This window comes from Cupressus sempervirens, chromosome 7 (assembly GCF_028749045.1).
Source record: "Cupressus sempervirens isolate cs-2001-9-10 chromosome 7, ASM2874904v1, whole genome shotgun sequence".
NCBI lineage: Eukaryota > Viridiplantae > Streptophyta > Pinopsida > Cupressales > Cupressaceae > Cupressus > Cupressus sempervirens.
In genome coordinates this window covers 625,524,025-625,808,465 of record NC_143124.1, presented here as the reverse complement: position 1 = coordinate 625,808,465, position 284,441 = coordinate 625,524,025, and the positions used below count along the sequence as shown (strand labels likewise).

The 284,441-nt window shown below is 36.0% G+C and overlaps 1 protein-coding gene across 4 annotated transcripts; it reads left to right on the top strand.

Annotated features, from left to right (window-relative positions):
• Positions 1 to 51,659: 51,659 nt before the first annotated feature.
• PEX10 (peroxin 10) lies at positions 51,660 to 271,114 on the top strand. Of its 4 annotated transcripts, none has more exons than XM_089792307.1 (12): positions 51,661 to 51,917; positions 98,898 to 99,100; positions 99,287 to 99,318; positions 100,380 to 100,469; positions 150,477 to 150,571; positions 150,713 to 150,932; positions 151,230 to 151,299; positions 151,750 to 151,828; positions 160,099 to 160,232; positions 242,295 to 242,389; positions 270,264 to 270,346; positions 270,488 to 271,114. In XM_089792307.1, exons 2-12 carry the CDS (start codon positions 98,917 to 98,919, stop codon positions 270,588 to 270,590), a joined length of 1,185 nt encoding a protein of 394 aa, XP_089648433.1. In that variant the 5' UTR covers positions 51,661 to 51,917; positions 98,898 to 98,916; the 3' UTR covers positions 270,591 to 271,114. The 4 variants fall into 4 exon arrangements, with proteins under 4 accessions (XP_089648436.1, XP_089648433.1, XP_089648435.1 ...); XM_089792308.1 differs by lacking the exon at positions 51,661 to 51,917 and adding an exon at positions 80,725 to 80,784; XM_089792310.1 differs by lacking the exon at positions 100,380 to 100,469 and having other exon boundaries at positions 51,660 to 51,917.
• The last annotated feature ends 13,327 nt before the right edge of the window (positions 271,115 to 284,441 follow it).

Genomic DNA, 284,441 nt, shown 5'->3' with positions numbered 1-284,441 from the left:
TATGTTGGTATCACTCTATTTTACTATTTTATCTCTTCCTCTTCCTTTATATTATTTATCATTTTTTCTTTTGCATATATATTTATGTTGTTATTGTTCTATACTGCTATTTATCTCTATCTGAGGGTTAAAAATAGTGTGATTTCCATTTGATAATCAAGGTAGAGAATAATACATAGTTGGGGGAGTTTTTCCAACTACTTATGGTTCTCTAGTAGCATGCATAACATGCTTAAACATATAATGTGATACTCCAAATGCTTCATCACTTCTTCAAGTTCTATAATTCAAATATTGGTATAGATATCTTTCTTCATTGCACATATTTTAAGTTGTCAATGTAAAAGGTGCAAATTTGTCTAAAGCATATGTATTGATTGTAGTATGATATTAGGTACTTAGTGCCATATTGGGGACTTTGGCCTCTTATTCTTGGGCTTAAATGCCCAAATATATAATAATATAACACGAGAACTTAACAACAAAATATGACCAATCCTATCAAATCACAAGTGCATTTGGAGGATGAGAATTTAACAAAAAAATATTAGTCATCCTGTCAGATCACAAGTGCATTTTTAGGCAAAAATGAATGCATTCACAATGTTAATTTAGAACTATTTAACCTTATTCTCACTCATCAACACCTCTACAACCATTATGCGTTAGGCAGGAACTATGATGCATTGCGTCTCTTGTTTATTGCGACTCGAATTCAAACTCAGCGTTGATGGTTAGCAAATTGAAAATATCTCAAGATTTATAACCTGTTTCATGTGTCTGTTATTAAATAACTTTAAAGACACATCACACTAATCGAATAAAGTTATATGTGTAAAAACATTATTTATTAGTTGAATGAAGCAAAAGGATTAGGTATTATATATTGTAAATATATATCTACACGTGGTCTATGGTCAAAATATTGTTAAAATGCCACGGACATATTTACATGCGTTCATACTTTCCAACTCTTCGAAGTCCTTTGAGAGCACACATATTGCTACGTATTGGTGTTTCGGTTTGCTTTTGTTTCTCGCGGGCTTTGCTCAAATAGGTTGCCAAGTGTTGTACAGGTCAGTTACCAGATGCCAGATTGCACAAAATCTATAACTGTTGCTTCCCTCACGAGTAATTGTAATTTGTAACCCAATCAAGAGATTTCACAGCAAGTGCACCAAGACCTACGCCACCTCCTATATCCATAGCTTTGCCTTTTCAACCCCGTAATATTGTAACTTGGGACAACGGAAAGCATTACCAAAGTTCACTGGAGAATATGAAAAGACTTATAAATGTTATAAAACTAAAAATAAATGAATTCATTACTAAGTGAAATAAGAGCTCTTGCAGAGCTAGAGTCTCTGCTTAGAGCTCTTGCGGAGCTAGAGTCCCTGTTTAGATTTTCTTGTAGTTGTGATTGTATATATAAATAATTGGCAAATATTATATTTATAAAATAGTAATATTATTAATACAATATCAATGTTATATTGTTTATAAGTTAAAAAATTGTCAATAGTCTTTATATTAAGCTTTCAATCATAATAATGTCTTAAAATTTAAAATTTGTGAAAGGTAAAAAAATAATGTTAATCAAAGAAATTTTGTTTGTATATACAAATATTAAAGATGTATAAATTATGATATGATAGTTAAATAATCTATTAAAATTTATAATCTACTTATCAAATATATATGAAATACAAAATAGTCTTCAATTATATTTAATATAGGATTTTTATAAATAAGTGTTTATTAATAATTTATTACAAATAAATACTTAATTTCATATATTATTGATTTATAGATTTATGTAATAATAATTTTTAAAATGTTATATTGTATAGGTAAGTGTAACATTAAAAAATAATTTATTTTACATTTCTCATTCTCTCTGGTGGATGACTGTATTTAAAATAATAATAAAAAGTTGGAGCAAGTGAAATTAGTCACAATGTATGTAGTTGATTTATTGTCACCGCAAAAAGAATAATCTCCTAATATGGCCAATCGTCCACTAAATGAACTAAATGAAGCTACAATGCCTAACAAATAATAAATGAGACTCATTTATTACTCCTTCAATTTTATGATTTTTTTGTCATAAAAATTCATATGAACACCAAGAAATTCTTGTCCGTCCAATAAAAAATCAGAATTAGAGAGCCATAATTGATTTTAAAAATCGAACCTTACAAAGTTTCATATAATACATTAGTTTTTCCGTGCAAAAATTAATACCGGTGAAAATTTTCCCTGACTTATACATAAGATAGGGACTAATAAATGACTTTTAGTCTCAATCAAAATATCATAGCTATCTAATATATGTGTGTCACTCAAAACATAATATGTTCACTCAATAAAATAAGATACCAACTTAAATAAATATTGATATCTTAGTACAACTATTGAGGTAGCAATATATATACATAGAGTAGGTAATAAATATCTTTATTTCCTCATCATTGCCAAAAGCTTTTAGTGTTCAGCTATTGGTCCCTTTGTGTTGGATGTATTTTATATAATAATGTGTTATTTTTATAACAACAATTTTTTTTTTGTGTGAAGTATTTGTCTTTTTGTGTTTAATATAAAAGTATTAAATATTTATGATTAATAATAATAATGATTGATAATAACTATTTGTCCCATTTAAGTTGCATATATGTCATATTTCATATAGTTATACAATATCCTATTAACAATAAATGATAATTTTTAATTCAACTATAAGAGATTTTTAGATTAAGCTTTGGTCTAATGTTTTAAAAGTCATTTTTTGGACACATTTCACTAGGTGTATTATTTTAATAAGTTGCGCAATGAGTCACGTCTTCAAACCTTTGTTGTAGATAGTTCAATGTCCATTTTACATTTCTAAAAAAACCAAACATCTTATGAATTCCTCTCCCCTACCTTATCAACAAAATTTGTATCACGAACTAATAAGGCCAATGCTAACTAGATTGTTGTGGTCCTAACTCCCTAATCCAAATAAGGAATTGGTTGCTACACAAAATAATTTTGCATAGTTTTTTTTAACATATTGGTGTTTCCTTATGACGACGTGCTCATGCTCCCAAATTCCCAATTAATAACAAAAGGTGATGAAACAAAGAAGTTAGGAGATCTTGTTGGATGTTGTAGTCTATGCCTAAACATCTCTCAACATAGACAACGGTCTATTCCAAATCCAGGGTATGTCTTTAGAGATGGAATTAGAAATCACCCCTAATCATGCCCTATTTTCCTAGATGAAAGAGAAGTCACTCTATTTGCCAATGATGTATCTTCAAAAAAAAGTATCAAAGTGCATTTTGATTACAGTATGTGCTCTAAGGGCCCGTTTGGTTGCTAGAATAGGAATAGGAAATTAGGAATATGTTTTCTATTTTCCATTTTGCGCGTCAATTAGAATAGGGAATAGGAATACATATTCTCATTTTGCCTCTAAAATGAGCTTATGTCCATTCAAAAAAATAGTTGTTATTGGAATAGTCATTCCTATTCCCAATATGCATTCCTATTCTCAATTCCTATGCCTGCAACCAAATGAGCCCTAAAGGAAGGCTCATTGGATAATTTGTTGCCCAAGTCTAGTAGCATAAGGTCACCACTAAGAAATTATTGATTTCAAATGCTCTGAAGCAACCTCTTCAGTTTCCCTTAGATTTCAACTCGTATAAGCCAAAAGAGCTCGAAGCCCTACCTGTTACATCACTAATTGTGGAAAAGCAATTCAATAAAGAACCTCGAAACGTATCTCTATGGATATATGAGCCAGTCCAAAATAGAATTTTCCATTGAAGGAAGCTTTGGAAGAGTGAGACAAATAGGTAAGAATGAAGATGTTGCAAATCAGGCATACTTGAAAGGAAAAACACAATCACCACACAATATATCCCATAAGTCCAATGACCAATTGCACTAATCAAGTCAATTGAATATTATAAAAAATGAAGGAAAAGGTAAATCTAAATGTAACTGTGATGTTTATCAAATAACTTAAGATATCAAATAAAATTAAAAAGATAGAAAGGTTGTGAAATTTTTTAAATAAATAAATCTATTTTTGAACATAAAACATTTAAAATACTCAAGTTGCATAAAGAAGGTTAGATTCAATTACACATTCATGAAATTATAAGCTAGCCATCCACAATTTATAAAAATCTTAGTGAAATTTTCGAAGGGAACAAAAATAAAAGATTTCACAAATGTCATCAAATTGCAAATATACCATCCATGTCCATATGTGAAGGAGAATTATTCTTTAAGGCACATTTCCATAAAGCTCAAGATGAATCTCTTCAACCCTCTACCTTGAAAGCCAATAACAATGTGGGATATGACATTATTATTGGTATCATTCTAAATTTTGAAGAACAAATTTGTGTACAATTTAAGGATTATTTTGTGCCCACTTTAGTGTGTTTTCTATGGTAGTGTTTCATATGAAACTTAATGTGTGCCTAAATTCATATACTTCTAATTGTGTTTAAAAATGAGATTAACACTTATTTCTAAGTATGCTCCTCTTTTTTTTTCTCTTCCAAATGGGTCATTCATTTCATCACCTAGGCCCTATATCCTTATTTGTGATTTTTATGACCTACCTTGACCTCAAATTGAGTTGTACTTTAAAATATTGCACCTACCCTATTTACCCAATGCCATATGCAAACTCTAACTTATTTTCCAAAGTACAAAACACCAATGACATTCTAATTTCTATCTTGGAGGATTGGGGCCAAAATTTGGCTTAGGGCCCTATATTTGGGGTAATAGTGAGACAATCACTCTTTTGGTCGACCTGCTTGAGTTTTAATCTCTAAACACTTCTTCTCCCCTCATTTTGGTAACTACAATCAAGAATCTATTATAAATTACATCCATTATTGTTAAAGTATTCTATCAATCAAACATGCAAGCTGTCAAGCACAAGGAAGAAAGTTAAGTTCAAGAGTCATACAATTATCGAGTATTGTAGATCTATCATTCTTCCAAGCATTCAAGGTGTTTTTTTTCTAAAGATCTAGCTTCCTTTCCTTATTGAAGGCCAAGAAAAGGAGTTTTCTATTAAGGAAGAAGATCCATATTCATTTGCTTCTATTTAAGTCTTCTCTCTCTTCTCTTCAATCAAACATTGCGATAACTTACAAAATCTATTACATGAGGTTTTATCTCTCATGATTTTATTTTGGGTTTCTATATTTAGTCAAATCCACTGCACCAACATATTTTATCACTTTGAAAGAAACATTTGCATTTTAAAGATATGATATACTTCATTTTCTAGATCTAATCTCTACAACATAACAACATGTATTCCTTTTATTTCATTTCAAGGTTAATTCCTAAAAATAGGGTTGACTAAAGAAAACATCCATCCAAATTTCTTTCTAATTTTTCTATTTGTAGGAACATGGTATGGAGTTGTTGGACAAAATACATAAAGATAACAAAACTATCATGTGATATTGTAATGTTTCGTTTTAACAATGTAGTGTATAAAACACGATGAGCAAATTGTTTGGTACGAATGGCAGTCTATGTTCCTGAATGGGGTCTGTATGGTGGAGGAGGCTATCTTAGAAATAGGTCATATGGTGGAGAGGGAAGAGATGTGCAGGGGGAAGTATAGATGAGTTCGTATGGTATGGAGTGAACACTGTACAATGGTAGGATGGGGGATGTTGTACAATGAGGTTATGGCCGTGGGGTGTGAAGGTACAGTGGCAAAAATTATGGAGGTCGTACGATGTCCGTGTGGAAGCCATACTGTGTGAGTAGGGAGGGTCGTACAGTGGTTTAAAGAGGGTCATACGGTGGTCTGTACGGTGGTGATGGAGGGTTGGTGTATGATGGGAGAGCCAAGATAGTCGTACAGTAAGTCGTACGATGGACAGATGAAGGATGGGAGGGGAAGTACGGTGGTGTGGGTAGATGGTAAGAATGAAGGCCATAGGGGCAATGAGGAAGTTGTACAGAAATGTCCAGAAGCCACACGGTTAAGTATCTGTGCCACAACGGTGAATGCAATCTTGTTCTTACATAAATGGATCTAGACACAATAATAGAAACTTGAATATGAAGAATCTTTCAATTAATTTAAGCTGAAAGATGATGCTTTGATTTGCCAGATCCAAGCAAAGTGTTATAGGCAACGAAATAGGGTGAGGGTTAAATCCCACCAAAATTGGAAACAAGCCAAATAGGGAAGGTCTTTCACTTCCGAAATGGTGAACAACAGAAAACTCCAACAGAAATTCACAATGCAGAAAATAATAATCTAAATTGCACAGCTATTGACTACCTACAAGCCATGCTTAAATACTTGTTAGGGAAAACTTTTTGAGGGTGTACAAAGATAGCCGACGACAACACAAACTACAAAATCAAAACATAAATGGGTCCAAGATATATTAAATCAATCGACCCATTATTAATAGTTTGATTAATGATTTATTTCATAATGAGAACATTACAGTCCTCCTGTCCCAAATTTTGTTTGTCCTCAAGAAAATGTAATGTTGGGTGCTGAAGAATGTGCTCGCCCTCCCAAGTTGTGTTGTCCAACGAAAAGTGTTTCCAATGCACCAAATATTCCTTCACTATGTGGTTCCATAGAGTCTTCTCACGTACTTTGATGATCTCAACTAGTTCTAGAATGAGCTTTCCTTCTTCATTGAGTGACGAAAGGTTTGTGGCTAGCATGATGTTCTACGCTATGACCTTCTTTAGACATGAAACATAAAAGACGTTATGAATACGACTCCCCTTTGAAAGTTCTAGCTTGTAGGCGACTTCACCAATACGACAAACTACATGATAGGGGCCATAAAATCGTGGCTTCAATTTTTCTTTTCCCTTTTCCTTTAATGAGGATTTTCGATATGGCTAGAGCTTAAGATAAACTAGGTCTCCTACTTCGAAACTCCTCTGCATTGTGTGTTTTTTGGCATACATCTTCTACTAATTTTGTGCCCATTGGAAGTTTTCCTTCAAGTATCTGAGGATGTCTTGTCCCTCTTGAAGCCAGTCCCTCGCCCTCAGTGCGCGACTGCCACCCAGAACTTTGTCAATGAAGGAAAGGGGTTTGTACCCATATAGAGCTTTGTATGGTGTCATTCTAATGGACATGTGGTACGTGGTATTGTAGCAATATTCTCCTAGGTGTATCCATTTGACCCATGCCCGTTGTTGTGTTGAAACATAGTTTCGAATGTAATCTTTGAGCCACTTGTTCACAATATCCATTTGTCCATCTATTTGAGGGTGGTAACTAGTACTTGGTGACAATTCTGTCCTTGCCAACCAAAACAATTCTATTGAGAAAACACTGATGAATCGCCCATCTTGATCACTGACAATGTTTCGAGGTAACCCTTATAGATGAAAGACTTCTCTAAAAAATAGATTGACAACTTGTGAAACCTGAAAATCTGAGGGGATGGTGAAGAAATGTGCATAGTTTGTTAATCTATCAACCACCACAAAGATACAATCTTTTCCGTTCACCTTGGGAAGTCCGGTTATGAAATCCATCAAGATACTTTCCCACTTATGTTTCAGAATAGGTAGAGATTGTAGTAACCCAATAGGTAGAGTATGTTCAAATTTGTTCTACTGGTAGACCACACACTCTCTTACATACTGCAATTCGTCTCCTTTAAGTCCTTTCCATGTAAACCTCTCCCTGAGACTTCTGTAAGTTTTGAGGAAGCCTAGTTGTTCTGCTAGGGGTGAGTCATGTACCTCCTTCAAGATTTCTACTTCAATTTGGATTCTGACACTAAAAATATCTGACTCATATAGTAAATAATTTCTTCCATAACTTTGTACCGATCATCCTGAGTGTTTCCATCCATTAGCTCACATGGAAATGTGTTTTTGGAATATTCTACCAAAAAATGTGCCTTCTAGTTCGTCAAAATCTAATTTAGTGAGCAGATGGCGGGTTTCCTAGACAAGGCATCTGCAACCACATTGTTCTTTCCTTTCACATATTCAATGTCAAAATCAAAAGTATGAACCTTGCTTACCCATTTTTGTTGCCTCTCGTTCAAATCTCGTTGCTTTAGAAAATATCTCAAACTATTGTGATACGTACAAATGACAAACTTGGCACCCATAAGATACTGTTGAAACTTATTTAGTGCATGTATGATGGCCAACATCTCTTTGTCGTAGATGGAATATAAATGCTTTTTTTTTGTGTAAGCTTCCTGATCTCATAAGCTATGGGGTGTCTATCTTGCATCAGTACCACACCAATGCCTTCTCTAGATGTGTTGCACTCCAAAATGAACAGCTGAGTGAAATCAGGTAATGCAAGTATGGGACAAGTGCTCATTGCCTCTTTCAACTTATCAAAAGTGAGTTGTGCCTTTTCATTCCATTGGAAAGATCCCTTCCTTGTTAGATCCATTAAGGGTGCATTAAGCTGAGAGAATCCTTTAATGAACCTCCGATAATAATTACACAGTTCAAAAAATCCTCACAAATTTGTGAGTGATTTTTGGGGAGGCCAATCAAGGATAGCCTAAATCTTCTCATAATGAACTTGAATGCCATATTTACTAACAACATGCCCCAGCTACAATATTTTTGTCAAATCAAATTCACACTTGGATTGCTTGGGGATCAAAGACTACTCCTTCACGATCCTTAGGACTTCCTCCAGATGCTTAAGGTGCTCCTCCCATGTCCTATAAATAAGAAGATCATCAAAAAATACCAATAAGAACTTGCGCAATTTTTTGTGAAGATGTGATTCATGCATGATTTCAATGTAGTAGGTGCATCTATTAATCCAAACGACATGACTAGGAACTCATAATGTCTGTAATGACAATGAAAGATCATCTTTTCCATGTCTTCCTCCCTCATGCTGACTTGATGATATTTGGAACGAAGATCTATTTTCAAAAAGTAGACTATGTCATGCAATTCATCCAGCAACTCATCTATCCTTGGAATGGGATATCTATTCTTTATTATTTTTTTGTTCAACGCACGGTAGTCCACACACATGCGCATCGTCATGTCCTTCTTTTTGACCAATACCATTGATGACGCAAAAGGGATAGAAGGACAGATCCATCCTTTCTCTAGTAGTTCCTAAATCATCTTTTCAATCTCGTCTTTGAATTTCTTCAGATGGCGATACGTTGTGGTTATGACTGACTTAGCTCCTGCTATTAACTCAATTGTATGTTCAAACCCTCTATGAGGTGGTATGCCCAGAGGGATGTCTATAAAAAATTTATCATGGTCACTCAAAATCTTCTGGAGATCATCATCCTGTGGAGGTGTCCATTGCCTTTTCATAGGTTTTGTCAAAACAAAATAATGTGCAGCCCAAGCAATATCATCACGTCAAAAAAATTGCCTCCATCTGATGTAGAGAAACTTCCTTCAATCCCTCATTTTCCATTCTATAGAGAACAACCTTCTTTCCATCAACAAAAAAATTGAAATCCATTTGTTTAAAGCTCTGAGCATATTCATCAAGTGTCTCCATCCACTATATGCCCAAAATAACCTCCATGTCATCAAGGCCCACTATGAAGAAATCCTTGGTCTCCGTGTGATTTTCCATTATGATACTTAGTTGAAGAACAAGGTGTGTGCAGGGCAGAAGGGTCCCTCTGGCAACCTTGACCTGAAATCCTACGCGTGTCTCTATAGGTAGACCTCTTCACTTTACCAGAGATGAGTTTATGAAGTTTAGAGTGGCTCTGCTATTGAGCATCACCATAACCTTGTGTCCTTGAAGGGTTCCTTGTACACAGAATACTATGCACCTCAGGCTACCGACAAGGGTGATAGTTTCTCCATATCGTACCAATGCTACAGTTCTTTCCATATAGTTCAAACTAACCTGGTTGGTGTCATCGTGATGTGGTTGTCTTCGGAGGGTATTTCTTCCTATTTGTCATCATCTTTGGACGCGAACTCAATGTAATGATTTTTTCCTTTTTCGAGGCATTTGTGACCAGGCTCCCAAGGTCCCTTACAGTTGAAACATAGTTTCTTCCTTCAGAGCTCCTGTCTGATGGCTTCGTCCAATGACGACTTCTTGGTGGAGGTTTATTATCTTTGTCCCTCAAAAACACTGGCGATTTGGAATGTGAGTAACTTTATAAGGATGATGTCGATGGTGTTTCCATATTTCATGCCTTCTTAATGGCTTCTGACAAGGTGGCAAGATTGAACCCCTTTACCTAACCTTTCAATGGTTCTGTCAATCTATCCATGAAGATAACTATCCATCTTCTTCCAAAAATATTCGTGACCAAAATTAGAGAGTTTCTAAAATTCTGCAATGTACTGGTTGATCGATCTAGTTTGCCTTAGCTATGCCAAATCTTTGAAATTGAGTTTTGGATCTTTACCATCAAATTGATCTATCAATTTGTCGGTGAATTTTGCATAAGTATTTATTTGATCATGCCCTAGTGTAATGGTGTCATGATGCCACCATTCATGCGCTACTCCCTCCAAGTGCAATGCCATAAATTTAATTGCTTCTTCTTCTGGCATAGGATTTAGTTGGAAGTAAGTATTGGCCTTCGTTACCCATGCTTGTGCAGATATGGATCCGGATCCATCAAATGGAGACAAATTTACTTTACTCAACTTCCTCCTAAGATCATCATTAAAATATCCTTTGTTTCCACCTCCCGAGTATCTAATTCAAAGATAACTTAGATGTGTGTAATCTTTGTAGGATATATCTTCCTCCAAATTTGCATTCTTCCAATCTTCCCTCATTTGTTCTTGCATTTCTTCAAAGGTAAGTTGTTTCCCTCCATGTGGTGACTTTTTTCGTGGAGGAAAAGATGGCATAGAAGGTCGAGAGCATGTTGGATGAGGGTTTTCTTTACCCAACATTGAGTCCGTGTTGTGACCATTTTATTCACTAGATATTTTATTGTCTGCCAACTTCTTGAGAGTTTCTTCCATGAGTCATTGAGTATCATTGATTTGTGCCTCATTCCTTGCAAGCTCCCTTAGTAGTGCCACAAGTTTGGCAACTATGGGTTCCAGATCGACAACCATTCTATCAATAGAATGTATTCTTCTTCTCTTCTAGCTATACAATCTCATTCACTATCCACAGGCTGGCAGGATTGAAGCTCTAATACCACTATAATGTTTTGTGCTAAAAATGTAATATATAAAACACGATGAGTGAATTGTTTGGTATGAATGGCAGTCTGTGTGTCCTTGAATGGGGTCCATACAGTAGAGGAGGCTATCCTAGAAGTAGGTCATACGGTAGAGAGGGAAGAGATGTGTAGGGGCAAGTTAAGATGAGTCAATATGATACAAAGTAAAGGTCGTACAATGATAGGATGGGGTATGTATGATGAGGTTATGGTTGTGGGGTGTGAAGGTATGGTGGAAAAAATTATGGAGGTTGTTCAATGTCAGTGGGGAGGCCATACGGTGTGAGTGGGGAGGGTCGTACGTTGGTCTATGTTGGCGTATGGTGGTGATGGAGGGTTGGTGTATGGTGGGAGAGCCAAGATAGTCATACGGTGAACTAATGAAGGATGAGAGGGGAAGTATGGTGGTGTGCGTAGATGGTAAGAATGAAGGTCGTATGGGCAATGAGGAAGCTATACGAAAATGTCCAGAAGCCACACAGTTAAGTATCTGCACCACAACGGTGAATACAATCTTGTTCCTACATAAATAGATCCAGACACAATAATAAAAACTTGAATACAAATAATCCTTCAATTAATATAAGCTGAAAGATGATGCTTCGATTTGCTAGATCCGAGTGAATTGTTACAAGTGACGGAATAGGGTGAGGGTTAAATCCCACCAAAACTGGAAACAAGCCAAATAGGGAAGGTCTTTTACTTCCAAAATGGCAAACAACAGAGAACTCCAACATGAATTTGCAGTGCAGAAAAAATAATCCAAATTGCATACCTAATGACTACCTACAAGTCGTACTTAAATACCAGTTGGGGAAAACTTTTTGAGGGTGTACAAAGATAGCCGATGACGACACAAACCATGGAATCAAAACAAAAATGGGTCCAAGATATATTAAATCAATCGGCCCATTAACAATAGTTTGATTAATGATTTATTTTATAACAAGAACATTATAGATACCTGAAAAATTCAACTAAAAACACAAGGCAGAAAACGCCATTGTCAATTTTTACCAAGTATAGGGAACTTTCCTACCCTACACCCTATATTTTGATCCCAAATTTCATTCATAGGTTAGATCTACACTTTGGTTTCTATTTGTATACATTTATGTTGTTTGTACCAATCTATTATTTCTAGTTTTTAGTAAATTGTCTAATTTATCATCCACATTACATCTTCTTATCATTTTTATTTTCATCATTACATATTTAGAGAAGGACCATTTCCCCATTGAGTTCTTGAGTCTTCTCTTGGGCCTAGTTAGGCATCTTCCTTTTGAATGAGCAATTGTGAAAATGAGAGGTGATTTGTCTTTTTTAGTGCTTCCTTTTTATTTTCCATTGTTCACTATTTAACAAGGTTAAAAAAGATTAGGTTTGGCATTAATAAACCACATATAATGTTCCTATAGATCGTCCTACACAAGTTATGAGGTGTAGTAGAGGGTTTTTACTTGAAGCTTCCACTTTTCCTTCTTCTAATCCTTCTTCATCCCAATGCAAACCTCTTCTAGATATTCTTTTACCAACACTATATGTTTTAACATCTCCTTTTGATGATTGATTGACACTAGCTAATACTATCCTTGAGAATTAAATATAATCCATTTCTTTTCTTTTTCTTTCCTTATAGACATTTTCAAAGTAATAAAAAACTTAGTAAGGGTGAATTTCTATGTTCTTTTCGTCATGACCACAAACACTCTCTTGCTAATTGTGTTGAATTTAAAAAACTCGCTCAAGATTCGCTAGATAGTTCTATTCTTTCATTAACAACGGATCTTATGTTTTTTCTTGATATCAAAGACATACGTTAACATCTCTCTTTTTCTATTATGTTTCTCTCCATTATGTAAATTTAGTAGTTTACCTCATTGGAGGCTCTTTGTCTTGTGTAATGTGCATTGTGAGTATCTCCTTGTTTTGAGGGGCAATGTATCTTTCTTTTATTTATCTCCTTTCAAAGGATCCATTATTTCTTGTTGGTTACATCTATTATACTATTATTTTTGTTCATGCATGGACTTGCTTGTTAGGATCTTCCTCTCTAATGTGGTTGTTGTCCTTTGCAATATCTTTTTTGTATGAAAGTATTTATATTGTATAATTGATTTATCTACTAATCTTTCATAATGTGGCATCTTTTCATTTCTCTTAATTATCTCTTTACATATTTGTATTATTTTATGATCATACGTTCGATTTGGCATGAGATTCTTTATTTTGCACAAGGTACTTTCATCTTTGCTCAACAATCTATTTCTTTCCTCAAAGAGTGTGTCTATCTTAAAATGATCTTCAATTTAGGGATTGAATATTATTTATTTTATCATTCATTCCTCTTTGTTGACTTTCTTCTCTTATAGTACGATGTCCTTAATTGCATAAATGTGTTTCTTTTTTATTAGGATCTTCTCTTTTTTTAGGAGATTTACATCCTAGTTTATAAATTATTTTTTCTAGAAAGTGCATGTCTAATATAAGAGATCTATCAATTAAGGTGTACAATGTATTATATTTTCCCTTGCCTTCACATGTGGTGGGAAAGGTTTCACATGTCGATCCTCTTCTTCATTGTCTTTCTAAACATATACTTTTCTTAGTATAGTGACATGTGTTTATCATGTAACACTATTTTATTACAAGGAATTCTTTTGTTTTGATTCAAGATTCTCTCTTATGTAAGAGGTATGTATCTGTGATTACAACCTCTTCCTTATTTATGAAACTATTTTTGTCTTCCCTTACTTTGGCCACTTGTGCACTCTTTTTGCCTTCCCCTCTTTGTCTTGAAGATATTGTCTTTGTTCAAGATCTCTTCTTGAGGAAAATGTTGTTGAAGTTGATGCAAGATCAACCCCACAGCTCCCAAGAATCACCTACATACAAACACCTATCACAGAAAGGGAGAAGCAAAAGCTATGGAGGCTGGAGTTCCCAAATCCATAGTTGAGACATTCTTGATGAGCAAAAAGAGAGATTTATATTATCAAAAGTGAATCAATGTAATAATTACAAAAAGAGATCATCCTTATAAAGGAGATCAAAATGCTAACAAGTAACTAACCTAGGTTGCATAATATTTTAATTAATTATTATATGCCTAAAGTTTAGCTTGAGTGAAATAGAGTTAATCAGTGACTTAATAATTAAATCAATATGATTAATAACTAAACACTCTATTATTCTAACACCCCCCTTAAGATAAACTTAGGGAGTAGTTAAAAACCTAGAGACTAATACTGAAAGTAAATTTGGGTCTCAACGACAAAGCCTGATGAGGTACTCAAGAACGACCAAATCTATGAAAAGAAGAGAAATAGAGAAAACCACATGGGAAAAACCCTACTCCAAAAAGAGATTTAAATAATGCTAAAAGGACTAGTGAAGGACTGAAGAAGCCTCCAAACTAGGGAATGTCCCAGAAGATAAGAACAAAAGATGATCATGAAGAACACCTCTGAAGCATGTAGAAGCTACAAAGCTTTATTAAAGGTAACCCCTGATATGAAGAACCTCCACTAAAATAGAACTTGACTAGGTAGAGAAGACTATAATCTGCATCAAATCAGGACGCACACAAAGGAAAACAACTAAACTTGAAGATACATATGACAAAAAAACACCAAAGCCTGAAGAGTTGATCAATCGAACATGGAAGGCTACATCTAAAGTAGAAACACAAAGAAGAGTGTCTATATGGTAAATGATCCATCTCATCGAAATCCATATGTACCTAGCCACTGCATCTGCCTAGTACATAGGAACAAATATTGAATACATAGCTCACTCCATTGAACCAAGGAAGCATGAGAAACAACAGAAGAACCCCCCTGATGTGGACAAGGGTGAGGTGATAGTCAACTAGAAAAGTGGGCCAAAAGAATTGCATCTCAAGAAACCACAATCGAGATGCAAAAAAGAGTATACATGTGTGTACTAAGGTGATCATTTTCAAACATGTCGTGAGTCTAAGAAGCCAAAACTATGGAGGTTGGAATTCCTAGATCCATAGCTGAGACATTCTTGATGAGAAAAAAGAGAGATTGTTATTATCAAATGTGAATCAATGTAATAATTACAAAGAGAGATTGTCCTTATCAAGGAGATCAAAACCCTAACAAGTAAGTAACCTAGGTTGCATGATAATAATTAATTATTAGATGCCTAAAGTTTAGCTTAAGTGAAATAGAGTTAATAAGTACTGACTTAAAAATTAAATCAATATGATTTAATTAATAAGTAAATACTCTATTACTCTAATAGATGTCTTGTAGCCAAGATCTCTTCCTTCTAAGTATCTCTTCCCACTTGCATATAACCTTTCATGATTATCTATTCCCTTGGCTAACAAGAGTATTTTCTATTTGCTAAGGGAACACAAACATATTGTTGGTTTAAGGATATCTCTTTATTGTTGTAAGTAGGTATCCTTGTTCTCTTGTCTTAATGATTCCCCCATAACCCTATGTTTCCATCATAAAGAGGGGACACACATACAACCTCCTTGTATATTATGTAACCTTGTGTTTAATATTGATCCCTAATGAGAAAATGCTTTCCTTAGGACTGATCATGTTTATTGATCCTTATGGAGACACTAATTTCCTTAGGACTAATCATATTTTTGATCCCTAAGGAGACAATTCTTTCCTTCGAAATGATCATCTTTTTGGATCCTTATTGAGACAATGCTTTCCGTAGTAATAATCTCATAAGTCATCCTTGAGGAAAAAAATTTTCAAGTTGTCCCTGAGTGCAAAAATTTTCAGCCGCCCTAGAGCACAAAGTTTTTGAAACTACCCTTGAGCACACAAATTTCAAGCTATAGTTGACTAGCATAACATAGTATGCTAGACTGTTAATTATACTTTGAGGACATCTTTCTTTGAGATGAGTAGAAGTAGTACTGACTAACTTTCTAACATTTTCTTTCTTGTCTCATATTTGGTGATTCTCTTTCCTTTTTCATATGGTTGTGTATTCTCTTGCAATAGCTTTCTGAACACAATATCAGTGGTTGAGAGAATTCTTAATCAAAGTCTCTTCTACTAGTTGATTTGGAGTTGTGTTTTTGGTACTAACTCCTTTTTGTCTACATCTTTATCTTTTGTTTATTTTCTTTTTCTTATTCTTTTTATGCCCTTGCTCATGGATGTCTGAGTTGATATAATTTATTTGGGGGCTTCTATCAATAAACTTAATGAATTTTCATATCTTTTTAGTTTTCTAGTGATAATCTCTCTCTCTCTCTCTCTCTCACACACACACACACACACACACACACACACACACACACACACACACACACACACACACACACACACACACACACACACATTCCTCTTTTGTTTCTCATCTTCCTGTACTGTGAGCATGAAGTTTCCTCATACTCTTGCTAAAGTGGGGGCTAAATATGCTATTGTAAATTATAAGCATTTAATAAGTGTATAATTGAAGGGCAATTTTGCACTCACCTTAGTATATTTTCTATAGAAAAATATCATATGATACTTAATAAACATCCAATTTCAAATATAAGTCTTCTTTCATTTTAATATTGTTTAAAATCAAGGTTAGCTCTTATTTCTAACTGTGCTCCTTTATTTTTACTCCAATCCCATAATCCATTTCATCACCAAGGCCCTATATTACTATTAGTGGCCTTTATATTTTGTCTCTACCTCATAATTAGTTGTATTATTGATTATCTTGCATCAACCTTGTCCCCCAGACACCCATTTTAAATTTGGGTTGGTTTTTTGTAGGAAAAATGCATTTGAAATAATTTGTAGCTAGGAACAATATGTTTCAAATTTTCTATTCCCACTTATTTTTTCCCAATTTCTCCTACAACTCTATGTCAAGGTTTTGGTGGGAAATCAGATCCCATGGTTGAACTTCTTAAATTTAAAACCATAAATTTTTTTGAGAGGTATATATAAAAAACCATCTCTCCACATTTTGGTAACCATGATCAAGATTATCAAGAATTCTTGATTGATCTATCAAGTGCAAGGAAGAAAATCACGTTCAAGAGTTATGAAGCGAACATTTCAACATTTTCAAGGTCTAACATTCTTCTCAATAACTTAAGGTGTCTCTCTCCATAGACATAACTTCTTTCCCCATTGGAGGCCAAGATAATGAGGTTTTTTGTCAAGGAAGGAGATAGACCTTCCTCTTCAAGTATTCTTCTATCCACCTCAATCAAACATTATTTTGAATTATGACATCTATTTCATGAGGTTTTGTCTTTCATGATTTCCTTTTAGGTTTTTGTGTTAAGTCAAGTCTATTACATCAACATATTTGATCACATTCAGTGAAGCATTTGCATTTCCAAGGTATGCTACTTTATTCTTAGATCTAGCCTCAACTACATGACAACACACTTTCCTTTATTTCATTTTATTTCAATGTTGATTCCTAAACATGGGTTTGAATGAGTCAAACCCCTTTATAAAAATTTCTTCCCTGTTTTTCTATTTGTAGGAACATTTTACAAAGTTATCATAACTTTATGAACAAGTCAGGAATTGTTAGAGCATCTATAGAAGTTTGTGGATAAAACCAAGGAAAATAAATAAATCCAAGGCTCTAGTCCTGGGTGCAAAACCTTCCAAATGTTTGTACCTACCATAAACAATTGAAAATTAGTTTTTGGGCAAGTTACAACCTTTAGGTTGTAGATCAATAATTATAATTATTTCTTGAATTTTGTCTTTTTGATATTCATATTTGAAGCATCATATCTCCTATTTCAATTCTAGGTGCATCTATATCTTCCCTAATTTGTATTTCTTATCTCATTACATTTCCCATTTCAATTTTACATTTTAGAAAAGGATCATTGAACCATTCAACAATTTGGACTATCCTAGCATATTAGAACATCTTCCTTCCTAATCTGCAATTTTGTAAAGGAGAAGTGATCTAACTCTTTGCATTATTTCCCTTTTTCTATTCTATAGTTACTTATATTCTCCTCCATTTAGCTTAGTGATTCATCTTTGGTATCCCATGTTGCTATATATGTTAGCATTTCTTATTTTATTTCTTTGGTTCCATTTTGGTACTCTTTCCTTTTGTGCCTTATCTTTTTGTTTGTATGTGTAGTGTAGTTCCTTGTGTTATCCTAGCATGGAGGGGTGGCTATAAAAGAATCACATGGTTGGGTGGTATTGTTTTTTTTCTCTCCAATAAAGTTCAAAAAGTTTCGCATGAACATATTGGATGGATTTTGCATATTCACTACAACCTATGATTCTTATAGTATATTTGTATCATGCTATGTACCATTGGGCATATGCATTGATGTTATATGTATAGTCCTTGAAGAGAAGAATTTAAATCATAACTATAAGATTTAAAGTTAGAGACAGATAGATTGATGTTGATTTAAATGATCATAATGCATTCATATGTTATCTTGTTATGGATTGCAAATATTTGAATTGAAGATGAAAACACACTTAGTGTAGTGATGTTACTCTTGTGCATTATTTAATTATAGTTAAATTTATTTAGCTAACTGATTATATGTTTCTTAGTACATGCAATAAAACCAATGTGTTAGGATTATAAAGAAAAGCTAACCATTAAACAAACAAGCTATTACAACATATATGATGATACAAAAGAAAGTAAGAAAATAGGAGTATGCAATCCAAGATATGCTCTCTCTCTCTCTCTCTCTCTCACACACACACACACACACACACACACACACACACACACCTCTTTTGTTTTTCCTCTTCATTTACCTGGAGAATGAATTTTCCTCATACTCTTGCTAAAGTGGGGGTTAAATGTTTTATTCTAAATTATAAGCACTTAATTAGTGTATAATTTAAGGACTATTTTGCAACCACCTTAGTGTGCTTTCTATAGAAATGTCTCGTATGATACTTAATGAACACCTAAATTCAAATATGAGTCTTCTATCATTTTAATATTGTTTAAAATTAAGGTTAGCTCTTATTTATAAGTGAACCCCTCTATCTTTACTTCAATCCCATAATTCATTTCATCACTAAGGCCCTATATTGCTATTAGTAGCCTTTATTGTTTGCCTTGATCTCATAATTAGTTGTACTCATTGATTATCATGCATTAGCCTTGTCCTCCAAACACTCATCTCAAATTTGTGGTGGTCTTCAAAGGAAAAATACATTTGAAACAATTTGTACCTAGGAACGAAATGTTTGGAATTTTCTATTACCACTTATTTTGTCCCAAATTTGGCCAGGTGCTTTATGTCGAGGTTTTGGTGCCAAACTAAATTCCATGGTTGATCTTCTTGAGTTTTAACCCCTAAAATATTTTGAGAGGTGTATGTAAAAGCACTATATCTCCTCATTTTAGTAACCATGATCAAGATTATCAAGCGTTCATGATCAAGATATCAAGTGCAAGGAAGCAACTCAAGTTCAAGAGTTAAGAAACATTAATGTCCACAATTTCAAGGTATGACATTCTTCTCAAGAATTTAAGGCATCTCTATCAATAGAAACGTCTTCTTTCCCCACTGGAGGTCAAGCTAAAGAGGTTTCTATCAAGGAAGGAGATACACCTTCCCCTCCAAGTATTCTTCTATCCACCTCAATCAAACATTGTGTTGAATTATAACATCCATTCTATGAGGTTTTGTCTTTCAAGATTTCCTTTTGGGTTTTTGTGTTAAATAAAATGTATTACATCAACATATTTGATCACATCCAATGAAGCATTTACATTTCCAAGGCATAATACTTTATTTCTTAGATCTAGCCTTGAGTACATGACAATACACTTTCCTTTATTTCATTTTATTTCTATATTGATTCCTAAACAAGGGTTTGCATGAATCAAACTTCTTTAAATTACCCATTTTTCTATTTCAAGAACATGTTATAAAGCTACTATAACTTTTTCGAACAAGTCAGGAATTGTCAAAGCATCCTTGAAAGTTTGAGAATAAAACATAAGGACCAAAAAAAATCCAACACTTTATTCCTGGTAACCTATGACTCTTTCACAAATTTGGGCTCTTTTCAGACCTCATCCATCTCCTCCTCCACCATCATCATTATCATTGCCATCTCCATACTCTCTCCCTCTGCCTCTACCTAGAGGTGGTGTTTGATCACCACCTCTCCCCCTATGTCTCCTCCTCCTTCCTCTCCTATCTCCTCTATCCTTCAAAGGTGGATCATGTGAAGAAGATATCCACAACATAGGGTGAGCATGAAGATATTACTCATACTCACCATTCATATTAAGATCCATAATGTTTCTTCTCATAGTCAATGCATAAAAAGGCATATGCAAAAACTCTTATCTAGTAACCTTGTATGAGGGCATCAACCCCTAGTCTCATTTCTCCTGATGAGTATGAGAAAACTATGCCATGCCTTGTGGAATCCCCTCTAGCTATCCAAACTATCCAAGTACACAACCCACTAGTTGTATCTCCAAAATGTGTAGAGTTTGTTCAATTAATAATTGAGTCTTAAAGTAGTTTCTCAACTACATCTCATCATCCCACTTCTCATAGTCCAAATACAACCTCCATATAACCAAATCTAATGTTTCTAAAACATATATCTAATGTTCCAATTGTCCCAAATTAGGCTGGGAGTAAATTGTAGAATGTAGATGCACAAGCGACTATCTCACACCCTTGAATCTCATGTGAACAAGATGCGTGACTGCTATATTGTAAGGCCCCTTCCCTAGTGCCCAATTATAAATTTGGATACATGAATAAGATTAGTAGGTAGTAAGAGTATGAAGATATGATGATATATTTCAATCTCTTGTGAATAGGATGCAAACTTCACATTTAAATCCATACACCTTATGATGTGTTATCTCATAATGATGACGAAATATTGTTAGTAATCACACTAGATATAATTGAATTATAAAGGATACTAAATGTGATGTTTAAATTTTGGTGAATTTCACCTATGATAGGTATTAGGACCTAAATTTTATGTTGGATGATTTAACAATTATAGATTCTACATTTCATCTTTATATTAGGAATTGGATTATGATGTGGTTTAGAATGCTATTTTGATCATGTGATTTAAGTATTAATGTGGGTATGTAGATTCTGACATTATAATTTTTAAAATGCTTTATATGAAATGATTAGGAAAGAAATGTTTATTATGATAATTGAGGGTGTTAATAAGAACTACTTAATGTGAAATTTCCATGCACCTATATACATGTATTTTATATGATTTTTCATTGGGCTACTGCTACTCTAGTTTAGTGTACATGAAGTTGAACCATGGAGAAAATTAATTGGAGAAACAAGGTCCAAACTTAAGTGGACACAATTTAGCCAAGGCAAATCTTTAGAAGATTCAAAGCCTCATTGTGATGTGTTTATTTTGTTAATGTAAGTTTTCATGTGTGTAGTAAATTTAAATTCATAAATACATTAGGGACATGCCATGGTGATGTGTAATCTATTTTATTGTGTCACTTGACACTTGTAATTGTTTATGTGTTGATGAAATGTCACCTAGGGTTTTGGTCATGGTAGCACTTAACCTTAAACTAATTGCCTTTCAAAAGATTAAGTAAGTCCACTTGTAGAAAGGATAGGATGGGTCGCCATCAAGGGAAATTCGAATTCAAACTTGAAAAGGATTTTAGAGGGTCAATATGTGGTCCCAAAGTGTCATTTTTGTGAAAATAAGCCACCTATATGTTAGCATAACATGCTAGGGGCCTAGATTTAACCATTTTAGTGCTTAGCTACCCTAGGGGGCCCCTTAATCAATGCATTTTTCCACCAATTCGAAATTGAGTTGTCCCATGAGTTCATCCCCATCTTTCCACTTAGCCAAAGGTAGTGAAATTGATAGGGACAAAGTTGTAAGAGATAGTGACTTGATGTTTTTGCCAAAATAAGTTAGTGGGAGAGTCTTTTTAGTGAACTTGGATAAACTAATGAGGTGTTTACCCACTCTCTAAGTTTAGAGACAATTGGGTTTTTGAAAAATGAAGGACTAAGGAGAAGTGAGCTCTTCAACAATTTTCATTTGCCTTTAGCTTGGACCAAGGTTGGTGCCCATGTGATGGCTCTCATTGCACTTTATCAATGATATTATTTTTGCTCATTTTCTGTTAAAATTCATGTAATGTGTTTGTGTTGAGATTGTTGGTATGTACCATTGTTTGTGATGGTTTTCTCTTAGAAAAATTTCCTTGTTTTTGTGTGTATGAATGTTAATGGGTGTGAAGGCTTTACTCACCCTTGGGAGGGAAGAGAAGCCTTGGGTGAAGGAGTTAGTTGGGCTCAACAATGAAGTTGAGAAATTCCCCTCTTGGAGAGGGTTTCTTTATTCATGGAGTATGGGCTCCATTGAAGCCATATGCCTTGTTTTGTGATATGGGAGGTATAAGTATATTGGTGTATTGAGGAGGATGAATTTGATAGCCTTGAAAGGACATGATGCAATTGAAAATATGTATACTTGTATGGATATGACATTCTTCTCCTTGGAGAGCCCACCTTCACCCATGCTTCTAATTCCAATGGAGAATCAATTGTGTTAAGCTTTGGAAGGGAGTTTATATGTGTTTTAATATTATGTTGTATGCATTGTTGGTTCTTGAGTGTAACCAATTTGAGCCTTGTTTCCCCTAGCTTGGTGGGTGGCTTCTTAGAAGCCTAGGATGAGAGGTAAGCCTCCATGGTTCTTGTTTTTATCTTCTTTTTGCAAGATTGTGCTAATGGGATCCATGAAGAAGTTAGGGTTTCTCCATTGCATTGTTGAAGAAGCAAGAGATATGCTATTGTGTGATGTAGTTGAAGAAATCAATCTCCCCCATGTTATTTTGTAATGTGTTATTATGGAAAAATCTCCATTGTTCTTTTATGAAATGTGAGAAGCATTTACATCCTATTATATATTATTGTGAATGTGGAAATTGAGATTTGATGGTATTCATATAGTTGGCATTGTAATATAAAGATTGTATCATATTCATAGCTGTATATGAAGGAAAGAACGAGTTTCATGTAAACGAATACGATTGCTAGGAAGTCCATGTAAAAGTTATGTACATGGGATATTCTTTTCGTGTAGACTTATGAATCAAACAATAGATATATTTCATAGGTTGCTTATATGGGAGAAATTAATTGTAATGGTTATTTCTATTAAAAATTTAAGTAATTGCATTGTAAAATTTTATGTTATGTATTTTGATGCAATAACAAGAAAATTCCTTTTTATTGTAATTGCTATGGTTTGTAAGAGAGATATTTCCCTATGTTTCAACTAATAAGCAATTCCATATAGAGCTTGCTCTTCATTGGTAAACATATATTTGATCTTGTATATCTAAATGATCCTATAGATTAGATGGATGCATAGAATAACATCAAATTTACAATTAAAGGAATAGGGAAGTCAAATCATCCCACCACCAAACTCATAATTATGACCCCCTAGAATGAGAAGCGAGAAAGAATGCATAAAACCAATAGAGAGAGTATGCCTCTACATGCACATTTGGTCTCTCAAATTTGTATGGGAGAGGAAAAATAACCCCCCTCCCAAATATAGTCCATTATAATAATCCCTACCTAGGTTTATAAGAGTTTAAATAATCAATGAGGCTACTCATTAGAGCTTCCTTTATAAAAATCCAATAAAATAGATAGTCCATTATAATAATCCCTACCTAGGTTTATAAAAGTTTAAAATAACTAGTGAGGCTACTCATTAGAGATTCCTTTATAAAAATCCAATAAAATAGACTAAGTACTAGATCATGACTTAAGAACCTTACAACCCATGGAGATCATGTGATTTGTTGTGGACCTCTTACTCACTCACAAAAAAGAAAAAAGAAAAAATATAAATAAATAAACAAATTAAACCCTTTATGGTACCACATTCCCTTCTTAAGATATCCATAATATATTTGAGGGGATTCCATTAATTATATCAATCCCCCATTTATTATATCAATCCCCCATCCTTGATTCATGTGACACATAACTAGCTCGAAACTTGGCATGCATGAGGCTAGGAGGTCTAACTTAGAAAAGAATTAAGGTGGCGTGGGTATTAAAAAAGAGTACCCTTTTCACCTTTTTGTTGCCCCTCCTTTAGCACATATTCCAAGGCTCTTACTAGGCCACCCAAGGACAAGGAAAGGCCCCCTTCCCCTCACCCTCACACATGAGTCTAGGCGTATCATGAGGGGAGACAAAAAAGGTAGCATGCAGGGGGAAGGGATAAAGGTGTTGGGCTTAGTAGTATAATAGTTAAGTGTAAGTTTGTATTAGTTAATTTTAATTAATAAATTTAGTTAGAAGTTGGGATATAGAGTTGGTTAGTATGGTGTGGGGTGTTATGTTTTGTAAGGTTTAGTGTTAGACAATACATAATAGAAAAGGGTTACTAATAGGAAATTAAATATGATGGTATGTAATGTAAATAGTAGTTTGTAGTAATATAATTGGACAATATTTTAGGGATGTGGTTGTAAATAATATATATTATTTCTTTTATATATTTAATACTTTTATATTAATATTTATATATAATGTACTTAGAGCATCGAAAATTTATTTTAATGTATACTTATGATATATCATATTTTGTAACTAATTCACCAAATAAATTATAATAAAAATACTTAGTATATATTAAATAATGTATAATGTGACATATATATTTATATGCTTAGATGCTATTGAGGATTTATGTAAATCTCATCATTGAATACAAAATTTGTAGTATATTTCCATATTACTAACTTAATTTATTTTTTTATTCAAGGAAATCTTATGGGGCACCAAACCATATGGGATTCAATAATGTTTCCCCTTATTAACATTATGCCTTCAAACCATTTTCAAGATGTTCGTCGAATGCAAGATTTCACGTCAATGGGTCATCTATTATCTCACCTATATGGTTTCAAATAACATTCATTAGGCCCTACATAGAATGTTGCAAGGAACTCAAAACCTAATGGAAGTAACTGCCACAATTCAACAAGTCGTAAACACAATCACCTTTATTGAATCTAAATGCAATTTCAATATCAATTCTACTTAGACTTGAAGTGCCCTAATATGTAGAATATCGAACTTGGCTAAATTATGAATACCCTTAGGATATCATTTATTTTTGGAATATAATCAAAACAAGATTGTGATACTGAGTATGCCAATGCTAGAAATATCATGACAAGACATGCATTAGGTTAACCTCTTGAAATAATGTTACTCATTATGATATAACCTTAAGGTATTACCTTCAATTTGGATAATGAAATTAAGTATGTTGAGATAGAATGAAATGTTAAATTGGTATGTCAATGAGCAGTTGAATCTTGTTAGTATTCTAATCCTTAAACCCTAATTGCAACTTGAGTTGTGTGGAATAAACTATTGCCTCTTTCAAAAATAAAAATAAAATATAGTTGTGTTTTTCCCTGTAAATTCTAGGCATGACATATATGCTCTCTTTCCCAAACATGTAGTAAAGTGACACTGAATGATAAGGAAGCTCCACTATGTTATACAAACTAGTGCAAATTATGATATAGGTGTGCTAGCATACACACTCCCAAGAAAATCTTGTACCCTCCTCCATCATCCCCTAAAGAGTCTACCCCATCCTATAGGAAAATCTTGAGTCTCTTCATGTCTAAACATATGTAGCCTGTAATCATCCCCATTAATACTATGGGAAGTGTGTAACATGACTCTACCATATAATCCCAACTAATCTCATCCTTATCCAAGTCATCATCACCAAAAACATCTCTGCACTTGACCTATCCACCATGCTAATCATACTGCACTAACTCATAGGTGAAGGGTAATCGAAGGATTCAATATACATCCTCAATTATAATAGTCATCTCATGAGTGGGGAGATGGAAAGTACTAGTCTTAGAGTTTCATCTTTGTGCAAGCTCTCAATATGAAAATATTAGCCTTGAGAACATGCTAGTATAATGCATGATGTAAGCCACATGAAGCAATCCATATGTGATTTCTCTTAGTAAGGGTCTCAAACACTATGTTCGGGAATCACTCCCTCGACATAAAAATATCTTAGATGTCCTCCTACAACAATCCAAACAACATGAAATTAGACGTCCTAGAAATCTCAAAACATAAATGTTAATTTAATTGATTTATTTTACAACTAATCCTATCACATGTTAATCACATGTTTATTTGAAAAATCTACCATTTTCCTATTCTTAATTGTGTATCTAGCACACTTTACTAAAATGATACCTAAAGTAGTCAAATTAGATATGCTGACTCAAATAGTCACATCAATATCACAAATCTATCAACTATCCTATCTTAATGTATTTATATGGTTTCCTAACCTATTCACAAGAAAAAACTATTCTGTGGAATAGATGTGCAACTTTATCAAACAAATATGCATATCCCCTAAACAAATGCACATTTTCAACAGATACATAACATTATAGGACAAATGCATAGTTACCCTAAACATATGTGCATATTTAGCAAAAGTGTAACGTTATACAATGCATACACATGGGAATTTTGAAAATGTTTGCAACTAATGTATGCATAGATGTATCACACCTTTGCATGAGTTCCCTAAGTACATGCACATTTTTATCAAATGCACATCAATACAATATGCATGCACAATTTTAGCAAATGTGCCAATTTACAATACATATGCGTTGTCATTTTGAATAAATGTAGAGTTGCACATTTTTTTCAAGTAGTTACACATGGATGTTGTATACCTACACATACATGCACTACAACTATTCATTTTTTTTGTGCTGATTGAAAATTTTCAAAAAAAATCTAATCTATCCCTTTCCTACCAAAAATTCAATAAAAATCCATCAAATCTATCTAAAGTTCATGCTAAATCTATGAAATGACTATGAGAAATCAATGACATACTAGCTCACCCATAGTTGGTTGGCCTTTGTTACCTCCAAACTTGCTCGAAATAGTGATTTTCAATGGAGAACAAAATCTTTGGTAGGGGATTCCTCTAGCAATCTACAAATGACAAGTGTGCACATAATGACTCATCCACCCATCCTTTTTCGTATTTATACACGTGGTGCCCTAATTGCTTGAGAGTGTATATTTCCATTTTTTCTATCAATTTCTTATCAAAATATTGATCAATCATATATATATATATATATATTACATTATGTATGTACATATATATATATATATATATATATATGCATATGTATATCTTTGTGTGTGTGTGTGTGTGTGTGTGTGTGTGAAGTGGGGGCATCCACTAGTCCATGGCATTTGAAGTCTTGCGACAAGGGCAACATATTCAAAATGCTAGTATTCTTTGAAACAATGTGACAAGCACATTATTTCAAAGAGGGCAAATTGTATACACTAAAAAATTATCAAGACAATTAATTAAATATTTTAATATTTAATTAATTTTTTTATTGGTAAAAGGCTGAAGCACTATATATTATAAAATAATATTTAAAAAAATTACAAAGTCTCCATTCAAACGGGCACTGGTAGGAAAGAATCGAGAGAGAAAAGCTCTAGTTTTACCCAAGACCCAGGGTCCTATACTATACAAAGAATAAAAGGGGCATACCCCAGTTGCTCTACCTACTTTTGAGGTTTTTCATTCTTAGAAATACTGAAATATGACATCTTTACAAAGATTTTCCTTTATATTAGGATGCTTATGTTCTTATTTGTACTTTCTACATCCTTTACTTGTTATAATTTGTTAAATTCATGCTGCTTTTCCCTTTATTTGATATGAATCTGGTATGTAGCATTGTCCATGTGCAAATTATGCTTCTAGTCCTTCCTCTTTCTGTAGAGTTAGAAATTTGCAAAGGGGACATCTTTCTTGGCCAAGGTCTTTTTTAGTATCTTTCATATCAAGGGAGAAAATAAACAAACAAAATATTCCTCTAATCATATTTGATTCTGACCATATGAGAAATAGAGATGTTAACAACTTGAATTAATTGTTGTTAGATTGAGATTTCATTAGCCTAGTTTTAAGTCTTGGGGATCTTAATGATTTGAAAGTTGTAGACATTCTATTTGGTTATATTTGTAAGTTTGATCTTTGAATTTATACATTAAAATACATGTTTTCAGAGTTTGGTAGTCTTACATTAATGTAGTGTTTTGATTATTAATATTTTAAAGTAAGATCTTACTTAGTTTGCATTACCTGATTATGCTTTAATTGGTCATCTCTCTATGTTTTCTAGAGGAGTTGAAGGAATATTAAGCTATTTAGAGATAATAAAAAACAAATTTTATAGTTACCCCTAATCTAGACTTTGTGTGGAATGTGATGTGTAAATACAACCTATGTGTGAGATTTTGATTGCGTATTCATATGTATTGATGCCTAACATTTAATTTTCCTTAGGCTAAATTTATCTTGATTTCCTAATTTGTGGTTTATTGATTTGAATAAGGATAGGTGGTGCTGATTATTATCTAGGATTGCTACTATTACCAATTTAACATATCTCCTAAATTGCTATGTTAAAATTGCTTATATATTACACTATGTTTTACATAATGGTTTGGATGCTTAAATTAAAGTACATAAAATTAATAAACAAGATAAATTGATCATTTTTAATTCAAGATACATAAAAGTACCTAAATAGTATACTTTATTAAAATATATCTCAGAACTGTTTTGATGAGGTACAAAGTGTTCAACTTTTAAACACTACTTGATACAATGCATTCAGATACCACACAAGTCGTGGAATCTCCTAATATAATATTTGAATAAACACATTGCATAAATAGGAAAAGTATTGAAGAGATAAGGGGAAAAGTCTCTATTGTTTGAATTGGAGGATAGTTGATCTGAATGTTGAAGAAGGTTTGATCCTGCATCTCCATCTGGGAATAGACCTGCAAAATGTAAAAGAGGAGGTTTAGCTCATATGAACTAAGCAATGGAAACCATTCCAATTATCTCTACACTACTTAATGTTCCTACAACATGGTTATCAAATAAAAACATTAAAAGATGCAAAGGCAAGAGAAGTATATGAAAGCAAAGCAGGTTTTATGCTAATAAGTTTGTTTCATGTGCAGATATAGGTATGAAGTGTGAGGTTGTTGAAGGATCTTGCATAAGTTACACACATGAAGCCTTTCAACTGAGATTTGTAGAGGCCAAGACCGAAGGACTAAGAGACTATCGAAGGGACATGCATAAACTACAAGTGTGAAACCTTTTGGTCAAATCATGTAGAGGCAAAGACTAAAGACATGGGGAGACTATTGAGGGGGCATACATAAATTAAAAGTATGGGACCTTCTAGTTGAACCATAGTAGAAGATTAAAGAAACAAGGAGATTTTCAAAGGGACATACATAAATTACAAGTATGAAACCTTTTAGTTGAATCATGGAGGGATTGGAAGTCTACAAGTGCACAATCAGAAATTAAGTTTTTCAGTTAAAAGGGAAAAGTTGATTATAATAGATTGGATTAAATTTGATAGTTAATTCATATCAGTAAAAGTACAATAGCAAGCATATTTCAACATTCTCGAAAGAGATTTCAGTACTCCATAAACAAGGGACTGTGGTAGCAATAGAAGCAATAATCTTGCATCGTACATGTTAAGGCATGAATTATTCATAACTTAGTAATATAGAGACATTAATCTTCACAGAGAATCATCAAAAGCATATAATAACAATAAGTTTAGATTGAATAACAATGTTTTGTTTTCTATCAATGACCTTATGGTTTGTTAAAAAGCAGTAGCACATCCTACAAAGGATAGTGAAGTAACATCTATCAATCTATGCAGATTACAATGAGCAGAAATGATATCAATGTTAGGTCACAATGATCTTAGGTGAAGATATAACAAATATTAGACAATCTGGTCCAAATAACTCTTATAAAATGGTAAGAAGGGATCCAAAACTAGAGAAGACTATTATTGTTTCAATTGATGAAGAAGATCATCAATCAAATTTACTAAATATTGAAGAATAGTACTCATGGCTTCATAGATCAAGAAGCTTACAACAAACTATGCTATGAACATATAATAGTAAAGGAAAGACATATAACATCAACTCACTACATAACACTAGCCATATTCAAAGATGAAGCAATCACGACATATATAACACCAGATAATCATGGCATATATAACAATAGATAATGAAGATTTCACCAAGCAATCAAGAACTAACTGGTAACTAGAGCATTCACAACATAGCACAAGCAACAGTCCAAGTGCAACTTACAACATAAAGAATGAAGATTTAGGCATTTTACAACATCAAGCATAGAATACAAGCATCTATCAATCATGTCTACCATACAAAAATAAGCAATGAATGGAGATGGAGAAACCCAGAATAGTAAAAGGTACTCACGTCTTAGAGAAACTCAAGAACACCAGTAGTTATGGCATCTAGAGCTCAAATACACTAGCAAATATGGCTCTAAAAGATAAGATCCATCCCTCATGACCACAAAAAGTCATGAAATAGAGAGTCATGATGTTAACACCCAACTGATAATGAATCATGACAATAACAACAAAAGAAATGATTAGACCCGACAAACCATAGGTAGTTGTTGCATCCAAAAAGCTTCTGGGAAACTTCATTCGAAGCAATCTTACCATAACAATAAGCAAAGAGTGGCATAGTAAATAGTCCAGCCACAACAAGAAGTGGAGAAAACATTAAAATATTGCAATGGCATCCGAGAATTGTTCGGGAAATGCAATGTTCTTCTCCATTTCAGCTAGGGTTTTAACCCTATATTATTTTCCTTTCCAAATCAAAGCATTCAAAATGTTGAAAATGACTATATTTTTTCCTTTTTGATAGCCCCTCTTGTAATTTGGATAAAATTTTGGGTCCACAAGTTCAAATATTATGGGAGATGTAATAATGTAAGACTTGTTTTTTAAGTCGTTATTATTTTTTACAACTTTTATAAACCTTTGCATTATTATGAAAATTGTAATTATTATTAATTTAGTTGATATATTATAAGTCAACTAATTAATAATAAATATTAAAATGCAAAGGGGAATAGAATTAAAATTAAAATTAGAGGGAAAAAATAGATAAATAACTTGTCTTTAGTTATTATTTTAATTGCATAGTATGAAAATTGTAATTATTATTTCATAATTGATATTCCATGAGTCAATTATTTAATAATAAAATTCATGCAATTAAATAATAATTGAACTTGTCTTTAGTTATTATTTTAATTAAACTTGTTTTGGGATTAAGAGGTTAAGAGGGAGTTAACATTTTAAAATGCTAAATTAAAAGGGAGAGGTTTAGTTGCTATTTTTGGACTTGCAGTTCAGACTCAAGATTTTGGAGTCGATTATGGAGCTATTTTTGGCATTTTCAGAGTCTTCTCAGACTTGGCTACATGCATAATTGGTCAAAGGATAGTTTGAGTTTTTCATGTAGTGATGGAGCACTTTTAGTGCTATTTTTGGCGAAATATGGAGCAGTTAAGGCTAGTTTTGCATGCAGTTCATTATGAGAGCATGTTTTATGCATATTTTTGATGAGTTTCACATGCTATATCTTTGGGTTGATTTTGAAATCCAAATTAGGGTTTTATGCACGACTTTGAGGTGATAGAGGCAGTTTTCCAGTTATCTATCAGTTGGATAAGTGGTTGAGAGCAGTTTGTAGGGGTTTCTTCATAGTTTGGATAAGTTTTGATTTATTTTTTCCATGCATATTTTTGATATCCGAATTAGGGTTTTGAACACTATATATTGTACATTCACCTCATTATGAAGTATCTTCTTTCGGACTCAATTTTTTTGCACATTAATTTTTTTTGAGTTGATTGTAAGAGCACTTTGTAACAAAGATTTTTCACCATTGGTTATAAAAATTTAGCAGTTCCTTCTCATTGATTCTCGTGCAATATTATGGATTCTTTATTTTTATGTTGTGTCCATCCTTCATTAAAGCTATATTCCTTATTGCATGTTAGAATCTCGATACTTGTAATTGTAGGTCTTTGTTTGTGTCCTTATTATTTTTGCAAAAAAATGGTAAAACTTGTGTTTTCCCTTCAAAGTAGAAGATTCTAGGTCTTTGCATAAAATCACTTTTCTAGTTGCATGTGTGTCTGAGTATTGTGAATCATTCGTATTATGGGTAATTTGTGCTGATTTGATTAAAGTTGCATATGAATCATTGGTGTATCACCTTATTTAGGTTTAGTATCTATTATTGTCATTCACTTCTCATACCTTTTCCTGCATACAATTTAGGTTTTAGGTGATCACTAATTAGGAACCAACCTTGCTTCTAGAGATTCATCTCTCATTTTAGGACAACTCACCACCCGAGAGAGTTTCAATGTTTCAACAAGATAGCTATATTGTACATCTTGCTATAGGTGCAATCCTGATTGACAACAACTACTCTTTCCTTTTTTCTAAGTTTAAGTATATTATGTGTCTATGAATTGTGCTCATATTTTTTGACACATATATCTTCTCCATCTACTCCCATATTTGCTAAGGTATCCACTTCTTTGTTCCCTTCCCTATCCATATGTTGGGTTTTGGTATCTTCAAATTGGCCTAAAAGAGAAAGAATGTCTTTGAGTTTGGAGTTTATATTCTAGTTAGGGGTATTTCCCTTTCTTAGTGCGTTCAGGATAATTTGTGAATCTCCTTCAATTATGACTTTTTTGATACCTACTTCTAGGCATATCTTGAGTCCTTCCATTAATGCTTCAAGTTCTTTTATGTTATTAGTTTGGGTTCCCAGTGGTTTTGCTTGTTTGGCTAACTAGACACTATTGTCTAAGTGGATGATACAGTCCAGCCTTGCCTAGATTTCCTCTAGATGCTCCATCAAAATTCAGTTTAGTCGATCCTCTTAGTGCAAGTTCCCATTTACAGTTTTTCCTTACTTCTTTATCTGCCTTTTTGTAGGCCATTGGTGGGTTAATTAGGTTTCTCCAATTCCTCTTCATATCCGCATCCTAGTCTATAAAGGACCCCTCTTCTATCATTATGTTTCCTAGGTGATTGTTTATTACTTCTATTATGCTTCCTTCTACTTTATTAAAAAAAGAGGCATCTGACATCTCTCCATTTTTGAAGATGCATCTATTTCTTTCTTTCGAAAGTTCCCATAGTAGAATCGATGGAGCTATTTTCCATACATTTCCATATGTCATTGAGTTTCTACCTTTGGCCATTTTTAAAGTTGTCTCGTAACTCTTTGGTAAGTATAGTTGTCCAATTGAATTTCTTGTGAAGTCATTGCCATCCTTTTTGGGTAAAGGTACATTGGTATAATAAATGCTTTTTGTTTCTAAGTTATTTTTGCATACTGGACACCATGATGGACCTTCAAAACCCATTTTAGTGAACTTATCTGCTATTAGGATTCAATTTTGAATTGTTGCCCACATGAATATGCTTGCTTTTGGGAGGCATGTTGGGTCCCATTAGAGGTTTAGAGTATATCTATTTTTTCCCATCTATGTGAATTAGCGATTACTTCATATCCTTTCTTAACATTATATTTCCCATTTTTAGATGCCTCCCATATTATTTTATCCTTTCTTTCTTTATGGCTTAATGGCCTTTGACTCTTGAATTTTCAAAGGCTTGTTTTTAGAGATCCGTTAAAGTGGTATCATCAATTGATTTCCATTTCCAATATGTTTTTCCATTGCTATTGATTATTTTGATGTAATCCTTGATGTGTTTCCCCCATTATTCAATTAGAGAGTTTTTTATGTTTGTTGGAAGGTTGCAATTATTTAGTGGTGGTAACCTATCCCATGAATCTTCCCAAAATAAGGCTTCTTTCACTTCTCCTACGTCCCATGTAAGGTTTTTAGTCATGATAGAACAAAATTGTATCATGAAATCCCAAATTTGTGATCCATTAGGGGGATTGCAAGTTCTAAAGAGTGATATTGGATCCGAACTATCTAGATATTTTTGGTATAGATTTTGGTGCATTTGCTATCCTTTTCTTGATACATTCTCCATACAAGATTTTCTCCTAGAGCTTCATTTTTCCACTTAAGGTTTTTGATGCCAAGCCTGCCTAGTTCCTTAGATCTACTTATATTTTCCCATTTGATCATAGAAAATTTGATCTTTTCCTCAATCCCACTCCAAAAGAAGTTTCAAAATTTGATTTCTAGTTTCTTCTATACTCCTATAGGTAGTGGTAAGCATGAAATTTGATATATGGGTATTGCAGATAATACTGATTTAATTTTAGTTACATTACCTACCTTGGTTAGCCATTTCCCTTTCCAACTTCCTATTTTCTTATCTAGTTTTTCAAACAGAGGTTCCCACAATCTTCCTTTCCTGACCCCTATGTCTAGCTGGATTCCCAAATATTTGTAAGGAAATGTACCTTTCTTATACCTCATAATATAACATATTCTATTTTCTATTTTTCACATGAGTATTTAGGAAGAATATTTTTTATTTGGTCTCATTTACCTTTTGACCCGATGCATCCATAAATGTGTGTATGATTTGTTTAAAGTTTTGAGCTTCTTGTATTGTGCTTACCACAGGAAGGATTGTATCATCCACAAATTGTTGGTGTTTAATTTTTTGAATGCCATCATCTACTACTCCTTTGATCTCATTTTTTGATTGTGCTAATTTAATTGATCTACCAAAAGCTTTTTCCATGATAATGAATAAAAATGGTGACATTGGGTCTCTTTATCTAATTCCTCTAGATATACCAAAGAAACCTTCTAGAGTGTCATTGATTAGAAGTGATATTTGGGGAGCTGTTATACAGTTAAAAAATAGGTTGATTCATTGCTACACAAAGTTGAATGCTTCTAGAGTTTTACAAAATAATCTCCATTTGACCTTATCATAGGCCTTTGAATGTCAAATTTCATAAACATGCAAGAATCCTTATTAGATTGAACTAAATGAATGGTTTCTTGCATAATGATAATTTTGTCCAATATTGATCTTCCTAGTACAAATCTTGTTTGTTCTTCTAATATTGGTTTTGGTAATAATTTTTTAAGTCTATTTGCTAACACTTTGGATAATACGTTGTATATAGTGTTACAAAGTGTTATAGGCTGAAAATCTCCCTGGGTCTCATAGTTTGATTTTTTAGGGATAAGGGTTATAAAGGTATTGTTGATTTCAAAGAGCCTGCATTTCTAGTAGCTTCTATTGCTTTCCATTAATATTTCCCTATTGTGTCCCAACATTTTTGAAAAAAGAAGGCTTGGAATCCATCTGGTCCCAAAGATTTGTTTGGGTTGAGTTTGAATAGAGCTTCTTTAATTTCCACTAGGGTAAAGGGTTTATTTAAGGTTTTGTTATCCTCCTCTGTAATAAGCTTTAGTATTGATTCTTTCATGCTATATTGTGTTATTAGGTTAGCAATTTCAAAGTTATTAAGAATATTTTTATAATACTTTATAAATACTTCCCCACTTGATCTAGTTCTTCCCTTACATCCCTGTGTTATCTTTGATTTTTGTTATTTTGTTAATATTCCTATTGTTTATGGTACTATTATGAAAGAATTTTGTATTGCGGTCTCCTTCTGATAGCCATGTTTCTCTAGATTTTTGTTTCTAGGATATTTCTTCTTTTGTTAATATATCTTCATATTTTGAAATTATTTCTTTTTCTTTGAGATATGTTTCATTATCCATTCCTTTTTTCATTACCTCTTCTTTTAGCTACTTGATTTCCTCTCTAGTTTCTATTTTGTCCTTAAAAATGTTTTTAAAATGGTTCTTGTTCCATTTTAGTGTGTTTCCTTTGAGATGTTTTAATCTAGAGACAAAGTAGAACATTTTAGATCCCTCAAGGTTGCCTTCTTTCCATCACTTTCTAATTTTCATTAAGAATTATTCATCTTGGAACCACATATTTTCACAATTGAATGAATTTCTTGTTTTTTTTTTGGTTCCTTAAATTCTATTCTTACTGGAAAATGATCTAAGCCTATATTTAGTAGTATTTCTTCCTAAATTATGTGATCAAAGCTTCTTAGATTTCCTTTAATCATGAATCTATCTAATGTCTCCACTATATTGTAGAAACCTACGCTTTTGTTGTTCCAAGTGAGCATACCATTTCTAGGTAGGATATCTATTGAGTATTCTTGATCTATCCAATCTTGTCTATCATGCTCTGTGAGGCAGTTTTAACTCCACCCAATTTTTCACTCAGGCTATTGATGGCATTGAAAACTCCTCTAATGTAGTAAAATTGTGTTAGATTTCTTTCATGAATTGGCTAATTTGATTCCATACATTTTTCTTTTATGTTGTTGGTGTTGGTCTATATACATTTATGAGAGTTGGATGTTGGTTTGATAGCTACCAATTTGCTCCCCTATCCAATAATTATTTGATTCTTGCTTGCTAAAATTCACCTTCCTTGGATCCCAAATGATTTCTATTCCTCTTGAGGACCCATTGGATTCTATTAGTTCTATTTTCCAGTATCCAAGTCTCTTGTTGAGTTTGTCTCCTTATTGAGTTTAGTTTCTTGTAGTATAATGATTTTAGATTCAAAGAGCATTAGGTTGCACTTTAATAATCATGTTTTGTTAGAGAAATTTGGTCCTCTAACATTCCACATAGTTATCTTCATTTTTCCTTGGGAAGGAACTTCCCCTTCCTTGCATTTAGTACTTCATGAATCTTTGTCAGATTTTCTGCTTGCCCAATTACTTATCTAGGTTTAGTAAGTGATTTCCTACCTCTTTTTCTCTTTTGCTTCCCACATCTTAGCTTTTTTATTCCTTCTTGATTGCTATCAATTCCTAGTTTGTAAATATTTTTGGTTGCATTGGTTTGGATTGTTGTGTTGGTACCCTCCTCCACGCCTTTTTCTTCTTATCTTAATTCTTGTAAAAGTTGGTCATCTAATTCTATATCTTCATATTCCATTATTTCTTCTTATTTATTAATTGCTAAGCTAGTCTTGACATTTTCTTTTTCTTGTTCCAAAGTGTCTAGTATTTAGAATTCTTCCTAGTCTTGACTCTTACTTAGGTTTCCAATGTTACATATATCCATATTATTGTTGGACTCTTCATTGCTTTATATTATGAGCTTGTTCACGAAGGCTTCAAATTCTATTTGTATGAGATGTCTAGTGTTTCCTTTTAGATTCTCTTCATTCTTATCTTTCACCAAATTATTGCTTAACTCAAATAGATCCTTCCCATTTAGAGGGGTTTTCCAGAATTTATATGATGTATTCATCTTTTCCATTGCTTTCTTTCTTAATGTTATATTTCCCCATTGTTCTAAGTTTCTAAGGGGGATTATATTGTGTGGGGAGGTTATATATGTCCTACTTCCTATCTCTGCACTCTCTTTCAGTGAATTCTCATGCATTGTCTCTACTTGTTGTCTCTTTTTTTGATTGATATCCTCTTGACTTAAAGCATTGGTGCATCCCCTTTTGTTGATTTAATTTCTGACTTTTGACCTTTTTTTGGATTCAACTTTTCCTCATTGCTCTATTTTTGTTGTGGAGGTGAATAAAGGTGTTGCTATTTCCTTTCCCGAGACTTCATATCTTGTGATGATTGCTTTGTTTCTCTCTAAACTGGGTTTATTGTTTTTTGCTACTTGCTTTAACTATCATACTTGATTTTTCCTTTCCTATTTCTAATTTGAGGATATTGTTGTTATTTGGGTTTTTCCTTCCTTATCTTTATCTTGATTGGGGTATTGATCCAAACCTTTATTACTTTTTCTTATGCTGGACTTAATGCTTTTTTCTTATCCTCTTGATATTTCCTTATGATTACCTACTTCCTCTATGTTCCTTTCTTCCTTGTTTACTTTATTTTCCTCATAGTTGTTCTTCTTTCCTTGCTCTAAATTTAAGATTTTTCCATATTTATTTTCTATGATTTGGTCGTTCACTTTTGTTTCTAAATGTTTCCTGTGGGCTTCTTCCCAAATGGTGATTCAATCACTTATATCATTATGGATTAGCAAGAAATCCTGAATGAGCTGATTATAATTTCTCAATTTTTCCTTTGTGTCCTCAATATAGAGATTATGTTTTGCACATTGTTCAAATTGTTGATTTTTTTAAAATTCTTTCTCATATTTCTTGCTCATTGATCTAAAACCTTTTTCCACATCTTGCTCCTAGGTTCCTTGTTGAATTAGTGTCTATATTTCTTCTTTACCTTCAGAAATGTTTCCTTGCTCATTTGTATTTTAATCTCTATCTGACCTCAATTTTTCCTCCTCTAGAATCTCACCTTCCTCTACTTCAGCTTCCTCTCTTATTATGATACTACAATTTTTTCGCTAGGAATTCTTGTAAAGTTTTGATACGTGTGATGCTTTAGCCTTGATTTATTGGTTTTTCTTTACTTTTTATCCCTTTAGTAAGTATTCTATTAAGTTTTGAATTCCTGTGATCTAGTGTGAATTCTAAATTATGAATTTTATTGGATTGGATCTTTACTGGTAGAGTGATGTTTTTTATGTCTTCTTCAAATTTGGAGTAATTTAAATTTTAGATAGATTTGTTAGTTATAATTCTCATTTTATCTTTAGATTTAGTTCCTATTTTCAACTTGATTAATAATTTGATTTTTTTCTTATTATTATGATCTATGTCTAGTCCTAAAAAATCCCCTAGAGTGGAGCCTATTCTTTTTAGAATATGGGTATGTAGAATTTCTACAAGAATATCATTAAAAACTAAACATATTGGAAGATTTAACAAGTTAACTATTTGTTCATTGATATTTGGTCTCCATGGAAAGAAATTTACTATATATCCTTTATAAAATCATAATAAAAATGACATAATTTTAGTTCTAATTAAGTAATCTTTGCAATGTAAATAAACTTAGCATGAAGAGAGGGTTAGAAAATTTACTTGTTCCCAGATGAATGATTGGATCTATTCTCCTAAATTAGGGTTTCTAAATTTAAGGCCATTCTAGTATGCATAGATCCCATATGTTTGACACTCTTGCCATCAATCTTCGTTGATCAAGTTGTTGATAATGATAATCTTATTGTGATCTTCTTCCCTTAGATTTAAAGGATTTTTTTTTTTATACTGGTCTCAACAAGAATTGGATTTTTCATGTGTGGGGGGATATACATTTTCTAATGAGGAGACATAGTGGGATATATAAGATATGATATATTGCAATTAAAGCCCATATCCACTAATTTCCTATGGGGTGGGATATAAGCCTTTGCGCTTCTAGTTAGGGTATTGAGATTGAAAGCTTTCTCATTAGGGTTTAAGATAACAAAGGATTGCTTTGTTCTAATGGGAATACTATTAGCTACAAAAATATTTCAAGGCTTGTTTAACCTAGGATTTTCACTTTGATCCTTTGATGGTGGAGTAGATAAATGGGGCTAAGGGAAGGCTATGGTTATGAACATACTTAGTGTTGGAAAAATGAGCCAATTGTAATCTTTTGCACTCCTTTTTGTTTTTGATTGTTACCCATCCTATATTATTAGCATTCTTCACTGGGTTGTTTTCCTTATCATTTTGGAGATCCATTATTTTACTTTGCTGTAGTTGGACAATATTAATGCAGGAGCATCCTAGGTTGCATTGCTATCCTGCATGTTTTTTATTTTTCCTAGTTTTGACGAGTTGCAATGTATTGCATTGTGAGCTTTCAGTAGTTTCAAAGCATTAGAGACACACTAGGGAGCCTTGTGTATAAAGAGATTGAAGTTATCATGTTAAGGTTTGAGTCATTTTTACCTTGCTCTTGGAACTATTTTTTTTTGGTTTCTAAGTGCCTAATGTGGACCATGAAACTAATTTTACGTAATGAGTTAGAGGCTGAAAATTTTATGGATTGAAGAAGGCCTAGAGAAATTCCTTGTATCAAAGGCACAAGTCCTAATTCCTTATAAGTTGGGAGATATAGAAATTCTCCTAGAGTATCAATTTCTAATACTTTGCGCGATGGGTTTTTGTGCATGACTTTTGGGATGGATTTGCACTTATCCTTGGGGAATTAGCCTTTGTGACCTTAAGGGGTTGTAGAGGACCTAAAGTACTACCCTTAGTTTGAAGCACAAGTTCTAACTCAATCTGAGCTATGAGATATCACGATTTTTCTTGGGTATCAATTTTTGGACATTTAATTGTTGTTGTAGACCGACTTGTGGCTCTTCAAGTATTTAATGTTAGGTTTATTTTCATGATGGGCATTTAATATTTGCTGAGAGATGACTTGTGGCTTTTCTATGTTCTAGAATCTTCTATAAGCCATTTTTGCAAGTATTTAAGGGGATCTTGGATAGAGTCTTTAAGTATATAATTTTTGGGATAGAGGATGATAGAATGGAAATCTGAACTTCAAGCTAGATTTTGGATGTGAATTTAATTTACATCTGGTCGTAACCCAGAAGGCCTTATAGTTGGGCATGTATGATGATATTTTCATGAATCAATAAAGAATATTATTCTCTCTCTCATGTTGTTCTCTGTTTTGTTTTCTTTCGTTGTGGTAACTCTTGCAAGGTGGTTTGGGTAGCTGATTGTGTCAATTGGCCCTAGTTACTTGCCCCTCCCTGTGTCAGGTGGTATCAGAGCTTGAGGTTCATCCTTGTGGTGACTACATCATGTAGAACCCTATTTTGGATTTGGTTTAAGGGTGGCAGATTTGCGGATTTGACCTATAACTTGTAAAGGGTTATGATCTTGCAGGAAGCTGATTTGTAAAGATGGTTTGTGGCAGAGGAAATATCAATAATGCTATATTGGATCAATTAAGACAAATTATAGCCAGATTAGATGCTGTGGAGACAACCTAGAGGAGAAGAGCACATCTTGATGATGTAAGTGATGATGAAGCAGTAGCACCAAACCCTAATCTGGAACAAGAAGAAGATCAAGACGAGGAAAGATTGTTGGGAATATTATCTGGGAAAATTCGAAGCCTACTGTAGAAGTTGTTCCTTATGATGGAAAATTGGGTACCAATGTTGTGTTAGATTTGATCTCGGATATGGAGAAGTTCTTTGAGTATGAAAACACTCTTGATAATAAGAAGGTGAAGATTGCAGTTACTAGTTGGAAAGGTCATGCCTCATTGTGGTGGGAGCATTTGCAAACTGATAGACAAAGGAGAGGAAAGGAGAAGATCGGAACTTGGCTGAAGATGGTGAACAAGGTAAAGAACAAATTCCTTCTTGCTGATTACCAACTTAGCTTTTTGAGAAAGATACAAAATTTGAGACAAATAGACATGACTGTGAAAGAGTATATTGAGGAATTCTATAGATTGGACATCAGATTTGGATGTGTGGATGATGATGTTGAGAAAATTACAAGGTACATAAATGGATTGAGATCTGGAATTCAAGATGAAATAATTTTTGTGAAGTTGGTAAGTGTGGAAGAAGCATATCAATATGCCTTGAAAGCTGAGGAGATCTTGACAAAGAAGCATGGACAAAGATAAAGAGGTAGAGGTGGTAGATTCCAGAGAGGCATAGGTAGATCTTATAAAGAAGGTGGCAGATCTTACAATTCTTGCATGATAAATGAAGATCTAAATGGAAGAATGATGACAAAGACAAGACTAAGTGGAAAGGTACTAGTTCATATTGAGGAGGTATTGGATCTTATTGAGGAAGAGGTAATTCTTATCCTAGAGGTGGTTTCCATGGTAATTTTTTTAGATATGGTAAAGAAGGGCATAGATATTTTGAATGTAGATCTTTTGAAAGTGGACAAAATAATAGAAATGTTGTGATTCAAGAAGACATTGAGATTTCACCAAGTGGACCTAAGGCTAGTGAAAATATGAGGGTAAGAAGAACCTTATGTAATAAGGAAAGTGATGAGGAACTTACTTTGAGAAGAAGTCTTTTCAAGACCATATGTAAGATGGCTGAAAAATGTTGCAAAGTAATCATTGATAGTGGAAGTTCTACGAATTTGGCATCAGAAGAGTTAGTTAGAAAGTTGTAGTTGCAGAGGCTAAAACATCCTAAACACTATCATGTTTCATGAATCAAAGATGAGCATAAGATATTGGTAAGTGAGTAATGTATTGTGAAGTTCAAAATTGGACATTACTTTGATGAAATTTTGTGTGATATTATGCCTATGGATTGTTTTAATATTTTTTTGGGTGGAACTTGACAATATGATAGATATGTTGTACATGATGGAAGGTTGAATCAATATACTCTTTGGGTAAATGGGAAAAAACAAATATTGTTGCCTTTGATTGAAAGTCTAGATGAGGTTAGTTGTACTACAATAAAAGTTTGCATGGTTAATGGAAACCAATTTGAAAAGTAAGTAAAGAATAATCAAGTTTGTTTTTCTATAGCTCCTAGAGGACCGAGTGTTGGTAGTAATGACCGAGCAACAGAAGCTAGTAATGACCGAGTGACAGTAGATAGTGGTAACCAAGTACTAGAAGAAATTACAAAATTGTTGAATGAGTATAAGGAGATTGTTGTTGAGGATATTCCTAATGGTTTACCACTAGTGAGAAGCATAGTTATTGTATGGATCTAATTCCAGGAGCTAGTTTTACAAACAAAACACCATATAGATTGACACCTATAGAGAATGAAGAACTTAACAGACAAGTGCATGAATTGATGCAGAAGGGATTAATCAGAGAAAGTTTGAGTCATGTGTTGTACCTATTGTATTAGCACTTAAAAAGAATGGAGAATGGAGAATGTGTACTAATTCTAGAGCTATCAATAAGATCACAATGAAATATAGGTTTCCTATGCCAAGGATGGATGACATAATGGATTGTTTGAGTGGAGCAAAGTATTTTACCAAGATTGATTTGAAGAGTGGTTATCATCATATCAGAATTAGAGAAGGTGATGAATGGAAGACAACTTTCAAAATAAAAGATGGTTTGATGATTGGTTATGCCTTTTGGTTTGACTAATGCACCTAGTACTTTCATGAGGTTGATTAATGAAGTTCTGAAAAGATTTTCGAGTAAGTTTGTGATTGTTTATTTGGATGACATTCTAATATTTAGTAAGACTAAGGAAGAACATCTTGAGCATATTAGACAAGTATTACAGAGATTAAAGGAGGAAAAGTTGCTGATTAATTTGAAAAAGTGTTCTTTTATGCAAGAAGAGATTGTGTATTTGGGATTTGTGATTTTAGCTAATGGTTTGAAGATGGATCCTGAGAAAGTTAAATTTTTTTTGGATGGCCTACACCTGAGAATATGTGTGAGGTAAGATCTTTTCATGGTTTGGCTAGTTTCTACATAAAGTTCATAAAAAATTTCAGTTCTATTTGTAATGCTATGACTGAGACAATGAGAGGAGATAAAAAGGAATTCAAGTGGACAAATGGAGCTGATAAAAGTTTTGAGACTTCGAAACAAAAGGTTGTTGAGTTACCTGTATTGGCTTTACCTGATTTCAACAAAGTATTTCAAGTTGAATGTGATGCAAGTGGTAATGTCATAGGAGCTGTATTAAGTCAGGAAGGTAAACCTGTTGCTTTCAGTGAAAAGTTGAATGATGCTAAAAGGAAGTATTCTATTTATGATCAAGAGTTTTATGCTATTGTCCAAGCATTGAAGAAGTGGAGACATTATTTGATTCCTAAGGAGTTTGTGTTATATACTGATCATAAAGCCTTACAGTACTTGGGAAGTCAACATAAATTGAATCAGAGACATATGAAGTGGGTTGAATACTTGTAGAGTTTTATATTTGTGATTAAGCATAAGAATGGAGTTACTAACATAGTTTTTGATGCATTGAGTAGAAGACGTTCTTTGTTGACTAAAATGAAGGTTGAAGTTCTTGGTTTTGATGAAATGAAAGAGTTGTATGATGTTGATCTTGATTTTTCTGAGGCATGGAGAGAGTGCAGAGCACCATATTTAGCAAATCACATAAGTGTGATGAGTATTTAATTCAAGAAGGTATGTTGTTTAAAGGTATTCAATTGTGTATTCCTAGAAGTTCTATGACGTTGAATCTGATTAAGGAAAAACATAGCGGTGGATTGGCTAGACATTTTGGAATTGATAAGACATTGAATTTGTTGAAGGATAAGTATTATTGGCCACAAATGTATAAGGATCTTCATAAATTTGTAAAGAGTTGTGGAGTTTGCCAAGTTACAAAAGGAGTGAGTCAAAATACTAGTTTGTATACACTTAATACTGTTCCTGAGAAACCTTGGAGTGACATCAGTATGGATTTTGTTCTTGGATTGCCTAAAATAGTGAAGAGGTATGATTCCATATTTGTTGTTGTGGATAGATTTTCTAAGATGGCTCATTTCATACCATGTAAGAAGACATTAGATCCTAAGCATGTTGGTGAACTTTTCTTCAAAGAGATTGTGAGATTGCATGGACTACCAAGAAGTATTATTTCTAACAGAGATAGTAAGTTTGTTGGTTATTTTTGGAAGACTTTGTGGAAGAAGATGGGTACTGAGTTGAAGTTTAGTTCTACATTCCATCCACAGACAGATGGACAGGCAGAGGTTGTTAATAGAAGCTTGGGTAATTTGTTGAGATGTTTAGTTGGGCATAAGCCAAGTAATTGGGAGATGGTAGTGTTGCAAGCTGAATTTGCATACAATAATTTTGTGAATAGGAGCATAGGGAAGATAACTTTTGAGATTGTTATTGGAATGCAGCCTAGAGGTATATCAGATTTGAGAGATATTGCTTGTGAAGAAAAGAGAAGTGTTGCAGGAGAAGAATTTGCTGATTTTATGAAATCTTTACATAAGGAAGTGAAGTTGAGATTAGAACAAAGTAATCAGAAGTATAAGTAGAATGCTATATAGTATAGACATCATGATTTTTGAGTTGGTAATGAGGTGATGGTTCATTTGATGAAAGGAAGATTTTCAGTTGGAACATATAGTAAGCTAAAGATGAGGAAGTTTGGACCTTATAAGATCTTGAAGAAGTTTGATAGTGAAAATTCTTATGAAGTTGAGTTACTTGATGACATGGATATATCTCGTATATTCAACATTGCTGATTTATACAAGTATCATGAGTCAGATGATGAAGTTTTTGTATCAGACGATTATCCTAAGAAGCAGATTGAAGAAGTTAAACAGATATTGGATTTAAGAGTTGGTAAGAGCACAAGGGGAAAATATTATTATGAATATCTGGAAAAGTGGAAGAATAGACCTATGGAAGATGCTTCATGAATTTATCAATTTGAGTTGGATTGAGCTCAGGTTGTGATATCTCAATGATTCAAGAGAATAATTTCTTCAACCCTAGTTGTCTGATGCAGGAGCATCTTGGGTTGCACTGCTATCCTGCATGTTTTTGATTTTTTCTAGTGTTGTCGAGTTGCAATGTCTTGCATTGTGAGCTTTCATTAGTTGCTAAGAATTAGAGACACACTGAGGAACCTTTTCCTATGTGCACAAAGAGATTGGAGTTATCATGTTAAGGTTTGAGTCATTTTTAACTTGGTGCTTGAACTATGTTTTTTTGGTTTCTGGGTGCCTATTTCGGGCCATGCAACTAATTTTTCACAATGAGTTAGAGGCTAAAAATTTTAGGGATTGAAGAAGGCCTATAGTAATTCCTTGTGTCAAAGGCACAAGTCCTAATTCCTTATAAGTTGGGAGATATGGTAATTCTCCTAGAGTACCGATTTCTTATAGTTTACATGATGGGTTTCTGTACGTGACTTTTAGGATGGATACACACTTATCCTTGGGGAATTAGCCTTTGTGCCCTTAAAGGGTTGTAGAGGACCCAAAGTAATACCCTTAGTTTGAAGCAAAAGTTCTAATTCAATTGGAGCTATGAGATATCATGATTTTGCTCGGGTATCGATTTCTGGTCATTTAATTGCTGTTGCAAGCTGACTTATGGCTCTTCAAGTATTTAATGTTAGGTTTATTTTCATGATGGGTATTTAATATTTGTTGAGAGCTGACTTGTGGCTTTTCTATGTTCTAGAATCTTCTGTTAGCCATTTTGGCAAGTATTTAAGGGAATCTTAGGTAGAATCTTAAGTAGATAATTTTGGGGATAGAGGATGATAGAAGGGGGATGCAAATCCGAACTTGAAGCTGGATCTTGGATGTGAATGTGATTTCTATCTGGCCGTAACCAGAAGGCCTTAGAGCTAGGCATGTATGATGATATTTTCATCAATCAATAAATAATATTACTCTCTCTCTCTCTCTCTCTCTCTCTCTCTCTCTCTATGATGTTGTTCTCTTTTGTGTTTGCTTCCGTTGTATTAACTCTTGCAAGGTAGTTTGGGTAGTTGACTATGTCAATTGGCTTTAGTTACTCACCCCTCCTTGCGTCAAGTATCCTCTTGATCTGGAGGTCATTTTAAGTTTTCACTTATCATGTATTTTGTTTTTGCAAACTAATTTCCTTGGAGTGCTCTATTGCTAGGGTTCATTGATAGATCTGGTTGCATTATTTTGTTTGAACTAGATCTTTTGCTTATATTTTGGCAATCTTTCTTCTTTGATTCATGTTCCTAGAGATCGACCATAACTAAAAAGTTGTTAAATGCAAGCAAGGCATTTGAACTTTCATACTTGGTCTTCACAAAGTAATTTCTTCCATGACTTTCCATCGACAAGTTCACATTTTGCAAGTTCGTTGACCCCATAGCCATTTCAATATGGATTTTATTTTAATATTTAATTAATTTCATTTATTCTATTAGCTTTAATAAATTATTTAATTTATTGAGTTAATTCTCCTAGGTTATCTCATCATCTTAAGTCCAATAATTAATCCTATTAAATAATTTATTATCTTACTTGATTACACACACATTTCGGTGAATGAGTCTCCTAGTCAACATTTTAATTCATGTCAGATGACATCCCACCTTTTGCTCAAATAATTGAATTTAATTAATTATTATTTTGGCATATTGGTCATCATCCAAGTATCCTATTTCTAAGGAGTCAACAAGGGGTATGTGTCCTCAAAGAATGAGTCACAGAGACATTTTCCCTCACATGACTTTGTCTTTGGGACACGTGTCTCCTGGTGACAAAGTCCTTGCCACTTCCCCATCCTCTAGGGGTTTGTCAAGCTACCTCATAAGGTGAAAGATGAATCAATATAAGACACTTGTTCAGGAGTCCTCATTGAGAGAAGGGTCTCACAACCCTCTTCCCAATGGTTTTTGTGAGACATTAGACACATGTATTTCCTATTCCTATCAAATATCTCTATGTCAATATGAGAGGAACATCTTTCCTATTCTTCCTCTCACATTACAACCACTTCTCTTTTCCCCTCAACTCCCTCACTTGATTCAATGCCATATCTCAGTCATTAGATACCGCCACCTAGGCTAGGGCCTTCCAAAAATCTATAGGAGGAACTCACATCCTCCCTCATAAGCTAATGAGTAGTCTTTGAGAGTTAGAAAGCATAAGCATACTTGAGCATCCAAGCAATCCATTAGCGAATTTGAGAACTCATTAGCAATATCATTTCATAGCATGTAATCATGCCATCATTAGGATCTTATATTTTCATCAATTTCCATCCTTATAATATATAGATTTAGAAACATTTCTACACTAGTTTTTGCATAGAATTTCATAGTTCATACATCTCTAGAACTTTGAAGCACAAGTTGAAGAGGAACATCTTTGACGAAATCTGAGAGCTCAACATCAACCACTCAAAACTAGGAGAGCAATGGAGGCTCTTTGCAGTGGCTAAGTCAAGGTAAAAATCTCCTTTTTATTTCATTTTAATTTGCAATCCTTCATTGAGTGTGTTCAATTAGAGTAAATTTAATTATTTAGTAGTTAATTTTGCATTGCACACTAATTTTGCATACATGGCCCTTCTATAGAGTATGTTGATCATAATTTTTGTGGCTTCACCACTTTTTGTGTCATTTTTCGTTATTGAATGACCAACCACTATCACTATAGGAGAATGTGAGTTAGTTTCAATATGCTCTACATTACTTCTAGTAGCCCGCAAATTTATCATAATGGGAGGTGAGGTTTCAAGGCCTTTGGGAGTTTGGCACCTATTTTGTTGTCCTTGAATCTAGTTGATACTCCCTCTTTTAGTTAAGGCCACTTGTGATGCAACCTCATCATCTGCGAACAATAACAATACAATTGCATTTAAAATTAATACGATAAATTAATAACATAATTAAAAGCACTACAATAATAACATTATTGCATTTTCACTTTATATGATAAAATATTAACATAAACAATACTACTACAATCTATAGCGTGTCAATATAAAATGGTTTACCAATCAATTTCATTGCACTAGGTGGTATGATGACCGTTGATCAATACTAGTAACAATGAGATGGAATCACAAACTTTGCTATTTTTTTTGAAGAATGTACCATGCTATAGTGTAGTATTTTTTCTTTCTTTTCAAAATGTACCATGCTATAGTGCAATATGAATGTAATGTTTGAGAAGAGGAATATGATTCCTTCAAGTATAAGGTGTGGAAAATTTAGCATTATGATAAACAATAACACTTGTAGAAACATAATGATTCAAATCGTATATATTCATAGTTGAAACCTTTAGATCAACTACATGAGGTGGTGTTGATGGTCTAGTTTTTTTCACATGATTTTTTGAGTGTACACGTGAACAAGGTAGACTAGGAAAAAAAGTTGTTTGACTTTTAATATTTACCTTGCTAACAACCTAGGATGGGATATGGTTGGTCACCATTGTTTTAAGGGTTTGTTGTGGGGAAATAGTTTGTGAGCATTGTTTGAGACATGGACTATAGCTTTCTAAGAAATATGTATTGATATAGTTGGTTTGACATGATTCAAGAATGACCTTGAACAATTTAGAATAGAAAGAAGGCAAGGCTCAGAAGACAATATCCTCACATAAATATAGTTTGACAAAGAAATTGTCAATGATATGAGAATTGCTTGCAAAACATTTTTGTTTTTCTCAAATATATGGATATTCGATCTCAACTAGGCATTCTATATGGGGAATAAATATGTGCGGTGCATGACAAGATTTACAAATACGTGCTTTGATATCTTTATTTGCATCAATTGAAAATTAGGTTTCAAGAAGACATAAGTTTACAATGGGCCTTGCAATAATTATCCCCGTTACCTTCATAGTTCTTGACAATCTAGAAGGGTTGATCTATCTTACTTATGTCAACACTAGGCTGAGTCAATTTTTTGTTCTCCATATTGTATCATTTTTAATTGTCCATTTCCATTCTTTGCATTTGATCACGAATAGTTATTGTGGTTTTAGAGGTTGACAATGATAGACCTTGAAGATTCAAAAGAAATGAAGTTGTCGACATTGAGTAAGTTGTACGGAATGGGGAATTAATTATTGACAACACATAACAATTTTTCAATGTCTATAACTTGTTGAGCTCCAAAATGGAAATGTCAATATGACCAAGGATTGGAAAGTGGAAATGAAATTAACACAAAGGATATTGTAGAGGATTGATTGAAAATGACAGTGAAATATGATTCAAAGTAAATCCCATGTAGAAATAACATGTCACCACTTTCTAGGTTTATGAGTTTAGCCACCTAAGCAAAAACTCAAGGTAATGAACTAACATTGCCATCTAGATAAGTACACACCCATGACATGTTGCATTCGACCAATCAATCTAAACACTAACACCAGTAAAGTTAACAAAACAAAAAAAGATTTAAAGTTGGTAAAAATGTAAGAATATGATATAGAAGGCAACAAAACTTAGGATAAATACATGGAGAAAAAAATGGAAATTGAAAAAAAAAAAAAACATGAAACAATCTTTAGACAAAATTGGATAAGTGAATTGTGTAAAATTGTCAACATACGTTGAAATGAAGCTTCACTTCTTTATGCTCTGCGACTTCTACATGTGAAGTTGGAAAAATGTAAGAACGCAATATAAAAATTGAGAGAACTAAGGATAGATATATGGAAAAGAATTGAAAACTAAAAATAAGTAGAAATACATTGAGAAATAATGTAAAACTAAAAAAGAAAATATCATGAAAGAAACAATAAAAAATATAGTAGGTGAAGTATATAAAATTATTAACATGCCTTGAAATAGAGCTTCACTTATTTTTGCTTTCAAATAACACTTACACTTCTTCCACTATGTGACATCTTCTTTTTTTTTTTTTTTTTGATCAATAAACGACCGAAGCCTTGATTAATTTTATAATTAAATAAAGGTATTACAAAGAGTCCCCCGTTCTGACAGGCACTGGTAGGGAAGAACGGGAAAGAAACCCTCCAGTCTTGCCCGGGACCGCAACCCTATATTATACATTAATAAAAGGGGCATACCCCAGTTTTTACATTGATAAAAGGGGCATACCCTAGTAGATATTATCACAATTTTCATTACAAACGGTTTCGAGGCATACTCCTATTATTTACATTTACTTTCCTGGCAAATACTATCCAAATATTGTATCCTCTTAACTCCAAACTAGAAGAAAGATCTACAGTAAGAAATCTGCTCATAACATCTTCTTTCTTCTTGCTCTTGATGTAAGAATGTAATATAGAAGATAAAAGAGCTAAGGATAGAAAAATTAAAAAGAATTGAAAACTCTAAATAAGGATAGCTACATGGAAAATAATTGAAAACTTAAAAGGACAATAGGTTAAGTACATATAAAATTGTCAATATACCTTCAATTAAACCTTTATGTCTTTTCTCTTTCTACTATGTGACTTTTTCTTTCTTCCTTCTCTTCTATGGATGGATTTTGAATAGCTTGAATGACATAAATTTATTTGTTTTGAGTTACTTGGATGCCATGCTTTTATTTTGGGTATTATTGTGAATTTTAAATTTGAATTTATTAGTGTCACTTGCAAGAAATCAACCCATTACAACATTCAACTCATATTTGGTGGTCTTTGATTGTCAATTGGTAGCCTTACACATTTTTTATTTCTCTTCACAAGAGGTTTAATGATGATTCAACCACAAGTTGTGCAATTGAGGTGGTATGACGAAGCAATGTAGTTAGAAGGGTGGACTATGATGATGACAAATGTGTTAAGAGTGGGGACATATTCGTACTCACCAGTGGTCATAGAGTTGTGATTGTGTTGCTACATTACAAGTTATTTTAGCTTTGTACTTGTCTAGATGACAATTTTTACCTAATATTGTCATTTGTGACTTAGTGGCCAACCACATAAACTTAAGAAAAGGTGACATGTGATGTATTTATAATATACTATATTTGAATAAAATTTGACTATGATTTTATATTGGACAACTAAATTACATTCTCATCAAGAAAAAGTTGGATACTCAAAACAAAAACTTATTTTCTATATATCTTACCTATATATAAAATATATATTAATAATGATATATTTTTTCAAATATTATTCTATAAATTTAATTTTATATGTTTTAATTTGTTACCTTAGAAATGTAGAGCCACACACATCTGCTAACATATAAATTATCAGAACTCCAGGAGCGCCGATTCCCCACAGGAAGATTTCCAGACTTCGAATTTGTGGCACGACGTCTTTTTCTTTCCATTCCGTTTCTGATCTAATGTAATTTTTTTCTTGATTTTTACCAGAAGCTTCACTCCTCTCACTCTTCCAGTTTCACGTTCAGCCGTTGCTTCGATTGTCTATCGTCTGGATTGAAAGTCGCGGAGATTTTGATAGGTATCTACTTTCTTTTCTCGTAAATTCTTTGATGTTTTCCCAATTCACGTGAATTTGTTCAGCGATTGAGCAATCGCCAGTTACGGCTTTATGGCTGTGAGAAATATTACATTTTTCTTTATTTAAATATGTATATCAAACTCTGAGTTAAAAACTATAGTAAAATTCAGAACATGTAAAGCTTGAATTTTGGATATTCTTTTTAGGCATTCTGCATATAGAATATGGTTTTTAGTTCTGAACATAAATCATGTATGTTTCTTCCGTCATTTTTCTGAGAAAACTCTGTGTTCTTCTCTCGAATCCAGGACGTTCCTTGTAATCAGTAGCTACACAAACAACTACTTATTTGAATTGAAATAAAATGATGGTTCATTTTTTTAATGTCAAGCAGTTGGCGAAAGTTGAATTTAAAGCTTTGACAGCAAGATTGTTGGAGTTTTCAAATTTAGGGTAATCTCCACTGAATATGATAAATATCATGTAAGCATTACATTCCGAGCTTTTAGAGCGAACTTGTTGTAATAAATCACATTTTCTAAATGTAAAAAAATAGGTTTCTAGTTCCATTTGTTTTGCTAGAGAAGGTGCGCGCCTCAATTTTGTGGGAAACTGCGCAATATTATGTTTTTTCTGATTGCACCGTGCTGGCTGTACTGCTTCTGGATTTAGATACGATAGTTTGCTCATTCCAACTTGCAAAACAAATAGAGAAACTGTAAAAACGGTAAAGGCTTTATATATTATATGTCCCCTTACACCCTCTCAGTTTTGAATCTAACCTTTATGTATTGTTAAAGCCAGTCATATAATTACAATACATGTTTTTCTTTTTGTAGACTGTTTTTCTTCAAGTGTATTGGATTGCTCTTTGCATTTGGTGTCTGGCACACTGCGACATATGTTGCCTCTTGGCTGGAGGTTCCAGATGTCCTTTGCTCTTCTCAACCTCCAAAGCCCTTTTCTTGCTTCTAACTATTTCCTATTGCCGGCTACTTCCTTCATCCTTCTATCCGACTGATTTTGTTGGACCTTCTTTTAGCTTCATCTTCTCATAAGTAAGGGGGATCCTTTGACTTTGCAGCTTTCTTAATCTTTCATTATACCATGACTCGGTATGCAAATCAACTGCCCTTGTGACTGCTTCCAAGGAAGGATCCTGATGGTCATCCCAATCTACTAGATTCAACTCTTTTCCTTCTGTTGTATCATAATCCCCTCTCAACACATTACCATCGTCTTCCAGTTGATCGGGAATATCAAGGCCTCTCCATTTGATATCCCTCATCATGTTCACCAACAATTTTGAGAAAGCTAGCTTTCTCACATGAAAGTCGTCCTTGGCATTGGCCCAAAAGTCTTCAATAGTGGGAACATGCTTAAACGCATTTCCATGAGATGCCTTGATAAGACCATTAGGATCAAATTCTTGCCTTGCTCTGTACCACTCTAGATGATACCATTCCAATTCCTTCTCCGCAGCTGCAAAGGCGGCCTGATTAGGGCAACTATCATTGCCAATTTCGATTGAGAAGGTAATCCCTGCTTTGCCTTCATTTCTCATTATTCTATCATAGTGCTCAAGTTTCCTGGCCAATTCCATCAAAACTACCTTGTCGGATGGGTATCTTGGAAGCCTCTTGGGACAAACTGTGCTCCTCGCTACTCTAATATAGGTGAATTGCAGAAATTGGATGAACCAACTCCCAAACTTCTTTATCTTTGATTCTGCTTCCGGTGAAAGTCTCATAGTAGGTGTCCCTTGTAATACCCTTACTGTCTTCATGGCAAAGGCGTCACAAAACATTTTGTAATCTTTGTTGTTGTGCAAATGAAGTTGTGGATAGCATTCATGCCCCAAATATTGCCCTGGCCCATTGCCAACTAATCCCATATAGAATTGTTTTTGTTTTTGCACGGTTCTAAGTTGCAACTCAAGGTTCTTGCTTATGATCCTAGCCCAATCAAATCTTCTTTTTCCTTTTTCAATTTCATCAATGAAGAATTACATCCAGTTTTCAAATTGCGTACCTTGAGCTAGGCGAATGATTCGGCTGAGAAGCACAATGAGATCTTTGTATTCTGATTTGAAGTCCGCCACTATAAGCTTTGATGACTTAGTTATGCCCTTCTTTCCTTCGTGTAGCCAATCCTGCTTTAGATGTGTGAAATAGGCCTCTTGGTTATCTTGAAATGATTTGGCTGCTTGATCCATCATCACTACTGTCATGCTCTTATATTGGGGAACGTTAAATGTTTCTTCAATCGCTTGTCCGCCAATATTGGCCAATACCCTCCTTCCCTTCATAAAAAATGATGGATTTACTGATAAGATCAAACTTGGATGCGCATTCCATAACCAATTCTAGACACGGCAATGTGGGAGGAATAGTTGCTGCATGTACAATTCCGCTTCTGTATATCTTCTTTGCTAAGGGGGATTGTTCTCCTTTTAGTCTGTCCTTTATTTGTATCATGTTTACTGTATCGACATTGGTATCGGTTATTCGCCTCATTTTTGAGAAGAAAGTTGTTTTGGGCATCATATCCTCTTTGTCTTTCTTAGTGTTTGTTCCCGTAGGATTCTTGCTTGCACTAACATCTACCATCTCATCAACCTATGATAGGATGGTTGAGTGGTGGATAATGAATGCAAGAAGAACCAAGGGAGACAATAACTAGGCAAGAACGAAAGAAAGAAATCAGCTTAAGGACCCCTTTCAACTCTAAATGATTTAAAGTTACCTTTACCAATAGCCAGATCTACTTTTTAGAATTTAGGATTAGATTTCGAGAATTTCAAACCCCTTGCAAATCAGAATTTTAATCCTTTGGAATTGTCCACCATTTGCCCAAAATCAGACCTTTGATCACAATAACCTCCTAAAATCGCCCGAAATGAAGGTGCCCAAATAAAATGGATCTTGCTGCTTTTGAATAAATGATGCCAAGGATCAGATCTGAAAATGAAGAAGATATTGCCCATAACAGTCCATAATGAGGTGCGCCAAAACCCTAGATGCTTGCAAAATCGCCAAGAAAAAGTGCAGATTTTGCTCTCAAAAAATCACTAAACATGGAGAGTTCTGCCCTAGCAACAAAGAAATCTGCCTTAAGAAAAAAAATGCCAAGGGATGGAAGAGCTGCTCAAGATAAAATTCGCTCAAAACAAGAGAAGACTGCCCTTGCCAAAATCGCCAAACACCAAAGAGGAGGAAGATGAGAAGTGAGGAGAAAAGAGGAAAGAGTTTCCTCTTATACCCAATTCTCCTACTCTCCATAGCTAACCAACAGGGACCCTGAGAGCACGAAAATAAATAAATTAGAACACAAAACTGGCCCCCAATTAAATGCTTGGCCAAAAGTTAACTTTGCCAAGATGAAAAAACCAAAATTGCAAAAAGAAAGTAAATAATGCCTTGGAGATGCTAAATATTTCCATTTAATGATGATTTAACAATTAATATGTCATTAAAATTGGATTTTGGCTAGTTAAAAGCCATTTTTCAATATTAAATTACCAATTTCATTAAAGGCTTAAAAATTTTCAAGGCAATATTAATCCATTTAAAGTCAACTTTTTAACAATTCAATTCAAATCGATTTTGCCAAGTAATTTAAATTTTGACAAAAATAAAATCATTTCTAGAGTTTAAAATCGATTTTGCAATTTGACTTCATCTTTACAAAAGAAATTTTTTTTTCACCAAAGAAATTCGAGATTTTCCAAAACATTCAAAATTTAACAAAATTTCACCTTTTGAAAATTATCCGAATTTACAAAATTATAGCCAAATTTTCAAAAGAAATTGTCTAAGTACAAATTTTACAATTTTATTTTGTGTTGTTCTTTGAAAATTTTGTCTGGCCTAAAGATGAAATTGGTAATTTTGCAAGATCAAGTTGAAACCGGGTGAAAATAAACCTAGCCCTCTCCCTTTGGCCCTGAAGGTGTCCAAGACTCAAAATTTTCAAAAAAAATGAATCAAATTTTTTTTGGACAACTCAAAAATTTGCCAAGGCAATTAGAAGAAGGGGGTCCCCAAAGTCTTGGGGCAATGGTGTGAGAACCTCACAACAAACTTAGTAAACATTAACATGTATACCACAACATAAAACCCAACACTTCGAAAGACGGCCAATAGATTATTCAGAGATCAACAACATATTACAATATATTTGCAGAACAAGCTTATTTCAAGAGTATTACCAACTATAGATCTAGAGGTAACTAAATAGCTATAAGACTAGCACATACCCTTTATCTCACACCCCTAATATGTAGGAATGTACAGCACATGAAATCGTCTAATGGTATTACAAAGCCATGGGCTAAAAACCACTTATAAAGAGGTGTTATCTGCAATCAAAGATGCTTATGATATATCATTACAAACATCAAAATGTGTAACTCCCTTTTACAACTCATTTACGTGTTCAACTCATTTTTACATTTCCTATTTCAAAATACCAAACGCTATAACTTTTGAATAGGGTGTTTTATTGACAAATAGTTTGAAGTGCGAAAAAACTCACAACATTCTTTATTACCTTGGGCTATGTAAAGATACTAAATGGATTTTTGGTTCATACCATTTGTATCTTACTTAAAGTAACAAGAATCGTAACCGAATCGGAATTGGCAAGGCCGAATCGAATTGTGAATCAACCATGATTTGGAATCGAATTAGCTATGAATCGGCAAATTAATTTTTTTTTTAAATTTAGAGATTTTAACAATTTAGAACTTATTTCATGCACCCTTAATTGAATATAACTTAAACACACTATAACATCATAAAATAGAAGTTAAAATATATAAACATGGAACATAAATGATAAATCCATTACATACGTAACTATGCTACATGTAAAATGTAAATTGTAAGTTGTAGTTGAAGTAAATAGAAATCATATGATCATAATGATTCAAATCATAGAATGTATGTAAGATGGAGATCCATAAGACATCAAATCATAAATGTATTTAAGAATCTAAGATGAAGATCCATGAGACGTATATCTATCAATATCTGTAAACAAAATGAAAAAACAAGGCTCTAGCGCAAGCCTCATCATCATCCTTATCATTATCCTCAAGCTTGGTCACAGCCTTAGCCTCAGTCTCTGAGTCTCCAGTCTGCCTTCTAGAAAGGCGTCTATGGTAGGTCCTAAAGGACTGTCGAACCATAGCCCCCGCATGTAAGATGGGCTCACGAACAACATCACTATAGCCTGCGTTTGTGTGTGCACATCTACCAATGCGTGAACGTGCTCTAGCTACCTCCTCTATCATGGCCATGACCTCAACCTCTCTATCCACCTGGTCAATCCACTCATGGTCTTCCTCAGTGAAGACTAGATCCACAGCCTCAGTGAGCCACTCTGACTCTAGATTAGTCTCCTCCAGAATGATTGGAGAGGAGTCAGTGCCCAAAATCTGTTTGATCCTAAGACGAAGGTTGTAATGAACAAAGACAAGATCATTCAACCTCTGCACAGTCAACCTATTTCTCCTCTTCGAGAGGATGTGTTCGAACATGGACCAACTGTGCTCACATCCAGAAGTGCTGCTTGGCTGACTTAGAATACGAATGTCAATTTTTTTGAAGTTTTGGGTTTGTAGGCCCAAACATTTGCCACCATCTATCTGAAATAAGGGAAAACAAAAGCAATTAGTCTCATTCAAAACTTTAAAATTACATAATCAACAATTAAAATACACAACTTATAAGTCATAAACTTAAGATTCATGAATATATTATTTTTACCTGGCTGTATTGTTGTCTGAGCCTCTATGGCCATCTTGCCAGGGAAAAATGGCCCTTATATATTATTGAACTTGTCTAGCTCAATGGTTGTAGCTGCACTATCCTCATCACTACTCAACCTCTGGATCATTGTACATAAGCCCGTGAGAACCTCTTCATCCACTTTGAAGTCAGGACAGAAAGGAAATGCTGGATTCAGATAGTAAGCTACTGCATGGATGGGTTGGTGGAGTTGATTTTGCTAGCTCCTATCAATGATCTCTCAAATAGGGGCATACTTCTCCTACACTCTTGCATACTGGGCTCTAATGGTCTCCTTGGCCCTATCCATGCCGTCATATATGTAGCCCATAGAGGGCTTCTCCCCATCAATAGTTCATAGGAGAGATACAAGGGGCTTAGTGACCTGCATTTAATGTAAAAAAACCATTTGAGTCAAAACTTAAATATAAAATAATATAACTAAAAGCAAAACTAAATCATTAACCAATTAAATAATAAATATTAAATAATAAATCGTAAAATATTAAATGTTAAACAACAATAAATTTACCTTAAGGATTTCTTTAGCAGGTTTCCAAAAACCAACATCATCAAAGATGCAATTCACCACATCTACCCTTGTAGTGGTCGTAGCATAGGAAGATGTAATCCACTCCCTCCCAACAAACATGCTCCTCAAATCATCCCTTGATGTCAATAAGGACTGTAGTGTGATGAAATTTGAGGCAAACCTCGTGATGCCTGGACGAGCTAATTCCTTGCGTTCTGTGTAGTCCCTCATTGTGCTAAGGACGAATGAATAATCGTAGATAAACTTGCATATACTTTTTTTTCCTTTTCAACACATGATTTGACCCATTCACGCTTGGCAATTTCCTCCAACATGGGATCAAGGCAATGTGCCGCACAAGGAGACCAAAATATGGTGGGGTGCCTCTCCATCAAAAGTTTACCTAGAACAATTTTAAGTTAATTAGAAATTCAAACATGACAGAACTTAGGAAACTTAGAATTAGAAAAAGTTCAAAATTCAAATAAATTAATTTTCAAAACTTGAAAAGTTAAAAGTTCAATTGCAACAACATAACTTGCTACATTATTCGTCACCACCTACACCACATGTTGTTCCTCCACCTCTGTTATGAATTCCTCAACCTCACATAGTATGTGGCATTTTTGACATGAGTAGAAGCATCAATGGATTTGAGGAACATGGTATATCCTACAAAACAATGAATTATCATGGATCATCAACAAATTAACAATCAAAAAATCAAAAATTGAAATATTCAATCATGATTTACAATTCACAATGTATGTAGGAAAGTGGAATGATCAATCACCTCCACAAAAAAACATGAAAATTGAGGAGTGTTCTATTCTTCCTATTTGTCCAACCATCAGTCATGATGGTGGAACCCTTTTCGATCCACTCCTTTCGGTGGTCTTCAAACTCAACCTTCATATCCTGTACCATTTCATCCAAGAGATATCCACTTAACTCAGCCTCTATTGGGGCTTTGAACCTCGAACGACAAATAGCAACTGTATCTATTGGAGCCCTATCATAAATAGATTATAATTAGAAATTTAGATGACAAATCATTCTGTAAGCTTGTAAAGTGAATCTATGATTAATCAATGAATCATAAAAAAGGTAGATATAATTAAAATTTTACTTTAACCTTAAAGAAAACAAAGAGCCAATACTAGCATGTTGTGATGGTTATGTTGTTGAGTTGTTATCCTTACCATCAAGGTTCAAATCTAATGGAGATGAGGTCCCCTCTTTGTGGCCTCACTAGTTCATAGCGCTAGGTTAAAGCGTTTACCCCTATTAAAAAAAAAAGAAAATAAAGAAAAAAGAATCAATTACCTGGCTGCAACAAGTGGATTGTTGCAAAAGTACCAAAATTTTCAAATTTCTTTTCTAGCAGCATCATGAATCTCCTTGTTCAAACCCATGCCCTCAAGTGTGGGTTGTGAGCCAGGAGTAGTGCGGGGCACAAAGTAACGATCCAATTTGCTCTTCCGCACTCTAGGTTGCAATAGATTGGACTTAATCTCAGTATAAGACCGACTAGAACTAGCACTAGCACAAGTAGAAGCACTAGAACTAGGACGAAAAGGAGGCCTTGAAGAACCCTCTCCAATACAACCTACGAATGCTGATGCAAATGCAGCTACGGGAGCATGGGAGCCAATAGCTCTTAACCCTTCAAGTTGCCTTTTCTTATTCAATTTATCTTGTTCATATTTTTCTAATGCCACTAAACAAGTGCGTTTTGCCTCAGCAATTTGTCGAGTGCAAATTGTAATATCATGTCTAGGTATAGTAACAATGTGGTATTTGATTCTATAAATACCACTGGATTTTATTTCTTTACAAAACATACATTTCATTCGAAATTTGTTTCTTCCAGGAAAGTCTTTGATATATTTCCAACATTCATCTTTTTACCCATTGTGGAAAATGAAAGTTAAGGCTGCTGCAATAAGAAAATTCAAGTAAAACCTCAAATTTTGAAATTAATAAACAAAAGCTACAAAACAACAAACCCTACTTTGCAATTTAGTAAAACTAAAAAACATTCAAGATTTGCAAATGAACACTAAAAAAATTTAACAAAAAATGCATAGTACACAAACATGTAAAAAAATCAACACTTACCTCTTGCAAATGAGTTGAGGAGTGTTGCTATTGACTCCTTAATGCTCTCAATGCAATCTTATGTCCTTCCCAAATGGACTTTTGATCTCTTTGGTGGTCTTCCTTCTTGCTGGTTGGAAACTTGTGGTTTTTCTTTTATGTTTTCTCTCACATTTCCTTTCTTTTATTCATGCTTAACAATTAGAAAGCCCTTTGGGGTTAAAACAAAGAGGAAAGGCAAAAAGAAAAAAGAAAAAAAGTGTTTTAATTAAAAAATGACTTCACTTATTGCCTTGCCGCACAGTCGATTCAAGTGATTTTCGCTTGAATCAGTGATTCAGGAGATTCACGGCAAAATATCACCAAAATCTATTCACGACTCCAAAAAAATCGGCATGCCTAAATCAAATCACCAAACCAGCAATTCTGGCGATTATTGAAACTATGATCTTACTAATAGAAGTTACTCTATATAGTTGGTATAGACCTTATTGCAATATTAGTTCAATTGTGAATGCATGTTTGTTGTATGAATATTGGGTATTTGGATGTATGTTTACAGTCTGAATTTCCTTTGAAGATTTTACTATTTTTTTCACATTCTAAGTATTTTGATTAAGTATAAATCCTTTTATGGGATATTTTAATTTGAATTATCATCCGTTACTATCATTGCCCTTAAGAGTTATCATCTTTGTCTCTCTAAACCCAAACATTTTTGCAATTTATTTCCAAAGATGTTAGTGAAGTGAGCATGGAAATTACATTTTTAGTGTAACATGCTAATTTCCAGTAGCCAATTAATCCATTACTTAAATGAAATACCTTTACAATCTTAACCGAATGAAAGCAGTGACAGTTATAAAAATTACTCTCCACATTCACAAGAAGGGGAAATATGAGTTTAATGTAATGTTCCTGAACGGTTTCGGAAATGTTCCCAAAAGTTTCGGAAAATTTCCTGAATAGTTTTAGAGATGCTCCTGTGCTACGCGATCTCAACTCGTGCTGCGCAGTTACTGTCCGTGCTGTGCGGCCACTTTCACGAATAGTTTTGAAGATGCTCCAGTGCTGCGCGACCTCAACCCATGCTGCACGGCGTCAGTTGCCTGTGTTGTGCTGCTACTGCCCGTGTTGCGCGACCATTTTTTGTGTTGCGCGGCTACTTTCCCGAACAATTTTAGAGATGCTCCTGATGATTTATGCTTTGATACCACTGTAATGTTCCGACTAGCTCTGAAACCAGAATAGTCGTACGAAAATATGAATGCACAGATTGAGAGGTTGTACAGGCCAAATTTGGAAGGCAAAATGCAGAGCCATATGGTGTGGAGATTGCTAGCCGTACAGTATGTAGAGGCAATCCGTATAGAGGGAGGTTGGGAAGTCGTATGGTGGAGGATAGTTAGCCGTACGGTGTTTGTAGCAGGTTGTATAGTGAGAATAATAGGCCGTATGGTGGCTCAAATGGATAACTTGAGGGCCCAAGCCGTACAAGGCGGTGAAGGACAGCATGGAAGGATGGATGGGTGAGGAATGAGTAGTGCGGAATCACACAGTTGGCGATGGGAACACAATGTTGCTCATACACAAAACACAGAATGTTGATGGAATCCACAAAATAATTGAGACACCAAAATGGAAGTGCACAGAACAAAGAATAGATCGAACCAATAGTTATTCACAATATGATGGTGCTCCGACTTGCCAAATCCGAGCGAAGTAATACACGCGACAACGGAATAGGGCGAGGGTTGAATCTCACCAAAATTGCACTAGCCAAATAGGGAAGATCTTTCACTTCCGAAATGGCAAACAATCGAGAACTCCAACAAGAATTTGCAGTACAGAGAAAAATAATCCAAAGCATACCTACAGACTACCTACAAGCCGTGCTTAAATACCCGTCGAGAAACTTTCCGAGGGTTTACAAAGATAGTTGAGGGTGAAACAAACTACGGAAACAAAAATAAAAATGAGTCCGAGATACATTAAATCAATCGACTCGTGACAAAAGTTTAATTAAATACATTTATTTTATGACGGGGACATTATAGTCCTCCCGTCCCAAAATTTGCTTGTCCTCAAGCAAATGCAAACCCAGTTCTGGGAGACCTTCCGTAATGAGCTCCTTCAGTTCCGAGTCAGGTACTAAGTAGATCTTCCCATTGAAGTAAATGATGTCATCAATAACCTTGTATCTTTCATCGTGTACATAACCATCCATCAACTCACATGCAAAAGTGTTCTTAGAATAGTCATTCAATAGATGGGCTTGCCAATTATCCAAGGAATACGGTGAGGTGTTGACTATCTTGTTTTTACTTGTAGCATCTGGGGCCAAATCTTGTTTAAAAATTGCCTCCATCTTCTTGGTTGTGACTTCCCTCGATCCTTTATTTGACATTCCTCTGAGCAACACCTTCTTGCGATCCATCTCGAATGAAAAGTCCATCCTTTTGAAACTTTGAGTGTATTGGTCAAGAGTTTCCAACCACTAGATGCCCAAAATGATATCAGTATCAACCAAATCTATAACAAAGAAATCATCTGCTAGGGTATGCCATGGAAATTTGTAGCCGTGGGATCACATGAGTGCAAGGTAACAAGGTTCCTCCTGCAACCTTAACCTCAAATCCTTCGTGCTCAACTGCATGCAGTTCTTACTAGTGACCAAAAATGAATTGATGAAATTGAGTGTGACACCACTATCAATCATGATTGGGACTTGTTTTCTGTGAAGTGTGCTGCGAACTCTGAAGATACCACCTTTAGTTGGTGTAGTGAGGGTAGCAATGGAACCCCCTTTTTGTATCAAGGCATTTATTCTCTCCTGCTGGGTCATTTCTTCGTTAGTTGCTGAAGGTATTTGTTCTTCGTCATCATCAGGCATCACCTAATGTAATGAATCTTTCCCTTCCCGAGGCAGCGATGACCAGGACCCCATGGTTTTTTGCACATGAAACAGAGCTTTTTCCTCTAGAGTTTTTGCCGACAATCTTCATCAAACTAATGTTTTTTCTAAATTGGCTCCTTGTCTTTGTCTTCTTGTGGGGATGGTGTTGGTGTAACTGCGTGAGTTTTGGAGGAAGATGCGGCCATGTCACACACCTTCTTAATAGCTTCGTTGAGTGTACCTGGGTTGAACCCTTTGATCCACCCTCTCAAAGGTTCTCTCAGCCCATCCATGAATAACACAATTCGACGTCTTTCAAAGATGTTTGTGACTAATACAAATAGCCTTTGGAACTCAGTGACATAGTTGTCTACCGTGCCCATTTACTTTAGCTGAGCTAGATCTTTGAAGTTTAGCTCAAGATCCTTCCCATTGAAATGATCAATGAGTCTCTCAGCAAACTCAACATAAGAGGTCACTTGGTTGTGACCGAGAGTGACCAGTCCATGATGCCACCACTCATGCGCCACTCCTTCTAGATGAAGTGTTGCGAACTTGATTGCTACCTCTTCGGGCATTGGATTGAGTTGGAAATAGGTATCTGTCTTTAGGACCCACGACTATGCGGTAATGGCTCTGGATCCATCAAATGGCGATAAGTTAACCTTTCCGATCTTTTTCCTGAGATCATCATTAAAATAACTGCGATTTCTTACGCTAGAATATCTCATTCTTAGATCAACATAGTCTCTGTAAGATATATCTCCTTCCATATTTGCGTTCTGCCAATCTTCACGAAGTTTTTCTTGCATTTCCTCAAAAGCGGCCTCTCTTCCTTTGTGTGGTGCTTACGTCCTTGGAGGGAAGATGGGTATTGAGGGTCGAGAGCGAGAGGGTTGAAAGTTTGTCCTTTCGGAAACAGAATCGTCGCTATGCCCATTTTGTTCTCCTGTTGTCTTTCCCTCGATCAATTTTTGTAGAGTTTCCTGCATAAGCCTTTGGGTTTCGTTGATTTACATTTGATTTCTGTTCAAGTCTCTTAAAAGATTCATGAGTTCTGTTGTAGGATCCTGATGATCTACCATTCTATCAATAGGGTTATTTCGTCTTCTCCTCTGAGTATAAACTTGCATTCACTTCCATAGGTAGGCAAGATCAAAAGCTCTGATACCACTGTAATGTTCTCAAACGGTTTTAGAAATGTTCCCAAAAGTTTCAAAATTTTTTTTGAATAGTTTCAGAGATGCCCTTGTGTTGTGCGACCTTAGCCCGTGCTGTGCGGCCACTTTCCCGAACAGTTTTGAAGATGCACCCGTGCTGTGCGACCTCAGCCCATGCTACGCGGCCACTGCCTGTGCTACGCGGCGTCAGTTGCTTGTGCTGTGTGGCTCCTGCCTGTGCTGCGCGACCACTTTCTGTGCTGTGCGGCTACTTTCCCGAACGGTTTCGAAGATGCTCCTGATGATTTCTGCTCTGATACCACTGTAATGTTCCGACTAGCTCTAAAACCAGAATAGTTGTGTAGAAATATGAATGCATAGACTGAGAGGTTGTACGGGCCAAATTTGGAGGGCAAAATCTAGAGCCGTATGGTGTGGAGATTGCTAGCCATACGGTATGGAGAGGCAATCCGTACGGAGGGAGGTTGGGAAGTCGTACGGTGGAGGATAGGTAGCTGTACGGTGTTTGTAGTAGGTCGTACAGTGAGAATAATAGGCCGTACGGTGGCTTAAATGGATAACTCGAGGGACCAAGCCATACAAGGAGATGGAGGATAGCATGGAAGGATGGATGGGTGAGGAATGAGCAGTGCGGAATCATACAGTTGGCGACGGAAACACAATGTTGCTCATACATAAAACACAAAATGTTGATGGAATCCACAAAATAATAGACACCAAATTGGAAGTGCACAAAACAAAGAATAGATCAAACCAATAGTTATTTGCAATATGATGGTGCTCCAACTTGCCAAATCCGAGCAAAGTAATACATGCGACAACGGAATAGGGTGAGGGTTGAATCCCACCGAAATCGCACTAGCCAAATAGGGAAGATCTTTCACTTCCGAAATGACGAACAATCCAAAACTCCAACAGGAATTCGTAGTACAAAGAAAAATAATCCAAAGCATACCTACAGACTACCTACAAGCCGTGCTTAAATACCTGTTGGGAAACTTTCTGAGGGTGTACAAAGATAGCCGACGATGACACAAACTACGGAAACAAAAATAAAAATGGGTTCGAGATACATTAAATCAATCGGTTTGTTACAAAAGTTTAATTAAATAGATTTATTTTATGACGGGGACATTACATTTAACTATAATCTACAATTCATAAAATTGAATATTAAAATAACATTTCAAATCTAGGTTCATATGAAATACAGTTAAAGCTATCACTTCTATTCTATTTCTTACTCACGATTATTCAGTGAAACCAATTCCTAACATCTAATTTAAAAAAATAACAGAATTTAATTACATATCTACATAGATCAAATGAAATGCCGGATCTTGAAGTAAGTACTCGAGAAAATGTCAATAATGCCCTTGCGTTGTGCAAGCCTTGGCATATAGAAGAGAGGAGAAGCATTGCCATGGGCTTAACCTCCCAACCGTGGACCCCTAAGTATCCCCATGCAATCTCTACCAAGAAAGGTCCTCCCTACCTCTGGATTAGGCTTGGGACACCACTGTCTTGCCACTGAGCATCCCGGTGTTACGAGTGTCGGCTAGTAAGCTAATGAGGTTGTTAACACCTTCCATCAACCTATCTTTTAACTGCTAGCGCTTTGATTTTTAGTGAACACAATAACAATCATGCCACTAACCTACCTTGGTCAAGGATTTTGGATGGACATTATATAAGCACAATCACCCACCGCTCGACTTCACAACAAGAAAATATACAATGGACTACCATGACCTGACTTAGTTATTTAGATATGATTATTGTTACTAATTAATGTTTACTTCTTCTTGTAGGGTTATTTCCATCTACACCCTTCATCTCGACCACATGCTAGTCATCATGGATGAATCTTTGGGTGATTCCTTAAGTGAAATCTAGTTTTTGAATATAGACACTGCCACCTCATTATGCCTAACCTGGCTTATGGCCTTACAATCGAGAAATATAATTCTTTCAGATTGTTCCACTATCATTTAGGTGCTGTAGTCATCTCAAAGGTATATTGACAAGACCCTTGTACAAGCTGACACTCTTTGACAAAGATTCATTAAATCATACTCGAAACATTTTCATGGACATATTCTTTCCATCCGCATGATGACTCATATCGATATAGGAGAGAAACAAAAGAATAAATACACAGACTGTGAATCATTTCAACTCTGGATTAAAGAAAGATATTGATACCTTCTTTGATAGGCAAATTAGATAACTCTATTGTTTGATTTCTAAAAAACATAAAGATAAGAGAGTATAATCATGATTTGAAAATGTAAAGCTTGACTTGAGAACTGTATGCAAACAATCGATGCTGAATATGTCCGACACTTTTGTCCAAGAATAATTGCAAGGCTTCGTCTTGTAGATTGACGCTAGTAGTCTTAGCCAATAACCAACTCACTTAGAGTAATTGATGGAATTGAATACACACTTAGCTTTGGAATAAGAACAAAAGCTATGGGCGAACAAATATTTCACAAGGAGTAGAAAGTAGAAATTGAATGACAAACCGAAATGGAGAAGTAATAATAGTAACCCATCGCTGGGAAGTGAACGTAGAATGCAAAAGCTCACCGAATGCATGCTAAGTTACCCAAGAAGTTTGAGGTGGGAAGGCGCTCAACAAGGCCATTAGTTAAAAAATATAAATAAATTATGATGAACCATTTAACAATTATAAGGCCCTATGGAAAAAGAATCATGAAAGGTGGCCACACATGAAATAATATTAATCCTTAGCCAAGGTGAAAGAATAACAAAAACTTCACCCTCTTAATACTTTAATAAATGACATCGTCATACTTACCTATACTCATATGCACATGTACACATACATGCATATATGCGTAAATCCTAAACATAAGTATTTTATGTATACGTTCAAAATAGGCATATACATCTTAATTGGCTTACGCATATATACATATGCATGTACATGTTTTAGTATATATAGGTATCATGGTTCATTATATTAAAACATGCTTTACACAATAGAAGGTTCTCAAATTATAAAGGTAACAAATTTGTTAATGCTTAGTGGTTTTTCCTTTATTATTTAATGATTATGATAATTGGTTAGCTCATGGTAGTCCAAGGTTTTCTCTTGCTTGCCAAGCCGTCTATACTTAGCCAATGTAGTTAGATTCCATACTTGATGGTTCATCAGTGGATTTTGTGCCCCATTTGTAACTATCATTTTGGCAATATTTTTCCCCTTCATCATGCGCTTACAAAAAGGAAAAGTCCTAGAGTAATAACATATTTTCAAAATATCACATAATAATTATTCAATTTCCATGCTATTCATTTTCAATTTCAAGCATAACAACTAACTAGCATGTCATATGAAATTCATGTATAACAACTAACTAGCATGTCATATGAAATAATAACAAACAACCAGAAACTCCATTTCACATGATCAAATGTTTCAACAACTTTACCGACAATTGACTTCAAATGAATTCTCAACGACTATGAGATTAATTTTAAATTAGGCAAAAATTTGGGATGTAACATGCACTCCCCCTTGCATTTCATTGTCCTCCATGAACTTTGTAAAACAAAGAACACATTCTAAGTGAAACATAAATAAATCCATAATGTAGTTAATTTAGAGTTCTTTCATATGGTTTAGGTTCATAACAAAAGATGTGGAAACTTCTTGAAGATCTCATTGTAATCTTCCCAAGTTGCATTTTTTAGTATATTGGTCTCATTGGATCTTGCACTGGGTTATATCTGGATTTTGCACGTGAAGCTTACGCACGTCGAGTATTTTGAGTGGCTCTATTTCCACCACCATCGAGTCTCGCACCTGCAAGTGATTCGAGTCAATAACATGCTAATGATAGTTATATATTTCTTAAGGTATGACACGTCTGGCAAGGGCTGGAGGTAGAGCAATTCTATAGGCTACTGGGTTTATGACATCTAACACCTCAAATGGTCCCACATATCTTGGGGCTAATTTGGAGATTCTACCAAACTTGATAGTGCTCTTTTGTGGTTTAACCTTCAGGAGGACCTTCTCTCCTACTGGGAACTCTTTAGTGATCCTCTTTGCATCTATATAACACTTTTGTCAGTCATTTGACTCCTTGAGTCTCTAACGGATTTGAACTACTCATTCCTCCATTTATAGAGGCATCTTGGGCCTGATGTTGATTCGGTCCTCAATTCTGTTCCAACTCACAGGTGTTTTGCACTTACCACTGTATAGAGCCTCGAAGGGTGCCATCTTAATAGTAGACTCGTAAGAATTGTTATAGGCAAATAGCACCAGTGGAAGATACATTTCCCATTGATACTAATGATCCATAAAATATACCCTTTGGAAATCTTCTAGTGCTTGGTTTACCCTTTCATTTTGATTGTCACTCTTGGGATGGTAGGCAAAACTGATATACAATTTGGTTCCCAAGGCTGTGAATAAGGTTTGCCAAAATCTGGAAGTTATCTTGGTATCTCTATCGGATATAATCTTCTACGGGACTCCGTGGAGTCTGAAAATTTCTCTCACAAACTTGTGAGCAATTTCTACCGCTACATCTTTTAGGTTACCTTGTATAAAATGAGCCACCTTGGTTAGCCTATCCACAACCACCAGGATGGTATTATGTTTGTTCTGGGTCGTGGGTAGCTCTTGGATAAAGTCCATGGTGATTATTTGCCATTTCCATTTTGGAACCTCATTTGGGTGTAATAGCCCAGCTAGGAAACAATGCTCTGCTTTGACTCTTTGACACTAGAGGCATCCTGCCACGTATTCCGTTGTTTCTTTCTTTATCCCTTTCCAAAAGTACAAGGATTTCATATCAACCAACATCTTAGTCACTCAAGGGTGTCCTGAATATGGAGCAACATGAATTTCTCGTAAGATCGTTCTTCGAATTTATGGATCCTTGGGTATATACATCCTACCTTTATATCTCAAGAGCCTATCTTCTTCTAGTTGGTATCCTCCATATCTGGGGTGTTGAGGATCCCTTTGAAGTGCTTGACAGATCTTGTTATAAAGACCATCTCTTGGCAGACATTGTAGTACTTGCTCTTTGTGCCCAATATTTATTGACACCATGGCTGATATATACTTTCGCCGACACAAGGCATCCACTACCTTATTTTCTTTACCTTTGATATAACTAATCTTGAACTTGTCATTTGCTAGAAACTCTAACCATCTTCTTTGACTAGCGCGAAGGTTAGGTTGGGTGAATATGTACTTTAGTCCATTATCCACATCTGTAGAGCATGAACAATGGTCACTAATTCCAAATCTTGCAGTGCATAATTCTGTTCATAATTTTTCAATTTCTTGGATTCATAGGCAATGACCTGGTCTTCTTGCATCAATACGCCTCCCAATCCTTTTCCTCATGCATTTGTTATAACCACAAATTAGCCCTTGGGATCAGGTACTCTAAGTACTGGTGTAGTAGTCAATTTATCCTTAAAGTATTCAAAGGCTGCTTGGCATTTTTCAGACCAAATATACTTCTTCCCTTTCCTTTGAAGCGAGCTTATGAGGTATGCAATTCTAGAGAAATCTTTGACAAACTTTCTATAAAATCTTGCTAGGCTTATGAAGCTCTCGACCTCGGACACACTCTTAGGCACCGACCATTCTTTGATTGCCTCGATCTTGGCAGGGTCTACTACTATTCCTTGGGCTGATATAATATGCCCTAGATACTGGATTTCCCTCTGATAAAATGAACACTAGGACAGTTTCCCATACAACTCATGTTCCCATAGTCTCTACAAGACTATCTCTAGATGTCTTTGGTGTTCTTCCTCAATTTGGGAGTAGATGAGAATATCATCTATAAAAATTAACACAAATTTGTCCAAATAATCTTGGAATATGCTATTCATGAGATTTATAAAAGCTGCCGAGGCGTTGGTTATCCCAAAGGGTAATACTGTGAACTCGTAGTGGCCATAACGGGTTTATGAATAAAGTTTTGTGAATGTCTTCTTGATCCGAAGATCTTGATAACCCGATCGTAAGTCGATCTTGGAAAATACTATTGCTCCCCTCATTTGGTTGAATAAATCATCAATTTTGGGAAGTGGGTACCTATTCTTGATCGCGACCTTGTTAAGTATCCTATAATCTATGCACAACCTGATAGTTCCATCCTTTTTCTTGACAAACAATAATGGAGCTCTCTAAGACGAGACACTTGGTCGAATGAGTTTCTTATCTAGAAAATCCTGCGATTACACTTGTAACTCCATTAATTTGGTAGTGGTCATTCGATAGGGTTTTATTTATATGGACTCCGCTCTAGGGGCCACGTTTATGGTAAATTGAATACCCTGGAAGGGGGTAGGCCAGGCATTTCTTCTGGACACACATCTTGAAAACTCTTAAGATATGGATACTTTTACTCAAAGGATTCATTCGATTTTTCTCGAATTTCCCCTTGAAAATGTGATCAACTTGATGAGTGGTCTCTATAAGCTCCCTCAGGTCTTCTATTTCTACGACAGAAATTTCACCCCCTTTTCTTCTTACATCCCTAATTTTTGATAAATTTAAAATAATCATCTCGCCATTGAGACTTCATGTGAAGTTAGTTGTTCGGTAAAGTTGTTGAGATAATTGATTCATGTTAAATTAATCTATCAATAAAGTTGAGATATTTGGTACATGTGAAATGGAACATCTGTTATTAGTTATTATTTCATATGACATATTAGCATTATGATGGAAATTGGAGAAAATGAATATTTTAGAAATTGAAAATGATTATGTGATATTTTATTTATATTTCAAAACTATGGAAACATGTTATTACTCCGGAATCTTTTTCCTTTTTGCAGGAGCTTGATGAAGTGGGTAAGTATTGCCAAAATGGGAGTTAGGAATGGGACACCTAAAACCACTGTCAAACCATCAGGTATGAAATCTAACCACCTGGAGCAAGGATGAAACAACTAGACAAGCAAGAATGCACAAAGGATGACCATGAGCTAAGCAGTTAAATTATAACATTATAAAAACTCAAATAGAAAGATTACCTTCATAATGTGAATACTGGGTATAAAATGTGTACATTTATACACACACACACACATGTATGCGAATCTCTATTTTAACAATACATACATACATACATACATACATACATACATACATGTATATATATATATATATATATATATATATATATATATATATATATATATATATATACCTACATGTAAAGGATACTCAAACTAGTATGAATATAAAGGGGCTACACTATTATTTTAAGACATGAATGAAGACTTTTGTTATGCTATTCATATATCCTGGAATATGCTATTCATGAGATTCATAAAAGCTGTCAGGGCTTTGGTTAGCCCAAAGGGTAATACTGTCAATTCGTAGTGGCCATAACAGGTTTATGACGAAAGTTTTGTGAATTTCTTCTTCCTTGATCTGAAGCTATTGATAACCCGATCTTTGAAAATATTGTTGCTCCCCTCATCTGGTTGAATAGATCATCAATTCTGGGAAGTGGGTACCTATTCATGATGGTAACCTTGTTAAGCATCCTATAATCTATGCACAACCTTAGAGTTCCATCATTTTTCTTGACAAACAATACTGGAGCTCTCTAAGGCGAGACACATGGTATAAGTTTCTTATCTAGTAAATCTTGCAACTGCACTTGTAACTCCATTAATTTGGTACTGGTCATTTGATAGGGTGCTCTTGTTATGGGCTCCACTCTAGGGACCACGTCTATGCTGAAATCGAATAACCTGTAAGGGGTAGGCCAGGAAGTTCTTTTGGAAATACATCTTGAAAACTCTTAAGATATGGATACTTTTCCTCAAAGGATTCATTCAGTTTTTCTCTAATTTCCCCTTCCTTGAAAATGTAATCAACCTAATAAGTGGTCTCTAGAAGCTCCCTTAGGTCTTCTATTTCTATTGGGGAAATTTCACCCCCTTTTCTTTTTACATCCCAAATTTCTGCTAAATTTAAAATAATCTTCTCGTTGTTGAGATTTCATGTGAAGTTAGTTGCATGGTAAAGTTGTTGAGATAATTGATTCATTTTAAATTGATCTATCAATAAAGTCGAGATATTTGGTTCATGCGGAATGGAACTTCAGTTATTAGTTATTATTTCATATGACATGTATGTTAGTTGTTATGATGGAAATTGGAAAAAATGAATATTTTAGAAATTGAAAATGATTATGTGATATTTGATTTATATTTCAAAACTATGGAAACATGTTATTACTCAAGAATCTTTTTCCTTTTTGTAGGAGCTCGATGAAGGGGGGAAGTATTGCCAAAATGGGAGTTAGGAATGAGACACCTAAATGCACTGTCAAATCATTAGGTATGAAATATAACCACTTGGATCAAGGATGAAACAACTAGACAAGCAAGAATGCACAAAGGATGACAGTAAGCTAAGCAGTTAAATAATAACATTATAAAAACTCAAATAAAAAGATTACCTTCATGATGTGAATACTGGGTATAAAATATGTACATTTATACACACATACATATATATGTACGTGAATCTCTATTTTAACGAATATATATATATATATATATATATATATATATATATATATATATATATATATATATATATATACGTACATGTAAAGGATACTCAAACTAACATGAATATAAAGGGGCTACACTATTATATTAATACATGAATGAAGACTTTTGTTATGCTATTCATATATCTTAGAATATGCTATTCATGAGATTAATAAAAGCCGTCAGAGCTTGGGTTAGCCCAAAGGGTAATATTGTCAACTCGTAGTGGCCATAACGGGTTTATGAAGAAAGTTTTGTGAATGTCTTATTCCTTCATCCAAAGCTGTTGATAACCCAATCTTAAGTCGATCTTGGAAAATACTATTGCTCTCCTCATCTAGTTGAATAGATTGTCAATTCTGGGAAGTGGGTACCTATTCATGATAGTGACCTTGTTAAGCATCCTATAATCTATGCACAACCTCAGAGTTCCATCATTTTTCTTGCCAAACAATACCGGAGCTGTCTAAGACGAGACACTTGGTTGAATGAGTTTCTTATCCAATAAATCCTGCAACTGCACTTGTAACTCCATTAATTTGGTAGTGGTCATTCGATAGGGTGCTCTTGATATGGGCTCCGCTCTAGGGACCACGTCTATGGTAAAATCGAATACCTTGGAAGGGGGTAGACTAGGAAGCTCTTCTGGAAATACATCTTGAAAACTCTTAAGATATGGATACTTTTCCTCAAAGGATTCATTCAATTTTTCTCTAATTTCCCCTTCTTTGAAAATGTGATCAACCTAATAAGTGGTCTATAAGCTCCCTCAAGTCTTCTATTTCTACAGCAGAAATTTCACCCCCTTTTCTTCTTACATCCCAAATTTTTGCTAAATTTAAAATAATCTTGTCGGTGTTGAGACTTCATGTGAAGTTAGTTGTTCGATAAAGTTATTGAGATAATTGATTCATGTTAAATTGATCTATCAATAAAGTTGAGATATTTGGTTCATGTGGAATGGAACTTCAATTGTTAGTTATTATTTCATATAGCATGTTAGTTAGACGTTATGATGGAAATTGGAAAAAATGAATATTTTAGAAATTGAAAATGATTATGTGATATTTTATTTATATTTCAAAACTATGGAAACATGTTATTACTCCAAAATCTTTTTGCTTTTTGGAAGAGCTCAATGATGGGGTGAAGTATTACTAAAATGGGAGTTAGGAATGGGACACCTAAATCCACTGTCAAACCATCAGGTATGAAATCTAACCACTGGGATCAAGGATGAAACAACTAGACAAGCAAGAATGCACAAAGGATGAGACCATGAGCTAAGCAGTTAAATTATAACATAATAAAAACTCAAATAAAAAGATTACCTTCATAATGTGAATACTGGGTATAAAATGTCTAAATTTATACATGCATACATAAATGTATGTGAATCTCTATTTTAACGTATACATATGCATATATATATATGTACACACACACACATATATACCTACATGTTAAGGATACTCAATCTAGCATGAATATAAAGGGTCGACACTATTATATTAAGACATAAATGAAGACTTTTTTTATGCTATTCATATATCTTGGAATATGCTATTTCATAAAAGTCGCCAGGGCGTTGGTTAGCCCAAAGGGTAATACTATGAACTCGTAGTGACCATAATGGGTTTATGAAGAAAGTTTTGTGAATGTCGTCTTCCTTGATCCGAAGTTGTTGATAACTTGATCTTAAGTTGATCTTGGAAAATACTGTTGCTCCCCTCATCTGGTTGAATAGATCCTCAATTTTGGGGAGTGGGTACCTATTCATGATGGTAACCTTGTTAAGCATCCTATAATCTATGCACAACCTTAGAGTTCCATCCATTTTCTTGACAAACTATACTGGAGCTCTCTAAGGCGAGACACATGGTTGAATGAGTTTCTTATCCAGTAAATCTTGCAACTACACTTCTAAGTCCATTAATTTGGTAGTGGTCATTCGATAGGGTGCTCTTGATATGGGCTTTGCTCTAGGGAGTATGTCTATGGTGAAATCGAATACCCTGGAAGGGGGTAGGCTAGGAAGTTCTTCTGGAAATACATCTTGAAAACTCTTATGATATGGATACTTTTCTTTAAAGGATTCATTCAATTTTTCTCTAATTTCCCCTTCCTTGAAAATGTGACCAACCTGATAAGTGGTGTCTATAAGCTCCCTCAGGTCTTCTATTTCTATGGCAGAAATTTCACCCCCTTTTCTTCTTACATCCCAAATTTCTGCTAAATTTAAAATAATCTTCTGGCCATTGAGACTTCATGTGAAGTTAGTTGTTCGATAAAGTTATTGAGATAATTGATTCAAGCTAAATTGATCTATCAATAAAGTTGAGATATTTGGTTCATGTGGAATGGAACTTTAGTTATTAGTTATTATTTCATATGACATGTTAGTTAGTCGTTATGATGGAAATTGAAAAAATGAATATTTTAGAAATTGAAAATGATTATGTGATATTTTATTTATATTTCAAAACTATGGAAACATGTTATTACTCCGGAATCTTTTTCCTTTTTGGAGGAACTCGATGGATGGGGGAAGTATTGCCAAAATGGGAGTTAGGAATGGGACACCTAAATCCACTGTCAAACCATCAGGTATGAAATCTAACCACTGGGATCAAGGATGAAACAACTAGACAAGCAAGAATGCAGAAAGGATGACCATGAGGTAACCAGTTAAATTATAACATTATAAAAACTCAAATAAGAAGATTACCTTCATAATGTGAGTATTGGCTATAAAATGTGTACATTTACACACACACACACACACACACACACACACATGTATGTGAATCTCTATTCTAATGTATAGATACATATATATACATATATATGTATATATATGTATGTATATATGTACATATATATACCTACATGTTAAGGATACTCAAACTAGCATGAATATAAATGGGCGACACTATTATATTAAGACTTGAATGAAGACTTGTTGCCACACTTATTCCTTTTTATACGGACCTTGGCTTAAGTTATTTATTTTTTCCTAGAGTGGTCACCTTTTTCCATGTCTCTTTTATGTCATCGGGCTTTATGTTTATCACTTCTTTTTATTCAAATTTGAATTGAAGGCCTGTACAAAGGCCATGCCACCTTAGTAATTCTTGCATAACTGAGCATGCACGCAGGTGCCTCTTGTGTATCTTTACTCGCCTCATCAAGGATACATTTAAATATATTTCCTCTCATCTTCTTGGGCACTTCTTGCAACATTATTTGCTTTTCTGTGCAATTAATTTTGGCGGCCCTGCTTTTCCTTCTCCTTCAACCCAAGTGCGATTGTATTCAGCGATTGATTTTGAGAAGTCGAGCTTGTATAAGTTTTCTTGCAGTGTTCCTTTATACAGGACGTGAAGATAAGTTGTATTCATAGGAAGGCAGTATACTCAATGCCAAATTGTTGAAATCTCCAAATCGAGCAATATCAATTTCAGGCCATGCCTTTAAATCTGGTTGCTGTTTATGTTTACAGAAGTTTGCATTTGAATTTGCTGATTCACCTCTTAGGAAAGGCTTCCATGTTTTCTTTCTTGAAATCAGCATCAGAATGATGTCAGTCCTTGTATTTCTATTAAATTGATATGAGAAAAGAGTTCTAACAATCGAAAGTTTATGCCTCTGTTAACTTTTCAAATATGAATGCACATATGTTGATCTGTCAAAGAATGCAGTCTCATACAGAGATATGGTCAATATATCTCTGAGATGGGAGCTGCCTCTTAAGATAAAGATTTCATCAGAATGTAAGCATTACTCATTTATGATGCCATAGACCAGATTGGGTGTGAAAGATGGCAAGTTATAATCTATAACCAAATATTCAATGAGAAAACATCCTAGACTTCATCCATGAGGACCAGTATGGTCGAGATGAAGGGAGTGAAAGGGACTAACCCTGCAATAAAAAAAGAACATAATCAGTAACAGTATTCTTATCTAAATAAAATAAGTTAGCTCATGGAATGCTTTGTATAAATTCTTGCTGTCAAGTCGAGTGATAGGTGATCGGGCATCTATATTGCCCATCCAAAATCCATGGCCAAGGTAGGTTAATGGCATGATTGCTGCTGTGATCACCAGAGGTCAGAGTGCTAGTAGTTAGAAGATAGGTTGATTCTAAAGTGTCCACAACCTCGTTAGCTGACTAGTTGACACAACACCAAGATGCTCAATGGCAAGACAATAGTGTCCCAAGCCTATTTCCAGGGTAGGGAGGGCTTTTCTCGATAGAGATTGTGAGGGGATACTTAAAGGTCCGTGGTTGGAGGTTAAGCCCATGGCAATGCTTCTCCTCTCTTCCAGATGCCAAGAATTGTAGAACGCAGAGATCTCAACTACTTTTATCTGGTATCTATTTCATATTTTATATCTCTTTTGATGTACCTATTATCTTCATGTACTTAATTTATGTTAATTTCTTATTTCTAGTTGTGAAGAAATTAGATAAATGAAATAAAAATGGAAAGGTAGTTTTACCTGAATGTTTTGTGAACTTAGTAGTTGAAATCTTTGTTGCCTTCTAGTTATTGGAAATGTAAGATATGGTTAGCTCGTACTTTCCCTTTCATGTGAAAAAGTAGAATAACAGATATAATTGTCACCTCCTTTCATTTGGTTAAGAATTTTGATGATATTTCATTTATTTATTAGTTAATCAGTTTTCAGAAATTTTAGCATGTTACATTTCATTTGCATCTTTTAAGCTGCATGGTTGAGATCTGATGAGATTTTACTTGATGCATTATTCCTTGAATGTTTATGGGGTTTCTCTGATCATCTAGACCCTCCACTATCTTGGCCAGACAATCCACTTTTGCTTTGTGCTTACTGAGCCAATTTATCCCCATGTTGATATCGTAAAACCCTAGAGGTGCTATGTACATATTAATCTTAGTAGAGAAGTTCGAAAAGTCTACCAAAGCCTCAAACAAACATTACTCTACTCTAGCCCTTGTCTGATTTGCATACTTGACAATCCAAGGTTTTTCCATAAATCCAGCTCTCTTAGGAAATCTACTCAACAATTTTGGGGATATAAAACAACATGTTGCTCTTGTATCAATTATTATAGAGACGGGGTTTCCATAAATCTTACTTGGAGTTTCTCTAGGGCCTAGTTGTTGTTTGGCTTGGCAGTTGTCTAGTGCTATAGGTATCCTATGTTGATAGGCTGCCTATTGAGAAGGTAGTGGGGGTCGTGGTTGTTGGTTGGTATTAAACTTATTGGGACATTGGTTAGCATAAAGGTCCCCACCACATGTAAAACATCCCTTAGGTGGTCCCTTCTTTTCATTTCCTTTGTTGTTGCTGTTATTACTGCAGCTAACCTTAAACTCCTTATTGCTGTTTCCCTTGAATTCTGGTTAGTTGGGCTTGAAGTTCTTAAAACTCTTTTTATGCAGCCCTGTGTTTGAACTATTGCCGTTCCAGCTAGTCTTGCTTTTCTTATCTTAGATAGAATCATCCCTTTTGATTTTTTTGCTATTGTCGGATGGCTCTCTTGAGAGCTTCCTCCATGGTTCGCGGACTGAGGACATCCACAACTCCCCTGATTCTATTATTTAAGTCCATGATGAACTTTCTAACTTTTAGGTTTCTATTATTTTGATAAGGGTGGACATACTTTAGCAAACGTGTGAACTTATTTCAGTACTTGTGCACTGTCAAATCCCCTTGCTTGAGATTTTGGATGTCTAACAATTTTTGGTCATAGAAGGTTTGGGACAACCATTGGTATTTGAAAATGGAGACGAACTTGTCCCAAGTGATTTCGGTAGTCTTGATGTTTAACTCTATTTTGGTGTTTCCCCACCAACTGGCTACTTCTCTTGAGAGATGGTAAACTCTCCATACTGCTTTGGATGTCTCATAAAACTCCTAATTTCGAAATATTGTTCTATTTTAGTTAACCAGGCCTCAACGTCTTCACTAGACTTAGAGCTTGAGAACCTAGGGGGTTTGATCTTCTTAATATCAGTAGATAAGTCACTGACTATGTCATGTTTCTTTTGTCTTTCAGATGGGGTTAATGAAGCTTGATTTTCTTTTTCACTGTGGCCATAGTTCTTGGGTTCAGTCCTAGGAGGAAGCGAGGAGTGAGTCTCCTAGCCTCGCCCGATCTAGGCTGCCATTTCATTCATTCTCTTTTCCATATTTTTAAATTTTTTTTGTGTAACTCACAAGACTTGGATCAACAGATCCGAGGAGTTTTGAGGATTGGCTTTGCTGGTCACCTCATTCTCTATAGTGTTTTCATTGCTGGCCATGGTTTAAGTTTGAGTTTCTTGAAATAGACAATTTTTTCCTAATCAATATCATGCTCGCATTTGTTTTCAAAATAAAAAGTATCTTATTGCTTAGAGATATTTAGTACAACAAAGAAAAGAATTTGCCAATTGATCATTTTTATTGTGTTAGAATAATTTTTCTTGTTGCAACTATAACTACATTATTTACAAAATTCCCTCTTCCAATGTCACAACAAAAAAAACATCTTAACATAAATTTGGACACCCTATTCTTGGTTATTCTATCCATTTTTCTCTAGGCTTATCCTGCCCTTTACATGGTTTATGATAGATCATAAGAGGGTTTGTTTGCCTGGCATTCCATTCCTTGATATGTTTGTTTCTCATTATTCCTTTTTGGTAGGTGTCCATCTGATCCTCTCTTTCTTGATTTGCTGCAATGCCCGAGCTAAGGTTTCATTATCCTTGGGTGTGGGGCAATAGGAGTAATCATGTTTCGACATGTTCTTAATATAGAGTGCCAGGGTTTCTTGTGTGGAGTCATTTGGGTGCACATCTTGTGTAACATTTAAAACTATATTTTCATTTTCCTTGTTTAAAAGTGTAATGAGCCCCAAGTTTAGAGTTAAACCTAGCGCTTTGATACCATATGTAACATGCTAATTTCCAGCAGCCAATTAATCCATTACTTAAATGAAATACCTTTACAATCTTAACTAAATGAAAGGAGTGATAGGTAAAACAATTACTCTACACATTCACAAGAAGGGGAAATACAAGTTTAACTATAATTTACATTTCACAAAACTGAAAATTAAAATAACATTTGAAATCTTGTTCACATGAAATACAGTTAAAACTACCACATCTATTCCATTTCTGACTCATGATTATGTAGTGAAACTGATTCTTGACATCTAATGTAAAGAAATAACAAAATTTAACTACATATTTACATAAATCAAATGAAATGCAGTTACATGAAGTAAGTACCCCAGAAAATGCAGATAATGTTGCTATATTGTGCAAGCTTTGGCATCTCGAAGAGAAGAGAACCATTGCCATGGGTTTAACCTCCTAATTGTGAACTCTTAAGTATCCCTACACAATCTCTATTGCGAAAGGACCCTGGGATTAGGCTTGGGATACCACTGTCCTACCACTGAGCATTCTGGTGTTAGAGTGTTAGCTAGTCAATTGATGAGGCTGTGAACACCTTCCGTAAACGTATCTTTTAATTGCTGGCACTCTGACCTGTAGTGATCACAACAACAATCATGCTACTAACCCACCTTGGCCAAGGATTTTGGATGGGCATTATATAAGCCTGATCACCCACCGCTCGACTTGAGAACAAGAAAATGTACAATGGGCAACCATGGGCTGACTTAGTTATTTAGATATAATTATTGTTACTGATTTATGTTTACTTCTTTGTGCAGGGTTATTCCCATTCACACCCTTCATCTCAACTATGCTGGTCCTCATGGATGAATTTCTAGGTGATTCCTTAAGTGAAATCTAGTTTTTGAATATAGACACTGCTATCTCATTATGCCCAACTTGGGCTATGGCATTACAGTCGAGAAATGTAATTCTTTCATATTGTTCCAATATCATACAGGTGGTGCAATCATCTCAGAGGTATATTGACAATACCCTTGTACAAGCTGGCACTCTTTGATAGAGATTCATTAAATATTCACAATCATACTTGAAACATTTTCATGGACAAATTCTTTCCATTAGCATGATGGCTCCTTATATCGATATAGGAGAGGAACAAAAGAATAAATACAAAGGTTGTGAATTATTCCAACTCTAGATTAAAGAAAGATATCAAATCAGATAACTTTTTTTCTTTCTAAAAAACATAAAGATAAGAGAGTAAATCATGGCTAGAAAATGTAAAGCTTGACTTGAGCATTGTATGCAAATGGTCAATGCTGAATATGGCCGACACTCCTATGCAAGAATAATCGCAAGGCTACGTCGTGTAGATGGATACTGGTAGTCTTAGCAAATAACCAACTCACTTAGAGCAATGATGGAATTGAATACACACTTTGCTTTGGAATAAGAACAAAAGCTATGGGCAAACAAATGATTTACAAGGAGCAAAAACTAGAAATCGAACTGCAGACCAAAATGGGAGAAGTAACTATAATAACCAATCATTGAGAGGTGAGTGTAGAATGCAAAGGCTCACCGAATGCATTGTCAGTTACACAAGAAGTTAGAGGTGGCAAGGCACCCAACAAGGCCATCAGTTCAAAAATAGAAATAAATTATAGTGAACCATTTAACAATTATAAGACCTGATCAGAAAAGAATTATGAAAGGTGGCCACACATAAAATAATATTAATCCTTTGCCAAGGTGAAAGAATAATAATAGCTTCACCCTCTTAATGTTTTAATATAAGGACATCGTCATACTTACCTATACTCATGCGTATGTATACATACATGCATATATGCGTAAACGCTAAACATAAGTAGTTTATGTATATGTTAAAAATAGGTGTATACATCTTAATTGACTTGCACATATTTACATATATATGCATGTACATGTATGAGTATATATAGGTATCATGGTGTCGTTATATTAAAACACCCTTTACACAACAAAAGGTTCTCAAATTATAAAGGTAACAAATTTGTTAATGCTCAGTGGTTTTTCCTTTATAATTTAATGATTATGATAACTGTTTAACTCATGGTAGTCCAAGGTTTTCTCTTGCTTGCCAAGCCGTCTATCCTTAGTCACGGTAGTCAGATTCCATACCTAATGGTTTGTCAGTGGATTTGGTGCCCCATTCCTAACTTCCATTTCGGCAATACTTTCCCCCCTCATCGTGCTCCTACAAAAAGGAAACGTCGTGAAGTAATAACATATTTCCAAAATATCACATAATCATTTTTCAATTTCCATGCTATTCATTTTCAATTTCAAGCACAATTATTAACTAACATGCCATATGAAATTCAAGTATAACAATTAACTAAAATGTCATATGAAATAATAATGAACAATCAAAATTTCCATTTCATATGATCAAATATTTTTACAACTTTACTAGTCAACTGACTTCACATGTATTCTCAACGACTATGATGTTATTTTTAAATTAGGCAAATTTTTTGGATGTTACATGTAATCTAGGACCAATTGTGCAAGTCCCCTTTTCAAACCAATAGATTACATCATATCCACTGTGTCCATCTAAATTAATTCAAGAATTGGCATTAGGAACCTCAGGCTTCTCTCATTTTGTTCCTATTCAAGAACACATGAGATTTCCTTATTCAAGAGGGCATAAAATATTCTTGGTATGTTTTATTTTGTATAGGTCATATGCAAAACCCTCATAAAAAAGACCATGAATAATAAAAACTTGTTGAACGTTTGAACTTTGAATGATTGTAATCTTGAATTTTATTTTTGTGAGCATCATATTTGTAGAAAGAAAATCATGTTTAGTTATACTTAGACTTTTAAGTTTTAACCAATCTTATGGGGTGTTGGATCTTCTGCATTCTGAAGTATTCGGTCTTGTATATTTTCCTAGTGTAAAATCTACATGTTTTGTTTCATTTAACGCTGTTTACAGTAGAAGGATTTGGGTTTATTTTATGAAGAGTAAATCTGAAGTGTTCAATCAATTTAAATAATTCAAAGCACGGTTGCGTTGTAGACATGAAAGAAAATAAAATGTTTGGGTATTGATAATGGTAATAAGTTTTACTCCAATAATTTTGATACATTCTATAAAGATGTTGACATGCACCATCAAAAGAAAACTCTAAATTGTCCACAGTTTAATGGAATTGGGTAATGAATGAAAAGGATGCTAGTGGAGAAGGTAAGAGTATGTTGAGTGATAGTAGTATAGAACAAGTTTTTTGGGCTGATGTTGTTTCTATCACTTAGTCCCTAATATTATGTCTCCCACATCAGTGCTATTGTAAATTGCCCATGGATTGATGGGCGGGTCAAAGCCTTCATTGGGAGATTTTAGAGTTTTATGTTGTGAGGCATATGTGCTTGTGCCAAAAAAGAAGAAAATAAAGTTAGAGAATAAAACAATGAATTTTACCTTTATTAAACATAATTATGGTGTGAAAGTATGCTAGCTTTTGTAATGTTCCGAATGGTTTCAGTAATGTTCTTGAAAGTTTCGGAGATGCTTCCAAACGGTTTCTGCTCTGATATTGTTGTAATGTTCTGAACAGTTTCAGTAATGTTCCTGAAAGTTTCAGAGATGCTCTTGAATGGTTTCTGCTTTGATACCACTATAATGTTCCAAACGGTTTCAGTAATGTTCCTGAAAGTTTTGGAGATGCTCTCAAAAGGATTTTGCTTTGAAACCACTGTAATGACCCGGTTCCCCTTCATATGGAAAAACGGTCGAGAGAACAATGGCGTACGGTCTACTGGAAAGTTGCTATGGTCTTGACCTCCAGATGCTTGTTGGAAAACAATACTCTGCAGTCTGCAATATGTGTACGACAATGGATGTACGACAAGAGAGTGATACTGGCACCATACGGTGACCACAAAAGTTGCTACCCAAGCCGTACGGTGAGAATGAGGGGAGATGTACATGAAAGCAAGGTTGTACAGTATACTTGATAGCCATATGGTAGGATGAATGGGAGAGGTCATACGGACCCCACTTGGTGGCTGTACAGTGTAAGGAATGCAAACTACAAGGAGCTGATGGTGTAGATGACTTGTGGAAGGGCAATGGAAGGCCGTACAGAAGTGAAAGATCTTCCCTATTTGGTTTGTCCGGTTTCGGTGGGATTCAACCCTCACCCTATTTCATTGCCTATAATACTTTGCTCGGAACAACAGAGAACTCCAACATGAATTCGTAGTACAAGAAGTATAATCCAATTTGCATACTTACAACTACAAACAAGTCATGCTTAAATACCTGTCGGGGAAAACCTTTCTGAGGGTTTACAAAGATAGCCGACGACAAAACTTACTAATGGAAACTAAAATAAAAATAGGTCTAAGATATATTAAATCAATCGGAACCGCAAATACAAATAATAACTTTGGCCCATATTAATTAATTAAAGTAACTAATTAAAGGTCCTTTTATTATATTATTAAAATTCTGGGACCAATTAATTAATTAATTGAATTTAGGTATTACATTCAAATTTGGGGACATTACAAATCGTCGCTGTCTGTAATAACCCCAACAGGTTATAACTTCTTCAAACACCAAAAATCTTTATACTTCAGTGGTTTGACATTTCGTCAAACACTTTGCAAGCAAACTCTGATACCACTGTAATGGTCTTGCTCAAATCCGATTTTAAAATGCTGATTGAAGGCTCGAAGAATTGTGTCAAACACTTTGCATACAAGAGGTTATATGACTGATATAACTTTTCAGATTGCTGCAATGACTCTCGTTTCGATTTGCATCAAAGAGAATGCTTAACAAAAAGACTCCAGATTGTCTAAAGAATGACCTAATATGAATGTGCAACTAATTTTGGCAATATTCAATACATATATGTGACTTAAACTACTTGCAAAATGCAGCTACAGCAATTAGTACTTATGACAAATACTTTGGATGCAACCTAGGATGGCATTAATGCACTTACAACCAAGTGGCATTAATATAAACACTTAGTATGCAAAATTATAACAATATTTATGCCTAAAAGAGAACTTACAACCAATTGATATTTTGTCAAACAATTGGAATGCAAACTAATAAGCTGATCATCAACTCTAGGTCTGCAATATAGATAGTCTACAACGCTCTTTCAATTGCAAAATCCTAGCCTTCCTTTGATACCAATAATGCCAAATGGCAAACAAAGACAAGCACAATGTAAAATAATGAAGTGCTATATTTTGTACTCAGCTGAAAAGCTACATTTCTTAGAAAATACGTCAAATGAGAAGTGAAGAACCTGATTGTGGATGGCTGTAATATTTTCCTTCAAGGCTGCCCCTTCTACTTGCTTTTTTTTTTTTTCCGATCTGCTTTTTCCGGATTTGCCTTTTTTGTTTTGCTTTTTCGAACTGCTTTTTCAGATTGCTTTTTTTCGGAGCTGCTTTTTTGGACTGCCTTTTTTTTTTCAGTTTTGCTTTTTCGGCCTGCTTTTTTCGGACTGCTTTTTCAGCCTGCGGACTTGCTAGAAATGACCTCCAATAATTTCGGCCCTGCTAAAATTACTTCCTGAAATGCTGAAATGCTGAAAATGGCCTTAGGCCCAATAATGCCTTAGCTGAAGTGACTGAAGTATCACCTCCAATTGTGCAACCCTTCAGAAGATATTTCACTTCCTCAGTTATGCTAATCCAAGGGAGTTTTCGTTCTCAAAGATCAACTGACTATTTGAAACCACTTGGCTCCACAATAGAGTATGTGACTGAATCACAATTTGATGTCAAGAGAGAAATAAACAACTGGATGAAAAGAATGAAGCCCGGGGTGCCTATTTATTCTTTTTTCTCCACTTTCTCTAGAGGCTTCTAGAACATTATTTTATTTTATCTATTAAGTGACTTTATAAAATATTTTATGATTCAAGTCACTTTATTAAATTAATTAAATATAAAGTTACCTTTTAATATTTATTTATTTGATAACTTTATAAATAATTAACTTAATACCACTTATTTATTTAATTAAAATAATTAATTAGTCATCCTCATAAAATATTCATTATTTTGGATAACCTAATTAATTAAATTAATTAAATCAAATTGCCTCCAAAATGGGGACATGACAGTCCACCCTTCCTGAAATTGCTTGTCCCCAAGCAATGGCTGAACAATAAAACAATCAATCCGCCTGGATCCCAAATGTCGTCATGAACTATACTACTGTCAATTAACACAGGCTCCTGTAATACCTTTTGCAATATAACCAAGAGGAATCCATAATCAAACTGACAATTACAGCTCAACCAAACTCCAAAATCACAACTGCCACAGTCAAAAACCTACGAGATACAAACTCTTAGAAAATCAAAACCCAAGTAAAGTGGACAAATCAAACTGCCAACACAGTAAATACCATCAACGCATCCCACTGGCCTATACGGAATGTACAATCCAATTTTGCAACAATGGTGAACGCTCTCAAATGAAACTGTACCAAGTATGGAAAATCCACACACTGTACAACTCCTGCAGTCAACACAACTCTGCAGATCACCGACCACTGTCTCATAACGATAACTCCCATGCATCGCTGATGGTGAAAAGACATCACAAGATAAACAGCAAGAAATGGAACCCAAACCAAATTTGCCTACCATCAACTCCTCAACACAAGGATCAAATGCTAACCGATGTACATACCCTACAGTATAATGCTGATAAAAACAACCAACCTCAGTCAACAACTCACCATGAACAAGTGATACAACCCACTATGACTGATCACCAGCTAAGTCAAAAGATGTCATAGCCAAAGGAGTAGAATCAATAACAACAACCGCTGAAGCATCACTCCCAAACTCCCGCTCTAAGTAATGTATTATCAAGCTGTCAACCGCAGAACCTATCGCCATGTGATGCCCATCACAACTCTCATCCCGAGTTGTCAAACCGTCCCATAACTGATCACGAGCACTAGGAACCAAAGTACATCTTTGTATCATCATTTCATCAACATGGTCATCAAAGGTAAATCGATGAGCATACCTCACAATGTAATGCCGATAGAATGCGCCAATCTCAGTCAGTGGCTCAGACTGCAATCCAGACGAAACTAACTGCAATCGATCACTAACCAAGTTGGAACTGACTACTACCTCCGAAGACATCGTCAAGGGAGTAGTATTACTAGCAGGAACCATGCCAACTGTTGGCTCACCAATATCACACATGATCTTTGATACAACATCTCTAGTCTTTGTGCCATCAGTACTAGAGGCCACCACTATGTCAGGCATACCACAACAGTCTGCTACAACACCCAACTCAACTGAACCTGACTCTAGTGGGAACGAACCCGATATGCCAATGTTAGTATCAAGGATGGATGCATCCCCATCTCCACTGTCTTTGACAATCTCGACCATGGACATCTTCGGATCACTAGACACCACAGCTTGTGACTGTACAGAATCTGGTAAAGACTGCAGATGCTCTAACTCCATGGTGACCTTAGCCAAATGAAACTGTGACTTCTCGTAAGCCAACTGTGTACTCTCAAGAATCTCAGAAGTCACCTCGAGCTTCTGAGTAAGCTCACTCACCTCATCTTCCTTGGCCAATAATGCATCGTATGTTGTACTCCCCCACTCCATAAGATAATCATTGTCGGCTACCAACTGCATATAATTCTGTCTCAGAATCCGAATAGCCTCCCATAAAGAGTGGATCTCTGTCAAGGAAAGATAACTGCCTCCCTGCTCATCACTAGTAGGAGAACCCCATCCATAAACTCCTAACAACTGATGAGCAGCATCGAAATGCTGGCAAGCGATAGCAATGTCTCCTTCACTAACTCTCAACTGACTAGACACATGATGGCACTGCCTAGACTGTCTCCTACAAACCTCCTCTGACGCACTGTCTAAAGGAGTATCCTCAAAGTTACTGGTCTCTAGAGTATTACCATTCATATTCTGCGAATCAACTCCAAAGCTGATATCAACATACGGAGTATCAAAAACTGTTGCACTGTTGTCCAACTCTTCTGTACCAAAAGAAACTGCCAAGGAAACTAAGTCTTCAAAACTGACCACTGCATCCTCCTGGATGTCATCAATGCCAATATGATCCTGGGACTCATCTGTACACACTGCCAAATATGAAGGATCATCAACACATTCCAGCAAGAATGGTCGACTGGATATATGAACAAAGCCCAACATCGGTGTATAAAAACTAATACCAACATCGGACAAGCTGTTGGTGCAAGAAAAGACAACATCGTGCAATCTGCTAATCAAATCCATGATAGCACCCAAACAATCACTGCTACCAAAAAGTGTTAAAGATCTCCAGTCAACTGAATCCCAAACGCCAATATAACAATCTCGAGTTCATATCCGTAAACTAGAATCAGCTGGTAACTCAAGCAAACTCCTCACCTGAGTAATATGACCAATACCAACTAACTCCACATACCTGTCTGACATTGTCCCTGTATCCTGGATGTGAATGCAAGATGAACTCGCAACATTATCGGCGACCACATATGATCCGCCTGCCACAGAAAGTTGAGTATCAGGAGTGCAAGATGAAACTAATCTCAAGTTCATGCCATGCTTATTCCCATGTCTCTCCCAATCCTGTAATGCCAATGGAGTATTTACCAAAGAAGCTTGAGTGTCCTCAAGCTCGCGAGAAAGCTTGTTAACTTCCTCCTCCTTCCTCCTCAAGGCATCTAAATAGTCTTCGACAAGGCTAAGAAGATGGTCACGATCTGATAGAAGATGTAAATAACTCAACTTCATTGTTCCCATTCCTTCCCTAATCGCCTGTAAGTCAACACAAGAAGACTTTGCCTGAACTCCCTTATGTCTACCCTGTAACTGAATCATCCAAATGTGATCTTCTATCATATCCCGCATCCTGTCATGATGAGATAATGAAGTCACAATACTGTCTTCGCTCACCTTTAGTTGGCTGGACAAATCATGTGAAGTACTACCAGACTCAACCTCATGTGACGAAGCATCTATCTGTGCCTGGTACTCTCTCAGCAAAGTCATGAATGCTCAATGTCTGCTTGTCTCTACCAGGTATCTCACCATCATGCACAACAACATCCTCATAATCATCATCTGAACCCACTATGTTGTAGTCACTACCTGTTGGAACTAAACCATCCCGAGTACCTGTGACATCACCCTCTGATGACCTGTATACAATTGTCTCAACTTGAGTATCAAGTTGACCGTTACTATCAATCTGCGTAATATCCATTCCCACTATCTCCTAAAGTACTGTGTGCCCAACATCTTCCTCCAAGGTAGTTTGATTTTTGTCCTCCCTAGATTCGGCTATATGCTGGTCACCAACTGCTGCAAACTCCTTGTAGAGGTTTCTAAATACCTCACTTGTAGAGACCTCTTGTTCCTCTTTCTCTTTGTTCTGTGACATAGTCCTCTTAAACATGGAAATCATCAATTCATTCATCCTTTTCTGACTTTCATCCAACTTCTTCAAATTTTGTTTAAGCTTCTTCATATCCTTGTCCTACTGCTTCTGGGTACTTGAAGTAAACATGATTAACTAACTGATTCAATGTCCAATCTACCCAACAGGATGGCAGGTCAATAGCTCTGATACCACTGTAATAACCCCAACAGGTTATAACTTCTTCAAACACCAAAAATCTTTATACTTTAGTGGTTTGACATTTCGTCAAACACTTTGCAAGCAAACTCTGATACCACTGTAATGGTTCTGCTCAAATCCGATCTTAAAATGCTGATTGAAGGCTCGAAGAATTATGTCAAACACTTTGCATACAAGAGGTCATATGACTGATATAACTTTTCAGATTGCTGCAATGACTCTCGTTTCGATTTGCATCAAAGAGAATGCTTACAAAAAGACTCCAGATTGTCTAAAGAATGACCTAATATGAATGCGCAACTAATTTTGGCAATATTCAATACATATATGTGACTTAAACTACTTGCAAAATGCAGCTACAGCAATAAGTAATTATGACAAATACTTTGGATGCAACCTAGGATGGCATTAATGCACTTACAACCAAGTGGCATTAATATAAAGTTTAAACACTTAGTATGCAAAATTATAACAATATTTATGCCTAAAAGAGAACTTACAACCAATTGATATTTTGTCAAACAATTGGAATTCAAACTAATAAGCTGATCATCAACTCTAGGTTTTCAATATAGATAGTCTACAACGCTCTTTCAATTGCAAAATCCTAGCCTTCCTTTGATACCAATAATGCCAAATGGCAAACAAAGACAAGTACAATGTAAAATAATGAAGTGCTATATTTTGTACTCAGCTGAAAAGCTACATTTCTCAGAAAATATGCCAAATGAGAAGTGAAGACCCTGATTGTGGATGGCTGTAATATTTTCCTTCAAGGCTGCCCCTTCTGCTTGCCTTTTTTTTTTCGATCTGCTTTTTCCACTTGCTTTTTCCGAATTTGCTTTTTTTGTTTTGCTTTTTCGAATTGCTTCTTTTCGGAAATGCTTTTTCGGATTGCCTTTTTTTTCGGTTTTTCTTTTTCGGCCTGCTTTTTTCGGACTGCTTTTTTTTCGGTTTTGCTTTTTCGGCCTGCTTTTTTCGGACTGCTTTTTCAGCCTACGGACCTGCTAGAAATGACTTCCAATAATTTCGGTCCTGCTAAAATTGCCTCCTGAAATGCTGAAATGCTGAAAATGGCCTTAGGCCCAATGATGCCCTAGCTGAAGTGACTGAAGTATCACCTCCAGTTGTACCGTTCAGAAGATATTTCACTTCCTCAGTTATGCTAATCCAAGGGAGTTTTCGTTCTCAAAGATCAATTGACTATCTGAAACCACTTGGCTCCACAATAGACTATGTGACTGAATCACAATTTGATGTCAAGAGAGAAATAAACAACTGGATGAAAAGAATAAGCCTGGGGTGCCTATTTATTCTTTTTTCTCCACTTTCTCCAGAAGCTTCTAGAACATTATTTTATTTTATCTATTAAGTGACTTTATAAAATATTTTATGATTCAAGTCACTTTATTAAATTAATTAAATATAAAGTTACCTTTTAATATTTATTTATTTGATAACTTTATAAATAATTAACTTAATATCACTTATTTATTTAATTAAAATAATTAATTAGTCATCCTCATAAAATATTCATTATTTTGGATAACCTAATTAATTAAATTAATTAAATCAAATTGCCTCCAAAATGGGGACATGACACTGCCCAAAATTGCTTGCCCTCAAGCAATCCATCATCAAATGAAACACCAATAGTTCCTGGGTGCCAAATCAAACGCGTAGGCAAGACAAGTGAAGTGACGTCAATCCTCCGCAACACTACATTGCTATCAAACTTTCACTGTCACTCTAATATAAATATTGTTGTATCTTGAGTCACCAGGGGCCCGAACCAAACGCGAATGTGAAAGTAGTGAATGGTCATCAAACCTCCCTTGTACCACACTGTCATTAAGCATTTGTTGCACCACTATGATATAGACATTGCCTTAGCCTTCACCAGGATCCCAATGACACAAATTGATGAAGTCTTTCACTTCATTATGTTTGGAAATCTCTTTGGGTACGGTCATGCACACAAACGCTAATGTTGGCACAAACTTAGCTACTGCCACAATCACAAGACCACTATTATATTTCTGATGGATGAAACCTTGACGAAGAGAGCTTTAGTGTTGAGAACGTCGTCGAAGGGGGCCTTGAGTGTGAGTACCTTGACGACAGGAGCTTCAGTGAAGGGTGCTGCGATGATGGGAGCCTCAGCAAGGAGTACCTCAGTAAAGGGAACCTTGGTAGAAAAAACTTCAACAAAGAGTACCTCGGCAACAAATAAAATTTTAGCTGTAGATAAAACCTCAATGGCACGCAAAACCTCGGTTGAAGCCTCGATGGTGGATAGAGCGTCGAGAGCTAGCAATGTCTCAATGGTGAAAAGTGTAGCTATTGCGAACAATGCAGCCACAATGATAGACACACAATGATGACGGACACAACCATGATGTCGTCGATGGATACAGCTGCAATGACAAATACACCCTTGACGACGGATACAAACTTAACTTCAGTGATGGACACAACAAGGTTGATAGATGCAACGATGGTGATTAACATGATGATGGACTTGGCAATAGACACGACTATAGTGACGACAATGGACACAATGAAGATAAAACTCATGAAGACAATGGCGGTGTCAGACATGGCAACAGATACAATGATGATGATGGATATGGCAACGGTGACAACAACGGACACAACAATGGTGACAGATACGAACTTGACGATGGACACGGACTTGGTGTCGATGATGGACATGACGGTGATGGATACGAACTTGACGAGGGACACAAACTCGGCGTCAATGGACATGATAGTAATGGACACAAACTTGACGACGGACACGAACCCGATGACGGACACAGACTCGATGTCGGTGACGGACACGACGATGACGGATACGAACTTGACGAGGGACATGAACTCGGTGTTAGTGATAGACACGAGGGTAACAGATACGAACTGAATGACGGACACGATGGTGACAGTCACGACAATGATGACGGATACGAACTTGACGAGGGACACGAATTCGGTGTCGGTGATGGACACGAAGGTAACGAATACAAATTCGACGACAGACGCGGACTTGGTGTCGGTGATGGATATGAACTTGATGAGGGATACAAACTTAGTGTCGGTGATGGACACAACGGTAACGGACACGAACTCAACAATGGACACAGACTCGACGTCGCTGATAGACACGACGGTGACAGACACTACAATGGTGACAGACACGAACTCGACAATGGACTCGGTGTCAGTGATGGACACAAACTCGATGATGGACACAAACTTGACGTTGGTGACGGTCATGATAGTGATGGACACAACGGTGATAGACACAGTGATAGTGATGGAAACAAATTCGGCGTCGGTGACGGACATGACTGTGATGAACATGACGGTGACAGACATGACGGTGACGAACATACAACCTCAGCGACATATAAGACCACGATGATGGACATAGCTTCGGTGATAGACATAGAGCCTTGACAACAGGCATAACTTCTATGATGGAAACAACTTTGGCAATTGATGGAACTTCCTCAACGGATTGCGCCTTGGTGACAGGCACAACCTTGGGCACAACTTCGGTGATGGGCACAACTTGATTTGTCCATGTCTTCACATGATTTGTGCAAGTGACCTCTTCATTTTTTTGGTGTTCTTCCCATGTTGGTGTAGTAGAAAGATTTAGCAAATCCACCTAGAGTGGCCCTGTAATCATTCTTTGGTCATCCATTTTCTCCCATTTGTGCAAATGAGGTATTAGTTTTCCTTCACAATGCTTGAAAACATTATTGACCAATCTATATGCTGCTATAGAGGGCATACATTCTAGATTTTGAACAACCCATGACATAGATGTGATGGGTTGGGATATCTCATCTATCTCTTCAATGCACGAAATCATAAGACTCTCCATAGCAACTGAAATCTTAGTATCATGATCTTCCTTGATGGTGACCAAGAAGTGATGAAACATATCACAGACCAAATTTTGCAGTTCAAGATCTAAGAGAAGGTTACTTTGACATTTGCACAATTCTCCAATATTGTAGATCTCCTACCATAAGGGTCACTGCTGAAGTCATTAAGACTTTGAAAGTTGTCAACTATCAATTGCAATATCTCTATCATGGTGTTATCATCATACGGTGCTTTAGGAGCCGAAATTCTCAAGACCTCGCTAAGACATGCTGCAACTACCAAACTTTTATCCTTGTCAGGGTGTCTCAAAAGCTTGGGTTGACTTAAGGCCTTCCTAATCGCCAAGAGGATTCTCTGTATAAATCTTGAAGGTAATTGGTTCACCTGACACAAATAGACTTCCAATATATCTAATGGAAGATCAATACCCTTGCTGAGCTCTTTGCCAATCTTTTGTAGTGCCTTCATCACCACTCTCCATTGCTGTTCGGGCCATAGTGTGATCCAAGTACTGAAATCTCTCAATCATCCCAACAAGCTGGCAAGATCACCAACTCTGATACCACTGTAATATTTTGAACGGTCTTGCTAATGTTCTCGAAAGTTTCAAAGATGCTCCCGAATGGTTTCTGCTCTAATACCATTATAATGTTCCAAACGGTTTCGGTAATGTTCTTGAAAGTTTCGAAGATGCTCCCGAACGGTTTCTGCTCTGATACAACTGTAATGTTCCAAATGGTTTCGGTAATGTTCCTGAAAGTTTCGGAGATGCTCCTGAAAGGTTTCTGCTCTGATACCATTGTAATGACCCAGTTCCCCTCCATATGGAAAAATTGTCGAGAGAACAATGGTGTACGGTCTGCTGGAAAGTTGTTATGGTCTTGACCTCCGGATGCTAGTTGGAAAACAATGCTTTGTAGTTTGCAATATGTGTACGACAATGGATGTATGACAAGAGAGTGATACTGGCACTGTATGGTGACCACAGACAATTGCTACCCAAGCTATGTGGTGTATTTGATGGCCATACGTGAGAGTGAGGGGAGATGTCGTACATGAAAGCAAGGCCGTACGGTATACTTGATAACCGTACGGTAGGATGAATGGGAGAGGTTGTACGAACCCCACTTGGTCGCCGTACGGTGTAAGGAATGCAAATTATAGGGAGATGATGGTGTAGATGACTCACGAAAGGGCAATGGAAGGCTGTATGGTGTATGAAGAGCCGTACAGAATGAAGTTTGCTATCGAGTGGTAGCCGTACGGTGAGTGTGGGGAGGTGTTCAAATTGAATGTACAAATGGCGTGTTAATAGATTCAATGCCCAAAGAAACACATCATTGCAAGAGATTGAATTTGCCCAACACAAAAGAGTAGAATAAATTAATTACAGTGATTCCTTCAATTTGCAATATAATGGTGCTCTAACTTGCCAGATCCGAGCAAAGTATTATAGGCGATGAAATAGGGTGAGGGTTGAATCCCAACGAAACCGGACAAACCAAATAGGGAAGGTCTTTCACTTTCGAAATGGCGAACAACAGAGAACTCCGATAGGAATTCGCAGTACAAGAAGCATAATCCAATTTGCATACCTACAACTACAAACAAGCTATGCTTAAATACCGTCGGGGAAAACCTTTCTAAGGGTGTACAAAGATAGCCGATGGCAAAACTTACCAACGGAAACTAAAATAACAATAGGTCTGAGATATATTAAATCAATTGGAACCACAAATACAAATAATAACTTGGGCCCATATTAATTAATTAAAGTAACTAATTAGAGGTCCTTTTATTATATTATTTAAATTTTGGGACCAATTAATTAACTAATTAAATTAAATTATTACATTCAAATTTGGGAACATGACAGCTTTGGGACCCTGTTGTACAGAGGGTAATACATAGAAGATGTTTTATTTAAAGAAACTAATTCTCCTTTTGCTACCTCATAGCCAAGAAAGTTAAAATTGAGGATTTGATTCAACTTCTTTATAAGCTTGATAAAGTTGAATCAATAACCCCAGATATAGAGACGTTGAGGAGTCGTCCAACTTTCAATCTTCATAATATAAGGAAAAACATCCAACTCAGCTTGTTTGAAGGTCTACAAGGCATAAACAACCATGTGAAAAGTTTTCACCTAATGATCGGAGGTAATTTAACATCCAACTTAGCTTGTTTGAAGGTCTACAAGGCATAAACATTTATGTGAAAGGTATTCACCTAATAATTGGAGGTGATTATTTTCTTTGACTAATGTAGATGAATTTGGATCTATATGAGAGCCATTGTGTATGAGTGATGCAAAATGATGCAAAATCTTAGAAAATTTTTATGGATGAAGAAATGAAAACATTGAAAAAGAGTTATACATGGGATCTTGTACCATTACCTGAAAGACAAATGTTCTAGGATGTAATACCAAAAATTTGACACATATGTGGTGAGTTTGGGATTTGAGTGTTTTAAACATATCATTGTGTTTATTATAAATCTAATGGTGATAATCTCCTATATGTTGCATTGTATGATGATGATATGTTACTCATCAGCAAAGGGAACAACATGATTTCAGAACTGAAGTCTTAGGTTATTGCTAGATTTGAAATGAAAGATGTTGGTGTAGCTAAACACATTATTGGGATGAACATTAAAAGAGATGAAGTGAAAAGAAAACTATGAATAGGCTAGAGTTAGTATGTAAATTTAGTTTAATAGAAGTTAAAGATGTAGGATTTAGACCATTATGTTCTCTTTTTATAATTGGAACAAAGTTATCTACCACAAATTGTTCTACATCCCCATCAAATATGGAAGAGATGAGTAGACTACCTAAACTAGAGTGTAGCTTGACTAGGCATTGACCAACAAGTGGGAATTCTTTCTAGATATATGTCTAATCCCAGTAGAGTTCACTGAGTTGTATTTAAAAGAGAATTTAGGCATTTTAAGGGTACAATATAGTATTCATTTTCTGATCATGGTGATTTGATAGGAGACAATATTTGCCTTCATTTTCATGGTTGTATGAACTAGGAAGATGATATTAATAATAGAAGCCCCACCAACTCATGTATTTACTTCATTTGGTGCTGTTATTAGCTGGATGAGTAAGTGACGATTTATGTATGCTTTTCCATTCCCAGAGTTGAGTGTATGACACCTTCTCATGATTGTAAAAAAGTAATTTGTATTAAGCAATTATTGTTTAGATATTGAAAAGAAATAAGATACACAAATAGTTTCTTGTGATGGTTAGAGTGGAATATGCCTTGCTAAGAACTCAACATTTCATGCCAAAATCAAACACATTGATGTTCAGTATCATTTCATCAAAGATATGGCCAATAACAGTAAGGTGGACTTAGTTAATGTAGATGCTTTGATGAATGTTGTAGATTCCTTAACTAAGGACTCAACATTTCATGCCAAAACCAAACACATTGATGTTCAGTATCATTTCATCAAAGATATGGCCAATAACAGTAAGGTGGACTTAGTTAAGGTAGATGCTTTGATGAACTTCGTAGATTCCTTAACTAAGGCCGTGAATACAGAGATAGATGGTGTTTAGAGTCAACTGGTCTCGTGGCCCTAAAAATTAAATTGTGGTGTAGATAGTCTCTTTTTCTTGCTAGGTTTTTGACAAGTGGGAAACTATTAGAAAATTGATGTCTCAAACTTGCATTTACATAAGGTTACTATTTTTAGTATATTTACATTTGAGCACAAATTGGTCTGCAATTTTCTCCAAAGCTACGAATTGGATTAAAAATAATGTTGGTAAACTCTTATTGCAAGATCATGTCTATATTTGAAGATATTAAAGTTTTAATTTTTAAAAGCTATGAATGAAATTTTCAAAGTCAATTTTGAAGGCCTTAGAGGCTTAGAAATTGCTCAAAAGTGATCATAATCAACATAGAAAGTAAGAGCTTGATAGAGTACTTCACAAGCTTTTTGGTGCCTTAATAAAAAACCAAAATAAAAAATTATGGCCCCCAAAAGTTGGAAGTTGGATCTCCTAAAATGAAAAATATAAAAAATGAGTTGTAAAAGGGAGTTACACGTGTTGGTGTGTGTTTTGACACATTGCAGGGCATCTTGTATTGGAGATAAGTTGGATGCCACTTTTTGGGTGGTTTTAGCTTATGGTTTGATAATATTGTTTGACAATTTAATGCATTGCATCTTACACTTATACATATTAGGTGCATGAGATGGAGGTTTTGTGTTAAGAGTTTCATAACTGACGAGTTACCTTTGGATCTGAAATTGGTGATACTACTATGAGAAGTTTTCTTTGCAAATATATTTTTAGGGTTAATGGCACTCAATTTTGCAAGTTTTTGGACTAAAATTGTGACACAGTTGCTGGCACATTTTCAGTGCAAGTACTTATGAGTCTGGTGAGTTCTCACCACATTTTTTTGAACGATATCCTCTTTGAACAAACCGTACAAGGAAGCTGCTGCTAAAGTACTTGTGTAATTGGCTTGAATGTCATTGTAAGCTTCACACTCTTATTTTTTCAGATTTAACTACCCCTTTTGTGCAAAAGACAAACTCTCTTCTCCCCTTCTTTTGGCCTCTTCCATCTTCCATCTTGCATCTTGCAACTACCTATTTCAGACTAAAAATGATGTACATTAGTCCTTAATTGAGCTGTGAGAGTTTTTACTCTCTAAGGAATATATGTCCCTATATAGGTGATTTGCTTATGATCATAAGTGGGTCTAAGTTCATCAAAGTAAAATTTCCACTTTCTTCCTATTGCTCTTTTTCGCATAGTCTTGTAGAATTCATCTATAACAAAAGTCTTTATATTTTTTGTTATTAGGACATGCTTTTAAGTTTATGTTCTATTTGCTCATTCACGCGATCTTTAATTCCATTTAGGACTTCTTTTCTTTATTCTAAACTTTTTTGATAGTTCCTTTCTTTTTAATTTATGTGCAATGTCAAGATAGTTGCTTTTTAGGGATTGTGTTATACTTATTTCAACTGTCATAGAGGGAGATATGTCCGGCCAACAAAATTCTAAAATCTTTGTAAGTGGGTACAAGAAATAATGATTCTTGACTTTGATATTAAAGAGTTCTTAAATAGAGAACATTAATAAAAGCTGATTTATAATTCATTGCCAGTAATATATTATTAATGATTGATGTGTGAGACTTCATTTTATCTTTGCAGAGAGTTGAAATGATTTGTTTTTGTCCATTTTGTCCCTCTTATTGCTTTGTTGAAATTGTGCAGTACATGTTTTGGATTTGTTGTCGTCTATGCTTTGTCTCATTAAAGGTTTTAAAGATATTACTTAACATGAGAAATCTAGGTGAATTTGCATTTTATCTTTAACAACTTTGCAGAGAGTAAGACTTCAACAGTTCACACCCATGTGCAGATTTTTTAGTTATAGCTACATGGCTGGAGAAAGACAAAGACAAGAAGATACTGGAAGTGACCACGATAGACCTAGGGAAAGGTCATTTATGAAGCAGTTTTCTCCGGCTGCGCAAGCAGAAATGATGCGAGCAGCAGAAAAGGATGATCTCTATGCATCTTATGTTTATAATGCTTGCCATGATGCATTTCGCCATCTATTTGGTTTGTTCCACATATCTACGTCATAGTGCTCATGTTACCATCCTTTGATGATTGCATTGTGTGCATGATGGGTTGGGTTTTGTTTTGATCTTATAGTGTATTGATCATCACAGGCTCAAAGAAGAATTAGTTGTTATCTCATGGTTTCCATTGTCTGTTTGTTAGTAACTTTAACTTCCTTTGCAGGCACAAGGCTTGCTGTGGCCTACCAGAATGAGGTTAGTGCAATTTTTAAGCAGCTATTGTTTTTGAATTTTTAATCTCTGCTCGAAGATGGTGAATACTTTTCAAACTATACAGTTCGATCCCAATAAATCATCACATAACTCCATACTTTGAAAACACCAATCAAATGAAATACTTTTGTACTTTCACACTTATTTCAAAAACTGATTGTTATTAACTTATTTGCCATCATGAATTTTTTTTGATTTGATATAGACTTCACTTTTGTTAGATGATATTCAGCTACAAAGTAAGTGCTGCAGTGAGCTGCTCTATAGGCTTCAATGGCTTCAAACTGCATGGTTGAACACAACAAATCATCACATAGTTTGACACACACTGAAAATATCAGTCATGAAATGTGAATGAGCTAGGGAGCTCTAGAAAGAATGTCCTGTAAGCATACCACTTGCCGAAGGTAGCAAGCTAAGTGGGCTTGATTGTTGGGAAACTTCTGGGTTAAATGTGCCTGAGATAGAGCATTTTTTCTGATTTGTATTATGATGCTTGACAGTTGTAATTATAATTATTTTTATATCATTTGGGATACAGATTTATAAAATAAAATCTAAAATACTCTCTCACTATATATATACTACCAATAGAAGGGATTATGTCTGGTTTAGTGGCCTGGGTTGGATGTATATTTTTTCACTTCAGGTTCTGTGTCAATTTCTTTTCCTGTTTCTTGTTTATTGTTTCAAACTACATCCCATTTCATGCTATTGGGATTAGTCTTCTTTCTGTAGAAGAGGTTCATCTTTTTAATACCCATATATAAGGGTTTTCCTAGATTCGTATCATGATGGTTTTGAGTTGTAATTATTACTATCTTTATATGATTTCGGCTATGGATCTATAAAAGAAAGTCTAACATACTCTCTCACTATATTATATACACTACCAATACCAGGGTTGATGTCTGGTTTAGTGGCCTGGGTTGGGATAAACTCTTGAAGTTCTCCTTAAGCGTCCTATTGATTGTTGAATTGAATAGACAGTAGTTAAATTGAATACTTCCTAATTTGTTTCCAATGATTGTGTTTTTTTGCAGATAAAACTTGCAGGACAGATGCTTTATTATTTGCTCACAACAGGATCAGGTCTACAAACATTGGGAGAAGAATATTGTGATTTGTGCCAGGTCAGTAGGTGCTGTTTTATATTATTTTCATCTTCCGAGTCAGTCTCACCCACCTTTTTTGCACTAATCTTCTGTATACACCTCATTGTGTAAACAAATAATGGCAAGAAACTCCCATTTTCACATGGATTAACAATGGAGGAATCTAATTAAAAAAATGTGACCTTGAATCTTTTTGGGCTAATGTTCTGAATAACGGAATGTGAATGTCGTAGGTAAAATTGTGTATTAGCTGACGGGTCCCTTCAAGAAGGTTCTTTTATGTAGCCGACGGACCCCTTCGGGAAGGTTCTTCAGAGAGTATTAATACACCCTCTTGGGTCATTGTAAAGTGTCTAATAATCTATATGTAATCTTTTGGCATATGCGAATAATAGGAGGAGTTCTGCTGTTTCTGTCTATTGCCTGTATGCGTTGATTTCTTTACCCAGTACGGTAAAGAACATACAAGAGGAGAGCACATGCAAATGCAGAACAACAAGACGGACCATGGGGATTGCTGCCAAAACTTATTCTATATGCTCTTCCTTAGCATAAGTTAAAAAGAATATGAACGATAAAGATGTCTGTTGGCTGAGTAATGCCAAGCACATGAAAATTGCTTCAAATCTGCATGCAAATTCATGGAATTAGTGACTTTCTAGACAATAGTTGGTTGTGACACTGTAAAGCTAGGTTTGGACTGTTTAGGAAATATGAGAAATCTTTGCTAGCCCAACTGCTTACATTATCAAGTGAGAAATCTAATTTTGAATCCTAAAACACAGCTGGTGTAATTTATTTGTTCTATGGTGTAACAAGATGAAGTTCTGAAAAAAACAAAAAGCAGAAAAGAAAAAGACCATCTCTGTTCTTCTAGCTTGCATGCTGTTGCCAAGGCTCCAGTTATGTGAAGTCCAGCTTCATCTAACTTACATGCAGTTAGTAGACTTCAATGAACCATGCCAAGTTTACATACAATGATGTAGACAATTACAAGGGGGACTGTCATTTTTTCCTTCTTGTTGGGAGGAAGATTTCCCTCAACTTTAATGTGCGACTAGGAAACTTCTGCACAAAGTTAATGTAGAGAACCATATTACTTGTGTTTATAAAGGTGCCTTTGAAGGAGGTTAGCTAATATTGCCAAATAACAGTATTTAAAAATTGAGAATGGTGGCCTCATGATGAGTGATGGAATGGCTCATTCAATTTGCTGGTTTATGTTAAGAATAGGTTGGATGCTCAATTAAGCTAGAAGATAAAAGGCATTAGGTGCAACTACAAGGAGAGTAGAGCAAGGCAAAAATCTGCTGCAAATGCTTATCGTAAAACCTTTCTTTGTTCAAGTGAGGCCAAACATAATCACCAATCTTAAATGAATGAGGTGTTTACTGCCGAACAATGACATTGCCTATTAATATTTAATAAACAGAATAGAACAAACTATATGAAGAAATTGTAGATTTGATATTAGTGAATCTTTGTTCACTAGGGGTAGTGCTTGTAAATGTAGAATAGGGAGGATTTGTCAAAATTAGGCTAGCATCCTAGACTATGAGAAGCATATATGAAGTGCCTAGTTGTTGCCAAATAGATAAGATAAATTTACTAATGTCTAACAAAAGACCACAAGCATGTCTAAGGGATTGAAAGGTGTAAAACAAGGCTGTAGGCAACACTGGGACCGCCAAACAGTGTTCACGGAAGAATAAAGACAAGAAAACCACAGACAAAAAGAGAATTCTAAGAACTTATAGACAAGAAGTAATCCAAAATAGAAGGGTATGGTTTGGGGCAAGGGTGAGCCAAGGAGCTGCTAGAGGTAGGGTGATGTTGTCGAGTGTACCCTTTGTGAGGTCTTATGGATCTGGTGTGGTCTGAAGAGTGATTAAGTGACCTCTTTGCCCCTTGGGCCAAGGGCTGAAGAGAGAAGGAAGTGATAAGCTGGTCAAGTTTGTGTCAAAGGGAATTGAAGCTCAAGAGTGTGATCACAAAGCCGTAAGGCCTCTTGGAGATAAAGGAAAAGACACCATTGATCTGTGCGCTTGGAGAAAGAAAATAGGCTCCTTAATCTTTGCATAGGCAAGAACCTCTTGATCTTGTAGTAGAGGGCACCGAAACACTATGGGTCTCAAACTCCATCTCCCCAAGAGGGCAGAGGTGAAAAATCCTATCCTCTCTGGTAATCGAATGGTTCGTCTGAATACGAAGTCAATGGGAGCTGACTCTAAAAGACCCCAAGGAGATGTGTAGGCTGTGAGTCCAACAAAATGAGAGATATCAAGGGTGAATAATGCTCCCTTCTTGAATATCTAAGTAGTGCTCCGTGTAGAAAGTCATCCTCAGGTGGAGCCCCCCTGGAGGATTACTCCAAGTCCCAGCAATACACTATCTATAGATGTTGGTCCTAACATGCTCATTCTACTCTTGTTGAAAGGGAAGGAGGCGAGCATGAGCATCCAAGGAGAAATGAAAGGGGGGAAGGTGGTTTATTGCAATCCCAACCAACCCATAAGAGAAGAGACCTGGGCGTACTATTAGTGAGCCTTGCGAATAGGATTGGACCTTGCAATTGACACAGAAGAGCAATAGGCCATGTAAGAATACCTGTGATGACCCTCAAAGGAGTTTGCGAAACCCCGAAGCCAATGGAGAAACTAGACCAAATTAAAGATAGTCTCGAGTGTGAAAGGATGAGCATCAAACTCGATTGGGGTGACACTATGGGGGTGGACCAATGACATCTGATGTTATGCCGAAGGAGAGTCTGGACTCTCTCAACTGACGCCCAGTTGCACTTGAGGAGAGAGGCCCCCCAGATTATAGACCCATAAAAGACCGTGAACTTGACCAAGGAGCCCAAGAGGGACGTCTTGGTTGTGGTATCTTGGAAGTGGTGTTTGAAGCACTATCTCTCGAGCATAGCAAGGGAGCTAAGCCCTTTATTAACATGGGGCTACATGGTAGGTCTCAAATTGAACCAAGGTCTAGAGAACTTTACCCCTTAGTATGTATTGGAAGAAATCTCAATCTCAATACCCTAAAATTAGAAATAGAAATGTGAGGTCTTCAAATAATTGAAGACCATGACCCAAGTCTTATCTAGGTTCACAATAAGCTTTCGCAAATCACAAAAGGAGGCCAACCATCAAGAAGCTGTTGGAGCCCCTTTGAAGAAGAAGCCAAAAGATCCATGTCATTGATAAAGAGCAAGATGGAAATTAAAACCTGGTGTAATAGAATCCATCATTAGGGAGTGAGAAGTCTCGGAGGAAAGACTCAAGCTCATCAATGGAGATATTGAAGAGAGTAGGGGAGAGAGGGCAACCTTTCTTAACCCCGATAGTTCTCTAAATAGGATTTGGAAAGCCCTGTAGAGTCCTAAACTTGCCCACCACACTCTCATATAACCTCATGATACTTATCTGAAGAGTCTTGGAAATCCCAATGTCTCTAAACCTTTTGAGGAGAGCCGTCCATGGAGCAACATCAAAGGCTTTGTGAATGTCATGTCCCTATTTTGGAGGCAATTTGATTTAATTAATTGAATTAATTAAGTTGTCCAAAATAATGAATATTTTATGAGGATGACTAATTAATTATTTTAATTAAATAAATAAGTGGTATTAAGTTAATTATTTATAAAGTTATCAAATAAATAAATATTAAAAGGTAACTTTATATTTAATTAATTTAATAAAGTGACTTGAATTATAAAATATTTTATAAAGTCACTTAATAGATAAAACAAAGTAATGTTCTAGAAGCTTCTGGAGAAAGTGGAGGAAAAAGAATAAATAGGCACCCCGGGCTTCATTCTAATCATCCAGATTTGTTGTTGTTGATGTTGATGTTTGTTGATGTGCATTGTGGAGCCTAGGGTTTCTGCAATACTCACAACTAGCCATTGAGAACGAAAACTCTCAATTGGTACGCAATTTTGAGAGTGTGAAATATCACTTGAATTATTGCAGCTGGGAGGAAGATACTTCAGTCTTCTATTTGTGCTACATTGAGAAAAAATATTTGTGGCCATTGAGAACGAAAACTCTCAATTGGTACGCAATTATGAGGGTGTGAAATATCACTTGAATTATTGCAGCTGGGAGGAAGATACTTCAGTCTTCTATTTGTGCTACATTGAGAAAAAATATTTGAGTACAAAAAGCAGGCCGAAAAAGTAGTTCGAAAAAGCAGGCCGAAAAAGCAGTTCGAAAAAGCAAGCCGAAAAAGCAGTTCGAAAAAAGCAGGCCGAAAGAGCAGTCCGAAAAAAGCAGGCCGAAAAAGCAGAACCGAAAAAGCAGGCCGAAAAAGCAGGTCCGGAAAAGCAATCCAAAAAAAAGCAATCCGAAAAAGCAAATTCGAAAAAGCAAAGAAAATTATTACAGCCATCTAAAATTAGGGGCGGCAGCTAGAGAGGCACGACTTGGGCACTTGAGGAGGTTTTTTTTGGTTCAGTGGTATTGCAATTCATCTATTTTCTAAGGCAACTTCATATGCCAGGTCTGATGTGTATTTTCATAGTTGCCTTTCACTATAGAGTGCTGTTGTAATTGTCATTTCGTATCAGACCTATCATTCATTAATAGATATATCATTCATTTTTACATTCCTCCCAATGGTATGAGCAATCCATGGCTTTAGTTGTATTTAATCATGCATGTGATTAGCGTACTGCTGTAGGGGAGTATTGAAGTTAGATATTTAGTGTTGCATTAGTTTTCATTGGCAGCTGTAGGTGCATATTACTTTACCAGCAATCATCATATTTTGATATCTTTGTAAATGCCAAGAGTCTTGGCTAACTTAGTATGAATATTGTATTGGATACTCATTCTCAATTAAGGAGATACAATTGCTGATCATTAATAGTTGTCTTTGAGCGTTAATATATCATTTTTTATCAGCTAATTAGCTTGCATACCAATTGTTTGTTAAAACACCAGTTGGCTGTAGGTGATCATTTTCATGATTAGAACTCATATATACATTCACTATTGCCAAAATTAGTTGCATATTTATGTTAGGTCATTGATTAGACAATTTGGAGTCTTTTGTAAGCATTCTCTTTGAGACAAATCCAAACAAGAATCACTGTAGCAATCTGAAAAGTTATATCAGTCAGATGACCCTTGCTTGCAAAGTGTTTGATGAAATGTCAAACAACTGAAGTATAAAGATTTTTGGTGTTTGGAGAAGTTATAACCTATTGGGGTTATTACAGTGGTATCAGAGCTATTGACCTGCCATCCTGTTGGGTAGATTGGACATTGAATCAGTTAGTTAATCATGTTTACTTCAAGTACCCAGAAGCAATGGGACAAGGATATGAAGAAGCTTAAACAAAATTTGAAAAGGTTGGATGAAAGTCAAAAAAGGATGAATGAATTGATGGTTTCCATGTTTAAGAGGACTACATCACAGAACAAAGACAAAGAGGAACAAGAGGTCTCTACAAGTGAGGTATCTAGAAACCTCTACAAGGAGTTTGCAGCAGTTGGTGACCAGCATATAGCCGAATCTAGGGAGGACAAAAATCAGACTAGCTTGGAGGAAGATGTTGGGCACACAATACTTCAGAAGGTAGTGGGAATGGATATTACGCAGATTGATAGTAACGGTCAACTTGATACTCAAGTTGAGACAATTGTATACAGGTCGTCAGAGGGTGATGTCACAGGTACTCAGGATGGTTTAGTTCCAACAGGTAGTGACTACAACGTAGTGGGTTCAGATGATGATTATGAGGATGTTGTTGTGCATGATGGTGAGATACTTGGTAGAGATGAGCAGACATTGAGCATTCATGACTTTGCTGAGAGAGAGTACCAGGCACAGATAGATGCTTCGTCACATGAGGTTGAGTCTGGTAGTACTTCACATGATTTGTCCAGCCAGCTGAAGGTGAGCGAAGACAGTATTGTGACTTCATTATCTCATCATGACAAGATGCGGGATATGATAGAGGATCACATTCGGATGATTCAGTTACAGGGTAGACATAAGGGAGTTCAGGCAAAGTCTTCTTGTGTTGACTTACAGGTGATTAGGGAAGGAATGGGAACGATGAAGTTGAGTTATTTACATCTTCTATTAGATCGTGACCATCTTGTTAGCCTTGTCGGAGACTATTCAGATGCCTTGAGGAGAAAGGAGGAGGAAGTTGACAGGCTTTCTCGCGAGCTTGAGGACATTCAAGCTTCTTGGATGAATACTCCATTGGCATTACAGGACTGAGAGAGACATGGGAATGAGCATGGCATGGAGCTGAGCTTAGTTTCATTTTGCACTTCTGATACTCAGTTTTCTGCGATAGGCGGATCATATGTGGTCGTTGATAATGTTGCGAGTTCATCTTGCATTCACATCCAGGATATAAGGACAATGTCAGACAGGTATGTGGAGTTAGTTGGTATTGGTCATATTACTCAGGTGAGGAGTTTGCTTGAGTTACCAGCTGATTCTAGTTTACGGATATATACTTGAGATTGTTATATTGGCGTTTTGGATTCAGTTGATTGGAGATCTTTAACACTTTTTGGTAGCAGTGATTGTTTGGGTGCTATCATGGATTTGATTAGCAGATTGCACGGTATTGTTTTTTCTTGTGCCAACAACTTGTCCGATGTTGGTATTAGTTTTTATACACCGGTGTTGGGCTTTGTTCATATATCCTGTCGACCATTCTTGGTGGAATGTGTTGATGATCTTTCATATTTGGCAGTGTGTACAGATGAGTCCCAGGTTCATATTGGCATTGATGACATCCAAGAGGATGCAGTGGGTAGTTTTGAAGATTTAGCTTCCTTGGCAGTTTCTTTTGGTACAGAGGAGTTGGACAGCAGTGCTACAGTTTTTGATACTCCGTATGTTGATATAAGCTTTGGAGTTGATTCGCAGGATATGGTTGGTAATACTCTAGAGACCAGTAACTTTGAGGATACTCCCTTAGACAGTATGTCAGAGGAGGTTTGTAGGAGACAGTCGAGCCAGTGCTATCATGTGTCTAGTCAGTTGAGAGTTAGTGAGCGAGACATTGCTATCGCTTGCCAGCATTTCGATGCTGCTCGTCAGTTGTTAGCAATTTATGGATGGGGTTCTCCTACTAGTGATGAGCAGGGAGGCAGTTATTTTTCCTTGACAGAGATCCACTCTTTATGGGAGGTTATTCGGATTCTAAGACAGAATTATATGCAGCTGGTAGTCGATAGAGGTTATCTTATGGAGTGGGGGAGTACAACATACGATGCATTATTGGCCAAGGAAGATGAGGTGAGTGAGCTTACTCAGAAGCTCGAGGTGACTTCTGAGATTCTTGAGAGTACACAATTGGCTTCCGAGGAGTCACAGTTTTATTTGGCTAAGGTGACCATGGAGTTAGAGCGATTGCAGTCTTTACCAGATTCTGTACAGTCACAAGCTGTGGTGTCTGGTGATTCGAGGATGTCCATGGTCGAAATTTTCAGAGACAGTGGAGATGGGGATGCATCCATCCTTGATACTAACATTGGCATATCAAGTTCGTTCCCACTAGAGTCAGGTTTAGTTGAGTTGGGTGCTGCAGCAGATTGTTGTATGCCGGACATGGTGGTGGCCTCTAGTACTGATGGCATGGAGACTAGAGATGTTGTATCAAAGATCATGTGTGATATTGGTGAGCCGACAGTGGGCATGGTTCCTGCTAGTAATACTACTCCCTTGGTGATGTCTTCAGAGGTAGTAGTCAGTTCCAACATGGTTAATGATCGATTGCAGTTAGTTTCATCTGGATTGCAGTCTGAGCCACTGACTGAGATTGGCGCATTCTATCGGCATTACACTGTGAGTTTGACGCCTCGGGATGAGAGTTGTGATAGGCACGACATGGCGATCGGTTCTTTGGTTTATAGCTTGATAATACATGACTTAGAGCAGGAGTTTGGGAGTGATGCTTCAGCGGTTGTTGTTATTGATTCTACCCCTTTGGCTATGACATCTCCTGACTTAGCTGGGGATCAGTCACAGTGGGTTGTATCACTCGTTCATGGTGAGCTGTTGACTGGGGTTGGTTCTTTTTATCAACATTATACTGCAGGGTATGTACATTAGTTAGCATTTGATCCTTGTGTTGAGGAGTTGATGGCAGACAAATTTGGTTTGGGTTCCATTTCTTGCTGTTTATCTTGTTATGTCTTTTCACCATCAGCAGTGCATGGGAGTTATGGCTATGAGACAGTGGCCGGTGATCTGCAGAGTTGTGTTGACTGCAGGAGTTGTTTAGTGTGTGGATTCTCCATACTTGGTACAGTTTCATTCAGGAGTGTTCACCATTGTTGCAGAGTTGGATTGTACATTCCATATAGGCAAGTGGGATGCATTGATGGTATTTACTGTGTTGGCAGTTGTGATTTTGGAGTTTGGTTGAGCTGTAATTGTCAGTTTGATTATGGATTCCTCTTGGTTATATTGCAGAGGATAGTACAGGAGCCTGTGTTGATTGATAGCAGTATAGTACATGACTACATTTGGGATCCAGGTGGATTGATTGGTTTATTGTTCAGCTATTGCTTGGGGACAAGCAATTTCAGGAAGGGCGGACTGTCATGTCCCTATTTTGGAGGCAATTTGATTTAATTAATTGAATTAATTAGGTTGTCCAAAATAATGAATATTTTATGAGGATGACTAATTAATTATTTTCATTAAATAAATAAGTGGTATTAAGTTAATTATTTATAAAGTTATCAAATAAATAAATATTAAAAGGTAACTTTATATTTAATTAATTTAATAAAGTGACTTGAATTATAAAATATTTTATAAAGTCATTTAATAGATAAAACAAAATAATGTTCTAGAAGCTTCTAGAGAAAGTGGAGGAAAAAGAATAAATAGGCACCCCGGGCTTCATTCTAATCATCCAGATTTGTTGTTGTTGATGTTGATGTTTGTTGATGTGCATTGTTTAGCCTAAGGTTTTTGCAATAGTCACAACTAGCCATTGAGAACGAAAACTCTCAATTGGTACGCAATTTTGAGGGTGTGAAATATCACTTGAATTATTACAGCTCGGAGGAAGATACTTCAGTCTTCTATTTGTGCTACATTGAGAAAAAATATTTGTGGCCATTGAGAACGAAACCTCTCAATTGGTACGCAATTTTGAGGGTGTGAAATATCACTTGAATTATTGCAGTTGGGAGGAAGATACTTCAGTCTTCTATTTGTGCTACATTGAGGAAAAATATTTGAGTACAAAAAGTAGGCCGAAAAAGCAGATCGAAAAAGCAGGCTGAAAAAGCAGTTCGAAAAAGTAGGCCGAAAAAGCAGTTCGAAAAAGCAGGCCGAAAGAGCAGTGCGAAAAAAGCAGGCCGAAAAAGCAGAACCGAAAAAGCAGGCCGAAAAAGCAGGTCCGGGAAAGCAATCCAAAAAAAAGCAATCCGGAAAAGCAAATTCGAAAAAGCAAAGAAAATTATTACAGCCATCTACAATCAGGGGCGGCAGCTAGAGAGGCACGACTCGGGCACTTGAGGAGGTTATTTTTCTGTTCAGTGGTATTGCAATTCATCTATTTTCTAAGGCAACTTCATATGCCAGTTCTGATGTGTATTTTCATAGTTGCCTTTCACTATAGAGTGCTGTTGTAATTGTCATTTCGTATCGAACCTATCATTCATTAATAGATATATCATTCATTTTTACATTCCTCCCAATGGTATGAGCAATCCATGGCTTTAGTTGTATTTAATCATGCATGTGATTAGCGTATGGCTGTAGGGGAGTATTGAAGTTAGATATTTAGTGTTGCATTAGTTTTCATTGGCAGCTGTAGGTGCATATTACTTTACCAACAATCATCATATTTTGATATCTTTGTAAATGCCAAGAGTCTTGGCTAACTTAGTATGAATATTGTATTGGATACTCATTCTCAATTAAGGAGATACAATTGCTGATCATTAATAGTTGTCTTTGAGCGTTAATATATCATTTTTTATCAGCTAGTTAGCTTGCATACCAATTGTTTGTTAAAATACCAGTTGGCTGTAGGTGATCATTTTCATGATTAGAACTCATATATGCATTCAGTATTGCCAAATTAGTTGCATATTTATGTTAGGTTATTGATTAGACAATTTGGAGTCTTTTGTAAGCATTCTCTTTGAGGCAAATCCAAACAAGAATCACTGTAGCAATTTGAAAAGTTATATCAGTCAGATGACCCTTGCTTGCAAAGTGTTTGATGAAATGTCAAACAACTGAAGTATAAAGATTTTTGGTGTTTGGAGAAGTTATAACCTATTGGGGTTATTATAGTGAAAGTCCACAAAACAAAAATATACTTTTTTCGAGCGATGTTGAGCCTCCTCAATGAACATAGACATCAACAACTACTTATGACCAAACCCAGATAACTGAGTCACATTTTTTCCCAAGTGAGTTGACCTAGGCATCTACGATTGAAAATAGATTTGGATGAACTCCATGCGGTATTCTCCCGCAAGCAACTTTTGAATTTACAAAAATGCTCATATGACCAACGGAGAGAGTGTGATGTCTAGTCCCACCACACTGCCGTATGAAGACTAAGATTCAGATGTTTGAAGTTGAATACTTATAGTAGAACAATCCACCATGTAGTAGAACAAATAGTGTCCTGTTGGCCTACCGCGATGGAACTCCTTGCACACTTCCATACAGTGCACAACATTTGAAGCTTTAATTCGAATAAGCCCAAAAAACCTTAGTCCAAGTCTTTTGTTTTTAGGACTTCTAGGTCTTTTTGTTTTGGGTAGCCCGACTGTATAGCCCAATGGAGTAGATATAAGTACTTGGAGGCTTGTATTCTACATTTCTTATTGTTTCTAAGAACAAGAGAGTTATGTTCCCTAGTGAGAGCTTGTTCTTGTCTTCAATTTTGACATCACAACATTGGGGCAACCCTATGCAATTTTCTCATGGATTTGTAGGTGTATCATCTATGTTTTCAATGTATTGATATGGTTTTGTAAAGGCAATTCACCATCCTTGAATTGTGCTTTATTTAGCATTATTCATGGATCGTTTTTGAGGGCTTCCATTAAGTTAATCTCCTTATTACTTGTCATGACGATTTTTTCTTCTCTAATTGCAAGCACATGATTTTTGGCAACCTTCAAGTCTTTTCTTTGTTTTCCTTGTTTTTGCATTTGGTTTTTAGTCTTGTTTTTGCTCTAGGATTATAGCCCTTGAAATTTGGCTTGTTTCAAGCTATCTTAGGTATCAAATGGAGTTGTCTAGTTATTAAGGATTTAAGCATACGACAGGTGGGGTTTTCTAGCCTAATTGCATGACCTTATAAAAAATCCCTCAAAAGTGGGCTTTTATTGACAATTGCACAAAAAAATGTTATTAATATGTAAAGTGGGCTTAAACCCCATTTTCAAATTTCACATCATTATGAGAATTTTGGAATATAGTTTTCAGTGATATAGTAATGTTGTGGTGGGTTTCTCCAGTCCTTTTGCATATTTCATCTTCAAAACTATATCTACATGTCAATAAATACTTTTTATGCTGTTAAGTGGGGTTTTTACGCAAATCATATTTAAAACACCATTATCAATATATTTTAAGTCCCAATTCATAAGGTGGGGTATTTAAATGCAAATATATATGTTGAGTTTGAAATATATGCAAAGTAATTTCAAAAGTGCTTCATTATACACTTTATTAACATATGTAAAATCAAATTCATGTGTAAATGGTCCTCAAAAGTGCACTTGCATATGTAAGTGGCTTTCAAAAGCACATCATTATGGATTTTATTCTGGATGCCTCCATGGTGGCGATTTTACATCAAAATACCTTAGTTACTAGTTCGGGTTCGGTTTGAAATATGGGTTCGAAGAACAGGTTTGCTGGTACGGCAAAATTTTGGAAAGGGTTTTGGGTTCATTTGGGTTTGTCTGTACAAAAAACAAGTAAAAATTATAAAAACTATATATATACATATTTATGAAGCCTAGAATATCATAAAATCATATGGTGTAAACTAAGTTAATCATTTAAACAACAAAAACACCATAGGCATAAACTTTAAACACGTAAGTTGTAATCATAGCCTCATGAATAAAGATCATACCATCATATATTTCAGTTTTGAAGTTCAACATCAGAGATTCAAAACATTAAAACTTAAAAGTAAATCATTATCTATGAATCATAACAGCAAGATCAAGTATCATTGTTTCACCTTCAAGTCAAGTAATCATAATGTATAAAATTTTAATATTCATCTTTTTGTTCTTTTTCTAGTCCTTCTGCATTAGTTGACTCAACAATAGAGTTAAGACTAATGGGATCAGCACCAACAACAATAGTATGGGCATCAAAATCTTGAAAGTCTTCAATTGTAAGCCGAGAAGCAGAAATATCCAAGACTGCCAACTCTGCATCCACATCCCACCTCTTTGTCTCCCCTTCTTTGTATTCTTTAGTCTAATGCGAGAGGAGACGCGAGTTGTAATGCACATACAAGAAGTTTTCACTCTTTTTAATTGTAACCTATTGCGCTTCACTGAATGGATGAAAGAATATGTGCTCCAATTTCTCTCTGAAGCAGATGAATTGGCAATCTATGAAGACATGACATGTAAACAATTAAAATAAAATTTAAATTATGTAACTTGAATCTTAGAATTTCTAACAATGTTTTTAGACAAAGGAAACTAATAACATTTTTTTAAAAATTAAACTTACTTGTGATATCACTTTGATTGCAAGGGGCTGCAACCTTTGAAATCTTTGGTGATGGAGGTGCCTCCAACTATGAGCATCCTTCCTAAACCGATGACGAAAAGCATCATTACTTAAATACTTTGCTTCCACAAACTGTATGAACTCATCCGTAATCAATTCTCACACTTCATCATTAGGAAAGAGTCTGTCAAATGCTGTCATGTATCCATCAGACACTTCTATGTCTCTATAGGGTGGTAGCCTTCCCGGTAGATCAGTATATTGGGTGCTATAGTATTTGGGTGTCAATGCATAGACAAACAAATGTAGAGGAGTGGTCATTTTGTTCCATCTTTCTTTAACAATTGCTTGCAATTGTTTGAAGGTGGTCTCTTGAGGATCTTGTTCCTTTTCATTTATAATTTGCTTGATCTTCTCAAGCATTGAGTCTATGCCATCATAGATCTCTCCAAGGCAAGGCCTATCCATGTCTGTGTACCTAATCATGATCATAATGGGTGCGGTGAGATTAGTGAGATATTCCACATGTTCCCACCAATTTTCATCTAATATCCTCCTCCTTATTGTGGTTGCCCTCTTAGTATTGCTTTGCCGCCATATAGCCCAATTGTTGCTGGTTACCATATTCGTAAGTGCCTCTTTCACTTGCATAAGTCATCTCAAGACAATTACATTTGATGCAAAACGTGTCTCAACAACTTTTAACATAATTTAAAGAGCAAAAACAATACATATTGTTAGATACATACTTGATAAAATAATATACATCATTACATAATCAAAAAATCAGAAATTGTAAGATACTTAAAAAAAAAAAAATTAACTAACTTGAGTTCAAGTTCACTTACCTTCAGCAACTCCAAATGTGAGAACATTCCGAATATCCCTTGAGTCATGTGGTGGTATGTGATGAACATCTAGATGTCCTCATTTTTTGCATACTTCTCCTTGATCCACTGAATACTCTTCCCAATCTTTTGTAGCATAATATTGAATGAATGAACTGTAGAAGGTGTCCGAAAAATATGGTGGTATCTCTCTTCAACCAACAAACCAACAGCGCTACAATTCTTTGCATTGTCCGTTATGACTTGGACAACGTTTCTTGCACCCACTTGTTCAATGGCCTCAATTAGGATATTAGTAATGAATGGCCCATCTTTTACATGCCTCTCACAATCCACTGCTTTCAAAAACATTGCCCCTTTATTGGACACCACGAAAACATTGATCAATGGACAATTTCTAGCATCTTTCCACTTGTCCGAAACAATTGTTACCCCTGTCTCAATACATGAATCCTTGATGGGCTTCAATTGCTCATCAATCAACTTGACCTCGTCATCCAACAAGGTTGTTCATACTCTCTCAAAACTGGGACTTGAATACCCTGTAGGTGCTTTATTAGCATTTCTCAACATCTTCTTGAAATATGGAGAGTGAACAAGATTAAAAGACAACCCATTTCCATACAAGCATCTTGCCGCATCAATGTCAGCAATGTTCCTACTCTGATTTTGAAATGCAGTTTCAAGTGGTCCCTTTCTTTTGTGTCGAATGGGTGCTTAATTTTGAGAATCAGGGGCAGTTGAGGTTGTATAGAAGGGGTGATTTTCTATCACAACATTTGGGGTGGATTTCATTCCTTTTGTTCTTTCTTATTCCTAATGACATTTTGTCTAAGTTCCTCCCCCTCTTCAGCTCGCTCATGCTCTTCAATATATTTTAATAGTACTGAGTTTGGCATAGGTGCATTTTTTTTTCTTGGACACTTCTTCACTCTACCAGGGTATCCACACAAATGACCCACAACACAATAATATGAACTATCACTTTCTACATCACAACCTCAACATTTCCAATGGAAGCCACCACCTCCTGGAAGAGGTTCTAGAATATCCACATACTTCCGCAAAGGAGAATCAGATGGGGGTTCTTTTGTTTGTGGGATATTGGCATTGCCTATTGAGGAAGATGCAGATCCCTTTGAAGCTCCTTTTCCTATGATAAGAAATTATGTACATATTGACATATTGATATTATTATTGAGAATAAATTTTAAAACTCTAACCTTTAATATTTAATATTTATGAAACATTGAAACAAAAGAAAAATAGAACAAGAACTTACCTCTTCCTGACATTGTAAGCTTGCAACGATATAGCAATGAGACAAACACTTCGTTATAGCTAACAATCTAGTCTTCCAACTCCACCTTGCACAAACTTTTTTTGCTCAATCACCAATTTGCTCACAAAATAACCTATTTGTACACCACAAATGATGTTAGCATCCAAAATAACCTACTTAAATTCACTTTTTAGGGCAATTGGACCTCAAAACATATTAAATTTGTTATCAAAAGTGACTTGAAAGTCGGCCAATAGCAGAAATTCGTGCCAAATTCGAGATGGTTTCGATCTGGGCAGCCCAAATTCGCCTGGGTTCGAATTTTGGGTTGCGGGTTTCAACCAGCCCAAGGAAATTTGAACCCTGGTCGAACTAGACCCGAATTTCGAATTGGTTCGAACCCAGGCAGGGTTCTTGGGCCAATATGGCAAACCCCGGTAACTAAGCAAAATACATGTGCATTTGGGAATGAAAAGCCCATCTTTAATAACTCAAAAGACTTGGTGGCTATTTTCAGAACATATGTATGTGTTTTTGATATCAAAAAGTTTGTCTAAATGTTATGTTTTTCCTATTAAGAGCTGGGCGGTGATTTTCTACCCAAATGCATGTGTTATTAACATTCAAAAGCACGTCTTTATGCAGTTTTGACATGTGTTTTACCAATCCAAGGTTGGGTGATGATTTTGAAGCTTCTTGTATATCATTTAAAGTGCATTTTTCTTCACCGAGAGGATGTTTTGGCTGGGAGGCAATTTCCAGCTCATTTACATGTCTTTTTAAATGCAAATGAGGTTGAGAAACTCGTTTTTTATGCATCCCATACCTGTGTTTTCGTTCAAAGTACATGTGTTTTTGGGTTTGAAAAACACACTTTTATCTTTCCCATACTTGCACTTTGATCTTTTAGACTTGGGTGACAATTTTATGAGTATGTACATGCTTCAAGATACATGCATTTTGGTCAAAATAGTCGTGGGCTTGCTCTTGCTCTAAAATGATTCATTCAGGAGCGATTTTGCTCTCCATAGCTGCATTTTGGATTATCAAGGGCATCTACAATCTAAAAGTGTGCGATGGAACCATCTCATGATGATGTTCTTACCCTATGGAATTTTCATGTAACAGTTACACTGACAAGATTACCATGTCAAAAGAAGTTGCGCTAGTTAAAGATAAAGAGAAAAAGAAGATGAAGTACCAATATGATCAATATTACAACTCCATTTCTTCTTCACATATTACCTCATACTATGAAAAAATAAAAGGTATGGATATCATTCACACGGATGCAAAAGATTTTCTAAAATGAGTGAATGTTGTGGTGACGGAAGACATTTTTTACATAAAGTAGAGTAGCATACACATGGTCTCCAGCTTCCCCTTGGCTACTTTAGAACCAAAGTTCATTTTGACATGTGCTAGAAAGTTTATCATTCATCTAGAACCATCAGAGAACAAGATGGAAACACTATCATAAATTTAGATCTAGAGACTATTGATAGGATTCTTTGAGTTCCACTTGCTCCCCTAGTTACTAACATTTTAAAGCAAAAGCCTTGGAAAGGTGGAATGAAGATAGTGCATATTGCATCAAATATGTCAATGAGAACTGGTTGATCAACAAAAGGCCTAACCTCATGAGATGGCCAAAGGGTGTATTTCGTACAAAATTGAAGGAGGAGATCAATGATCTCGTCACTCTGCTTAGCTGCATCAAAGGACTCAAAGGATCCAACACTTTTGAGCCTTGGATATACACATACATCTCTCTAATTGTCATATCCAAACAAAAGTAGATATTCTGGGAGGAATGATAAGTGAGATCCTTTGTGAGCAGTTGTCTTAGGTCACTACCACTAGAACGTCTACATAAATTCTTATTTTGTGTACATTGTGTTGGTTCCCAAAACCACAGATTTTGCCAATTCTTCAATAGGATTCCACAATCAGTTTTGACCAATGAACATGAATGACCTTGATTCCCTTGCACTTTAGGCTCCGCTACACCTAGGTGGGTGAACCTTTATTCCGAACTTGATCACTTGGTTTAAAGCCTTTATATGGTGAATTTAGTCTTTGAGTTCTCTGGCTAGCAAGGTCCTCAAACTTGTTCAAAATAAAGTTAAATGCTGAATGTTTGAATTGATTGAATGGTTGTGTAAGATTTTCAACAATTGATTAAATGCTTGCAAGAAGGAAGTATATAGATTCCTGACTTATATTATAAATCCAATAACTATATTTCAATGATTTTAATAGACCAATGCCTTTGCTTATTTGGGCAATAGAGTCATATATTATGAGGATTATTACGTACAACTCTATGAGACTATTTCATAAAAAATAACATCAATTATTCTTCAGCTCTACAATAGACAAATCTTATATGCAATTCTCTGTTAGTCAAAAAGGATTTTGAACTTCTTCGGTTGGAAGTCCGATTAGACAGAGACAAGGAAACACATATAGTTCACACTATCCTGTTTGTTGAACTAAGATTGCAGGAAAATATCCAATGCAAAAATATAACTTTGTTAGAATAATTCAATAATCTATTTATTGATTGTAAAGGACGAATCCACATTTTAATTGCAAACTCTTTGCCTTGAAAATAAAAAAAAGGACTTTTTATTTATTAGTAAAATATAACATTTGAAATTATATTAAAGTCATGCTTTAATATTTAATATATCTCATTACAAGTAAATTACACCTCATTTGTACTTGTCTTCCGAATACGGAATATGTCTACTGTCCTTTCAATAATAAACTCAGTTTTACATCCTATGCAAATGAAAGGTGTGACTTTTGAAAAATGAAGTCATATCCCTTTGGAAATAAATCACACCTCCTAATCTGATATTCTTTTACTAATATTATCATAGCTTTCATGGTAACATTAATCGGTGGTAGGATTATAAATATTTCCAAGCGATATCATTATATTATCACTAACCTTTAATTTTTTAATTTTGGCTTTTGAAGCACACACACAAGGACATGGAATGTTTTGCCCGAGCTTCAGTTCAGACGTGGTCATTACCAGGATAGCTCTTTTGGTGGTGTTGATGGCTTCACCGGATGAGCGGAAGATTCATTGACATCCTATCTTGCTAAGCATCAACTGGGCGTAGATTGTCCTCCAAGTAGCTCTTGACCCTTCTAGTATCCCAAAACGGCATCGCACTAAATATAAACCTCAAGAATGACTTCAAGCTCAATTTTTGGGGCATGAGCTTTCTGAAAATGTTAAATAGATTAATATTAATCTTGTCCAATGTATGATATCATTTCAAAAGGCTATCGTAGATTAAGAACCCACAATATGATTTACTTATGAATTGTTTGAAATTTCAGATGTTTCCAAGGTTTGGTTTAAATAGCATTTTCTTCTATCGATACTTCCTCCCCCTTCTTTGATTTGCACGAAGATGAATTAAACGATGAATAAAATGACTCCAAAAACTTTGCGTATAGAGAATATGGTCAATTTTTCCTTCTGGTCTTGATCATTTGGTTCAACCGCAATCCAATCCTTTACTGTCTCAATTCTATGCATCATCATTGTTCCTTTTGCTACATATTTGTCTAATATCCTTGCCACTGTCTTAGTATTTATCTTTCACCAGGCCTTATGTCGTTTTGCCAGCCATGCAGTGTTGTGTGAATTCAACCACTGTCAAGATGTTTATTCTTGAGCCGTCTCATGTGTTGGACTCTGTGACTGCAACTTTTGATATGATGATCTCTATTTGCTTTATTGCAGCCTACGATATTCCTTCTTGCTTGGTTATGTATTGCTTAAGTGGATGCTTAATGTCATTGCTGCTTACACAAAATGCCATCCTTGATCATTTATTTGTTTTAGTTCCCATTATCATTCCTGTATATATGCGTCTGTGCACTTTCAGATTAACACATATGTCTCTTTATATCATGATATCGCTTACCATATTAATCTGGTCTCCAGTTTCTTCAGTCATTGCATATTTTACAGATTCACTATTATGTGCCCACATATCCTCTTACTTTTAATGTTGCTGTATATGATTGAAAAAAAAAATCCCCTTTTCTGCTTTCTAAATCAGGTAAGCCAAGCTCAATGTTTTGATCCAATCGTCTAGGCCGCAAGAATATCACCATCCTAGATCAATATATCTTATTGAATTTGACAACCTCAAAAGCCAACTTGACATCAATAACAATGTCTTTAATAAGTCTCGAACATTATTTCTCAATTAGAGGCCCCAATTTTTGCAAAAAATCAGGTTTCCATGACATTGTTGCTTCCCTGGGATCTTTTTCACGTCTTTCCACCAAAGGAGACATGACACATGTGCCAGCTTGGGATTAGAATGCAATGTCCCCTTTTTGATAGGCACCAACTACTTATTTTAATTTAGCCTTTATTTTCCCCGGAGGCTAAAAAGGAAGAAATAAGGGGGAAAAGGTATATTAAATTAATTACTTATAAGGTTACTAAACAATGAAATATTAAAAAGTAACTTTATATTTAATTGATTTAATATTAAAGTGACTTTATAAGGAGCCTTTGGGGGGTCATTTTACACATCTTGAGTTGCATATTCATCTATTGTGCTGAGAGCCTTAGTGCTTGCATACTTGCCTGAGGGTTTGAAGACTCTAAGGTGCTAATTTCAGTTGTGAGATATCAACCCTAGTTGGGAGTGGAGGAATTGGTATTCAGCCAATTCATTTGTGATTAATTGGGAGATAATATTCAGTGATTTTTGTTTAGCCCGTGCATCTAAATTTTGATATCAGTTGGCAAGGAGAAAGGTTTTGGTTTTCGTAGCGGATCTGAAAAAGCAAAGCGAAAAAGCAGAGCTGAAAAAGCAGTCCGAAAAAGCAGATTCGGAAAAGCAAAGCGTAAAAGCAGAGTTGAAAAAGCAGTCCAAAAAAACAGATTCGAAAAAGCAGTCCGTAAAAGCAAATCCGAAAAAGAAAAGCCAAAAGCATGTCATCTCAGCTACTTATTCCAGGTTCTTTTGGTATTTACATTTGGCAATTGTAGATGGATACATTTGACAAGTAATATATGTCTTTTTGTTACCAAAGTATTCAGTCATTGTAAACATTGAAGTGTTGAAGGGAAATCAACTTAATTTTACTTGTTCAGTTTGTATGCCAAATGTTTGTAAAAATGTCTCATTGCATAGTCATTCATAGGATGCATGCCAAGTGTTTGTAAAAATACCTCTTGGCTGTAGGTGTGTATTTTACATCAGAATTTCATGTACTTGCATTTGGAAAATAATAAAAAGAAGTTGCATATCACTTTGATTTTCAATTAGTTATTTTGCAATCATTTGTATTCATCAATATCATTGGCATTCAAAAATCATAGCAAAACAACAAACATCAACAAACTGAGACTGCAAGAGAAGTGTTTGACAAAATTCCTAAGGCAAAAAGACAGGGATAAAACTTCAAAAATTGTCAAGGTGCTTTACATAGTACAACCAGTTTCCTTTGAGGGTGAGCAACATGCATTAAAGAAGAGTACATGATGCTTTTTATGGGCATTATATGTACTTATTTGGTAACGAGCTTCCAAAGAAGAGTGGAATAAAGTAAATGAATATGGTTGCTTGTTCTTGCAGTTCTCCGACTTCACATATCTGTGAGTTGAGTATCTCAAAGGTGAACCCTAAACATTGCCATGACATCTCATTGACAAGATTATATTGCTGGAGTTGGCGAGACAGCTAATGATAGTGCATGCGGTCCAATCCACATTGCAGAGACTAGGGGTGGGGATTTCCTTACAGAATCCATCAAGGATTGGCATGTTGGGTGGATATTTTGCAACTAACAGTTTTGGGTTAAAATCTAGTCGCAAAATAGGATAACCAGCCACAGTGTGTGAGAGAGTCTCACCTACCTTAAAGGGAAGGTTCCCCCTTTTCACCGTTCCTTGGATCAACTCAAGGTAAGCAAAAAGTTGAGAGGTTTATTAAAAGGGGTGTTACCAGTATTCTTTCTTCTTAACTTTCAAAAACGAATCTACTTGCTCGTGGAGGGAGTAATGGGTAGGGTGAAATCTCTAACTATACTTCTATCAAGAATTGGAAACAGTGATATCGATAAACCTACACTAGCTCAAAGGCTAGCTAAAAATGTATCAGTTTGGCTCTAAGTCCAATTGTGCCTCTAAATGAAAAAACTTCACTATTAAGGCACAAAGACTCTTAAAAGTAAAGATAACTATTTTGCGAATTAAGAAAGAAGTATAAGCTACAGACAAAACTTCTAGCTATATATTTCCACAATTGCTCCTAGTCAAAGCTCTGGCTCCAATTGCTTCTTAACTCATTTCTATTCAATTACTAAAACACAAGATAACATGAATCAAAGATATAACTTAAATGAATTATAGATAGCTTATAATCCACACAAGTAACAATCTCACTTAATCAAAGTTAAGTCTCAAATACTCCTTTGTATTCACTTTTCTCTCAAAATAATGCTACACAAACAAAGTTTTGTTGACACAATTTCTCTAAAGCTCTCTTGCATACAATAAAAGATGATTTTTACAATGAGGGGGCGCTCCTTTATATAGGCACAAGAGTTGAGAAAAAGATGGAGGAAAAAGTGGGAGAAATTCAACCAACTTTGACCTGGTCTAACTAAATGAGAAATTATAGGGTTACATGCAACTGCACATGTAACTCGCATTACATCTTTTATACACATGTAACTCGCATTAAATGTAATTACATCTTTATATGCAATGCATCCTCTTAGACCTACAAACAGAAATAAAAACAAAAACAACAATCCTAAAGATAGTTTCTTAATGCCTTGAACTTGATGATGATATCACGCACTGTAGGAAGATCAACAATCTCCATTGTCTTTGATATGGCAACTATTTTGATGCATCTGCATATACTGATTGCACAACATTGGTATTTGTTGCCAGAGAATCTAACAAGTGTTTTGCTGAAGATTTATACAAAACAAACTTGTTCATTGTGTGCGAACCAAAGTGTTCAGAATCCACATCATCATTGATCCTGATTGTATATTTTGAACTTACCCTTTCAACTGCAATGAGAGTACCATGTTCATCAAGAACATGACATCCCATTTGTTCCAAATCACAAGTGACTGTTGTTTCTACCACTTGGCAATCTTCGAGGGCTGCCTGTAACTTTGAAATCAGCTTCTTCAATGTTTCCTGTTTGTAGCCCATGAGTCCTTGACATTTAAAAAACATTTCACATGACGGAAGAAAGTCACATTAGACCATAACATCCAAATCAAATTTGGCAATTTCATCCCAGTCATTAAGAATCTCCTCCAAACTACTTCTTAGGTCAAAGAAGAAAACTAATTTTGTTCCATTTGATTCATCTCTTTGACACTACTAAGAATTGCAATGGTCTCTCTGATGACTCGAACTCCCGTAGTGATGATTTCTCCTATTCGAGACTTGGCGACTTCAATCAACTTTCCCTCCTTGGATGTCTGAGACATAACAACTGCACTTTGAGAAGATTGTTGCCAGATGACTTCGTTCAAACAAGTAACTTCTCGTTTGAGTTGATTCTTTTTCTCCCACAACTCATGATTTCTTTTTGATACATTCGCTAATGCATCTCGAGTATCTTCTAAACAACTCAAACGCAATTGTTTTCTAATTTCAACCTTGGTGAACTTGTAATGAGAATGAGTGAGTTCTTCAGAAGGCTTATCCACTAGTGGCTCAACACCTTCTACAAATTTTGTTTTATCCGAATTAACCAAAATCCTTGAAACAATCTTGTCTTTCAAAGATTTAAATTTGTTATTCTTAACAGGGAGATTATCGGGAAGTATAACCACTTCGCTAATCTTTGTTGTAAACTTGCTCAACCATGCAGGCAAGCTGAAACTTTCTTCTGTGGAATTAGGTACAGTGGAGAGTCAGAGACCATTGACATTAACAAGATTCAGTCTATACAGCAGAATTCATATGAGTGTGATGGGATGATTGCGTCATGAAAAGCTCAAAACCTGTCAAAAATGTATCAAGTTAGGAAACTTGACCACTTGTAAGAGTTGGAAAATCCTTAAACACGCTACCCAAATGCTCATATTGTTCATTAGCCATGACAAGGGGAGCGACAGAAGAAATTGGAAGAGCCATTGTATTGACTTTTGAAACTGGAATAGGTGTGAAAACAATGGAGAATGAATCCACATCATCATCTACTTCATCCAGAAAGGCGCTTCATGCATGGATGGCGCATGAGATTGTGCAGGCCTTGGGGGAGATATGATCATGACATCGCCTTCTTCCTCCTTAGCTTCTTCATCTAATTCTGTCTCCAATTCCTCTTCTGATTCTTCCTCTTAAACTGGTTCAGAGATCTGAGATGACTTAGAGACTTTTGCGCCCTATCACTTGAATTTAAGGAAACTTTTTGCATTAGAAGAGGAAGCACTATCCTTCCTTGTAATTTCCAGTTGGGACTTCTTGCTAGGAGGGCCAAAACTTCCACAATCCAAACCCAACTTAGGATTAACTCTTTTTAGGCCTTTGATTTTCAGCCATTTGTTGGTGCTTTCCAAAATAGATTGAAATCTATCCAAGATAGATGTTCCCTCCTTTTGCTGCCACTGAATAGGAAAAGGGCACCTTTTATCAAAACTGACCTTATGAAATTCCAGATCAAGGATGTTGCCATCATCTTCAACTTGAAAATTTGAAGGAATCTCCAAAATGTTAAGATCGATTATCTGCTGCAAAGTTAATCTGCAGTAATCCATCTTCATTATTTCTAGCTTTCTTTTCATGTCAATCCAGATATCCTCAATGCAATGAACATGTGTGAATGCCTTTTTAATTTGAGAATTCATTTCTCTATAGTAAAAGTTGAATCGGGCTTTGAACTTCTTCAAGGTGATCAGCTGCAACTCTTCCATATTCTTTGCTTTGGGCACAAAAATTGTTAAATAATTACAAATCACTAAAGGTTTGGCTGAAGTAATACCGAAACCAGGCTTATGCTTAGTGTGTTGAACACACTGCACGTCCATGAGCTGTCTAGCTAGCTCCATTAGGATGATTCAATCTATAGCATAGCTAGGTAAGGTATATGGTTCTCCCTTAAAGTATCCAAGTCTCAAGTATGTAAACGTTGGAAACTGGAGAAAGATACAACTGTATTGATTTACCTTCTCCCAGGCCCCATCTGATAATCTTTTGATCGATAACTTCTTGTCAAACAAGCACTGAAAATGTCCAAAGAAAGCATCTTAGACCCTTCTATAGTGAAACTTACTATTAGCTAGAGTGTTTTGGTCATAGTAATCCCAAATAGGAATTTGAAGACGATCTCCTTTAGTTGAGAGACCAGAGAAAGACCCCATGGTAGCAACAATGTAGATGAGGTAGAAGTTGATGTAAAAAGGCGTAGAGGTCACCACGTTAAACAACTGTTGGTAGAGTGTAGTGCTAATCAACTCTCCCCAAAAGATGTGTTCTCTGTTTTCTGTGATTTGGAAAATGAACTTGTACATCCATTGCTCAAAATCAGTAGAATTTTTGAGACCGCAAAGTCTGCTGAGTAGAATGATGAGATCTTTGTATTCCTGTTTGAAATAGACTGATGAATGGTGTTTCGCCATCTTGAGAAGTTGTTCCTTTTATTGTCTAACTATTATTGGTTAACATGTTTCTGATAATCACCTCTCTTCTCATTCTAGTTTGCCAAAGAGGATTCTTTGGTAAGATCTGCACACTTTGCATGATGTGGCACCTTTAAAATTTGTTTGATGACCTCCGGATCAAGACTAATGATAACCTTTCCGTCAGCATCCTTGATTGTTTTAGATTTTGGGCTGAAGCCTGCACATCCTAGGATAAAATCTGGCTCCATGGTGGCCATAGGAAATACAGACACCAAGCGAATGTGATTTTTTTTGTTGCGCTTCATCTTGTGACCGACAAGATTCTCTACCCTCTACAAAAAATCAGCCATGTTCACATTACCGATCTTTGTGTCCATCACGTTATCTAGAATAGACATGACTGACCAGGGAGCTGCATGAAGCAACTCTTTATCATATTTGTATTTCATTTTCCCTTTGGATTTTGATGGTGAGGGCATTTCTTGTGCTTGTGCTGCAAGACAAAAATCCCAAAACATAAACACATCGTTAGGGGAAATCACCATACAAGTTGATTCCCTGTCAGCAACAAAGGTTTGAATGCGGATTTGAAACTTAGGAGTTCCAATGAGATGATTTCAAAAGAGAGAAATCATATGCATGTGTAGTGAATGAAGATGAAATGTATGGAAAATGGAATATGGAATAACGTATAATGAAGGTGGAAAATGGAAGATGAAAATGAAAATGAAATAAAAATATGTGAAGGTGTAACACATGGGAATGCGTGCAAATAGAGATCGCTGATTTCCAAAACATGACTTAAGATTTTCAAGACGTTATTGGATGAAAAATGATTACATGTAAATGCAATATGCAATGGAGGATGGAAAGTGAGATGAGACGTGAAACATGGAAAATGCGCTTTACATGTAAGTGCGGGTAATGGGTGAGATGCAAAGCATGGACACATTGCGCAAAATGGAAAAGCATGTATTTGCTAATGGAGGTGTAAGTGCATATGGAGAGGCGAAAATGGAATGAAGCTTGAGGGAAAATGATCTTTATAGGCACCTTTGGTGAAAAGGTGAAGTCAAAGTACGTGGAGGATGAAAGTGACATCTTTTTAACTATTCAAAAAGTGAGTTTAAGTCAAAATCGGGGTTTTGAGATGCAATTACATGTAAGACCTTTTGTGTAATCGTGTCGTGCAAGTGAATGCGGAAAGTGAGATGAGTGAAAATGGAAGTGGAAAATGGGATTTCAGGCATGTGTAGATGGTGAATGAGATGGAAAGGATGTAATTACATTTATCGGATGAGATGTGAAGTGTAGTGACATGGAAGATGGAAATGGAACGTAATGATGCTTTTGCATAGAGTGAAACAACAAGTTCTTGGGAAAGAACTTGCAACTTCTCTGAAGTGGAGAAAACTAGAAAGCAAGCAAACAAAACACAAAAACTCAAAAGAAAGACATACCTTTGGAAAATGACTCAAACATGTCAATATGCAAAGCACTTCAACACACAATTTTGAATTTGGAGATTGGGGAAAAAACCAAAAACATGAAAGTGAACAATTTCTTCATTATTAAAAGAAAAATGCACTTTCCATTGTATCAATTTCAACAAGTGGCAATCATCAAGCAATAATGTGCATAGAATCAGCAGATAAGAACAAATTAAATAGCAAGAAAGAATAAGTCCACTTACATGAAGATAAGTGCCAAAAATGGAGGAAAAAGATGCTCCAAAGTTGAAAAATTCTTCAAAAACACTTGAATCTTTCAAACTTTTGCAAATTCAAATGGGAGAAGGAAGCAAACAAGGCATTTTAGGTGGAAGATGCCAAAACGTGCCCTATTTTTGCTCCAAAGTCCAACGTTTTTGTATTACATATGATATGGGATGTTTTTGGTAAAAACACATTTTTCACCAAGGCAAAAGATCAAAACATTTTGGCTGTTAAACACCAAAACATGTACCAAGATGTAATGCAATCTCCAAAATATTCTAAATCGGTCCCTCCTTGAGCAAAAACGTGGGCCAAAAAAGGATTTATTTGGAGTTTTTGCAAAAAACGTGCCCTTGGATAGAGCTTAGAAAAATGTCTTTAAGCAAGATGAATCCATTTTTTATGTTAGAAAATCCATTGATGAGCAAAAACGACCCTATTGGGGAAGATCTCATGAAAAACCATCGAGTAAATTTGTCACAATCTCCAAAATTGGGTTCTTGGAGGCTCACTGCATGTGTTCTTTTATAATCGGGTTTCTTGGGAGTAAATGCATGAAAAATGGTTAAAATCGGACCTTTTAGGAGGCATGATATGTTTTAAATTTTGCTTTTGGTTAAAATCACACCTTTTAGGATGGAATGCCATAAGGCAAATCGCAGCTTTGGGAGGCATGACACATTTTAAAATGCGTTTGGTTAAAATCACACCTTTTGGGGTGGAATGCATATTTTTAGTTAAAGCTCATGTTTTTGATGCAATGATGCATTTAAGTGAAAGCTCACATTTTTGGTGTAATGACACCAAAAAGGTCTACTTTTGATGACCTTATGTTTTAAGTTGAACTTTATATGCAATGACATGTAAAATGTCCACTTATGATGAATTTTACATCTAATAGCATATAAAATGTCCACTTTTGATGACTTAAAGTGATTTTAATAAGCACATGTCAATTCAAATTCATTAAAATATTACTTAAGTGGGACATAAATTATATTTACATATCATATTAACAATATAACATGTAAATACCATTTAAAAAGTAATATTTACTAGAGCATTTTATATTAAATTCTAAAAATTAAATTGAACTATATAGTTAATATAGTCACTTAAGTGAAAAATCAAAAATCAACTCAACTTAAAATTATAGTATAAAGTGTACTATAATTACTTTAAGTGAAAATTTAAAAGATAAAGTAACTTAAAAACATAACATAAAGTGAATTTAAGTTATATTTTTCAAAAAGTGAATGTCAAATTATAAATATAACACGATATTTTTAATTTATGTTGTTGCATCAAAAAGGTTCACTTTTGAGGCACTAAAATGACCATATCTCTTGACTGGCAACTCCAATTATGCTTTAGGTTAGATCAAATCGAAGGGGAAATTGAAAGCCATGACTTGAGCAAGACCAAAGAACTAAAAACCAACAAACGCAAACTCAAAAGCGAAGAAAAGGACAATGAAGGCCTCAAAGATCAAGCATAGGCTCGACAAAAAGCGAAACGAAAATTATATGAAGAAAGGCTTTAGTAAAACAATTTGATAAATGAATTGGTGTTGATTAGTTGATCAACATTAAGCAATTGAATATCAAATTCAACTTAGAGAAACACAAAACTAACTTGAAAAAGTTTCATGTTGTTACCAACATTTTGTGGTGACAAAATGCAAGACAACATGGTGGATACTCTTTGAACATGGTGCCCAAGGCAAAGAAAATTGTGTATGAACTCCAAAGGATCACATCGAAGAAGTTCATGGCTAGGAGCTATTTTGACTGGAGAGGCCTTAATGACAAGATGTTGAAGCAATTCGTGTATGTACACTACCTTGAGGACTTGTGGATTAATTCGGGAACTGAGGTAGACATTCAAAGGTTGGACGATTCTAGATTGAGCATCGAACAAATCGTTGACTTCAACCTTGCAGAGATCCTTGCAAGGGTTATTAGATGATGATGTAATCCTTGATCTGGATTACACAAAGAATCACATGGAAAGATTTCCCATTATTCCACTTGGTCTTCTAAGGAGAGTACTTCTATCTGGGATTGGTTTCAATAAATCCTTGTCAACACCAACATTTAGTTAAAGAGAAGAGGCCTTAAATGTATCAAGATCAAGCCAAGAAAATACTTTGATCTTGCTGGTCAGATTGTTTTAAGGTCGGAAATCAAAGGCAAGGGTAATGATGGTACATCAACCTCAGCTTCAGAGCCTCCTGTGCCATCCTTGCCAAAACTCATTATCAAAGGAGGTAAGGGTACAAGAAAGGTCCTTGAGGTGAAGATCGTGGAACCTTAGAAGATCCGAATTGATTCCAGTAAAGATGGGATGTGTAATGTCCCTAGTGGGTGATAAGGACTTTTGTAAGCAATCTCAATTGTGGTGATTAGTTTCTTAAGTGCTATTTCTTAGAAACTCTTTGAATAGACACGATTGCTTCTATAAATATGTAAGTGGAATATGTATGTGTGTTTGCATAGTGGTCAATATTATCTTTTTGTGGTCTCTGTAATTCCCAAATATTGCAGGGGTCACTTATAATTGTAGATATAGAGTTAGATCTCTCTGAAATGTTGATAATAACTATGATTTGTTTTCAATTATGCCTTGCAATCTATTTTCTTATGTAATGATAATATATTGATGTGGTTGTTGTATTTATGAGTATGGAAATTATAATATGTTGTTGCACAGGTGTAACGATTTGTCCATGTATTAGAGAGGGCAACCTTGTTGTAAATGGTAAGATTCTTCTCTCTGAACTGAGTATGTAGTCTTGCCACCAACGTTTGTGTAGCTCCGATAGGTTCTTGATACTTGTAACTAGATTGACAGGAGTCTGATACACATAATAAATAACTGATGTTCTCTCTGTTCTTATCTCTGCTACATGTGGAATTCTATGTCATCTCCTTCAATTGAGGTTTGTTTGTCTTTCACTAATAATCTAGTAGTGCTGACTTATTTGTCTTTCCTGTGCGGTGATTGCAGTTTCTTTTGGAATTGTATTCCTTTCCCCACATCAGAGATAGCTTAGATTTCTTGTCTTTCCTTTGTTTGATTGTCCACGTTAGCAGATTGGCTACATTGGATGGATATGAATGATGTCTTCCTTCTATCTCTGCTTCTGTTTATTCTTATTCTGACCGATGATTTATTATTTGATTACCTTGTACAATTACTTTTACTTGTAACTATATCTCTGACGTGAATGCTTGCCACAGTTCATGCCACTAGGCGATTGCTCTCTTATGCAGACCTGGATCTCCTCCGTCCTCCCCTAGAATGATCTCATATCACGTTAAATATATTTCATGGACCTTTTGGTATAGTCGTGACTCTCCTTTATAACTAATTGGTTTCACTAATTACATTAAGATGAATCACTCCTCTGTCAGTAGTTGGTTCAGTTTATATTAATTTATGTAATGATTAATATACACTATTCGATACTTGGGGGTCTTATTGTAGCAATCACAGAAATCTTTTATTGATAGTTCTGCCTATAATCATAGGTTTGTGATTCTAATGCTCGTTGTTGTCCAGTCATTCTTTATCATCAATTAGCTCTGAAAATTGATGAGATTGATGGGATTAATCGCTCTCTTTTCTTTAGATTTGTTTACTGTTGATGATTTTAAGGTCTGCAAGGAATGTGATCCCATATATTGGATTTACAAGAAGTAACTGCTTACTGGATGATATTAAAGCTTTCTCATATCGATTTTAATGTAATGTCTTTTAATACATTTGTATTATTTTATATTTACTATTTGTTATTTTTATAACATTGATTATGGTCCATTGTTATTTCATTTACTCTATTCATTTAGTAATTATTTAAATATTTATATTGTGATATCTAGATTTCTTTTCACATAAAAATGTTTATGGTTCTTTAATAAGTTTAACTCTTGAATTTAAATTTATTAATTCCTTATCCATTTTATATATATGTCTTTCTATTATTATTTAAGTATCAATATTAATAGAGAATAATTTTACTACTATATCAATTGGTATAATATAGTATTTATCAATTTGGTATAACAATAAATATATTTTTATATTATTTGTTCATTTATTTATTTACTATTATTTATTAAATTCAATCTTAGGACTAGGGTCATTACAGGATGCTGCCGAAGCCTGAGAAGTCTATCCCTACAACAACTCCTCCTTTAGATGCATCGGTTGCAGCAAGTTCAATGCTTCCGGACTCTGCACTAGTATTAGATGGGTCACCTCATTCACCATTGGACACGACTATGGATGCATTCTCAATGGAATAGGCACCTCTCATGGATTCATTATGATAAAACCAGCATTGCCTATCTTCTCAGCTGCTCCTACAATCATGTTAGAGGATCAGTACCAAAGTTCTTAGAGTGTGTTTGAAGCATACTCCATGACCATCCTCTCTATATCCGTTCCATCCATGACATTGCTGGACACTACCTCAGCGCAATTTGAGCAACTCATAGCTAAAGTCACTCATAGCAGTCCTACATCAGTGGCCATTCAAACAAAGACTCCTCCCATTATGACCATAGTTGGACAAGTTGACTTGGTAACTATGTTTGCAATAGGATCATTCTCTTCTCTCTACCTTCATGGTTAAGTGCAATACCACAGAAGAGGAAGGAATAAATCTTACCTAAAGACTTTGACTTTAGACAAGCTGCTAGATCCAAGGTGCCAAAGAGAAAAAAAGCAAAAATGGTTTCAAGAGTTGAGGTTGGAAACGATGAAGTCATGTATGTAGAGGTAGCTGAGCTTCTAGTTGACAAAGCTATGGAGGAAATGCAATCCAAAAATTACAAGTTCACTAGAATTGAACTTTGTTTACCGTATGGGGTAAATAGTTAATGCATACAGACAATAGACAAGAACATGTAACACAGCAGTGCTCCTTTTATTATTCGCATATATGCCGAAGAGATTACATAGTGCTTACAATGATGATTACGATAATGATCCAAAGTTGTACATATAACATTCCGAAGAACCTTCCCGAAGGGCTTGTCGGCTACATAATAAATACCGACGACATCAACCCGTCGGCTACACAATATCTACTGACGACGTCAACCCGTTGGCTACACAATATCTACCGATGATGTCAACCCGTCAGCTACACAATATCTACCAGCGACATCATCCGCCCCAAAAGAAAAAAGTCGTCTTCGGACGACAATTACAAAATATCCGAGACAGATTAACAAAACAGAATACATTAACTGACTAACTACAACAAGATAGATTTGTTTCTGCCACCCCACTTTCACATTCGTCCTGTGCCTGCACCAAACTAGTCTCCAAACCACATTGCATTTGTAGGCTCTGCTAATACAATACTGTCTCCTTAGTCAAGCTAACCTTGATAGCCACCTGCCCGCTTTCTCTTCCAACTCTTTGGTACACTTAGCCAAGTGTCACTCTATTGCCCTCAACTGGATGATTAGCTCCTCCCGAGCTCTCTATGCATCCACCAAGACAGTTTTACGTCTAACACCTACTCCAAGTGCCTCAAAGCATATCACACCTCTCGAAAGGCTTGCTTTGTTGTTCTCTCCACCTCTGGTACACAAACACTCCATGCGTGCAGCAGCTCCAGGTCTTATCAACAGGTCATACTTCCCACGACTGATAACTGAACCAATTGGGGGTCTAGGGGGCGGTGCCCCCGTGGGGTCTTGGGGCAGTGCTTTCGGCGCGAAGACCAATTTAGCACTATCAAAGCCACACAAAACTCCATGGAACACACCATTTTCATGATTTTCATCCGATCCCACACTCTTTCTGGCAATCGCTTATGTTTTCTTCACTACCTATTTATGTCTGTCCCTCCGGCACCATACATTTTCCATTGTCAACTATTTTGATTTGTCGACTTTTTTAAAAAAATTTTTCAATTTTTTAACCTCTTGTCACTCTTCTTCCCTGTATTTGAGGTTCTTCTCTCCCCTTCCCAACTATTGCAATATCCACTATCGTGCTAGGGTTTCCTCCCTTCTCGAGATTCAAACGCAGCTGGAAGACACTTGGTGAAAAGTCAAAAAATTTCTCATGGAAAAGTAATGCTTAACCATGGAAAAGTAATACTGCCCTCAGAATGTTGAAGCCGCAGAGGTTAGGAAGTAGCAACTTGCGGAAGATAGGAATTATCTGCAGAGGGAAAGAGTGGTCATGTTTGCAGAAGAGACAGTGATGCCGGTGGAGAAAAAGGGAGATTACGGAGGCAAGTAACCCACGAGGGGAAAGGCAGCCATGACGGAAAAGTGATACTCGGTCCATCTGTGGAGGCAAGGAAAGACACTCCCGTGGAACACCTTCTGCCGAGGCGGGGTGTCCGTGGCCATGTGTTCACAGGCAACTTGCAACGTGTTCGTGGAACACCTCGCGAGCAAGTATCTATGGGACCTTTCCGCCTAAAAATTTCTTTTTTTTTTCTTTTTTCTTTTTTTCTTTTCTTTTTTGTTTATCTCCCTCCAAGCTTCGTCATTCTTCATTGATGAGGGAGTTGTTCTTACATGGTATATCGTTAACTTTGAACCATTGACTGCTTTTGGTATTTCTTTCCCGTGCAATGTCCATAGCTTGATTGCTCCGTTATCGACTACTTCCTGTATTTGGTACGGTCCGATCACGGAGGCAAGCAACCCGCAGAGGGAAAGGCAGCCATGACGGAAAAGTGATACTCGGCCCATCTGTGGAGGCAAGGAAAGACACTCCCATGGAACACCTTCCGTTGAGGCAAGGTGTTTGTGGCCATGTGTTCGCAAGCAACTTGCCACGTGTCTGCGGAACACCCCGCGGGTAGGAATCTGCGAGACCTTTCCGCCTGAAATTTTCTTTTTCTTTTTTTCTTTTTTGTTTATCTCTCTCCAAGTGTCGTTATTCTTCATCGATGAGGGAGTTGTTCTTACATGGTATATCATTAACTTTGAACTATTGATTGCTTTTGGTATTTTTTTCCCGTGCAATGTCCATAGCTTGATTCCTCCGTTATCGCCTACTTCTCGTATTTGGTACGGTCTGACCCATTTGACTTTAAACTTCCCTAGTTTGATATCGTTCCATCTGCTATACTGCAACACTAGCTATCCTAGTTGAAACTTATTCAATATCAAATGCTTCTCTTGCCATATCTTTCGTCTGTTTTGTGTAGCTTCCATGGCCCATTGTGCCTGCAGTCGTCGCTCATCTAGTTTATTTCCTTGCTGTCGGCACCTTTCTACTAATTTCATGGTGCGGTGTAACCTTTTCTTTTCGTGTGGTCCGTTCACCGTGTAGCAGACGGTGGAATTTTTTCTTTTGCTACCTTTAGCTTCAGCTGTAATCGCCTTTGTTTCTTCCACTTCTCTGTATTCCTTCGGACATTTATTTTCCTCTCCCTTTTCATCGCCCCTTAACATATTACAACTCAGAAAGAGTTTGCAATCCTCCATCTGCCAGTGGAAAAGGTCGTTCACCGAGTCTAGGTCGTTCTCATTCAATCCTCCTAATCTCAATACTCGTTCGTCTAGTTCCATTCTCTTCTTTCCTTCATCGCCACTGTTGCTTTCACCTTCTGAGTTTGATTACGCTACCTCCTCACCTACCATTTGTGTGTGTAGGTCAATTATGAATCTTCTGCCTTCGCACTCCATTGATAGGGTATTTCATTTCCAATCAAGTTTTACTTTTGCTTGTACTAACCAACTCCGTCCAAGAATAGTGTCATACCCTCTTCTTTTCAGTGGAATGACCACGAAATCCAATAAAAATGGCTACGTTCTAATAGTTATCGGTTGTGCCATCAAAGCTCCTAATGGTTTGATCCTGTGCTGGTCTGCCGTGAGCAACTGGAATGTTGGTGGCCACAACGTAGGTTGTCCTAACTTTTTCCATACATCTGGCAACACATTCACGCCTGACCCTCCGTCCACAATTGTGTTTGTCAGAACAATTCCTAGAATGCCCATCTCGACTATTGCTAGATGCCTTCCCGTTGTGAGTGCCAGAAGCATTGGGTCTGTTGTCATCATTCCACTACCGTCCATTCCTGTTTCCTCTGTCGCTTTCGAAAACAGTGTCATATTCAGAATGGTCGTCCATAATTGGGGAATTGTGAGAAGGTAGTCACTTAATTTGATTTGGACTTCCATTTGCATCACCTACCTTATGATGTTTTGCTCAACGCAGTTCCTTGTTGAGGTACCAGTAGTGTCCTTCAATTGTGATTTCCATGCTTGCATTGCTTTCTCAATTTCTGCATGTGCTTCTTCCAATCTCTTCTTTTCTTCCGTTGGGTCGGGGTACAATTTTGCTTGTTTACGAGTGATTGCCAAGACTTCTTTTTCGGCACCAATGTTGATTAGATTCACTCTTGATTTTGGGCACTTGGCATCTTCATAATCTCCAAGACCGCACCATCTACATAACAACTTTGATGTGTTTGTATAGTTCCGCACAAAGTGACCCCACAAATTACATGCTCGACATTGAAACATCGAGCGGCCATTCGGATCATACTGAATTTGGCTGCGGCCCCCATTATTATTGTTGGTATTGTTGTTTTGCCCTTTGCTATTATTTGTGTACCCACCCGAAGTGGCACCATCATTGTTTGTGTTTCTGTTCCCTCCTGATGTGGAAGCTGCCTGGGTCAGGAGCACTTGTTGATGTCCTCTTGTTTTCATATTGAAGGGGCATTCTTTTGTGGAATGTCCCATAATTTGGCAGATATCACAGAACTAGTTTTTCGGACAAGATCCCTTCTTGTGACCTTCTGTCTTGCATTTTGTGCACCATAGCTCGTTTCCCTTCGTCTCTTTCTGCATATTTTTAAATTCCTTCATCATTCTGATCATATCCTTCTAGAGAGCTCGGACCTTCTTGTTGCCCTTTTTGTCATCACTACTATCTTCTTTTGAAGATGCATCATTTGAGTCAGATGAGCTACTTTTCTTCTTCTTTTTTGTTTTCTGTTCACTCTCTAAGCCCATCGTCTGATTGTATGCTTCGGTGTATGATGATGGCAACACAATCTTCATTTTCTTCCTTAACTCTGGGCGTAGTCCTTGAATGAACCATCTCTTTTTCAGCCCATTTGCCAGCTTACTTTCCATTTTATTAATTAATTCTTTTAGTTTTCTAGCATATACACGGACTGTTTCATTTTTCCCTTGCTTTGTGGTGTATATTTCTGCTACAATCTCATTGTCGTCTCGCAATAATTAAAGCTCGGTGATAAAATCCTTTTTAACTCCCGCCCATGTAGTTATTTTTTGGGGATCGACGTCAGCAAACCGATCAGCTGCTACACCCCTTAGGGTTGCTGGAAATTGTCGGACCCATTAATCTGTGTCGGTTAAGCCATTTGTTGTCCAAATTGTTTTGCATGTTTTACAGTGTTTGATTGGATTGGCCGTTCCATCACCATCAAACTTTGGCAATTTCTCCTTTGGTCCTACCATTATTACTTGATTTTGTGAACGGGTGCTATTTAGTACTATGACACGGATGTTATTCGGCACTGCAACACCAACGCTATTTTGCACTTTCGACACCGGTGCTGTTCGACACTCCAACACCGGTGCTTTGCACTCCAACACCGGTGCACTCCAATACCGGCATTGTCTCGAATAGTTGTCTTATTTCCAACAGCTGCATTCTTTGGTGAAGAAGGGTCTTCGTTAAGCGAAGTTGTCCATTCTAGAAGTGTATCGCAGACGAAGAGTTCACTCCACGCTCGTGCTCTCTTGGCACTCCAAGTCGTGTGAGTTAATTCCCTTCCGTTTGGATTCTCTTCCTTCGGTGTATATAGGTTTAGAAATTTTTCTCTTGCTTCTACCACCAAATCAAACCGCTGTCAAGTCTCTTCCAACAATTCTTCGGTGCTTCAGTGCCCGTCAACAATCTGCTGAAACCTCTGTTTGCGCTCGACCTATCGTGCCAAAATTAAATTCCCTTGTGCTGTGCGTATTTCATCTTTTCCCTTTATCTTATTGCTATCCTTGTTAAGCTGATTCGACATTAGTTTTCATATCTCTGCCTTCGTTTCAGGTCCATTGGGCAATGGCACCAAATGTTTACTATATGGGGTAAATAGTTAATGCATATAGACAATAGACAAGAACATGTAACATAGCAGTACTCCTTTTATTATTCGCATATATGCCGAAGAGATTACATAGTGCTTACAATGATGATTACAATAATTATCCAAAGTTGTACATATACCATTCTAAAGAACCTTCCCAAAGGGCTCATTGGCTACATAATAAATACCGATGACATCAACCCGTTGGCTACACAATATCTACTAGCAACAACTTGGTAAACAAATATGCTTGAGTTGTCACTAAGATGCAGTCAACAGGCTTACACAAAAGAATGATAAGTTGTGGGAGAAGAAGAATAGTTTGAACGAAGAGAATGCACAACTTCTGGATACCATAGCGAAACAAAGAACTCTTCACTATCAGCTGATCCTGTTTCTTCTGAGCATATTATACGAGTGAAACTTAAGGAAAAGGCCCTAGATGAGTGGAGCAGCCACATAGAATCACAAGGTGTGCAGGTCATCTGAGATGCGTATAAAGTGTTGAAGAATGGAAAGAAAACAACAACTGCAGTGAATGAACTTCTCTTGTCGTTTAGTCATCAACTCAGTTTGTTGGATGGAGATCTTGAGGTCTAGGGAAGCAAAACAAAGGTTCATCTTGGTGTCTTATGTGAGTTTGAGGTCATCTCTTCTGCAAAGATTTACTATGATTACTTACATCTGATGGTCAACAGAGAACAATTTCATTAGGAGTAGTGGTTGAGATCAAAGCGAGAATGGAACAAGATCATATCCAAGGGAGCATGATCAGTAAATATTTCCAAGAAATGCCATGCAAGTTTTTTGCTGAAAATGGTGAATTGATCAACAAAGAAGATATCCTAACATAGTTCATAGAAGCTATTCCTCTACAACTTGAGGTGGCAATTTCAACATGATAAACATACTGGCAATCTAGAAATCTACTTTTGAGTAAATTGCAAAGTAAGCTGAGGGAATGTAACAATGTTATTCAAACACACTTCACAAAGTGACCATCATTGCACAACATACTTGTGAACTAATGTTGTAGTTATACAAGAGTCTTTGTAGAAGTTTGGGAAACTCATTGATACTCTATGAAGACATCTTTCAAGTGTCCTAGACACTTCTCTATGTTTCCTTGAATAAGTGTAGATTTTGTGACTGTTTGCATGCAGAAGTAAAACACTTTGTAAATATAGGAAAACATGTACTTGTATGATCGCTTCATGCAATCAAGTTGCAAGTGCCCTAGGCATTGCAACATTGAATAAGTCATAATTTAGTTGTTGAATAAGTCAGTATGGCTAAGGGTTTCCCGTTATCTCTCCATTTTTCTATCTCCTCTAATCTTATATAAAGAGAGAAAACTCATTGTATAATGCCATGATCTCTCATGTCTTGAAAACCATGTGTTTCATGGTAGAAGTTTTTTGAATTGAATAAAGGAAACAAGAGTTACTCAAATTTTGCATTGTGGATCTTGGGGTAAGTTGGTGTCTTCTTATGTAGCATCAATTGATCTATCTTTGGTTCAAGTTATAGTTTCTCTTGTGTAAATCATTTGATCTTTCAATTTAATTTCTTGAAGATTTCGATCTTCACGAGAAGAAACTGTTATAATCAATCGCGGCTAAATTACTAAAGGATAAAGGCTTTGAGCTTCAGTTTGAAATATTTTTAATTTTTTAAAAACATTAGTAGGAGACTTTGTGCCTTGCTAAGTGTTTTAGTTATATTAGAAATTTAGGCTAATTGTAGGAGACTTAGGATTTTGTTGTTACTCTACCAAAGTAATATAGTTAACTGTTGTCTTAGGAGTTGCTATTATGTCAACCATTAAGCCACTAGTATTATTGTAGCAATAGGAGACTTGTGTAGGATAAAAGTGTAGTTACATGTGAATCATTCTTGAAAAAAAGAGGAATAGGTTGAGAGAGCCACCCCTTTGTATAGTTTCAGTTAAAATCATGCTTAAGCCACCTATGGTAAAAAGGGATCGTCCCCTATTGCTGAGAGAAGAGATTTATCTCACTATACCGTTTTCTAAAGTCACAATTTTGTAAGGTGTAGTCTTAATGACTTACACAATTTTAGACAACAATTCTAATATTATTCTATGCTGCAATCAATATCTATTCTAAATAGATGTCCTATTTCTTAATTATCACTTAGTCTCTCTCCCTTTCAAATAAAGTCTCCTCCTTTTTATATCTTAAGTTGAGGGAGTCACAAGTCTTCAGTATATATATCTTGACCTTTTATTAAATCGATTAACTTGTAATTGTACTTTATTATTTTTTCATTATTTATCTTTTTTTTTAATATTCTAATTTAATATTTTTGATTGATAATAGATTTAATTATCTGAAGTCCTTGCACCATAGTCTTGTTAGTGTTGAGTAGTATCATGATTATACTGTGATTGTATGGGTTCTTGGTTGTATTTGGATATTGAATCTCATGTTTGAGTGTTCTTCATGCATGATTGCATTCTGTACTTGTGTACTATATTGAACCTTTTGTGATATTCCCCAACTGTAATGTTCCCATGTACTAAATTCTGTTTGCAAACAATGGCTGTACAAGTGCTTAGAATGGGGGCCGTACAATGTGGGAAAAGAGGCCATACAGAAGCTATAGTGCTAGCCGTATGGTGATTACTGGGCCTACAGATGGGACCGTACAATAGTGTCAAATCGAGGTGTGTACGGTGAAAGTGTGATGTTGACAGAGGAGTGTATGGGAAGGAGTCCGTACAGGTAGGTATGGAACCCATACAGGAAATGATTATGGATGGCCGTACGGTGATTAGGGAGCTTGTATGGTGAGTAGAGAATGCAGAGCTGTACGGAAAGTTGGAGAGTGGAATGTATGTAGGGGGTATCAAAAGGAATCTGTACAGTATGATGAATGGGTTGTATGGGAGTGCCTAAGTATGCCCAATGTTGTCTGGATGCTAGGTGTACAGTACAAGGCAATCTCAATGCTATCGCTTGAAAAAAATGCAAAATGTGACATACACAAATTGCAAATGCAGAGCCAAGATTCACCAATCGGTACTAATATTTCCATATACAATTAAGTCTTCAATTTGCTAGATACAGACAGAGATGAACACCGATGGAGCGTGACTATCACCCAGAACTATGTCGATGAAGGAGAGGGGTTCGTACCTGTGCAGAGCTTTGAATGGTGCCATCTCGATAGACATGTGATGCGTGGTATTGTAGCAATACTCCCCTAGATGGATCCATTTTACCGATGCTCGTTGTTGTGCCGAAACATAGTTCCGAAGGTAGCCTTTGAGCCAATTGTTCACAATCTCAGTTTGTTCGTCTGTCTGCGGGTGTAACTCGTACTTTGTAAAGACCCTTACTAATAGGATCACTTAAACACTGATTCTTTGTACGATTGAATTTCGTCAAACACTTGGCATGTAATCTGAACTGTACTACTGAAGAAAATGTACTATGAAATTTCGTCAAACAATTGGCAAGCAAACAACTATATTGCTGAAAAGTAAGGAGTTAATAGATCCACACAACTCAAATAAGCAAATCAATGCCAAAGTAATCATCTATTGAAGATATAGATTCTCTTACAATACATTTGCAACTTTCAGCATTTAGCACGTTAACTTGGCACTCCACTATGCAACTAGATGCAATGACAATCTTCTCTTATAATAAACTGAATACAAATGACTTGGCACACCTTGAACCTCTACTCTTGATATGCAAATGCAAGTGGAATCCTTTATTTGAATCACTTATATAGCTGGGTACAATGCAAAGACTGAAACTTTAAACCCCCATATGAACTCATCAAGCAATAGAAAATTGATAGAACCTGGACTTTGCTATGAATAGCAGTGAGAGTGTTGTTGTAGTGGATGGAAATCTAACCCCTGGACTGCCCCTTGGCTGAACTATTCATGCACACTATTCACGCGCACTGTTCATGCGCACTGTTCATGCACTGTTCATAGCACTGTAGCAGCAGTGTTTACTTTTAGACCTGCTCCAAATCTCTCTTCCAAATCTGCCCTCCACGCTGTTCAACGTCTGCAATGGTAATCCTTTGGAATGGAACAATTTCAATCTTGCCTGTAGCTGAAAATTGAAGCTAAATGCACACAGTATGAAGCTCATAGATCTTAAATCCCTTGACTCTGTCTTCCAAGAGCGAAAGGATTGTCACCAATGGAGGATTTCGTCTCCAAAAGCCAGCAAATCGAATCAACCACTAAGCTTGAATTCCTCAATCTCCCTTATCTCCACACCCCCACTCATGGCTGTATATAAAGTCCTCTTAGAGGGTCGACCCCCACTCCACAAGCAATGTGGGATTAAATCTCATATTTGCATTTTAATATATTGTTTCCATTTATCACTTTAAAGACCCAAGGAGTTCATTTGGTGTCCCACTAGTAGGCACACATATAAATACAAAATATAATAAGGTAACCTTATAATATTAATTTAATTGAAGTTACTTTATTAACTAACTTCCGGCATTAAAATTCCATAGCAAATGATCTCAGAACGCCACAAATGATAGCTCGTTGGAAAGAGCTCAGAAAAACACATCCAACCCCATCATCAAAATTATCATTCGACTAGCTTGGCTGAGTTACTAAAAATAGTAAGTCCCATTAGAAATGCCTCCAAACGAACTCAGTTTGGCCCAAAACAAAATCGACTAGGCCAAAACACCTCAAGATCCCGTCCATGTCCTTGTTAGCCCCCCGGGACCACCTAGAAGTAGGCTAACGACAACACATATCCAAACTGGCTAAACGGGGGACATTACATACTTGGCGATAATTCTGTCCCTACCATTCGAAACAGTTCTGTCTAGAAGATATTGACGAATCGTCCATCCTGATCATTGACGATATTTCCGGGTAACCCGTGCAAACGAAATACTTCTCTAAAAAAAAGATCGGCAACTTGTGCAGCCTGAAAGTCCGAGGGGATGGCGAAGAAATGTGCATACTTTGTCAATTTGTCAACCACCACGAAGATACAATCCTTTCCGTTCACCTTGGGAAGACCTGTTATGAAATCCATTGATATACTTTCCCACTTATGTTCGGGAATTGGCAAAGGTTGTAGCAATCTGGCAGGTAGAGTATGTTCGGACTTGTTCTGCTCGCAGACTGTACACTCTCTTACATACTGCAACACGTTCCCTTTAAGTCCTTTCCATGAAAACCTCTCCCGAAGACTTTTGTAAGTTTTGAGGAAACCCGGGTGTTCAGCTAGGGGTGAGTCATGTACTTCCTTCAAGATTTTCTGTTTAGTTTGGATTCTGGCACCAAATAGATCTGGTTTTTATAGTAGATGATGTCATCCACCACTCTGTACCGATCATCATGGGTGTGGCCATCCATTATTTTATAGGCAAATGTATTTTTGGAATATTCCACTAACAAATGTGCCTTCTAGTCAATGGAAATCTGGTCTAGTGAGTAGATGGTGGGTTTCCGGGACAAGGTATTTGCAACCACATTGTTTTTCCCTTTCACATATTCAATGTGAAAATCAAAAGCTTGAACTTTGCTTACCCATTTTTGTTGCCGTTCATTCAAGTCCTGTTGCTTCAGAAAATATCTGATTGTTGTGATTCATACGGACGACAAACTTGGCACCTACTAGATACTGCCGAAAGTTGGTTAGTGCATGTGTAATGGCTAACATTTCTTTGTCGTAGATGGAATATAGGCATTTTGCTGGTGTAAGCTTCCTGCTTTCATAAGCGATGGGATGTCTATCTTGCATCAGTACTGCTCCAATGCCTTCCTCGGATGCATCACACTCCAAAATGAATGGTCGAGTGAAGTCAGGTAGTGCCAACACGGGACAAGTGCTCATGGCTTCTTTCAGCTTATCAGAGGTGATTTGTGCCTTTTCGTTCCACTGGAATGACCCCTTCTTCATCAAATTTGTTAAAGGTGCGTTGAGTTGAGAGAATCCTTTAATGAACCTCCTGTAGTAACTGCACAATCTGAAGAATCCTTGCAAATCTGTGAGTGATTTTGGGGGAGGTCAGTTGAGGATAGCTTGAATCTTCTCGTGATGCACTTGAACTTCGTATTTACTGACGACATGCCCCAAGTACAATATTTCTGTTATACCAAATTCACATTTGGACTGCTTGGCGAACAAGGACTGTTCCTCTATGATATTTAGAACTTCATTCAGATGCTTCAGGTGCTCCTCCCATGACCTGCTATAAATAAGATCATCAAAGAATACCAATAAATACTTATGCAATTGTTTGTTGAAGATGCGGTTCATGCACGATTGAAATGTAGCAGGTGCATTGGTCAATCCGAGCGGCATGACCAAAAACTCATAATGTCCATAGAGACAATGGAAAGCCATTTTCTCCACATCTTCTTCTCTCATGCGGATCTGATGGTATCCGGAACAGAGATCTATTTTTGAAAAAAAGACCGCACCATGCAGTTCATCCAGTAGCTCATCTATCCTGGGAATGGGATATCTATTCTTTATTGTTTTTTTTTTCAATGTTTGGTAGTCCACGCACATGCGCATCGTTCCATCCTTCTTTTTGACCAACACCACTGATGATGTGAATGGGCTAGAATCGGGACGGATCCATCCTTTCTCTAACATTTCCTGAATCATCCTTTCGATCTCATCTTTGAATTTCTTGGGGTGGTGGTACAGTGTGGTTATGACTGGCTTTGCTCCTGATTCCAACTTGATAGTGTGTTCAAACCCTTGATGAGGTGGTATGCTAGGAGGAATATCCATGAAAACTTTATCATGTCTACTTAAAATATCCTGAAGTTCATCATGCCGTGGAGGTGTTCGACGCCCCTTTATAGGTTCTGTCGAGATAAAACAGTGCGCAACCCATGCAACATCATCGTGCCGAAAGATTGTCTCCATCTGATGCGCAGAAACTTCCTTCGGACTTTCATTTGCCATTCCTCGAAGGACAGCCTTCTTTTTGTCAGCTACAAAAGTGAAGTCCATCTGTTTGAAACTCTGGGTGTATTCATCAAGGGTCTCCATCCACTGTATGCTAAGAATAACTTCCATGTCAGCTAGGTCCACTATGAAGAAGTCCTCAATCACCGTGTGATTCGCCATTGTGATACTCAGTTGAGGAACAAGGTGCGTGCAGGGCAGGAAAGTCCCTCTGGCTACCTTGACCTAAAAGCTTGCATGTGCCTTCATAGCGAGACTTCTTTGTCTTACCAAGGATGAGTTGATGAAATTTAGAGTAGCACCGCTATCCAACATCATTGTAACCCTTTGTCCTTAAAGGGTACCTCATACACTAAAAACTATGCACCTTGGGCTACTAGCCAATGCAATGGCTCCTCCGTGCTGTACCAAAGCGGCAATTCTCTCCGTATGGTTCAAACTGATGTTGGTGTCATGGTGGGGTTGGTTATCTTCGGTTGGCATTTCTTCCTGTTCGTCCTCATCATTGGACATGACCTCAATGTAATGGATCTTCCCCTTTCCGAGGCATCTGTGGCCAAGCTCCCAAGGTCCCTTGCAATTGAAACACAATTTCTTCCTTCCAAGTTGTTGTCTGGTAGCTTCATCCAACGATGGCTTCTTGGGTGGAGGTTTGTCCTTCGGAAAAGTCGGCGGTTTCAAATGTGAGTAACTTTGAGAGGATGATGCCGAAGACGATGCCATACTCCATGCTTTATTGATTGCTTCTGATAGGGTGGCAAGATTGAACCCCTTTACCCAACCTTTCAGAGGTTCTAATAGTCCATCCATGAAGACACTACCCGTCTCCTTTTGGAAATGATTGTGACCAAAACAGAGAGTTTTTGAAATTTTGCAATGAACTGATCGACCGATCCAGTTTGTCTTACTTGTGCCAATCTTTGAAGTTGAGCTCCGGATCTTTACCATCAAATCGTTCTATCAATCTCTTCGTGAATTCTACGTAAGTATTTATTTGATCATGCCCTAATGTGATGGTGCCGTGGTGCCACCATTCATGCGCAACTTTCTCCAAGTGCAGCGCAGCGAATTTGATTGCTTCTTCCTCTGGCATAGGATTCAGCTGGAAGTAGGTATCGGCTTTCATTACCTACGCTTGCATAGATATGGACCCGGATCCGTCAGATGAAGACAAATTTACCTTACTCAACATCCTTCTAAGGTCATCGTTAAAGTATCCTCTGTTTCCGCTTCTCGAATATCTCATTCTTAGATCTGCGTATCTTTATAGGATATGTCTTCTTCAATGTTTGCATTCTTCCAGTCTTTTCTTATCTCTTCGAAAGTTGGTTGTCTCCCTCTGTGTTGTGCCTCCGCCTGTGGTGGAAAAGTTGGCATGGAAGGTCGAGAGCGTGCTGGTTGAGGGTTTGATTTACCCAACACTGAGTCCACGCTGTGACCATTTTGTTCACCAGATATTTTGTTCTTTGCCAATTTCTTGAGAGTTTCTTCCATGAGTCGTTGCGTATCAGTGATTTGTGCTTGATTCTTGGCAAGTTCCCTCAGAAGAGCCACAAGTTTGGCAGTGGTTGGTTCCTGTTCGTCAGCCATTTGATCAACGAAATGTGTCCTTCTCTTCCTGCTATAAACTCTCATTCACTATCCACAGGTTGGCAGGATCGAAGCGCTCTGATACCACTGTGATATTCCTCGATTGTAATGTTCCCACATATTGAATTCTATCTGCAAACAATGGCCTACAAATGCTTAGAATGGGGGTTGTACGGTGTGGGAATAGAAGCCGTTACTGGGCCTACAGATACTACCATACAGTAGAGTGTCAAACCGAGGTGTGTATGGTGAAAGGGTGATGTTGACAGAGGAGTGTACGGGAAGGAGTCCGTACAGGGAGGTATGAAACCCGTATGGGAAATGATTATGGATGGCCGTACGGTGATTAGGGAGCTTGTACAGTGAGTAGAGAATGGAGAGTCGTACGGAAAGTTGGAGTGTGGAATGTATGCAGTGGGGTATCAAAAGGAATCTGTACGGTATGATGAAGGGGCCGTACGGGAGTGCCTAAGTATGCCCAATGTTGTCTGGATGCTAGGTGTATGGTGCAAAGCAATCTCGATGGTATCACTTGAAAAAATGCAGAATGTGACATACACAAATTGCAAACGCATAGCTGAGATTCACCTATTGGTACTGATATTTCCACATACAATTAAGTCGTTAATTTGCTAGATACAGACAGAGATGAACACCGATGGAATAGGGTGAGGGTTGAATCTCACCGAAATTGCAATAAGCCAAATAGGGAAGATCTTTCACTTCTGAAATGACAAACAACAGAGAACCCTAAATAGGAGTTCGCAGTACAAAGAAATATATTCAAAAGCATGCCTACTACAATCAACAAACCGTGCTGAAATACCTGTCGGAAAACTTTCCGAGTGTGTATAAAGATAGTTGACGGCAACACAAACTATAGAAATATAAATAAAATGGGACCGAGATATATTAAATCAATTGGCCCATTACAAAAGTTTGATTTATTATTTATTTTATAATGGGAACATTACACCCTTTGATGTCTTTTGAGATTATGCATTTGATTGGCATATATGAGCCTTTCCTTGCTTGTGTGCATGCATTGTGTTTGTGGTCAGGTTACTATCTCTATGAGCATGGTGAGGTGGGCTTGCAGGTACTATGGGGTTGTAACTCGTTGCTAGCTATACCATTCTTGGAGATTGGTGTACAGAGATAAACTTCCTCTAGTTGCAAGGCCTTGAGCTTGAGAGTTCACCTCATTTGATGACATTGGTATATATGCATGTATTGATATATGCTCATGATGTTCTCGATCATAGCCTAGTTTACACTATGCTCATTTGTGTATTATTGATGGAATCGAGTGATAACAACCCTGATATACATGTATCCAATACTCCCCAATGTGGAGCTAGACTTGTTTTAGGCATAGGTTGGTGTTGGCTTGGGATTGGATTTGTCACTTAGTCAAAAACAATTCAAGTTCACCAATTGGCGCTGACTTATGTTCACCAATGCATTTGCCTCTCGGGTCTGTGGGTTCCCAAAACTACAGATTGGAATCCTACGAACCTTGCTTGCTTGATGGCGGGATAACCAACTGGTTAAGGCCAACTTGACCGGATTGATCGATTTGATTCAAATCCCATGTGTTGCTGGCTCTGCAAAACCAAGGTGGGTGTACTTGATCTTGGACAAAACACTTAGATCCAAGATGCTTAAAGCAGATTGGTTAGAACACGAATACAACAAAAGTTTTCCAAATGGCATGAATTATAGAAAACTTCGAATTTGCAAATTACAAGTTAAGAATAAAAGTAAATGATTGTATAAATGTGATAATGTTTTAAATAAAGAATAATTATAGATTAATGCAACAAATGAATATATTAATTCTTCAAAGGGAAGATATGAAATAATTACCAGCTTATGGATTATGAATTATGAAAAATATAAAGACCAGTGCAGAAGGACGATAGAGTCAATATTATAAGTTTGAAATGTACAACTTTATAAAATTCTATGCACATCAATTATAAACAATTTAGTAATAAAGATGCAACATATCAAATATATGGACGCAATTTTGAAATAGTCTAGAATGTATTTTAACTCCTGTGGTTCGAAGACAAACCAAACATAGATTCGGAAACAATTTAATATTTCTCAATGTCTATGATGTTCAATTTTAAAATGCTATAATTGATCCCGTCCACTTATCTATCATATAAATTATTTATAAAATTAAAATAATAATTATAAAGGATGAAACTATATAATATCTTAACTCTAAAGCATCATGCAAACAAAATAAGTATTTCTTACTGATCATGCCGGAAATAAAATTGCACTGGAGACACTCCTTACGGATGATCCATCCAATGCAGTTGGACTCCAGAATTGCATAAATATATTTACTCAATAATCTGAATTCATGAGCTTAGTTTCAAAAAATCATTTTTTTACCAATGAAAGAATAAAATATATCATAGAGCATATATATAACTTGGGTTTGTAAAAATTTGTAGGAATATATGAATATGTCTCTTTGTTTTACATCTCCTATATTTATGAACAATGAAAAGTTGTAATCGGATAGGCATACCCCTTCATGATACCTAATTACAACTGTTTGGTAATAAAACTGTGGATTTAGTTGTTTTAATAAATCATAATGTAACTCAAAACTACCAAAGACATATACATGCCTTGCTAAATACATGGAATGGGCCAAACAATCTTGAATTAAGTAAGCTTCCACGCGACACCATGGATGCAAATATTTGTTTCATTGCCGTATCTCTTTATAATGAACAATCTTCTGGAGGCTATGTGTGCTCCTGTGATCAATTAATTGTGAATATATCTATCTTTGCTCATCCTTACCGGCTTGATGCCTAGGTTGAACTTCTTCTTCTTCAGCATACATTCTCCAGACCTGCAAAAGAACACAAAACATCTTCAGACATATGTACTTGCCTGGTGATTATCATTTTTAATAGGTTATAAATGATGTATCACGGTATTCCAATTTGCATTCTTGGCACAGGAGTATGTCCGTTTCGTGCATAGATTCTTCTGGAGGATTTCAGACAGTAACCTATTGAATGGGAACTACCGCTTCCAAAAAATTGCTTCTAGATTTAGCCATACAGCTGGGTGATTTTGATTTCCATCATATTCATACTTGCAGTCTCCTTTTAAGAATGCTTTCTGTCATTATTGGGCATCATATCTGATTTGATATTGTCGCTGTCTAATGCAGATCTCCTTCATACCGGCTTTCATGTGCGGAGTCTTCATCATATCCTCCATATAGCTCTTGATTTCTAATGTCTCCATAAGGCATGGAGTCTGATAAGAGTCTTCATTTTATATATATATTTTTTATCAGACTTACTTGCCGCACCTCTGGAGTATACAATTTTCTCTCATTTCCTTGAATTAAATGCATAGCTTTCCTATGATTATGCATTTCCAGTTATTGCTGTAGATGTCATCGATTTGTAAGATAGCAACCTAATGAATTAAGAGTCACTGGTATTAAGGGAATATGTGTCTTCGTCAGATTTTTTTTTTTGCATTGAGTGGTATTTGATTTGATCCTTTGAAGGTCTGAGATCATCTGAGAAACAACTTTCATCATGATCACTTCTGAATGTACATGGTCTGCATATTTTGTTAAATCACTGACATGAGTTAAAGTTGCTCGTTTTATTGTAAATATTCCCTGAATTGGCAAGTGTCAATACAGATTTGAAAATCAACCCAGAACTGGAACAGGCCCTGGAGTTTCTAGTCACATAGTTATTTAAGGAAAAACTAAATGTGTCAATAGTAGCTATTGAACACAAAATGTCATGTGATAATCATTGTATGTTTGTACTAGCACATTCTAGAAAGGAGGGCAATTGAATGTCAGAGACTACAGAAGAGCTTTCAAATTTGTATTTGATATGTCCATGGATTGCTGACTGTATGTTCCTTATCTGCTGCATGTATCCTACCCTTTGTTTACTCATTGCAAGATATACTCTAAATAACTCTCTTCATAAGTAGTCTTGACTGCAACCTGATATGCCATTGGCAATTCAACTAAAATGGATCCCTAATTTTTTACAGAATTTAGGGTTCCACCGGGGTCTAAGACTAATTGTCTCTGAAAACCCATTTGTTTTCCAATCAATGTTTGCGCAGACCAAGATCTTTGATTGAGGACCAATGTCTTCATTCTCACTGGACTGGGTCTTTTTGTTCAAAAATTCACCAGTTGTAGATCAATGTTTGCGTTTTCCAATCTGCATCTGTGCTTGATCACTGGCATCTCCACCCATTGCTGTTTTTCTATTAGTTTGAGTAATGGGTAGCTTTCAAGAGCTTCCATGTTGGATTCTTGAGGGTCTCTTATTGCCATCTGGACCTTATGGATGCTTGGTTATGGTTGATTGTGGACATAATGCTTTGTTTTATGGATGATAAGGTAAATGAAATTGTATGATTAACCATATTAGGAATCATTCTTTTAGGCATAAAGAGAACAATATTTGTTGGAATTGAAATTGTATGCATCTCGCTATGGATAGTCGTGATTGCTTGCCAGCTTAGCCTCTTGTATTTTGTGTACGTTGCCCGGATCTTGGAAAGGTGTTCTTGGGAACGTGTGGACTCTGTTTCGAGTATCTTATTGTTTGTCTTGGAACCTTTGGAAGAATTGTTAAGTCTTCTGCTTGTGTCCGGACATGTAATGTTTGTTATCTTATCTTTAGGATGTTATGTTTTGCTTATGCTTTGGTTATGTGATGCACTGCATTTGGTAACTTTCTATCTTATCTTTCAATAAAAATTGTTAAGTGCATATTTAACGCTTGATTCCAACGGTTCCTTGGCCGGAAATTACAAGATGGGAGCATTGTGACTATTTTTTTTGTTTTTTGATGTTTTCATCATAATTATGTAATACTTATTACTAAATCCTATTTTAATAAGAGGACATTACATTCAATTTGGAAATTGTATTTTGAATTATGAGAATGTCTTCAGTAAATAAATGTTTAAAATAAGGGTCTACTTTTATTCATAATTTAGATGTCTTAAATGTTAAATATGGTTTAGCAACTCATTTGTAGTCTTTGTTCAAGCAGGATTGAATTTGAAATCAATACGTAAGATATGGTTAGTGCCATATTTGAGATATAGGTGGTTTGACTACATTGTATAGGTTACAAGTTCATCTGGAGTTCCTCCAACACCAGCAAGGCGGATTCTGTTTATTTTCTTTCAGTCAGCTCTTCCGTATCTTGCCGAAAGGCGTAGGTGATGCATCATGTCTTTTATATTTTCCTTTTATAGGTTACAGACATTTGATAAATTATTAGCTAGTCTAATCTTTTTCTGTTTGTCATGCTTATTTTTGGTAAGCTTCGGGATCACTAAACTAATTATGTAGCATTACAGTGCTAGGGTGGCTACACATGGCATTCTGCTGGCCAATGAAGATCCTGATCAGTCACATGCTAGATTTGGAGTTGGAAGTGGTGTAACAGAAAGTGTTTCTGAACATTCGAGTGACTTATTGTCCTCATCTGCAGATAGAGAATCTGCTTCCATAAGATGCTCAAGATGGAAAGAAAGAGTTAAGAAAATGTGGATAGCTGCGGTTCAAAAATGGCCTTTGGTATGTTCTTTTAAATACTGAGAAATTCTGGTTTTGACCTTTGCATACCCATCTTAGGTGAACATTTTTGGTTTAATTTATTTAGAAAAACTGCACTTTTCTGTCATAATTTTGTTTGAAGGTTTTACTAGAGTAACAATTTACTACTTGATTGGTTGAGGAGCCAGGTTATTTGTGTGTTACATGATCTGAGATATCCACTTTAATATCTATAAACAAAATATATTGAACATCTTGAATATTACAAGTCTTTGTAAAGTATTCTTAATGTGTCTTTATTCTCTGTATTGCTAACAGATTCTACCATCTGTACGGGAGGCTTCACAGCTAGTTATCCGCACAAACTTAATGCTGTTTTATTTTGAGGGTATTTTTCATTGTTCCATTATCTCCAAAAGCAGATGATGTCAGACGTGAACATGTATATTAGCGAACTGCAGAAATGTGCCTAGGATAATTTCATTGAAAGAAATTGAATAGTATTAGCTGTATGTATTAGTTACTAATGCTTTGTTTATTTATTCAATAAATCTTATGCAGCTTATCTAACCTTATAAGAGTACATATATCTTGGAGTGTCTACTTAAAAACTTCAGCCATATGGATTTTTCTTCTTCTAGTTTTTGAGAAAAAAATTGAAATATTTGAGGACTAACATTGCATTATGGATTTAAGGTCTTAAACAATGAGTATATTTCAAGTGGATAGAATTGAGCAGGACTTTTTTAATGTAAGGTTGATCTTTTATAGTTTTCTGTACAAAATAAATTTGATTTGCAGTGCTATTTTTAATTAAAAAAAGTTCTAAATTCTACAGGTCTTTACTATCATATAGCAAAACGTGCAGCAGGGATCCGTTATGTATTCATTGGAAGGCCATTGCCTCAGAAACCTAGGTATTTCATAATCCTCAAATGCTTCTCTATAGAAATCATGGATCTGAATTTTTCTGTTTTGTATGTTAAAACTTAAAGTTAATGTTGAATTGGTTCTATATTACATTAATTTCCTAAATTGAAGCTCAAAATCCTCAATTTGTTGACATAAAATTCAGTGAATCTTTTTGTGCCTTAAGCCATATCATTTAAATTACAATTTGTCGAGAGAAAACAGATCCATGATTCACCCTCTTATACAAAATTGAAAACGCTTGAAACGCAAAATTTTATCTCAACATGGAACTTCAATCTCTAGAAAACCTTTTAAATTAATTATCCTCTTCTATCAGGGGACCTTGGAGTCATTTTACACTGAATATTTCATGATTGGAGGACATTTCTTCTTTTGGACCACTGATCACCCAGCTAATTCTTCATCATCAGGATCCTTGGTGAGCTTATTAATATCCTATTGAGAGCTCAAAGATGCTTCTGAATCAAAGGCAGAGTGATGAGGGTTTATTTCTCAAGGAGTTTATGGAGATACTTCGTCAACTGTCAATTCTTCTTTGAACAAGGGTTGTTTTTCTTCAACTCTGTCTTATAACTTGAACGCAAATCCTTCAATTGAGATCAGGTGTAGATGCTTCTTGCCTACTGGAAGATGATGATATCTCCTTGCTCTTCCTTGGGAAGAGCCTACAATGTTGAACGTCAGACCCCTATGACAAAGTACATTGTTGGAGAGATTTGTGCTGCAGTTTATAGAAGAAGTATTGCTGTTTTTTAATCTTTAGGATCTAAAATGCCATTAAACAAAAAATTGATAGCACCTGAAAACAATAACATAGTGTAAAATTTTCTTTTAAGACCTTACCATGTTTAAAACGATAACTTTTTGACAAATCTTTGCCAAATTCAACCCAACAATAAATTGAGCAAAGGTATTGTGAAACAAATATGTCAGTAGACTCTTCCACAAAATTTGCTTAAGAATTTAGTAAAAGGGTGGATCTTATGGGAAGTATTCAGGATAAATTTGAGTGCTATGAGAGCTCAGAGTAGGAAAATCTTATGCTTAGCTTGTGAGGAGATCCACTTAGCATTGAAGGTGCGATATCCCATTATTTCAGAAAGCAATAAAAGAACACATACAAATAGGGGAAAGGAAAGAAAAATACCTTGTCTTGTATATATCGGTACTTCTTGCATTTTTTCATAGTCGTTTAGAGTGGATCTGATGAACGATGGAATTTGGCAATTACCAAGGTATCCATCCGCCATTGAGACACATACCCTGATGATATGTACAAGTGAACTCCGCATACTCACTCGTATATACCATCAGTGCTATGTGAGCTACATGATGGACCAATGGCTTCATGAATGGGTTACAGCCATCATCATGCAATCATCATCATGATATGCATCACATCTCACATACATGGCCATCCACATGTGTGCATCCATCCATGATATGCCATCACCATGCATACTTACATACATGTGACATCCACATCATACATAGATACATCCATGTAGATGTAATTATTACTGCATATGCATCCACAACATATTGCATTGAGCATCATATCTGCATTTCCAACCATATATACACATACATCTCCACAAGATCATTAAGTCTATATATATATATATATATATATATATTGTTAATGTTATAGCTTCAGTCAGATTGAATTGATCTTGTAATAAACTATGTTAATCAGCTTTAATGATTACTAAATTATTATTATCCATAACAAATAATCATTAGAGAACTATATATCTATATATCTATCTACACACACACACACGCTTCATACCTAGTTCATCTAATAATTATTACAGAATAATAATTACTGATCAATTTATATTAATCTGATTGACTGATTACATAAGAATCGGTTCCTTTCATATATACCAAAAGTGAGCAAAATATATAACTGTAATGACCCCTTCTGGTCATTCCCTTATTTTCCCTCGTATGCTTTTTTGCCTATTTTTTTTCTGTCTCTCTTTTCCAATGCATTGATATATTATATATATGAGTATATTCATAGAGATGTGTCCTTTCATATTAATATTAATTATATTAATAACGTATTTTATTAATTATATATTATTTTTAATGATTATATATTATATTATTATATTAACTATATAAGTTATATAAATTATGTAAAGACTATTATAATATTATATTATTAATTTTATGTAATCTTAAATATTACGATGAATTATAACTATATCATTATTAAACATACCCTAAGATCATTATATTAAATAATGATATATTATTATACATATTTAGATACATCCAATATATATATATATATATATATATCACGTTATTTTAATATTATGTATCTTATAATAATAATAATAATATTATTTTAGTAATCTAATATTGGTAATTAATCCCTAATTCCTATTAAAACCCATTGGGGACATCGCAATAACAATGTTAACAAAGGTTATGTTATAATTGGGTCCATAGAGTGCTTTCTTGAGTCTATGTACTTGGTGTTATTTGTCAACAACCTTGAAGCTAGAAGGCTATGTCATGTAGACTCCTTGCAAGCGACCATTGAGGAAGACACTTTTAACATCCATTTGATGGACTTTCCATCCAAACGGAGTTGCAATGGTGAAAAGAAGACGAATTGTAGTCATCTTGGTAGTAGGCGCAATGGAAAGTAGGAAAGCCCATTCAAGATCACCAAGTATGAGGACTTGTGTAACTGTAGTAGATCGTGGCCATACCTCGTGAGGGGTTCCTGACTGCCCTCAAAAAATGTTTCAATCCTAGGGTGAATGAGTCTGATTCAGCCATAGAAACCAAATCAGCCCACAATCATAGAAGGGGGGGTTTGAAAGTCTCTAGTCTTTGCATTTAGGTCACCCAAAATGATGATGACACCCATGGTCGAGAATTTTGTAATTTATTTAAGAAGGTCCTCATAAGGGTAACCCCCCTCTATGCTATAGACTACATAGTAAGAGGATGCCGACAAAAAATAGCATACTGTGATGTAGATATCCCTGTAATGTGACATCGCTTGACCAATGTGGATCCACATGAATCTGGCGAAACTGTTAGAGTGAATAGTAGAAATAATACTTAAGAGGCGATCCCTGAGCAAATAGGCAACCCTACTAGATCCCTTGACTCCACCAGAACTCTTGACCTCCTCTTTGAACACCAACAACCATTGATAACCGAAGATGCTTGGAAGAGAACAAACGAGGGTCTCACGAGTCTTTGTGACAAGGAGAATTTCGAAAAAACCAAGAGTGTCCTGAAAAGTCTTGGCAAGGGCCATAAGATACCATCGCCATTCCAATAGTTGACATGTAGAAGAATGTTTAAAAGGAAGTGTAACAACAACTTTTTCCCAGCCTTAAATTTCAACTATCATATTATCAACTTCTTTTTCCTCAGTTGCATGCTTGGTTACGAGCAAGAAATGTGATGGTGGCGAGGATTTACAAACGAAAGCCATCAACACATATGTGACAATATTATTAAATTGGCCATTGATCATCATAAGGCCCAATGAAAATATAATAGAGATATGGCCGCCCAAAATAAAATAATAAAACTACTGCCAAGGTGGAAAAACAATAACTATAATAGCTTTATAAGATGTTGTCATAAGGATGAAATAATAATTAAATCATTGACATAAGGTGGAAAATAATAATTTTACTCTTTATGTATATCATAATGATACCCATACTATGTTTACATATATTACAATTGTTCTTAGCTTGTTTCTGCCCAAGTGAATACTTTTATGATTTAAAGATATGCACATATTGACTCAGTTAGCTCATGGTCATCCCAAAGCATACTCTTGCTTGCCTAGCCATTTACCCTTAGCCATGGTTGCTTAGGACTCATAACTATTTGCCCAATGATAGGTGGTGCCTCTGTGCCGAATTCCTTTTGTGGCAATGCTTCCGCCTTTCATTGCGTTCTTTCAAGTGAAAATTTATCCTAGTAACAACTTATTGCTCATCATATTTTCAAGTCAAAATTATCATAGCATATGATCATATTAGTGATCCATTTCCAATTCATATATCATTGTAACGATTGACCAATATTCCATTTTCCATGAAATCATAACGAATAACCAACACTTCATTTTCACATGAAACCATAACGAATAACTAATTTAACCAATTACTCAACTTTGCATGAAGCCTCAACAACTATAAAGGAACATTGAAAATTGGGCCAAAATTGGGATGTAACAGGAAAATTACAATGTTGACTATTCTTGTTCAACGTCCTGGAGACGAGGATGCATCAGGGACTTGGGGACTCCATTCCCCCGTCCCTAGTGGCACTGGCAGATTCCACCACCTCCGTCGAGGATGGGGGGACGCCTCGGTGTTGACTATTTATATTCAATGTTCAATGTTCCAATTCAATGCAATGTACAAGCATTTACTCTTTTACTTCTTTATAGCTTATATTGCAACACATATTTTCATAACTAGCATTTTAAGTACCATATGTATAGTATATACAACCCCCATGGTCCCTAGTCACTGCCTCCTCGATGTCCCCTTGGCATCTCCAAATTAAGGCCCATTTATTCCCCTGTCTCGTAAACTTGTCCCCCTGTTCCCTTGTCTCCCGATCCCCCAAGGTGGTGTAACTATGCTTTATACCATTTAATGATGTGTAAAAAAGAAGCATGATGTAGTTGATGGGTCCAAAATCGAGAACTCAATTTTATTGGTAGATTATGAGCATCTTTTGATGTAAATGATGGGTCCAAAATGGAGATCTCAATTTCATTGGTGGCTAATGAGAACTTTAATTACTCGAAAGTTACATTCTATTTTTAGCTAGTTGATCATCATGGAAGGGAGTATTTTGGGTTCCATTTCTCTATTCCCCACTAGTGTCTTGTGTTTTGGGATTTCTCTATGTATTTTGTGCTTGGGATGGAGGTATTGTTTCTTGTATTCTTCCAAGGGGTTATGCTACCAGTATTTCCACAAACTTGTAGTTGGTCCTGTGAATGCTCAAGCCTATGATTGTATTTTGACTTTTATTTCTGGGAGTATAGTTGGTGTGATATTTGAAGGCTGCGATTTTTCTTGAAAGTATTTTTCAAGATATGTGTTGCCTACAATGTCACTGTGTTTGAATTTTTGTGTAATATTTCCTATTTGAAATTGTTTGTTTGATTGTACCTCTTCCTTTGAAACACAATGGAATGTAGAATAATATCCATGTGGCTGCCCATTCTTCTGTTCTTTTGAATTTGATAGAAGCTATGAAACTTCATACAACTCTACTTATTGTTTCTAGCTAGGCAAAAATGTGGATACTAGTACCAATCATCGATGCAATTATTATGAAAGCTGAACTTAATCAATCACCTCATACATTTTCCCTTTTCTTTGCCTTGTTTGGCTTCCACTTGGACATGCTTTTCATGTTCATTAATGAGGAGTAAATAATCTTTATTGCTTTCTCTACTAGTGGTATTAGTATTTTGAGCATAACTAGATACACTAGGAAATGCTTAGAATGCTTTTCATATTGCCAAATAAATGAAACCATCTATCTTTTGTACTTTACAGATCATGTAAATGCTTTATCAATGAATTAAATAACAAGACCTTACCATGCAATATTGGTAACAGTTGTTATGAGAGATGCCATTTTCTTGATTCTAGTATTTTTCTTTGCTTGTCTTCTTTTCTTGGTGAGCACTCATTTGTGCCCTCATTATGTTTTGGGTGATGTTTGGGATGGATTCTCCAATGCTGGCCATCCCATTGCCTCTGACCTTGCAATAAGAGCAATATTTGTCAGATTTAGACATAGTTGAATCAAGTGACTCCTTACATCCATTAAGTGTGTCTTGACCTTTCGTTACCTTCCTTCTTGATAAGTGGTCTCTTTTCGTCAGGTCCTTTCTCTGGAACATGGTTTGCTTAGTGGTTTTTGTGTTGCACCTTACTTGGCAATGGTTACTTTGCCTGCGACTCTTACAAAGAATGTAATGTTCCAAACTCAATTTTTATATCCTTTCCAAAATATGGCAATGGTAATGTGCAGAATATGAATAATCGGATTGATAACTTTAGGAAAGAGAGAACATACCAACATACATTAAAACATGTAATTTACTCCTCCATGTTACTATCGCCTAATGGATGTGTAACGGCTTAGGAAATATCATATGATCATATTAGAAGTTAAATCCAGAGGCATAACTACTAATGTAAATGAGATGCAAATACAAATTAGATACGGGAACCTGGTATGGAAGTGATGCGGTTGGTCTTCTAAGCAACCACTGCTGGAGGTGCACGTATAGAAGAATCCCTTGACTGTCTTAGAGGATTGGACTGCTGGTGTAGTTTCCAGCACTCATGTAATGATTGAGAAGCCTCGAAAATCTCTGTGGCCTCCCACAAAGTCCCTGCAACCTGCTATTGATCACACTCGTGGTTTATGGTCTGCTATCTACAGTAGGAGAGTGTCAAACACATCAACCGAGCTCCCTTTCCTTCCATGCGATTTGTTACATTCAGCTTCCTCTTTGCTGTGAGAAGGATAGACAGCCGGTATCCTGAACACCACACCAGTGTCCAGTATATTTCATTTGATGGCGACCCTGTTGTTGAACCCTTATGGCTATACTGATTTACGGCTGGGCCTGTTCTGAAGTTCGATCATACTAACTCCGATTATTATCAAAATTTTATAAACTGTTACTACTTGTTAATAAACTTAATCCTTGGAGGTGGATTCCAAATAGCAATGACTTCTCACAATGCAACTGTCCTTCTTGAAGATGAACAAGTCTCCAATGAGAGGCTGGGGCTACGTCCAACTCCTCACACTGCCTTAATGGGTTTCGTCCTCAAAGCAACCAGTCACATTTAAGCAACCTTTTGTATTTTGAACAATAACATATTTTCATGGTGTCAATCCCAAGGAAACTCATTTCTTTTATAACCTCAATATGAGGGGAAGTACAAACAAATAGGCAATGTAGGATAAAAGCCATTTTCGTCTTTTAGTCCCTTAAGTTGCTTTTGTAATAAAATGACTTTAAGTCATAAAGTAACTTTATAAATAAAGTGACATAACTATAGAAAAGCTCCTCAACTTAAATATTTCCCCAATGAAAGCAAATAAACTGCTGTGACTGGCTGACATCTTCAAGATAAATGCCGTTAGCATATCCGGATGGAAAGATAGACCAACAAGGCGCCAATAGGTCTAGTGCAGAGAAGGGGACATTACAAAGAATTATATGCTTACATTCTTGTGCGATGTCTCCATCCTCTTTGCAACTGAAATAAAAGATCTGGTTTTCTTTGGCAAACTTTCTATAAATTTTCATGTGCTTACCTCTTGCTTAGGCCTGAATACTAGTGAAATGGGTGCCATAGTAACTGAAAAAATGAGCTGCTAAATCTCATGAAATAGTTTCCACTCCAGTCGAGATACATAATATCAGAATGAAGGACTAAGGAGAGCTATAACATCACAATCATCACCATTTATAAGACCAGTTGTATGGTGTAGAAATTTCTAATCATGCTTTGCAGAGATTTTACTGCAGACTTGAGGAAATGATATTAAAACAAAGGGAATTTCAGAATAGGATATCGATCTCTCCATAGATGAAGTGGAGTACATATTTTAAAACTGAAGGACTTGAATGCCTGTGAGAAAACAATCTTCTATTCCTTCAAATACAATTTTGCTGTTTCCTTGTGACATGGAAAGAACAAAATAACTGTTCACGGACCATTTTGCCAGCAGTTTCAGGAATTCCGGATCTGCAGATACCTGCCAAACTATTTAAGATGTGGTTGTTCAGAGCTATGTTATTAGATCTTTAGTGAAAGTTGAAATGCCATGGTAGTTTTAAGCAATTATTAGTATTTTGTAGTGTAAACTCAATCCAGCCATTTTATCTGTCTACTAGATTTTTGGCACAATTTAGAAATAATTGCAGATTTGTATCACTTCATTGTATGAGTTTTTTAATCTTAGGCAAGATCTGGCTTACTCTTTATAATTTAATATCTGAATTCTGTATTTGGATATAATTTCTCTTATTTGAAATCTGTTGTATGTTAATAAAACAAAAACTCAGCACACTTATCTCGTTTCCAGTAGTTGTTGCCTGAAAACTAGTATGTTATGGTGAAAGGATAAACGTTGATTGCACCTGCTGTGAACTGTCTTTTTGGTTTAATAATAACTTATAATATTTCGAAATGTTTTAATGAAGGTATCAAATTTTGGGCATGTTTCTCTTAATTCAGCTTTGCATAATTGCTGTTGACTGGTTACGCCAAAGCAGTTTGTATTCTCTTACCAATGCCATGCAGTCACATTCAATGGGAAATGAACTCACAAGAGCAGGTTTTACCATTATTGCTACCTCTAAACAGTGTTGTGGCATAGATTTCTTATTTGCTGCTTTTATTCTATTTTTTCAAAAGTAATTTTGTTGCTTGAGATTTAAGGTGATGACAAGATATTAAATCCTTGGAGAAAAACCATTTGAGAACTAATTTCATTCCTTGTGGTCTAGCTATTGAGGAAAATTTGTAGGATCAATGTTTGTCATTTTCAATTGGACCGATAATAGTCATAAGTTCTTTGATTGCTCTTTTTTTGTTTAGGCATAGTAAAGTGATATCACTTGTAGAAAAGACGCAGGGATCGAGGGCCTAAGTTTGGGGACAGGTGGGTGTTGGTACAGTCAGAACTTTGGGAAATTAGTAAAAGAGTAAATATAAAATATTCAAACACTTGAATTCTACTGAAATTTGAAGTGAACATTCAGAATTAACAATTTAGCACTGAAGTCTGAACAATGAAAATATCAAATTCTAAATTTATATTACGTTCAAGATTTCATAAAGATGATTACAATAAGTACAAAATACAATGATGTTAAAATAACAAAGTGTATTTAAGGAGGCCTCTAATCATCCCCAAACTCCTCATCACTAGAACTACTAGACTCCAAACGGTCAAGCTTCACCAAACTAATACTAGCTGACCCTGCCTTTTAATTGTGGTATCCTCATCAATTTATTTTTCCTTCCCTAGCTCTACGTCCCATCATATTATTGGACTCTCTTTTTACACAAGTGTTTTGCAGTCAATGCGACACAAAACACTATGCACAAACACAAGCTTCTCTGCCTCCTAGAGGTAAGTCTTTTCCTCTTAGGAGAGTAGATGAAGCTATAAGTAGATCAGTTCCTCTCAACAGCTAAAGAACTAGAAACTCGAGAGATCAGTTTCTCTCAACTTAAACAATCTAATGTAAGATGCTGTATTCTATTTGTTTTCTAATAGTAACTTTAGAAGAAGAATTCAAGGCATTTAAATTTTAAGATGACTATGATTATAATTTGTTAGCAACTATAGGATTTCTGCAAATGTAATGGCACTATGTGTTTTCCAAGTGCAGATCCAATGCAAATATGTAGGAGTAGAAGTCTGTATGTGGCGAACATGTCTGCCATTAGGGTCTCATGGTTCTCATCATGAATGTATTAAAATCTAAGAAGATTATGAGGACTAGAGGCCGTTTGAAGGATGCTGATAATGATATGGAAGGGAGCATTTCAGAGAAGGGTTATGATTCTGAAACCTAGGATGAAGCTGAGGGGGGTGAAGAGAATTTGAACAAGGGCATTAGGGATAGTTCAAAGAAGAAGAAAAAAGTGTTGGTTCACTTTGATTCAGACAAAGATAGTGATTTTATGGAGGATTTGGTGAGGGATTACAAAAAGAAAAGCGAGGGTAAGGGAAAGAGAAACAAGAGCATCCTTGTTGTGAGGGCTTCTTCCCTTTTGGATGATGAGACCTTAGCCCATAGGTTGGAAAGGAAAAGATATCCCTCAAGACGTTAGGAGAAGCATTTAAGGTATAAAGGGGAGTCAAATTATGAGGAATTTGAGGAACAGGGGATACACCTTGATTTTGGTGAAAAGTATGAAGGTATGCTAGGGTCTACTAAAGGGATGCATGGTAACCTGGGCACAATTCTTAAAAAAATTGGGGTTATGAAAAATCAAATACAGATGCTAGGAAGGGATATGCAAGTGTTGAGGAAAGAAGTTGGGCATGCTAGCGAAATTGCTCGTGGTGAATGCACACTTGGACAAGACATTGATAGATTAATGCAGGTGGTTGGGAGTGTAGAAGATGTTAAAAACCTAATGCAGAAGATCCCACAGTTGGAGGCAAAAAATAGGGCAATGGACAAAGAGCTGAATGCCAACCAGGGGAAGATAACAAAATTGGAAACCAAAATGAGCAATCTAGAAAAACTGGTTAAACAAATTGTTGAGAATGTGAGCACTCTGCTGAAAAAAGTGGAGATTGAGAAAGGTCAGGACTCCCCTTAGGTTGTGGAGAGTTAGGGTCCCAGCAAGCGTACTCGGGCTCACTCAAAGAAGATCGAGGACACGGGCAAAAAGGATGAGGTAAAGGTAGTCACTGAAAATATGCACATCCTTGCGGACCAGGTGCTGGACCTGATCAAGTCTTCTTAGTTGGCTTTTTGCTGTCTCTTTTGCTGTCTTTTTGCTGTCTTTTTCAGCAGTTCTCTCAATGACCTCTTCAGTGCTCTTTTTGGAGGTCTATTTCATGTATGCTCTGTGTTGCTTTCTATGTTGCTTTCTTCTTTGTTTTTGTCTAGACTTTTTGTAAAAGGGTTTCAGGTCCTTTAAAGCCTGCTTTTACTTAATCAAAACAATATGTGTGTATGTGTATATGCATGCGTCTATGATGATTAATCAAACGCAATAATGTTGAACCAAAAATGATAGGGAATCAACTCTAGATCTATTCAATCCAACTGAAGCTACAACATCAACACTTCCTCTTAGCTAGGGAGGATAAACACATGACTAAATATCACCTCAATGTAATATAAGAATATCTTTGATAAGACGATATTCAACATTTTGATATTGTTTCTAATATAGAGTAATGGCCTCCTAAATGTCAAGTCACATGACTTTCACCAAGTACTCTGAGTAATGGCTTCTTGAACGTCAAGTTGCAAGATATTCACCAAGTACTTTGAGTAATGGCCTCTTGATCATCAAATTGCATAACATTCACCAAGTACTCAAAAAAATTTCATACGGTATGTACACATGTATCCTTAATGATACTTACCATAGGAATAGGCATGGTTTGTTTAAGGAACTTAATCCACCATGTAAGTTATAATCTATCACGATCTGTTTCAGCCATCATAAGATATATATCACTATAGAATGCCATGGTCTATTTAAGTAACTTAATCCACCATGCAAGTTATCATCTATCATGATCTATTTTAGCCATCATAAGATGTCTATCACAATAGAAGATTAAGTTATTGAAAGATCGTCACCTTTCAATAACTTCAACAAATACGAGTGATAGTCATTTGTAAGTCATCACTTCCTCATGATGTACACATGGGATAGGCCCATTAAATCATGTAGTCACACGTATGACACCAAAAGTTCACATGAAGTCAAAACTCCCCTTGCTTCTAATATGATAAAGGTCTTTGTAAATCAACTGAAACATATCCTCTATCCACACTTTTTGATGGATGTGTCATACTCCCACTGAACATCAATCTTCGAAGCTCCTTTAGCTTAAAGGAAGTTTTAGACTCCCTCTAAATTTGATGTCAATCTCCCATTTTGTGCAAGAACATACTCGGAGGAAAAGATCAAGGTACATAGCCCTTATAATATGTATAGAAATACAAATAACAAAGTGACTAATATAATACTCAATGATAATAATAATATTAGGAATAATCAAATATTCTTAATAATCATAATAGTATAATATTGTTCCTTTAGGATAACATAATTACTCTATTCAAGATGATATTCTTATTTATTACTAATTCTATGCACTGTTATAATAAGAATATCCGATACTCACAATAATACTTGTTTAACTTACTCACACTTACCTTACTGTGGAGCCCATCTCTTATATGAAAATTATACTAATATCTAAAACATATTAAAAAATAAAAAACCATGTCTCCATATGTAAACTTATTGATGTACAAATATTTATTGTTGTGAAGGAACAATTAGTAACATATATTAGTTACCTTAGCATGGATCAATGGTTATTGTTGGTCTTACTCTCCAGCTCACTGCCTTTCTTTGATAATTTGCTCCTCCTTTATGCAGCTACGTGATATTCAAATACCCCCATATCAGTCCTTTTATAATCTAGTCAGCGGTGGGTTCACCCTTGTTAACTTAAACGAACCACATAACCTGATTGCATCCTAATGTACTCTTAAATCTTGTGTCTATTTGTTTGATGCTTGTTTTGATGTCTGGCTTGCATGTGGTATCATTCTCACAACTTGTAGATTTCTTCCTTAATATGGATGATCTTGTCCCATCTTCCGCTTGTTATTCAATGGTGGTAATGGGTTAGATGACTGGTTTCTTTCCATTCGATGATAATAGTGAGTCCTCTGCCTTGGACTTTTGGCGATTGATAATTCCTTGTAATAGATGTCTTCCTAAATAATATGTGTTGAATGATGATGTATTTCTGAGAGATTTAGAGAATGCATATCACAAATGCTCCATAGAAAAGCTTCAGTATCTTAGGTCGATATTGACTAATGTGTGAAGAGCATCTTTCAACATTGCCAGATCCAATCTCTAATGGCCTACTAGGTCTGATTAGAATATTAACTTCAATTATCACTGTTTGAAACTTTCAAATTTTTTTTTTGTTCTTTTGACGTTGCTGTATTGTTGGTTAATAGTTTGTTCTCCTATTAGGTTTTATAATCTGACTTTTAATACCCAATGTTTTGGAGAGACAAAAGTATGTTACCAACAAATGGGTCAGTGTATGTGTTCTATCACTGCCCTTTGAATTACAAGGTACAACTCTCTTAAGATTTGCAATGATGTGCAATGAATATGTCTTTCTTAGATCGAAAGTTTTGATAGGATAAGCTCTTAACCTGAGAGTAGTAAAGGCTAACCAAATTGTTTGTAGGCACAAACAATTCAGGCAAAATGGATTTGGACAACCTATCACACCCAATAGAATGACTATAGTAGGTTATCTTGAGGATTTCTTACTCTTACTCCTACTCTAAATGCAGAATAATCATCTAAATGCAAAAGAGGAAAGAAAGGAGAGGTGTAGATGAGAGAAAATGGAATCGCTTTAACTATCAGTCTTGAATGAAATGAAATCCAACAAGTTACTAATAGATTCATCCACATTTATCCTTCAATTCCCAATGAAACTATTTAACATGCCATGAAACAAACAAGAGAAACAAAATTACATGTGAAAAAGAAAATGGAATTACCTATACTGTAAATACCATAGTAAAATGGAATCCACATGGTTATCATGGTATTTCATATAATTGTTCTTCAACTCTCATTGCAAACCTAATCTATAGGTAGCGAAACATGAAAAACAAATTAGGTAAATGGAATTACAGAGTCAATTCACCATCAAGTTTGCCGACCTTTGTATTATCAAAAGAGATTACATTTATAATTTTCTGTTATCTCTCAGTTTGGCAAAGCAACAGTCATTCATTAGAAGGAGAATAAGAATAAAACATGAAAATATCTAATTTACAGCATGGCAGGAACACGCGGCATCTTCTCCATTGATGATTTTGACTCCATGTAATGTCCCCTCTTTAGTTCGACATGGCATTGATCATGGATTTGCCTATTCCAGACTCTCGTAGGCAAATGGTGTGGAAAGAGAGTCAATTCTGCGGATCAGATAGTCATATCTTACTCTTGAAGAAGTGTTAAGAGGTTATATTTTATCATTATGTGATATTGGGGCCCACATGTTATAATTTTAATTTGAGTTGCACTTTTTATTTTATAAAATTACTTTATTATAAAAAAGTGCATTATAATGAGAAATTATAAAGGATGTTTCTAGAAGTTCTAGCAACTTCTTAGAAAAGTGAATAAATAGAGGGCTGGGCCTCTCATTTGGACATGCTTGGATTGGAGAACTCTTCTACTTCTTCATTCTGAAGACATTTTTGGACTTTGGATCTGCAAATTATTCGATCTTTGGGAACGAATCACTCCCTTGGATTGGCGACTTTGAGGGTGTGAAATATCACCTGAATTGTTGCATAATTGGAGTTGGTATTCAGCCATCTCATTGGAGCTTATTGAGAATTCGTTGTTAGGGTTTGTTTTTGGTTGGAATAAGGATTTCAGATTTGCCCTATCATTGGAGAAGCATTTGACAAGAGTTTGAAGACAGAATAAGTGCATTTTCAGAATTGGCAAAGCAGGGTTCGGAACCACATAATTGCTCATATCTCCTCAACCCCTTGGAGTTATTTTTTATGGTTTTACAGGGTTATTACCTAACCCTAGGCGCCCATTTTCCTTGCATTTGGGGGTCCTAAAACCCTAATATTATTTTATTTCAGCAGCCGTACAGGTACGGCCTGGTACGGCCCTGCTAGTTTGGGCAGCAGCAGCAAATTAAGGACAGTTTGGGGGTGCGGTTGGAGGTCTTCATCAACGATCAGCAACAAAACGTGGTGTTCTTCCATAGTTCTTCAAACCAGGTTCTTGCATTCTGAAATATATGTCAATTTTTGGGTAAATTTGCTGTCATACAGTCATTTAATAATCAGTCCAGAATTGGTAATAAAACAATTTCAGAATTTATTGCATTGTAATTGAAATATCGTTCAAAGGCTTTATATATATTGTAATTCTGCGATTATATTCTGAAAGTATCAAATCTGAAATTGCCATATTCTGAATATTGTTACTGTTATTATTCATTACATGCCAAGTGTTTGACAAAATTCCTAAGTTCAGTTTGAGGGTTTCAGTGGCCTTTATAGAGAGGGTCATTACAGTGGTATCAGAGCTATAAGTCCTGCCATCCTGTGGAGGTCTTATAGGGAATTTGGAACAGCTGGATAGGAGGGAAAGTGTTTGACGAAATGTCAAAACACTAAAATCAGAGCATGCGACAAAGGCCTTATAATTTCCGCAATACCAAAGCAAGACAAGATAGGATTTCAGACCTGCAGAGCGAACAGTCTAGCTCATCTATCCAAGTGGACATAGAATCCAGTCATACTGACACAGGGGAGGTATTCTTTGATCAAGACTACGACTACAATATGGATAGAGGTGGGAATATTGGTCCAGATCAGCGAGAGGAGAGATTTTTACAGTTATTAGACACTTTGGCACAGGGACAGCGATTAGCAGAACAGAGAGCACAAGAACAGAACCAGAGAATGGAGCTTATGATGCAGATGATGGCTCGACAAATGGGGTTGAACGCTAACATAGGTGGAGGAAATAGTCAAAATGGTCACAATCAGAATGAGAATAATCAGGATGAGATACATAATGGAGGCGAACGAATTGGGAACAATTTCGGTCATGCCCCCCAGCAAGCTAGGACAGTGAGTTCGAGGCCTATGATTCCTACGTTCCTTCCTAGAGCTCCAGAGCAGCCGGTACCAGAACCCCAGATCACTGACATACAGGATCAGCTAAGGAGAGATTGGGAAGCAGGAGGTCCAGATTTTACAGCTGCAATCACCTTTAGAGAGTATATGGATGTGCGGATGAAGCATATGCCCCGTGGACAAGACAGGAGTCAGAACTATGAGCTACGAAAGAAAGTAGGCAAACTACAGTTACCATATTATGATGGCTTAGGGAAGTCTACAGCAAGAGCTTGGGTTCAAAAGCTTGACACATACTTTCAATTGAACCCTATGTCTGAGGAAGAAGCTATTAAGTATGCAGCAATTCACCTGGATGGGTTAGCACACGAATGGTGGCATCATGGTATGATCACTATGGGTCATGCACACATTACCTCATATGTGGAGTTTACGGAGAGACTGATTGAACGTTTTGATAAGAAAGATCCAGAACTCCATTTCAAGGAATTAGCCCAGCTTAAACAGTGGGGCTCATTGGAAACATACATTTCAGAGTTTCAGAAACTTGCAGTGTTAGTAACAGATGTATCTGAACGAAGGCTATTGGTTTTATTTATGGATGGGTTAGTTGATCCGTTGAGAGGGTGGATTAAAGCTCTCAACCCTCCCACTTTACAGGAAGCCATTAAGAAAGCTCGTGACATGGATTCCTCTTCAGCTTCTAAAAATAAATTTCAGGCAAAGAGTTTCCCTTCAGGAAAAGATAAGGACAGGAAACCCTTTCATAGAGAGGCACAGCTACCTAAGGAAGAAAGTAAGAGGCTGGACAAGGAGACACTTAATGACTTGCGTAGGAAGAAGCTATGCTTCTATTGCAAAGGTCCGTATGAGTACGGCCATGACTGTCCTATGAGGCCAAAAGGGAAGGCCAACCGGGCAATGTGGGCTTATTACGAAGGCTCAGATTCAGATGGTTCAGAACATCATGATGAAGATCCTGATGAAGCAGAGGGAGAGCAGGAGATAGACAGTGCAGGGCAAAGGCAGGAAACAGAGCTACATTTACAGGAAGCACGACTGTCTAGTATCCAGAGAGAGGGATCTTTCAGACTTCGGGGAGTCTTGGCTGGACAGAAGGTTATTACATTGTTGGACACAGGTGCCACGCATAATTTCATTGATGCACGATTCGTAGAGAAGCGTGGACTCATTACTGAGGAATTTGAGGGACTAAGAGTCAAGGTAGCTGATGGATACACTCTTCGTTGTGACAGGATGGTACGAGACTTACCTTTGCGCTTGAACAACTATGAGTTTAAGGCGGACTATCATGTGGTCAACATGGGTGACATGGACATAGTACTTGGAATGCAGTGGCTACATTCATTGAAGGTGGTTACCCTAAGATTAGAGGATATGGAGATACAATTCGAAATGAATGGTAGGACTCATGTGCTAAAGGCTATCCGTAATGGAGACATCAAGACTATCTCATTTAGGCGGCTGGAGAGATTAACTAGGCATAATGATATAGAGTGGGCAGCAGTTTGTACTTTGATACCTACACAGGAGGAGCAACATAAGGCGAAATATCATCCTGATATTCAGAAGTTGAGGATTAAGTACGAAAAGGTATTCAGTGAGATTCCATCAGGCAGGCCACCAGACAGAGGCATTGAGCATATTATTGAGCTAGAGGAAGGTGCTAAACCTATCATGATCACACCATATCGACATCCAAAGCGACTCAAGGATGAGATCGAAAGGACCATTGAGGAGTTGCTAGCGATGGGGCACATCCGACCCAGTAAGTCACCTTTTGCATCTTCTGTTGTTTTGGTAAAAAAGAAGGATGGAACGCTTCGGATGTGTATTGATTACAGGGCATTAAATAAGAGAACCATTAAGAACAGGTATCCTATTCCTCGCATTGATGAGTTGATAGATGAATTGCATGGGGCCTGTTATTTCACGAAAATTGATTTGAGATCAGGATATCACCAGATCAGAGTCCGTGAACAGGATATTGAGAAAACTGCTTTCAGATGTCATTGTGGGCACTTTGAGTTTGTAGTCATGCCTTTCGGCCTGACCAATGCACCTGCCACTTTCCAGTCCACTATGAACAGAGTTTTCCACCATCAGTTGAGGAAATTCGTGCTGGTGTTTTTTGATGACATTTTGATCTATAGCCGATCATGGCAGGAGCATCTAGAGCATTTGGAGACGGTGTTGAGCATTCTACAGAAGGAGTCCTTGTATGCAAAGGAGTCCAAATGTGACTTAGGGATGACCGAGCTGTTATATTTAGGACACATCATTAGTGCAGAGGGAGTGCGGATGGATCCTGAAAAGATTCGCGCTATTGTTGATTGGCCTCCACCAGAGAACCTTACACAGTTGAGGGGGTTCCTTGGTTTATGTGATTTTTATCGCAGGTTTGTCAGTGGCTACTCACGACATGCAGCTCCCATGACAGATTTACTGAAAAAAGGGGAATTTGTGTGGACTCAGAAGGCACAAGACTGTTTTATGAGATTTAAGGAGATAATGACTACGTGCCCAGTTCTAGCATTACCTGATTTCACGAAGCCATTTGAGCTTCAATGTGATGCATCTGGAGAGGGAGTAGGTGCTGTACTTATGTAGAATAAGCACCCCATAGCTTATGAGAGCAGGAAGCTCAGAGGCCCTGAGCGTTCATTCAGTATATATGATAAGGAGATGTTGGCCATCATGCATGCTTTGGCCAAATTCAGACAATATCTTGTGGGTAGCAAGTTTTGTATTAAAACTGATCATAACAGTCTGAGGCATTTCTTGAGACAACAGGACCTGAATGATTGCCAACAAAAGTGGGTAAGTAAGTTGCAGGCATATGATTTTGACATCTCATATGTCAAGGGAACTCAGAATGTTGTTGCAGATGCTCTATCTCGAAGGCCACACCTCACTCTTATGGTTCAGATATCAGAGGATTGGCGACACTTGATTATAGCAGAGTATGCCAGGGATACATGGGCCTCCGATATCGTAGAGGGAACAGTGATTGATACCAGATACACACTTGTAGATGATTTGATCATTTACAAGAACAGGATTTACCTAGTCCCAGGATCGAAGGTTAAGCAACTGATTATGAGAGCACTTCACGACTCACCGACAGCAGGCCATCCCGGGTACTTCAAGACTTACAAGTCGGTTCGAGAGCGGTTCACTTGGAAGGGGCTGAAAGCTGATGTTTTGCAGTATGTTCGAGAGTGTCATGTTTGCCAGCAAAACAAACAAGAACACAGCTATCCGGCAGGGCTCCTACAGCCACTTCCGATTCCCGACAGGAAGTGGGAATGCATCTCCATGGACTTTATCACAGGTTTGCCCAAGGTACAAGGACGAGATTGTATTTATGTGGTGGTAGATAGATTAACGAAATATGCTCATTTCTTTCCTATCACCACTACACATTCAGCAGCTCAGGTGGCAGAGGTTTTCTTTCGGGAGGTTTTCAGATTGCACGGCTTGCCTCAGAACATTGTGAGTGATAGGGATAGCCGTTTCATGAGTCACTTTTGGCAGGAGGTATTCCGGTTATGTGGCACGGAGCTTACACCCAGCACTAGCTATCACCCACAAACCGATGGTCAGACAGAAATTGTGAACAAATGGGTGGAAGGGTATTTAAGGAATTATGTGGCAGCTCAGCAGCGAGCTTGGGTCAGATGGATATATCTCTGCGAGTATTGCTACAATACTACATATCATATGACTATACAGATGACACCCTTCATGGCACTTTACGGTTATGAAGCACCTAGTTTCTTGGATTTGTTGTTGAGCGACAGCCGGGTACCCAGTGCAGGTGAATTATTACAGGAAAGTAAGGATATAGTTGCTACCCTCAAAGACAATATTGCAAGAGCTCAGAACCAGCAGAAGCAGTATGCAGACCAGAAGAGAACTGAGCGTAGTTTTGAGGTAGATGATATGGTTTACCTCATGTTGCAGCCATACAGGCAATCTACTCTTAAGAAGAGTGGGGCAGAGAAACTTAAGCCACGCTATTATGGACCATTCAGGATTATCAGGCGAGTTGGTGAAGTGGCTTATGAGTTGGAGCTTCCCGCAGACAGCAGAGTGCACAATGTGTTTCATGTGTCACGCCTCAAGAAGGCGTTGGGTCAGAATGTGGTGCCTTCTGCAGTATTACCTCCTTTAGACGATGAGGGAAAATTGATTTTAGTACCAGAATCCATCCTGGAGAGCAGAGAAAAGCAGCTTCGTAGAAGGGTGATCAGAGAATACTTGGTTAAGTGGAAAGATTTACCTGTTGAGGATGCTACTTGGGAGGGGAAGGCTATTTTGCAGCACCCGGCGTTGAGATTGCTTGAGGCCAAGCAATTTCAGGAGGGGCGGACTGTAATGTCCCCTCTTTAGTTCGACATGGCATTGATCATGGATTTGCCTATTCCAGACTCTCGTAGGCAAATGGTGTGGAAAGAGAGTCAATTCTGCGGATCAGATAGTCATATCTTACTCTTGAAGAAGTGTTAAGAGGTTATATTTTATCATTATGTGATATTGGGGCCCACATGTTATAATTTTAATTTGAGTTGCACTTTTTATTTTATAAAATTACTTTATTATAAAAAAGTGCATTATAATGAGAAATTATAAAGGATGTTTCTAGAAGTTCTAGCAACTTCTTAGAAAAGTGAATAAATAGAGGGCTGGGCCTCTCATTTGGACATGCTTGGATTGGAGAACTCTTCTACTTCTTCATTGTGAAGACATTTGTGGACTTTGGATCTGCAAATTATTCGATCTTTGGGAACGAATCACTCCCTTGGATTGGCGACTTTGAGGGTGTGAAATATCACCTGAATTGTTGCATAATTGGAGTTGGTATTCAGCCATCTCATTGGAGCTTATTGAGAATTCGTTGTTAGGGTTTGTTTTTGGTTGGAATAAGGATTTCAGATTTGCCCTATCATTGGAGAAGCATTTGACAAGAGTTTGAAGACAGAATAAGTGCATTTTCAGAATTGGCAAAGCAGGGTTCGGAACCACATAATTGCTCATATCTCCTCAACCCCTTGGAGTTATTTTTTATGGTTTTACAGGGTTACTACCTAACCCTAGGCGCCCATTTTCCTTGCATTTGGGGGTCCCAAAACCCTAATATTATTTTATTTCAGCAGCCGTACAGGTACGGCCTGGTACGGCCCTGCTAGTTTGGGCAGCAGCAGCAAATTAAGGACAGTTTGGGGGTGCGGTTGGAGGTCTTCATCAACGATCAGCAGCAAAACGTGGTGTTCTTCCATAGTTCTTCAAACCAGGTTCTTGCATTCTGAAATATATGTCAATTTTTGGGTAAATTTGCTGTCATACAGTCATTGTAATAATCAGTCCAGAATTGGTAATAAAACAATTTCAGAATTTATTGCATTGTAATTGAAATATCGTTCAAAGGCTTTATATATATTGTAATTCTGCGATTATATTCTGAAAGTATCAAATCTGAAATTGCAATATTCTGAATATTGTTACTGTTATTATTCATTACATGCCAAGTGTTTGACAAAATTCCTAAGTTCAGTTTGAGGGTTTCAGTGGCCTTTATAGAGAGGGTCATTACACTCCATGACACTTCTGAAAACACACAATGACTGTTCATCTTCAAGAAACCTCAAGAATCCTCTAGAAATCTTTGTTTTCTTCATATTCTATTGGTTGGCACCAAGTCCATACAATTCATATTCCAATAGTCACTGCAGTTTTGAATTGTCATCGTCAATTTGATAATCAACGATCATGATTGAAACATAATAAACCATCTCATCTTTATCTTGTCACTCCTTTGATCTCTTTATTTGATGTGATGATTAACTCTCGTTGTTTCTCTATGTTGACTCAAGGTTACACCAAATCCTCTGCGATGATGTGAAACTCAGATCCTTAACCGCTGTGATTAACTCTGTCATCTTATTGAAAGAGCGAAATGTCTCTTCCTTCGATATCTTTATTCATTCGATGATCAAATTCGTTATCATAACATTGACCTTGAGTTAGCTCCACCCCATTGTGATGATGCAATCAAAGGCTTTCGTAGCTTCGCCTTAATTAACTCAGGATTACCTCTAACCACTCACAAACCTGCGATAAGTGTTGATTCCTTAAGATTTGACGGCTGAATATATCTCTTCTCTTTATGTTACATCTTTGCAACTTAGACTTTCAATGGTTAGTGCTGACCTGTAATCATGCGCCTAATAGTTATCTTTGACATCTTGCGGCTTCACAACTATTATATTTAATATGTTGGTTAAGCTTGCTATCAAGCGATTCACTTAAGATATTAACCTTGTCCTTGTTTTCATAGCCTCGCAACATTAAATGTAACTGGCATTTTAGACCTGTGATAATGCGATAAACATGCTTTCGCATCTTTGTGACCTTGAGCTTGGGTTAATTTAAACATCCTGTGATCATGCGATGTGCATTTCCTTAGCTGCTTCGCAACTTAAATAAAAACGATTAACTGCGTGATTACCGGCAACGATGTGGTGACTATCTAGATTAACTATTACTGTGCCTCGCAACTTCGCAACATTATATTTAATTGCCTTTAACTGTGTGCGAATATATGACTATCGTTGATCTTAAGAATTGGATGGTTGAGATTTAGGAGACTTTAACTATCTGGTTTGCTTTATAGCACAGGCCCACTTGTTCCACGTGTCGTATTCTCGTTTGCTTGCATTGTCTAAACTTTGTGTATCTTTGCAAAGCGGGGAAATGCTAAGTGTTGATCAATTGATATCTGACGGTCGCCATGAAAATTTAAAATCCTTGTTATTATGCGTGTGATCTCACGATCCTACAATTTGACGATCATTCAGAGCATCACTTGAAATGAAAGGAATGGGACCTAGCTGACAGCTAAGCATTTGACTCTCAACTGGCCAATGGTATGCATTCTTTTGTCGATTTGACTTGTCACAAACCCACGTAGCTTGTTATGATCGCATCTGTTGGGTAAAACTGAGGTTCAACTTAGTAATATATGATTGAATCAACAATACCCTAAGAATGTCAATCCGGGATTGATAAACTCGTGAGAGATATAACAACTATTTGCTCAAGGGGCGAAGATAATAAATCAAGAGGTTTATGAATGCAAATTACTACTTGCTAATAAATTAAACTATCCAAATCACTACACATCTAAGATTACTTCTGCAAATGGATTATAATCTAAAGTTCACACCTCTAAACAATTAAGCACAATGTCTTTATAAATGCTATAGCAAAGTTTTGTCTAATTAAAAGTTGATTTGATTAAGAGTTGAGATCTATTTGAATTGTGACAGGAGGTTTAGTGGGGATAGGAGGTTGTTTACAACAGATTGGTTCTAATACAGAATGCGACAGGAAGTCCTATAAGTGCGACAGGAAGTATGATAAATGGGGACAAAGAGTATTATGAATAGCGACAGGAAGTAGTTCGATACATTTTTTTATTTGTATTTTATTTTTATTTTTTAATAAATTTATTTCATATATATATATATATAATGATATAGATATATTCTTCAATGCTGAAAGAGACCAAGGGGAACCATGGTGAGTCCCTTGGCAATCTCCAGAAAGAAAGCTTCCTTCGAGAGAGGCTTCTTATATAGTTTCAATCAATGACCATTAATGAGGAGCTGGCGACGTTCAGAGTCCACAGTGTAGAGCTGAACTGCACCATTGTCATATACATGCTCAATTTTGTAGGGTCCGAGCCATCTTGTATGAAATTTACCCTTAAAATCCTGGAATCAGGAGTTGTATAGAAGTGCCCAATCACTAGGCTGGAAAGAACGCTAACGAATGTGTTTGTCATGCCACAGTGCTTGTTGATTTTGAACAAGTTCAGTATGAAGAAGTGCTTCTTGACGTAACTCATCAAGGGAATGGAGTTGGGTTAGGCGTTCCTTTTGAGCATCAGAGAGACTCAATCCGAGTTGAAGGGTAGTTCGAAGAGTCTTAATCTTAAACTCAATAGGAAGTACAACCTTCTTACCATAAACCAATTCATAAGGAGTTAGACCAGTAGTGGTCTTCCATGTAGTATGATAGGTCCACACGGCTTTAGGAAGTTTTGTGGCCCAATCACGCTTATGAAGTGCAACAGTTTTAGTAAGAATATTCTCTAGTTCTCGATTAGTTACCTCGACTTGTCCATTCGCTTGAGGATGATAAGGTGACGATTTTAGTGGTGAATCTCATATTCTTTGATTAATGCAACAATGAGGTCTAAAGTGAACTGAGGTCCTTGATAAGTAGTGATCTCACGTGGAACACCAAAGCGAGTGAAAATCTCAGAATACAGGAATTCAACAACTTTGGTATCTCGAGCATGCCTAAGCGCAACCACCTCAACCCACTTTGTGACATACTCTGTACAAACAAGAATATATTCCTTGTTTTTGGAAGGTGGGTTGATAGGTCCAATGAAATCAAGACCCCATTTTTCAAAAGGTTCATTAGAAAGTTGAGGGTGAAGTGGCATCTCATTTGATTGTGTAGGACGACCCATGCGCTGGCACTAGTCACAATGTTGAACATAATACTTGCAATCCTTATGGAGCGTAGACCAATAGTAACCTGTAGTCAGAATCTTTTGAGCAGTCCATTGAGCAGCAAAGTGTCCTCCACAAGGTTTAGTATGATAGGCACGGAGAATATCAAAGATGTCTTCCTCAAAAGTACATCGGTGCATGATGTTATCAATGCCGGTACGGAATAAAAGACCATTGATCTAAGTATACTGTCCATTGAGGCCGACTAACTTCCGACGCTCACAAGGAGAGAAGTGTGGTGGAAACTTGCATGTAACCAAATAATTGGCAATGTCGGCATACCATGGACTTTTGGCAAAAATCACAAAAAGGTGTTCATTAGGGAACGAGTCATCAACAAGAACAACTTCATTGTTAGATTGTGGTAACCGGGACAAGAAATCTGCAACCACATTTTCTTGACTAGGCTTATCAAGTATAGTGACATCAAATTCTTGTAATAAAAGAAACCATCTAATAACCCTACCGGTTACTACAAGTTTATTCATCAAAAATCGAATCGCTGAATGATCAGTATGAACAAACACCTTATAACCAGTAATATAGTGCCAAAACTTATTAATAGCATAAACAACAGCTAAAAATTCTTTTTTAGTTACCGTATAGTTTACCTCGGCACCAATGAAATTCTTGCTGACATAGTAGATTGAATAGAAGAGGTTATCCTCCTTTTGTCCGAGTACTGTCCCCATTGAGAAGTCAGAAGCATTAGTGTGAATATGGAATGGTAATTCCCAATTAGGACCTCTAAGAATAGGAGTAGTTACCAGCTTGGTCTTAATGGTTTCAAAAGGTTCTTGACATTCAGGGGTCCAAGTGAAAACAGCATCTTTAGCTAACAAAGCAAACAAAGGAGAAGCAATCTAACTGATGTTTTGAATAAATCTCGTGTAATATCCAACATGACCAAGGAAACTTCGAACATCTTTTTGTGTCAAAGGCATGGGGAGGTCTTGAATTATTTGGATCTTTTTGGGATCAACTTGTATACCTTTTGATGAGATTAAATGACCTAAAACAATTCCCTCTGTCATCAAGATATGACATTTCTCATGGCTAAGAGACCAATTAGTGTCGATACATCGCTTAAGCACTTTCTCTAAGTTATTCTTAGCTTTAGCAAAGGTATTTCCATGAACAGTAAAATCATCCATATAAACTTGGCAAGCAGCCCAATTACCACTAAATATATGATGTCTAAAATTTTCAAACACAATATCAAGATGTACAGCAAACTGATCACAAATTTATTTAATTTTGGCCTTATATGTTTTGCATAAATAAATACCAAACGGCAATAATTTTTTTTGAAATGATTCACACTAGCTTTTGAATTCATTCATCACAAACCATATAACAATATAATGAAAAGGGAATGTAATTGTTGGCTGATTGCTATAAATCAGAATTTGAAACAAGCTTGTTTACTTTCAAACTATGTAATATAAACTGAATTTTACAAATTAAGAGCTTAGTCTTTACCATAGAATGTAATTGCAAAGTCAAACTAAAAGCTGCCTAGTCCAATTTCAATCTGGCATTCAGAGTCTACCCTTACAAATGCTGCCAAAAAATGATATAGAAATCATGCCAAATACAAGAACCCTTGGCATTCAAGCTGTAAATCCAACACGCTAATCTGATGCAAATCAAACAAACTAGGATATCCAAAATTACCAAACTCTAATCTTTAGACCAAACCTTCGTCTAGCAACAAAGAAATTATAATATTCAATTGTATAAATGCTCCTCAACCATAGTTAATACAAAAAGAGGAGATGATAATAAAACTCAAAAGTTCACAATACCTCAGCTGTAGATTCTCAGAATTAAATCTACAATACTTTAGCTGTAGATCCCAAACCCTTATACTTCAGCAACGGCACAAACTTCAGACTCAGAATGTCACAAAGACAACAAGAGCAAAATAAGATAATCAAATAATTGAATGCTTTACTTGTCAAATGTGCTCATATTTATAATCTCCAAATGGCACAAAGTTTCCCAAATGAACTTCACTTAAGAAGCTTCCCACACACGACATTAAAATATAATAAAGTGCCATTATAATCTGATTTATTAATTGCTTTTGGCTCGAAAAATGACCTTTTCCACCATAACTTAAAATTCTAACACATAAGGCCACTGTTTCTTGTTCTCATGATTTAAAACTTTTCATCCCGGTTCTAACGAGCTATGATACTAAGGTGACCAACCAACAACACTATCAAAAATAACAACTTCAACATATTTATATGAATAATAATAATTCACCCATCTTGCAAAAACAATTGAAGAAGCATTGAAATCGAAATTTGACAACACCAAAATGATCCTGATGATGAAAGACGATGAGCGAACCTGATGGGGTGACTTACTATAAATAGACGCTCCCTTCAAGATTCTTGGAGCCCAAATTGGAGGTTCGAAATAAAAACTGAGAGCATCCTTCAACTCCTTAGACTTAATTGAGCTCATTGAAACGAACAGATTGACTTACTATAAATAGTAAGTCCCTCAAATGGAGCCAAAACACACCATAAGTTGGGGGAAAGCCTATATCCGCACAACTAAGACCTTCAAATCCTATTGTCAGCTCACGAGGGTTGTGATGGTGAACTGACTTGGCCAACTATAGGAACCTGCTAAAAAATGGGACATTACAGTATGTTATTCAATATTGGTTATTGAAGTTAATTTCCATTAGACATTATTAACAACAACTATATATATATGTTGGATGGATATTTTGTGACTAACAGTTTGGGTAAAATTCAGTCACAAAATAGGTAGACCAGCCACAACGTGTAAGACAAAGTCTCTCCTACCTTAAAGGGAAGGCTCCCCCTTCTCACTGTTTCTTGGATCAACTCAAGGTAAGCAAGAAATTGAGAGATTTTGAAATGGTATTACTAATATTCTTTCCAATTAACTTTTAGAAAAGAATCCACTTATTCGCATAGCGAGTAATAGGCAAGATGAAATCCCTAACTATACTTCTATCTAAAGTTGTAAATAGCGATACTGATAAATCAACACTAGCTCAAAGGCTAGCTGAAAGCGTACTAGTTTGGCTCTAAGTCCGATCTTAATCTATGCTATAAGAATAACCTTTACTATTGGGGCACAAAGACTTCTAGAAGTTAAGAATTATAACTATTTTTGTGAATTAAGAAGGCAACACAACCTATAGTCAAAGCTCCTAGTCTATGTATCACCATAATCATTCCTATTCAAAGCTTCGGCTCCAATTACTTCTTAATTCTTTATGCTCAATTACTAAAAACACAAAAACCACATGAATCAAAGATAAAAAATGCAAATCATAGTCAAAGCTTCTAACTTGCATTAATCACGATTCCACTTAATCAGAGTTCAGCGCCAATTGTTTCTTTGTATTCTCTTTTCTTTCAAAATAGTACTCTCTTTTCTTTCAAAATAGTACTACACAATCAAAGTTATGCTTGCACAATTTCTTCAGAGCTTACTTGCATACAATAAAAGATGATTTTTATAATGAGGGGGTACTGCTTTATATAGGCAAAGTAGTTGAAATAAGGAGGAAAAAGTGGGAGCAATTCAACCAAGTTTCACCTTTTCTAACTAAACGAGAGAAATTATTGGATTACATGTCATAAGGACATGTAAATCAAATTACATGTAATTACACAATTTCATGCAATACATCCTTTCCAATGTAATGTCCCCATTTGTTGCCAGCATCAAAATTTTAGGGATTAGCCTATCAGTGTGATCCTTGTAGGCCAATGAGGATGGTTAGAGGGCCTTCTGAGGATTGATTCATCTCCAATATTCAGAGATTTATGGATTTGTCCTTTGTTTGATACCATTTGGACTCTACTTGCATACTTACTATATATAGTAAGTCGGGAGTAATAGAGATGGACCCTTTCTATTTTTAAAAAGTGTATTTTGTCACATGGGGAATTATGAGGAGAGATTCCTATTTCAGACGGCATGGCAACGAGACAAGTATTTCAAGAGATATTAAAGTTCAAGTGACTTAAGTGATTTATTTAAATATTTTAATGTTATTATAAAGTTATAAAGTAACTTATACTAATAAAGTCATTTTAATATTATAAAGTGTAAATATAAAGTTACTTTATGATTTAAAGTCACTTTATGACAAAAGTAACGTAAGTGACTAAAAGATGAAATTGGCTTTTTATCCCACATTGCCTAGTTGTTTGTGTCTTTCCTCATATCAAGGTTATAAAAGCATGGAGCTACATTGGGATTGACACTAGGAATAAATGTTATTATTCAAATTCTAATCGGTTGCTTAAATGGGACTGTGCCTTCTAAGGGACAAAAACCCTTAATAAAGTTGGAGAAGTTGGACGTAACCCAAACCCTCTTGGAGATTTCAATAGCTTCAAGTAAGGAGATTATAGACTAGTACATTGTCTCAGAAGATCTATGTTGATATAGGGAGGTGGCATGTATTGTAAGTATGTTTGAATTTCCTTGGTTATACCAGTTGGAGATAGAGTATAATCAGATGGCCATTATACTTGAAGTTTTATGAATAAATGCAACAGAGCAGCAGTAGTCACCTAGAGTGATAGCCAAATCATGTTAGCAGTAAGAAGAACAGTTGATTGAAGGCAATCAAGGTACTAGCATGTATAGGGTATCATATAACAGATTTGTGCTTGAATGTCAAGCAAAAAGAATAGACACTCCATGGTCAAGGAAGAAGGGGCCACACTGCATTGGAATTAGCTCTTCGATTCATATCCAAAAGGGAGTAACCTAGTACCGAGCAGACAATAGGTAGTGGGGTTGGGAGAGATATAGTCCGACATTCACTTACACTCTCCAGCAGGTAGACCGCTGGTAATAGTTAGGCTCAGGCAGAGACCAAGGGTGATCATAGAAGGAGACTTCCAGGTGGGCTGGCAGGGTTTCTCAAATGGTAGCAGTATAAGGGACACCATCCACTAGTGGCACGGGTTTATACCTCCTAGGAGTATGGGTATTCACATCACCTAATAGCGGCATTATCTATTGCTGTAAATTGATCAGTGTGTTGTTTAATCACGAGTTTCATATTTGTTAGTTGATTTGTATGACTTCAATAGTATGTAGAAGTCTGATGTTATGATCTTGGTGGGTAGCCTTCACTAGCACCTTAGGGTTTTGGTGCAATGGTTTGTACCATGTGGTATTAGATCCTCCACCCAAGTTCGAGTCTCAAAGCGGGTGGCAATGCCGGCATTGCAGTGTTCGTCCAGGGCTCATACTGCCAAGGAAGGGCCCACTGTATGGGTGCACATCCAGCCTAAAGTTTGGATTGCAGAGAGTGGTGGGATGTTATGATCCTGGTGGGTGGCCTTCACTAGCATCTCGAGGTTTTGGTGCAATGGTTTGTATCATCTCATTGAAATTTAGATAGTGGAGTAGATATTGCTTGATTGATTTTCATAACTGGGTTGGCACTTTATGTATTTTGATAGGCCAATCAAGTGAACTATTGCAAATATTGAAATAGTTGTGTTAATTTGTTAACTGTTAATCTGATTGTAATCATGAGCTAATGCTGTGGTGACATCTTAGTTAATAGCAGACAATAGTTTACCAATTGTTTGATAAAATTCTTTGGTTAGAGATTCAACTATTTTCTTATAAATTTAAGGGAGAATATTACATCCAATCTACAAACATGAAAACAGAAAAAAAGTAGAAAACAAAAAAGGTTGAAACAACTCTAAGGATTGTTCTTAAATGCCTTGAACTTGATGATGACATCACACACTGTAGGAAGATCTAAGATTTCCATTGTCTTTGATAGAGCTTCTATTTTGATTGTACCAACATATGCTGATTTTACAACTTTCCAATTTAATGTGAGATAATCTTGTAGATGTTTTGCTAATGATTTGTACAAAGTGAATCTATTTATTGTGTGGGAACTAGATTCTTCAGAATCTTGATCAGCATAAACATTGACTATATATTTTGAAGTCATCTCCTCCATTGTGACCAAGTTGTCATGCTCGGTAAGAACTTGACATCCCATTTTTTCTAGGTTGTACATGGTCCCAGTTTCAATTGACTGCTAGTCGTCTAAGGCTGCTTGCAACTTTGTTACGAGTTTCTTTAGCGCCTCTTCCTTGTAACGCATGAGTCTGTGGCATTTGGAGAACATTTTGCAATATGGGACAACATCACATGCAACCATGCCGTCCAAATCAGAATCAGCAATTTCATCCCAATCACATAGAATTTCCTTGAAGTTGTTAGCTTATTGATTCAAAGATGCAATTAGGTCATGCTACATCTCTTCAATACCTTTGATACGTTCAAGAATTTTGACCGCATCTTTAATGGCCTTAACTCTTTTAGAGACAACTTCTCCAAACCAAGTCTTTGCTGCTTTCATTATCCATTTTTGCCAAGGTGTCTGAGATGTAGTGATTGCATGTTGTGAAGACTGCTATCAAATGAATTCATTTAGGCAAGCAACCTCCTGCTTGAGCTGATGCTTCTTCTCCCATAACTCGTGATTGCTCTTTGATTCATTAGCAAGTGCATCTTGAGCATCCTGTAGATGACCCAACCATGATTGCTTACCAAGTTCAATTTTGGTGAACTTGTAATCTGAACAGTTAAGTTCTTTAGCTAGTTTGTCCACCAATGGTTCAACAACCTCTACAAGCTTAGTCTTTTTAGAATCCACTACAATTCTTGAAACAATCTTGTCTTTCAAAGATTTAGCCTTAGTTTTCAAAAACACCATGAACTCATATGACCCATATATTGTCGCACATATAACTTTCTCTTCATCCCCAACTGCAATCCTTAATAGTAGCCCTGCTTCAGATCAAGTTTTCTGAAAACTCTTGCTTTTGACAAGCAATCAAAAAATTCTGTAATAATAGGTAGGGGATACTTGTTTTTGATAGTTAACTTATTTAAACTCCTGAAGTCAATGGATAACCTCAATGTTCCATCTTTCTTATGAAACAACATTGGGGCTCCATAGGGAGAACAGGATGGTCTGATGTATCCTATCTCAAGCAATCCTTCCAACCGCTTCTTAAGTTCAAGCATTTCAGGTCCAGACAATTGATATGGTGCTTGGAATGGAGGCCTTGACCTTGGTTGATGGGAGTTGAGTGAGCAGCTTGACTGACATTAGATCCTCAAATTCCAATATGACCTCTTCTACTTCTGTTGGGATCAACATCTCCTTGACTCCCAGCTCATCCCAACCTCTAAGTAGCGTTGCCAAAAACATAGGCTACTTGTCTTTCGTCCTGGCTGCCTTTTTTGTGCTTAATGCTGAGATCATTGGAGCCTTCCTAGATTGCTGCCTTGTAGATGCCTTCACCATACATGAATTTTGTGGATCTAAGAACAACAATTGCCCCAGGTGAGGCATCATTGCAACCTTACCTACCCTCAAGAACTCTTGGCCCAATATCAACTCAAAAAAGTCCATTAGATCCATGTGGCCTTGCCACATTCCAACTTTCACCAGTGCACCCTTCACTCCATTGATTACTTTCTTTGTTGGTGAGTTGACCACTTTGAAGGAGCTTTTGCTTGGTTGCACTTTAAGTCCCAGTTGCACAACTCTCCCAGCTGCATCATAGTTGTGAGTGGCTCCTAAATCAAACATTCCCATGGTGATCTTCTTGTTCAACTTAACATCCACATAGCACAACTAATTCATGTGAAAGTAGGATCTCTGATAGAGACAAACTATAATTGCAGATTGAACTGGTTCAAATTTTCTTGCCAATCTGATTGTATATATATAGTGTGCAGTTCTGATACAGATCTTTTGAACTTGAACAGTGATGTAGAATGGACAAGCACGGCTTAATGAATATCCTTGTTTGCAGGAGAGTGATCGGTGAGTTTGAGTATGCCTTAAATTGATATCAAACTTCATCGATTCCTTCAGGTTAAATATGAATAAAGTCATGCCCCCCTAGAGACATGACTCTACATGGCCAAGGGCTATGTAGGGTCATGTCCGTATGTGGACATAACTGATCACCATTCGATGCATAAACAAATATTTTTAGTTTGCTAACCAATAACCAATCGGTGGTGTTAACAAGTATATTCAAGAACCCCGATAACATAATAGTCTCTCCTTATGATAAGAGCCCGATTTGATAAGTAAAATCATTTATGAATGTGTGTGTGTATAAATATAAACATATATGTGTATATATATATATATATATATATATATATATATATATATTGCTCTTATCAATAATATAAGACATATGATAATATTCATGTAAATCATAAATACAAATACTCAATATAATGAGTACTTCAGTTCGATTGAAGCTATACTTCAACACTCCCTCTTAGCAATGGAGAAGTGACAAATTTTATAAGATATCAGAATCAAGGATATCTATAACCAACACAGTATCTGACTTTTAACACTTTGAAATAGTGGCTTGTCAAATAACTACAATCACAATGTTATGAACACTATCATAACATATATTATGATCTCTAATTATCCAAAACAATATCTAGAGTAATTATAATGCTTCCATTACCAATGACTTTTCGCGTATCCGGAACAAAATTGTCATAATAATAGGCCTATCATTTGCAAGATCGTCACCTTACAAAGATTACTTTCTGAATATTTATGTCCATGAAAGATTGTCACCTTTCATTACATATCTGAGGCAACTAAACAACTATAGAAGCATAAACACATATAAATTAATATTTTAATTCAATATTCAACATTACAATTTAATCATACCAAGTTTTCCTTTGAAGTATTCCAGTTTCACTTTGGCAAGAGGCTTGGTAAAAACATCCGCAGTTTGCTCATTTGTACTTATGTACTCCAGTTTGATAACACCTCAATCTGACATATCTCTAATGTAATGATGAGGTATTTCAATATGCTTAGATTGATTGTGAAAAACTAGATTAGCTGAAAGCTTGATACAACTCCAATTATCACAGTGAATGATAGTTGGCTTCAAGGGCTTCTTAAACAACCCAACTAGCAATTTTCGTAACCATACAACTTCTCTGGCTCCCATGGAAGAGGCTATGTACTCTTTCAATGGAGCTTAATGCAACTAATGATTGTTTTCTGTTGAACCAAGAAATCATCCCAAATCCAAGTTTGAAGCAACATCCTGTAGTAATTTTACATTTAGTAGAGCTGCTTGGCCAATCAGAATCTAAATATCCATGAAGGTTGATTTCAACTTGATCATAGCTGAGTCCCATACCAACTGTACCTCTTAGATATCTTAAGATATATTTGGTTGCCATTAGATGTATTTTCTTTGGTTCACACATGAACTGATTTAAGGTATTTGTAGCATAACATATATAAGGACAAGTATTTACTAAATACATTAAAGATCCAATGATTTGCCTATAGTAATTAGGACCGATAGATTCAGATTCGAACATATCATCCTTGAGCTTATGTAGGTTGACTTCCATAGGAGTAGTGACTGGTTTACAATCCATCATTTCAAATTTCGTCAAAATATCAATAGTGTATTTTCCTTGATTTAGAAAATTGTAGTTCCCCTTTTTCAAGACTTCTAGTCCTAGGAAGTAGTGGAGAAGACGTAAATCTTTTATATCGAACTCTGCTTTTAGTTATTGTTTGCACTTGTTTATAAGATGTTCTTCACCTGTTATTAACAAATCATCAACATATAACACAAGAATAATCATATCTCATCACCATCTATTTTGAAGTATAAGTTAGGATCAGCTTCACTCTTAGAATACCCTAATTTTGTTAGATAGCTATCTAATCTTTCATACCATGCCCTGGGTGCCTGTTTAAGGCCATATACACGTGATAATTTTTGTCATTAGTGATGAACCCTTCAGGTTGCTCAATATAAACTTCTTCAATTTCACCATTTAAGAATGATGTTTTAACATCCATTTGATGAACTTTCCATCCTTTGGATTTTGTAATTGCCAAGATAGTTCTAACAGATGTGTACCTAGCAATTGGAGCAAAAGTTTCTTCATAATCGATACCTTCCTTCTATGAAAACCTGCATGCTACAAATTTAGCTTTATATTTTTCAATGTTGCTGGTGCATGCTTGATTTTGTATAGCCACTTAGAAGAGACAACTGATTTGTTCTTAGGTCTAGGTACAACATCCCACACATCATTTTTTAGTATTGATTGATATTCTTCAATCATTGCTTGTTTCCAAGGTTTGCTTGATAAGGCTTCTTCAACATTTGAAGGTTTTGTTTTGATAAGTTCAATTAGTAGAGCCATATAACATGACTGATTTCTTGTTCTCTTGCTTTCTTTGATTACTTCATCAGGTTCAACTTGATTGTCTTCTATCATTTTCCTAGCCCAAAGTGGCCTCTTTTTATTATTTGAATTTTCAATAATCTCAGAATTTGAGATAGTAGGTGAAGGAGGTTCAAGATCATTCTCCCTCTCATTTTCGATTAGGAGATCTTCATCAAGTTTAGTAGTAGATTCAACATGTGTTTCATCAATGTTCTTAGAAAGATTGAAGGCAATATCTTCTTCAAATTTAACATCTCTACTGATCTTAATTGTTCTTTGACTGGAAACATAGATCCTGTAACCTTTGGTTGTTTCACTATATCCAATGAGTAATCCCTTCTTTCCAGATGGTTCTAGTTTTGTTATTTTCTCTTTAGGAATATGAATATAAACAGGACACTCAAATATTCTTAGGTGACTTAGATTTGGTTTGATACCTGAAAATACTTCTTCAGGAGTGTTGTTTTCTAATATTGAGTGAGGACATCTATTTTGAATATACACTGCAGTACTAGAAGCTTTAGCCCAAAAAGAAGTATGAAGATTTTGATCATGCATCATTGCTTTGGCTGATTCAATAATTGATCTATTTTTACATTTTGCAACTCCATTCTATTGAGGATTATATGGTACAGAAAACTCCCTCTTAATCCCAATAGTAATGCAAAAATCTTTGAAGATTTCAGAGATGTATTCACCTCCATTGTTTGATCTTAGTGTTTTGATTTTCTGTCAAGACTGGTTTTCAACTAGAGCTTTGAATTCTTTGAATTTAGATAAAACTTCAATTGATTCTTTTTGTTCGAAGAAGTAGATCTAGGTTCTTCTAGAATAGTCATCAATGAAAATCACATAATAGAGACACCCATTTAGGGAAGGTACAAACATAGGACCACATAAATCAATGTGAATAAGGTCAAGTACAGATTTTGATGTGTATACTTTTAGGAAAGGATTTCTTGGTGTTCTTGCCCAAGTAACATCCTTTGTAGATGCCTGAGATATCAGATTTGAGACTAGGTAATCCTTTTGCAATTTTCCCTATTGATGACAATGCACGAAAATTAAGGTGACCTAGTCTCCTATGCCAAATTTCAGTTGAATTTTATGTTTCATGACTTAGGGCTAAATTTTGTTGATTAGAAGGTTTGTATAGACCTCTTTTTGGTTTTTTGTTGGACATTAATATCATTATCTTATCTTATCTTATTTTATCTCTAAATCCAATAGATATTGCTTTCTTGATGTTGGAGTTCTTTGGCTAGGATAGAATTCTATCTTCTTGATAGGTGATTCTGTACCCTTGATCAGCAAGACTAGAGATGGAGATCAGATTTCTTTTTAAACCAGGTATGAATAAAATTTTTTTAAGTTGGAGAGTGATACTTGAATTTAGATGAATTGAACATGATCCAATACCTTTATAACCAGATGAGTAAAATTATCTCCACTTGTTACTTCTTTCGAGGAGTATTTTTTGAAGCTTTCAAATTTGTCTCTAAAACCTGTAATATGACGAGATGCTCCACTGTCTATAATCTAGGTGTTTTTGTTTTAGTTTAATTCACTTGAGAGAGCTAGATAAAATGGTTTTTTCCTTTTTCCTCTTTCTCTTCCTTGATTTCTACTAGAGTTGCTTGAATTTTCTTTCGTTCAGGGCAGAAGTTGTAGGAGTGACCAAATCTGTCACATTTGAAACATTGTACTTTTAACCAATCTCGTTTCTTATATGATTTGTTGAGTTCCTATTACGTTTGAATTTACCTTTCTTTTCTGTATTGTTTGAATTAACATGAAGAGCTTGAATAGCTCTCTCTTGATTAATGCTTAATCCTCTTGAAACTAATCTTGATCTTTCTTGAGTGCTTTTATTTTTGAATAATTCAAATTTAGGAAGATCAGGTCGGGAGCTTAGACCATGAATAAAGGTTTCCCAAGATAGTGGAAGTCCTTTTAATGCTATGATGCTAAGTTCTTTGTCATCAACTTGACTTCCAATTGGTGCAAGCTGATCTTTAAACTCAGAGATTCTGAGAAAATAGGATGTAATTGACTTCTTATTGTTCATTTTTATATATAGGAGATCTTGCTTTAAAGTTAGCAGTCTACTAGTATTACTGATTTCGAAAGTGTTCTTAATAGTAGAGAACATCTCAGATGCAATTTTAAGACTGGATATGGAAGGAAGAATATGATCCTTCACAGAGTCTATAATAATTTTCATGGCCTTGTTGTTGTGTCTTTTCCATGTTGTTTTATCTGGATCATTTTCAGAAATAGATTTGTTTGATTCTATGTACTCTTCTAACTCCATTTCTCTTAGTACTATCATGACTCCAATTTTCCATGATGAAAAATTTGATGCTTCCTCAAGTCTATCCTCTAATCTGACATGATTAACCATTATGAATTTGAGGATAAAATTCTAATATTGAAAAATCTGAGATTTTAATTTTAATTCTCAAGAATATAATTCCCTATCAGGATGGCTCTGATACCATGTGAAAGTAGGATCTTTGTTAGAGACACAAATTATAATTGCAGATTGAACTGGTTCAGATTTAGTTACCAATCTGATTGTATATATATAATCTACAGTTCTAATACAGATCTTTAGAGCTTGAACAGTGATGTAGAATGGACAAGCACAAGTTAATGAATATCCTTGTTTGCAGGAGAGTGATCGCTGAGTTTGAGTATGCCTTAGATTGATATCAGAGCTCACCAATTGCTTTAGGTTAAATATGAATAAAGTCATGTTGCCATAGAGACATGACTCTACGTGGCCAAGGACCATGTAGGGTCGTGTCCCTACATGGACATAACTGATCACCATTCGATGCATAAAAAAATATATTTAGTTTGCTAACCAATAACCAATCAGTGGTATTAACAAGTATATTCACGAACCCCGATAACATAATAGTCTCACCTTATGATAAGAGCTCGATTTGATAAGTAAAATCATTTATGAATATAGACATTGTTCTTATCAATAATATAAGACATAAGATAATGTTCATGTAAATCATGAATATATAAGACATAAGATAATATTCATATAAATCATGAATACAAATACTCAATATAATGAGTACTTCACTTCGATTGAAGCTATACTTCAACAATTCAGACTCTTGGGCTTGGTTGTTGTAGCCTTTGGTTGCTTTTGTTAGCTCTTCACTGCACCCAAATCTTGAATCATGCCCATCATTGGACTGACCCATCTTTTTCTGTAGTCTCTGTCTCGGCTAAAGTTAACCTTTGTCTCTCTGGACACTCAGCCCAATGATTTTGGTTGTAATGTTCCATTGCCATCGAAGACAAGACCTCACTGAACTTCAATGGGAGGGTGTGGTACGGATTAAGTATGACAACAGGGATGTCCGTACACAGCAAGAATATTGATGCAGATGGGTCGTATGGTGTCAATGGGCTGGTCGTACGGTGTCTCTGTAGTGGCCGTATGGAGGTGAGGAGGGTGTATGGTGACAGGGCTTAGACATTATGGTGGAGGGAAGTGGAAGGTGCAATGGCCGTACGGTATCAAGGTGGTACGGTGGAGGTAGTGGCAATGGCCGTATGGTGTGGGAGCAATCGTGGGAGTTGGCCATACAAAGGTATATGAAGTCGTACAGTTTTTGATGTAAACCGTGTAGTGATGATTGGAGGCCAATGTGCTCGTAGGATGGTACAAGAGGGTGTACATAGGTAAGGGTGATGCAAGGGATTCGACAATGCCACTTAGAATGTAGAATAACATATATTAAACACGAATAGTTTGCAGAAGCCAGAGTATAAAAGATACACACTTGTTACCAGATAGTATTTCCATATACAGATAACACTCCAATTTGCCAAATCCGAGCCAAGCAGTACAAAGATGGAATAGGGTCAGGGATGAATCCCACCGAAATCGCACGAGCCAAATAGGGAAGATCTTTCACTTCCGAAATGGAAAATTACAGAGAATCCCAACGGGAATTCACAGTACAAAGAAATAATCCAAATAAATTGCATACCTAAAAACTACCTACAAGCCGCGCTTAAATACCCGTTAGGAAAACTTTCCGAGGGTGTACAAAGATAGCCAACGGCGACACAAACTACAGAAACAAAAATAAAAATGGGTCCAAGATATATTAAATCAATCGGCCCATTAGCAATAGTTTGATACATAATTTATTTTATAACGGGAACATCACAGTCCTTCCATACCAAATTTTGCTTGTCCTCAAGCAAATGCAATGCCGGGTGCTAGAGAATGTGCTCGCCCTCCCACATCGCGTCGTCCAATGGCAAGTGTTTCCGATGCATCAAATATTCCTACACCATGTGGTTCCGCAGAGTCTTCTCACGTACTTTGATGATTTCGGCTTGTTCCAATATGAGCTTTCCTTCTTCACTGAGTGGTGGATAATCACTGGCTACCATGATGTTCTGCCCTACGGCCTTCTTCAATCATGAAACATGGAAAACGTTATGAATACGACTTTCCTTTGGAAGTTCCAGCTTGTACACGACTTCACCAACGCGACAAACTACACGATAAGGGCCATAAAATCGTGGCTTCAATTTGTCTTTTCCTTTTTCCTTCAATGAGGATTGCCAATATGGCTGGAGCTTGAGATAGACCAAGTCCCCTACTTCGAAACTCCTCTCCAATCTGTGTCTGTCAGTGTACATCTTCTATTGATTTTGTGCCCACTGTAAGTTTTCCTTCAAGCATCTCAGTATGTCCTATCCCTCCTAAAGCCAGTCTCTCGCCCTTGGTGTGTGACTGTCACCTAGAACTGTGTTAATGAAGGAAAGGGGTTTGTACCCGTACAGAGTTTTGAATGGTGCCATTTCGATGGACATGTGGTACGTGGTACTGTAACAATATTCCTCTAGATGTATCCATTTAACTGATACCATTGTTGTGCCGAAACATAGTTTCAAAGGTAACCTTCGAGCCACTTGTTCACAATCTCTGTTTGTCTGTTTGTCTGCGGGTGGTAACTAGTACTTGGTGACAATTCTGTCCCTGCCATCTGAAACAGTTCTGTCTTGGGGTCTAGGCACAAGCTCCCAAGTGTTGCTCTTGTGAATTTGCTCTAACTGTTCGTTTGTGGCTTCTATGCAATTCTCATCCTTTGTCTCATCTTCATAACATTTAGGCCTATACAAAGACTATTGTTGGTAAAAAGTATTATAGCGGATGGGTAGAGTTGTATCCGAGAGGGCGTATGACGGTTGAGTCACCCATTCGGGAACGTATATGTACGTCATTTGAAAGGACTATTGGATCATCATTATCATTGTAATCATTGTACTTGGAGTGCATATTGTGTATATGAATAAAGTCTCTATTCTGTGTGACACCTTAATCTACTACATGCAATAAGTATCCGTTTACCCTGTACGTAAACAATTGGCACTGTTGCCAGTCGAACTTGGAACAAAGGAGGTGTTATGAAGATTAATGCCGAATCTTCTTAAAAAGGAGAGGAATAAAGTAAAAGATCAGGATGACATACGTACAACATGGGAAACATTAATTTTGGCACAACAAGCGGAGCGTAGACAAAAGTTTTAGCAGCTTACTAACGGCCACCGAGGGGGTGAAGGAGCACTGATGGAGGGAGTGCATTCACCTAGCAGACTTAGGAATGTCAAGGAATTACTCAAAGAAATGTGAGAGTGACTGAATTTGGTGGAACAAACAAGGGAGGAGTTTCTTAACTTATATACGCCAAGGGTAGAGAATCTGAATGGAAGAGAAGTAATTGGCACGGCTCGAAGTGTTGAAGGAGCATGAATGTGGAGTGAACTTTTCATTCCTGATACATCCGATGAATGGATATAGGCAAAGAATCGAACAACTTCGTTTGAGGAAGATCCCTTCACATCGAGGAATGTGGTTGTGCAGAATAACACGGGTACTCAGAACAATGCGGGTGTGCAACAAGCACCACTGATTGAGAAGAAAGTAGCAATGGTAGGACTGAAGGAAAAATTGCTGAAGTTCAATGATGATGGGACAACTGATCCAATCACATTGTAAAACATGTGAAACAATATGGATGGCGAACAGTGTAACAGACTAGGACGATTGGGTCCGACAGTTTCCAATGACCCTACGGGGTTTAGCAATTGATTGATTTTTGGATGCCGATCCCCATGAAGTAACTTCATGGCTGAATGTAAAGAAAGAATTCATAACAAGGTTCCGACTATTGAGAGATGACAACAAAATAGTAGCAGAAATGTACAGTACTAAACAGGGCAAGAATGAAACAATCCTTATATATGCAAGAAGGTTGAAAGAGCTGGTAGGGAACATGGAAAACCAACTAGCTGACGGGTTGAAGAAACGGTGGTTTGTCAAAGGGCTACAACCAACACTGAGGAAGAAAATGAAGATTGTACCTCCAACATCATACATAGATGCATACAACCGAGTGATGGATCTCGAGAGTGAGCAGAAAACAAGTAAAAAGAAGAAAAACAAGTCATGGGACTCATATGACTCATCTTCTGAAAGTAGTAGCAGTGACGAAGAGTCAAGTAAAAAATTCCTAGCATTGCAGAAGGATATGTTATGGATTATGAAGGAATTCAAAAATTTGAAAAAGAATCCTGATCTAGCAAAAGGAGGGGAACTGCAGTTTATGAAATGTAAGGAGGATGGCCACACAAAGGGCTTCTGTCCTAAGAAACAGTTTTGCGATATTTTCTAAATTGTGAGACATTCCACAAATTAATGCCCATTCAATATAAAGACAAAGGGACACCAACAAGTACTGCTAACACATGAAATGTCTACCTCAGGAGGAGCACGAACAGACACGAATAATGACACAACCTCAGGAGGGTACCATAACAACAATTGACATGGACGGGGTGGTAACAACAACAATAATAATAACAGTAATGAGGGCCAAAGCTAGATACAGTACGATCCGAGTGGACGGCCGTTGATACAATGCCATGACTGCAACCTCTGGGGACACTTTGCCAGAGATTGTACCACGAAGGGAACACCACAATTGTTGTGCAGATGGTGTGGTCTGGCAGATCATGAGGATTCGAAGTGCCCTAAGCAGGGGTGAACTTATTAAGCATAGAAACATCTGATGAGGAGATGTTAGCCATCACTCACGAGCAAGCAAAGAAGGTAACATACCTAGATGCAAAGGAAGAAAATAAGAGGTTGCAACAAGCAAGAGTGGAATTAGAAAAACAAATGGAAGCCAAAAAACTATAAACAAAAGACACTGCCGACACCTCAAGGAGGAACCTAGCCGAACAAAATATTATAAGGAAGGTAATGCAAACAGACATTCCCATGAAACTGGATGACCTTCTTCTTACAATGCCTTAGTTGCAGGCTGCAATATTGAACATGACACCAACCCCGAAAGCAACTGAAGAGATGGGAAAGGATGGTAGTGGAATGACTGTAGAAGACCCAATGGTACTTATACTCTCTACGGGAAGACACCCTGTGGTAGTAGAGATGGGTATTGTTGGAACCATCCTCACGGACGCAATTGTAGACAGAGGATTAGGAGTAAATGTGTTACTGGAAGATATATGGAAGAAGTTGGGACAACCCACGTTGTGGCCATCGACATTTCAACTGCTCACTGCTGATAAACACGGGATCAAGCCTTTAGGGACCCTGATGGTGCAGCCTGTAACCATCAGGACACAACCATTCCTATTGGATTTCATAGTCATACCTGTTGGTTATCAAAATCCTTGATTAGAAATCTACGAGCCTTGCGTGCTCGATGTTGGGATATCTAATTGATTTTGGCCAATTTGACAGGATCAATCAAATAGATTTGAATCCTCTGTGCTTTTGGCGTCACAAAACTAAGGCCTGTACACCTGATCTTGGACAACAAAACTTGGATCCAAGATGTTTTATAGCGAATAGATTATAATGCAAAGACAATTTCCTCAAGTGGCAAGATTTTAAGGAAAAACTTCAGGATTATGGATGATGAACAATCTTTGAGTTATAATTACTTTAGTTGCTGAAAGGAAGATTTAAAATTAATTACTAAAATCATATAGGTATAAAATCTTTAAAAGAAAAAGGTCAGAAAATTGCCAGCACATGGATTGAGAGATATGAACAGTAAATGATCAGTGCCTAATTTTAAATGGGCAATAGAGTTAAATATATATATATATCCTCACATACAACTTTATGATACTGGTTATATTATATTTATAAATGATTTAGTTATTATGATGCCTCAAATTGTTTCGTTTATTCATGTATTTAAACCAGTCTATGATGTTTTAACCCCTATGTGGACAAAATAGATACAAATAAAGAAAACAATAATGTTTTACATTATTTGTATTTATCAGATTGAAATAGCAGCAAACAATTTGATTCACCTATCGTAGTAATGAATTATAAACAAATGAAGAGTAAAATGATCACAAAGGACGAATTATATATATTTCAACTCTAGAACAAATAAAACTCTTACTGATTATATTATAGGAGAGTTTGTATTGAAGATACATTGATTACTGATGCTTTATTCAACACAACTTGATCTCATACAATGTCAAAGTTTATGCCCAAAAATCTGAATTTCCACCTGCTTAGTTCAAACTTTAGACTCTCCTTTTGAAGAAATTTAATAAAATGTATGCTTTTGAATATGTAGAGCTTTTTTGTTTTTTAGAGCAATATGAATGATGATTCTTTTGATTTTCTCATTATACATATTTATAGAGGAATGTTGCATCCTTTCACAAATAAACTAACCAACATATGTTAATAAAACTTTTAAACAAAATGGTTATAGGTTATAACTCTTTGTGTTTAAATATTTGGTATATTAATCACAAAGATCACTTTAACTTTGGCACTCATAAATTTATTCTCCTCCTTGCTCGACATAGCCACAGTGCCAATGTTTTAGACGGACATCCCTCTGAATCGTGACTGCCATCGTTTCTCTTTTATCTGTAGAAAGTCATGCTAGGGCCATATCAAACCGCTACAACTCCAGCACACTCCATAATCTGAATCTGTAATGTTCCCGTTATAAAATAAATAATAAATCAAACTTTTGTAACCGGCTGATTGATTTAATGTATCTTGGACCCATTTTTATTTTTGTTTCCTTAGTTTGTGTCGCCGTCGGCTATCTTTGTACACCCTCTGAAAGTTTCCTCATGAGTATTTAAGCACAGCTTGTAGGTTGTTGGTATGCGATTTGGATTATTTCTCTTGTACTACGAATTCCAGTTGGGATTCTTTGTTGTTCGCCATTTCGGAAGTGAAAAATCTTTCCTATTTGGCTCTTCCAGTTTCGGTGGGATTCAACCCTCACCCTATTCCGTTGCATGTTGCACTTCGCTTGGATATGGCAAATTAGAGCACCATCTTTCAGCATATATTGAAGAAATTATTTGTATTCAAGTTTCTAATCTTGTATCTAATTTGCTTGTGTTGTGTATGAACAAATTTCGCATTTGTTGTTGTAACGTGTGGCATCCAGACATTTCTGTATGTCTTTCTCTTTATCCGTACGGCTTCCATCACTCCCTATCTGTACAGTCTGACACCATACAACCCTCACCCTATCCTTCAGACATAGTGCGACCAATTACTTGCATCGTGCGGCCTCCAGCATTGTCCCTACTCCCCTCCAGCATCGTCCCTACTCCCCTCCAACATTACCATACGACCTCCAGCAACATCCTTAATAGCCTCCAGCATCGTCCCTACTCCCCTCTAGCATTATCGTACGTCCTCCAGCATCGTCCCTACTTCCCTCCAACATTACTGAACGACCTCCAACATCGTCCCTACTCCCCTCTAGCATTATCGAATGGCCTCCAGCATCGTCCCTACTCCCCTCCAACATTACCATATGACTTCCAACATCGTCCCTACTCCCGTCTAGCATTACCGTACAACCTCCAGCAACATCCCTAACGGCCTCCAACATCATCCCTACTCCCCTCCAACATTAATGTACAACCTCCAACATTGTCCCTACTTCCCTCCAACATTACCGAACAACCTCCAACATCGTCCTTACTTCCCTCCAACATTATTGTACGGCCCCAATTTTAGTATCTGTACTTCGTGTAACATACTGAATAGAAATCAGGAACCATATTCTTGTTTGTTGCATGCACATAGAGGTCAAGAACATTACGGAATCCGTGTGAACATCTTCAACATGCGAGGTTTCACTCGGGAGTCTTAACATCCAAAATGCTTATCTCCTGAAATCGATGCTATACTTTGCCATGCTCATCTCTTGACGTGTATCCTGCCTTCAAGAAAAAGTCCTATTGTTTGTGCAGTCTCCATACTCCAAAATCGCGTAGGCCCTTCATCGTGATCATGGAAAGGGTTCTCGGCAACATGAGAGGGCTCCTCTCTGATACATTACATGTGTTCCGATGATGATTATTGCCAACTCCTTGATATTGAATAAACCTTCATACCTGCACAAGACAAAAGACATTATTAGATACAAAAATAAAACATGAAATCTTAATTCCTGTCTCCTTCTCCACGAAATATGTCCACGCCTTTGTGCCTATGAATCATTTTTTCTGATGGTGATAAAATTGACGGGTGTGCTTGCTTTAAATCTCCAGGTATTCGCTGCATAGTATAGAGGGCAGAGACACGATTGTGGACATGGTTTGACCTCATGTAACTTCGTATGGGAATCCTTAATGTTCTTCCAGCCTTCACTGTATATTCTTGCGGCTCCACTTGCATATTTGATCTGGTTTGGGTTTGCCAAAAGCCATCAGACCAATAACCTTGATGATACACAACACCAATACATCACAGTATCATATGCATTGGTCTTAATGTATTGTTTTATGACAAGTCAACAAGCTTCTTCAGAATTTTCTGAGACTGCACCAAATGACTTTTGAAGGAATATTGCATGGGCCATAATATGTAGCGTTTGAACATAGACAATTATACTGAAATGTTTTCAAAAAATATCCTCAATGATAAGTTTGCTGAAGGAAAGCTTTTGAAATATGAGGTGATCTATTCTTTTGAAACATGTTCTGTTATGAAGTCCATTAGTAATGTGTAAACAGTTAACATTTTACTGCATCCTTTGAGAATCTGTAGGGTTGTCTTTTCATAAGACCTTTACAATTCTGTATATAATTCCGTAGCACACCAACACTACTACCTTATTTTGCAGTCACTTTGTTGAATATACCACAGTGAACCTTGTCTTAAAGACTGAATTATTTTGAATTGCCATATGATGCTTGCCAATACATGATACAATCAGCTTGAAGGTTTGAATGTGGGGTGAAAGTGCCTTTAGGCTGTGCAAAACGCAATATGCTTGATGTCCCTTTACCAGATATGATTATCATAACAATCTTATGCATGTAATGGCCAAATATAGAATATGTCCAGAATAGTGCTGTATGATACTTTGGCATATTCATAGTTATAATGTGATATTTTCTATTGTGACCAATCTTGAAATTAGAATCCTTTACATCCTCATAAATACAAATAATGAAATATTGAAGAATATGCATGCTACTCAAATGTTTGCCTCCGGTGATATCACTGAATGTTATATTTCAATCTTTATCAATCAATCCCTTTCATAAAAGGACATGGCTGAGATATTTGGTGTTCTTTATGTGCTTTGCCCATTACCCTTGTTGCTGATACACATATACTCCATAAGGCTGACATCAAATAAAGGACCTCCTGAATAAAATAGATTCAACAATTGTGATCAATAGGTCAGCATGTATTCATGTTGTCATAGGCAGCCCGCCCTTTCATGTAACAGATCACAAATTGGATGAAATATATGTACTGGTCCATAACGAAAATGTGTACAATTGGAAGCACAAAATTAAGCTCCATCAATACCATTAAAAAGAAAAGGGTATGACGTCATCCTCGGACAGGGCTAGTTGATACAAGCAAAAGTAAAGCATGATTGGAAACAGAATACCCTATCCATGGAAAGCGGAGGTCAGAGATTTATAATCGACCTACATACACAGATGGTAGGAGAGGAGGTAACATCGTCGGATTCTGAAGGCGAAGGCGAAGGAGACGACGAAGGGAAAAAAGCGAATGGAAGCTAATGAGGAAGGTCATCAAACTGGAAGGAGGATCGAATGATAATGACCAAGACTCAGTGAACGACCTACTCAATTGGCAGATGGACTATGAGCTCTTTTTGAGCTATAACATGTTAGGGGTTGAAGGTGAAAATAAAGGAGAGGAGAATGCATTTCTGCAAGAGTACAGACAAGTGAAGGAGGGAAAAGCACAGATAGATGAAACACTTGCACATATGTTTAGTGAAGACAAACCTATCAAATACGAAGAACCTACAGTAAAGATGATGAACTTAGGGGGTGAAGCTAATCCAAAGAATATATTTATGGGAGATGATTGGAACCTAGTCCTAAAAGCAAAAGTGTTCAAAATGTTTATGGAATATAAGGATGTGTTCATGTGGACGAAGAATTTGAAAGGAGTATTACTGGAGTTATGTGTCTACTAGATACCACTGATAGATGGTGTAGTACCCGTAAGGAAGCAGCTGTACCGAATGAACAAAAATTATGCCGCACGGGTCACTAATGAGATCAACTAAATGTTGGAAGCAGGAATTATTTGTAGGGTGTAGATGAGTGAGTGGGTATCATCGATTGTGATATCTCTGAAAGACACCACTTAGATAATAATATCCGTGGACTTTCGATGCTTGAATGTAGTAAAGATCATAGATCCGTTCTCGATACCATTCACCGATTGTATTTTGGAAAAAGTCGTGGGGCATGAAATTTATTCATTTATGGATGGATTCTCTGGATACAACTAGATATCCATCGTCGAAGAAGATGAGCTTAAAACGACGTTCATAGTGGAAGATGGAGTATATGCTTACAATAGAATGCCATTCGGACTGTGCAATGCCCCGACTACATTCCAGAGAATTATTTTGCACATCTTCGATAAGATTTCAGTCAGGAACTTTAATGCATTTTTGGATGATTTGTCAATTTTCAGCTCGGAAGACAAGCATTTGACCGCCATTAGAGAATGCATAGATAGATGTAGACGAGCGAGATTGGCACTCAATCCGAAGAAGTGCAAGTTTATGGTACTATAGGGGAAGCTATTGGGACATATAGTATGCAGAGAAGGATAAAAAATGGATCCTGACAAAATCCACGTAATCTTGGATATGCCATCAATAGATGTAACAGAGGTGAAATCATTTCTCGGGCACATTGGATATTACCGAAGGTTCATCAAGAATTTTGTGAAAATATCCTATCGCGCTCGACAAACTAAACTGCAATGGAGAACCCTACAAATGGGAAGCGGAGCAGAATGAAGCTTTCAAAGTACTGTAGACAAGATTAGCTACAACACCTATCCTGGCTTATTTAGATTAGGATAAGGAGTTTTATGTCCATGTTGATGCATCGAACTACACAATTGGAGGAACATTGGTGCAGTTAGGTGACCATAGATTGGATCATCCAGTATACTTTGCGAGTAGACTATTATCTAAAGCAGAGAACAATTACAGTACAACAAAGTGAGAGGCACTCAGAATTGTGTATGCAGTATAAAAATTTAGGCATTATCTACTGGTGATGCCATTTTTATTTTATGTAGATCATCAAGCACTGTTATATCTTGTAAACAAGCCAATCATCCAGGTAAGGATAAGTAGATGGCTATTTTTGTTACAAGAGTTTACATTCAAGATTGTGGTACAATCGAAAAAGAGTCATGGAAGCGCGGATCATTTATCAAGGATAAAATCAAGAGATCCACCGAAGTGGGTCAACAACGATTTTCTTGACACACAACTATTTCAGATTGTCGTACTGCCATCCTGGTACATGTGTATCGGGGAATATCTTTCCATGGGACAATGTTCTAGAGAAATGTCGCCGAACGAGAGAAGGAAACTGGTGCTAAGGAGTCAGACATTTCAGTTGATCAATCGGTTGCCGTATAAGATGGGACCAGACTAGATTTTAAGACAGTGTGTTCTAGAAGAGGAAATACCAAAAGTGTTGAAGGAAGCACATGAAGGACTAGGAGGACACATGGGACCAGATACAACTGCGTGGGAAATACTTTTGGTAGGGTTATGGTGTCCAACTATGCATGACGCCAGGTAGTGGGTCATGGCATGTGACACATGCCAGAGAGCTGGGAAACCACTAAAGAGGGACTTCATGCCTCTCAACCGCTCACAGGCATAGGAGTTATTTGAATGATGGGGGTTGGACTTTTGTCGAAACCCTCAAGGTAAGTAAAACCAGAAGATGCAGGTACATCGTGGTAGCGACTGAGTACCTTACCAAGTGGGTGGAGGCATGGGCCCTACTAGAAAACTTTGTGGTAAGCAAGGTGAAATTTATTTATGAGCATATTATCACAAGGTACTGAATGCCGCTACAATTGACAAGCAACCATGGGGGACACTTTGTCAATCATGTCATTCAACTACTGACCACAGAGTTCAAGATTTACCATTCCTTGTCGAGCCCGTATTATCTTAGAGCCAACGGACAAGTAGAAGCTACAAATGAAATCTTAGTCAAAGTAATTTATAAATTGTGTGCAATCGAAGGAGAATATTGGGAAGAAAACCTACCATCAATGTTATTGGCGTACCGTACTTCATACAAGGTAACTACAGAACACACTCCGTTTGAGTTGATATATGGACAGGACGCTGTAGTACCGATGGAATTCATGGTACCAAGTTTAAGGATCGCAATTGAAAGCAAACTAGGAGATATGGAGAGCCTGAGGGAAAGATTATATAATTTAAATAAACTTTACAAGTGGTGACTGCAGGCATAATGGGCCACGAAAGTTACATAGTATAGGTGAAAAGTATTTAAAATTGAACAAATTTCAACCAGGCCAATTAGTTTTGAAATACAATGGGCGTAATGAAATCAAACCCGACAAGTTTAAAGTGAAATGGGTCAGACCATATAAAATTTGCGAAGTTGGTGACAATGGAGCAATAAAACTATGAATGCTCGATGGGAAGGAAGTGCTTGAAGCAGTGAATGGGTCGAAGTGGAAAGTCTATCATGAAAGAAATAACGTGCATCCGCAGACGAATACTTCAGAGACATTATAAAATAATAAAAAGTACTAATGTATATATGTGAGATAAGTAAATGTAAATAATTATAATAAATATGTACAAAATATATAGTGAAAAGGGAAAATTATAATAGCGCAATGAAAAAATCTTAGCAAGCAGGAGATTTTATATAGCCACTATACGGCCTCAAAAAGCATCAAACACACCCAAGGGCAGTACAGAAGAATAGTGTACGAGCCTACAGAAAGAGCATAAGATATTTATACCGTACGCTATCCTAAGGAAAAGCTATGAACACCGTCAAAGTACCGTACAGTGAGGGAGAACATCGTATAGATGCAAGTGAAGCAGAGGGAGAGCACCGTATGGATGCAAAGCATCACACAGGGAAAACTCAGGTATTTTGCATTCGACACCCATACAATCATAGAGAGTGTACCCTACGGCTAGACGTACAAAGTTGGAAAAAAGAGCAATTGGAGAGGCAAACAAGTTGTACGGCTAGAAGCATTGTATGGTTGGCGAGGCAAACAAACCATACGGCTAGAAGCACCGTATGGTCGTGCAAGAGTGAATAGTGTCATACAACCGTAGAAGTAACCGTACGGTTAGTAGATTGAATAAACATGACGGGGAGATAGCCATACACCATACGGTAAGGACAGAGAGTTATAAAGCATCGCCTGGAACCGTACGGCTAGCATAATACGTAGAGGAGATTGCCGTACACTGTACAATAGGGACAAAGAAGTTCACACAGAGAAGATTGTTGTACACTCTGAGAAAGGCAATATCGTACGACAAGATGGAACCAAGTCATAAACAGGTTTAAGCCGTACAACATAGGGAACGTAAGAGAAGACAGAGTGAAGGGATACACTGTACGGTTGGCTCCAATTATAAGAAGACCGTACGACTGAGAATAATATAGTCAAAAAATGTGGATTGAAAAACCATACAGATTCGTGGAATAGCAGGAGGTGAGGTGCTGTATCGCTAGACTGATGCAAGGGATTTCAATTACAACCATTTCAACCAATTTGGCAAAGTAAAAAGACAAGGAAGTAACTATTATGCAGTCATTCGGAAAGAGGGCTTGGACAAAGAAGTTGGAGGAAGATACAACAATGATTGCAACCATGAACAGAAGCATGAAGACCTTGCCGTCCTGAGTATGTGTTGCAGGAAGCACAAGTACAGGAGCAAGCAAGAAAAAAGACAAGCAAACAACACAACCAGCTGCAACTGATAATCTCATAGCACAAAATGTCTTGTTTGAGGGTTTGAATGGAGCAAAATGTAGGAGATGGTGGCAAGAGACACTTGATAACCATCCGATGAAGACTAGCATTTGGAAGGCACAGGTTGAATGGGCAATAGAGATGCATGTATTTTGCATTCGATACTACGAAGGGTTCCTGCGCACAATGATAGAGACGTACGATAGGTTCTCTCGAACTAGTTCATTTGTCTATCTTGGATGTAACCTGGTAATATCATTTAGACGACCAAATTTCACACGGGTATTTGGAATACCTAGTCATGCTCAGGGTGGAAGGAAAATCAACAAATAATCGAAAAAATTGAGTCGAGAGGTAAAGGCACAATTGATGCAGTTGGTATGCAGGGATTTGACATAGACAGAGAAAGAAGCCCTCACGGACACATCAGAGGGTAGAGGACTGAAGAAGTCCAACGTTCAGGAAGGGCACTAGCATTGTCTTATAGATGTGTACGATTGCGCTACACTATTGGTAGAAAGGATGTATGAATTTATGACACTCCAATATAAGATGTTCTACATGCTGCACTATGAAATTGGCTATTCTTGGAGGCAACGATTTGGATGATTCCCCACGACAGGTTAGAGGCCGAGCCTGGACCACTCACACCAGGCGAACCCCTATCATGGAGTGGAGACACATTGACACACTTGGCAGCAAGACCACGGTTGGACAGAAACGATCAAAACCGGATGGAGGAGATACTAATAGTGGTTGCCGGGAACCTTCTTTCGAGGAGAGTGAGACCGACAAGGAGGACGAAGAAGATGAGGATGAGGAGGGTGGAAGTGATTACACCAACACCATTAAGATTTCCATGGCCTACAATATCGGCAATGACACACTTGGTTCTAGTGGGTACACATGACATTCCAAGGTTTGGTCAGTTTAGATTGCCAGTGATGATGACTCCAACTACCATTGCGATTCAGCTAGCTACAGAAACACTATCCATTCTGGAGATCGTAGTCGTAGGAGGGACAAAGTCACATCCGTCACCAATGGTGATAGCTGTTTTGGAGGTTGCGATGGAGCTTGCTCGAGAGGTTTTACCAGTCGTACTAGAGGCAGGGGTTAAGGTACTTGTACTCGATGATGAGAGACACTTAGGAAGGAGTGATGGAGATAGAACGAGTGAGGCTATGAGGACACTTGGTGCACTTGGATGTGGTAGGCTCGGATGCAATGGTTACGGTAGATGCAACATTGCTAGCACTACCTAGGGAGCTAGACAGAGAGAGTAGAGCTCAGAGGTTGAGCACGTACTTGAGTACGAGGTTTAACCATATACCAGCCCCACGGGCAATAGGCATTCTCACACTCGCACGGGAAGTAGCCCCAAAAGGAGATCCTCTATAGATACAGGTGGAGGAAAGTCACCCGAGACAGACCGATGAGATACCACACTTCTCCATGAAGAGCACTGTTGAGCGGATGGCGAAAGCAGTGGAGACAGCCATGGGTGCCCGGTAGTAGCCTACAATAGGGCTAGAGATAGTGATGGGAGAGGTTATGGAGACATTCCTTGCTGATTGAGCGACTCGGGATCGCCAAGTGGTGGCTTTGACACAGACATATGCCTTGGATTCAGTGGTAAAGGAACTAGAGAACGTTATATCCTTCATGAGAGTGGGATGTCTAGCAACCTTTACAGTTTTCTTTAAGGAGCGTAGATGGCCAAGTGTAGAGATTGTTGAGATGTGCTAAAATTGGGCCACTACAAGAGAGATGGGGATGGAGTCATGTAGAGGCTCTCACTTAGGAGATAGTCCAAATACACGAGGATGCTTATTATGCCCTTTGGAGGAGCTAGGCAGACCGGGTAGTGGCAAAGAGGGCTTGGGAGGAGTCAGCTACCATGTTAGTAGCGATAAAGGTAGAACTAGCCAGAGAGAGAGCAGCCTCGGAATTTGAGAGGACAACATTTAGAGGACAACATTTTTGGCTCAACAGAGTCTAGCAGCGAAGGAGCAGGGGGCAGCGAAGGAGAGGGAGTGTGGAGAGCTTTCTGAAATGATGCAAACAGCCTTGGAGATTCAGATGGAGGCTGAAGTAGATTTGAAAGTATGGACAGTGCAAGTGCATCAACTTTGAGAAGAGCTAGACAAGCTTAGACCACAGACGTCTACTACACCAAGGACGCATCCCTCTTCTTAGTGTCTAAATCTTGATGTAATTAGTTGTTTTGATTATAGTTTGAGTTTTGTTGTAATGTTCTCTCTATTTTGTCGTCCGGAAACAACGTTACTTTTTCCGAAAGGGCGCATGACAGTTGAGTCACCCCTTCAGGAAAGTATATGTACATTGTCCGAAGGGACTATTGGATCATCATTATCATTGTAATCATTGTACTTGGAGTGCATACTGCATATGTAAATAAAGTCTCTATTCTATGTGACACCTTAATCTACTACATGCATAAGTATTCGTTTACCCTGTATGGTAAACAAAGACATTAATGAAAAATTATCACCCTCAAAGTAATTTATATCTCTTCTAGTAGCTCTTGATATCCTTTCAGCTATTATTTGATCTATGGGATGATTCTTTTGAACAAACTTAGGAGTTTTAAAAGAAGAGGAATCATCAATTTTACCTTGAGTATCATGCTTAGAATGCCTATGTGAGGTTTCAGCTTCATCATGTGAAGAACTTTCACTTCCACTCATTGATTGAGTCTTTTCTTTGGCATCTTCACCATTTTTGCTTGCTCTTCCAGTTTGTATGAGTTGAGATGAAGAAAGTACAGCAGTGCTGGTCCAAGATTTTTCTTCACTGTGACTATCCACATTCTCACCAGAAACGTTAGTGACTTCATGAATTTTGACATTAGCACTTTTAACAATTTTATGTAACCTTTTGTTGTAACATTTAAATGCCTTACTCTTCGAGGAGTAACCAAGAAAGATTCCTTCATTAGTTCTTGAATCAAACTTACTTATCTTCATAGTTACACCGCCCTAGGAGATGGGGGGACGTGGGGACAAGTTTCCAAGATGGAGGGATAGAGGGGCCTTGATTTGGGGATGATGGGGGGACGGCGGCGAGGGACGGGGGGGTGGTGGAAGGAGCAGGGATGTATATACTATACATATGGTACTTTAAATGCTAGTTATGAAAAGATGTACTAAATTATACAATGTAACATACAAAGATTTAAAAAACTTAAACATTGAACATTGCATTGAAGTTTTCAACTGGAATATCATGATTCATGATCAAATGACAAAAAAAAAAATGAAAATTGAACATTGAACATCAGAAAATAATAAATATTAGTCTATATATCAGTCTTCATATCAATAGTATGAGTCTCTAGATTCTACCATCTAATAGTAATCAATGATCATATGAGTCATGACATAAAGATAAATACAATAAGTATCATGTGCCATGAATCATGATATCAAAACAAGTATATAATGCAAACAAAAACTACAAGTCTCCAAGACTCCAAATCAAAATGTCAAATGAATGATCGATGATCATCCCCTAGAGGCTAGAAGTTGAAACTCATTGCCATTGGAACTATCAATCACTCCAAGATCAAGAGCCGGAAAGGGAACACCAACTAGCCCTGTGGCTAGATCTAAAGCATCCTCCTCATCAATCTGCGATGGCTCCTCAGGCTGTACATCCCATCATGATGCTGGACTCTCCTTGTACACAATTGTCTTGTAGTCATTGATACGCAACACACTGTGTACAACCACTAGCTTCTCTACTCTCTAAGAGGAAAGTCTATTCCTCTTAAGAGAGTGGATGAAGCTATATGTAGACCAATTCCTCTCAATGAAGGAGACGTCCTGGCGACCCCCCACAATGAAGGAGACTCCTTTGCGTCCCCCTGCACCTGCACAATTGGAACAACTATATGAACAACTTCTTGTCAAAAGGTATTACTCATCTTTCTTTCGTTCATTAAGCAACGTGCCATTTCTTGGACTGTTCTATTTTTTCTTTCCACGACACCATTTTGTTATGGTGTTCTTGGGGCTGAAACCTGTCTTCTAATACCATGAAGTTCACAAAAGCTTATAAGTTCATTTGAAGTGAACTCTCCACCACTATAAGAACGCAAACATTTGATGTTTAAATCAATTTCATTCTCAACTAGAGATTTAAACACCTTGAATTAATCGAATGCTTCTGATTTTTCTTTTAGAAATGTAACCCATGTCATGTGAGTATAATCATCAATCAACATAAAGTATTTCTCACCTCGAGGGCTTGTTGTTTGAGTTGGTCCAGAATGATCTGTGTGCACTAGCTCAAGTAGCTTAGAGCTGGTATATTCTTTTGGTTTGAAAGAAACTCTAGTTTGCTTCCCTTCTTGACAACCCTTGCAAGCAATATCAGCTGGCTTCTCTATCTTTGGCATGTCTCTAACAATTTCTTTCTTACTGATCTTGACGATATTGTCAAAGTTAATGTGCTCAAGACGCTTGTGCCAAAGCCAAGCATCATTCATGCTACTTAGACAACAGGTTTCAGCATTAGAGTCATCAAGAATGTAGAGATTGTTAGCTGCCCTAGTTGCATTTTCTATGACATCTTTTCCTTTCTTAATAGTGCAAGAGTTTGAATCAAAACCAAGATCATATCCTTGATCACATAGCTGACTCACTCAATAGATTATGTTTCAGCCCTTTAACATATAGAACATTTTCTACAACAGTTTGACCATTATTCAACAAGAGACTTTCTATACCAGCAACTCTAGCGGAGGAACTGCCAACAAATCTTACGTTTCCACCCTTCATGGGTTTAATGGAATGAAACTTACTTAAATCACCCGTCATATGTCTTGAATAGATGCTGTCAATATACCATATATCCTTCTCATTTTTAGCTTGAAGAGCAGTTATGACAACTAGAGCCTTGGGGGAAGCCTCTTGAATCTTCTTCTTCCATACCTTAACAATCCTTGGCATGTTTTTGGTTTCAGCCTTAGAGAGTGAGGTCACTCTATTATTTTTGCAGAACCGTGAAAGTATAACCGAACTTGTTACAGCTGTAGTTTATTAAATTAAATCTTCTAAAAGAATTTAAACCATTCCTTTCAAAACTTTAAAACTTTCTCCTAGGACTAGTGTCACAATCCATAGCCTTATGACCAAAGTAATTACATGAGAAATAGTACCCATAGGAAAAAGGTTTGTTCACCTTAATGGCTTGATTTTGAGTGGCAACATGCTGTTCATCATTACAGTCCAGCTTCTCCTTTCCTTTTAACAAAGAGCATACACCTTCATCCCAACCAATTCCCTTCTTGTCAAGAGTTGGTCTTTGAGAGGCAAGAATGTCTTCCAAAGACATGCTTTTGTTGATGTTTGAGAATTCCAAACTGGATAAGGTAGTAGATTTACCTATGTTTTCAAATGAGACAATCTCAGCTTCAAGCTTGGCTAGGTTGTCTTCTTTTATCTGAATCTGGTTCTCAAGATTTGCATGAATTATCTTGCCTTCCTCATTCTGAATTTTTAGATTATTCAAGTGCTTTGTAGCTTCACTAAGAGCCATAGGAATCTTCATCTTTTCTTCACTTTCAACTTGCAACAGGTCAACAAGATTCTAATTTTTCTTATTAAGTCTTTTGATTTCAGCCAAGGCAACAACTCGTTCAAGCTCTAGGCCAACTCCATCATCATCCATATCAACATCTTCAAAAAACTCTTGGTCTTCAAAGCTGAGCATCTTCCGTAGCTATATGAGCCATATCCTCTTGAAGATCCATGCAAAAGAATTATGAAATTTCCCCCAAACTTCTTGAGCTGAATTGAGAAGAAGATAATTGTCATGCAAGGAATCAGCAAGGCAACTCAAAATATCACTCATTACTTTTGCATTTGCTGACACTCTTTTTTCAGAATTAGGATGATTGATAGGGGGAACATATTCAGTTGAAACACATTCCCAAACATCTAACCCAAGAGCTTTGATATAGATCATCCTTCTGAAACACCAAATAGTAAAGTTGGAACCATAAAACTTAGGAATTCCACAAAGTTCATGTGCTTCCAGGTTCAAGTTATCAACAGCCATGAACAAGATGTCATCATTTTGAGGGTCATCCTCACTTCTAGAAAATATTTCAGAGTCATCTTTTGAATATAAGACCCTTTTTGATTTATCACCTTTCCAATGTCGCTCAGGAAATCTTTTTGTCCTAGACTTTGTGTTCATGTCCTCTTGGCTGTAATCTTCTCTATCAATTGGACATTTTGAAGAAAAGTAGCGATGTTTCCCAGAGTAGAAACACTTCAGAGAGATCTTGCCTTTGCTCTTACTAAGACGATCTTTCAGCTTCCTCACAAGATCTGCAATTTCGTCCTTTGAGCCTTCATCTGAACTTTCACATTGTTTGTTTTCTTTGTCCTTACCGGTGTTAAAGGATTTGAATGGCATCTGATTTTTGGAGGTGCCTTTTGTTGGTTCTCAAAATTGTAGATTGGAATCCTACGAGTCTTGCCAACTCAATGCTAGGATATCCAATTGATTAAGGCTAAATTAACAAGACCAATCGACTTGATCCAAGTCTTCTGCACTTTCTAGCTGTGCAAGGCCAAGGCGGGTATACCTATCCTGGACAAATCACTTAAGTCCAAGATACTTCTAGCGGATTGGTTAGAATACAAATATAATAAAAGCTTCCAAAATGGAAAGAATTATAGAGAGCTTTTAACTTGCAAATTATAAACTAAAAATAATAAATGAATACATGAATAAATGAGTGATTTTTAAAATAAGAATAAATATGGATTTAATGCAACAAATGAATATATTAATTCTTCAAAGGAAAAATATGAAATGATTGCGAATGTATGAATTATGAATAACATAAAGAATAGTGCCGAAATTAAATGGGCGATAGAGTCAATATTATAAGTTTAAAACGTACAGTTTTGTAAAATTCTACGCATATCAACTATAAATTTTGTAATCAAGATGCGATGGATCAACTATATGAATGCCATTTTAAGATAGTCTAGAATGTATTTTAACTCCTATGGTTGGGAGACAACTAAACACAGATACAGGCACAACTAAATATTTCACTATATCTAAGATGATCGATTTTAAAATGCTATAATTAACCTTGTCCACTTATCTATCATATAAATTATTTGTAGAATTTAAAAAATAATTATAACGGACGAAATTTTATAACATTTCCAATTCTAAAGTATTATGCATATAAAATAAAATAAATATTTCGTATCAATCATGCAAGAAATGGAAATACAATGAGGACACTCATCACTGATGCTCAACCCATTGCATTCTAATTCCAAAATTGCATATAAAATATTTACTCAATAATCTAGCATCCATTGGCTTAGTTCAAAAATTTATTCTTTGCCAATAGAAGAATATACTATATCAAGAGTGCATATCTTCTTAATATAAAAATTTGTAAGGATGTTTATGAATATGAATTCCAAATTCCATTTAAATCATAATATACATTACCTATTTATTATTTTGCATAGGATGTGGGGGTGCCTCTTCAAAACATCACGCCTCTTCATAATGAATAATCAATCGTTGATAATAATGAGAGTTTACTAATATTTTTTTAGAAGTAAACAAATAAATAAAATGCATCATTTCATGGCAATCTTTCCAAAATCAAAATTTTCAATTGTCATTGAGTACCGCAGGAAATGTATTCATGCTTTGGCTTTATGATTCTTTGTACCATCGCATCCAAAAAAATTTCTTCATATTTCGTGAGTGGTCTTCCATTCTTTCTTCTATACCTGGGCTCACAAATATTCTTTCGGCTTTGCATGCTTACTCACTCCTGCTGTACACACGTTCACCTGCAATAACACAGAGCATTATTAGATATCTACTTCCGTGAGATTGGTTATTCACTCCAACAAATACTTGAGACAATAGCACTTCGCCCTCAGTATAGGAGTATATATGTCTCCCACTTCTTTCAGCATTGTGATTTGTCTTCTCTGTTGTCGAACAAATCTTTACCATAGTCTTATCACGCACTGATGGCAACGTGAGCCCCTACTATGCAAGGTCTTCATTTGGGAACTGCCTTGAGTAATGGTGATTGAATATTTTCTAACTGTTCATCCTGTATCCCCAATGTATATTTCCACTTCATGGTTGTCGATTATTATCATTTGCGCTTATTTGTCTTATGGCTTGATTGCTTGCAACACTAGCTGGGTTCCTTGTTTCATATCACTCCATGAATATTCTATCCTCAATTTCAAAGAAGCACAAGCGTCCAATTCTTCAGTCAATAATTCACTTGTATCTTCTCTGTAGGATGCGGTGAAGTTCCATTTTCTGAATGCTTATCATATAATAAATACTTGTCTTATTTATGCCTTTATAACATCACCTCTTTAGTTTGCTTGGTTTGATGACGAAGGTTTTAGTCTTTTTACATATGCTATCGTACTTGGATGTGTGATTGCTGTTGCCAAATTATACAATCTCAACAAATTAATAAAAGCTTTTGCAAACGATCAACACCTATCTTTGTCGTTATCTTTAAGCTCTTTTCTCCATGAATTCACTCCAGTTATAACCAGTTTTTGCCCTAAATATGCTTCAAGGTTCAACATATTTTCTGAGTAATAATTGGATCTAAATAACTAAATGTATCGTAGGAGCATCCCTAGGAAACTGAAAACACTGCTCATTCATTCCTCATGAATTTTGGATATATAGTGATGAAATAGTTATCAATAAGACCTCCACATGTTACTATGCTGTAGTTGTTTGAATGATTTTGATTGAATCTTCTTACACTACAATCTACTCATATAATCAACCACCACTATGACATCAAACTTGTATTGTTGTTCTCCATATATCATCATCAGAATTGTTCACCATAGTGAGGTAGGGTGTCATTTTAGAATCTTGTAGCATACTAGATGGTACTGTTTCATACATTATGTTGTGTTCTGAAATGTTCACTATACCTTGTTCCTTCGACAACATACTCAATATAATGTTCTTTTTGAGTGTAAGTTTGCTTCAACTCATACATTCCAAATTTATGTTTTGTCTTAGTTTTCTTCTGAAGGAGTTATGTTCTGGCGATGTCTCCCATGACCTGCGACCTTGCCATTTTCTGTCACAATTTTTATCATGTTCTCACCTGCGATGATCGTCGTCATGGTCGTCGATAGCTCTTCTTGGTTGCTGTTGTAGTAGGCTGTCCTGCGTGCATGATTCTGGTTGCAATGATCTCTAATCTGTCGTAGAAGCTGGGGTTTTTCTTTTTCTCGGGTTCTCTTTTCCATCATCGCTCTTGGTTCTTTTTGCTCTTTTGTGTGATCTTCTTCTTGCTGACTATGTGCCTTCTCCTTTTGCCGTGGGTGGTCGTGAATGTTACTAGCTCGATGTTCTCTAGTCGCATGTTGTTGTTGTTCTTCTTCTTTTCCACGATTTCTCTCTGCCGATAAGGAGGGTGTGATACGACCTATGTGTGTGTTCCACAAAGCTACGGCCAAGGGTTTCCAGTTTCCTACTATCAACATGGGCTTGAGCAATGTCTATGATCTGTACTTTTGGATTCTTGACTTGCGATTTCCATTCCTTTTTGCTGCAACTAATGGCATCTATAACTAGGGATGTGTCATAGCCTTTAACGTATCAGAGGCTCTCGGATCGGGTCTTTGAGATGGAATCCGACAATCAGGAGCTTAGAGAACAAATTCTAATTCTAAATGAGGCCATCACCAAGCTCAAACATGCTACAAGATCAAATACTTCTCAGATTAAGCATTTCTCTGATACCTTCACTTCTGAAACAACAGTGTTAAAAATGAATCTGGTATCCATTATAGAATAGTGTGAGGGGCTAGATACAATACAAATACAGCAAACAGAAATGGCAGCAAAACACTCTTCTCTCATCTTGAAAACGGAACAGAAAGTAAAAATTTGGGCTTCTATTTGCAATGCCTCAGTTGTTACTGCACCTTCACCAAATTTGAATAAGATTGTTTAGGGAAAGATTCAGGATGAATGTGTGAGACGTGCTCGTGAGCTCAATATATGAGTCCGTGATCTCCCTCCCATTTTTGATCCTCTCTTTGCTGGATGCTCTTTCTTTATCAACCAGCTTGGTATCTCCGACATTGTATTGGACAACTATTGGATTGGTCACGGTGACACACTTTTCATTCGGTTTCTTAATTTACTTGATAGACTCCGTGCTCTTAGAGCAAAGAGGAAGCTATTCTCTCTCCCATCTAAGATATTTCTAGATGAAGATCTCATGAAGGCTTAGATGACAGAGTTGAAATATGCTTGTGGTATTGTTGCGGAGGCTAGATGTGCGGGTAAATGTGTAGTTATTTGGAATCTCAAGGTAGTTGTTCGGGATTCCTCCCCCTCCCCAATGGTTGGGAAGCGAGACAAGTTAAGACCAAATGATAGTCTCACCAACAGTCTGACAAGAGGAAGATTCCCACTTGCTCTCTTCTTGTTAACTGCTGGAATGGTAATGGTTCTTTATGGTCATTAACCGGTCTCTTACATGATGTGATGGAGTCCGCAGATATACTTGTTATCACTGAGACCCATGAGAACCTTGTAAGTCCTATTCTGGGGTTTACAGGGTATCAGTGGTTATCTGTTTGCAGAGAGGAAGTGTGTGCTTCTGGTGGGGTCCATGGATTTAATGGTGTTGCTTGTTTGATAAGAGATTCCATTTTCAGCTATACTTCTATCTTGCACTCAAATGCGTTTCCCAAGTTCATGTGGGTCCTTATTAACTGTAAGTGTCACCGACAGAGAGATTTCTTTATTGCTGTCTATTATTTCTTGCCAATTTCCTCCCATTGTGCTATTCATGGTACTGAAGATAGAGACCCTTTTGTTGACCTCAGTGAGAGTATTTCTCAGTTTGCTGCTCTGGGTGACTTCATCAGTCTTGGTGATTTCAATGCGAGGACTAGAGAGCTCTAGACTCTGATTTTTGACCATGGCTTTGATTCCATCTGTTCTATTGAGATTGATTCGACTACTATCGGACTCCAGCATGTTTTTGAGGATGTTCTCGGACCGGTGTCCTGCTATGGTCACCATCTTTTGCAACTTTGTGAGTCATCTAGTCTTGTGACCTTGAATGGTCATTCTTGCTTTCTTGGTTCTGAGATCTTTACCAGCTGGCCTCATTATGGGGGTGCTAGTGTTGTTGACTATGCTCTCACCTCTCCCTCCTTCATCTCCTTCATTCACAGCTTCACCATCTTGCACCTCCCTCTTGCTGACCATGCTCTCCTTAGTATTCACATTCGTGTTTCTCCACATTCTTCACCTTGCCTTCTATCACCTCATCTTGTCTCCTTCGCTACCTGACCCCCTACTTGCTTTTGTTTCATTGACGGTGACAGTGAGTTGTTTTCCTTCCATCTTTCTAAACTCCTTAGTCCTGATTGTTTTGCTGATTTCTGTGAGGCCTCCTCCATGTTTGAGATACTTACTTCGGCTATTTAGAAGTCCACTATCCTTTCCATACCTCACTGTCCGTCTTTTTCCTGTTATTGCAAGTGTCGCAACACTTGCCCTATGAACCAATGGTTTGGTGATGTCTGTAAAGCCTTTCATCACACTTTGCGTATAGCTTTTGACAGTCACTCCCTCGACCTTGCTCACCTTCAATTTTCTTATCTTTGTCTTCTTTGCTGCAAGAAATGTTCCTTCACTGCCTCCCAATGTAAATCCCTTTGCTCCATGTCAATCCGTAATCCCCAGCTGTTCTAGCGCACCCTTTTTCCTCGCTATACTCCTCCATCTTCCACTCTTGACTTTTTCTCCTTAACCTCTTATACCACGACTCTTTATGATATTCTTGGGCAGCCTTTTATTTATCCCATTTCACCTTGCTTCTCCCACCTATTTACCCCTTCTCACATTTACGAGGCTATTAGATCTATGAGATGCAGTAGAGCAGTGGATGAGGGGTTCCAAGCTAAAATTTTCAAGTTCGATGCCTCCATTCTGGGCCCCTATCTCTCTATTCTCTTTAATAAGGTGATTTGTACTGGGTGTTCAATTCCCTGGTCTAGGTACCTAATTTACCCAATTCATAAGACCAGCTCTATTTCTAACCCCAGGAATTACAGACACACATTTTCCAAACTGTATGCCACAACCCTCAATGCTATTTTATCTAGAGTGCTAGATAGGAAAGGTTGCAGAGCTAGAGTTCAGGCTGGGTTACGAGTTGATTATCAGACCATGGATCATATTTTCACTTTATGAGCTATTATTGAGGCTAGACACAAATCGGAGAAAGTTTATTGCTGCTTTGTTGATTTTCGCAAGGCATTTGACTCTGTTCCCAGGATAGCTTTATTTCAGAGACTTCGGGAAATTGGGATTTCTGAGTTATTACTGATATCATGAGATCATACAAGACTGTGGTGGGTAGATTTAGGACTCATGATGGTTTCTTAGCTCCGATCCACAGCACCATTGGTGTTAAGCAGGGATGTCCTCTCTCCTCCACTCTGTTCGGTTTGTACATTGATGAGCTTGAGGATTTTCTTTCAAAATCTTTGCTCCTGGGAGACGGTTGCTACTTACACCAAGTCTTGATCTCCATTCTTCTTTTTGCAGATGATGTGATTCCTTTTTCTTCTTCTCTAGAGAGTTTACAGAGACTCCTAGATGGTTTGGCTTCTTTTTGTGTTCAGAGACAGCTTACAGTTAACCTGAGTAAGACTCGTATTATGGTCTTTAATTGCCTTAAGACCTCTTATCTTCACTTTTATTTTCAGGGACAAGAGATTGAGATTACTTTGTCTTACATGCATCTTGGAGTGAAGTTTTCTGGGCCTCGCTTCAGTTTGAGGCCGACTATTCAGTCTAGAGTTAGTAAGGGTATGGGTTCTCTTGCTATGCTTGAGAACAGTGTTTCAGACACCATTTTCAGGACACCTCATCCAAGCTATCCCTCTTGGACTCCCTTGTTCAGCCGACTATTCTTTATGGTTCTGTGGTTTTGGGGCCTTCTCTTCTTGGTTCCGATTAGGCCTTGATTGAGAGAGTTTAGACTTTGCTGCTTCAACGCATCATTAGATGTCTTAGGTTCACTACTCAGTATTATTTTTGTCGAGTTTGGTGTTCATCCTTTCAGTCTTGAGGCCATTTTTTATTGGATTTGGTTCCTTCATCGCCTTCGTGGTTTTGTGGATTTTGTTGGTGAACGTGATAGATACTTCTATCTGGCTTATTGCTCTTCTGTTACTATTGCAAGTTTTGATACTAGCTCTTGGGCTCGCTGCTGGTATGCTTAGCTCAATTGGTATTGATATTGATTGTCTTCCTCCTTATCAGTTCTCGTTGAATGCTCCTACTCATCTCCTCCAATCTCCGTTGGAGTTGAATGAGCATGTCAGACTTGATATTTACACATAGTACATTACCACTACCTGGACCAACCCTCATGGTGGTTTACGCCCAAGGATGACCACCTATACGGAGCATTTCTTGGAGATTAGGGATGGGATTATCGTTCGTCGTAGTTATCTTTCTCGATGGTGGTTGCATGCCTTGCGTATCTCTCTGGGGTCATTCAAAGTTGGTTCTCATCTTCTTCGTGCTCAAATAGATCATCATATTGACAAGGAACATATTTGTAAGTTGGGTACACTTCATGAGATTAAGACAGAGACTCACTTTATCTTCCGATGCCCTATCTATTATGAGATCAGAGGGAGATTTCATTGTTTGTTCTGCGATTGTTGTTCTCTCTCAGCCTTCTTCCATTATTATGACTAGTGATTTCTTGCTCTTTTTCTTTAGGAGGTTAATTTTCTCCGTGCTAGTACTTTACAGTCTCTACTTCCTCATCAGCATACCTTTGATCAGCTCATTACTACCTTTTTCACACCCTTATCTCCTTTACGTAGTGTGAAAAAGTTGTCTAGTTCTTCTAGCTCTACTGGCCATTCTAGATTTGTCAGGCCCCGCAACAGTTATCTACATCAACAACATTCTTCCACGAGTTTATTGAGACAGTCCAAGGCTCCTACCTACTCACAGTCTTATCCTTCTGTGATTGCTTTCTTTTTGTCAAGGAAAAACTCCTAGTCTTCGTCTTGGCCTCTCTCTCTCTCTCTCCCCTCTTGTTTCTTGTTTTGCTTTCTCAGACACCGTTTCATGCTCTTGCTGTTGTCAGCCTCTTGATTATAGCTCTCAGTCCCATAGACCCTTTGCGGTCTTTTGTTGGACATTAGTAATATTATCTTATCTAATCTTATCTTATTGTTGTTAACTTATGAATCACAATGAGTATGGTGTCTAGAGTATCTCTTCAATGCATAAATCATTATTGGTCTGTTACTTTCTTGATAATAATTGTTTTATTATGGCATGTTGGCCATGTGTTATGGCAATCATGTATAATCCAACAATAACAACATATATTAAATCTCCATCATTGATTCTCCAATGGAAGCTCTAGGTTTTAAAAAAATTTGAGCTCCATCACCTTCAACATTTTTTCTCATCTTATAGGTAGTTAAAATAACATGCAACTTATCAATGGTGACATTATCCAAATCAGACATTTCTTCAACATTAGATACCTTAGCATTAAATTTCATAGCAAGAGAGTGAAGAATCTTTTTAACCACTGTTTTCTCCCAAGCCTTTCAACGCATTTAAAACTTCGTCAACCCGAAGAAAATATGAAGCAATGCTTTCATCTTCTTTCATGCGAAGACTTAAAAACAACCCTATGTGTTTGAACCTCGGTGTTCTTGACTTTGACATCTCTATGTAATGTCCCTAGTTCTCTACTCCCGTACACCAAGGTTTGTAATGTGTAAGTGTAAGTTCGCTTCAACTCATACATTCCAAATTTATGTTTTGTCTTATTGTTAACTTATGAATCACAACGAGTATGGTGTTTGGAATATCTCTTCAATGCATAAAGCGTACAATGTTTGGAATATCCGTTCAATGCATAAATCGTTATTGGTCTGTTACTTTCTTGATAATAGTTGTTTCATTATGGCATGTTGGCCATGTGTTATGGCAATCATATATAAACCATCAATGACAACATATATTAAATCTCCATCATTGATTCTCCAATGGAAGCTCTAGGTTTTTCAAAAATTTGTGCTACATCAGTGGCTCTTGTTGGGGACATATGCCCCTTGTGGGCATAATGAGATTCTGGCTATCTCTGGAGAAGCAAACCAAGCATCCATGCTTAACATGATGCACAATGAAATTGGGTGGCCCCAGGCCCCCCAAAAAAATGGAACCCTTCCTCTTTCTTTTTCTCGCATATTTATTTCCTTCCTGTAGATGGTTACCGGTTACAATAACCGATTCTTGAAACTGTTTCTATGCTTCAATAAGGTCTTTTACAATTATAACAAATTGACTCTCGGTGATGAATATCCCTCTATAAAAGTTCACAAAAGTTATTTAAAACCATCATAAAGATTTATGTAATGTAATGGTTTGTTCTTTTAAACCAAACATTATTATAATCCTTGAAACCTCACACGGTTTGATGCCACGTGATGTGGGAATATGGGTATTCAAGCACGTGGATGCCTTCGATACTTTGACAGAATTTGTAGATATACCATTCTTCTCTACAACGAACTGATCGACACCTCTCTCCCTAACAAATTCATCTAATGATGAATTAGCATGAAGTGCAAACTGAATATGTCGTATAGAACCACCTGTTCAAGTAATGGAATTTGGTCCATGAAGGCATTTCGTTAAACAGTTGGTATCCATCGTGTGCAGGTTCAAGACTGCCGTTTACTTCATAACTGAAACTCGATGGGATAACTAAGATGCAAGCTTTCAGTCTGTATGTGAGTTTATATGCCAGGTGGGTTGATGGGCCATTGTTATCATGTGGATTTCATAAGCTCACTGAGCTCAAACATTCTATTTACATCTCTTGGGCCGCAACATCTTGTCAAGCAGTTCACATGGGCCTTCGATGTATTCACTGTCATGCATGGATCCCGATCATGAAGAAACACTTTGGTGGTGTTTGTATTGATTTCCAAATTGGATATGGTATTGATTATCCTTATATCCCCTTCGAGTGTAGAGGTAACCATACTCTGTTTCACCCATTCATAAGGTATTTAACTTAACCACCATCTTGTATGTTAATGCTTCACTTGGTGTTCCCTCATATTCATGAATCTTGATAAACATATGTCCCTTGATCTCTTGAACCGGTCTCATCACTTGAAAAATTCTTGATACAATGTTCGTTGTATGCTGTGGTATCTCTTTTGATTTGGTAAGCCAAACCATGCACACTTTTCCCTACATTCCTCGTTCACACATTTGGAGCCTGTAGATCTTGCATTCTAAATCTTTGACATCTTTCCATCCAATGCATAGAACAAAATACACTCTGCATTGAACCTTTGAAATGCACACTTCTGAATCGATGAAACCACATCCTTGAACTGTAGATGCTGAACCTTAAAGCTCTGACATTTGGTATTGCCTATTGAATTCAAACCTTGCACACCAACTTAGAGGAGAAATATTAGAAGCTGATGGCACACCACAAAACTAATGATATTCCTTGGGCTTCTTTGTATTTGCATTCTCATAAGTGTCTAGGAACTTAGAAATCTACACTCACAATTTGTCAAAACAATTTGACTCAGAATAGAGTTTGCTGAACAACTTTTTGTCACTCGACACTAATGACGATTGCTATTTAAGTCAACACCAAAACCTGGCCTTATTTCACAAATTGAATGTTAGGCATTATTGCGAAGCCAATAATTTGTATAATATCACCTTTGAAAACTAGCACCCTTCAAAATGTCTTAAATGCTCAAGTTCTAAAGCTCTGCATTTATGAATGTTCTATACTCTCGACAACTGAATCATCAATCCGTTCTATGAACTTGGGATCTGAATGAACTCTTGAACTTGCATCTTGAATTTTGAACTTGTTGAACCTCTTGAATCTTTGAACCACTGAACTTGTTGAACGAGTACGAAGTGGTTCAACAACATTTCGAACCGTTTTGTACTTAATACAAGGTGTTTTAAGACTTACGAAAGGGAATCTTTGAACCTTTTTTGCAAAATATCAACAATATGACTTCGACGAAGGTTTAGAGGATAAGTAGGGAGAAGTCAAAGAAAAGCAAGGAAAAGGCCAATAGGAAGATTGGATTATCAAATTCAAAATTCGGGTTCAAAACACCAACTAATAGTCTCATATGCACTTTCTTCCTCTTCTTGAATGCTCACATTCTCCTCAAGATCAAAAGTGTATAAGAGCTAGATTCTTCTTTTCCTTCTACTAGTCCATCATATACGGGATCTGAAAATTCTTTGAAACTGTATCCAAATAGATCTCTTTTTATACTTAGACCACAATACACATCTTCAACAAATATATCATCTTCTTGAGAACTATATGCTCCTTTTGGTTCATTGGATTCCTTCTCGTGAAAGTAATATTCATTTGTAGAGATGAATGGATTTTCTTGTTCATTGAATGTTTCATAGGACATATTTATTGCGTCATTAATTTTCTCTTCTTTGTATATTGAATTTTTTTTTTACCACCCTATTCAACATGCTTTTGATATTCCATGTCTAACAAGGCTGAAATCTCATCCACACCGAGAGAGTCCTCTTCTTTATCCAAATCTGAAATATCATTCAATTCTTGTATTACTTCAGTATCTTTTTCTTCATCTTTAATAGCTTCTTCCAATATTTGAAGAAGCTTCACATCACAGTCCTTTGACGAGATTCTAAACTCGACAATTTTGTTTAGGAATTCCTTGTAAGGAGGCTGAAGGTTTGATGGAATCTCATGATAAGCATTTATCATCCTCAAGAACAAATATGCTTGAATTCTCACCTTCATACCTCTCTAAATTGAAAAAGACATCAAGTAAAGACATGTTAGGATCCTCTTCCTTGTTGCAGCTTTGGTCTTAACACCAGTCATAACACATGTCATCTTCCTCACTTACATCATGAAATTCATATAAGTACCATTGTTCAAATTCTTTCCAAGACAAGATACATTGTGTGGGTAATAATTCATACACCTTTCTCGCATTGTCCTTCAATGTTTTGACAAATAATTTCAACACCTAATCTTCTGCATCGACCTCGTAGTCTTCTATGAATTTATAAAATGCATCCAAGTGCTTAATGGCTGATTCATCCCATTCTCCATGGAACTTTGGTACAAGTCGTGAAAGCTTTGGGGATAACCTACTAGGTTCATAGTCAAACTTGCTGAAATCCAATGCCTAATGCCATCTGGAATAAAAAACTTTCTTTCAAATGATCGATACATTTGAAAAAACTATCCACCATTTCCTCCTGAGTCTTCTCCCTCAACAGAGTTACCAACTAAAAATTGTGTTGAATAGAGTCCCCACCTCTTTTGAGGAATGTGTTGATCTTTTGAGTTCTTTCTTCTAGCAGAATACATTTCTAAACAAAACTGATACAATTGCTTTTTGATTTTGACCTGCGGAATCTGAAACTCTAGGTAACTTCACAATACGTATTGTGAGTAACTGTCCCCAGCAGAGTTGCCAATCTGTTGGTTCCCAAAACCGCAGATTGGAATCCTACGAGTCTTGCCAACTCAATGTTGGGATATCCAATTGGTTAAGGCCATCTTGACAAGACCGATCAACTTGATCCAAGTCTTTTGCACTTTTTGGCTCTCCAAGGCCAAGGTGGGTATACCTATCCTAGACAAATCACTCGAATCCAAGAGACTTATAGCAGATTGGTTAGATTACAAATATAATGAAAGCTTCCAAAATGACAAGAATTATAAAGAGCTTTTAAGTGGCAAAACATAAACTGAAAATAATGAATGAATATATGAATGTTTTTTAAATTAAGAATAAATATGGATTTAATGCAACAAATGAATATATTAATTCTTCAAAGGAAAAATATGAAATAATTGCCAATGTATGAATTATGAATTATAAATAATATAAAGACCAGTGCCGAAATTAAATGGGTGATAGAGTCAATATTATAAGTTTAAAATGTACGACTTTATAAAATTCTACGCATATCAACTATCAATTTTGTAATCAAGATGCGATGGATCAAATAAATGAATGCCATTTTGAGATAGTCTAGAATGTGTTTTAACTCCTATGGTTGGGAGACAACTAAACACAAATATAGGAACAACTAAATATTTCACTATATCTATGATGATTGATTTTAAAATGCTCTAATTAACCCTGTCCACTTATCTATCATATAAATTATTTATAGAATTTAAAAAATAATTATAAAGGATGAAACTTTATAACATTTCCAATTCTAAAGTATTATGCATATAAAATAAAATAAATATTTCTTACTGATCATGCTAGAAATGGAAATACAGTGAGGACACTCATCATTGATGCTCAACCATTGCAATCAAATTCCAAAATTGCATATAAAATATTTACTCAATAGTTTAGAATCCACAGGCTTAGTTCAAAAATTCATTCTTTGCCAATAGAAGAATATAATATATTTTTAAGTAACATGGATTATTTTTTGCAAATGTACTAACATTGCCAATGTGATTGATATCTTCCAAATGCAGATTTGAAGACTCATAAATATGAGAGGAGGCATGTCTCATGAAGAGACATGTCTCTATAGTTAATTATCATTAGTTAATATATTAACAATATAAATAACCATCTATATAACTCATTCTTAAGCATATATGTAATATGTTATAATATATTATTATATTATTATATAATAATATATAATATGTATAATATATATTATATATAATATATATTATATATATAAAATATTTATCTTAAAGATGATTTACCATCAACAAGGTATTTCATGATAAAATCAATCCGACAGAAGCTACAACCTTAACATATATCAAGAGTGCATATCTCCTTAATATAAAAATTTGTAAGGATGTATACGAATATGAATTCCCGATTCCATTTAAACTGTATTGTACATTCTCTATTCATAATTTTGCATAGGATGTGGGGGTGCCTCTTCAAAAATAACCGATCCTTGATAATAATGGGTGTTTACTAATATTTTTTAAGAAGTAAACAAATAAATAAGCCGCATCATTTCATGGGCGATCTTTCCGAAATCAAAATTGTCAATGAAGTGTCATCGAGTACCACAGGGAATGTAATCGTGCTTTGGCTTTATGATTCTCTATATCATCGCATCCAAAAATTTGTCGTCATCTTTCGCGAGTGGCCTTCCATTCTTTCTTCTATGCGCGGGCTCACAAATATTCTTCCTGCTTTGCATGCTCACTCACTCCTGCTGCACACACTTTCACCTGCAATAACATACAGCATTATTAGATATCTACTTCCGCAAGATTGGTTATTCACTCCAACAAATACTTGAGACAAAAACACTTTTCCCTTGGCATAGGAGTATATTTGTCTCTCACTTCTTTCAGCATTGTAACTTGTCGTCTTCATTGTCCAACAAATCTTTACCATAGTCTTATCACACACTGATGGCAACGTGAGCCCCTACTATGCACAGTCTGCACATGGGAACTGCCTTGAGTAAGGGTGACTGAATATTTTCTAACTATTTGTCCTCTATCCCCGACGCATATTCCCACTTCATGGTTGTTGATTATTATCATTTGACCTTATTTTCTTACAGCTTGATTGCTTTCAACACTGGCTGGGTTCCTTGTTCCGTATGACTCCATGAATATTCCATCCTCAATTTCAAAGAAGTAGAAGCATCCAATTCTTCAGTCAATAACTCAATTGTATCTTCTCTGTAGGATGTGGTGAGATTCCATTTTCTGATTGCTTAACATATAATACATACTTGTCTTGTTTATGCCTTTATAACATCACCTCTTTAGTTTGCTTGATTTGATGATGAAGCTTTCAGTCTCTTACATATGATACTGTACTCGGATGTGTGATTGCTGTTGCCAATTTATACAATCTGAACAGATTCATAAAAGCTTTTGCTAACAATCAACACCTATCTTTGCTGTTATACTTAACCCCTTTTGTCCATGAATTCACTCCAGCTATAACCAATTTGTGCCCTGAATATGCTTCAAGGTTCAACATATTTTCTGAGTAATAATTGGATCTAAATAACTAAATGTATGCCAGGATCATCCCTAGGAAACTGAAAATACTGCTCATTCATTCCTCATGAATTTTGCATATATAGTGATGAAATAGTTATCAATAAAACTTCCACATGTTACCCTGCTGTAATTGTTTGAATGATTCTGATTGAATCTTCGTACACTTTCTATTTTGTACAATCTACTCATATGGTCAACCACCACATTGCATCAAACTTGTATTGCCGTTCTCCATATATCCTCATCAAAATTGTTCACAATAGTGAGGCAGCGTATCATTTCAGAATCTTGCTGGATACTCAATGGTACTGTTTCATACAGTATATTGTGTTCTGAAAAGTCCACCACACCTTGTTCCTTCAACAATGTATTCAATATAATGTTCTTTCTGAGCGTAAGTTTGCTTCAACTCATACGTTCCAGATTTATGTTTTGTCTTATTGTTGTTTAACTTACGAATCACAGTGAATATGGTGTCTGAAATATCTCTTCAATGCATAAATCATTATCGATCTGTTTTTTTCTTGATAATAATTGTTTGATTATGGCATGTTGGCCATGTGTTATGGCAATCATATATAATCCATCAATGACAACATATATTAAATCTCCATCATCTATTCTCCAATGGAAGCTCTAGGTTTTTCAAAAATTTGAGCTTCATCACCTTTAACATTTTTTCTCATCTTATAGGCAGTTAAAATAACATGCAACTTATCGATGGTGACATCATCCAAATCAGACATTTCTTCAACATCAGATACCTTAGCATTAAATTTCATGGTAAGAGAGCGAAGAATCTTTTGAACTACTGTTTTCTCAATTATGTTTTCTCCCAAGCCTTTCAACGCATTTAGAACTTCATCAACCCGAAGAAAATATGCAGCAATGCTCTCATCTTCTTTCATGTGAATACTTAAAAACCCTATGTGTTTGAACCTTGGCATTCCTGACTTTGACATCTCTATGTAATGTCCCTAGTTCTCTACTCCTAGACACCAAGGTTTGTATTGGATAATATCTCACTCAGTATTGTTAATCAGATCTTTATTGAGAAAACAATGGACTATAATTATAATTTCTTACAATGCTTTTCTACTACCAGCCATATAGGAGTCGATATTCTCGTAATGTAAGATAGTGTTATACCATTACTTATCAATGTACTCATATTTCAGACAGTATATAACTGTGAGGTTGCACCATAATTTGCTTCACTCTTACAATGTATCTGGTACAATACTATTATATGGAACAATGATACCTTGAATGTTCACTATCAACTGTCTCAAATAATAGTCTTGATAATTTCCCAACTGTCAGAATTGTTGCCAATCAGTAATAGAACGTTGGAAGTAATAATCTAGTTTTGATGATCATGGATTGTAATTTCCATCAACTCTAATATTTGAAAAAAGGTTATGTGACTTTGATATTGGATCGAAAATGATATAATATTGTAATCAACTTCCTTATTTGATTAGAGTCTATCTAGTATTTTATGGCCATTGACTGTGCTGTTTAGATTGGTGTTATTCAATCTTATGAAGGCATTGATTATATTATTCAATATATCAAACTCAAAGCCACTATGTTTGTAATGGGCACCCTAGAAATGCCTAAAAACTAAACCAACTGCTGATAGGAATTTAGTCAAATAATTTGCATCCAACTCTTTATTTCTCCGTTAAACGTTTAAACCCCTTTATGGCTCCAGAAGTAAAATGTTTGCTTGTTTTTATGTTTTTGCATAGATTTGAAATCACAAAACATGAACAAGAAGAAATTTATAATAATATGCAAACCAAAATTTGAACTACTGCTGAAATAATATTATTTTTCAAACTAATAAAATCAAATACATAGTAGACTTTTCAACTCACTAATTATTCCATCTTGCTGCTACACTAACATGAATAGTGCTGCGCTACAGTAACATGAATAGTGTCGTGCTACAATAACATGAATAGTGCCACACTAGAGTCTTGCTATAGTAAAATCTGTCTTCAATCAGTCCAAGATCCTCATAAAATCATCCCTTTAGAATGGCATAAGCATCGGACAAGAAGCGGGAATGATATGAACAAACACCCAATTTGAATGTAGCTGGAAATGCGCCCAATTTGCCTGTTAATAAAGTTGATAGCAATGAATTCCAAATGCCAAACCCCAAGGGAATGACATTTAGAATGTCACAAGAGAGGATAGACATCCTCTAATGCCAAGAATAGATCTGCAACTCACACATCAATTTTCTTCTCAAATTCAACCTTACTGATTGGAGCCACTAACGCTTCTTATTATTCTTTCTCCAAGGGTCAATTCCACTCTCATGAGCAATGTGGGATAAAAGACGTGCAATATAAAACATATTAAAATAATCACTTATGTCCCCCTTAGGCGTCCCTTTTGATTTGCACACATTCGCATAAAATTTAATTTTAAAGTAACATTTTAATATTTTACAACTAAATTAAATGTTACTTTAATAATATTTTAGGCATAAAAATATATTAGCTATCGGACTCCGAATAGCATGAGTGATAGCTTGTCAGAAAGCTCTTGTCGAGGAATATCAAATCCAATCACCAAAACTAGCCTCCCCTATGTCCTGTTGACTTACTAAAAGTAGTATTTATGCCTGAGATTGAGTAAATCAACTTTGTTTTGGCCCAAACTGGAGATAACTAGGTCAAAACACTCTAAGATCCCTTTAAACTCTTCGTTAGCCCTCTTGGACCATGTAGAACTAGGCTAACACACACACACACTTGGTCAACTACTAAAGTGGGGACATTACAATGTTTGGAATTTTGTTGGGAATACTCTAACGGGGCTATTAGTTTACTCATACACATAACCACCTTTGTAAGCATTAACCACTTCTTTTCTTTTTCTTGGGGTTTGTTTGTCCGCTTCTATCATGGGCTGCAATTATATCCAATGCTTTCTGTGCAAGCTAAAAAGAAAAATCCTTCAATTTGGATGACAACCTCTTCTATATATCTTTTCTTATAGTTGCGAATTCTTTGGATAGTTGTGTCTTGTAATCACCACCACTTCGCTGCTGAATGAGATCTCTAATTAGTTTGTCTAATTGTCCTTACCCAAAAGGGTAACTTTGATAGCGGTTTAATATCATCATTGTCCATCAATTAAGGCATTTATTTAATATTGTCATTGCCAATTGTTTCAATTGCTATTCTTATATATTGCTCGGGAGTCATACATATCATTCCAAGTATTCACTTGTTTAATAAACCTAAATGATATCTAATTATATTGGTTTTATAATCTTCGATATCTAGTAGGAGACTCACACGATAATTATATAGGAATCCCAATATTATAATTGCCTTTCTAATCAGATACATGTCAATGGTCCGTCATGGATAATTAATTTAAGAACCTGTACTCCTTGTTTAGTTTTTAAATCATACATTTAATTGTATTATTATATATTTATAGTAATATTATTATGTTTGTACTATATTGTAATATATTGATTATAGGTTATCATTACTATATTTGAGTAATATAATAAAAAATCATAATTTATTATTATTTATATAAATTCTATTCGAGAAAGAAGGGACATCACACTCTATGATAGGCATTGAACAACTTATCCCATACTTCTTTGGCTGAGGTGCAATGCATGGCTTTCACAAATTCAGATTCAATCAATCCACATAATAAAGTATTCATGGCCTTAGCATTGTTCTCAAAACCCTTTTTGTCATCAAAATCAGTGGGTGGTTGAGCTGGAATGGTGTAGCCATTAATCATATAATGACAAACATCACAAATTAAAGACATAATGTATGTTTTCATATGAAGAGCCCAAAAGGCAAAGGTGGTTCCATCAAATAAGGGTGCATAGTTTGTGGCCTGACCTTCGAAAGCACTCATGGAGACACAGGTCAAATCTACTCTCAGGCTTTTAAGTGTTGAAGGAGAGACTCGGCTCCGATACCAATTGAAAAACTTAAGAAATGTTGAGAGGGGGAGGGGGTGAATCAGTGTTTCAAAAATTTACAAGTAAATGCAATTGAACAAACATAAAGGAAACAAAGACATAGGGATTTATCTAGTGGAAACCCTTTTGGGTGAAAACCACGGTATCACTAATCACTTCAAATGTGGCCTCCAACCTAGTATATCCAAGGCTCCAACCTTCTCCACAAAAAGTAGGCTTCAACTTGATCAGACTGAGGCAACTACCTCACAAGGCCACAACCTCCAACTAATTGATGAAGCAATAGTATTACAACCAGTTTAAAGTTTTTGATGAATAGTCCTTTCCTATTAAAAATTAATATACTAAGATTACAATTCACAAAAAAGGGTCGGGGATACAAGATCACCCCGTGAAAGTTCACACGGCCATAGCCAGAATCAAACACTATTTCACAAGGCCACAACCTCCAACTAACTGATGAAGCAACAGTATTACAACCAGTTTAAATTTTGTATTATTATAAAGTGATAAAATGATGTTGACAAGAATATAGATGCAACAACACAATTGTTCTCACATAAATGAGTTCACAAGTGCAGTAGATGAACTTCCTGTATCAAAGTTCACCACACAAATGATGTGTTCTTCACACTCTTGTAATAGACCTCCTTCCGCCTTGAAAATATCCTCCTCACTTGGTGTGTAATCCCTTGTTTAGACCCTATATTCAACTCACCCAAGCAATTGACACCACTTAAGAATGAATCCCCCAAAATATCTAGTCTTTGGTCCACAAAAAACTTGCACTCATCCTACACATGGTTGTCCATGTTCTCCTGTCACTCATAATGATCTGCATTGCAAAAATCTCCCAAGACTCCTCTTCTAGGTGCCTTCATCCCATTTTCTTTTCAAACATTTAAATTTTTGAGTCATTATCATTGATTATCAGTTATGAGTTTAGGAGGAAAGAACTCATCATGCGACCAATGTCCAATCGCTAACAATCATTTTTCAAAATAATTGATGCTTCTCCGAATAGCTTCACCTAATCTGTAGACAGTTTATCTATTCTAGCCAACTGAGAATGTAGCGTTACATATCTAGATAATCATCACTTTTGGTGTATAGTATTCAAAGGCCCGAGCAGAATAGATAGAAACACCTAGCAAACACCCAAATTCAAAGAAACAGATTGCCAAGGAACCCAGGCATCTATGGAACCATTTCTCGTGGACTAAGCTTTCTCCCATGGATGAAACATGCCCCCACAAACAACCTCATACTCCCTTGGACGAAACACTTCCCCTTGGACAACATTCTTTCATTGAGACACAAGTAGACGTCCTTTTTCCCGTGGACTACCATTCTCCCATGGAGACACAGGCAGATGACCATTTTCCCTTGGACTACTATTCTCCCACGGAAACACAGGCAGACGACCATTTTCCCATGGACTACCATTCTCCTGTGGAGACATAGGCGGATGACCATTTTCCCATGGAGACAAGTCACTTGACCAAGAAGATTGAAATGAAAAATACTAACATAATGCATATAACAAATGGCCTCCAAACCATCAAATGCAACTTGAAAAGAATTGTAAACAAGTTGGAAATGAAATACAATGTGTTAGAACTTACGTTGAGGCAACAAGTTGAAGATTTGGTTAAGAAAATTGCTCAAAAAAGAGGTGGCTGTGCAAAAAAGTGTCCTAAATGGGCTATAATGTGAATAAAATATCTCCAAATCTGCACTTTTGATGAGCGAATAAATGATCCTTGATGGATTTCATGCAAAAATGACCCAATTGAGGGAGCAAATCTTTGAGTTTTGGTGATGAATATTGTGCTTCTTAAAATACATATTTTTTGGGTTTTAAATTCCTCACCATTATGCATTTAAATCATAAATCAAGTCAACAAACAAATTAATAGACTTTTAAAGTGTAATAACATGTGCTTTTGGCTTCAAATTCCCCACTTGTAATCATTTCAGTGGTATAAAAATGTATTATTGCATATAAATAGTCCACCTTTATGTAATTAGGATTTATCTCTGATTGGCAGTGGCTTTTAAAAGTTGATTTGCATGTTGATAATATGCAATGAGTGATAAAAACCCCACTTTTATGTATTTTAAGTGTCTTGTATAATTAAATTTAATAAATAACTATGGTTTTCATTAAAGTACACATGAAAATAAACTAGCAATAACCAATTTATTAAAAAATTAAAACTTGTGGCCAAATCAACTCAAAATGAGCTAAAATTCTAAAATGGTTGTCAAAATCCACTTAAGTTATTGGAAATAGTTTTATTTCGTGCAATTGCCAATATAAAAGCCCACTTTTGGAGGATTTTTTAAGAAGACTTGGTGTCGCCCTGAAGAACGTCTCCTTTTCCTTTATAATTTGAGGTAGACAACTCCTTTGAGGCCTAAGTTAGCTCAAAACGAGTGAGATTCCAAGGGCTATTATCATAAGGGAAAACAAGGCTCAAAACTATTTAAAACAAAAACAAAAACAAAGATATTACATGAAAGTTACCGAAAATCACAAGCTTGCAAAAATCATTTGGGGATTTTAACTTGACGAAAACCTTCAAAAGGAATGCTCAAATAGAGTTACATAAAGCACAATTTAGGGATGATGAAACATCTTCATGACGCTGCAGTAATATGTTAAACAAAGAGGATGCACTTATGAAGCCACGATAAAATTGCATAGGGTTGCCACAATTTTGTAATGTCAAAATTGAGGACAACATGTATGATCTCCCAACTGGTGCTACATAATGACGATGCATTTGTTGGATAGAACTTCAAAGGAATTCCATTTGTACATTTGGAATATTACAATAGTAAACTCTTATCTGTAAAATGTTGGCCTATCTATTTATTTATCTTATGATACTAACTTGGTCACTGATATCACAATTCCTATTCCCAAGCATCATTCAAACCCTAAAATGAGAATTTTAGGGCAGACTGAGTAAGTCCCAGTGGGGGGCATTACACTTGCATAGGCTTCTCCACTTGTAATACCATTTGCATTGGAGTCTCTATTTCAGTCTCCTAAATTTTGTGATGACTCTTTAACCTTCTATGACTCTATTTCTTGTTTTGTGAGCATCCTCTTCTTTGGTGTACCTTTATCTTACTATGCTTAAGTTCCAATAAGGGGCATAACACTTGCATAGGCTGGTCTATTTGTACTACCACTTGCATGGTAGTCTCCTAAATTTTTTGATACATGTTCTCCAACTCTTTAAGCTCCTTTGACTCTATTTCTTGTTGTGTTAGCATCCTCTTCTTTGGTGTACCTCTATCTTCCCATGTTTACCCCACATTTTTGACCATTGGTGTCAGATTCAACAACTATGGGGATTCATGGATATCCAATGTTCTTTTCAGTAGCTTGAGCTGCTATTGCATCCCCTATTACAAGGGATGAATATTGCCACTTTTCTTTCTTTGTTGTCCTAGTCTTTAACCACTACCTCTTTGTCCAACCTTTTCCATTTGTCTTTCTTGGGTTCTTCTCTAGCCTTGTATTACCTTCTTTTTTCTTCTTTCACCTTTTGTTTGGAATGTGCTTTATCAATCACCACTAATCTTTGCTTTGCCTTTCTTGTGCGAATACCTTTTGTACACCTTATTGTTCTACTCTATTTGTGCCTTTTCTTTATTTTATGGCTCAAATCATATGTCAAAGATGCTTTTTGTCCACCTTTATTATCATTGGTGGTTCAACTTTGGTTTTTCTAATCATCTAACTACTTTGTTTTGGACAATACTTCTTGGTTCCCTAACTATTTTAATCAATGGTTGATAATTTTGAAATTTAGGTTTTCTATATTGTTTTTGGTGAGCATTATCCCACCGAGCATTGATTTGTTTTCACATTTTGTATGGTTATAGTTTGGCAATGCCAACGATGGTTGAAAATATTTTTGTTGGCAACTTATTACCAAGGGCCAAAAATGTAGGCAAAAAATTGGAGATTAATCAACAACTTACCAGCATCTGCAACTTAAAAAATTGCTTAAATTTAAAAGTCTTTGAAAACCAAGGGCTTTGACACCTACAATTGAGAAGTGGAAAAAGATTTATTATTAATTATTAGAGTTATAAATTAATAATGAAATATTTTAATACAAAAATATTAAATATTCAACTTTTGAAGTTTCCAAGTTACCTTCACAATTTCTGTAGCACTTTGTGCAAGTTGGTTGTCGAAGACAATGTATGCAACACTTTCTGCATCAATCTTTTCAAATAGCTTGAGTCTGACCATGCTTGACTCACAAACATTCGCTTCAAAGCTATCAAAGAAGTACGAATACATTGCAACATTTAGTACATTGTTGCAAACATTATGACTTCCTCTCTTACCAACTTCTTCCCTTGGGTGTGTTCTCTCATCAAGCAAAGATTCCAAGGGTGATTGTAGATAAATTTTGTAATCTTTCTTTCACCCTCTACAACTAGCCTCACCCAATTTAGCTTTCTTGTGTCTTTCAAAAGAAGGTCAAGGACATGCATTGGACAAAGAGTCCAAAAAAGTGTAATGTATTTTTTTGGAGGTTCCTATTTGGAGCAAAAAAAAACTAAAATAGTGGAAATAATATTAAACATAGGTAAAACATGAAACTGTTAGGGTTTGAAATTTTTAAGAAAAATGAGATTTTTGAGAACACTACGATAATATCTATTTTTTTTCAAAACAATTGGTGCTAAATCTTATTCATTATAAACAATTTAGAGAATTTAGGAAATGCTGTTATAGAGTTTTTATAATCCTAGATGCAACAATGAGAAGATAAAATGATTAAAAAAAGAGAATTTTGAAAACTTACCTTGAATCTGATTTTGCTTAAATCTGATTCAAATCCACTAAAAATTGCTCTAGATCCCTGCAAATCAGCTTTCAAAACTCAAGAAATGAATAATGGCCTTTTGTTTTGCTGTCAGTCTCTATCAGTGGACTGCAGCCAATATTAAATGACTTGCCAATAAATAAATGACTTGGCAATAAAAATTGGCCCTAAACTGTAACCATTTGTTTCCATGCATATTTTATTGTGATAATTTTTTTGGCAATAAGTGCATCTATGGCATCAAGCATTGTGACCATCTGTAACCTACCATCCTCGCAAGGATCAAAGTGCACACAATATTACTTTGAGCCAAATGCCTATATTACCCAGTTATATCTATGTCACAAGCTTTTCATACTTGGAGATCTTGTTGGTTGCATACGTAAACATGAGGTATCTATATGTTGGTGAGTCAACCCATGACATCATCCCAAACCTTTAGGTTGAGGGATATCAATCTCCTCTTGTAGCCTATACCATCTCGTCCATTGTAAACATTGCAAACTTGAAATCAACTCTATTCTTTCCCACCTCATTGGTGAGCTACAAGATTTCCTCCAATGCAATGCTCCATTCCAAGGCTGGAGGCAAATGTTGTGCTCGATATGCTCACTGTACCCCTGTGGCTAGGTTTTATAGGGTCATGAGGTTTGAGGTGCAACCAACTCTCAAAATAATCAATGTCTTCATGCTTTTGTTCTCCATGTTGCTCTTCATGAATTTCATACATCCGGGCCTTTGTCAATAAACTAGCAACCTTCTATATGCCTCTAACCTGGGATATAGAAAATTGATTGACTCATTTGGTTCCCTGAAGTATGGAAGTGCTCAGATATTCCATACAACACACTATGCCTAGTGATCTATTACAGAAGTATCTACAATCATTGTTCCTCCATCATCCCCTTGTTTAGTAGCTTTGATTGTGTCCTTCCTCCATATTGTCTCTGGTTGCCCCTGATAATTGAATTCCTTGACCTCACAATATCCAAAGCATGTTCTGCTGTTTTACTAAAATTAAAATTTACTAAGTGCTTAATTAGGCAAAGCTGAATCATTTTGAGTTACAGTCTCTCCTTGAACTGATTTTTAACCTCTCTTTATATGATCTCTACCTAACTCATCTTTTTCTTTCTTCTTTTTGTTGTTGCTAAAGATTCTCTGCAATTGTGCAACACTTTTTTCAACCATTACCTAGTATGTAAAATGCTTCTTGATCTTGTCTCTTTTTTATTTGCTTTAATCTCAAATTCCATTATGCAAGATATGGTCCTTTCATTTTCAAATTGTGATCTTTGCACCCTCTCATCAAATGCATTGAGATTTCCCAACATTATAACTTTGGATTCTGTACTATGTTCTTCGTCTTTGCTTCTCTTCCATACTTGCATGCTTCGGAGATTTTTATGTAGTCAACTTTTGCACAACTTCCTTGCTCCATGTTTGTTTTCATGCAGTCCCATGGAAGTTTGTTATAAGCCCATCTCATGAGGCTTACATATTTCATCTCGAGCAGTTGTTCTTATTATTTCCTTACTGCCACCCTATGTGTCATATCTGGCTGCTGTACTTGAGCAGTATTAGTCAATTACTTTTGCAGTTGGGTTGCTATAATTTGAGCCTCCTAAAAAAACTCTCTCTTGTGTCAAAGCTTACCACTGCTTCCATACACAGTGCGGCTCCTAACACTTTTTATTTGTCTGCATAGGTCCTCTTAAATAATTACCTTAATATGGTCTCAACAAGCATTCTATAGGCCAGTGTAAATGCTGCACAGGATGTAATTTATAAACAGACAAAAACGTTGCATCACACCAACACACTTTTGGACAACCATTAATTTCTTTGAATACGGAAATTCTTTGCTGCTCAAATGTTGGGATGTCAAAGTAATTGAGAAATGCATCCTTAAACTGCCCGAAATTGACAACCAATTGGGTTGCATCACACTTTTGTTACAGGTGCCAGATGAAGTAGCAAATTGATTTGTTTTCAACTTAGGTGCTCCTATGTCCCCTGCATTCAATGATCTTGATGCCCTTTCACGTGTGAATATGTCTGATTCATCTATGCTTCCTGAATTCTGACAACTCGAAAGAGGTCTGATAATGCCTCTGAACTGGCAGTTGACGAGCCATACCCTGTTTGTGGAATGTTCTGTGCATAAACATTCAGCATTGCAATGTTCAAAAATAACAATCCATCAAACACAATTTCAAGGTATCGGTTTAGACAACTGCTCATGATTATCTTCTGGGTGGCTCTAGACACAATGTTGCTCTGATAAAATGTCTGCATCATGCTAGGCATGCAAAAATGGGCTTCCATTGGTCTGTCCTCCAGATTGTGCAGGGCATTGTATTGCTTCTGTCTGTAAATTCAAGAACTCACAGATTTCGTGTTAAATATCACATCAGTGTACGTTTGTGCATAAGTTGTGAAATCCTTTAAGTCATCTGGATGATGTACCTTACTTCCTCCCACCACCAAGCAAAAAGACTAAAAGCACATCCAAATATTGTAGAACTGGATCCTGTGTAACCTCTAGCAAATGCCATTCTTATTGACTGACCACCTGGCTTACCAACAGAAGACATACTGCCTGTCATTCTTACCTTACTAGAACTCAAAAATTATATCGAACCACTTGTTCCATCACAACTTCTATCAATATAAAGGGAAATTGCAAATACTAATGTTAAGAATATTAACCAAGATAAACCTACAGGTTTGACAGTACAGACTGTACTTCCTCTTAATAGTAATATATCTCTAATGTTGGCATTTAATGATATAAATATCTCTCCTATAGGTGCCAAGTTAGGAAGGGTTATGTCCCCCGAGGGACATACCCTTTAGAAATGATATACAAGTAGGTTGTAAATGCAGATTATAGGACACACAGTTACAGCAGTCTGCTCCTATAGGCATTTTATATCTTGCAATTTATATCTGAGATTCTCTATCACAATAAAAGGTTAAATATTCAGTATTGTATCTGCATTATAATAAGCACTAATTTCATCAATATTCATACGACTTAGAAGATCATTCTCAGCATATAAGACTGGATTAAAAGTCTGATTAAGAGATAAGGATTTAACAGAAACTTTACATGGTATCAGAGCTTTGGTAATTAAACCTGGGCTCTGCTAAATTTCAATAATCAGACTTTGTACACATCAAGCAACAATCTTCTATCTTCCATGGCTTACACAATCAGATTCGAGGACAGGTTTGATGGGAAAGAGCACTTTGAAGCTTGGAAGTTCAGAATCATGATGATTCTTGAAGAGAACAATGTAAAAAAATTCATTGATGGAGCATCCAAACAACTCCCAGTTGAACCTCACAAATTTATTTGGAGTAGAGGAAATAGAAAAGCTATTCAAATCATCTTGGATGGAGTTAAAAATGATATTGTACCTATGCTTACAAAACATCAAATTGCTTTTGATATGATGAATGCATTACGAAATGCCTATGAAGTAAACAATGTAACTAGGGTTCTTGCACTAAAAAGGCAATTGAATCACATTCAGATAAAGAAAGGAGAATCGATAAGTTTTTACTCCTCAAGAGTTGTTGGCATTAGAGATGAACTATCAAGTATAGGAACCATCATTAGTGACACAAAATTAAAACTTATGGCTATAGATGGATTGCCAGATTCATGGGAGACATTCGCACAAGGAATACGTGCTAGAGTTCAGCTCCCAGACTTTAATAGATTCAAGAATGCTTGTCTTCAAGAGAAATCCAGAAAACTAAAGAAAGGAGGGAAACCAAAAGTAGAAGATGAAGAACTTCACGTTCTTAATACAAACTCCTATAAAGGCAAGAAGAAGCATTTCAAGAAGAAAAAGGGAAATCAAAAGAATGGAAAGCTCAAGAAAGATCTATCTAAAATAAATTGTTTCGAATGTGAAAAATTTAGACACTATAGATCTAATTTTCCTGAAAATTTCAAACAACAGGCAAATTGTACAAATGTCATTAGAGAAGAAGATACATATGATCCTAAGAACCGTGTTTTGTATTCCTCTCTATCAAATGAAATTTCAAATAAAGCATATGGGTAATTGATAGTGGATCTTCTAAACATATAACAGGATACAAAGAAACTCTAGATTCTTTATCAGAGAAGGTTAACGGTGAAGTTACCATTGGTGATAATTCAACACACTCCATTGAAGGAATTGGAAATTGTACTTTGAAACTAAAATCAGGAAATACTCTTCTTCTTAAAGGTGTACTCTATGTACCATGGATTAAAAGAAACCTAATCTCAATTACAACACTTGAAGATGATGGACACAATGTTGCATTCGTGGATGGCAAAGTATTAACTTGGGCTAAGAACTCTTCCATCAAGAAAGCAAAGTTAATTGGTCAAAGAAAGGGATATTTGTATGAATTGAATACAAAATCTAGTCGATCCATTCAAGCCTTAGTCCATGAAGCCGAAGATTCAAATGAAATATGGCACAGAAGATTAGGGTATCTAAATTTTAGAACTTTATCAACTATGGAAAAGATGGTTATTGGATTACCCAAATTAAATAAAGACCACCCTAGTATTTGTAAAGGCTGTGCTATGGGTAAAAGCACCAAAAGTCCCTTTCATGATAGTACTAGGAAAACAAATAAGTATTAGAATTAATTCATTCAGATTTATGTGGACCTATGTTTGTTCCTTCTCTTGGAGTATTCTGGTATCATATCTTGTTCATAGATGACTTCTCTAGGAAAACATGGATTTACTTTTTAAAATGTAAGGAATCAGAAGAAATCCTACAAAGATTTGAAGAATTCAAAACATTAATTGAAAATTTTTTAGAACATAATATTAAAGCCCTTAGAACTGATAACGAAGGAGAATATACCTCAGACTTGTTTAAAAGGTTTTGTAAAGAATTAGGGATTAAGAGGGAGTACATAGTTTCTTATAACCCAGAGCAAAATGGGGTTGCAGAAAGAAAGAATAGGACAATTATAGAAGTTGCTAGGGCTATGATTTTTGACCAAAACCTAGAATATTATCTTTGAGCAGAAGCCTCTTGTACTATTGTATATATTCAAAATAGAAGTCCTCACTTCTATCTTAAAGATAAAACATCTGAAGAAGTATTTACTAAATTAAAACCCAATATAAGTCATCTTAGAATTTTTGGATGTCCTGTATATATTCATGTTCCAAAAGAAAAGAGACCCAAGGGTATGGTGAAACTTCTAAAGCATATAGGATTTTCATACCTGGATAGAAAACTATTGAACATAGCAGAGATGTAATCTTTGAAGAAGATCTTGCATTCAAAAGAGTCATAAATTCTGATGAACCTTCTCCTTTATTTAGTTTTGAAAGAAATAGTGAATCTGGGTCTCAGAGGGAGAACTTAGAAGAAATCGAAGATGAAATTCAAAATATGAACCTTGAAGAAACTTCAAAGAAAAGACCACTTTGGGCCATTAAAACAGTTGAAGCAACTCAAGACTTTGTTGCACCTTCCGGAATAGTCAGAGAAAGCAAAAGACCTAAAAGATTCTCTGGTTATATAGCTAACATAAGTGATTTATCCAAAACAGAGCCAACCAATCCCTTTGATGCTATTAAACATACAGCTTGGAAAGAAGCTATGACAGAAGAATATCAATCTATCATGAAAAATGATGTTTGGGAAATTGTTCCAAGACCCAAAGGAAAATTTGTTGTTTCTTCCAAGTGGATATTTAAAATAAAATATGCCACTGACGATAGTATTGAGAAGTATAAAGCCAGATTTGTAGCCAAAGGATTTTTTCAGAAAGAAGGGGTTGATTATGAAGAAACCTTTGCACCTGTTGCCAGATATACTTCCATAAGAGCAGTCTTAGCAATTGCTGCATCAAAGGGATGGAAGGAACATCAGATGGATGTGAAAACAACATTCCTAAATGGAAAGATTTCAGAAGAAGTATATCTGGAGCAACCTAAAGGATTTGAAACTCATGATCCTAATGCTTTTGTTTGCAGCTCAAAAAAGCTCTATATGGGCTTAAACAGGCTCCTAGGGCCTAGTAAGAAAGAGTTGATAAGTATCTCACCAGCATAGGATTCTCCAAGAATGAAGCTGATCCAAATTTATATAACAAAAGAGATAAAGATGATATGATAATTCTGATACTGTATGTTGATGATCTACTAATAACAGGTGATGATCATCTCATAGATCAGTGCAAGAAAGATCTAACTAGAGAATTTGAGATGAAAGATTTGGGACTCCATTACTTTCTAGGACTGGAAGTACGGCAAAATTCTGATAGTATCATACTAAATCAAGGGAAGTATACATCAGATATTTTAAAGAAATTTGAAATGTGGAATTGCAAACCTATGTCTTCTCCAATGGAGACTAATCTACATAAACTTAAGGAAGCAGCTGCAAAATCACCATCCATAGATTCTACTCTCTACAGACACATGATTGGATCTCTTATGTACTTAGTAAATGTAAGACCAGATATTTGCTATGCGGTTAATGCCTTAAGTTAGTTTATGTGTGAACCGAAGGAGATTCACCTAGTCGTAGTTAAACACATTATGAGATACTTACAAGGCACTCTTAATCTCGGACTCAAATATGAGAAAGTTGCTTAAGACCTACATGGATTCACTGATTCAGATTGGGGTGGAAGTGTTAAAGAGAGGAAAAGTACTTCAGGATGAGTTTGGGATCAGCATGGATATCTTGGATATGTAAGAAGCAGTCTTTAGTAGCACAGAGTTCTACAGAAGCCGAAATTGCAGTAGCAATGGTCTCCCAAAAAGCAGTATGGCTAAGGAAGTTACTTGTGGGATTATTTGGGCAAGCTATGAATCCCACGATTATTCATTGTGATAATCAGAGTTCCATCAAGCGCTCAATGAATCCAGTTTTTCATGACAGGTCCAAGCATATTGAAATTCCTTACTATTATGTAACATAAATGGTAGACAAGAATTCTATAAAATTGGAATACGTTTGCACTACAGATCAAACAATAGACATACTCACCAAAACTCTATATAGAGTGAAGATAGAACACTTCAGGAGGAGACTTGGTATGGTTGAGTTGTAATCCATTTGTACTCTCTTGATTATTAATAAAAATAATTTTATTTTGTCAAGCTATTAACTGTTATGGGCTCCACCATTTGTATTCATTTGTATTCATTAGTTTAAGAGGTGATGATCTCTGAAAATAATGAACGCTTGTATGAAACATTATGAAAGGTGGTGATCTCTTAGATAATGTGCTAAACAGTAGAGTTCTATTGTAAGATCTAGATGAGTTCAAGATCATATTGTGATGTTGACATTGCTATGTTCATGGGTCACAAATTGGATAAAGGAAGAATCTTAGTATTCTCTAGGGTTATCCTATATTCTGGTAGATCTTAAAACTTAGGATCATGTTGTGATATGGAAATACTAGTTTCTATGAAATCATAACTTGGATAAATGAAGAGATTACTCTTCAGATTTATCCTGTATAATATAACTAGTGGCAATGATTTGTCATATCATAGGTTTAGTAATATGACTTTGTATCATGTGTTCTATGATACCACATACTAAGAAGAGACAGATAGATATAGAGTATTAATTCTTGCTTATTTATCTGTATTGGTGTTGCTAAATATAATATCTCTCTGCAAGATTATCAGGTTAAGAGGGAGTGTTAAGAATATTAACCAAGATAAACCTATAGGTCTGACAATACATACCGTACTTCCTTCTTAATAGTAATATATCTCTAATGTTGGCATTTAATGATATATATATCTCTCCTATAGGTGCCAAGTTAGGAAGGGTTATGTCCCTTAAGGGACATACCCTTTAGAAAGGATATATAAATAAGTTGTAAATGTAGATTATAGGACACACAGTTATAGTAGTCTGCTCCTATAAGCATTTTATATCCTGTAATTTATATCTGAGATTATCACAATAAAAAGTTAAATATTTAGTATTGTATCTGCATTATAATAAGCACTAATTTCATCAATATTCATGCTCCTTAGAAGATCATTCTCAGCATATAAGACTTGATTAAAAGTCTGATTAAGAGATAAGGATTTAGCAGAAACTTTACAACTAATATATTAATCACTCACTTACTCACTTTTATATGTGCAATCTCTGAAATTGTGTGAAGCATTTTCTACCATCAGAAGAGCAGTCATCATTTTTTTCCACTGGAAGAGCAATTGGCATTTTCTTTGTTCATCTTGCACAAAATCTTTAACAAATCCATTTCCATAGTCTACTGTGAACGAGTCCTTCCCTACTCTACCTCCTCCACAATCTTCATTCATGTCTTCTCTGCTTTTCTTGGTTACTCAAGACCTCTCTAACCAAGACTGCTCTTTTCTTGGGATCCATGGTAGATAATTTTGCTGGCATTCCTTTAGTATTGATGTAACCTTTCGTGAGGTTCACTAGGTTCATGGTCACTCTTTACCATTTCTTCTGTTTCCAAGTTATGTCAACATCTTTTTCTAAATTGAATGTAGCTCTTGCTCAAAAAGTACTTAGCTCTCCATAATGAGGCCTTCATCATCGAAACCAATTCTAAGTTTCTTAATTAAAAATGGAATCAAATCAAGAAAAATGCATTGTGTCTCATGAAGGAATCAGAACTTAGCTTTCTCCAGACAAGTGTATATACAGAGACCAAGCACCACTAAGTAATTAATCAAAATGCCTCTCCATCAGATGTCAACAACAGTTGTGCACATTTCATCCAACTCTTGCATTCTGTACAATCTTTCTCTATGTCAAAAAATATGTGCTGCCAAGATTTCTTCATCATCCTTGGCAGTGAGTAGATAATCCAAGATCAACTCGAGCATCTCAGCATCCACCATCGTGAGTTTTAAAATCATGTGGCAGCGATATGAAAAGTATTAATAGAGTGAGTAAGCATGAAAGTGGGGTGTTTGGACACAGAGGCATGTGATAAATGAGCTCACTTTTTATGATATTTTCTTTCAAGAACATTTTGTTTAATCCCGACTGGACATACAAATAAGGTGAAGTACTTGCATGTGCAACTTGGAGAATTTAGATGGAAAATAGGATCACATCATATACATTATGCAAATTTGAAAATTGAAATGAAATGATTTGCAGAAACAAAAGAACAAACACATCCAACAAATCCCCATGAATTTGACAAAGAATCTTACCTTTTTTTTTCCTCGAGAAGCAAAGGAAGAAGTCTGTTAGTCTTTTATGCAAAATCTGAAAATTAATCCAATGAGATTTTCGGATTTAGAATGATTGCATGAATGAGACTTAAATAGACTTCAAATTTTGACTCAATTCTTGCAAAACCATTGCATTTTTGAGTGAAAATCCGTAGCTTGACAAGTGCAGGGAGTTGGAGATAAAAAATGCACAATACTTGATGTTGAGATTTACCCTTTTTTGTCTGTATTGTCTTTGGTAGAAGTACCCTTTACCAATAGTATTTGTGTTTTGAATATTTTTTAAATGGACATATGTGAAAGACCTTTGGAAACATTTCATCAAAGCAATCTTGATTTTTCTGGTTTCTTTTAAGTTTTTAATGTCTTCCTGCCTTATTTATTTAAGGTTTATATGATTCCATATATTAATATAATTTGCAGGAAAAGGTCCTCCAGTTTTGAGTGAAGATGGGCACTTCATTTCTGATGCTCACCCAGAGACAACAGCTTCATCGTCATCCTCAAAATCTGTTGAGGTTTGCTATCTAACTAATCAAACCACTTTTTTCATCTTTTCTTGCTTTGTTTCCATTTATTGAATGCTGACTTGAGTTGCTTTTTGGAAAATACGTCTTATGCAATAAAGAGCTCATAGATGATGAAAGTATTTGGAATTATGTAAATCAAAGCTCTTTGGATATCTTTTGACAATGCCTTTGGTGATGATAAAATCGCACAAACATTGCTTTAACTGCAATTTGAATGCATAGAACACGCCCATAGCCAATAGAAGCATTGAAAATCAGGATTTAAGTAGATGCTTTGAAATGAAACTTAAACCTTTTCTACTATGCCAAAAATCCAACTCAACATTAAGTACACCAACTGAACTGACTGCCCTAGTTAATCCTAGGAAGGTGCAGGCAATGGTATTTAACCTTCCCATACTGTCCTTGGTCAAAGAAATTATAAACAAAGTTTTGCTCATCGCTTCCAGGCATCACCTTTTCAGTGTTGTGCATCAGCATGGCAGGGAATAGTTATCAAGCCACCTTTCCTGTCAAAAATAAGAAAATAGCCTTGATCTATAAACAAATGACTCCTCACACATTACCTTTCTGCCATTCAGAAGTAGAGAACTGATGCAGTAAATGAAGTTGCCAGCAGCATTAAATACACAATTCTTCCACAAGTCCTGTTGAATATATTCCACACCAATTCAATCTCATAACTGTGCTTGCCTAGTGTTAAGGCTATAGAAACTCCACGAGTAAATAATTGAGGTGGCATAAGTTGTCACATTCTTCAAAGAGTCCTAAGATGTCAGACCAAGACTGGGATACATCCTTGCTCACATTCTATCTTATTCTGACATGATCACAATGATTCTATATTTCAATCAGTCATGGAAAAATGTAATGTACCCCTTTTGGGATTGTCCTAAATGTTGCCTGGCTGTCCACTGTTGCAATTTAGACAGACATGAGTTGAGGTCGATTCCCTCTTTGGATGCTGACCGCTGCTGTTTGGATGAGTACTTATGCTAATTACATAACTGTTGCAATTTAGACAGACATGAGTTGAGGCCGATTCCCTCTTTGGATGCTGACCGCTGCTGTTTGGATGAGTACTTATGCTAATTATATAAATGTATATGCTTGATTTGGGATGATTACTTCGTCTCCTTCGTATGAGTACAGATCTGCTTCTATTGTTTTATTGAATGCTTAATCCCTTGACTGATGCCTTGAGGTATGGATGAGTGATGACTGATAAATTCCCTGAACGTATAGAATGAATTCTCCATTATACTTAATTGGTGGAAGGGTGACCAACTTTTATAAGAATTGAGTCACCAATTTTCATTTTTCCCTTTGATAGTAACATATTATTCCACAAATTGATCTCCCCTTTTAATCCCTTACTCAAACAGAATCTTCTCCCCTTTATATCCTCCAATGTGAAGGAGGGTTTGTGAGGGAGAGTTTCTTCTCTTCACAATGGTCACAACCTTTCCCAATTACCATCTTTTGAAAGGCTCACCAACCTGTCATAAATTTTGCCCCTTTGAAAGAGTCACTTCCTTCTTCCAGTTTCTGTCTTCTTTCATTAATGCTTTCTTAATTCCTTTTTTCTCCATTCTTTCTTCCTTCCTCTCTATGTCCCTCTTCAAAGGAGCTCTTTTCTGTTTTACCTTATGTTGAGGGAGTTAAAACTCTTTGTTGCATGACTCTTGATCTTTTATTGAACTTAATTAATCTGTTAAATACATTATAGTGTACTTTATTTATTATTAAATCTTATTTCAGAAAGGGGACATTAAAAAAAACAAGAGTGTAACATTCTTATTTTTCAGGAATAAAATGCTTGTGCCAACTGGTTTCCCTGCACACTTCCAAATATCTGGGAGGCAATTAATTCATATATGCTTATAGTTTTCCAAATCAACTACACTAATCACTTATTCCAAATTGCCACCGTACAAATTTCCAATCCATATCTCTATTGAACGATGTCTAAATTTTTTTCTAAGGTCATAGCAACTGCTATACCAACATTTCTTTAGTTGAACGTACACTTGTAGAGTGAAGGGCACAATAGAAATCAGGCAAGATTGGAGGAAATCATTCATTCATTTTACCATTGAAAAAATTTAGGAGTTGTAATCAAATTGGACATCTTTAAAGGTTTTGATACATACATCTAGAAATCTTAAAACATTAGATGCATTTGATCACTAGTTTTGCATATGGGGCCCAACTTGGATCTTCTAAGGTTGCATGATATTTCATCACATTGCTTTCTTATTGATCACTAGTGTTGCACCTGGGGCTTGATTAAGGTCGTCTAAGGTGCCAAGACAAGTGTACTGCTCTCCCCTCCCCATTCATTTTATTCTTTGATAGACTAAACAAGATCATCACCAAAGCAAAATAGGGTAATTTGTTTAATGTCCATCTGTATGCTAGGGTAAAGTTTGGTAGGAAGCTGCAGTTTGATGGGAGAAGAAGGAACCTATTTCCACTCTACAGATGACACCTTCTGCGTCTAAAAGTCTTGCCTCAAGAGATCAGCAATCCTGCAAGCTTTGGTTTAGGTCAGACAGTAAGCATTCTTTGTCTAAAAGTCTTGCCCCAAGAGATCGGCACTCCTGAAAGCTTGATTTAGGTCAGACAGTAAGCTTAAACTAATCTTCACGAATCTTGTTTCACTCCTCATAAACTAGAAAAGAAATCATGCGAATGATTTTAATGAGGATCTATTACCCCTTGTATACCTTGGATTTCAATGAAATATTTAAGAGACAATCTCCAACATCTATTTAACCAAATGGCTTACTTTTGTAAGATGAGTACAATTGATAAAAGTTATTTTAGCTGCAATATTTATATGTTTAAAAATGTTCCATGAATTCTAGTAAAATCGGTTATGTAATTTACTATTCTTGTTCACTAGTCAAAACCTTAGTTACCGATTCGGATGCGGATCCGGAAGCAGATGCAGAATGCACAATTTTTGTTTGGGGGGATGCAGATGCGCATGTGTGTGTGTGTGTGTGTGTGTGTGTGCGCGCGCGTGTGCGTGTGCGTGTGCGTGTGTGTGCGTGCACACATGCATGTGCGTGCATGCGTGCACGTGCGCATGCGCTTGTGTGTGTGCACGTGCGTGTGTGTGATAGATAAATAAATTAGGAATTTAATTAATTAATTAACAATTAAATAAATAATAATATTAAAATATAAAACAAGATAAATATTCTATATTATCATAATATAAATATTATAATATACAAATAGTAGTATCTACAATAATATATATTATATACCCATTTGCACTGGCAAAAGGGAAATCTGCAATAAAATATACTCCCCAACACAAATCTTCACCAGCATTAAATCATGACAAGATGCAAGGTAGTATTACAATTTATCTAATTGCAGGTATAACTGGAATATTTAATTAAACTTACGTTTATGGTAAAAAGATAAAGAAATGTCATTCCTTCATTATTCCATCCTTTAATTGGTGAAGTCTGTTCCAAGGTTATTTCATCTGAGTGAAGGAATATTTGTCCTATGTGGAGGACAAGACACGCTCCAACGTGATTTCATAGTGGTCAAGGAAATGTGACTTGTAAGAGGTCTGTAAGGAGTTTTAATTCACATCCAGCCAGCTTTGCCTCACATCAGCTATCACCTCCGCTTCTGCCAGCATTGTCTTCCACCTCCAGTAGGCAACACATTGGTCTCTAAGGTCAAACAGATAAATCATTGGTCTCTAAGGTCAAACAGATAAATTATGTAACTTGAAAACACTCATGAGTGCTCAAAAGATGAATTTCATTATTTCAATGAAGAAGGAAGTATAAAGTGTAGAGAGGTTGCACAAGCTAAGCTGCAGATGATGAGGTAATGTAGACACTTTAGAATTAAACATAGTTGAAGCAAGATCATGAGAAAAATAGAAAAAGAAGGTTACGGCATTTTCAGTGAGAAAAGTGCGAGAAACAGAGAGGATATGCTTTCAACTGTGCCATATGATTACATAAGTATCATGATGGTTTGTAATACCCCATATCCATATTTTTTATTGTTCAATACAGAAAATGCAAATACAAGTCTGTTCACTTTCTGATCACCAAGTTCCTAGTGTGGACAAGGTGATAGTGTTTGGACTGTACACTGTATCTAGAGGATTAGACTTCTGAAATTCAAAGATGATATGATGAACAAGTCATGTAGGGGCAGAGCCGACCCTAATCAAGACCTCTTTGATGGACAAGCATGCATAATGAATGTAGAGCCATTAGAAGATTACAATGGAATCCAACCAAGCCAAAATGGATGATTACATGTGGATCCGATCAATGCCAAATGGGCTTGAATGTTGTCAGGCAAGAGCTTCAATGATAAATGCATTAACCTGTGGTATACTATCTGGTTTACAATGTTTTGAACATGAGATGCACAAATCTCTAGTACTACGACCATCAAGAGTTGCAATAATATGGCGTGGAATGCACTAAGTACAACTGAAAATTATATTTAGAGAAACTAGCTGGACACACTAATATGTTAATGTATAGCATCAGTAGAAAGTAATGATGCTCGTCTGATATACAATTCTGTATTTAAGTTCTCAGATAAATGTTCATTATTGTTATGTGTGTGTGTGTGTTGTTTGGATTAATATACAATCAATGACATTATCGGCAGATTGAACATCGACAGGCTGTATCATATATCAGCGAAGGTTATTAACTTATTGTATTGTCAAAATTTACGATCATCACAAGCATCGGCAGTATTGATTATAAACACCAACTGCCTTGTGTTTATGTTGTATTACATTAATAAGTAGTTATTAGTCATGCCACTGTAGAGGCATGACTCTTCGTGGCCAAAGGCCACGTAGAGTCATGACTCTATGGGGGTCATGATCCTTCACTATTATATATAATTTAATAGTCAGATCACTGAGGACAATATATACACGGCATTATAAGTCCCAGCGATCTGCACTATCATCACAGGATTATTCTAAACTTTCTCCTCTGCACTCTTTGCTGAAGAACAAATATCATATTCACTCTACAGTTCGGGTTATTAGCAGACATCATTGAAGATCATTGTTATATCAGCAATCACAGAACAGGCACCATTTGAGAATCAAATCGATTCTGCACTCATACAAGTAAGAGTATTTATCCATATTTATTGTAATAGTTTTATCTATCAGAGATCTATAAAAACTAACATAATAATGCTATTCAAAATAATGAACACACTGCTGCATATACATTAGTTTTTTCGTAACAACAATAATATGAGCATGGAATGCACTAAGTACAACTGAAACTTATATTGAGAGAAACTAGCTGGACACACTAATAATGCTATTCAAAATAATGAACACACTGTTGCATATACATAAGTTTGTTTGTAATGACATAGGATTATGATATCATTGATGTGGATTCAGGAAACTGAAGTACACTACCAAAGAAGGCTGCATGGTGATAAAGAATACTGATTGTAGACCTCCAAACTCACTAAAACTATTTAGAACTGTCATATAAAACTGTTTGGGTTTAAATATGCCTTACATCCACCATTCTTAATACACCAAACCACTGTATAACCACATTTAACTATAGGATAATAACATTGTTGTATGGCCTGCTATGTAGAGAAAAGTCCATTCAGCTTGTAAAGCTCTAAAATTCACTCCAAAACTCAAGCTAGAACTGGGATGATAAACATCAATAAACTTGCATACCAAAATCTTTCAAAATACATAAAAAAATATCAGTCATTAACAACCGATTGGAAACAACTCAGCATTCAACACAATGGTGATTTTTGGATGAATTACTCAACTGGATAGGAGAGTTTTCATTTCCAGTACTGGATTCACCAAAAGTTTTTTTGTCCTTGAGCAAATAGAACTCATATTTTTTCACCAAAGAAAATGTGATGAATAAGCAGTGACTCTTTTCCTCAAGACTCTGTCTTTTTATAACATTTTAAGGATTTTTTAGTCATTTTAGGAAAAAAGGAAAAAATATTATTTTGCTATTTTTAGAACTTTTTGATAAAATAGTTTTTCTTTTTTGTTGTTTTTTAATTTCTTTTTTCGCTTTTATTGCTTTTCTGAAAAAGAGCTTTCTGTTGAATCCAGTATCCATGCCTGAATCCCTTCTAGGCCCCAGCGGATCTTCTCCAAGCTTGACCTCCTTGTTGAATAAGTTCTCATAACTTGGGTTCTTCTACCCTTTTGTAGTCTAATAAAAAAATTTCACCATGTCTTGCCAATATGTTAGAGCATATAAGATTGAAAGCTAACCTATTTGCATTAGTACATTTTACTATGTGTTGATTGACAATCTCTAGAGTCTTATTTTGAAATGTCATTTCCAAAAATGGGTGGTTCTGTTGGAGAGATAGGGCTAAAACAGACAAACACCAGACTGAGGCATTCATATACCCATTCAAGTAACTATTGGTGCACTGGTTATCATTGGTTTTTGACCACTTTCTATTGGTCCACTCAAATTCTCCAGACATACTTTCTTGGAAATTTTCTCAGCAGGTTTAGGGAACACCATATGGGCTTTTGATTACCAAGACAAGTTCCTTCACAATTTCTAACAACTCAAAATTTGAAACGAGGTTCCACCCACGACATTCTTAGGGCTGCCACTTAGAAGGACAAGGAAACATACAATACAAGGTGATGTCTAAACCCTTGGACTAGTCCTTCCAGACATTTACAATCCACTTCCCCCAAATATACTATGGATTTGATAACCAAGTTTGAACTGGTTAGACACAACTTTCCATGCTCTGCCCTAGATCATCATACATTGACCTTTCAGGCCTGCTACTACACAACTTGCACCAAAGACCACCAAGTGGACTGCAACAGTTTGGAATTGGTTTAAGGGTCTTTTACATACATCTTCCCTTCACCAACTTCTAAGAAACCACACCAGAATATGGGAGAATGGATCCAACACTATACTTAGTTATGGTTATTCAGTCATTCACTGTTCAAATCTGTCAAACACTGTGCCCTCAGAACAGCCAAAGATGATTCATGCCAGAATGGTCTGAAATTCCTTGAAATAGGTCTATAAGTTCTTTCTACAATTTACACAAATATCAAACAAATTCCCTTCGTTGCTGTCTGTTGGGTGGATATTTTGCAACAAACAGTTTTGGGTAAAAATCCAGTCGCAAAATAGGATGACCAGCCATAGCGTGTGAGACAAAGTCTCTCTTACCTTAAAGGGAAGGCTCCCCCTTCTCACCGTTCCTTAGGTCAACTCAAGGTAAGCAAGAAGTTGAGAGATTTTGTAAGAGGTGTTACCAATATTCTTTCCTCTTAACTTTGAGGAAAGAATTCACTTACATGCGGAGTGAGTAATGGGCAAGATGAAACCTCAAACTACACTTCTATCAAGAGCTAGAAATAGTGATACCGATAAACCTACACTAACTCAAAGGCTCTAAGTCCGGTCGCACTTCTATATGAGAAAACATTACAATTAAGGTACAAAGACTCTTAAAAGTAAAGATAACTTTAACTATTTTGCGAATTAAGAAAGAATTATAAGCTACAGACAAAGCTTCTAGCCATATATTTCCACAATTGCTCCTGGTCAAAGCTCTGGCTCCAATTGCTTATTAACTCTTTTCTATTCAATTACGAAGAATGCAAGATAGCATGAATCAAAGATAACTTAAACAAATTATAGACAAAGCTTATAATCCACACAAGTAACAATCTCACTTAATTAAAGTTAAGTCTCAAATGCTCCTTTGTATTCACTTTTCTCTCAAAATAGTGCTACACAAACAAAGTTTTGTTGGCACAATTTCTCCAGAGCTCTCTTGCACACAATAAAAGATAATTTTTACAATGAGGGGGCACTCCTTTATATAGGCATAGGAGTTGAAAAAAAGATGGAGGGAAAAGTGGGAGTAACTCAACCAACTTTAACCTAGTCTAACTAGAAGACAAATTAAAGGGTTACATGCAACTCACATTACATCTTTTATGCACATATAACTCACATTACATGTAATTGCATCTTTGTATGCAATGCATCCTCTTAAACCTACAAACATAAATAAACAAAAACAACAATCTTAAAGATTGTTTTCCAATGCCTTGAACTTGATGATGATATCACGAGCTGTAGGAAGATCAACAATCTCCATTGTCTTTGATATGGCATCTATTCTGACTGCATCTACATATGCTGATTGCACAACCTTGGAATTTGTTGCCAGAGAATCAAACAAGTGCTTTGCTGAGGATTTATACAAGACAAACTTGTTCATTGTGTGTGAACCAAAGTCTTCAGAATCCACATCAGCATTGATCCTGATTGTATATTTTGGACTTACCCTTTCAACTGCAATGAGAGAGTACCACGCTCATCAAGAACATGACATCCCATTTGTTCCAAATCACAAGTGATTGTTGTTTCTACTACTTTGGCAATCTCCAAGGGTTGCTTGCAACTTTGAAATCAGTTTCCTCAACGTTTCCTCTTTGTAGACTATGAGTCCCTGACATCTGAAAAAAATTTCACATGACAGAAGAACATCACATGAGACCATAGCATCTAACCCAAATTTTGCAATTTCATCCCAGTCATTGAGAATTACTTTCAAACCATTTGCTTATTGAGTCAAAGAAGAAATCAAGTTTTGTTCCATTACATTCATCTCTTTGACATGACTAAGAATTGCAATGGTCTCCATGCTAGCTTGAACTCCCTTAGTGATGATTTCTCCTATCCAAGACTTGGCGGCTTCAATCAGTTTTCTCCCCTTGGATGTATGAGTCATAACAACTACACTTTTAGAAGATTGTTGCCGGATGACTTCGTTTAAATGAGTAACCTCTTGTTTGAGTTGATTCTTGTCCCACAATTCATGATTTCTTTTTGATACATTTGCTAATGCATCTTGAGCATCTTGTAAGCAACTCAAATGTCATTGTTTTCTGATTTCACCACTCCTTGGATGTATGAGTCATAACAATTGCACTTTGAGAAGATTGTTGCCGGATGACTTCGTTTAAATGAGTAACCTCTTGTTTGAGTTGATTTTTGTCCCACAATTCATGATTTCTTTTTGATACATTTGCTAATGCATCTTGAGCATCTTGTAAACAACTCAAACATCATTGTTTCCTGATTTCAACTTTGGTGAACTTGTAATCAAAATGGGTGAGTTGTTCAGTAAGCTTACCCACCAGTGGCTTAGCAACTTCTACAAATTTGGTTTTATCCTAATCAACCAAAATCCTTGAAATAACTTATCTTTCAAAGATTTAGATTTGGTTTTCTTAACAGGGAGATTATCTAGAGTTATAACCACTTTTCTTCTCTTTGCTATAATCTTGCTCAACCATGCAAGCAAACTGAAAATTTCTTCTATGGAAGTAGGTAGAGTGGAGACCATTGGCATTGATCCTGATTGTATCTTTGTCATGACTGAACAAGATTAAGTCCGCACACTTGAATTCATAGGAGCATGATGAGATGACGCTGTCATGAAAAGCTCAAAACCTATCAAAGATGTATCAAGTTGGAAAACTTAAACACTTGTAAGAGTTAGAAAATCCTCAAATAAGCTGCCCAAATGCTCGTATTGTTCATTAGCCATGACAAGGGAGCGGCAAAAGAAATAGGAAGAGCCATTGTATTGACTTCTAAAACCAGAATAGAAGGTGTGAAAATAGTGGAGAATGAGTCAACATCATCATCTACTTCATCTAGAAAAGGCACTTCATGCATGGCTAGCGCATGAGATTGTGCAGGCCTTCGGGGAGATATGATCATGACATGCCCTTCTTCCTCCTCAGTTTCTTCTTTTGATTCCGTTTCCAATTCCTCTTCTAATTCTTCCTCTGCTTCTTGAACTGGTTCAGAGATTTGAGATAACTTAGAGCCCTTTCCACCCTTTAACTTGAATTTGAGGGAATCCTTTGCATCAAAAGAGGAAGCACCATCTCTTCCTATGACTTCATGCTAGGAGGGCCAAAGCTTCCATAATCCAAACCCAGCTTAAAAATAACTCATTTTAGGCCTTTAATTTTCAGCCATTTGTTGGTGTTTGCCAAAATAGATTGAAATCTATCCAGGATAGACGTTACCTCCTGCTGCCACTGAGTAGGGAAAAGGCACCTTTTATCAAAACTGGCTTGATGGAATTCCGAATCAAGGATTTTGCCATCATCTTCAACTTGGAAATCCGAAGGAATCTCCAATATGTTAAGATTGATTATCTGCTACAAAGTTAATCTGCAGTAATCCATCTTCATTATGTCCAACTCTGTTCTCATGTCAATCTAGATATCCTTAATATGATGAACATGAGTGAATGCTCTTTTCATCTAGGAGTTCATTTCTCGATAATCAAAATCAAATCTGACTTTGAACTTTTTCAAGGTGATCAACTGCAACTTTGCTTCCATATTCTTTGCTTTGGGCGCAAAAATGATTGAATAATTACCAATCACCAAGGGTTTGGCTGAAGTAATACTGAAACCAAGCCTATGCATTGTATGCTGATCGCACTACATGTCCATGAGCTGTCTATCTAACTCCATTAGGATGATTCTATCTATAGCATACCTAGGTAAGGTATATGGTTCTCCCTAAAAGTATCCAACTCTCAAGTAGGTAAAAGTAAAAATTGGAAAAAATACAACTATACTGATTTACCTTCTCCTAGGCCACATCTGATATTTTTTGATAGATAACTGTTTGTCAAACAACCACCAGAAATGTCCAAAGAAAGCATCTTGGACCCTTCTATAGTGAAACTTACTATTTGCCAGCGTGATTGGGTCATAGTAATCCCAAATAGGAATTTGAAGATGATTTACTTTAGTTGAGAGACCAGAGAAGGACCCCATGGGAGCAGTAATGCAGACAAGGTAGGAGTTGATGTAAAAAGGTGCAGAGGTCCCCATGTTAAGCAATTGCTGGCAGAGTGCATTGCTAATCAACTCTCCCCAAAAGATGTGTTTTTTGTTTTCCATGATTTGGAAAATAAACTTGTACATCCATGGCTCAAAATCAGTAGAATCTTTGAGACCGCAAACTCTGCTAAGTAAATGATGAGATCCTTGTATTCTTGTTTGAAATTAGACCGATGAATGGTTGTTGGCCATCTTGAAGAGTTGTTCCTTTTATTGTCTAACCATTATTGGTTAACATATTTCTGATAATCACCCTCCTCATTCCAATTTGCCAGAGGATTCTTTGGTAAGATTTGCACACTCTACATGATGTGGCACCTTGAAAATTTGTTCGATGACCTCCGGATCAAGACTAATGATAACCTTGCCGTCAACATCCTTGATTGTTTTAGATTTTGGGCTGAAACGTCTTGCACATCCAAGGACAAAATCCGATTCCATGGCAGCCATAAGAAATGTGGACGCCAAATGAATGTGACTTCTTTTGATGATCTTCATCTTGTGAACAACAGGATTCTCTACCCTCTACAAAAAATCAGCCTCGTCCACATGATTGATTTTTGTGTCCATTATGTTATCTAGAATAGATATGACTGATGAAGGAGTTGTATGAGCCAGCTCTTTATCATATTGATATTTCATCTTGCCTTTGGATTTTGATGGTGAGGGCATTTCTTGCGCTTGTGCTGCAACGCAAAAATCTCAAAACATAAACACATCATTAGAGGTAATCGCCATACAAGTTGATTCTTGGTCAGCAAAAAAGGTTTGAATGCAGATTTGAAACTTAGGAGTTCCAATAAGATGATTTTAAAAGAGAGAAATCATATGCATATGCAATGAATGAAGATGAAATGTACGAAAATGGAATATGGAATGAAGAATTATGAAGGTGGAAAATGGAAGATAGAAATGAAAATGAAATGAAAATACATGAAGGTGTAATGCATGGGAATGCGTGTAAATGGAGATCGCTGATTTCCAAAACATGACTTAAGATTTTCAAGACGTTATTGCATGAAAAATGATTACATGTAAATGCAATATGAAATAGAGGATGGAAAGTGAGATGCGATGCGAAACATGGAAAATGTGCTTTACATAAAAGTGTGGGTAATGGGTGAGATGGAAGCATGGAAAAGCGTGTATTTGCTCATGGAGGCATGATTGCATATGAAGAGGCAAAAATGGAATGAAGCATGAGGGAAAATGAACTTTATGGTCATGTTTGGTGATAAGGTGAAGTCAAAGTACATGGAGGATGAAAATGACATTTTTTTGACTTTTCAAAAAGTTAGTTTAAGTCAAAAGCGGGGTTTTGAGATGCAATTACACGTAAAGTCTTTCGTGTACTCGTGTCGTGCAAGTGAATGCGGAAAGTGAGATGAGTGAAAATGGAAGCAGAAAATGAGATTACATGCATGTGTGGATGGTGAATGAGATGGAAAACATGTAATTGCATTTGTCAGATGAGATGTGAAGTGTTGTGGCATGGAAGATGGAAGTGAAATGTGATGATGCTTTTGCATGAAGTTAAATGACAACTTTTTGGGAAAGACTTGTAACTTCTCCAAAGTGGAGAAAATTAGAAAGCAAGCAAACAAAACAGAAAACTTAAAAGAAAGACATACTTTTGGAAAGTGACTCAAACATGTCAATATGCAAAGCACTTCAACACACAATTTCGGATTTGGAGATTGTGGTAAAACCAAAAACATGAAATGAACAATTTTTTCATTTTTAAAGGAAAAATGCACTTTCCATGGTATTGATTTCAACAAGTGGCACTCATCAAGCAATAATGTGCATAAAATTAGTAAGATAAGCACAAATTAAATAGCAAGAAAGAATAAGTCCACTTACATGAAGATTAAGTACCAAAAATGGAGGGAAAAGATGCTCCAATATTGAAATTTTTTTCAAAACGACTTTGAATCTTTCAAACTTTGCAAATTCAAATGGGAGAAGGCAGCAAACAAGGCATTTTAGATGGAAAAATCCAAAATGTGCCCTTTCATTGCTCTAAATCCCAATGTTTTTAGGTTGCATGCATATGGTACATTTTTGATAAAAGAAGTGTTTTTCTCTAAGGTACATGATCAAAACGTTTTGATCATTAAACACCAAAACATGTACCAAAATGCAATGCAATCACCAAAATATGCTAAATCAATTCGTCAAGCAAAAACGTCGGCCAAAAATGGATTTAGTTAGAGTTTTCACCAACCCTTGGATAGAGCTTAGAAAAATGTTCTTCAGCAAGATGAATCCATTTTTGAAGTTAGAAAATCCATTGCCAAGTAAAAACGACCCTATTGGAGAAGATCTCATGCAAAACCATCAAGTAAATATCTCACAAACTCCAAAATCGGGATCTTGGAGGTCCATTACATGTGTTCTTCCAAAATCAGACCTTTTAGGATGGAATGCATATTTTAAAAGCTCCCCGTAAGGAAAATCACACTTTTTGGGAGGCATGACACATCTTAAAAATGCACTTGTTTAAAATCAGACCTTTTGGGGAGGATTACATATTTTAAGTTAAAGCTCATGTTTTTTATGCAATGACACATTTCAAGTGAAAGCTCACATTTTTGGTCTAATGACACCAAAATGGTCCACTTTTGATGACGCCATGGTTTTAAGTTGAACTTTATATGTAGTGACATGTAAAATGTCCACTTTTGATGACTTAAGTGATTTTAATAAGCACATGCCAATTTAAATTCATTAAAATATTACTTAAGTGGGACAAATTATATTTACGTATCATATTAATAATATAACATGTAAATACCATTTAAAAAGTAATATTTACTAGAGCATTTGATTTAAATGCTAAAATCAAATTGAACTATATAGTTAATATAGTCACTTTAGTGAAAAATCAAAAAGTAACTCAACTTAAAATTATAGCATAAAGTGCACTATAGTTACTTTAAGTGAAAATTTAAAAGGTAAAGTAACTTAAAAACATAACATAAAGTGAATTTAAGTTATATTTTTCAAAAAGTGAATGTCAAATTAGAAATAAAAGATGATATTTTTAATTCGTATTGTTACATAAAAAAGGTCCACTTTTTGGACCCTAAAACTACCATATCTCTTGACTGACAACTCCGATTACGTTCTAGGTTAGATCAAATCTAAAGGGAAAACAAAAGCCATGACTTGAGCAAGACTGAATGACTAAATACTAACAAACGCAAACTCAAAAGCAAAGAAAATGACAATGAAGGCCTCAATAATCAAGCATAGATTCAACAGAAAACAAAACAGAAAAGACTTGACGAAAGCCTTCTATAAAACAATTTGATAAACAAATTGAAGTTGATTAATCAATCAACATTAAGCAATTTAATATCAAATTCAACTTAGAGAAATACAAAACTAACTTGAAAAAGTTTCATGTTGTTACCAACATTTTGTGGTGACAAAATGCAGGACAACACTATCATGCTAGGCTGTTACAAACAGATTGTCAGAAATTAGAATAGCAGTTAGATAAACCCACTTACAAACTTCGCCACAATTTACTCAAATATCAAGCAAATTCCCTTCTTTGCTGTCATGTCAGTCTGTTACAAACAGATTTTCAGAATAACGGTTGGACAAGATCACATAGAAACTTGTAATTTTGGGACATGACGTAATACGGCATTTCAGAGCACACAAAATTTTATAATTTTTCACCATGGGAAATCTGAGATTCTACATTTTGAGTGCCCTTGGGTTACCGTAGGTAGGGTTTTTACTTGTTTGGAGAAAAAACTCAATATCTCACTTGAAACTTCATGAAATTCAATGAAACCAGTTGCAAATGAATGGTGATTCACTCCTCTAACATCTCCAATCTGTTATAGATTATTTGATGAAAGTTACAGCCCATACAAATCAAAAGCACAATTGAAGATGTGAGAAAATTCAGAAATTTTGCACCAAAGCTAGGATTTCTTCTTTTATATTCCATCTTTAACCCCAAATTCAAGTTTGGATGGTATTTAAATACATTTTCAGTCAATCGACTGCCTCAACTGACCAACTAACCCTTATGTTAATGATTACACTAATTTTGACAAATTTGATAAAGCTGCTTCACAAATTTTGTTGCAAGATGAAAAATTTTGTGCAACTTTTACAATTTTTAATCAATTCACACATGATCCCAAATGGTCTCAAAGGACCTTATTAGACTCAAAAATCCCTAAAAACCCTAAAAAGCCAAATATGAGAAAATGCACCCTTGGATGCCCATGATGCCCCTGCATCATACTATGTGTTCATTAACAAAGTCTAGTTTCTCAAAGGACCTTATTAGACTCAAATATCCCTAAACAACATAAAAAAGCCAAAAATGATAAAATACACCCTTTGATGCCCCTGCATCATACTATGTGTTGATTGACAATGTTTGGAGTATGGGTACACATCCTAGGGGTATGGGTACAAGTACCCATGCAACTATAGTGATAATAATATATGTTGCCAGTTCTAGGACTCTGAGTTCTTTTGTAAGGAAACTTTTGAAGTATGATGTTATTCCCCAATTGAGAAAATGGAGGAGTGGGGAAAAATGGATGAAAGTGGCCAATTGCACTTATTTGGGGTTACTCTCAACATTCCCATTCAGCATAGGGATGATAGTAGACAATATAGAGTGCAAGTTATACTTCAAGATCTCTTTAATTTGGCTTCAATAATGTAATATCCCCGAATGGATTTTTGGCCGGCTTTATCTCAAAATAAATTTCAGAACATAAACAGATGAAGACACAATATAAACTAACAATATAAACCAATAGATTCTCATAAAATACCTCAAAATATGTTATTGCATTATACATCAGCAGTAAAATAACTAGTTCAAAATCCAATCTTAAACATAGTCTTACAGTCATATTGGAATGCTAAGAAAAGAATGTGTAAGTACACGTGAGACCCCTGGTGTGATGTCTCCATGGACAATGGGTTTGTGTCCACTATATACCAGCATGAGGGTTTACATCCTCAAGTTGGATGAAAGCTGAAGCTTTCCAAAAGGCTCTCCAAGAGAGAAAACTGAAATTTGAACCATAAACCAAGCATGCTCAAATTAATGAAGCTTTTCTCTATTATGCTCAATATGCTGACCCTTCACTTCCCTTTTTCTTTCCTTTTGACCTTTCTTTCTTTGACACCTTTAACTCACTTAATTATATTAGTTTCACCCATTTTACAACTTTTCATTAGGCTTCCTTAAACCAAAATTAATATTTTATGAATTTGTCTTTAGAATTCTTAATGCTCCAAAAAGGGGACATTACAAGTTCTCCCTCCTTGAGATTGCTTTCCCTTAAGCAATCACAAGTCCATAATCCAATACCAGGGTCCCATGTCCATCTGCAAGGCACTCCTAGCTCGTACAAGTAACTATATAATCAAGATATGCCAAACTACATAACCAACAATAAGGATGCAACTAGTCTACCACTGTAATCCCTGGATCCCAAACAAATTCCTGTGTGATGTCCCTAATATCACCTACTAACTCCTATAATACTTGTGCCCATGAAGAGGATAATCGTGGAGGAATCAAATAGTAGGTGTTGCAAGAGTAAACATCTCAAAAGAGAGCGACTCAGAAAGCCATCCTGTCTCGCTTCCGTCAACTGTGTAAGGACATACACCACACTAGCTATCCAAATTTTGCACACAAGAGGAATCCATCAAAAGAAAAACTTATCCAAGAAGATCATCAGACTCTTTGTCGCACAACTCTAACCTCATCTTCACGATGCCTAGATTGGTGAAGCCTATCAGTGAAACCCAACCAAGCTATACTACTAACTTTGTGAGTACTTGGGTTCGAAAGAAAACAACCCTCACATCCATTGTCCATAAGGAGATACAAACCATTGAAGGAATTGACAACCTCATAGCTACAACCAACCTCAATAGGATCCCTATGGATGTGTTGACTCAACAAGTAATCCAACTGGTGGCAACTAACACCATAATCGCCCCATAAACCTACATCCGCATAACACCCCTATGACATAGAGTAAGCAACCCACTAGGATACATATCAGTATAGTGAAAAACCAGCTAGTGCCCCTAAAAGTTATCTCCGATCGCTACTTGATTCAAATACTTGCAGCCTCTACCATCTTCCGAAGATAGCAGACCTTCATCCCACAATGGATGATACAATCTCTAAGTCAACCCACACTTGCGACTCATCAAATCCTCCACGTGTGGATCAAACGAAAAGTGATGATCACTCATCATTGAATAGTTACAATGCATAACCTCAACCTCCGTCAATGGCTCATCATAAAGTACAATCTGCCCACTAGAAGTGCATGAGTCCTGCTCAATCTGATCAGCCCCCGCGCCGTCATCACTAACAACCTTTGACGGTCATATCTAATTGTTGGACTGAATTGGAGTGCGCCAAATCTAATTTCTGATTCATCATTCAACTCAGCAATCTGATTTTCTGCTTCATGAAATACCACTAAAGTAGCCTCAAGGGTGCCCTTGGCATTCATGAGCTCATATGTACACACATCTACTTCTACTTCCTTCTTCCTCAATGCCTCCAAGTAAATCTGTGCAAGGTCAAAGAGATGACCATGATCTGAAAGAAGGTGTAGGTTATCTGATTTCATAGTTTTTAGGCCTTCTTGTATTATTAATAGCTATGGAAATTCCTCTTTAACTCCCCTTTGTCTCTCCTCCATCTGTTCCTTCCAAAGCTGTTTTTTAAACATCCCATAAATGTGATCAAAGTGTGATAAAACTGTGATAATCTTATGTTCAGTTACTTTCATTTGACTCTCCAAATGAGGTGAACTAGTAGGCATGTGAGATAAGTCAATTGCATATGAGGTGGGAGAAAGTGTTTCATCATACATATCCACATCATCAATGACATCTTTCATACCTTGTTGCGAAAAAGACTTAGATATAACATTGTGATCACAATTAAATTCATCATAAGAAGAATACATACCATAAGTTGAGACCCTTAAGTCTGAATCAAAAACAATATCAGCACTCTCAAATGATGATGAGTCCTCATCATGGGCTATGCCCATCAAGAGCATTAGTGACTGCAGCACTGCACAAAACCTCTACTTTCCATACTACCCTCCAATAGACTTGTACCCTATGTAACATCTTCTGCATGATCATGAGAAGGCTGCAACTCAATGGTAGTTGTCTGCCCTCTTTTTCAAAATTATCTATAAGCTGATTTTGATCTGCTGAAAACTCCTCATGCAATTTTTCGCACCCCTCTTTTGCAAGGACATCCTGGGCCAATTCAAAATACTTCTTGTTTGCCATATTAGTCTTGCCATATCAATGAAAGGATAATTCATTTTGGACCTCTCGAGGAGATTGTTATACTCCTCATACATGTAAAGGATCTCTGCCCTTATATCAGTTTGGAAATTTTGGCCTAGCTGTTGTTGTAGCTTAACAATGTCTTTTCTAATCTTCCCAAACCCATTGCTAGATACTAGTCTCCACAAGTGGATGATCAAACTAGAAATGGCATCAACAAGGAGCTGCGATCACAGTGCCTTTCTATAATACCAATCTGGGAATTCTGCTAAGAGGATTTTGTCAAATGGTTTGATTATATGCTATTTGTATCTTGTTTCAAGATTTACTGTTACTGTTGTCTACCCTTGAATGATAACTTGTCAAAACAAACATACAATAGTTTTTTATGAGATGGCATTTTGTCAAACACATCCTAGTGAATGTACCCTCAAGGCAAATTGCAAATGCAAGTTAAATATAGTCATACAGTTTGCAATTATCTGAATATAGTCCATTTCAACAACAAACTAACAGTAAGAACTACCAACTTTTCAAACCCAAATGTCTATTGTTCCCAGATATTGTTAACAGAATCAGTTTGAAATTGCTGTGCACCTGATTGTATCAATTCTGCAATTATCTTAATGCATCTAAAGATCTGGCATGCAGAACTCAGTGTTTCCTGCAGCAATTATTAATCTCCAGATTTCCTGTCACTCCATTCAATTTCTATCCTAATCTGTTTTCGCAGAAAATTGTTAGTCCAATGACTTTTCTTTGTGGCAGTAATCGAAGTAGTGACTGTTTGAAGCTTCAGTTTGTTGATGGACATCAAGGGCTTTCCAGCCCATATTGCTCTTAGCAATCTTTTAACAACAACTGGTGCTGACGGGAGTTCTCACAGCTCTACTACATTAAATCACCAATTTTTCCCGATATGCCAAACCACCTTGTCAGCTGTCTTCACACACAGCCGCAACAAAAATATTCAATTGAAAGCTTATGTTACATTTTCTTAGTGTCCAGTGCTTTAAAAAAAGGAAGCAAATAAATATAAATAGAGACTACTCATGCACAACTGTTTATGGTTCAAACCAATCCATCTCTGTCAACACAGATAACACCAATACTGCAGTCGATGTTCTGCCAATAGTATTGCTACAGCAAAAATATAATTGATACCAGACGATACTACCAAAATTGCTTGTCCAACAGTATCGGTGAAATGAAATATATCAGGGATGGTGCAATTAATTAAAAACCTCATGCCAGGATATAATTTGAACGGTGACCTTCCATCACTATAAAGCTTAAGTTTTATATTTCCAAACCTCCGGCATTGAAAACTATAGGCTTCAATAATATTTGGTTTTGAACTTTAATTAATTTTCGGGCCCACAAGGAAATATTTAGAACTTAACCTTTGTGTGCACCTCGAAAATATTTCATTTGCTTGGCTTGATATTTCTCCCATTCAAAATATTAATATTTCCAGTCTCCATCTATTGTCATCGCTACAATTTGATATATGGCTCCAAACAATATATATTGTTCCCTTCGTTCATTAAAAATTCATTGACAAGATAACATACTGCAAATAGATTATTACTTAGGAAAAATGTGTACATCTGTTTCAAATCTAGAAGAATACCTAGGAGTACTGTTAAGAATATTAACCAAGATAAACCTACAGATCTGACAGTACAGACCGTACTTCCTCTTAATAGTAATATATCTCTAATGTTGGCATTTAATGATATATATCTCTCCTATAGGTGCCAAGTTAGGAAGGGTTATGTCCCTTGAGGGACATACCCTTTAGAAAGGATATAGCAGTAGGTTGTAAATGCAGATTATAGGACACACAGTTACAGCAGTCTGCTCCTATAAACATTTTATATCCTGCAATTTATATCTGAGATTCTCTATCACAATAAAAGGTTAAATATTCAGTATTGTATTTGCATTATAATAAGCACTAATTTCATCAATATTCATACTACTTAGAAGATCATTCTCAGCATATAAGACTGGATTAAAAGTCTGATTAAGAGATAAGGATTTAGCAGAAACTTTACAACTACGATGCTTGCTATTGCCGTTACAGAATATGAAAGTCTCTCTGTCAAACACTTGCAACCTATGCAAGAAGATAACCATACAATGCCTAGAATCTTCAGAACTCTTGAAACTACCAAGATAGGAGAGTCCCTAAGATCTCACAATAAGGCATATATCAAAAGTTTACAGACTTCAAGTGATCCGAACAAGACTTTCATTGTCTTGTGCCTTCTTGTGCTATGGATACCGCTCCCCACAGCTGTCTTTTTGCTGTCATCTCCCTAATAGTGGGTTCCTATAAAAAGTTCCATGCCTAGAAGGCACAAATAGAAATGATTGTGGCAAAGGGAATTATGCTAACAGGCAAACCGATGAGAATGTCTCTATAGCCCAGTAATTAAAGAATAAAATGGCCAATGACATTGTGCTTAAGCTATATCATTTTATTTCATGTAATATGTTTGACATTTCCCAACTATAGTTCTGGCAGTCATATTTAAATGTCTGAGAGCCACATCTTAGGATCCTCTGATAAAGTATTCATGTCCGACTTTATACAACGTCCCATAAATGAATTTATATTTTCTCCACACAACTTCAGAAATGGCTATAATACTGCACACCTATATTTAATTGAACTATATATTAATATGCCAATATTGAATTGGGATCAGGAAAGACTCACACAAACATATGCTCAACTAATTAAATCTTTATAAATTATTGCAGTCTTGCCTCCCTTATAAGCTCTTTCCAAAATAGATATGGAGCCCCGCAACAATATTTGTCGCCAATCTTAGAGTATGGCTTAAATAATGGAATCTATCAGTCTTCAGAGAGCGGCAAAAACTCATAGCCAAGTTTAACTCTTTCTCAAAACTTTCCAAAAGCCACCAGTACTAAGAATTTTAATCCCCCAAAGTCTATTTAAAATTCAACCCAAAACCCCCTTTTCCAATCCAACATCATGAATTAACACTTTGATAGAGTTGTTCTCAAAATCTGACCATTAAAATCATCTTATAAAAACCTTAATTTCTGTGAAACCCTTCTGTAAATATGTTTATGTAACAATTCAAATTATATCCAAGAGGATGGTAGGGTCGATGCTTTAATACCACTGTAATATCCTTAATGGATATTTGTCAGGCCTTATCTCAAAATAATTTTCTGGACATAAATAGATGAAGACGCAATGTAAACCAACAATATAAGCCAGTAGATTCTCATAGAATACCTCAGAATATATTATTGCATTATACATCAACAATACAATAACTAGCATTCAAGAATCCAATCTTAAAACGAGTCTTATAATCAGATTGGAATACTAAGAAAAGAACCTGTAAGCACATGAGAGACACTTGGTGTGACGTCTCCATGAACAGTGGGTTTGCATCCACTATCTACCGGCACGAGGGTTTACGTCCTCAAGTTGGAGCTTTCCAAAAAGCTCTCTAAGAGAGAAAACTGAAATTTGAATCATAAACCAAGCATACTCAAATGAATGAAGCTTTCCTCTATTATACTCAAAATAGTGATCCTTCAGTTCACTTTTCATGTCCTTTCGTCTTTTCCTTCTTTGACACCTTTAACTCAATAAAATTAATTTGACCCATTTTATAACTTGCCATTAAGCTCCCTTAAGCCAACATTAATATTTTATGAATTTGACTTTGGAATTCTCAATTTCTCAAAAAGGGGACATTATATGTAATGTAGGGAATAGGAGAAAGATATGTTATTGGTACTTGCAGCCATTTTCCCTACCTTGGGACTTTAGGATTACAATTCTTGTGTTAGTGTGTTGTGTTTCCTCATCTCTTTGTTATGATTTAATATGCAAAGTTAGTCTCTCATTTCCAGCTCTTTTCCTATGACTTATGTGACTATATTTTTGGTGTCAACATAAGGGTTTTTCTTTTACAGTTTACCGTTTGTACGTAAAAGTGACTTTATTTCCAGAAATAATATTAGTTTTTTTCAAAACACATACTTCATTAATTCTTTGTCTTTTGTATTGGCATTATTTATTCTTTCTCGTAGTATTTGCTCTTTTGAAGGAATTCCTCTTTGTTTTATAATAATTCATTAAAGTCTTAAGAAAACATTTGTGTATGTGGTAATATATTATCAAATGGGAGTATATTTTATAATTTTGTTTTGCTTTTCCAATTAATCAGAGAGCAATTTCTCCTGTTATACTTTTCTGCATCATTCCATCTTTTTTGCACGAACCAAGAGAAACCAAAAGAATTAACTTAATCAAAAGCCCATTGTGCCATGAGAAAGTGAAGACTTCAACCTGGATGAATTAGGTATATCCAGATTATTTGTGATTACTATGCACACATATATGCATATACTACTTCTCAACCGGAATGATAAATATTGTTGACTATTTAATAAATCTCAATGTTGGAATCTTAAAAGAATAGTCTAATGAAGTTAAATAAAATGTCCCCATGATATACCAATTTAAGCATTTAGTTTTCCTTTTTAAGTTTACCAAAGAGCTATGTTGCTAGGTATATAGGACTTGTCTCCTATGCCCTAACCAAAAAGGGTATGCTACATCTGGCTCTGGTGTTCTCGAGGTACTAAGACTTACTTGGCTAGTTAGGGCACAATCAGTACATACTTGAGTGTAGTTGAAGATTCTTATTTGATGACATTTGAACAAAAGAACTAAAAATTGAAATTGGCAAGGCCTACTCGAATCGTGAATCACGTATGAATCGGTGAAGTGAAAAAACCCTTGAAATTTAAAGATTTTAATGATTTAAAACTTATTTCATGCACCCTTATTGAAAATGACTTTAAAACACTATGACATCATCAAATAGAAGCTAAGATACATAAACAAGAAACATAATTGATAAATCAATCACATAGGTAAAATGTAAATTGTAGCTTAAGTAAATAGAAATCATAGGATCATAATGAGTCATGACATATATGGATAGAATTATAAATGTTATCAAATGATAAATGTATATAAGGTGAATATCCATTGATCCATAAAACCAGTGACATCAAATCATAAATGTATGTAAGATGAAGATCCATGAAACTTATGTCTATTTGTAAACAAAATGAAAAAACAAGGCTCTAGCTCAAGCCTCATCATTGTACTCAAGCTTGGTCACGGCCGCAACGTTAGCCTAAGCCTCAGAGTATCATGTATACCATCTACAAAGGTGTCTAAAGTAGGTCCTAGAGGACCGATGAGTCATAGCCTCCGCATGTGAGCTGAGTGCATGAACATCACTAGGGCATGTTTCTGCAACGTGCTCTATGTGTGCACGCATGTGTCTTCCTATGCCTGAACGTGCTCTAGCCTCCTCGTGTGCCATGGCCATAGCCTCAGCCTCTCTATCTACTTGGCCAACCCACTCATATTCTTCCTTAGTGAAGACTGTTGCATTTGTAGCCTTAGTGAGCCACTCTAGCTCAGGATCAATCTCCTCTAGAATGCTCGAAGAGGAGTCAGCAGCCAAAATCTCTCTGGTCCTAAGGTGGAGGTTGTAATGAACAAATACAAGATCATTCAACCTTTGCACCGACAACTTGTTTTGCCTCTTTGAGTGGATATGCTCAAACATGGACCAATTATTCTCACATCCAAAAGTGCTGCTAAGCTGACTCAAAATACAGATTGCAATCTTTTGAAGATTTCTGGTTGAGGGCCCAAACATTTGCCACCATCTATCTGAAATGAGAGAAATGAAAAACAATTAGTCTCGTTGACAAGCACAACTTTAAGTTTATATTACAAAATCAAAAACTAAATTTCTTATGTCGTAACAATTATCTTTGAGAGTATATTATATTTACCTAGTTGTAATGATGTGTGAGCTTCTACGGCTATCCTGCTAGCAAAGAGCAGCTCATCCTTATTATTGAATTTGTCTAGCTCAATGGTTGCAGCTAAGGCACTGCTATCACTACTCAACCTTTGCATGACAAGAAGGAAACTATATACTAAATTTAGGTAATAGGCAGCTACATGGATGGGCTTGTGGAGTTGATTTTGTTATCTTCTATCAATAATGTCCCAAATGAGGCCATTCTTCTTCGACACTCCTGCATGTTGGGCTCTAATGGCCTCCTTGGCCCTGTCCATGCCCTCATATATGTAGCCCATAGAGGGCTTCTCCCCATCAACAATTTATAGGAGAGACACAAGAGGCTCACTGATCTACAGATAATATAAAAAACATTTGAGTCAAAAGTAAATTATAAAACTAAATCATTAAACAATAAAATAATAAATAAGTATTAATAATACTAAATGTTAAATTGTAAGAAATTTACCTTGATTGTTTCTTGAGTAGGTGCCCAAAAACCATCCTCATCAAAGAGGCAATTCGCTACATCTATCCCTGCAGTGGTCATGGTCTTAGCATAGGAAGAGGAAATCTACTCCTCAACAACTATGCGCCTCATTTCTTCCCTTGAAATCAGCGAGGACTTTAGTGTGATAAAATTCAAGGCAAACCTTGTGATGCCCAGACAACCTAACTCCCTATTTCCCATGTATTTCCTCATTGTGGCGAGGACAAATGCATGATTATATATAAACTTGCATATATTTTTTGCCCTTTTGACACATAATTTGATTCACTCAATCTCACCAATGTCCTCCAACATGAGGTCAAGGCAATGTGCAGCACAAGGAGTCTAAAATATTGTGGGGTGCCTCTCTATCAATAGTTTACCTGTAAATTTTTTAATAATTAGAATTTTACACATGTTAAAAAACTTAGAAAGTAGAATGATCAATCACATCCACAGGAAACAAGAAGATTGAGGAGAGTTCTTCCCCTCCTATCTGTCCAACCATCAGTCATGATGGTGCCCCTCCTATTTATTCAACCATCAGTCACAATGGTGCAACTCTTTACGGTCCATTCCTTTTTGTAGTCAGCTAACTCAACCTTTATGTCCTCTACCATTTCATTTAAGAGGTAGCCACTCAACTCAGCATCAATAGGGGCTTTAAAGCCCAGACCACAAATAGTAATGACATCTATCATGCCTTGCTAATAAGGAGACCTGTCACAAATAGATTATGATTAGACTTTTAGATGACAAACCACTATGTAATATGAATCTATGATTACATAAGTAGAAATAATTAAAAATTTTAAACTGAATAAAAACAAATAAAAAAAGAGTTAATTACCTAGCTGCAATAAATGGAATGTTGCAAAAGTACCAAACTTTGCAAATTTGTTTTCTCGCAGCATTATGTATCTCCTTGTTCAAAGTACCCATGCTCTCAAGTGAGGCTGCGAGCCAGGAGTATTGTACGGCACAAAGTAACTATCTAATATCGACTTTGGCACTATAGGCTGAAATATAATAGGCTTAGGCTCAGTATAAGAACGACTATCACTAGGACGAAAGGGAGGCTTAGAAGAACCCTCTCCAACACAACCTATGGATGTGGATGCGGATGCATGAGCATGAGAGCCAATAGTACCTAATTGTTCAAGTTGTCTTTTCTTTTTTAACTTATCTTGTTCCAATGCCTCTAATGCAATATAACATTTTTGTTTTGCCTCAACATTTTGTTTAGTGCACACGGTAATACCATGTCCAAGTATGCCTGCATTATGGTATTTGAATCTGTAGATGCCACTTGAGTTTATTTCTTTACAAAAGAAACATTTTGTTTGATGTTTTGCTCTTCCAAGAAATTCTTTGGTATAGATCCAAGTCTCATCTTTTTTAGGCATTGTGGAAAATGAAAGTTAAGGCTGCTGCAATAAGAAAATTCAATTAAAAACTTAAACTAAAAAAAAATAGCAAACCCTACATTCATTTTGAGCAAATTGTATGATGTAAAATTAAATGAATATTTGCAAATTTATTATAAAAGCATTGTAGGGTTTGTAAAATTGCACCTTGCAATTTAGTCAAAAAACATGTAAAAACTAAAACACATTCAAGATTTACAAATGAAAACTAAAAAGAATTGATAAAAGAATGAAAAATACACTAGCATATGATAAAAAGTCAACACTTACCTCTTGCAAATGAGTTGAAGAGTGTTGCTATTGGCTCCTTAATGCTCCCAATGCAATCTTATGGCCTCCCCAAATTGATTTTTAATCTCCTTAATGCTCTTCTTTCTTGTTGTTTGCAACTCTATGGTTTCTCTTTTCTCTTTTTCTCACTTTTCCTCTCTTCTTCTCATGCTAAAAAATTAGAAGGCCTTTTAAGGTTATAAGAAAGAGGAAAGGAAAAAAAAGCATTATAAAAATGTGTTTTTTTTTAATGTTTCTAAGTCATGAAAAAGACATGCCATATGGCTGATGTTTTGACCCAATTTCTAGTGATTTTTCCAGTTTTTGCTTGAATTACTAGTTTAGGCGATTCAGGGAATTTTTGCCTCAAAAATCGGTGATATAGTTTGGCGAGTCAACAAAAATCACCCAACCTTCCTTGGATTGCTAGATCGAAAAAATCGTCTGATTCATGTAGATTCTCGTTACTCTGATTAGAATTGTGATATGTATCCCAATCCCTACCCATAGATAAGGTTGACAAATCTCATTCAAACACCGACTCACTCGCTTATTCCTAGCAATTAAAGGGAGAGAGATTCTTTTTGATCTGCCTCTAGGTATCTTAAGAAAAGCATACCAGCAATTCTCAAACCCCTAGCCAAGACAAGAGCATGCATGCCAGCACTGTCGTTAGCAGTTGCTCATAGGCTCTCGTCTAGTCCATGTTTGATCGCTTGTCTTGATTTCAAGGCAAGGCAGTTAAGTCACGCTCAAAATTAAATGTTCAGAGAATCATGACACTATTCTTTCCTATATGAATCTGTCATCTGGGCTGCTTTTACTCATTACAAAATCATCATATCGTTTTGAGTTATTTGTTCCCAATCATATAAATATCTTAAAAGATTTTTTTCCAACCTATATTAATATAATGAATTTGGTGAAGTACATGATTTTGTGATCTATTACCTCAAGGGTGTTCAAGTATAGTTTTGATATTTATGTGAGAAGTTGTTCAAGATAATCATCATGTAACAGGCATGGCAAGATTTAGCCATGCCAAATTTGGGGTAGGAAGTTGGAGAACCAACCCAAATCAATAACATAAAATGTAATTAGTAAAGGATTTGATGTCTTAAATATGTTGCAGCTGGAAAGTGAACCAGTTGGAAATTACATAATGGTTATCAGTTTGTTTATATATATATATATTCACACACACACACACATGTTGAGAGAGAGGGTTTAAAATTTTGGATTGCCAAATTGGATGTATGAGACTTAGAGAAGAATGGAAACTATTTGTGAAGTCTTGAAATTGAAATTGAAACCCCAACCCAAGCCGGTAACTGATTCAAAAAGCTAAGGGAATTGATATCTTGGATTTGTTATAGTTTGAAAATCAACACATGAAAACCCTGTTAGAATATATATATGCATGGTTATTTGTTTTTTTCCATAGAAATTCAAAAGCTAAATATTCATCTGATTTAATTTTATTTGTGTTGATGTTCAGACAGGGGTTTTGAGTAAGTGCCCCCTATGCCTCAGTCCCCGCCAAAATCCTACGGCTACACCATGTGGTCACGTCTTTTGTTGGTATGCAATCTACAATTATTGTAAATATTTGTTAAATGATTAGTTTGCTATTTTGTTGACAACAGTGACATTATTGAAATCATATATGGCAATTTATATACGTAAGTTGTATCTAAACTCCTTTGCAATGTGCTTGGACAGGAATTGTGTTACTGAATGGTGCAACGAGAAGCCAGAATGCCCTCTCTGTCGTTCTTCTGTGTCACATTCGGATTTGGTCTGCATATATCACTCTGACTTCTAGATCTTTAGGAATTGCGGAGAGAGATTTGAATCCTACAGTTTTCAGTTGAGGAAAAGTATCTCATCTGAAGTTGGGTGCAAAGTTTAGTTCCAATCATTTATATTGCAAATACCTTGCGTGTCTTATCTTCCTTCATATCTTGGATATGTTTTTTCGGGATACATGAATTTTTTTTCCTCTTACCATTATGTTAATTGTTCAAGAAAGTTGATATTCCAGAGAATGACACAGATCTTGAAAATATAGTTCCGAAACAAGTGAGGTGGTTTGTTTGATGATAAAGGAAATTGAAGCAATTTATTGATGAAGACCTTGCAGTTAATTAAACCATAACATTAATTAAAAACCAAGAAGCAGTTGGCGTATTACATTATAGTTAGGTTCAGGTTGATTTTAACTAGCCCATCGGCTATTTTATGTTTATATGTGGAAAACATATGGCACTAATTCAATCCCTTATGTCACTTCACATTTTGTAACCAAAATATTATGATAGTAACAAGAGCTCTAATGGAGTTAGCGTCCTTGCCTCTTATCAAAATTGAAGATAGATTTATTGTTTTTCTTTATGATTAAAATTTATTGTGCCAACAAGAAATTGTAGTGACCCAAGTAAAAGAACTCTAAACACTATTGGGAGGAGTTAATGGCTACAATGTATCAATATTATTGATAGTAAGGCTCTTTTATAAAAATATTAAATAAGATTCATGGTCCCTATATTATTAAGTTCAAATGTTTTAATTTGAAGTGAGAAAAAGTTACCTAAAAGTTGGTAATATATTTATAGATTTCAATTATAAGTAAACAATTATATAATAAACAAGGTGTGCAAGCACCAAAGTTCGTGACTATAGTATGATAGGTTTTGGGGTAGGAGTTGAGTCAAATTATATATATATATATATATAATTTTCAACATTTAGTGATTGTAACATATACATTAATTGTAAGCTTGTTTAGAGTAATATGTATGTGTTCAAGCGCTAGACAAAGAAATATAGAACTATATTGCATTGCTGGTCTGAAAACAAATATTGAACATTAACATTTAGTGCACAAAATAATTGGTTTGATGAAGTAAATATTGCATATTGTTTCTCCTTTGTGTGATTTTCTAGTTCTTGCAAATGTTCTATTAAAATAAATGTTAAAAGTAATTTGGAATCTATAATAGATATTATCCTTTAAATGAATTTGCTTCTATCATCAACAAATTAAAAGCTTGCTAGTTACATACTTTCTATGATGTAGTGCCCAAAGATATTTGGGTGATTCTAGTGATCCTATTTAATCAATGACACGATCTGGGTTTACTCTTACAATTACATTTGCTTTGAAGTCTCTAAAGGTTTCTAAAAGTTCATGGCGTGCATATCCTATAATATATGTAGTCCTTGATATTACGTTTCTTTCAAGGATTACTTAAAAGCTCATATTTCCCTCTCAACAAAACCATTGTGCATACATTCTACATGCTCTACAATATTAAATCAAACAAAATATAATTTCATGCATATACAAGATATATTAGTTTAATTTACTTTTTTAATACAATATTTAAGTTCAAAGAGTATCTTGTATAATATTTTAGATATGCTTCTATTCTATATTTTCTTCTAATCATTGACTTTTAACTTTAGATAATTTCAATAGAAAATTGTTAGCATTCATTTTTCATCATGAAGGTGTAAATGTAGTTGATTGAGAATTATGTTATTTTGTTTTCAAGAATATAGAATGAAGTTAATAATAATTTTAATATATTAAAAAATTGTTTACCAAATATTGTATTAAAAATTGCATACATAAATGTATTTTTTTCTTCTAATTATTATGTATAGATTAATTTTGAAAACATTGAATATCAATATAAATATTAGCACTTCTATTCTAACAACTATATGATTCTTGAAATTTGTCGTATATATTTGAGTCTAAAATTTATGACTTGAAGATGATCAAAGTAATTAATTTTTATGATAAAAAAATTCAAACCAAATTATCCAATAACCAAACCACAACTGTTAGTGACAAATAAAAAGGTTGCATTGCACTTATGTGTGCAAGTCTCAAAGAACTTAGTTCATTTTTGTTGTAATTTTCAAAATTCCCTTGCAGTGGCGATCATACCCCTTCAAAGAAGCCCCTGCCATCACTAGGTGCCATTTTCTATTTAAATTCACATAAATCATGAAACATGAATTAATCATCTTTTTTATCCACACATCCACAACCCTTATCGCCATGTTGTTCATGTTATGTATTATCAAATGCAATATGTCGCCTGCATATTATTTGCCTCTGCACAATTGTTTGCTATTGTAGACGTGTACTGCAAGACATTGTCAAGAAGAGTCTTGCAAGCTCCTTGAATGGAAGTGTGTAAAATAGCCACAAAAGTGTTTCCCATTAAGTTTGCATAGTAAGGTTAAATTACAATTAAAGGCTCATAAATCAATTCAAGTGACTAGCAACCCTATCAACATAGAGGGCTTTGGAGGCAAGCATAGGAAGCCAATCACAAAGGATTGGTTTTTGTAAACCACATCAAGTAGATTGGTTTGGTTCCTCGTTTAGTTACAACACTTTCATGAATTTGTGTGACAAAAATGGATGGCGGAGGAAATCTATAGAAATGCTTAAAGAAATGAAAACAAAATGGTTAAAGCCTCTTGCCTTTTGCAAAGTGGGTGAATTCACGGAAGCAACTGATTTTGTTTATGATCAAGAGATCTTATCCTTTTTTTAATAGAAAAGAAGCAACTAGACTTGTTGACTGCATATGTGACTATCAAACTTGAGCTAGCAGTTTACCAGGGACAATTTGTCGTAGATTTTTTTTATGAAAACTATATTGTGGTAACTATTGAGTTATTTCAATTTTGAGATAGCATAATGTACATATATTGTAATGTCCCCACTAATAGGGTGGGTTAGGGACAAGCAATACCTACAAAATAAATGTTAGAATCACAATAATAATAAAACTAACTATATTATTCTACCCTCTAAGTTAACCCCACTCTTAAGGACATCTCTAGATCAGGCTTCTTAGCTCATAGTTACCTCGTCGTCATCTCGGGAGCACACCCCTTAAGATTCTTCTTAGACGAGCATCCTCTATCCAAGGCTGCCGACATATGCATATGTTTGACAACATCAGAATATTCTGACATCAATTATCGGCCATGGCGGACAATGGAGATCTTAATATCCCCATGCTCCATGCTTCGATATCAATTCTCGTCCATGGTGGAAAATGCACATCTTAATATCTCACATGCTCCATGCTTCGAGTTCACATTGAATCTCGGCCATGTCGAACAATGGAAATCTTAATATTTCCATGCTCCATGCTTCGAGTCTCATTAATATCTATGGTGTTAATCCCACGAGCTAACACAATACTATCCACATGTATGATTCATAAATATAAATAAATAAATTAACATAATTAAACAGATATAATCCATAAACATACATTTCTTACCTTCTTCTTTTCCAAGAGTCACAACCTTTCATAATGCAAATCTTTTGGAAAGTCACAACACTTCATAGTAATAATCCTTTCAGAAAGTCCCAACACTTCATAACTAAAATCTTTTGGAAAAAATCTCAATAATTTATAATCACAATATTTTTGAAAAGTCACAACTATTCATAATTATGAGCCTTTCGAAGGTTCACATCCTTTCAATATCATTCATACCTTTTTAAAACGTCACTTCCTTATTTTCTTCATGATATTACATTCCTCTTCCATTTTTCCTTTTTGAACTTCTCTCTTCTCTTCCTTTTTTCCTCTCTCTAAAATAAACTCTCCTCCCTTTTATATCTTAATTTTAAGGAGTCATGTATATTTATTAAATCTCTCTTGACTTTTCATTAGATTTAGTTAATTTATATTGTTCTATGTCATATTATTTTTTTAATTACTTATTTGTGTTTATTATTATTTATTATGAAAATTTATTTAGAAAGTTAACAGACTTTTTACAATATTGTCTCTTGTATTTAATTTTATTACTTTATTTACTTTTTGAATTTTTTTGAATTATTTAAAATATAATACTAAATATTATTTCATTAATAACATAGATTAAATAATAATTATTTTCTAGTTTTATAAATATAACTTTATTATCATTATTTATTTAATAACATTTTATTATCTAATTATTATTAAAATTCTATCTTAAAATGAGGATATGATATAATCCAATCTAAAATTGCATTGAGTATTGTTTTAAAGACATCTACCCTTACATCTTACTGAGTAATGATAATTATTAATGTTGTATGATACTATGATGTTCATTTTCTCACATATTCCTAAAAAAAACACTATTGTCTAGCTTGGAATGAATGTTGTGTAGATGATATTGACTATGCAGTATCCTATTTGAGAGTTCATATTTATGGTTTTTACATTGGGGAAAAGGAAATCAAAATATCCCCAAGAATTAAGATGTGAAAGGGATAATTTTATGGTTCTTTGGGTATATTATTGGGGCAGTCGTATTTAAGCTTTAGTTTAAATCATTAGTTGTCTTATTGGTGGCTTTAAGAAGGCCAAATGGAGCAAAATCGAGTGCATTGTATTGTCATTCGTTGGAGTTGAAATCTTTCACTAGTCGGTATTGACTCAAAGAAGGATTCATTACTTAAGCACGATTCTTGCTCTAGAGATATTAGCAATCATGAGATTTTGCATGTTCAAGATCAATAAAATTAAATTTTTGGGCTTTCATGTATAAATCTTCAATAGTTTAAGTTACAATTTCAAGGTAGTGTCATCTATATAAAACTACAACAGTCATGTATGTCAAATAGTTGCAGTGCTAATCAAGTAGAGGATTATGTTTAGTATTTAACTTTATCCAAGCCTAAACAAGTAACCATTTTTTTTCTCTTCTCTACAGATCATTTAAAGCATATGCCTTCGAGATTTACTTTGATTTATGATTTTGTATATATGGAATCCGATGCCACCATCCAATATTTTACACTAGTTTATGAATCACATAGCACATGTGGACTATTGTGGAAGAGCTCAATAGATTTGATAGAGCAACCAATAGAAGGAGACTGACAAGAATAGAGAGTAATGGATCACAAAGAATAGTTGGAATTGAAGGGAGTGAAGGGAACGAGAAGAGGGCTATATGTGTTTTTTGGTATACATACAATGTGTATATACAATGACATCTGCTCTAGATATGGGGATATTTTAGAAACAGGAAACCTAGTTACTATTTTTGAGGAACTATAGCTTGACAAGTCATCAAACTTAGTGGTCAACATTCACTGTCAAAGAACAGATCTTAGGAAACATCTTCAAAAGAGTTAGGGTTTCAAATATTTGGTTGTTTTTAGGTGGTCCCATAGGCTACTCAGGCCTCATGGCCATTATTAAAATCTTTCATTCATTCATTCATTACATGGTGTGTGGCTCAAAGTTAGAGGATTTACTAAATAAATATATGAATTCCATGGAATTGACGTGTTGTACAAATGGGCCAAGGGGTTGCGTTTGTGCTACAACTTAGTGTTGTCAAGAAGTCATTCTGAAAAGACTGGTGCCACAAATTGTGTTGCTCAAATGTGACAATGATTATAGTGTTCTTAGGGCATAATTGATGGTGTTTTTGCACAAATTTTTTTATGGTTTGACAACATACTATTTATGCACATATTGTATTTCAAGCATGGATGATTTTATAGGCTTTTACAGGGTGCATTAAGCAACGGGAAAATCCTAGTCTAGTTTAGGGTTTGAATTGTTAAATCCACTTAGAGCATTGTGCCTCTCGGCCTAAAAACTAATCTCCACCACAGGCTAAGAGTCCTATTGTTTGAATTAGTTGTTCATCTACAACTGTGAGTTTTGAGTCACATTTGTATTGTCAAGCTTTAAATTAACTGCATAAGATCAATATATACATCAGTTTTATGGTTGATTCCCATGTTACACAATAGAGAGCTCCATCTCTATGAAATGAGTTTGATGCTAACCAATCTATTGAGGAAAAAAGAATTAAATTTACCAGCATCATGGTTGGTGAAAAGAGCATCCATTGTGATAAACATAGCAGTTGCAAAATGAATAAATGATGTTGATGAAAACATGGACCTCTGGTAGCGCCGATCGCCAACAAATCCTAGAATAACTACAAATTGTTTGGGCAGAGTGCATGACCCTTCTCTACTTTCTGCCTCCCTTCTATTTTCTCTTTTGAAAAAACTAACATACGGACAAAAAGTGTATGACTATCTGTAAGTGGCTTGGAATTTCCAAGATCACCTAGAAAGAACATTTAGAACAGTCTAAACTTTCTACAAAAATATCTAGAATTTTTTAATTGTTATAATGTTGAGATTTTTTTAATTTCATAGACTAAATTGATTTTTCGAATTTCTTTAGCCAATAAAAAATAAGAAAAAACTTATCTTTTAATTGTTAAAAATACTAATTAATTATGAACTATATAATTTTCCTTTAGTAATATTTAATGCTTTATTTTTCTTGGATAGTCAACTGGGTCAAATTAAAAGATTAGAATCGAATGATTCCATAAGCTACCTATCCAAGGAAAAGAAAATATGTAGAACAAAGAATATTTTAATTATTACTAGATATTTGTCTCAATATGAAAGAGAGAAATTAAGATTTATATAATGTATTAAAAATAATACTTTTGTTATAAATAATTATTAAAAATAAAATTGTTTATTAGATTCAATTCATAAGTATTATATTTACATAATTTAATAATAATTTTAGAGATCATACTTACCATAATAATATATTATTAGGCATAGAGATATTTAAGATTCATTGTCCTTAAGAGTGTGTGTGTGTGTGTGTAATTGAAATTATACATACAAAATACTGCTCAAGGAAATATGATAGTGTGGACTATCCAAAGTACTTCTAGTTCAGAAATCTCAAAGGCTATGAAACACTTCTCATTTATGAATGAGGCTAAAGTGGAAGAGATAGAGACAAAACTAGCTAGAACCTTTCATGATTACATTGATATCAGGAAGCTATATGAAGAAGAGCTCAGGAAGAGCTATGTTTATAGCTAGAAGGTAGATGAGTTGGAGGCAAAAGCTTAGGGGCTAGAGGCCGAAGTTACATCCTTAAAAGAGCAACTTAATACTGTAGAACATAGTAGAGTATAGAACAACAGTGAGCAACCAACAAGGGCCATGCAAGAAATGTCAACATAGACCATAAAGCTAGTACAAAATGACGTTGAGCTATGAAGGATGAGCATAAATGCTCAAGCTCCACAGCAAGGTGGTGAAGTGAGGACCAATGTCCTAAAAGGTACGATAGACCACAAAATAGAGACACTAAAGAAGATCTCTCAACATGCACATAGCCTTTTCATGTCTCTACAGAGTGTTGAGCATTTATGCAATAATTGTCACCTATTTTCGATCAATTGGTCCCATACATTTTGTTTTTGGAAAAAATAGTCTTATTAATGGAAAAGAAGCTAGACTTGCTTGACAAAATCTTCATAGTAAAAGAAGGTCTGGAAATGGTGTAAGAACTGATTGACTTCTTTACTGGAAAATTACAAATTATACAAAATAAGATGAAGGTTTTATCAAGAGAGTTTGAACCATGTGTCCCACCAATGTTGGATGCTGATAATAAATTGAAGTATTGGCTGGAAAGGTCATATTCCTTTGATTCAATACTAATTCAAGGTGGAAGAACAACTATTTTTAATGATGAAAGTAATATTACTTTCAATAATTTGATTAATTCCCTCTTTAAGGTAGAAATAGACATAAACCAGTTTATAACTGAATCAAAGGCCATTACATATGCCAGATGGAACAAGGCAGTAGGTGACTTGGATGGAGTCCAAGCCGTTGAATGGCCAACTAAGAGGGAAATCTATGTGTGGGAGGCAGTGGGAGAGGTTAAAGCCTTTCCTACATGAAGCAATTGAAAACATAATCAAAAGGTAGAAAGGAAAAAAATAGAGAACGGACAATAACAGTGACAGGTTGTTAAGGCACTCACGTGCTCATCTTGGAGACACCTGAGAAAAATTGCCACTTGCCAGTTTTAGAACTACTTCCTCATTTTTTCCAAGTACAAAGAATGTTTTGTAATTTGAAAATATCAAGAATGTCTTTGTATTTTGTTTTTGAATCAAATTTTGACAAGTGTCCTCCCATCTAAAGCTTGTTGCAATCCTTGTCTATAAAAGGATTTCCAAGATGTGGAGTGAGGGTCCGAGTTTTGTTATTTTTTATTGCTTATGCTATTTATAGTCGGTCTAGTCTTTATGTTAATTGGATGTTGTCTCACTTTTGTACTCTAAGAATATAATGGATATTGAATGACAAAATGATTCACATTCTGAGTTATATCCTGAATTTTATATTAGTATTGTATTATTTTCAAGGAAGACGAATACAAGAGGAAGTTCTAAGTATACGTGTCTCCAAATATCTGTCTCATTTTTCATATATTTGTATCTTTAAGGTTCAATGAGCAAAGTTCTTTCAATGTAATACAACTTGGATAGGTTGTATGCCAGTTCATTGTTGCTTTTAATTCAAGCAATTAGGTAAATGCTTATGTGAATTGATAGGGTTTCTAAATGTATGGGAGGGATATCATAAGAATGGGATTTAGGGTTAACAGTTGATAAATTTAATTGCAAGGCAATTAAATAGTTCAAGGTTTACTAGTATGACTCTATGTAACAATGGCTAAGGCACTAGTCAATTAGTTGAGATGCAAATCAAAGCCTTCATCTGGTTGCATAATACACCTTAAAATTGAAAATCAATTTATCTAAAATTTGTAATAGAGATTTTCATGTTGGCCATTCACTTATTGTAATAGCTTATTCTAAGTTTATAGTTAGTTGTTGTAAAACAAATAGTTAATTATACTTTCAAGAAGATTATAAACCAATTTCTTATATAAGGGATGAATACTATGTAAGGAAAACTAGTAAATGAGTGAAAAATACCCTAGGTGCACCCGCCTTGGCCCTACAGAGCCTAAAGTGTAGGAATCTCTTTGTGCTTTGATTAAGTTGGTCAAGATCTGAGTGAGTTCTTGTTGAGTATGGGAAATAGCTAGCGCCTAGGCATATATTTTCATTCTACATCCTGGTACTATTTTAAGGCCTGTAGTTTTAAAACTCCAATAAAATGGCAACTCTACTGGGGAGCTATGAAGAGAAATCATATTTGAGATGCTGGAGTCTCTTGTAAGCTTAACATCTATTGTCATATATCTAGTCACCAATTGTGTTTATGCTTGGTATTGGTTCCTTCTAAAGTGACAAACCTTGAGAATATACAAAATCCTAATACCACAGGAGTTGTATGACATAGGATGTGTTTGCATAGAGCCATACTGACAAATAGAGTTTATGTTATCCAAAGTATACAATATTAAAGTCTTTCTGGGTTAGGCCCTTGTGTCAAATCTATTTTGAGAAGTGCTTTTCACATGAAATTTCCTCTCTGCTAGCCATAGTAAAGTTCTTTTCCCTTAGTGAGTGGCAACTCGGTCAAGGTTTTGTTAACTAGTTCTAATATTATAAGTAAGAAATGGCTAATAGAAGAAAAAACACTAGAGCATATGTAAAGGAAACCCTAAAAATCCCTCTGTATACAAAATTACCAAAAGCTGGTAAGAAATTTTGGCTTAAAAAGAAAGGAGAGTCCAGTCATACATGGAAGCCCAGAGATAATCCAAAATACCAGTCTATAGTTGAGAAGGAAGTTTTGTCCCATAGGTCTAAGCCTGAGAGTACTAGGCTTCTGGGTAATCTTTTTACAACACCTTTTCAAGAAGAGAAGCTTTACCAAGATTAAATGGTGTCATCCATGGGAGATGTTTTTAGACTAGGTGGTTTAGAAGAAATAAATCAACATCTGAGACCTAGAAGCATTTAGTTAAGTAGATCCCACCCTAGACATGTTCCTTTTATTGAGAGAAACCTCATTGACCTAAGTGACCCTACAAAATCAGAGACTTAAGTGACCCTACAGAATCAAAGACTACTATTAGTAATCTTGATGATCTATTGGCATAAGTAGAAGCATTTAGTAAAAGAGTTATTGAAGGAGATGCCAAGTGCATTCGTTTAGAAAAGGAGAAAGAGTAAGTCACTATGAACGCTCTCATTGAAAGAGACAACTTGGTTAGGAGAATGGTTGCTTTGCAGGAGCATAATAAGAACCTAAAAGAAAGATTTTTTGCCTTACATTTAGATGTTTTTGGAGATGTAGGAGATTTAAGATATAAAGTCCAACACCAACAACACATTCTAAAGGAGTAGGAAGGATCTGTTGTTTCCCAGAGCCAACCCTATAAGCCTATTGAGAAAGATGTCATAGATTTGATTGTGAAGAACCCTGATAAAGGAAAGCAAAAGGTTGTAGGGATACAAATAAATGAACCCTAAGTTTACTCTAAAAATCCTATTATGTCCAAGCTTGATTTGGAGCTAGAAATAGAAAAGAAGGAAAAAGAAGATCTGGCTAAAGAACTTGAAAATTTTGAAAATGAAGCTCAAGCTGCAGAAACAAGAAGGAACATACACTTCATCAAATCCACTTCTGCCCTAGCATCCTAGTCAAATCATCCTTCACAAGCCATGTCTTTTGCTCCAGTTTGTGGGCCCATAGTAACTAGCCAAAGTTTGTCTCACTTAGCACCTGCTTCTTCTTCCACAACAATTGGCTGAACCCCTACTAGCCAACAAGACCAAATTCTTGTGCAAACTCAAGGGGTAGGACCAAGTACCTCTAACACTGTAGGTTGTCAAAGAAGACCTATCTATGTGGAGAAATATAAAAAAATTTCTTTTGTAGGGATACCTAGATTTCCTCATCCCATCTCAAATGATTTGAGAGACAAAGTTATTAAGTTTTCAGGAAATAATGCTATAATTGGTGAAGAGCATCTTAGAAAATTTATTGACATGTTAAATGACTATGAGGTAGAGCACGAGGATGTGGTGATGAATTTGTTCGTATATTCTCTTACTAAAGATGCAAGAGATTGGTTTAGGAGGTTACCTGATGATAGTATTGGCTCATGGAATGATTTAGAAAAGATCTTTAAGGAGCATAATGGTGATAACACTAACACAAGTTTTGTGTTAAATGAGTTTAATAACATTAAGAAAAAGCCAAATGAATCAACATTTGACTTTAATGTAAGATTTCAAAAGGGAATATATAAGTTTTTTAAGAAATGAGGTTAGGAAAAGATGTGTGTCTCACAACTTATTTCAATGCTTTTGATAGTAAGATGTCCTACATATTAAGAGATAAAGATCCCAAGACATTGAGGGATGCTTATAAGATGGTTGTCAACATAGAAAATAATAAGAAAACATGTGGTAAGTTAGGGAGAAGAGATGATCCAAAGTTATTCAACCCAAGGAGTAATAGAAGAGAAGGTGATAAGTCTGTTGAAAATAAGAAACCTAAAGATGATAAAATCTATCAAGTTTTGACCCTACTTAAAATTTTGGATCCACCAGTAAACTATGCAATTAAGTCAAATTCTGGTGAGAAGCCTCAATTCAATAATAATTATAATAAGAAGACCATAATGTAGAATTATCCCTATACTACCCAATGGAAAGATGGTTAACCTATTCATAATCCTACCCAAGGCACAAAGGGTAAGGGTACACCAGATCCATTACAAAGAAATTATGTGAACATGGTGGAAGACAAGCCTTGGTGTATTATATGCCAGTCTCCCCATTCTCTTGATTATTGTATAGTTGCCCAATATTTTTCAGCAAATCAACAAGCACAATAGGAGGAAGGTGAAGAAGAAAAGAATCATGAAGATGTGGCATGTAACATGATAAATCTATGTGATAATGGTGAGGAATTTGATTTGGAAGACTTAGATTGATTCCATTAGTCATATATATATATATATATATATATATATATATATATATATATATATATATATATATATATATATCAATTGCATCATCAAAAAGTATTCTCAGATGATGATGATCAAAATGAGGATAAGACATGCAACATGATATCAAATGTTGAACATAAAAATTTAAGGAAGCCATCCAATGAAGAAATTGATAAAATAACTACTAAGATGGTAGCCCAAGTTCATAGCACATATAACCTCCTAAATAGAACAGTAAACAATATTGTTGAGAAAGCATCTAACATTTATATCAAGGACATAACTCATAAAATGGATGATGGAAATAAAGAGGAGAACCCAATAACATTAAAAATTAAGGATAGTAATAATAAGAAATGGGAACCCAAGAAGAAAGTACAATTCCAAGGTGTAGAGATAGTTAAGATCAACACACAAGAAAATAATTTAAGTCCTAATGTTACCAAACAAATGGAACAACCCATTCTTTAATTATAAACATCTAAAGGTGATTTTCTAAAACCTATTACATATGATCCTATAGATACGATCTCTATGTTATCACAAATCATTGTTAAAGTCTCATTATCTGAGATGTTTAGGATAGAAGAACATAATAATAAAGCTCTATTCTTGGTTAGGAGGAATTTGGAATAGTGATGTTGTTGAAAGGGAGTCATTAGTAAGGTAGGAAATACTAATTGTAGCAAAAGAAAAGGAAGACAAAGGAGTCATGTCCCAAATACCCCAGATGATGAAGGGTGCTCCCCTTAAAACCATAAACCATAACAGAAATAAAGAAATACAAACAAATGGGAGAACATAATATCAACTTCTTATTTGTGCCCAGAGATGTCCTAGACAATGTTTGGGTCTTTCTTAAATAGGCAATTTTATGCCACCTGGGAAGGTTCTAGACATTGAAACTTAATACCTAGGGCCGAAAGACCCTAACAATACAAATAGAGTCGGCCAAATACATCTTTGAAAATTATTTTAGATATTTTGAGTAGCCCAACTTTGAAAGACCATAACTCACGAAATGTTGCTTCGATTGGCTATTATAACAACTTTTCAAAAATGCCATCTCCTGATCTATAGGCTCAAAACTATGTAAGCGCCCTTCCCTCAATTTTTGGACCTCATCCAGGCAATATAAGGCCTCCAATGTTGAGCTTGAAGATTTTTTGTGTAAATTTTTCCATCGAAAATCTACAATAACTTCTCTGATACTTAAGCTGGAGCAATGAGATTTTTTAGTAGGCATATAACTCTAAAATGAACCTTCTTATAGAAAATGAGAACATTCTAAGCTCGTATGAAAAACTTACTAAAAATAGCAAGTTCCCATAAATAGTAACCACCATGTCTACTAGTCCTTATTAAAATAGAAAAGACTAAAATGAAAATATTTTTGGGTGATGCAAGATTGCTCTTACACCTAAGATGCTCTTGTATCAGACACCTAAAGTAAGTTGAGAAGTGACTCCATCATGTCTCAGGTGTTCAAAGGAAAACCAAGATTGTTAACCTCTTCCTTTGCTAGCCATTATGAATCCTCTATTGGCCTCCCTTTCCATTTGACTAGATATTCCTCATTAGTTTTGTTCCTAGTACTTTTGCCAACACAACTGTCAAGTATCTCCTCAATCTTCTTTGTAGCTGAACTAGCTACTAGAATAATCCACTGCGCTTCTGCAACTTTATCTCCATCACCTCCTTCATAATACTCTGTCAAATTTGAAATATTAAATACAAGTGAAATATTCAATTCAGCAGGAAACTCCACTTCATAAGCATTTCCAGAATAATTCCTTTTCACTATCTTGCATGATCCAAACTTCTTCATCTTCAGCTTGTTATATTTACCCACTAAAAAACACTTCTTTCTCAAATGAACCATGACTTCATCTCCA

What these genes read in the sequence shown, in the direction of transcription:
- PEX10 (XM_089792307.1), top strand. Translation starts at nt 98,917, where the DNA reads ATGGCTGGAGAAAGACAAAGACAAGAAGATACTGGAAGTGACCACGAT. An exon ending in CTGTGGCCTACCAGAATGAG is followed by an intron (nt 99,319 to 100,379) that starts GTTAGTGCAATT and finishes GTTTTTTTGCAG; the next exon opens with ATAAAACTTGCAGGACAGAT. An exon ending in CCATTGCCTCAGAAACCTAG is followed by an intron (nt 151,829 to 160,098) that starts GTATTTCATAAT and finishes GTTTTAATGAAG; the next exon opens with GTATCAAATTTTGGGCATGT.